This window comes from Geotrypetes seraphini, chromosome 11, assembly GCF_902459505.1.
Source record: "Geotrypetes seraphini chromosome 11, aGeoSer1.1, whole genome shotgun sequence".
Classification (NCBI taxonomy): Eukaryota; Metazoa; Chordata; class Amphibia; order Gymnophiona; family Dermophiidae; genus Geotrypetes; species Geotrypetes seraphini.
Window position 1 is genome coordinate 54579985 of NC_047094.1, and position 244994 is coordinate 54824978.

Here is a 244994-nt window from a genome sequence, read left to right on the forward strand (position 1 = left end):
TGCCGCAGCTGACAAATATTGTCATTGTTAGTGAAAGCACTGCCGCATATTAAAATAGAGGAAAATCAGTTGTTGAATTCTTGTAAAACATTTCTCCTTCACACTCCTTGGTATATTTGACTTTTCTGTATTACCTTTCAAATTTAGTAGAGAAGGAATAATCGAAGGCAGGAATCATGAATCTCTTTGTAATGTCTGTTCAGCAAATGGTTGCAACAAACTGCAAAGTTTCTCCAGCTTTGTCCATTCAGACTAGCATGGACTCAATATTCAATCCAGAAAGCACCTCAAATCTCTCTCCAGCTCAAGACATCTTGACATGTTATAGGTGCTGTTCTACCATTTAGGAGAGTCATTTACAATTCCTTTACCACACTTATGGCGTCTCAGGAAGCCACTGCTTCCCCTGGCATCGGTAGAATGGAATGAAACATAGAAAATGATGGCAGAAAAGGGCCACGGCCCATCTAGTCTGCCCACACTAATGACCCACCCCCTAACTTCCTTTAAGAAGAGATCTCACATGCCAATCCCATCTTTTCTTAAAATCTGGCACACTGCTGGCCTCAATTACCTGCAGTGGAAGATTATTCCAGCGATCAACCACCCTTTCGGTGAAGAAATATTTTCTGGTGTCACCATGAAATTTTCCACCCCTGATTTTCAACGGATGCCCTCTTGTTGCTGTTGGTCCTTTAAGAAAAAAGAGAGAATGTTGCCACTGTTTGGGTTTCTGACAGCTGGGCAGCCCTCTGGTCAAAGACCAGCACCCTAACCAGTGGCGTACCAAGGTGGGCGAGGGCCGTCCGCCCCAGGTGCAAGGCCCGAGGGGGTGTTCAGCTGGCCGGGGAATAGGCTGCCGAAGGGGAAAGAAAGAAGCCGGCGCCGAATTCTCCCTCCCTGCTGCTTCTCTTCCCCGAGCCAAGCAACTCTAGCCATCCGACGTCAATTCTGACGTCGGAGAGGACGTTCTGGGCCAGCCAATCGCTGCCTGGCTGGCCCGGAACATCCTCTCCGACGTTAGAATTGACGTTGGGCAGCCAGAGTTGGTCGGCCCACGGGAAAAGGAGGGCGAATTCGGCACCGGCCTGTTTCCGATGGCCAGTGGCAGCCTTTCCCCGGCGGTGGTGGCAGCATGGTGGTGGTAGCGGCGGTGGCATGGGGGAGGGAAGGGAGAAAAAAAGAAAGGGGGTGGAGCCAGAAAGAAAGCAAGGGGCGAACAGGGATCTAGAAAGAAAGAAAGAAAGGGGGCAGGGTGAAAGAAAGAAAAAAATGGGGCATGGGGAAAGAAAGAGAAAGACAGACATAGAGAAAGGGGGCAGGGTGAAAGAAAGAAATGGGGCACGGAGAGAGAGAGAAAGACAGACATACAGAAAGAAAGGGGGCATGGAGAGAGAAAGAAAGAAGGGGACAGGATGAAACAAAGAAAAAGTTGGGGGAGGGAATGAAGTCTGGAGGAGAGGAAGCATACAGGAGGCTGAAAGAAGGGAACAAATATTGGATGCACAGTCAGAAGAATAAAGTGCAACCAAAGATTGATGAAATTACCAAACAAAGGTAGGAAAAATGATTTTATTTTCAATTTAGTGATCAAAATGTGTCCGTTTTGAGAATTTATATATGCTGTCTATATTTTGAACTATGGGCCCCTTTTACTAAACTGAAATAGCAGTTTTTAGCGCAGGGAGCGTCGAGAGCAGCGTGGGACATTCAGCGCAGCTTCCTGGTGCTAAAAAACGCTATCCGGTTTAATAAAAAGGGAGGGGGTATATTTGTCTATTTTTGTATAGTTGTTACTGAGGTGACATTGCATAAAGTCATCTGCCTTGACCTCTGAAAACCCGCGGAATATAAATGATAATTAACATTTTCTCTGCGTACAATGTGCTTTGTGTTTTTAAAATTTTATTGTTGGTAGATCATTTTGACTTGGCCACGAAGGTAACGGGGAGGGAGGTAGGGGAGCTGCTGAAAGGCTTGACTACAGGGAATTATTTTTGTAAAATCATGTTTTGTTATGTGACTGGCGTTATTTAGACTTTAATTTCTATGAATGAATATAATGAAAATGATATAAAATTACTTGCTTGTTTTTATGTGCTTACGCTGAAGGAAAGTGGAGAGAGAGTGGGATGAGGACACTGAAGGGAAATGGGGACGAGAGTGGGGAGAAGACGCTGATTTATAAATTGACAATTGTACAGAATATTGTTTCTTTTTATACTTTAATATAATAAGTTCAATATAAAACAATTCAAGGCTTGTGTGGATGGAATCAGGTGGTTTGTGGGGATGAGGACCGAGCTTACTGGGATTAGTCCAATAAAATGGTATTTTCATATTTCTCATTATTTTATTTTTATTTGTTAATTTGTAAAGTGGTGATTGTTTTGTATCAGTTTTTCAAATTTACATCTACTGTCTTTATATTTTGCACAGTATTAGAGGACATGTATTACTGTTTTTGTGGTGTTGCATTGTATGCAGAGTCTGGTTTCTTGGCAGTTCAGTTTAACTTTTGTCTACATATTTCTATTTTTAGTTTGTGATTATTCCATATTGGGCAAAGGTGTATCTGTATGTATGAAAGGGATATGGCTTTCTGATAGCATCGACTGTACTGGATCAATTGACTGTACAGGATCTGGTTTGTTTAGTTTTACAATGTATGTGTTGGTGTTCTAGTGCTCACTGCAGTGTTTAAGATGCTGCCTTTTTCTAGGTACACTCTAGTTGTGCGATATGTAGATTGTTACTAAAAATCATATTTTTCATATAGATGGGGGGGGGTGTCAAAAAATGATGTGCCCCGGGTGTCACATATGCTAGGTACGCCACTGACCCTAACCGAGACTAGCCCTACCAGCGCCTGTTCTTGTTCAGCACAAACTTGTCTAACTTTGTCTTGAATCCCTGGAGGGTGTTTTCCCCTATAACAGCCTCCGGAAGAGCATTCCAGCTTTCTACCACACTCTGGGTGAAGAAGAACTTCCTTACGTTTGTACAGAATCTATCCCCTTTCAACTTTAGAGAGTGCCCTTTCCTCCCTACCTTGGAGAGGGCGAACAACCTGTCCTTATCTACTAAGTCTATCCCCTTCAGCACATTGAATGTTTCGATCATGTCCCCTCTCAATCTCCTCTGTTCGAGGGAGAAGAGGCCCAGTTTCTCTAATCTTTCGCTGTACGGCAGCTCCTCCAACCCCTTAACCATCTTAGTCGCTCTTCTCTGAACCCTTTCGAGTAGTACTGTGTTCTTCTTCATGTACGGCAACCAGTGCTGGATGCAGTACTTCAAGTGAGGGTTCACCATGGCCCAGTTCAGCGGCATGATAACCTTCTCTGATCTGTTCATGATCCCCTTCTTTATCATTCCTAGCATTCTTTTTGCTGCAAAATAAAAAAAAAAGGACTGCAGAGATGATGTACAAGATTCAGGAACTTTATTGAAGACAATAAACTGGTAAAAAAGTTTTAATATATAGTTTGTTTGTCACAATAAAATTTGCCTACATCGTTGTACATATCTGCAGTTTTGGTTTGTTAATTTTAAATTGGGAAACAAGCAATAAAACAACTTTATACAAATCAACATACAGTGTATACGTACAAATAATTACCAGTACAAAAGGAAAGGAGGGTGAACTACAATCTTTAAAGAAAATAGAGATACATTTAGGGGAAAAACAACTGGAGGGTAATAGAAATTAATCTTGAAAGCATAGCTAAACATGGAAAATGTGGAAAAGAGGTAAAGGAGATTATTAGCATAATTCTTCTATCATTAAAGCATATGCTCTATCTATGTCTCCCTGTTGGGGCTGGAATGCATAATCTTTCAGGGTGTGTCAACCCAGATAAGCCATGAAAAGTATCAATTTGTACAGATGAAAACCGCCAATGTGCGACACCAATACAAAAGACTATATTAGATCATATGGCCTGTGGAAATTGCATAAATAAGAGCACGGCACGCGGAGCTCGATCTACAAGTGGCCATCTTGTTTGATGACATCACCATGCCCCGCTGGTGATTTTATTTTTCTACTCATCTTTTCCCAATGTTTGGTTGAACTTCCTTCTGTCTGTGCTAACTCTGTTTCCAGGGCATTCTTATCCATTTGCTGTTTTCTGTCTTTCACTTTCTGCCCTGCATCAATCCTTAACTGTTTTTAAGGTTTTGGGTTTGAAGAATAGGAGAAACGTTGCATATTTTATGAATATTGGTATACTTAGTATACTGTTTCCTATCTCCAGTGGTTTAAATATAATACCCTGAGTAATTTATTGTTGATATCAGTCTACATCCATCTTTGGCATTAACTTTTAATATTCAACTTTCTTCCATTTTTCTGCTTCCTGCTCAGATCTAGCTACTTTACCATGTACTATATTCCCTTCCCATCTAAACATGCACACTGTCTCATCCCTTCTCCACCATCCATTTGTGCCATCTCCCTCTTTCTTCTCCCCTATTCCCATCTATCCATGAACAACATTTCTCTTCCCTCCCATCCCTGTGCACTATGTTTTTTCCCTCTTTTTCCCCTTTCCCCGTGTACCATCTCTTCCCTCTTTGACTTGCTTTCATATAAGGTCTCCTACTGCATAAAACATAGGATAGGAATAAGGTATTCCTACTGTCCCATGGTGTGGGCTATACGATTTTAAAAAAATGTTATTTTGGAAATATCCAACCTCATGGGACTGGCGATAGGAAAAGGTCAAAGCCATAGGGCATAGAAAGGTCTTACATTTACAGATTCAAAGACAGCAAGTGTAGGAACTGCACTGCACGTGCCGACGTATCCAACCTCTCCGTGAGCGGCGCAGAGAGGCTAAGCAGAGGAAGGAGACGCTCAACGATAGTCCCCGCCTAGAACCCGCTATATAAGCGGCTTGCGACTAGCCTCTTCTGACGCAACTTCTTTCTCTTTGTCGTGGCCCAACCGTGATGTCACTTCCTGTTTTTGGTGGGGCGCGACGAGACAGCGGGAAAGCGCCGTGCCGGTCATAGTGGCCTGTATGAATTGCTGCAGCTGCCGGCGCCCCTCGCAAGCAAGTTTGGAGGTAGGACGGTAATTGGAGAATGAGGCAGAGAAGCCGTATCGCAGCTTGGGGAGGGAGAGATGCACTGCACTGGGCATGGTGGAAGAGAGAAGGAGCGAGGGGGCTCCCCCGGGCTTTGAACGTGTGCGCTGCAGTGGTTAGAGCTACAGCCTCAGCAGCCTGAGGTTGTGGGTTCAAATCCCACACTGCTCCTTGTGAGCCTGGGCAAGTTACCTAACCCCCCCCCCCCCCCCCCCATTGCCCAGGCACATTAGGTAGAGTGTGAGCCCACCGGGACAGAGACGGAAAAATGTTTTGGGTACGTGCATGTAAATCACTTAGGCTATAAGTGGTATATAAATTTTAAAGAGGGGTGTTGGGGGTGTGACGGCAGTGAAATTCCAGTGGCTCGGTACCTTTGGGGATGAGAGAAAGTATTGGCGTAGTCTAATGAGACGTAGTCGTCTTTGTTATCCGCAACCGGGCACTTTAATGTAGAAAGCTTCTGAGATCTCTCTGTTGACCTGGTGTTACCTTTAGTACCTAAGCTGTAATTGGATGTGGGAAGAGCCAACTCTTGATCTACTTCTGTAGTCGCAACTAAAAAATGCATCTTGACCAAAGTCTGCTTTTTGAGATCATTTTGCAAAGTAGTTGTGATTGCAGTGGAATTTACTAGCCTAACCCAACAAAGAGATTAGAGATCCTTTTACGCTGCAGATATAGAATATATATATACTGAAAATTGTCCTAGCATGATTAAGGGAAAACTCTGTCAGTTTCTTAGATTGTGAGCCCACTAGGGACAGAAAAGTACACTTGTATATAATGTGTACGCACTATGTACATCTAGTAGCACTATAAAAATGATAAGTTGAGGTAGTAAAGAATGGAATAGGGTCAAATATTCAACAGTAGTAGATGTGATTCAATTATTGCTCATATTCTCTTTGAAGTGCTTTGGAGACTGACAGTTTGTAGACTGTTTCTCCCAATAATATTTAAATGGTGGACAATTTGAATATCTAAAGACAAGGTAAAAAAAAAAATAATATAAGTGCAGCAGACAGAATATGAAACAAATACTTTAACTCTGAGGGCCACAGAAAAAAAATAGGGTATTTGGAGGGTCACAGAAAAAATAATTAATGTCTTATTAAAGAAATGACAATTTTGCATGAGGTAAAACTCTTTGGGCTCCTTTTACGAAGCCGCGTTAGCGGTTTAATATGCGTAATAGCGCGTGCTAAACTTCCGGCCGCACTAGCCGCTACCACCTCATCTTGAGCAGGCGGTAGTTTTTCGGCTAGCGCAGGGGTTAGCATGTGATAAAGTTGTGTGCGATAAAGCCACTAACGCTTTGTAAAAGGAGCCCTTTATAGTTTATAAATCTTTCCTTTAACAGTTAAAGGAAAGATTTATAAACTATAAAGAGTTTTACCTCATGGAAGATTGTCATTTCTTTAATAAGACATTAACTATTTTTTCTGCGGCCCTCCAAGTACCTACAAATCCAAAATGTGGCCCTGCAACTGGTTTGAGTTTGAGACCTCTGGGATAGGATAAAGGGAGTCTTTAATGTTAGGCCTATTGTCTCAGTCTTATGAATAGAGAGACCTAGGAATAGATCTCATAAGCATCTTAGAAAAGAAATGTTTTACGACTAGATTTAAAGTTGTTGCGGTTATTTTCTTGTCTCAGGGTCAGGGGTAGGGCGTTTCACAATTGGGAGCGGCTACTGAAAAAATTGTTTAAGTGTTGTTTTAACACCTGTGGTTCAACACTACTGGCACCTCCAGATCTGTTGGTAATCTTGGAGCGTTAATGGTCAGTGCTTCATTTTGTGCATTATTGGGCAATGTCTGGACATCGCCCAGAGTGCTCATTTTAATATTAATGACCTCATTGTACTACATTTACATAGTATTATCAGAGAATGCTACAAAGCACGGAAAAGACTGTGCAAAGCCATTATGTGCATCAGAAGTTAAAATACAGTGGTACCTTGGTTTACAAGCATAATTCGTTCCAGAAGCATGCTCGTAAACCAAAATACTCGTATATCAAAGCGAGTTTCCCCATAGGAAATAATGGAAACTCGCTTTAATACGTTCCTACCCCCCCCCCCCCCCCCCCCCCGAGGCCAGCGGTGCTGCTCTATTCCCCCCTCCCCCCGAGAACCGGCTTTGCTCCCCCCAAAGGCCCCCCCCGCGATTAGGCACCCTCCCCCCCCTGCAATCAGGCACCCTCCCGTGACCCAATACCCCCTGCCGCGACCTGAAGTCCCCCAGACCCACCTGAACCCGCTTCTTACTTTCAGCTCGTCTTCGGCACCGGCATGTCCTGTGTGTTGGTGCCAGTGCCCGAAGATCAGCCTCCTCTTCTGTGCTGGGCCTTGAGCATCTTCATGTTCACGTTCTCTCTGAGATGTTGCCTCATAGATGCTGACATTGTACATCTCATTCTCCAAGGCCAAATTGTGGCCATTGAGATGCAGAAATTTGCTGCCTTATCTCAATACTCCAAATGTCTCTAAGACCATTTTTTGGTGTTTTATTCACATATCCAGATAATAATTTATACCACAAAGCGGCTTGATGTCCTAGGAAATCCGCTTGAAAACAAAGGAACTCCAGACTATATTGATTGTTAAAGGCACAATACGTTTAGAATATCGGGGCCAGAGTTCTAAGCAAGGAAAATCCAGAGCTTGAAACTAATGTGATATGAAGAATAAAAAGACCAGGCAACAAAAAGTAGAAAAAGTAATTTTATTTTCTATTTTGTGATTAGAATATATCAAATTTGAAATGTGTATCCTGCCAAAGCTGGTGTTAGACATAACTGGGGTCCACAAAGCCCACTATTAGGCTGTGCTTCTTTAGCTTCCAGCTGGCTTAGTCCTTTTTCTGGCTAGGAGGCAGTTTCCCTAACACTATTCCTGCCATGTGTGACTGAGGTATTCTATTAGCATGATTTATCTATGTAGCATTTTTTAGTAATTTTGCTGCTTCAGTTTTCTTGATAGTGAAGGGGATATTTGTGAGGGGGAGGGGAGACAGGGCTTTTGTTGATCCTTGTTCTGTATTTGTGATTTTATAAAATGACAATTGTACTGAATATTGTTTTTTATATTTTAATAAAATGATTTCAATATAAAATCATAACTATTTGAAGCTCGTATGGATGGGATCAGACTGAGCTCACGGGGACGGGGTGGGGATGGGGACTATGCTCTTGGGGAAGGGATGGGGATAAGGACTAAGCTTGTGGGGACGGAAACAGGGCAGTCCAAAGAAATTGATGGAGAAATGACGGATGAGATTAAACGCAACTGCAAGGGAGGCAATGCAGTTGTCATGGGTGACTTCAACTATCCGGTGGATAGACTAAAACCTAGGCACATCTGGCTGTGCTAGAGAGACCAAGTTCCTGAAAACTGTAGACTATTGCATCCTGGAACAACTTGTCAAGGAAAATACAAGAGGAAATGCAATTTTGGACCTAATTCTAAATGGACTGCGAGGACAGGCACAAGGTATAGAAGTAGAAGGGATGCTGGGAAACGGCGATCACAATATGATCCGCTTCGACCTGGATGTAGGGGCGAAACATCGGTCCAGAACAACGGCCATGGCACTGAACTTCCGAAAAGGGAATTATGAAGGGATGAGACACATGGTGGGGAAGAAGATTAAGAAGAGGATAAGCACTGTAAAAACGCTAGAGCAAGCTTAGTCCCTTTTTAAGGACACAGTCACCGAGGCGCAAAATCTATATATACCATGTATCAACAAGAGATCCAAGAGGAAAAAGAACAAAGAACCATCTTGGCTTACTGTAGAGGTGAAGGAAGCGATCAGAGCAAGAACTTCGTTTAAGGAATGGAAAAGGTCAAAAACGGACGAAAACTGGAATAAGCACAAACAACATCAACGCAGGTGCCATAAGGCGGTAAAGGGGCCAAAAGAGAATATGAGGAAAAAATAGCCAAGGAGGTGAAAAACTTCAAGCCGTTCTTTCGATATATTAAGAGGAAACAACCCGCGAAGGAATCGGTGGGACCATTGGGATGACCATGGAATAAAGGGAGTACTAAAGGAGGACAAAGCAATCACCAACAAACTGAACACATTTTTTTGCGTCTGTATTTACCGAAGAGGATATACACAGCATACCGGAACCCATCAGGCTATATGCTGGAAATGAAGACAGGCAACTGACAGGGTTGACGGTCAGTCTAGAAGAGGTATGCAGGCAGATTGATAGTCTTAAGAGCGATAAATCCCTGGGACCGGATGGCATCCATCCGAGGGTCATCAAGGAACTATAGCTGAACTGCTTCAACTAATAGTCAATGTGTTAATCAAATCAGGAAAGATTCCGGATTACTGGAAGGTGGTGAATGTTAACACCGATCTTCAAAAAAGGTTTTGAGGGGAGATCCGGGAAACTACAGACCGGCGAGTCTGACCTTGGTACCGGGAAATATGGTAGAGGCGCTGATAAAGGACCGCATCATTGATCACCTTGATGGACATGGTCTGAGGACCAGCCAGCACGGTTTCAGCAAAGGCAGATCTTGATGACTTGCTGTACTTCTTCGAGGGAGTAAACAAGCAGATAGACAAGGGAGACCCGGTTGACATTGTATATCTGGATTTTCAGAAGGCATTCGACAAGGTTCCACATGAACCACTACTTCGGAAAATTGCAAGCCATGGAATTGAGGGTGAAATACTCACATGGATTAAAAACTGGTTGGAGCATAGGAAACAGAGTGGGGGTAAATGGACAATACTCGGTCTGGAAGAGCGTCACCAGTGGGGTGCCGCAGGGCTCGGTGCTTGGACCTGTGCTCTTCAAAATCTTTAAAAACGATCTGGACATTCTTACGAGTGAGGTGATTAAATTTGCGGACGTTATGAAGTTATTCAGAGTGAAGACACAGGAGGGATTGCAAAGATCTGCAATGTGACATAATCAAGCTCGAGAAATGGCAAATGAGATTCAACGTGGATAAGTGTAAAGTGATATATCAAAATAAAGTGAATATAATTATAAATTATTCATCAAAAAATAGAAAATATATATAATAAAATATGTATTAGAGTGCTCAGTGTGAAATCTTATTCAAAACCAACAGGTTTAAGGAATAAAGATGTATTGTAACTACATCATTGCACTCACCTGCCTACCTACCCTTCAATACTGGTTAAATCAAATCTGACTCAAAAGATATCAAGCAGTGTAAAAAGTACTTAGCTGGATCCTGAAGAAGATGAGATCAGATGATAATTTATTCTTGGAAAACAGTAACACCTAATGGTCTTAACAAAGAAATAGAATGGACCATTAGATAATTATCCAGTTTTTGTTCTCTTTTACATATATTGATTTACCAATTTCACGTCGTTCATCACGTGATCATTTGACGTTCCTATAAATGTCTTTACGTTTTACGTTGTTTCAGTCATCTCTGCTGAGATTCTCTGGCGGCGTGCTTCCTCCATTAGGAGGTCTGAGGGTAATTTTTATTTTTGAGTTTATACGTTCTTTTTGATATGTTATTTGTTTGTTAACTGCATTTTTTCATATGTTTTGTTTAGTTTACATTGTTTCTTCCTGATGAAGCAATTCATAGTGAAACACGATCGGTGTTGAGGAGATTTTGGATATTTCAATTTTTTGAGGAGATTTTGGATATTTCAATTTTTCACGTAGTGGAGTTTTGGAGTTTTTGGATACATGGTGATCTTTGTAGAAGCAGTTAAAACAACTTTTTTGTTTTGGGGACTCACTTTTATAATACTTTTTTCAAAGCCAGCGTTACCAATATGGATTAGTTCGTTGCATGATTGTTAGCACCTGCAACAACTTACAAGTACTCAATCTTATATTTCCATCTTGTGAAGATGAGTGTAACAACATTGGACTTTGTAATTATCATCTGATCTCATCTTCTTCAGGATCCAGCTAAGTACTTTTTACACTGCTTGATATCTTTTGAGTCAGATTTGATTTAACCAGTATTGAAGGGTAGGTAGGCAGGTGAGTGCAATGATGTAGTTACAATACATCTTTATTCCTTAAACCTGTTGGTTTTGAATAAGATTTCACACTGAGCACTCTAATACATATTTTATTATATATATTTTCTATTTTTTGATGAATAATTTATAATTATATTCACTTTATTTTGATATATTATAAGTTAGGTGAATTTATGAATATAATTTTTCTCCAATTTATTTATTGTTTTAAGTGTAAAGTGATGCATGTTGGTAATAAAAATCTGATGCATGAATACAGGATGTCCGGGGTGGTACTTGGAGAGACCTCCCAGGAAAGAGACTTGGGAGTTCTGATCGACAATTCGATGAAACCGTCCACGCAATGTGCAGCAGCGGTGAAAAGGGCGAACAGAATGCTAGGAATGATAAAGAAGGGGATCACGAACAGATTGTAGAAGGTTATCATGCCGCTGTACCAAGCCATGGTGCGCCCTCACCCTAGAGTACTGCATCCAGCACTGGTCGCTGTACATGAAGAAGGACATGGTACTATTCGAAAAGGTCCAGAGAAGAGCGACTAAAATGGTTAAAGTGCTGGAGGAGTTGCCGTATAGCGAGAGATTAGAGAAACTGGGCCTCTTCTCCCTTGAAAAGAGGAGACTGAGAGGGGACATGATCGAAACATTCAAGATACTGAAGGGAATAGACTTAGTAGATAAAGACAGGTTGTTCACCCTCTCCAAGGTAAGGAGAACGAGAGGGCACTCTCTAAAGTTAAAAGGGGATAGATTCCATACAAAAACAAGGAAATTCTTCTTCACCGAAAGAGTGGTAGAAAACTGGAACGCTCTTCTAGAGTCTGTTATAGGGAAAAACACCCTCCAGGGATTCAAGACAAAGTTGGACAAGTTCCTGCTAAACTGGAACGTGCACAGGTGAGGCTGGACTCATTTAGAGCACTGGTCTTTGACCTAAGGGCCTCACATGAGCGGACTGCTGGGCATGATGGACCACTGGTCTGACCCAGCAGCGGCAATTCTTATGTTCTTATGATTAGATTAACTTGTCTCTTTGATATTTCTGGGCTGTAGGCTGTAAAGTCTGGTATTGTCCTAGGTTCCAAATGCTGAAGTTGCTGTCCAAGCTCACTCCAACCTATCCAACCATCCTGTTGTTTGCAGGATATCTACCTTATAGTCTGGCCAGTAACAACCTCATGTTCATATTAGTGGAGTTCCCATTGATGCCCACCCCAGTCCATCCTACAATGAAACATCATATATGGAACACAGACCGTGCAGGTCTGTCCAATTCCAGCCTTAGTTCTTTAATTTACATCCTTCATTTTCTAATTAGAGATCCTCTATTTTTATCCCACGCTTTTTTTTAATTCCATCACCGTTTTTCCTCTCCACCACTTCCCTCAGAAGGGCATTCCAGGCATTTACCACTCTCTCTAAAAATAATTTCCTAACATTGCTCCTAAGTCTTCCTCCTCATAACCTCAAATTATGCCCTCTAGTTTTACCTTTTTTTTTTTTCTTCTCTGGAAAAGATTTGGTTCTATATAAATACCTTTCAAGTATTTAAACGTCTATCATATCTCCCCTGTCCCTCCTCTCCTCCAGAGTATGCATATTTAGGTCTTCCAATATCTTCTCATACTACTTTTGGTTCAAACCCTTTACCCTTTTCATCGCCTTCCTTTGGACTATTAGTGAGATATATTTTAGTTTTTCTATGTTTTCCTGTAAATATACCTATTTTGTTAAATAAAGCATTATGTATTGGTTAGTGAATAAATGGTTGGCTCATCTGTTCTTTATTCCTTAAATTTTAATTTTAAAAGTACTGTCTGAGGATCTTGAAAATCCAGAATGACCCAATCCCCGAGCAGTCTGGACTTTTGGATTTGTACTATACATGGTACAGTGTTCTTTTATGCTGCATGGTAGTAGTATCTGTGGACACTGTATAGTGGCAACATCATTATAATATAGATTAATAGTAGTGTCTTGATATGCTGCAGGATAACAGCCTCTTTATATATAGCATAGTAGAGGTCTCCTTATGGGCTACACAGTGCCAGTTTCTTTATTCTACATTACCTCACCATTGCATGTGAGGTCCCCATGTATGGTGTCATTATTGCTGTCCACAGATGTGGCTTCAAACACAGCAGCTGCAGATGCCTTCATATATGAGGACCATAAGATAACTTTATATACATTGTGTACAGGCGAATGTGAGCAGTTGAGGTTACAGGAGTGACCTTGGCTGCAGAATACATGGTTCAACATCAGATGCAGTAACAAGGGTCAGTTGCCACAACTTATTCTTTTAATGACGGTGTTCTGTCTGTTCAGCTGCAGCAATACCAAGTGCAGTTTGGACTTTGACACTTTATTGTACACCACCACACTTGCTTCTCTGGAACACAGGTTGCCTGCATGTGCATTTCCATGAGCCACATTTGCTGCCTTAACCTCTCCCCGGTTGAAGCACGGGTTAAATTTTAAGTTCGGCTGTATTTGTTTTAAGACATTAACTGGTCTAATCCCAGATTATCTAATGGAATCTTTCATCATTACAAATTCTAAATATTCTAGAAAATCTCATTCACTATTCTCGTTTCCTTCTGCAAAGGGATGCAAATATAAGAAATTCCAGGAACGATTGCTGTCTTTCCAGGCAGCTCATGGATTAGGGATCTGACTCGCATATTTACACTTTCAAATTCATATCAACAATTTTTACGTGCTTTAACGATGCATCTTTTTATAGAGTCTTTTGGAAGTTAGACAATGGATGTTTGTTCATTTGTATTGCTAATCTCTGTGAACCGCATAGAACTTAATGGTATTTGCGGTATATAAGTGAGTTTTTGTTATGTTTATGTATTTATTGATTAAAGAACACAAATTTATTTTTAATTGACAAAATTTATCTCCATCTGGTCTCAACTTGGAGATAATTGGTTTCAATTATAAGTTAGGATCAGTATTCCCTTGGGCAGTTCTCCTTCTCTCCTCCCCCTTGACGTCATGTGCGATGGGTGGATCCTCTATGGTACTATAAATAAAGAGTTGTAACCAGTGCTTCTGTTTCAGTCTTGATCTTTTTGCAGTCCGAGATGACTGTAGCCATTACAGGAGAATTGGTATTGAAATGTAGCAGGAAAGGTGTATATATATAGAAAAATTAAGAGCCTGAAGTAGTTAAATGTGATAACTAAGTAGTATTTTATTAGTGATTTAGATATATGTATGTGTTGTTTTAATTCAGTGTCCCCTCCTGAGAAAGAGTTACCGAAACTCGAGTCGGGGGTCAAAGGTTTGGATATGGCTAAAGGTTTTTATTAGCACTGAGCACTGGCACTTTATTGAATCTAAGGTTGTGTGTTAGAACTTCTATCAACCGCTCGATATACCAGATAAGTGACTATAACATCTTTTATTCTATAACACCTTTTTAAAAAAATGGCGAGTGGTTTGGAACAGTAAAAAGCAGTGATGGTACCACAACAACCATAGTCTGTAGTTATCATAGATGTATTTGGTTATGGGTCTGAGCACTTTACAATCATAATTTGATATATTTATGAAATTTATTAGAGCTGTGAGCATTGAAGTTTATTATGTATTTTTTGGGCCAGCTTTGACGGTTGTATGCATAGTCTCACCTATTGTAACTGCTTCTAATGTGCTAGCTCAGCAACTTTCTTTAGAACTCGGGTGATAGATATTAGTTGCATGGCTTTGACAACTTCGCCTCAAGGTTTTCTTTCAGCTTCATTCTGGCTCTCAGTGGTATCTCCTTCAGTGGCACCTTATATTTATTCTGTTGTGGCTTGCAAGTCTATTGCTCTAGCTACCACTTTCATCACAGCCTCTATTCCCTTTTCCTGATGGCTAGAATTCTCTGCTTCATTTTGTATTTCCTCTGGTTCCCTTATAGATTAATTTAGGGTGTCCTTCCTCTTGGCCCCTTGTTTACTGTCTTTCTAATCTTCTATTTTATGCAGACCTCCTCTGTCAGATGTAACTTAAGTTTAGTATATCTCCTCATTTGAGAGTCATGAACCTTCACCATTTCATGTCTATGGTGTCCTTGAGCTAAAACATTGCTAGTTATTCTGGGCCTATTTTCCTGTTTGTTCTTTCCCTTGTATCTCATTGTGTTTTGGTTCATACCTTTTGGCTTCATAATACATTTGATGACAAGAATTCTTGCTGTAGTCATTAAACATCTTAACTGTCCTAGATGATGGCTTTGTCAATACCTTGGCACTTCAATGAGTAGGCTTGCTCATAGATGGTTGCCTTCAGAACTCCCTTTCACCAATGCAGTTTGATCCTTCTCTGTCCTAATTGGAACACTGCTGTACTAAATCCCATTCATTCTGGGCTGGTTTGGTAAAGACAAAAAGGTAGGAAAAGTTATCTTACCTGATATTTTCTTGCTTTAATCATACCAAATTAGTCTAGAAACCCACCCTGTCTGGTTTTCCTTGTGTTTTTTCTTCTTACAGGTGATAGCTTCTGCTTTTCATTTCCTTCGCATCTCCTGACTCAGTGAAATACCTAGATGTCAGTTGAGTATGAGCCTCATTCTATACTGTTAAAACTATAGTCTTTTACAACTGTCAACTATACATCTTATGAGCACCATTGATTGATTATTCAAAATACTGAACATTCCAAGCAAACTATTATGTTATCAATTTATCTTGTTGGGCAGACTAGATTGGCCATACAGGTCTTTTATCTGCTGTCATCTACTGTGTTACTATGAAAGCTGCCAACTTTCTTCCCATGCAGGACCACAACAGTGTTGACCAGTGTGTTTTGATGAGAACCATTCCAGCAAGCCCACCTTCAAACTTCATTGGGGTATATTCTCAAGGTTTTGAGCAGTTCCAAATGCATTCTCTTTTGTCTATTGAGAAAAGCATTATCCTTCAAGCACACAACTCTTTCCCCTTATCCAGTTTCCCCTTTCTGGCCTGAGTAGTGAGGCAGCAAAAAAGAAAAGAAAAATCCAGAAAGACAATGGAGCAGCTAGAGGGCTCTGGGACTGCACATTGAAGAACCTTGGCCTGTGGCAATACTTTGCTGGAAGGGGTCTTTCAAGTTTCAAGTTTATTAAAAAGTTTGTTATACCGCTTATACAAATTTCTAGGCGGTGTACAGCAATAATAAAAAGGGGAAATCATTAAAAATTGCCTCAACCTGGCAGCTAGGCTTCAATGCTAAGAAATGTAAGGTCATACACCTCAAAAGCGGAAATCCATGCAGGACGTACTTCTTGAACGGAGAAACTTTAACTAGGTCTTCAGCAGAACGAGATTTAGGAGTAATCATCAGTGCAGACATGAAAACTGCCAATCAAGTGGAGAAGGCTTCATCTAAGGCAAGGCAGATATTGGGTTGTATCAATAGAAGTTTCGTCAGCCGAAAGCCTGAAGTCATAATGCCGTTGTACAGGGCCATGGTGAGACCTCATCTGGAGTACTGTGTGCAATTCTGGAGGCCACATTACAGTAAAGATGTGGGCAGAATTGAATCGGTTCAGCGGATGGCCACCAGGATGATCTCGGGGCTCAAGGGTCTCTCGTACGAAGAGAGACTGAACAAATTGCAGCTCTACACTCTTGAGGAACGTAGGGAGAGGGGAGACATGATCGAAACATTTAAGTACCTCACGGGATGTGTCGAAGTGGAAGATGATATTTTCTTTCTCAAGGGACCCTCGGCCACAAGAGGGCACCTGCTCAAACTCAGGGGCGGAAAATGTCATGGCGACACCAGAAAGTATTTCTTCACAGAGAGAGTGGTTGATCATTGGAACAAGCTTCCAGTGCAGGTGATTGAGGCAGACAGCGTGCCAGACTTTAAGAATAAATGGGATACCCATGTGGGATCCCTACGAGGGTCAAGATAAGGAAATTGGGTCATTAGGGCATAGACAGGGGGTGAGTAAGCAGAGTGGGCAGACTTGATGGGCTGTAGCCCTTTTCTGCCGTCATCTTCTATGTTTCTATGTTTAAACGAAAAACCACTGAAGACCGAAAAGTAAACTCCATACAAATAGGGAAAAGGGAAGAACTACAATATTTAAAATAAAGCACATTTAAAGGGAAAAAACAGTAGGAAGGGAAAGACTGACAATTGTTTAGTCCTAAAAAGGACAGTTTTATCCGAAAGCATCCTCAAATAAGAAAGTTTAAGAAATGGTTACAAAATGCTGCGCACGTCTATTGGATGGGTTGCAGATGAATGGTCGTGTTACCGCGATATAAGATCTGCATTGGTTACCAGTCATGTATGAAGAGCTTTTTAAACTTTTTTAGTTTTTATTATTTTATGCTTTCGGTTTTCCCTGTATCTATAAGATTGACAGTCTTATCACCAGGTCTTGATCTTAGTTTTATTAAAGAAATTAACAAATTTCTACCATCCAAACAATCTGGCTACAGTGGACCAGGAAAGATAGTGTTTGGGGAACATTTAAATGAGAAAGATATAGTTTTAGATGAGCAGATCAGTTGTTGGGAGATATATCTGTTGATGGAATACATTTGTGTTAGGGGGTTGGAGCATGATTGATATACAGTAATATAATTGATTCTGGAAATCACTGAAATATGTTATTGTTTAGTGGTGCTTAAACTGATGTAAATAGATACCATCATATGAACAGTCCAGGGCTCTCAGGCAGTATGTGATGGTGAGTAAATGCCTTCTTCTAACAGTATTTCTAGGGTATCTGTGACTATCCTATTTGTATGTATAGATAGAATTGCCCATTTTTTTTGTCCCTAGGTCTGGGGCCGCAGCAATTGCAGGAAACATAATTCTTAAAAGTTCCTCAATTGGATGAGAGCTATCTCAAAGTGACCTATTTATTGCTAGCCACATTTAATGACGGGCATGGCTGCATAAGAACATAAGAATTGCCGCTGCTGGGTCAGACCATCGTCAGACTGTACTCTCCTATCGCGCCCTCTGAGTACGGTATTAGGGTTCAAGAAGGAATTGGACAATTTTCTGAAGGAGAAGGGGATAGAGGGGTACAGATAGAGGACTACTACACAGGTCCTGGACCTGTTGGGCCGCCGCACGAGCGGACCTCTAGTCTGACCCAGCAGAGGCACTTCTTATGTTCTTATGTTGGGAGTTCTGATCGACAAGTCGATGAAGCTATCCGCGCAATGTGCGGCAGTGGCGAAAAGGGCGAACAGAATGCTAGGAATGATAAAGAAGGGAATCGTGAACAGATCGGAGAAGGTTATTATGCCGCTGTACCGGGCCATGGTGCGCCCAAGTCCCTTTCCTGGGAGGTCTCCAAGTACCGCCCCGGACATCCTGTATTCGTGCATGAGATTTTTGCTACCGACATACATCGCTTTACACTTATCCACATTGAACCACATCTGCCATGTCAATGCCCTGAAGTCTTTTTGAAGCTCATTTGGGTTTTTTATTTTTATTGGAATAGGTGAATGGTGGTAGAGCACCAGATGTCTGTACTTTAGCCCTAAGGTCAGCTAATGACACACAAAAATGTGCTTGTTTTTATTACTATTTTTCATATGTTCTGCTGATAGCGTTCTCATACCTATGTATAACTAGCATTGATTGTGCAACCATTGTTTCAGTTCTGCAAAACATATATTTTAGAAGTCAGCAATGCTGTCTCCAGTGTTGGATTAAGGCGTAGGGAAACTAGGCATGTGCCTCTGGCCCAAAGGTTTAGGGCAGTGTGTCTCAAACTTTCTTGAGCCAGAGCACACTAAAGGTAGTGGCCACAGCTTGAGGCACCCAGAAGAGCGTGGATGTTGCAGTGATGACATCACACATATGTATGGCATCATGTTGACGTCTGCACATGTGCAGAGGCCCTCCAGATGGGCCCTGAGACACCAGTAGGGGGTGCCAGCAGGGAAGAGGGCCAAATGGAAGGAAGAGGCACTGGCGCCAGCTGATTGCCTACAGCAGTGTTTCTCAACTACTTCAAGATAAGTACCCCCTGAGTCTAACAAATATCAACTGAGTACCCCAACCACAGACTTCCCTAGGCCCACCCAAGCTCTGCCCCAGATTCTAGCCCCTTTACTAATTGTAATGCAATTTTTTCCATTCATTTTTCATATACACACAATATACAAAGCAAATATAAATTCTCAAAAATGACACCTTTCAATCACTACATTGAAAATCATTTTACTTACAGGCGATCCTCTGCAGGCTGCTGTAATTAGCTTTAAAGGTAAGACCGGGAGGCCAGGGGGGAAGCCGGAGGACGCTAGAGAAAAGGGGGTAAACATGCAGGCCTTCGGCGAATTGGGCAGTACTGGTGCTGTACCGCATAGGGAAGTCAGCTGGCAGGTGCCTCTCTTCCTCTTCAGTGTGCCGCGGCACACTTGGAATTAGAGAATGACATGGGGGAAAAATCTGTCCCCATCACTGCCCTGTCCCCGGCCCACCGGCCCCTTCACCGCCCTGTCACTGCCATTCCCTTCACCGCCCCGTCACTGTCCCATCAGCATCTATATAAGCCTCAGTACTGCAATATTTAGCTTATTCCTTCCTTATAAATCAAAGTTCTGGCTGCTGAACTAGAGAAAGATGTTCAGCTGGCAGGGCTTTGTTTATAAATTTTTATCAACACAACTAATGTACTACTTTATCCTAAAGCAAAAAAGAAAATGAAATAGAAATGAAATAGAAATGAAATAGAAATGAAATAGAATTTTTTTTCTATCTTTGTCTGGTTTCTGCTTTCCTCATCTTCTCATTCAATTCCTTCCATCCACTATGTGTCTTCTCTCTGCGTCTTTCATTTGCTCTGTTACTGTGCATCTCCCTTCACACCCCCCCCCCCCAATTGGTTTGGCACCCATCTTCTTCCCTCCACTCCCCCATAGTCTGGCATGTCTTCTTCCCTTCCAGCGTCTTCTCCCCACTCTGTCTTCCACATTTCCCTTCAGAGTCTGTTCCTCTCCACCCTCCTTCAATGTCTGTTCTATTCCTTTCCGCCACCACCCTTCCCTCCCTCCTTCACCATCTGTTCCTTTCTACCATCCTTCAGCTCCTCTCACGCGGCCTATCTATCTATCTCCCTCCCTCTTACTTTCGTGGCATGTTACAATGTAATTTGCTGGAGCCTGCGAGCTTGGTCCCCAAATAATCTTGCTTCTATGTTCCTATTTTCTCCATTTCTAATATCTCCCCTATGTATCTGGCATTGCCTCCCCCCTGTGTCCATATACCATCCCCATGGCATGTATGTCCCCTTTATGTCTCTGTCCCTATGCCCCCATGCACATAATTTCCCCTCTGTTTCTGTTACCTTCCTGTGTCCAGATTTCCCCTCTCTTTCTTTTCCACACCAATGTGTCTCTTCTCTTCAACCCTATCTAGCTTCTTTCCCTCTTTCTTCTCCTCCCCCCCCCTGCTTCCAGCATCTGGCTCACCTGCCTGTCCTCCCCTTTCTTAACTGCTTTGGGTTTCTTTCTCTCCCTCTTCATCCCCTTGGCCCAGAATCTTTCCCCTTCACTCCCTCCTTCCTAGTGTGAGCCGGGAACACGCGCAATCGCACGGTACATCAGCCCCCTCCCGCCCGATTGCAGAGTTCCGTCAGCTCTCTCCCTCCATCTCACCTTAGATGCCGAGTTTGCTGGCTTTCTTTTTCGCCCAGCCGCACACTTTCAAAAAGCCGCGCACGCGCGGCTGCTTAGTTGTTCAATCTTCTCCTCTGACGCAACCGGAAACACATAGTTGCAGCAGTGAAGATTGAACAACTCGAGCAGCCGCGCATGCGGCTGGGCGAAAAAGAAAGCTATCAAACTTTGCATATAAGGTGAGGTGGAGGGAGGGAGATGGCGGAATGCTGCGATCGGGCGGGTGGGAGGCTCTGGACCATGCGATCCTTGATTACCTCACTGCGGAGACAAGACCATTCACCGCTCCACGGGGCAGTGAATGGCCTTGGCCCGTCCCTGCAGCGACCACAAATTATTTTTTTTTTTTTCTTTCCCCGTTCGGCGGGTTACCCGCGGCTACTCGCGGCTAGCAGCGGGTAACAACCACCGTGTCATTCTCTACCTGGAATCTCAGGAGGCACACAGTTTGAGATACACTGGTTTAGGGGGACCCCCGTCAGATGTTCTTGGGAATCAGGATAGGATTGCCAACTGTCTGGATTTTTTCACAATTCTAAAAAGGTGTAAATTATCTGTGTCCGAGCTAGAAGGATGGCTTAAGTGTGTGGATACTTTTCAAAAGTTTAGCCCATTACAGTTCTCTAATGCTCCCCACTTCCTCTGCAGAGACTGTGGTAGGCTCCAGCCAATGGGAAGGCTGCTGTTGTCATAGGCAGGGAAGGCTGCTGTTATTATAGGCAGGAAAGGCTGCTGCAAGGGCTGTGGGGGAAGATGATGAGCTCTGCACTGGGGGCCAGATGCACAAAGTTCCAGACACATGGTAAAAAAAACCATGATGGAAGTGATTTTTATTTTTTCTTTACTAGTGATACTCTGCACACTAGCATGCAAATTTGTATGTAGGCTAATTGTGCAGAGAATAGCCAGTTAAGGGGAGAGGAACTGTACCTGGCGCTTGCTCAGAAGAGTAACCGCTCCTTCCTCCTGTCGGACTAGCTGCTCTCCTTGCCCCACTGAGCTGCAGGGCTCTCTGAAGTGGCTTTGGGGTTTCCCCTGCTGGCTCAGCCGCTATAGGCTAAGCCAACAGGAGAAGCCCTGAAGCCACCAGAGGTTTTGGGAAGATCAGCTTAGCAGGGCAGGGAGAGCAGTTGGGTTTGTTTGGGTTTTTTTTAAGGGGTGCAACTATTGTGCATTCACATCTGTGCCTATCAAAAAAAAAAAAAATGACCCCCATGCTGCACCCCCTGTACTTTAAATTGGCAGAAGGGATGCCCACTCACTCCTGTCACCAGAACTCCCTCCCCCCCCAAAGACCCTGGATCTTTTAAATTGAAGGTCAGCAGGAGGGATGCCCATTCTCTCCTGCTGCTGCCACCACCCCCGCCGGGGTCCCCCCAACCTCAACCCTCTTCATACCTTGTATTGAAGACTGGCAGAAGGGATGCCCATTGCCTTCTGCTGGTAGGCTTGCCTCTTCAAAATGGTGAGCCTTCCCCTTCCCAGTATAGCTCAGGTGCCTATTAAAAAACAAAACAAAAACAATTTTCCCAGCTGATTTGGGATTCCTTTGCCGGCTCCAAAGCAGGAGCTAGCAGAAGAAACCCCAATTCAAGCCTGCAGCCGGGTCTGAGCTGTCACTTTCCTTGTAATGCATTTGAATAGGATTCTTAGTGGCTGCTACCGACGCGATAAAAAAAGCCTAATGGCGGCTTCATAAAAGGGGGCCTAAATCTACAAACTAATGTTGATGAAAAAATATGGAAATACTTTTGGAATAGTCGTATAAAGATATGCAGGGCTGCCTCTTTTAGGCAATCTTTTTATTTTTTCTTGCACATAGAAGTGTTTGGACTCTTGTCAAGATCAACAAAATCTTTAAGAACTTGAAACACATGCCGGTCTTGTTCTGTTGATATAGGAACCCTGGATAACATATTCTTTTGCCTTACGGTAGATTTTTTTGGACGTAAGTTTGGAGTCGTATACAAATTCTACTGAAAACTACTGAACTGTTCCATTACTCAGGAGTGATTTTCAATATATTTTATCCGAAAAATACCTTTACAGAGGCTAATAAACATTTTAATTTTTTTTTTTTTTTTTTTTGCCATAGCTATCCAGGATGTTCTGAAATCAGAAGAGCAATTGCTAAGCACAGCTCCTCCCTCCTGTCAAAGCTGCTCTCCCTGCCCTGATCAACTGATCCACAGCACTTCCCAAGACCTGCCGGCTCAGCTGATTAACGGGCAGAGAGAGCAGCAGAAAGAAGAGTCTCCCCCTCCCACCGCTGCCCTTCTAACATATTGAACAAGATCAGCAGAGGGATACCCACTGCTGAGTTGGGGGACATGTGTGCTCAGTCATATTAGAGAGGAAAAATGAAAATTTCAGGAAAGAGGAAGTGATGAAACTATTCTTAGTTCAAAGAAAGGGAACAGATATTCTTTTAGAAGCATGGAGGGATTTTTGTAGTGAGTGCTGAAGGTAGAAATAATCTTTGGAAAGATCTTCAGCTTGATTATAAGTGATTTTGAAAGCCCAAAGTGTTTATCCAAGATGGGATCAGGATGAGAGCACACATAACTATGAAGGGTGCAGCACACTTGAAGGGTTCTCTGGCTTGGTCCTTGCTGAAACAAATTTTTTGAAAGGGTATCCACATTTCACTCCTTGTGAAGGATTCATTGTTTAATGTCAAGCCTTTGTTATGAAATAAATTACTTAAAGTGTGAAATGTCAGTATTAAAAGGAGACCATATATACTCTGTACATGTATGTGGGTGTTAAGTTTCAAAGATAATGGGGTGGTTCATGGAGAAAGAATTCTGAGACTCTAAAAGTCAAAGTGGTAGAAACATGTGAAACATACCAGTAAAAGTAATATAATAAATATCCCCAAATCAATATTTTGCTTTCTTAAATGGATCTCTGATGAAACAGAACATAGATGAGGAGGTACCACCTAAGTCCTAAGAGACTGAAACGCTGGAGGTTTGGGTTTCATTTTCTCCAGTGAGGTGTCTGGATGTTTCAAATGTAGCCTAAAATGAACAAGTTTTAGAATTCATAGATCATTTTTAAAAATTTGTGTTTTTTCCTCAATGGGGCTGCCATGAAGACGAGACTCGGGTGTTTGTTTTAAAGATTATATGCATTATTTCTTGAGTCAAGAGTATGCTATAAACTTGCTGTTTTCCTCTACGGATCGCTCCCCCAGGCTGTTGTTTCTTCTAAGAGCAGGTGATATGCTTGGAGCATAGATATGTTTATCCCAGGACAAGCAGGCAGGTATTCTCACTAGTCGGTGATGTCATCCAACGGAGCCCCGAAGTGGACATCTCACAAGCATACTTGCTTGTAGAAACTTTTTTAGAAGTTTTGAGTTGCCCACACCGCGCATGCGTGAGTGCCTTCCCGCCCGATGCACCGGGCGTGTCTCCTCAGTTCTTTCTCTTCCGCGGAGCTGAGAAGTTTGCCTTCGAAACTCTCTGCGCGAAGTTCCTTTACTTGTGCCTTCTGTGCCCGCGGTTTTGACTTTTTTTGGGAGCTCATTATCGTTGGCTCACGTTGCATTTTCTTGTTTTTTTAAAAAAAATTTATTTCGATCGTTCAACCGGGCAGGCCACGTGGCTGCGGCTCTGCGGCTTCGATCTTGCGGCGGAGCTTTTTCGGCCTATGTCCCGGCCTATTACCGGGTTTTAGAAAGTGTGTCAAGTGCCAGCGCTGTCTTCAGTGTCTGGGGCCTCAATATCTTCCGAAATCGTGCCGGCCTTGCTCCACACTTACAGCACGTGCGTTTAAGGGTCGCGTATTTTGTGGGAGAGCGCTGTTTAGCATGGAGGCGTCCCTGTGCTGCCCTCTGTCGTAGAGCGCCAGCCCTTTGACTTCCGATTCAACATCTTCGGCCACGAGTCTGCTCAAGCCTGCCTCGTTCGTGCCGGCTTCGACTCCGAAGCATGCTGCGGTGCCCACTGTCTCCTCAGGTCAGGTAGCGCAGCCTCCCATTCCTCCAGGTGTGCTCAAGGTGCCCAAGGCCTCTAAGTCCAAGCCCCCTGGCGGCCAGAGGTTAGCGTGTCTGGGCGGGATGGTCCCATTGCTGATGCGGATCCCCTTTGCCGGCTTCGTTCCATGCCATGATGAGAGTAAGCGATTGTCGAGCTCTTAGCCAAGATTGGACCGACGCTTCTCTCCCAGATCGCAGCCTGGGCACGGCGGAAGCCTTCCTGCGAGGTCGAGCCGCCTCCGGTGCTCCTCAGTGCACACTCTCGCTGCTGGGAGCAGAGTCTCGGCGAATTGTCATGTCTGGCTTCGGGGCATGCCTCGCAAGGGAGCAGAGTCCTTTGCCCATGCCACCTTTTTGGAACCGATAACCCTCGATGCATGGCTTGCCTGGACCGGAGACTTCCTCCGCGATGCCGAGGCTCGAGCCTTGGGGAGCGCCTCGGGGGGCCTCGTCTCAGCCTCTGCTTCTTCGATCCACAGCCTCCAGTCCCATCTACTCGGTGGCTGCCTCGTCTGGTTCGCTCGCCTCGACGCTCGAGGCCTGCTTCTCGACACAGCTCCGGCCATTCATCGAGACACGCCTCGCCTCGTCGAAAGCAACCTTTTCGGGAGTTTTCCCCGGAGTACTCGCCTCCTCCTCCTATGCCAGAACTCGAGGACTGCGGGGGTTCGTTCTCCCATTGCCGGGCCTCGGCGGAGCAGGCCAGCCTCATCTTCTTCGAGCCCGTCTCGAGGCTCGGCCCTGGCGGACCAGTTGTCATTCTTGTCCTTCCTGAGGCAGATGGCGGTGGATCTGGACATCACCCTAGATTCGGGTTCCAAGTTTTCTAAGGAATATCTGGAGACGATGCATCTTCCTCAATCTCCTGCTGAGTCTCTCCGTCTGCCTCTACATAAGCTGCTGAACCAGATTTTCATGAGATGCTTCGAGACCCCATACTCCATCCCTGCGGTCCCAGGGAAGTTGGATGCTAGGTACCGCACGGTGCACCATAAGGGCTTCGACGGGGCACAGCTCTCTCACCAGTCCCTATTGGTTGAATCCTCCCTGAAGCTGTCTCATCCCTCCCAGGTCTATGCCTCCACTCCTCCTGGCCGGGAGGTCAAAACCATGGACAGATTTGGCAGGCGCATCTACCAGAACTTGATGATGGCTTCTCGAGTCCTGAATTACAGCTTTCATTTTGCGACCTACTTTGAGTTTTTTCTATCCATTCTTCAAAAGTTTTTGCCCTATTTGGACTCTCAGGCTCGCTTCGAGTACTCTGAGGTGCTGGCGTCGTTGTCCCAACTCCGCTTGCAGATGATGCAATCGTCTTACTACGCTTTTGAGCTCTCGGCCAGAGCTGCTGCTTGTTCGGTGGCCATGAGACGCTTGGCGTGGCTTCGGACCATTGATATGGACCCGAATCTCCAGGATAGGCTAGCGAACGGTCCCTGTGCGGGAGCGGACCTTTTCGACGAGTCCATCGAGGCGGCGACGGAGAAGCTATCCAAACATGAAAAATCTTTTTAATCTATTCTCCGCCAGAAACCCAAACCTGCTATCTCTTGTCCGTCTCGTCTGCCTATGATTTATCAGAGGCGCTACCCGCTGAAGCAGGCCCCCACCATCTGCCCGCCTGTGAAGAGGCAGCACCAGCAGAAGCCCCAACAAAAACCTCAGCCTTCAGCTGTTCCCAAGGTTCCCCAGCCTTTTTGTCTCGTAGGGAGCATAACTTCCATCGTTCTGCCCTCCCCGCTTTTTCCCATCGGAGGTCGTCTCCATCATTTTTACCATCGATGGACGACTTATTACCACCGACCTTTGGGTCCTTTCCATTGTAAGAGAGGGATACTCTTCTTCAGTTCCATCATGTTCCTCCGGAACATCCTCCAAGAGAGTATCCTTCCAACTTAACCCAGACCGCCCTTCTTCTTCAGGAAGCTCAGGCTTTGCTCTGGCTTTGTGCCGTCGAGCCGGTCCCTGTGGACCAACAGAACAGGGGTTTTTACTCCCGGTACTTCCTTGTTCTAAAGAAGACGGGCGACCTGCGTCCTATTTTGGACCTCAGGGTGCTCAACAAGTTCCTGGTCAGGGAGAAGTTTCGCATGTTGACCCTGGCTTCCCTCTATCCCCTCCTCGAGCAGAACGAATGGTTATGCTCCCTGGATCTCAAGGAGGCCTACACTCATATTCAAATCCATCCGGCCTCCCGTCAATACCTCAGATTTCGGGTGGGACACCTTCATCTTCAGTACAGAGTGCTCCCTTTCGGCCTAGCTTTGTCTCCCAGAGTCTTCAACAAATGCCTGGTCGTGGTGGCCGCAGCACTCAGGAACCATGGTCTGCAGGTGTTTCCCTACCTCGACGACTGGCTCATCAAGGATTCCAATCTGGTTTCTACAGAGTCTGGGATTCGAGATCAACTTTCCCAAATCCCATCTTCAACCTTCACAGTCTCTCCCCTTCATCGGAGCTGTTCTGGATACTATTCAACTCAGAGCATTCCTTCCTCCTCAGCACCTGGTGGCTCTTCTTCATCTTTGTCACTCGGTCTCTTCTCGTCCGTCCATCTCGGCGAGACACATGATGGTGCTCCTGGGCCACATGGCCTCTACAGTTCACGTGACTCCTTTTGCCAGACTTCACCTGCGGATTCCTCAGTGGATCCTGGCTTCTCAATGGTCGCAGATCTCCGACCCTCTGACTCGTCACATTCAGGTCACTCCTGCTCTGCTGCAGTCGCTTCGCTGGTGGATGTTTTCTTCCAATCTTTCTAGAGGTTTGCTGTTTCACATGCCTACCCATCAGAAGGTCCTCACGACCGACTCCTCGACCTATGCTTGGGGGGCTCATCTGGACCATCTCTGCACCCAGGGCTATTGGACGAGTGCGGATCGTCTGTGCCATATCAATCTCCTGGAACTCAGGGCGATTTTCAATGCTCTCACTGCTTTTCAGCATCTACTTCATGACATGGTGGTCCTCATTCGTACGGACAATCAAGTCGCCATGTATTATGTCAACAAGCAGGGAGGCACGGGATCGGCCTCCCTCTGTCAGGAAGCTCTGAAAGTTTGGGATTGGGCGATTCGCCACAAAGCCTTCCTCAAAGCTGTCTACATTCAGGGGCAGACAATGCCTTGGCGGACAACTTGAGTCGTCTTCTACAGCCTCATGAGTGGACTCTCCCATTCCACGCCCCTTCATCAAATCTTCTCCCTGTGGGGAACGCCTCAGATAGACCTCTTTGCAGCTCCCCACAACTTCAAACTGCCTCAGTTCTGCTCCAGGATCTACACTCCTCTTCATCTCGAGGCAGATGCTTTTCTTCTGGACTGGGGGAATCTCTTTCTGTATGCGTTTCCTCCGTTTCCTCTCATTCAAAAGACTCTGGTCAAGCTCAAGTCCGACCGGGCCACCATGATTCTGATTGCTCCTCGATGGCCCAGACAACCTTGGTACTCCCTCCTTCTGCAACTCAGCAGCAGGGAGCCCTTCCTTCTGCCAGTGTTTCCATCTCTGCTTACGCAGCATCAGGGATCTCGGCTTCATCCCAACCTGCAGTCACCACACCTGACAGCTTGGTTCCTCTCAGTGTAACTCCCCTTCAGTTTTCACCAGCTGTGCGGGATGTTTTGGAAGCTTCAAGGAAGCCTGCTACTCAAATGTGCTATTCGCAGAAATGGACTAGATTCTTTACTTGGTGTTTTTCTCAGCACAAGGAGCCTCAACATGCCCCCTTGTCCTCTGTTTTGGACTTTCTCTTGCACCTGTCTTAATCTGGCCTCAAGTCTACATCGATCAGAGTCCACCTGAGTGCAATTGCTGCTTTCCACCAGCCTCTTCAGGGGAAACCTCTTTCTGCACATCCTGTGGTTTCCAGATTCATGAAAGGACTTTTCCATGTCAATCCTCCCCTCAAACTGCCTCCTGTGGTTTGGGACATCAATGTCGTTCTTTCTCAGCTTATGAAGCCTCCATTTGAACCTCTTAACAAGGCTCCTCTGAAATTTCTCACTTGGAAAGTGGTGTTTCTCATCGGCCTCACTTCTGCCCGTCGAGTAAGTGAACTTCAAGCATTGGTTGCGGATCCGCCCTTTACAGTGTTTCATCATGACAAGGTGGTCCTTTGCACTCATCCCAAATTCCTCCCCAAGGTGGTCTCGGAATTTCATCTGAATCAATCCATTGTTCTTCCAGTGTTTTTTCCGAAGCCGCATTCTCATCCTGGAGAATCAGCTCTTCATACTCTGGACTGTAAGCGTGCTTTGGCTTTCTACTTGGAACGCACCAAGCCTCGCAGAACTGCTCCTCAACTTTTCATCTCCTTTGATCCGAACAAGTTGGGACGCCCTATCTCTAAGCGCACCATCTCCAACTGGATGGCGGCTTGTATCTCTTTCTGCTATGCCCAGGCTGGATTACCCCTTCACAGTAAAGTCACAGCCCATAAGGTCAGAGCAATGGCAGCCTCTGTAGCTTTCCTCAGATCGACACTGATTGAGAAGATTTGTAGAGCTGCCACTTGGTCCTTGGTTCATACCTTCACCTCAAACTATTGTCTGGATACCTTCTCCAGACGGGATGGACAGTTTGGCCAAACAGTGTTACAAAATTTGTTCTCCTAAGTTGCCAACTATCCCACCATCCCATTGTGGTAAGCTTGGAGGTCACCCACTAGTGAGAATACCTGCCTGCTTGTCCTGGGATAAAGCAATGTTACTTACCATAATAGTTGTTATCCAGGGACAGCAGGCAGCTATTCTCACGTCCCACCCACCTCCCCTGGGTTGGCTTCTCTGCTAGCTATCTGAACTGAGGAGACACGCCCAGTGCATCGGGCGGGAAGGCACTCGCGCATGCGCGGTGTGGGCAACTCGAAACTTCTAAAAGTTTCTACAAGCAAGTATGCTTGTGAGATGTCCGCATCGGGGCTCCGTTGGATGACGTCACCCACTAGTGAGAATAGCTGCCTGCTGTCCCTGGATAACAACTGTTACGGTAAGTAACATTGCTTTATGGTTATAGCAGTAATATTTTTGTAACTTTTGCAAAATGATTAGCACCACTACCATAACCCCCCTCCAGTAAGAAAGTGATGTAGCTCCCTCATAGCCATATAATGGGTTATGTAGATTTCGTGTTTCCTATATTGGTTAATATGAAGATATTAAGCTAAACTAAAGTTTAGCAATCAGGCCCTAGTTTTTCACACAGTTTTCCTATCTCTCATTTTTTGTTCTTTATCCTTTTGTTCTCACTTCATCCTTTTCTTGGGTTCTTTTGTACCCAAAAGAGAGACCTAGTGCTTATAGTTGTGGACTGAGTACAGGGGATCTAGGATTCAAGTTTTGTTGGTACTTGTGACCTGGAACAAGTCACTTTACTCTACATTTACTTATAATGGCTGTAGACTGGTACATTAGATTGTGAACCCGCTGGGACAGATAGGGAAAAATGTTTGAGTACCTGTGAATGTAAAAACCACTTAGACAACCTCCATTGATAATTAGTTATCGTTATTACAATACCAGTTATTTATATACTACCTATCAGTGGTGAATAGCCTCCTCATGAAAACTTAGCCTCTTGATGGCCAAAATCTGAAGACAGAATGGAGAGGGGTCTTCCAAGAAAGAAGTTTCTTAATGAGGGAAAAATTAGATTCCTTTCTTCCCTCAGTGGTATTGTACAGATTAACTTGAGGAGAATACCTGTCTGACTTTGTAGTAGTATAAAGGATGCTTCTGTCAATGCTCCATTTTCAAGGTGCTACAGCTAAGCAGCCTTACCGTGCCAGCTATGTGAACTGTAGCTAGATTCTACAGGAGTAACTCCATCCTGGCCCAAAGCTATCTTACCACCCTCATTAGCTGAGGAGTTTCTAGCATTTCCCATCAGCTATGGTGTAGCACAGACCAATGTCTTCTGGATTGTCTTGCTTCAAGCTACTGTTCAGGACTGCCAGACCATAAAGAACTGATTTTGCCCCTGGCCTAGCTAAGGCCATGTTGCAATTCCACTAAGTCCTGCTCTATTAAGGTCACTACTACCTCATCAATTGTATTGGACAGCGATGACTCCTGGCATTGTCCTGAGAGATGCCCATAAGGATGGAACTGACCCAGGGCAACCAAATCTCATAGGTAACTTTCCTGATAAAAAGGAGAGAAGGTTCTTGTAAAAATGTTCAGTCTGTTGAAATGTTTTAGGATTTTCCCAGAAGGCAATTAGTCTTAAACAAGAAGGAAACTGATCAAAAAGTCAGAGATTACAGCAACCAACAGAGCAATCAATGAGTCAGTTGGCCATGGGTCAAGTGGGACAGATGAATCTGTATAGTCAAAATACAACCCATCCTTTTTTTTTTTTTTTTTTTTTTTAACTTTAATGGAGCAGATCTATTCACACTCAATTTCATATATTACTTCACAGTTATATTACATTGGAAAGTAAGTAAACTAACTAATAAAAGTAAGAGGAAAAGAAGGCCGCTTTGGTTCTCAAAAGTAGTAGTTGAGAAAGCAAAGGAAAAGAGGTTAGCTTTCATAACTACAAAAGATTGCAGAAAGAGGATGACTTGACAAAAATATCTGGAAAAGTTAAGAGAGGCTGGTCGAGTAGTCAGGAAGCAAAGATGCAAATGGAAAAAAAAAAAGTAACCGACAGTAAAACAGGTGGACAAGACATTTTAGAAAGAAGTGCAAGCAAAAGTGGCATTTTGAGACTCGAAGATGATGGGGAGAAATATGTAGAAGCTAATAAAGATAAGACTGACTTGCTTAACAAATCTTTCTGTTCTTTATTCATAGCTGAAGTGCTGGGAGCAGGATCACAAAAGACAAATGCAAATAGAGAAGGAGGTGTGGTAGACCCTGATTGATTTTCAGAGGATTGTGTTCGTAAGGAGCTAGCTAAACTAAAGGTGGACAAAGCGATGGGGCTGGATGGTATACATCTGAGAGTACTGAAGAAACTTAGGGAAGTTCTGGCATCTCCGCTGGCTGACCTTTTCAGTGCTTCTCTAGAGTCGGGAGGTACTGGAGAAAGGTTGATGTGATCTCTTTCCACAAAAGTGGAAGGAAGAAATAGGGAACTACATGCTGGTAATAAGGAAGAAGTAAGGAACTACAGGCCAGTAAGTCTGAATTCTGTGGAGAGTGTGGCGTAGTGGTTAGAGTTAGACTCGGCACCCTGCAGTTGTGGGTTCAAACCCTGTGCTGCTCCCTGTGACCCTGGGCAAATCATTTAAACCTCCACTGCCACAGATACATTAGATAGATTGTGAGCCCACTGAGATAGGCAAAATGCTTGAAGTACCTGTATGTAAATCACTTTGAGTGTGGTTGTATAACTACAAAAACAATGTGGCATATGAGTATCAATCCCTTTCCCCTAAATTAATGAAAACAATTATAAAACAGAGAATAGTGACGTTTCTGGAATCCAGTGGATTACAGGACCTGAGACAGCATGGATTCACTAGAGGCAGGTCTTGTCAGACAAATCTGATCAAGTTCTTTGGGTAACCAGAGAATTGGATAGAGGGTGTGCACCAGATAAGGTGTATTTAGATTTAGCTAAGTCTTTGACAGTGTTCTGTACAGGCATCTATTAAATAAACTGTATGGAACCCAAAGTGATGGAGTGGGTCAGGACCTGGTTGAGTAGAAGATGACAAAGGGTAGTGTTCAATGGAGATCGCTCTGAGGAAAGGGATGTTACCAGTGGTGTGCCTCAAGGTTCGGTTCTTGGGCCTGTTCTTTTTAACATTTTTGTAAGCAATATTGCTAAAGGGTTATCGACCTCTTTGCATAAGATTTCAAAATCTGCAATAGAGTAGACATCCCTGATGGTGTGAATAAAATGAAGAAAGACCTAAAATTTAATGCTAAAAAATACAAGGTCATGAATTTGTGCTGCAAAAACCCAAGGGAGCAGTACAGTTAGGAGGTAAAGACCTTTTTGTGCATGAAAGAGAAGTGGGACTTGGGTGTGATAGTATGTGATGATCTTAAGGTGTCCAAACAGGTTAAAGCTTTTAGGCAACAGCGAAATCTAGAAGGATGCGTAGGGTTGGGTATGGCCAGTAGGAAAAATAAGGTTTTGATACCAGGCTGTATAAAACTCTGAGACCTCATTTAGAATATTATGTACAAATCTGGAAACACCTTCAAAAAGGTATAAACAGGATGGAGTTGGTCCAGAGGAAGGCTACTAAAATGATCAGTTGTCTTTGTCATAAGGCGTATGGGGACAGACTTAAAGATCTCAATATGTTATACTTTGGAGGAAAGGCAGGAGGGGGGGAGATATGATAGACATTTAAATACCTACATGACAAATGAGGCGAGTCTTTCATTTGAATGAAAGCTCCGGAATGAGAGAGCTTAGGATATAGTTAAGAGGTGATAGGAGTAATCTAAGAAAATACTTTTTTACAGAAAGGGTGGTAGATGCATGGAATAATGTACCAGTAGCGGTGGTGGAGATACTGCCTGAATTCAAGAAACTGCAGGACAGGCTCATGGAATCTCTTTGGGAGAGGAAGAGATAGTAGATGCTGTGGATAGGCCATTTGGCTTTATCTGCCATCATGTTTCTACGTTTCTATTTCAGTCCAACTTGGAGTTTGGAAAGGCAAACAATTTAAATCAAAAATCCAAACTATGCTCATTTACATAGATCTGCATGCCATTTTCATTGCTCATTCCGCAAAAAAGGAAAGAACAGTACCGAGATGCTTTGGCATGACACCCAATAACGAGCGTATCAGACTGCCCAAAACTGGACTTTCTGGGATGTTACAAGTTTGATTTCCTCTGAACATCTGCCTTTGAAAATCCAAATCCTTACTGTTGTTTTTTTAAACTTTTGTTGCTACTTGCTTTTATCTTATTTTCCCTGAGCCCTAGTCTTTCAGGAGGAAAAAAGAAACCCATCTGAATGGACAACCACCTTTTATGAAATACAAAAATGGTAATATCTTAATATGTCTTGTTGACATGGTATGTTTTGTTATATTGCAAATAAATTTTTTTTAAAAAAAGAAATGCAAAAATGGCTTCTGGCCTGGAATTCCAAAATCCTCTTGGCTGTTGGAAATGTACTTTCAATATAAAATAATTAAGCGACGCCCTCAGTGTTTGAATGCTGCTGTGAATCTGCTTTCCACTCCTTACATTCTTACAGTTCTGGTTGCAGTAAGATGTGAAAACTTTTTTTTTTTTTTTTTTTTGTAAACACCTTGTGATGAATACTCGCACAAAAACCAGTGAAATAAGAGAGGAGTTTGAGAAATAAGAGATAACTATAGTCTTTGGTTTTCTCAAGAATCTCTTAGTAGAAGTGTAATACCGTATATACTCAAATATCAGCCGACCCGAATATAAACTGAGGTAACCTTTTTCCCCCAGAAAGGAGGAAAAAAGGTTGACTTTAATATAAACCGGGGGGGGGGGGGGTGTTAATATTCAAGTGCCCTGCCAGGCTCTGCACCCAGCCTGCCTCCCTCCTTGCCAGGCTCTGCACCCTGTGCCCCTTCCTTTCCTACCCTGCCAGGCTCTGCACCTTGTCCATTCTCCCTCCCTCCCCTGTCCCCTGTCCCCTCTCCCTCCCGCTGCCTTGCAGGGTGCCTGCCCTAAGACGTGGTGGCCCAGCGGTGGGCCAGGACAGGAGGGATTCCTCCTGCTTCCTGCCTCGGCCAATTGCAACATCTTTTATTTCCATTCACCTCCCCTGTGTACCTTTCAATTCCCTGGTGGTTCAGAGGTGAACCAGGATAGGAGCGATCTTCCTTTACTCCTGCCCCCTGCAGAGCCACTAGCTGAATGTCTGCCATGTGACTCGTGAAAACTCCTGGCAGCCATTCAGCTAGAGGCTCTGCACAGGGCAGGAGTGCAGGAAGATCATTCCTGCCCTGGTTCACCACTGGACCATCAGGGAATTGAAAAGAATGCAGGGGAGGCGGGAGGGAGGCAAAAGTTGTCACAGTCAGCCAGACAGGAGGTATTGCTCCTGTCCCCCCAGTCCACCGCTGGACCACCAGGTCTTACAGCAGGCATGGCAGAGGCCTGCAACAGGTCCAGGAGGGGAGGCAGGGGTGCTAACCTGACTATAAGCAAGAGACCCATTTTTGGGCCATTTTTTGGCCCAAAAATCTCAGTTTATATTAGAGTATATATTGCGTTTAAGAGCATATTGGGAGTTCAGGATTCCTGGCCTCAAAAGCACATGTATAATATCTTCAGTTAATTCTTTTGTTACTTGTTAAATAGAATCACATATCACATTCTCGACAGAAGCCAGTTAGGCAATTATACTTTAAAGTTATGTTTCTTGTAAATTAAAGGAATAGGAAATTTGGCATTTATTCAAAACTGCAGGTTTGGGCTGAGCTCTAGAGGAGGGTTTAGAGGAGGGTTTATTCAGTTTCACAGCACAGAAGGAGCTCTAGAGCTTAGTATTTGTTTTACAGGACATTAAGAAGCAGACTGTTCTCAGAAGGCAAGTGAGCACAAAGAAAAGGAATTCAAAAGTGATGGAGGCTGAATTTAGAGAGGCTGACTTTCTTGAATTCTTGGAGTTGGCATTGTCTCGACTTAGTCTTTCTTCACAGCTCCATGTTCTAACCACTGGACTGTATGCATACATAGGTGGAGGGGCGTGTGAGCTCCACTGTGAGAGCTTGCTAAGTTAAGGAAAACAATCATGTATTAGCTTTGTATCCATGTTCTCTGCTTTTTCCTTGCAGTGCTTGGAGATGCGGAGGTGTAGAGTCTCAGCAGTGTGAGCGTGTGCTTTGGCCCGTGGAAGGATGGCAGTCTTCAGGCAGTTTGGGCTCCTGCTTTGGAAGAACTACATTTTGCAGGTATGTGGGTGGCGGAAGAAGATGGAACAGGGGAGAGAGAGAGCATGGTTGGGGGTAACCTTCTCCAGTCCTTGAATCATTAGCAAGCCTTATTTTAAAGGCATACTGATATATGCAAATTAGTTATTTAATTATTATGAGGATACATTTCAAAGCCATTTATATGAATAAGTCATAGTTCTATGCACAAAAATGGTCTGTTTAAAAAATTGCAACGTAAAAATAAATACTCTGCTTAATAATCAAAAGAAATATGAAAGAATTCAGTTGATCTTAAAGGAAGGAAAAAGCCTCAGAGAACCTCGGTTCATATTTGTTTATTAGTTACATAAATTTGTTATTGACTGTGTAAGTTAAGTTTTTGTTTATTGAGAGTGTTAACTATTTTTTTTTTTTTTTAAACACTGAATCCATGTACATAAGGAAGGGTCTCTTTTTAGCTGATTGTAAAGAGACAGTTGTGATTTCTTTAAAATCTTTTCAAAGTGAGAATCTTTGAAATCTTTTCTATTTCTTTCAATTAATTATTTCTTTTTTATATTGTGAGTTGAAACTTTACTAGCCTCCTCTTGTTTAGTGACTTCTAGTGGGTAATTTTTTATAATTAATTTGAGAGTATAGAACATCTTTTATGCAAAAGTAATTGCCTTTAAAATTACTCTAGTGTATTTAATTATGGAATAGGCAACCATGTTCCTCAAGGGCCACAACCCAGTCACATTTAAGAGAAAAAGTTCATAATATAAAATGTAATAATTGGCCAGTGCAGATTTGGAGGGTCCAGTCTACTTCATAATATAAATAATAATAATTATTTATTTATATCCTGCAATACCTTACAGTTCAGAGTGGTTTACATCAAGAGAAACTGCACAACACAGCGAAAATACATAAGCATGTTCACAAAATAAATAATTGAAAAATCTTAAAACAAATTTATCGTATAAGTAAATCTCTTCAAAGATTTTCTAAACGTTTGGTATGAAAAAGCATTCAAGAGTAAATCACTTATAGTGTTACTCCAGACACCTGCCTGATAGGATAAAGTTTTATCCAAAAATCTTTTATAAGTGTATCCTTTCAACGTTGGAAATGAAAATAGGGAAGATCCACATGTATGTTGAAAACTTACTTGGACAGGCAAAATTATTTAAGACAGTGTTTTTCAACCTTTTTACACCTATGGACTGGCAGAAATAAAATAGTTATTCTGTGGACCGGCATTGGTCCGTGGACCGGCGGTTGAAGAACACTGGGCTAAATCGTGGGCCAGACCCCGCCCATCTCTACCCAATCCCCACCCCAGACCCCGCCCCCATAATAGTACTAATTGCACCTTGCACGTCCCGTGCCTCATCTGAAAGCCTTCCCTCTGACGTTGCAATGTCAGAGAGAAGGCTTCCGGTTCAGGCGCAGGATGCCCATAGGAGCCACTGCCCGTGGCTTTGTGCACTGAATCAGTGAGGAAGAGGGAGCTGGCTCGAAGATAACACCCCATTGATCGCACCGTGGACCGGCGGTTGAAGAAAACTGTTTTGGGCCTGATGCACGTGCTGGCCCTGTGGACCGGCAGGAAATTTCTGTGAACCGGCACTGGCATGGACCGGTGGTTGAAGAACACTGATTTAAGAGATAAATAGGAGCAAAGCCTAGCAACATCTTATAGCATAAACATGCAAAATTGAATACAATCCTAGCCTCAACTGACAACCAGTGTAATTTTTTGTAGTACAGAGTAATATATTCAGATTTTTATCAAACCAAAAATCAAACGTATGGCTCTATTTTAGATAATTCTTAATTTCTTGATAGTTTTTTTTTTTTTTTTTTTTTTTTGTAGGATCCCTTAATTTTCACATAAGAACATAAGCAATGCCTCTGCTGGGTCAGACCTGAGGTCCATCGTGCCTAGCAGTCCGCTCACGCAGTGGCCCAACAGGTCCAGGACCTGTGCAGTAATCCTCTATCTATACCCCTCTATCCTCTTTTCCAGCAGGAAATTGTCCAATCCTTTCTTGAACCCCAGTACTGTACTCTGCCCTATTACGCTCTCTGGAAGCGCATTCCAGGTGTCCACCACACGTTGGGTAAAGAACTTCATAGCATTCGTTTTGAATCTGTCCCCTTTCAACTTTTCTGAATGCACTCTTGTTCTTTTATTATTCGAAAGTTTGAAGAATCTGTCCCTCTCTACTCTCTCTCTATGCCCTTCATGATCTTATAAGTCTCTATCATATCCCCTCTAAGTCTCCTCTTCTCCAGGGAAGAGACCCAGTTTCTCCAATCTCTCAGCGTATGAAAGGTTTTCCATCCCCTTTATCAGACGCGTCGCTCTCCTCTGAACCCTCTCGAGTAACGCTATGTCCTTCTTAAGGTACGGGGACCAATATTGGACGCAGTACTCCAGATGCGGATGCACCATCGCCTGATACAATGCCAGGATAACTTCTTTCGTTCTGGTTGTAATACCCTTCTTGATTATGCCTAGCATTCTGTTTGCCTTCTTAGCGGCCGCTGCGCACTGTGCCATCGGCTTCATTGTCATGTCCACCATTACCCCCAAGTCCCTTTCTTGGGTACTCATTTAATAACATCCCTCCCATCGTATAGTTGTACCTTGGGTTTCTGTTTCCCACATGTAATACTTTACATTTTTCAACATTGAATTTCCCAAATAGATATTACAATAATCCAAAGTGTTCAATATAAGAGACTGAACCAGTAACCTGAAAGACAAAAAATCAAAATATGACTTTAAAGAGCGCAGCTTCCAAAGGGTGTAATAACAACATTTCTTAACCAGAATGTCTTTATGGGCTTCAAAAGTTAAATGTTACATTTTATATTTTGCACTATATTTCTATTATTATTACACTGTAATATATAAAATATAATACAACTCACCATAATGTAGAATCGGTAGGAGCACTGAGTTTGTTTCCCTGCAATTAGACGGTCCCATTTGGGAGTGATGGTAGACACTGACACCCGAAATGTGTTTCTTATGTCCAGTCTACTCTGTAATTTTTTTGTTGCTAGGGTTAGCATGTAGTCTTACCAAAAAAAACTGTGACTGAGACAAGTATGGGAAAGAGGCGCGGGCGGAAGTGGTTACCTTGCAAACTAATGTACAGGCAGTCTCCAGGTTCCATTTTTTAAAACTATTCTTAAGTTGAATTTGTGGACCATGTGACCAGGCCTTTCTTCTTCTTCACTCTACCCCTGTACCTCCATACCAGCACCAGGCCTTTCTTCTTCTCCACTACACTTTCACACCAGCAACAGACTTTTGCTCTCCTCCTCCACTGCTCTTCTGTGCCTGCATGGCTCCAGATTCTGCCCCAGCATTCACTGGTCCCTTGTGCCTTCACACGTGGCTCCAGACCTGGCCCCAGCATACACTTTTCTTTCATTTCCAGAGTTCAGTGATTGGGCTGCAGGGGAAAACTATTTTTTGTCACGATGAATCAGCTGTTTTTTGTCCTGTGCTGGAAAAGCCAACATCAGCTGCACGGCCCGATTTGATACCAGCCACAATCTGCTACCGGTCCATGACTCGATGGTTAGGGACCACTGCTCTATTGTATCGCTAACCAGTATAACTCACGCAGTGTGGGGGTTATTCTGTCAAATCTTTTTAGCTTTCTAATCATTCTGAAATTTTTGTGATTATTGTTAATGTATGTGCCATGTTGTCATCTGCCTTGGGAAAGGCGGGATATAAATAAAAATAAGATTTAAAAAAAAATAAAAAATTCTGGCTGCTGTATTATCCCAGGACAAGCAGGCAGCATATTCTCTACATGTGGGTGACGTCATCCATGGAGTCCCGTCGTGGACAGCCTTTCAAGCAAACTTGATTGAAGATCTTGAAGTTTGCTAGTGCTGCACTGCGCATGCGTGTGCCTTCCCGCCCCACTAGAGGGCGCGTCTCCTCAACGTGGTCCTGTCTATCTTCTCTGCGAATCTAAGTGTCTTTCTTGCACCGCAGCTTCTTTTATTATTTTCCCCAAGTCCCAGTTGTGCCCCTCTGTCTCTGCTATTCATTGGGCTGATTTTGGACACGGTTCGCCTCCGCTCGTTTCTGCCTCAACCTCGGCAGGCCGCCCTCATCCACCTGTGCCGGCAGGTCTCCCTTCAGTCTACGGCCTCGGCCAAGCAGATGATGATCATGTTGGGACACATGGCCTCCACCGTTCATGTGACTCCTTTTGCCAGACTTCACCTCCAGGTACCTCAGTGGACCCTGGCATCCCAGTGGAGACAGGGCCGGGATCCGCGACTCCTCTGCATATGCCTGGGGGGCTCACCTCGACATCCTCCGGACTCAGGGTCTTTGGTTGAGCGCCGACCATCGCTGTCACATCAACTTGCTGGCGCTTCGGGCCATTTTCAATGCGCTGGTCGCCTTTAGGCATTTGTTTCAGGATTGCGTGGTCCTGATGCGCACGGACAATCAGGTGGCGATGTATTATTTGAACAAGCAGGGGGGTACAGGTTCCCCGTCTCTCTCTCTGCCGTTTGGCTCTTTGGCTCTCGGAGTGGGCGATACGCCACAACATCTTCCTTCGAGCGGTCTACATCCAGGGCGAGCAAAACTGCTTGGCGGACAGATTGAGTCGCCTTCTCCAGCCTCAAGAATGGTCGCTCCATTCCTCGACTCTGCGTCAGGTGTTTGCTCGATAGGGGATGCCGCAGATAGATCTGTTCGCCTCACCCCTCAACCACAAGTTGCCTTCCTTCTGGATTGGTCGAGCAGGTTCCTCTACACGTCCTCCTTTTCCTCTGATTCTGCGGACGCTAGTCCATCTCAAGTCAGCTCACGCTGCCATGATTTTGATAGCTCCTCTGTGGCCAAGGCAGCCATGGTTCTCCTTCTCCTCCAACTCAGTGTACAGGAGCCTCTACTTCTGCCTGTGTTTCCTTCTCTGCTTTCTCAGAGTCAGGGTTCGCTGCTGCATCCCAATCTGCAGTCTCTACACTTAACAGCTTGGCTCCTCTCCACGTGATTCCCTCCTTTGATTTCTCTCTGTCGGTGAGGGATGTTCTCGAGGCCTCTCGGAAGAGTTCCACTCGACAGTGCTACTCCCAGAAATGGACTAGATTTGCTGCATGGTGTACCGGGTATTGCTTGGAGCCATTTTCTGCTTCCTTGTCTTCAGTGCCTGATTATCTGTTGCACTTGTCTCGGTCTGGTCTCAAATCGACATCCATTTGAGTCCACCTCAGTGCGATTGCTGCTTTTCATCAGCCGCTTGATGGGAAGCCGCTCTCTGTCCATCTGGTGGTTTCCCCATTTATGAAGGGCCTGTTCAGTATTCATCCTCCACTCAAGCCTCCCCCGGTGATTTGGGATCTTAATGTGGTTCTGGCTCAATTGATGAAACCTTCATTTGAACCCATTGACAAAGCTCATCTGAAGTTTCTCACTTGGAAGGTCTTGTTCCTGATTGCCCTCACGTCTGCTCACAGTCAGTGAGCTGCAAGCTCTTGTTGCGGACCCACCTTTTACTGTTTTTCATCATGACAAGGTGGTCCTTCGAACTCATCCTAAGTTCTTGTCTAAGGTGGTTTCGGATTTCCACCTCAAGTCCATTGTTCTTCCGGTGTTTTTTCCTAAGCCCAACTCTCATCCTGGAGAGGTGGTGCTTCACACTCTTGACTGTAAGAGGGCGTTGGCTTTTTACCTCCAATGCACCCAATCTCATCGGAAGGCTCCTCAACTCTTCATATCTTTCGATCCCAATCGTTTGGTGTCCTGTTTCCAAGCGCACCTTGTCCAACTGGTTGGCTGCTTGTATTTCCTTCTATTACGCTCAGGCTGGTCTCCCGCTGCAGGGTCGGGTCATAAAGTCAGAGCGATGGCGGCATCTGTCGCTGCAAGGCTGCCACTTGGTCCTCAGTTCATACCTTCACCTCTCACTATTGTCTGGATACTTTTTCCAGACGCGACGGCCTGTTCTGCCAGTCGGTTTTGTGTAGTCTGTTCTCTTAAATTGCCAACTCTCCCACCGTCCCATCCTGGTTAGCTTGGAGGTCACCCACATGTAGAGAATATGCTGCCTGCTTGTCTGGGATAAAGCACAGTTACTTACCATAACAGGTGTTATCCAGGGACAGCAGGCAGATATTTTCGCAACCCACCCACCTCCCAGGGTTGGCTTCTTTGCTAGCTATCTGAACTGAGGACCACGTTGAGTGGACGCGCCCTCTAGTGGGGCGGGAAGGCACACGTTTGAGCTATGATGTGAAAACTAGTGTGGTCTGATGATTTAATACTTCAAAACTGGTGTAACCTGTGGAATACCTTCCTAACAAGGACATTTATCTGATCCTTCATAGTTAAAACTGAATCAAATATTATACGTAATACTTTGGATTTATTTTCAGTTTGGAGTGTTTCACCAGTAGAAAGTTTGAAACAATTGCAAGGCATGGCTTTGTAATTGCTGGATCAGATGATTTTAGTTTTTTGCTTATTTAATTTGAAGAAATTATCTGTAGCCCAGGTGTCAACCACATCAATGGCCATTGATAAAGATTCAAGCATTTGGGAGTATGTGTCAAGTGCTGGACATAGTAGAAAGATGTCATCAGCACACGACAATACATATAGACCTAAAGAAGTGAGGTACTCTTGTAATGATCTTGGGTGTATGTTGGTGTCTCTCAAACATTTTCAAGCCCTGGCACACTAAACTTGGGGCCAAGTCTGCAAAGCATCTGGACATGCACAGATGTCGATGCAATGATGTCTCGCACATGTGTAACATTGTCATGACGTGTGTGCATGTGCGGAGGCCCTCCAGACGGGGCCCCTTAGCTTGCTAACCCTGAAATTACTATGCTGGTGGTGTTGGGGGATTAGGTTGGCAGGAGGAGAGATGCTGGCTGAGTACCTACAGGGCTGCCTCTCACAGCACACCTGGAATCTCACTACACCACACTGTTTGCAATACACTGGTATCTATTGAATAATAAAGGAGCGGAGCGAGGCGAGCCTTGAGGAACTCTGCACGCTGGTTGCCAGATCAGAGAGTTTAAACCCTTTTGCACCCTGTATGATCTTTCACATAAAAATTCAATCGACCATGCTAGGACAGTTCTAGCAATGCCTAACTCATTTAACCTAAAAACTGTGTGTCGGTGATCTATTGAATCAAAAGCAGCAGAAATGTCAAATTGCAAAAGAATCATATCTTTTTCTTTTACTGCGGGAGGTTCTAATCTCAGCTGCCAAAGATAAGTGTTTATCCCAGGACAAGCAGGCAGCTATTCTCACATATGGGTGACGTCATCAGCGGAGCCCGGATGCGGAAGCTCGCAAGCAGACTTGCTTGAAGAAACTCGAAGTTTCGAGTCGACTGCATCGCGCATGCGCGAGTGCCTTCCCGCCCAGCGTAGGGCACATCTCCTCAGTTCTCAGTTTTCCGCGGAGCCGAGAAGTCCTTCTTTGACTCTGTGTTTAACTTTGTTTCTCCGTGCCTTCTCTGAACCGCAGTCTGTATTTTTTTCCTCATGAATCGCTGTTCTTATTTTATTTCTTTCATTTCTAGTTAAAAAAAAAAAAAAAAATGTCATCTTCCATCTGTTTGCCAGGACAGGCTGCTCGGCCGCAGCCCGAGGGCTTCGTTCTTGCGGCGGCTATTTTTCCCTTCTATGTCCGGCCTGTCACAGGCTTCAAGAAGTGTAGCAAGTGCCTGCGTGTGATTTCTCTTACGGACCCACACCTTCGCTGCCTCAAGTGCCTTGGGCCGAAACATCAACCGAAGTCATGTCTGCGCTGTGCTATGCTTCAACCTCGAGCCTTCAACTGTCGTCGTATTTTGGTGGATAAGCTCTTCGGGATGGATTCTTCCTCTGATCCCTCGACTTTAGAGGCGACCGAGGCCTCGACTTCGATCGAGGCCCCTCCTGCTACTACTGTTTCCACCTCGAGCCTCATCAGACCTTCGTCGTTTGCAGCAGCTCTCTCTTAGACGACATCTGCTGTATCTTCCCCTGTTTCCTTAGGTCAGAAGCTCAGCAGACAGTTCCAGCGGTAGTGATTAAAGTGCCTAAGACTTCCAAATCAAAGCACATTCACACTGCCTCAATGGAACCTCCAGCCAGAGCAGGTGGTCTGGTTTCAGACACGGATCCATCCTTGCCGGCTTCTTTCCAGACCATGTTGGAGAAGCAATTCATTCAGTTCCTTACTAATATGGGACCGAAGCTTCTTCCTCTCATCCTTCCTGGGCATTCAGCAGACTCCCGCAAGGTCGAGCCGTTTCCTTTGCCTCAGTCTGAGCTTACACACTCTTTGCAAGGAGCAGAGTCTCTGCGAGTGTCTGGTCTGGCATCCAAGCACGTAAAGCAAGGAGCAGAATCTTTGCAAGTGCTTTGGCAGGAATCCTCACACTCTATCCAAGGAGCAGAGTCTTTGGGATTGCATCGAGGTTCCTCCACCAAGCCTCTGGAGCTTCGATCTACAGCCTCCAGTCCTATCCATTCTTTGATAGCATTGGCTGCTTCTGTCTCCGAGGCAAAGTCTCCTCGATCTTCGAGATCTGCTTCCAAGCACAGTTCTCACCAATGATCAAGGCCTTCATCGAGGCATTCTTCCAGGCATGGTTCTTCTGCTAAAGAACAACCTTCTTCAACTAAGCCTCGATCTACCCCTACTTCGTCTAGACCACCGACTCCTCGTTCAAGGTCTCCAATGCTGAACCTCGAAGATGCAGCGGTTTCGATTGCCTCGTCCAAGTCTCCATATTCTTTTGATGCCTTTTTTCCTGCCGAAGCTTCATCTTCGACCCAGGCTGCCTCGAGTCCTTCTCTAGGAAAAGCATTGGCGGATCAGCTAGCTTTCTCATCTTTTCTTCGTCAGATGGCTGTGGACCTGGATCTTCAATTAGATACTGGCTCCAAATACTCTAAGGAGTACCTCGAAGTCATGCATCTTCCTCAACCTCCGGCAGAGTCACTTAAGCTTCCTCTTCATAAGCTTTTGAATCAGACTTTTGGTCAATGCCTGGAGACACCTTATACTATATCAGCTGTTCCAGGAAAATTGGACTCTAGGTATAAAACTGTGCATCGCAAAGGGTTTGACAACTCAGTTATCTCATCAATCCCTGCTTGTCGAGTCCTCCTTGAAGAGGTCCCATTCTTCCAAGGTTTATGCCACCGTTCCCCCTGGAAGGGAAGGGAAAACTATGGATAGATTCGGACGTCGCATCTATCAAAATGCCATGATGTCCTCTAAAGTTCTCAATTATAATTTTCATTTTATTACTTATTTTGAGTTCATTTCTCTATTACCAAAGTTCTTGACTTATTTGGATACTCAAAAGCACTTTGAATTTCAAGAAGTCCTTGCTTTTTTATCTCAACTCCGATTGCATCTCCTCCAGTCATCTTATGATGCCTTAGAGTTGTCTTCCCAAGCAGCTGCTTGCTCTGTAGCTATGCGTCACCTTGCCTGGCTTCGTACCATTGACATGGACCCTAATCTTCAAGACCGCTTAGCTAATGTTCCTAGTGAAAGCAATGACTTCTTCGATGAATCTATCGAGGCAGCCACCAAGAAATTATCTGACAATGAAATTTCTATTGTCAGACCTAAGCCAAAGCCAGCTCCTGCCAAACCTACACGCCCTGCTCCTATCTATCAGTGACGTTTTGCTCCGAGGACAGCTCCTTATAATCACCCTCCTCTTAAGAAACAGCAGCCTCAGAAGCAACAAAAACCTCAACCTTCTGCTGCACCTAAGGCTACTAAGCCTTTTTGACTGTTTAAAACAGAGCATAACCTCCACCATTCTGACTCTGCCTTCTTTTCCCCCTATAGGAGGTCGTCTCCATCTTTTTTTTACCATTGATGGACGACAATTACATCCGACCTCTGGGTACTTACCATCATCAGGGAAGGATACTCTCTTCATTTCACTCGGGTTCCTCCAGACCTTCCTCCAAGAGAGTATCCTTCCAGTCCATCCCAGACCGCCCTTCTTCAGGAAGCTCAAGCTCTGCTTCGTCTCCATGCTATCAAGCCAATTCCTTTGGAACAGAAGGGGTTTTACTCCCATTACTTCCTTGTCCCAAAGAAGACGGATAATCTGCGACCCATTCTGGATCTCAGGGCCCTCAACCAATTTTTGGTCAAAGAAAAATTTTGCATGTTGTCCCTGGCATCCCTTTATCCCCTTCTTGAGCAGAACGACTGGTTCTCTGGATCTCAAAGAGGCCTACACTCATATTCGCATTCATCCGGCCTCCCGTCAATACCTCAGATTTCGGGTGGGGAATCTGCATTTCCAATACAGAGTGCTACCCTTCGGCCTGGCTTCATTTCCCAGGGTGTTCACCAAATGCCTTGTAGTGATAGCAGCAGCTCTGAGGAACCATGGTCTTCAGGTGTTTCCCTACCTTGACGACTGGCTCATCAAAGATTCAACATCTCAGGGGGTTATTGTAGCGACCCAACGGACTACCTGGTTCCTACAAGTTTGAGATTTGAAATCAACTTTCTCAAATCCCAACTTCAGCCCTCTCAGAATCTACAATTCATCGGAGCTGTTCTGGATACTGTTCAACTCGGAGCATTCCTTCCACAACAACATCTGGAAGCTCTACTTCAACTCTGTCATACAGTGTCTTCCCGATCTTCCATCTCAGCGAGACACATGATGGTACTCCTAGGTCACATGGCCTCCATAGTACACGTGACTCCTTTTGCCAGACTTCACCTTAGAATTCCTCATCTCAATGGCCGCAGGTTTGCGACTCACTTTCTAGACACATAAGTCACTCCTTCATTGAAGCAATCTCTCCGTTGGTGGATGCTCTCATCCAATCTCTCCAGAGGCTTACTTTTTCAAACGCCCCACCATCAGAAGGTCCTCATGATATTCTTCGACCTACACTTAGGGAGCTCATCTCTATGGTCTCCGTACTCAAGGCCTTTGGACCAGTACGGATCGTCGGTGTCATATTAATCTGTTGAAACTCAGAGCAATCCTCAAGGCTCTCCATGCTTTTCAATATCTTCTTCACGACCAGGTAGTCCTCATTTGGACGGACAACCAAGTCACCATGTATTATGTCAACAAACAGGGAGGGACTGGATCTGCCTCCCTTTGTCAAGAAGCTCTGAAGGTTTGGTTCTGGGCAATCCGCCACAACACCTTCCTCAAAGCTGTCTACATCTAAGGGGTGAAAAATTGCTTAGCGGACAACTTGAGTCGTCTTCTGCAACCTCACAAATGGACACTCCAATCCTCGACTCTTCATCACATTTTTTCACAGTGGGAAACGCCTCAGATAGACCTCTTTGCAGCTCCCCACAACTACAAACTGCCTAAGTTCTGCTCCAGGATTTACTCTCCTCATCGCCTCGAGGCAGATGCTTTTCTTCTGGAATGGACAAATGCATTCCCTCCATTCCCTCTCATTCTCAAGACTCTGGTCAAATTGAAGAACGATCATGCCACCATGATTCTGATTGCTCCTCTTTGGCAGAGACAATCTGGTACTCCCTTCTACTTCAACTCAGCAGTAGGGAGCCATACCTTCTACCAGTTTTTCCTTCTCTGCTTACACAGAGTCAAGGATCTCTGCTTCATCCCAACCTGCAGTCTCTACACCTGACAGCTTGGTACCTATCAACATGACCCCTCTTCTGTTTTCTCAACCTGTCAGATGTTTTAGAGGCTTCCAGGAAACCTACCACTAGGCAATGCTATCGCCAAAAATGGACTAGATTTTCTACCTGGTGTTTTTCTCATGATAAGGAGCCTCAGCATTCCTCCTTATCTTCTGTTTTGGATTACCTTTTGCACTTATCCAATTCTGGCCTCAAGTCTACATCGATCCGAGTCCATCTCAGTGCTATTGCGGCTTTCCATCAACCTATTGAAGGGAAACCCCTCTCTGCTCATCCAGTGGTTTGCAGATTCATGAAAGGTCTTTTCAATGTCAAACCTCCTCTCAAACCGCCTCCTGTGGTTTGGGACCTCAATGTTGTTCTTGCTCAACTGATGAAGCCTCCATTTGAACCAATTGACCAGGCTCATTTGAAGTATCTCACTTGGAAAGTGGTGTTTCTCATTGCCCTCACTTCTGCTCGAAGAGTCGGTGAGCTACAAGCTTTAGTTGCTGATCCACCTTTCACTGTCTTCCATCATGACAAGGTGGTCTTCCGTATTCATCCTAAATTCCTTCCTAAAGTAGTATCAGAATTTCATCTCAACCAATCCATTGTTCTTCCAGTATTTTTTCCAAAGCCTCATTCTCATCCTGGAGAAGTAGCTCTTCATACTCTGGACTGTAAACGTGCTTTGGCCTTCTATTTGGAATGCACCAAACCACACAGAACTGCTCCTCAACTTTTTGTCTCCGATCCAAACAAGTTGGGACATCCTATTTCTAAGCGTACTGAAGTAAAGGCTGCTTTGTTTACCTCATTGGAATGACTACGAGACGGCATTGTATGTTCCAAAACCAGACAATATTTGTTTATTATTAGTATAAAAACTTACAAAATTACAGCAGCAAAGGCATAGCAGAAAAATATATTGTCAGTTCAGAATATGCAATGGAGAGAAGAACTTACATCCATATGCCTAGCAGGGGGCTAGCATGTCCCTGCTGGCATACCCAAGTGAATTTCTCTCTGGCTCTACCTGTGATGCACGTGTCTTTTATACAGAGAAATTCTTTCTTTGTTCCAAAAAGTACATCCCCGAATTTTGGTCATGTAATTCCCTATTGGTACAAAAATGTATACCTAACTATTCCTCCTCCCAGTCCACGCCTCTCTCACTCCCCCCCCCAGTAGGGGGGCCCTTGCAGAAACAGAGAATTCTTGGTGAACTTTCTTCCTCCAGCTCTGAAATCCTTATCACCTTGCTGAGGCTGATTTGTGGTTTTACAACACTGTATATCTTCAGGATGGTGTCATTGTAGACAGTCTTATGCAGAAAGTTGAAACAAAGATGCAAGGGTGACCTTCCAGTAGCCCAGCTGCACCTGGTTCCCATAGGCAAATGTCCAGCATGTTTTTTTAAAAGTTCTGTCTTGGTATCAGTTGCCTACGTCTTCTGCAGAGGATGTTGCTCATTATAAATGGTTTATGGCTTTCCAGGTGTAAAGTCAAACAGCACTGATAACATCTCAGCAGAGCCTTAGAGAAGTATCCTCCCAGCAGGGAATGGAGACAAAAACTTTGTAGCAGAGATCAGCTAGGTTAGCATTTCAAAGGATGCATATGTTCACAGATAGCAAAGTCCAGGCTGTTCCATCTGGTTAGCTTGTAAAGGAAGGCTGTTTTAGGCTGTGGGAAAATTTGTGTTAAAATGTCTGTAGTGTCCAGCATACACAAGTGAGGCCTGTATGTCCAGGTTATCCATCTCAGTACCATCTCCAACTGAATGGCTGCTTGTATCTCATTCTGCTATGCCCAGGCTGGATTACCCCTACACAGAGTCACAGCCCATAAAATCGGAGCAATGGCAGCTTCAGTAGCGTTCCTCAGATCTACACCTATTTAGGAAATTTGCAAGGCTGCTACTTGGTCCTCGGTTCACACTTTCACTTCTCACTATTGTCTGGATGTTTTCTCCAAACCGGATGGACAGTTTAGCCAAACTGTATTGCAAAATTCATTCTCCTAAATTGCCAGCACTCCCACCATCCCATTCTGGTTAGCTTGGAGGTCACCCATATGTGAGAATAGGCTGCCTGCTTGTCCTGGGATAAAGCACAGTTACTTACCGTAACAGGTGTTATCCAGGGACAGCAGGCAGCTATTCTCACAACCCACCCACTTCCCCTGGTTGGCTTCTCTGCTAGCTATCTGAACTGAGGAGAAATGCCCTATGCTGGGTGGGAAGGCACTCATGCATGTGCGATGCGGTCGACTCGAAACTTTGAGTTTCTTCAAGCAAGTCTGCTTGCAAGATTCTGCATCCGGCCTCCACTGATGATGTCACCCGTATGTGAGAATAGCTGCCTGCTGTCCCTGGATAACACCTGTTACGGTAAGTAACTCTGCTTTCTGTACTATGGGGAGGGCACGAAAGCTGTGCTGACTAGGATGCAGAATATTGAAATTCCTTACATATTTTGAATGCTGTTCATATACTTCAAACTCAATAGTTTTGCAAACCATAGAATACCAGCTATGGGCCGATTAATTATTAGCAATCTAGAACTGCTGATTTGGGAATTGGAGTAAGAGCAATCTCTGAGAGATCTGCAGGGTAATGCCCTGCTTCTAAAGCTGAATTTATGAAGGTAGCTAACCAAGAGATGCCTTTGACTAAATAGTTTTTAGCAGATATGTAGGACATACATCCAGGATGTATGATTTTTAGATAGTTTTTTGTTTTTTAAAGAGTTTCTTACAGAAGTAAGTGAAGTCTGCTTAAATTTGTCTCAAAGTCTGTCACAAGGCAAATTATTTGTAGTCATCTCCAGAAAAGGGCTGTATTTAAAGAATCCATTAGATATCAAAAGTTTCTCTTATTTTACTGACTTTGGATTGAAAAAAATCAGCTAACACCATAGATGTTGGTTGGGATCAGCCTCCTCTAAGTCCTCCAGGGCTGAGGATCCCCAGTAGACACATCCCCAGAGAAAGAGACCCCCTCCTTTGACCCTCCAAATCTGTATTGGCCAAGTGTAGTTGTGTGGGGGCCATAGAGCCCAGGAGGACCAGCAGGGGGCCCCCCAATATCAGGCTTAACACTGGATTTTGTGAGCCTGATATGGAATGCTTATTTGAGCTGCTGGAGGTCCTCAGTTTCTGTTGGCACCAGTGACAGGCACAGGGGTTTTCCCCTCAATGGGCACCCCAACCAGACGAGGACACAAACTTGGACCAGGAGTTAGTCTGTCATGGACTAGGAGGATAGCAAGTCTGATTCCATGCCATTTTTATCCCAGGATGAAGTCTCCCTGGCAGTCTGCTTCCGTGCAGGAGGACAGCAGTTAAGAGGTGATGGTGACATTGAATCAGGGGGAAGACACCCACAATATACTGATTAATCAGGGCCTCTGCGCTTTTGCGTTATTTCCACCTCATTGCAAGAGTTAAAGCTGTAAGTCCCACCAACTTCTTCTCAGTGCTCAGTTATGAGCAGTTCTGTGGCTCCAACTGCATTTTTTTCTCTCGCATCCGGTCATCACTAATCTGGTCACTGACCACTGGGAATCTCAATTATTTGCGGTAGTATGGTTCCTGAAAATGTTTGCAAACTGCAAAATTGTGAGGAACTGCTGCTCCCTACTATGTTAATGTTAGCTTACACCCAAAATGTGTAAACTTGAATACTGCACTAGACTTTATCCAAATAATATATAAAGTTTCTGTACCATAGGCTTCCATTTCAGCAGCACAATTAGCCTTCACATAAATTATACTGAAAAATGTAATGGGTCCTTCCATAACGTTCAGATATTCCTTTTCTCTCCTATAGAAACGACAGATCCTAGTCACCATCATTGAGGTATCCCTGCCTATGCTGTTTGCGGCCATTCTGATTGCATTACGTCAGAAAGTACAAGCTGTCAGCCATCCCAATACCACGGAGTACTACAAACTGTCTGTCAAGGAGCTGCCTTGGTTTTTCCATTCCTCTCAGTGGGAGCTAGCATATGTACCCTCCAACAGCACAGTAGTCAAGGACATTGCAGAAACAGTGGAGAAATCTCTAAATGTCAACATAAAAGGTCAGTGTTGGGATTTTAACTGGCTCTCGGGGGTGCACAGGGAAAAGTAAGTTCCAATGTGCGGAAATTGGGAGCTTAAGGGATCACAAAGCACATCTTGAGGCACAGGAGTGCCTAGAATTTGGTTTGTATGACCCAAGAAAATCACTTCACTGCTATGTTTGTCTCCTCAACTGTAACTTGTAGATAACACTGGTATTCCTTTTACTGTCACTGCCTTCAACTGGAATTAATGTGTTAATTTCTTGTTGTACTCTTCCTGTATCTAAGACTCCAGCTAGAAGGAAGGAGCTTGATATTTGGCTCGTTTCCAAACATTCCCTAGGAAACTAAACTAAACTAAACTAAACTAAATCTTGGGTTTATATACCGCATCATCTCCACAGGTGGAGCTCGACACGGTTTACATAGATAGGAAGTAGCGGAACTCCAGTGGGATTGTAGAAGTAAGTAAGAGAGAGGTTAGGTGTGATAATAATAGGGAGGGGACGGGTTACGTTTTGGAGAGGAGCCAAGTCTTCAGAAGCTTACGGAATGGTAGAAGGGGGCTCAGGTTGCGGAGAGGGGAGGGGAGACTATTCCAGAGCTGAGCGATTCTGAAGTGGAGGGAGGACCCGAGTTTACCGACGAGAGAGATACCCTTTGAGGAGGGGAAGGATAGTTTTAATTTTTGCGTGGATCTGGTGGTGAATGGATTTGAGGAGTTCCAGGATAGAGGAATAAGAGGTGGAAGGATGCCGTGGAGCATCTTGAAGGTTAAGCAGGCACATTTAAAATGGACCCTGGAGATGACAGGAAGCCAGTGCAGCTTGGACAGGAGTGGAGAGGCATGGTCAAATTTGCTTTTTGAGAAGATGAGTTTGGCCGCGGTGTTCTGGATTAGTTGGAGTCTGTGGAGGCTTTTCTTTGTTAAGCTAAGATAGATGGAATTGCAATAGTCCAATCTGGAGAGGATGATGGACTGTACGAGTACGGCAAAGTGTTTTTGGTGGAAGCAGGACCTCACTTTCCTCAGCATGTGAAGGCTGTGAAAGCATGTTTTTATCAGGGAGTTGAGGTGGTCATTGAAGGATAGCGAGGAATCTATGGTGATGCCCAGAACTTTGCTAGAGAACTCTAGTTGTAGAGAGGAGCCTGTGGGCAATGGGATGGAGGTGGGTAAATGATCAAATTTGGGGCCAAGCCAAAGTAATTTGGTTTTGGATTCATTTAGTTTCATTTGTACAGCAAGAGCCCAGGATTGAAGTTTGGTTATGCATGAAGAGATGTTTGCTGCGAGATTGGAGAGGTTTGCGTCGGTCTCGAGGAGGATCAGGATATCGTCGGCGTAAGTGTAGAGTGTTTCTAGGGGGGAAAGGTGGAGGAGGTTCAGGGAGGACATATAAATGTTGAAGAGGATAGGGGATAGGGGGGAGCCTTGTGGAACTCCACATGTCGGTTTCCACGGGGAGGATGAGGTACCATTCTTGGTGACGGTGTAAGAGCGAGAACGTAAGAAATTCGAGAACCAGTCAAGGACCGTGGAGCTGATGCCTATCTCAGAGAGTAGGAGGATTAGGATGTCATGATGGACGACATCGAAGGCTGCAGAGAGGTCGAATTGGAGTAGAACGGCAAATTTTTTGTGAGAGTGGAGTTGTTGGATCTTCGAGGTTAGGGAGGCCAGGAGGGTTTCAGTACTGAAGTTGGGTCTGAAGCCGTATTGATACGGTAGGAGGATAGGAAGGGAAACTCATGCCCCAAAGATCTCTACATTACTTATTTCAAATGTTCAAATCAGCAAGTACTGAGATTTCAGCCTATCACAGATGTCCACACAGTGTATGTGTGTAACATGGGGAAAGGATCATCCTGCCCTTCTGTTATGTCCCTGGTCACTTTTACAGTGTTCTCCCCAGAAATTTTTTCCAGCCGGGTGGCATGAAAAAGTAGCCGGGTGGGGTGGGGCGGGGAAATTTGGTAGTGGGGAAAATTAAATGTATACTATTTTTATTAGTTAATTATTATTATTTTCCAATGCTCAATATGACTTCCTTTTTTAAGGTTTGACACTTGTGCCAGAATATTTTTACTAAATTTAAGAAGTATCCAATTCTAGAAGTGAGTAATTAGATATTCACCCTCTTTCAAATGGTATAGAGGTTTAAAAAAAGGAAATGCATTAATGAAGTCATTAGATTCAATCTAACCATTTATTTCTGCATGAATTTAAAAACTAAAAAAAAGAGATAAATATAGCTCATCCAGTCATACAAGAAATGGCTGTACAACACCTCTAATAATGTTTTGATCACTAGGTTCCTTCCTGAGGTCTCACTGAGGATATGAAATAGATGCTATCCCCACTTCCAGACCTCTTCCACATAATTTATAGAGAGGTGTTACTGAGCCTTGAAGGACACCTGTGTGATTGATCTTTATCTGCTTCTTTTTTATTTTGCTATAGTGCAAAGTAAGAGCTAGGACAAAACAGTATAGGTAAAGATGCAGGTAATAATTAGCAATGTATTAAAAATATTGTATTTTTATTAGCTTATAATGTCATTTGAAAGCTGCTTGATGATAATACAACTTTAATTTAATTCTTTATAATGTGTGTGTCTGTGTGTTGGGGGGACAACACCTATGTCAACAGTAAAGTTGGAATAGGGTCATTAAATCCAGTGGTGTACCTAGTATATATGACAGCCAGTGCTAATCATTTTTTAACAACCCCCTCCTCTATATAAAAAAAGATATTTTTAGTAATAATCCATGAGTCACACAATAAGGGTGCATCTAGGAAAAGGCAGCATCTTAAACACTGCAGTGAGCACTAGAACACCAACACACGCATTGTAAAACTAAACAAACCAGATCCTACACAGTCAATTGATCCAGTAGTCGATGCTAACAGAAAGCCATGTCCTTTTCATACACACAGAACACAGATACACCCTCGCCCAATATGGAATAATCACAAACTAAAAATAGAAATATGTAGACAAAAGTTAAACTGAACCAAGAAACCAGACTCTGCATACAATGCAACACCACAGAAACAGTGACACATGTCCCCTAATACTGTGCAAAATATAAAGACAGTAGATGTAAATTTGAAAAAAACTTCTACATACGTCACCACTTTACAAATTAACAAATACAAATAAAATAATGAGAAATATGAAAATACCATTTTATTGGACTAATCCATTTTTCAATTAGCTTTCAAAGGCTAAATTTTTCTTCAAGACAGTACAGTATACAGCTGTTATGGTATCCTGTCCTGACCTGAGGAAAGGGGTTTAGTCCCCCCCAAAATTGCCTTATTTCCATTTCCTATTGATAAATTTTAATCAATACAGTTACAATACTACTTGATTCTACGTAAAGAAACAAAAAAATTTTTTCTACCTTTTGTAGTTTCTGCTTTAGTCATCTTCTCTTCTTTCTATTCAGCATTTGTCCTCGCTCCCTTCCATGCAACATCTGTCCTCTCTCTTTGTCCCTTCCACTCAGCCTCTGCCCTCTCTCTATCCCTTCCATATACTGTCCACCCTCTCTCTGCCCCTTGCATCCACTGTCCACCCTTTCTGCCTTTTCCATCCAGTGTCTGCCCTCTCTCTGTTCCATATGGTATCTTCCCTCTTTCTATATCCCTTCAATAAACTCTATATCCTGTGCCCTTTCTCTCCTTTGTGCATGATTTATTTCAGCTTCACCCCCTCTCCATTTTTTGTCTCCACCCCTCCTCTATGCTCTGGCATCTCTCTTCTCCTTTCCTTCCTTCCCACTCCACCCCATGGTCTGACATTTCTATCTCCTTCCCTTCTCTCCCCCCTCTCCAGTATCTGCCTCTTGTCTTTCCCCTTTGGTCCAGGCCTCTCTCTTTCTCTCCGTCTTTCTTCTGTGAGGAGATCATGTTGATCTTGAACACTGAATAATTCTTCCACATTCTCCATATCACTGTATTGTAGTCTGGTCCAGCAGACTGCTTTGGCATTATTACATGGGTAATAATAAATTCATTATGCATCAGCTTTCCACACAGAATGCCACAAGTCTCTATTTCTTGTGTTTACATCTGCCAACAGCAGAAACTTGTGAGACAGATCCCTTGGCAATACTACTCTTCGGAGCCCTTTGACCATCTGGTTCTGTATGGCTGCAGGCTTTAAAGCTCTGTTTACTGGAGGAGACTGTCCATCATACATAGTTGCATCACTCTTAAGGATCTGATCAGAGATACATTAGACAAGGTGATATTTTTAGGCATGGAAAAACAGGACATGTTCTTTTCAATCTGCTCAGATGCCCTTTAATGTTCATCTGATCTCAGGCTAAATCTTGCCTCCTGAGCTGATCTTCAAAGGAGAGCGGAGTGAGAGCCATATCGGGCGCGGGCCGCAGTGAGATCCGTTTTGGGCCGCATGTTGTGCAGGGCTGGACTAAGGCAAGTTGTAAGCTTCCTTCCATCGCTGACCTATCTTCCATCGCTGACCTATCTTCCATAAGTCAGCAACGGAGGGAAGCTTACAACTCGCTGCTCTTACTTGCTTCGGGCCTTCCTCGTTGCTGGGTCCTGCCTTCACGGAAACAGAAAGTAGGCAGGACCCGGCAGCGAGGAAAGCCCAAAGCAAGCAAGAGCAAGTTGTAAGCTGACCTGTCTCCTATAGTGAACCCATGCTCCGGGGCGTGTGCATGCCGACTTCCCTTCTCTTCCCCCCCCCCCTCCCGGGACGTGACTTCCAGTTTCGGAGGGAAGAGAAGGGAAGCGGCATGCACATGTTAGAGCCTCGGAGCATGGGTTCAAGTTGCTTGCTGGCATTAAAAACAACAACAAAAAAAAGTCAGGCTCCTGCGATTCAGGCTGTGCCGAGTCAGCTCGGTAAATCTCCAAGCCTCTCCAAGCCGGTGAGAAGGTTTTTTTTTTGTTTAATGTTAAGCTGAAGGCGGCAGCAGCAGCAGGATTGCATTGAGATTACAGCCGGGCGGTCATCTAAATTAGCTGGGCGGAGCGCCCGGCTGAAAGGCCCTAGGGAGAACACTGCTTTTATGAAGTGTCTTATTATTATACAGAACTGATGATCAGGCATGGTGGTATAGTAATTTGGGAGTCTCTGGCCTAGATTCTCAAAAAGTCGTGTTAAAAACAGATGGGCCGCTGTTGCAGCCGTCATAGTAGCGATTTAAAAAAGCGAGCCAAATGAGGTTCACGGAGAGCAGTGAAGATTTGCTAAATTTGCATGTGGCCATCGCTTGTAATAGCGATAAGCACATGCGCAGAATAAATGCAAAAAAATCCCAAATCCAAAAAACAACAAATCGAGCTGCCGAAGTCAAGAAACCCTTCAACTGAAGCGGGAGAGATGCCCACTACCTCCCGCCGCAAAGCAACTGCACCCCCCCACCCCTTGGCAGCAGGAAAGATGCCCACTCTCCCCCACCGCCACACAACCCCCCCCCCCCCCCAGACGACTCCCACCTTCTCCTCCTTACCTTACGTAAATGGCTGGCCGGAGGGATGTCTACTCCGTCCAGCCAGCAGGCCTGCCTCTTCAAAATGGCAGGCCTTCCCCTCCCTGGTGCTTCCTGGGATGCACAGGGGAGTGACCTAAGGCTCTGATTGGTCCAGGTTGTTTAAGGCCCCTCCTATGGGAGGGGCCTTATACATCTGGGCCAGTCAGAGCCTTAGGCTCAGGGAGAGAAAGGCCCACCATTTTGAAGAGGCAAGCTTGCTGGCTGGAGGAAGTAGGCATCCCTCCAGCCAGCCATCTAAGTAAGGTAAGGGGGAGAGGGTGGGGATCATTGGAGGCATGGTCGTGGTTGCATGGCGGTAGGAGAGAGTGCGTATCTCTCCCAATGCCAAGGGGGGGAGTGGAATTGATGGGGTGTCTGTTGCTTGGCGGTGGGAAAGAGTGGGCATCTCTTCTGCTGAATTTACTTAATTTACTTGTTTTACTTAATTTACTTGTGCTGTGAACAAGTCTGCCCTGTAAACTTCTAAAAGCTAAGTTACTCAGCATTTCATATTCTGCTCTTTTCACTGTTTTCCAGCATTATATCTGCTTAATTTATCTTCTCCTCCTCCCTGTTTCATAATTAAAAAAACACAAAAAATAAACCCTTCTCTTTCCTTTGTTAAATCTTATTTCCTCTTTCCCTTCATAGGAATAAGGGTAAGACTTATAGTCCCATCAACCCCAGGGACCACTTTTCATATATAGAGACCCAAATAATCAGGACTACTCAAATCAAGTCACTTCACAATCAATCAAGATGACCTTTATTCTATGCAATCACTGTGGTGCTTTAATTCCAAGACACACTATTTGGAGGCTTAAGGCTTGCCCCATCTGTCTTCAACTTGCTAGTATTAAGGAGGAGCTCTGCAAACTTAAACAGGAATTGAATACAATTAAAGCAGCTTCCATCACTCCACAAAATCATACCAACTTACCACCTCTATCTCAAAGAATAAAACAGCCCAGGAATAAATGGGTCACAGTAGGCTCAGGAAGACTGCGACATGTAATACAGAAACATCCACCTTCACTAATATTACCTCTACAGAATTTCTTCGCTCCACTAGTGCACTGCGATACTCAAGAAAACAGAAGGGAGGTGGGACTGGAACCAATGAAGATAACTCAAAGAGAAAAAGCGCACCCTAAGCACAAATAAAAAAAGCCAAAAACAGAAAACTATTACTGTTGGGGGATTCCATCATCAGAGGCATTAACCTTGAAACACAAGGCGAGGAGACCAAAATAGTGAACTATCTTCCAGGATCCTCAGCTACCAGGAGTTCCAGGCAAATACAGACCTATAATTAAGGAAGAAACTAAGGATTTTAACACTGATGTTGTTATCCATCTGAGAACAAATAACCTGGCCAATAACTCCACACTTGCAGCACAGAAAGTTTTTTGAGAGCTTGGTGAGGGCTTGAAACCTTTTGTAAAGACTTTAGCTTTTTCTGAAATACTGCCTGCATATGGAAAGGGAGAGCAAAGAGTGAAAAACACAGAGGACTTTAATAGGTGGCTCAAAGCCTGGTGTCATCAAGAAGGCTTCAGGTACATAGGAGGATGGGGAAATACATGGAACGACAAGAAGCTATATTGCACTAATGGGCTACATATTACTACAGCAGGAAAAAGAAAACCTTGCAGAGAAATTTAGACAATATGTTTCTAGGCATTTAAACTAGAAGGTGGGGGTGATGTATAGGACAATTATAGAGACCACCCCTGGCAAAAGAAAAGATTGCAACATAAAAACAATATCAGCAACTCATTTCTTAGTATTGCAACGGAAAGTGAAATGAAACAAAAATCCATATGAAAAATGAGATTATCACTGAAAAATAGCTGGAAAGCGATGACCATAAATGCTCGCAGTCTAAGAATCAAAGTTCATGATCTGCAAGCCCTGATGTTAGAGGCAGACCTAGATATTGTCGCTATCACAGACATGGTTCAGTGAATCACATGGATGGGATGCGAACATACTGGGATATAATCTTTTTAGGAAGGACAAAGATGGTCAAAAAGCTCTTTATGTAAAGATCAATATCCAAGTGACCGAAATGCAAGGGACCTGGGGAGAGGAAGAAGCAATATGGATCGCTCTGAAAAGAGAAGATGGAACTTCTATCTACATGGGTGTAGTCTACAGACCTCCGACTCAATCGCAGCAAATTGATAAGGATCTGATTGTGGATATCCAAAAGTTCTGGCGAGTCCTATTAAAGACTTGTTCAACAAATCTCTGGAGACGAGAGTGATTCCTGGGGATTGGAGGAGAGCTGATGTGATCCCTATTCATAAAAGTGGTCACAGGGATGGAGCAGGAAACTACAGGCCGGTGAGCCTCACTTCAGTTGTTGGAAAAATAATTGAAGTGTTGCTGAAAGAAAGGATAGTGTACTTCCTAGGGGTCCAGAGAAGAGCGACTAAACTAATAAAAGGTATGGAAAACTTTTCATACGTTGACAGGTTGAAAATGCTGGGGCTGTTCTCCCTAGAGAAGAGGAGACTTAGAAGAGACATGATAGAAACCTTCAAAATTCTGAAGGGCATAGAGAAGGTAGACAGGGACAGATTCTTCAGACTGTGGGGAACCACAAGTACTAGGGGTCACTCGGAGAAATTGAAAGGGGACAGGTTTAGAACAAACGCTAGGAAGTTCTTTTTTACCCAGAGGGTGGTGGACACATGGAACACGCTTCCAGAGGTTGTGATAGGCCAGAGCACAGTACAGGGGTTCAAGGAAGGTTTAGATAGGTTCCTAAAGGATAAGGGGATTGAGGGGTACAGATAGAAGCAGAGGTAGGTTATAGAAATGGTCAGGAACCACTTCACAGGTCATAGACTTGATGGGCCGCCGCGGGAGCGGACCGCTGGGCGCGATGGACCTCTAGTCTGACCCAATGGAGGCAACTTCTTATGTTCTTATGTAATGGGTTACAGGGTCCGAGGCAACATGGCTTTACAAAAGGTAAATCGTGCCAAACGAAACTGATTGAATTTTTTGATTGGGTGACCAGAGAGCTGGATTGAGGACATATGCTAGATGTAATTTACTTAGATTTCAGCAAAGCCTTTGATACAGTTCTTCATAGGAGGCTGTTGAACAAACTTGAAGGGCTGAAGTTAGGACTCAAAAGTGGTGAACTGGGTTAGAAACTGGCAGTTGGACAGACGCCAGAGGGTAGTGGTTAATGGAAGTCGCTCGAAGGAAGGAAAGGTGAGTAGTGGAGTTCCTCAGGGTTCGGTGCTGGGGCCAATCCTGTTCAATATGTTTGTGAGTGACACTGCTGAAGGGTTAGAAGGAAAAGTGTGCCTTTTTGCAGATGATACCAAGATTTGTAACAGAGTAGACACCGAAGAGGGAGTGGAAAATATGAAAAAGGATCTGCAAAAGTTAGAGGAATGGTCTAATGCCTGGCAACTAAAAATTTTAATGCAAAGAAATCAAGAATAATCCATTTGGGGATTAATAATCGGAAGGAGCCGTATATGCTGGGAGGAGAGAAGCTGATATGCACGGACAGGAAGAGGGACCTTGGGGTGATAGTGTCAGAAGATCTAAAAGCGAAAAAACAGTGTGACAAGGTAGTGGCTGCTGCCAGAAGGATGCTGGGCTGTATAAAGAGAGGCGTAGCCAGTAGAAGGAAGGTGTTGATGCCCCTGTACAGGTCATTGGTAAGGCCCCACTTGGAGTATTGTGTACAATTTTGGAGACCTTATCTAGCGAAGGATGTAAGAAGACTTGAGGTGGTCCAGCGGAGGGCGACGAAAATGATAGGAGGCTTGCGCCAGAAGACGTATGAGGAGAGACTGGAAGCCCTGAATATGTATACCCTAGAGCAGTGGTTCCCAAACCCTGTCCTGAGGGACCCCCCCAGCCAGTTGGGTTTTCAAGATATCCCTAATGCATATGCATGAGAGAGATTTGCATACCTGTCACTTCCATTATATGCAAATCTCTCTCATGCATATGCATTAGGGATATCTTGAAAACCCAACTGGCTGGGGGTCCCCCAGGACAGGGTTTGGGAACCACTGCCCTAGAGGAAAGGAGAGACAGGGGAGATATGATTCAGATGTTCAAATACTTGAAAGGTATTAATGTAGAACAAAATCTTTTCCAGAGAAAGGAAAATGGTAAAACCAGAGGACATAATTTGAGGTTGAGGGGTGGTTAGATTCAGGGGCAATGTTAGGAAATTATACTTTACGGAGAGGGTGGTGGATGCCTGGAATGCGCTCCCGAGAGAGATGGTGGAGAGTAAAACTTACTGAGTTCAAAGAAGCGTGGGATGAACACAGAGGATCTAGAATCAGAAAATAATATTAAATATTGAACTAAGGCCAGTACTGGGCAGACTTGCACGGTCTGTGTCTGTATATGGCCATTTGGTGGAGGATGGGCTGGGGAGGGCTTCAATGGCTGGGAGGGTGTAGATGGGCTGGAGTAAGTTTTTTAACAGAGATTTTGGCAGTTGGAATCCAAGCACAGTACCGGGTAAAGCTTTGGATTCTTGCCCAGAAATAGCTAAGAAGAAAAAATTTTAAAAAATTTTAAAATTGAATCAGGTTAGGCAGACTGGATGGACTATTCGGGTCTTTATCTGCCGTCATCTACTATGTTACTTGGAGTGGGGAGGTCTGAGCTGTCAAACCTTACTTTCCTGTTAATGTCTGATCCAATCAGCACTCAGGCACTGATCAGACCTGTCGGTAAATTTTGGCTGCAAATGTGGCACAGTGAGTTTAGAGAATCACTCGGCAACTATAGAGAATCGCTCAGAGTGATCATTTTAATATTAATGACCTTGTTGTACTATATTTGCATGGCAGTATCGGAGACTGCTAGAAAACTCGGAAAAAACCTTGCTAAGCTGTATTGATAATCTGCTGCTAAAATACATGCATGCTAAATCGGCTGGAACCAGTTCTCGAACATGTTAAACACAGATTTTAGTTTTGAGAAACTGACCCTCAGTTCACAGATGATCTTTACAAGGATTAATGACTTAAATAATTTATTTGCTGATGCATTTGGACAAAAGTATTCTTTTGGGTAAAGGTGGATAATTGTGGCAACTAGGCTCAAGACTGGAGAGGAAAATTCTGTTCTTATTTTGTCCTGTACTCCTCGCTATAGCTGACGTGTAACTTTTTGCTTTTCCTTTCACCACTGTAAATTTTATTATTGCAAACACCATGAAGGCACAGCCATTGGTGATAAATCAAATGTAAATAAACTTGGATTAATAAGTACATAAGTACATAAGTAGTCGCCTCCGCCGGGGCAGACCAGAGGTCCATCCAGCCCAGCGGTCCGCTCACGCGGCGGCCCATCAGGCATATTGCCTGGTCAGCGGTCCCTGACTAATTTTATTGCCTACCTCTACAGTTATCTCTAAACCTTCCACTGCTCTTATCTGTACCCCTCAATCCCTTTGTCTTCCAGGAACCTATCCAGGTCATCCTTGAAACCCTGTACTGTGCTATTTCTTATCACGGCCTCCGGAAGGGTGTTCCATGTGTCCACCACCCTCTGTGTGAAAAAGTACTTCCTTGCGTTTGTTTTAAACCTGTCCCCCTTCAATTTCATCGAGTGACCCCTTGTTCTTGTGGTTTCTTTCAAATTGAAAAATCTGTCTTTGTCAACCTTTTCGATGCCCCTCAGGATCTTGAAGGTCTCTATCATATCTCCTCTGAGTCTCCGCTTTTCCAGGGAGAACAGCCCCAGCTTCTTCAGTCTGTCAGTGTATGTAAGGTTTTCCATACCCTTAATCAGTTTAGTTGCTCTTCTCTGGACTCCCTCAAGCATTGCCATGTCCTTTTTGAGGTACGGTGACCAGTACTGTACACAGTATTCCAGATGCGGGCGCACCATAGCCCGGTACAGTGGCAGGATGACTTCCTTCGTTCTGGTCGAGATACCCTTCTTAATGATACCTAACATTTGGTTTGCTTTCCTCGAGGCTGTGGCGCATTGTGCCGACGCCTTCAATGTCGTGTCTACCATCACTCCCAAGTCTCTTTCCAGATTACTGACCCCTAGCATTGATCCCCCCATTTTGTAAGTGAACATCGGGTTCCTTCTCCCTATATGCATGACCTTGCATTTCCCTACATTGAAGCTCATTTGCCACTTTTTCGCCCATTCTTCCAATGTCGTAAGATCCCTTTGGAGATTCTCGCAGTCAACCGTGGTTTCAACCTTGCTGAATAGTTTGGTGTCATCTGCAAATTTGATGACCTCGCATTTTGTTCCCGCCTCCAGGTCGTCAATGAATATGTTAAACAGGAGCGGTCCCAGCACCGATCCTTGAGGAACCCCGCTCGTGACCCCTTGCCAGTCCGAGTAATGGCCCTTTACACCAACCCTCTGCTTCCTGTCTGCCAGCCAGTTTTTGATCCATCGGTGGACCTCCCCGTGCACCCCATGGTTCCATAGCTTCCTGAGCAACCGCTCATGTGGTACCTTATCGAAGGCTTTCTGGAAGTCTAGGTAAATTATGTCTATGGGTTCTCCTTTGTCCACCTGGTTGTTTACCCCCTCAAAGAAGTACAACAAGTTTGTGAGGCACGACCTACCCTTGCAGAACCCATGCTGGCTCGACCTTAGCTGTCCATTTTTTTCGATATGGTCACAGATGCTGTCCTTAATCAGTGCCTCCATCATCTTTCCCGGGACCGATGTGAGGCTTACCGGCCTATAGTTTCCCGGGTCGCCCCTCGAACCCTTCTTGAAGATGGGCGTGACATTAGCTATTTTCCAGTCCTCCGGGATCTCTCCAGTTTTTAGGGATAGGTTGCATATTTGCTGAAGTGTCTCTGCTATTTCATTCCTTAATTCCTTGAGCACCCTTGGGTGAATGCTATCCGGACCTGGCGACTTGTCGCTCTTTAGCTTGTCTATCTGCCTGAGGACATCCTCCTGGCTCACCTCTAATTTGACCAGCTTGTTATCTTGATCTCCATTTTCTATTTCCTCTGGTTCCGGAATGCTGGATGTGTCCTCCCTCGTGAAGACCGACGTAAAGAAGTCATTTAACTTGTCAGCTATTTCTTTTTCCTCCCTCACTACTCCCTTTCTATCCCCATCATCCAAGGGCCCCACTTCCTCCCTCGCTGGTTGCTTCCCCTTTACGTACCTGAAGAATGATTTGAAATTTTTTGCCTCTCCCGCTAGTCTCTCTTCATATTCCCTCTTTGCTCTCCTAACCACTCGGTGGCACTCCTTCTGGCTTTCCTTGTGTTCCTTTTGGTTGGCCTGCGTTTGATCCTGTTTCCATTTTTTGAACGATGCTTTCTTGTTACTGATCGCCTTTTTTACAACTGCCGTTATCCATGCTGGGTTCTTTATTCGATTTTTCTTGCACTCTTTTCTGAACCTGGGGACGTACAGGTTCTGTGATTCGTGCACCGTACGCTTGAGCAGGGTCCAGGCGCTTTCTACGGACTCTACCTTCCTTGTGCTGCCGTTGAGTTTCTTCCCCACCATTTTCCTCATTGCATCATAATTCCCTTTTCTGAAGTTGAGCGCTGTTGTTGTGGTTCTTTTCACCCTGGATGATCCCAGTTCTAGTCTGCACTGGATCATGTTGTGATCGCTGTTTCCCAGTGGGTCTAATACCGCTACTTCCTTTGCAGGTCCCCCCAGTCCACTGAAGATTAGATCAAGAGTAGCTTCTCCTCGTGTAGGTTCCATGACCAGCTGTTCCAGGAAGCAGTCCCTCGTGGCTTCCAGGAATTTGGTCTCTCTCTCGCAACTTGAGTGCCCGATACTCCAGTCTATCCCAGGGTAGTTGAAGTCTCCCATCACCACCACACTTCCATTCTTGCATACCTGCCGCAGTTCCGTCTCCAGGTCCCGGTCGATTTCTTCCGATTGGCCAGGCGGACGATAGTATAGACCCAATTTGATGTCTGCTCCAGATCTTCCTGGTAGCTTAACCCATATTGATTCCAAGCCTTCCGACCTTACTGCTGTTTCCATTTTGGTTGAGGGTATGGAGTCTTTTATGTATAGCGCTATTCCTCCACCCTTCTTGTGTGTCCTGTCTCTCCTGTAAAGTTTGTACCCTGGTATGACCACATCCCATTTATTATCATCAGCCCACCACGTTTCTGTGATTCCAATTATGTCCAGGGCTTTTTGACTGGCTATAATTTCCAGCTCTCCCATTTTGGCCCTGAGGCTCCTCGCATTTGTGTAGAGGCAATATAGGTCCTGATTTGTCGCCCGCCCTGCTGTTTTCTTTCCATGGCTCGGCGCTCCCACCTGGCTTGCCTTTACTCGGTCATCCACCTCCCGTGGCGTGTCCGTTTTGGCTCTCATACTTTTAGTAGCCTGTGCTGATAGCTTACATGCTTCAAAGTTTTGGTGTGAAAAATCACCAGACCAATCTGGCTGAATAGACTTCTTTTGTGAGATATCTAGTTGTACAGTTTAAGTTTAAGTTTTAAGTTTAAGTTTTAAGTTTTAAGTTTAAGTTTAAGTTTTAAGTTTATTAGGATTTTATATACCACCTATCAAGGCTTTCTAAGCAGTTTTACAATCAGGTACTTAAGCATTTTCCCTATCTGTCCCGGTGGGCTCACAATCTATCTAACGTACCTGGGGCTATGGAGGATTAAGTGACTTGCCCAGGGTCACAAGGAGCAGCGCGGGGTTTGAACCCACAACCCCGGTGTGCTGAGGCTGTAGCTTCAACCACTGCGCCACACACTCCTGAGAATCTGGTTGGCAGTGTTTTATCTTATTCTAATTCTCATCATGTTTTGATCTGAATGCTGTGAAACACCTGGGCAGCCTGTCCCATGACAGGATCTTGTTAATGAGAAGCTTTGTTATTAAGTTTGCTAAACTCGTGCCTGTATAGTAAAGAGGTGTGCTTTTTTTTTTTTTTTTTTTTTCTACAGCACGAGGCTTTGCCACTGAAAAGGATTTTGACAATTACATAAAATTCAATAATAATTCAGGCAATGTACTTGCTGCCCTGATTTTCGATCACCAGTTTGGCCACAGCAAGGAGCCCTTGCCACTGCAGGTAAAGCAGTATAATCTCAGACAGACTTATTCATGGCTTTTGGTCGAGTGTAAACCTCTCGCTTGAATGTTCCATTCCACTTCCACAGACATAAAATTACCCTTGTCTTATAGCTCTCCTCTTCAGGTTATATTTGGGTCACAACTTTATTTCTCCCACTACCTCCCGCATTTATTTCTTCTTCCACCTTCATGCCCAGATTGTATTTTGTTGCGATTGCTTTTTAACTTTTCTTTCCTTAGGTTAAGTACCATCTGCGGTTTAAGTATAGTCCTCGAAATGCTCCACGAAGTGAGCAGACAGGACTGAATCCAAACCGGGATCGAGACTGGTGCACACAATTCCTCTTTCCACTTTTCCAGATACCAGGTCCCCGTGAGGCTATATTCCAAGATGGCGGAACCCCAGGTGAGTAATACTTGCATAATTACATAGATGTGTGATGACTTTCTACATATTGATAACAGGATCAAATGTAGCAACAAAAAGATTTGTGTAAATTTTTAAAAATTGTTATAACGTCATCTGTTTTGCAAGGTGAAGTATGATTGTTGATGTCTTTTACTATGATCTGGCAATTTTGATGTTTTTGACATAACAGTAAAACCTTGGTTTGTGAGCATAATTTGTTCCAGAAGCATGCTTGTAATCCAAAGCACTTTTATATCAAAGCGAATTTCCCCATAGGAAATAATGGAAACTCAGACAATTCATTCCACAACCCAAAAACTTTAATACAAAATGTTATACGTACTTGTATTGCAAGACTTCGCTCATTTAGAACAGTCACTACACTCCTGCAGCGTCGGAGAAAGAAGAACCATCGACTCAGTTGTGATGTGTGTATACTGTATGTGCTTGAATTGCAAGACACTGCTTGTGTATCAAGTTAAAATTTAATAAAATGTTGGAGGGAAGTGACGTCATCGTGGCTGATGGCAGCCTAGAGAGATAGCTCCGCGGACCCCCGTGCTGATTTTGGCTATCTTCGCGCGATTTCGCGTGCCTGCACTGCATATTAACTATAATTCGATTGTGTAGCTGCTTTGCTGTGTTTCGATGACGACGCGAAAAAAACAAACCGACATAAAAGCATTTTCTTCACCGATCCCGAATGGGCCTCCTAAGCCTAGCTCAAAAATGGCGCCCGATCCGACCGCGGCTGCGGAGGGCTCCCATGTCGATGCAACATTGCCAACTTTACAACTGGAGATGCGTGGCTGGTTTCAGGAATTAAAATCTGAAATCTCTGCAGTTCGAGCTGATATCCACGCTGTTGTTGCTGAGCTAAAACGTGAGGTGGGTGAAATCGGGAATCGAGTGGGAGAGACAGAGACTGCAGTGGAGGCACATGGCTCTGAATTAACACACTTGAGAGGCAGGATTGCAGCGCTAGAGGAAAAGGCTGATGCAAGCACCCTAAAGATGGAAGATCTGGAGAATCGCTCCAGACGGTGCAACCTTCGCTTTCGGGGTGTGCCTGACACTGTTTCTGACTCTCGCTGCATGGAGGTGATTGATCATATATGCATTCAGGCACTGGAGTCCGCTGGTTTACCTGTGGAGGTGGGGAAACCATTGCTGGATAGGGCTCACCGCATCCCTAGCCCTCGTGATGTGAACCGTCCTCGTGATGTTGTGGCCTGTTTCCATCGCTATATGGATAAAGAACATGTGCTTAGGGCGGTGCGGCGCTCTGGGGGAACTGTTAAATGGGAAGAAGCGGACATTGATGTCTATCCTGATATAGCTCCAGCAACCCTGGCCCGCCGTCGCACATATAGAGACTGTACCCGTATACTGCAGGAGCACAGTGTTCGATATAGATGGATTTATCCTATCGGATTGGCTTTTACACATGCAAGCAAGACTTACACTGCAATAACTGTGGCGGATGTTCAGGCTCGAATGGTGGAAGCAGGTTTGATGGCAGCTTCAGAAATGGCTCCACTTCCTCAGAGGTCACCTGTGCCCAAATCAGGAAGAGGGCTGGGATGGCAGAGAGTGGCTAGATCGGCTGCAGCTCGTCGCCCTTTGGAGGCGGCCACACCCTCACCCACTTGAACATTTGTATTTGTGCAATGTGCTTTAGAAATTTTGTGCTGTGTCTGTTTTTTCTTCTCTTTGCTGAGCGGCTTCTGTCGCGAAGATTGTTTATAGGGCTTGTTCTGGGGGTCCCTTTGTGAACTGTTTCTCTACACTTCCTGTACCGTGGTTACCAGGTGCTTTGGTGGCTGGACCATGTGGGGTATTGTTGGGGGGTTGGGGGGGGGGGGGGGGTGTTGGTGCTGGGAAAAGTAGTGACCGAGTGCTTTCTTGTATGATTGTATGGAAGTGTGTTTGTATAATGTTTCTCTTAAGGTTACGATTGCAGGGGTTGGTTGATTTGGCTGCTTTGGAACTAATGGTTGATTTGGAAATGAAGTGCTTTTTCTTTTCTGGTACAAATGGATAAACTCACTTTGCTATCTTATAATGTACATGGTCTGAATTCTCCACAAAAACGACGCTTGTTATTTAAAGAAATGAGCCGCCTGAATAGTGCGGTTGGATTTATTCAGGAGACCCATTTTCAATCTCATTATGAGAAATTGCTTACACACCATAGCTACCCACACGTTTTCCTTTCTTCTAATAAGGTCCGGAAAAAGACCCAGGGGGTGGGCATCTTAATTCATAAACGTGTCCAGGTGGTATTGAGAGAGGTGGTGCGGGATGTTGAGGGCCGCTACATATTGGTCAAGGCTGAGCTGGATGGCACCTTGTATAGTTTGCTGAATGTCTATGCCCCAAACGCTGGTCAGGGGGCCTTCTTTACATTGCTAGAACGTGTGCTGTTAGATCATGTAGAAGGTACTCTCCTTGTGGGTGGAGATTTTAACCTTACTTGCTATCCTCAGGAGGATAATTCAAATTCTTCCATCCGCTACGCTAGAAGCGACAGAAGAGCTTTGCTGCGCTTCCTGCGTAGGCAAGATCTGATAGATGTGTGGCGTTATTTACATCCAGGCACGCGAGATTACACATTTTATTCATCGAAACATAATTCATATACTAGAATTGATATGTGGATGCTGCCTCGTATTGCTCTGCCTCGAGCCCTGGCCTCCAGTATTGAGCCCCGGGTGTGGTCAGATCATGCTCCTTTGACTCTGGAGTTACAGGTTGGACAGGTTAGAGGCGGCCGTCGCTTGTGGCGTATGAATGACTCTTTGTTGAAAGATCCCAATACCTTGACTCTTTTAGAGACGGATGTCAAGGAATTTTTTGTATTCAACGACATAGCTGGCATTAATGTTGCAATTCTATGGGAAAGTTTTAAAGCTACCCTTCGGGGTTGTTGTATCTCGAGGGGGTCGTACAGAAATCAATGTCGAGTGGCTCGCAGATTAGAACTAGTGTCCCGCCTTCGACGCCTAGAGAATGCTCACAAGAGAGCCCCGTCGGTGGCTGGGGGGGTAGCGCTGACGGAGTGCCGGAGAGATTTACAAGAACTTGATTTAGAGGGCATGGCTTGGGCCCTGCAGAGGCGGAAACAACGGTTTTTTGAATGGGGTGGTAGGGCAGGTCGCTTGTTAGCTGCACAGATCAAGCAAACTCAAGCACAACATTCCATAACTCGGATTCGTAATGGTTCGGGTCAGCTTTGTGTAGATGATGGGGACATCCATCAGGCTTTTTTATCCTTCTATCAGACTCTGTACACTCCGGAAATTGAAGCCACGGAGGGGGAGATAGATGCTTTTCTATCTAACGTCACCTTGCCTTGTTTGGCGGAAGTTGATGCGGAGTGGCTCTCTTCCCCTATTCAACCCGCTGAGGTGGTAGCGGCTATACGTCATCTGGCTGCTTCCAAGGCACCGGGTGTTGATGGCTTTTCCCCCCTGTTTTATAAGAAAATGGAGGCCCATATAGTCAATCCTCTGACTAGATTGTTTAATTCCTTTTTGGAGGGGGATTGTCTGCCGTATTCGTTTCGTCAGGCAGCGGTCTCCCTCCTTCTTAAACCTGGGAAAGATCCCCTCCTTTGTGGGTCATACCGCCCCATTTCGTTATTAGGAGTTGATTATAAGCTGTTTACCCGTATTCTGGCAGTCCGGTTGCAACGTTTTCTGCCTAACCTAGTTCATGGAGATCAATGTGGCTTTATTTCAGGGAGGCAACCTGGTGATAATATCCGAAGAGTGTTAGATCTTATTGGAGTGGCCCATCAAGATTCTGTTCCGGCAGTCCTGTTATCAGTTGACGCTGAAAAAGCCTTTGATAGGGTTTATTGGCCGTTTATGTTAGCGGCCTTGAAGAAGATGGGCATTTCGGGTGCTTTTCTACACTGGGTGACTTTATTATATGCTGCCCCGGAGGCTTGTTTAAGAGTTAATGGAAGATATACTGCTAATTTTATGATTCGTAGAGGAACTAGGCAAGGGTGCCCTTTGTCACCACTGATTTTCGCGCTGGTCATGGAACCTTTAGCAGCCTCTATACGTGCGAATGCTGATATTCAGGGAATTGTGGTGGGTGGTGAAGAGCATAAGATTTTATTGTATGCTGATGATATTTTGTTTACCTTGACCCACCCACATCGTTCTTTGACGGAGGCGCTTCGTGTTTTGACTACGTTTGGTGTGGTGGCTGGCTTTAAAATTAACATCGAAAAATCTGAATTGCTTAACGTTTCCCTTCCGGACTTGTTGGTAACGGACTTACGTGCTATGTTCTCGTTTCGATGGGCGGCTAAATCCATTAAATACCTTGGTGTGCGTATATCTCGAAGACTTACTGACCTTTTTGAATTGAATTACCCTCCGTTGCTAAGAACTGTATTTGCTGATCTGGATCGATGGGAGGGATTGAGATTGTCTTGGATGGGTAGGATTAGTGCCTTGCGTATGAATGTGCTGCCTCGTTTTTTGTATCTGTTCTCCTGCCTACCTCTCTCAATTCCTAAACGGTTCTTGCTTAGGCTACAAAGGCGGGCCTTTGCTTATATCTGGACACGTAAACCCCCTAGGGTGCGGAGGGAACGTATGTACTGGGACAGGTTACATGGGGGAATGGGTGTCCCTGATTTTTCTACATATTACTATGCATCCCAACTACAAGGACTGTTTCATTGGGCATATCCCTCCCAGCGCTGGGTCTCACTAGAACAGGCCTTACCCTTTGGCAGCAGTGCCCTGGCTGTCTTTTGATATCCTTCGGGATCTGCAGACTGGGACATCTTATGGGATGGAATGTACTTTGCATGCGTGGAGCCGGGTTCGACGAGCTTGGTTCCCACGTCAGCGCTATTTTTATGCTACTCCCATTAGATTTGCCCCTGATTTTCTGCCTGCTAAAGATACGGGGATTTTTCGGCGTTGGGAAATGGAGGGTCTTAGGGTCCTAGGTCAGCTGGTAGTGGGTGGACAACTGGTACCCTTTGCTGCCTTGCAATCTATATATGACCTCCCCTCGACTGATTTTTTCGCCTATGTCCAACTTCGAGATTTTATGGTGAAGAGGGTGATCCCGGAGTGGGAAGGGGCAGACTCTGCTTTTTTACAAGTTTTTAGGATGGGATCTGGGGTGGGCCTTATTTCACGTCTCTATAGGGCTCTTTTATACACTAGACCACAGGCCCACACATATGAACATCGTTGGGAACTCTTGCTGGGGAGGGCCTTGGATTATCGACAATGGGACTGTCTTTATGGTACACTGCTGAGAGTCTCCTTGGCATCTCCCTTAGTGGAGCAGGGATATAAGATGCTATTTCAGTGGTACCTCACGCCAGAAAAGGTGCACCGTTTCTATCACTGTGGGAACGGGCACTGTTGGCGTAACTGTGGGTGTCTGGGCTCCTTTGGGCATGTGTGGTGGGATTGTATTAAGATTGTACCTTTTTGGAAGATGGTTCAACGACTGCTGACTGATGTGTTACGCTTACCCATCCTATTGCGTATGGAAACATTTTTACTTAACTATCCTTTGGGGAGTTTGGATGTGGATCAGAATCATTTTGTGGCCCTGGTTGCTACGGCAGCCAGACTTTTAGTGGCTACATATTGGAAGCGTGACTCTTTGCCTTCTCGTACTGACCTGTTACATAAGATTGACCAAATTTACTTGATGTCCAAATTGACTGCTTTAAATAATGATTCCTGTGGAGCGTTTCATAGACAGTGGTCTCGTTATAGCTCCTGGCGAGGTTTACTTTGAAACTTTTCTTATTTTTCTTTTTCATCTTCCTTTGTCTTAGGTTTATATTGTATCACTCGGTGGGGGGGGTGGGGGGGTTCTGTTGATTCATATGGGCGATGTACTTTTGCTGTTGGCATGCTGCCTGTGTACTGTTTTCATTTTGTTTAATAAAATCTTAAACTTCAAAAAAAAAAAAAAAAAAAAAAAAAAATTTAATAAAATGTTTTGCTTGTCTTGCAAAACACTTGCAAACCAAGTTACTTACAATCCAAGGTTTTACCGTTTGTTTTGTTATTTTAATTGTGTATGTTTGATTGTAATCCGCCTTGTTTAAAGGCAGAATCTCTTATAATAAAACGCTAAGCGCGCATGTGTACTCTCACCGCTGTATTGCCTGATCGGTAGTTCCGTGGCCGGCATCTGGGGTCTGCAATACGATGGTGCGGACGCACGGAAGGCAGACATTGTGTGAGCAGGGCAGGATGACCAACTCCCGAAATAGGCAGCTGCACAATGGCCACTTCAACGCTTCCTCCTTGGTTGCTCAACGAAATGCGACAAGATAATGAACAAGCAAACGGACCCAAGCGGAGGGAGATAGACCTGTGAGGATGGTGGACCAGGTGTGAGTGTGTGGAGGGTCCATCAGGGTAAAGGGCTGGGGATGGGCAGCCTGCCCAAAGATTCAGTGCAGTGGCCAGGAAGGGGGTTGGGTTTGAATTGGTGCAGGCTCTGATGTTGAGGTGTGTTTGGCAGAGTAGGGAAGAGGGACAGGGGGAACAGGAAGAGGTGCTGCTGGACAGGAAAGTGGAGTGGGGAGGGAAATGCTGCTGGTGAGGAAAGGGGGCTCGGGCTGAAAGGGAACAGATGGGAGAAGGGGGCTGGGGGGGGTGTAAAAATGGGTTTGGAGCTGGGGCTGAAAATAGGGGACATGTGAGGGAAGGAGGCTTTACTAGCACCCGTTAATGTAACGGGCTAAAACACTAGTATAAATAATAAACTATAAACTATCAGTGATCAGGAATGGACTTATGTTTAATAAGAATAGAATAAAATGAGGGGCTAGAAGTAAGGAAGGAATATACCATTCTTTTATCATCCAAGGTGTTTATCAGACCATGTGTTGGATGGGGTCTAGTTTTTATTCCTTCACTACATAAGATGATATGCAAATGTTAGAAAAGATACAAAGAGGGGACATCAAACTAAAATGAAAAGGGTAGGGGCACATGAGCTTTTATATGCTAAAAAAAAAACCTTCTAAAACTTTCCCTACTCATGTAAGGGGAAAAATAAATAAAGATATTTGTGTGGCGATTCGGTGTCACTGTAAAAAAAAAAAAAAGAAAGAAAAAAAAATCATTTAACTCTATAGAGGTCTCACAGATAATCTTTTTATTGAGGAAGTATTAAACAAAATATGGGGGGGATGAGAAGAATAAGGGAAATTACATATTACCACTTTCAAAGGAAGGAATTTCTTTATTTTAAAAATGAGGGGACTGTGGGAAGTTTTGCCAGCACAAGTACTTGCTGCTTCAGCACTAAACTGCCTAAAGATCTAATCTAAGTTATTGTGTCATATTTAGCTATTGGTACTTATTCTTAGAACGTAGCTTCACAGAGGTCCGGTAATTGACATGTGTACCGGTTTTTGTCCAGTCCTGTTTCCCTGCTTTGTGGGACATTTTGAGCGCTTTACTTAAATAGCAGCTGGTGCTGTTTGCATTCATTCTTTGTTTATCAGCTAATATTCTCGGGTCTTTTTTTCATAAGTACATAAGCGTTGCTGTACTGGGACAGATCAAAGGTTTATCAAAGCCAGTGTACTGTTTCCAATACTGGCTAATCCAGATCACAAGTACCTGACAGAATCCCAAAGAGCAGATAAACAATCCTCTTGGGGGGGGGGGGGGTGACATTCCCCTACTTTACCTGATTAATGGACTTTTTCCTCCAGAACTTAACATAAATGTCACCATACTGAGACAGGCTGAAGGTCCATCAAGTCCAGTATCCTGTTTCTAACAATGGCCAATCCAGGTCACAAGTATCTGGGCAAGATCCTAAAAAGGCAGAATAGATTTCATGCTGCTTATCACAAATAAGCAGTGAATTATCCCCCAAGCCATCTTAAAATAGTTTATGGGCTTTTATTCCTCTTTTACCACATTCTCTGGCAATGAATCCTAGAACTTAATTATATGCTGAGTGAAAAAATATTTTCTCCTCGTTGTTTTACAAGGACTGATTAATGAGACTGCCTCTGTTTTTCTTTCCAAGAAGTAGACATGGAAATGCTGTGCTGGTTCTTGCAAAGCTCATACATCGACGTTTGTGAATTTGCAGTTGGACTGCCATAGTCTTCATTGTTGGGTCACAGCAAGAGAAAGAATTTTGTACGTTTTGTAATGGCAGATGAGGAAGATGCGTCTGAGAGTACACTAGAGGTGTAGGATTTGAATTTTGTGTTAAACTTGGAAAGAATGGTAACGAAACTCTTGAAATGTTATGGCAAGCATAACAACTAGCCATGCTGCATACTCTCACAGACACATCTTCCTCATCTACCATGATGAAATTTACGAAGTTCTTCTCGCTGTAACCCAACATGAAGACTACGGAAATCCAACTAAGAACCAGTACAGCGTTGCCATGTATGTCTCTGTTTTACTTTCCAAGAAGTAGTCTCATTACTTTTCAATCAGCTCTCGTAGATATACAGTTTTAGTAACTTAGTTACTGTTAGAAAGTATTGCCTCAAAGTTTATGACACTGATCTGTTCTTGTGCCCCTAGTGTATTGCCCTATTCTTGTCCTCATTAGATCTCATCTCTCATGTCTTCTTGTAAAAGAATGTGGTACTATAGGCAAACTGAGTGCATCCCATTTATATACAGTTTGACCTCCTCTACCAATATGTCAATATTGTATCCTTTTCCTTCCTCTAGATAATTTGTTCCCAAATATATTGGCAGTCAGGATTTTGGGATATCCACAATTCATGAAAAATATTTGTAGACAGTGTGTGCAAACTTCTCTTCCTTATGTCAGCAGCAGAAAAATCCAGAGACTAGTGAATTGTGCCCATCTACCAGCAGGTGAAAATAGAGTTCAAACTTTGCACTCTGGCTTATTGGATGTCAAGCCTCCTGGTCAATTAGTATACTCTATCTCTAGCAGGTGGATGGATATGCTGATATGAGCTTCTGGGCTGGACTAGTTCAGTTGAGCTGAGTGGCGCCATCTTTAGGAAGCCATTCAATTTATCTATACTAACATTCCCAGGGTCTGATTTGTTTAATATAATATCCCATAGTCCAACACAAATACTGATAGCCTGCATACAGTAATCAAGTTTCAAGTTTAATATTTTTTTGATTTAATCGCTTAATCGTATTTCTAAGCGATGAACATGTTAAAATTACAATATTTGGGAGACAATACAATACATAACTATATATAACGTCCTAGGGGACTAATGGACTAACTTAACAAACTCAAACACAAGGAAAGAAGGGAGGTGAAATACAAAATCATTAAGAAAAGCAGGACAATCACAGAAAAATACAAAAAGGAAGCAAATAAAAGCCATAGTATAAAACAATAAAAAATATAATTCAACCTGCGAACTGCTTAGTTAATTATCAAAGGCATCTCTAAAGAGAAAAGTTTTTTTAAATTACTTTTGAATTTCTCCAGATTGCACTCTTCCCTTAAGTAAATGGGAAGGAATTCCAAGTTTGAGGTGCGGTAACAGAAAAGATAAATTGTCGTCTCAGCATTACAAGGGATAGATGCTCTGCTGCAGCCATGGCACACTGTCCCATTGCTATATGCTTTTCCTCCATGGCCTATGATCGGCAGGGTGTTGCATCAAGCGAACATTCACCCGGAGCTAGCAATTCTAGAGGCTCCAGATTGGCCTTATCAGCCATGGTATGCAGACCTCGTCCAGATTGCTTGTGATACAAGACCTTCTCTCGCAGGGTCCAGGACAGATAGAGGATCCTTCCTGCTTTGGTTTTAGGGCCTGGCCATTGAGAGGTCAAAGCTCAGATGGAAGAGCTACTCAGATGAGATGATAACCATAATAATAATAATTTTATTCTTATATACCGCCAAAGCCATAGTAGTTCGAGGCGGTTTACAATAAGAGGAGCTGGACAATCAGCGAAAATAGGTACAAAGTAAGGTTTTAAAGTACATGAAGCAGATACAGGGATAAGAGGGCTGGAACAGGCTGCAAACAATCAGCAAGAATATGAGCACTGGACAGTCAATACATGTAAGCAGAGAACAGAGCGGGAAAGAGATCGTGGTAAAAATCAGATGGAGTAAAGCGATAGGGCAATGGGAGCATTTAGGTTACAAATCGGTTGAACAAGTTTGTTTTTACTAGTTTTTTAATCCTTAGATAGGATGAAGAGTGCATTAAGTTGCTCAGCCAGTTGTTCATTTGGCCTGCTTGGAAAGCAAGTCGGCAGGCCTTTATTGATGGATGGGTGAACATGTGGACTCTGCGTGTAGGCCTGCTGGGACAGTCCAAGTTGAAATGTGTGACCAGGTATGTGGGGGCCAAGCCAAGTATAGATTTGCAACAAAGACGGGCAAATTTGAACACAACTCTTGCCTCCAGGGGCAGCCAATTAAGTTTTTGGTAATAGGGGGTTATGTGGTCCCATTTTTTTATGCCAAAAATCAGTCAGACGGCTGAGTTTTGGATAATCTAATCTAATCCTTAGGTTTGTATACCGCATCATCTCCACTTTCGTAGAGCTCGGCACGGTTTACAGTAGATGAAATAGGAAGGAACTACAACAAAGGGTTAGAGGTCAAAGTATGAATTAGATATGATCCTGAACGAGGGAAATCTCCGGGATCCCAGCCAACATGGATTCACCAAGGGTAGGTCATGCCAGTCCAATCTAATCAGCCTCTTTGACTGGGTAACAAGAAGACTGGACTCAGGAGAGTCCTTGGACGTCGTGTACCTGGACCTCAGCAAAGCGTTTGACAGCGTCCCACACCGCAGGCTGCTGAACAAGATGAAATCGATGGGATTAGGAGAGACTCTAACCGCATGGGTTAAAGATTGGCTTAGTGGCAGACTTCAGAGGGTGGTGGTTAACGGTACCCTCTCTAAAATGTCGGAGGTGACTAGCGGAGTGCCACAGGGTTCAGTCCTGGGCCCACTCCTCTTCAACATATTCATTGGGGATCTGACTCAAGGGCTTCAAGGCAAGGTAACCTTATTCGCTGATGACGCCAAACTATGCAATATAGTAAACGGCTATAATCTACAGGATGCTATGGAGCAAGACCTGCGTACTTTAGAAAGTTGGTCCTTGATCTGGCAGCTGGGCTTCAACGCCAAGAAATGTAAGGTCATGCATCTTGGTAACGGAAATCCTTGCAGAACCTACACCCTGAATGGAGAAACTTTAACCAGGACTACGGCAGAATGAGACTTAGGAGTAATCATCAGTGCTGACATGAAAGCAGCCACTCAAGTGGAGAAGGCTTCATCTAAAGCACGGCAGATGATAGGTTGTATCAAGAGAAGCTTCGTCAACAGGAAACCTGAAGTCATGATGCCATTGTACAGAGCCATGGTGAGACCTCATCTGGAATACTGTGTGCAATTTTGGAGGCCACATTACCGTAAGGATGTGCTCAGAATTGAATCGGTTCAGCGGATGGCCACCAGGATGGTCTCGGGGCTAAAGGGTCTCCCGTACGAAGAAAGACTGAGCAAATTGCAGCTCTACACTCTCGAAGAGCGTAGGGAGAGGGGAGACATGATTGAGACATTTAAGTACATCACGGGACGGGTCGAGGTGGAAGATGATATCTTTCTTCTCAAGGGACCCTTGACCACAAGAGGACATCCGCTCAAACTCAAGGGAGGGAAGTTTCGTGGAGACGCCAGGAAGTACTTCTTCATGGAGAGAGTGATTGAGCATTGGAACAAGCTTCCAGTGCAGGTGGTCGAGGCACGCAGCATCCCAGACTTCAAGAACAAATGGAATACCTATGTGGGATCCCTACGAGGTCATGCCAAGGGATAGGGTCACTAGGACTTGAATGAGTAGAGTGACAGTATAATTACAATTATACTTTAGGGGGTCAGTAGACTTAAGAGGGTGGGTAAGTAGTGTGGGCAGACTTGATGGGCTATAGCCCTTATCTGCCGTCATCTTTCTATGTTTCTAATATTTAGATGACTTGGGATGCCAGATGAGTTTTTTGAGGACTTGGGAGGCTTACATTTTTGAGAAAAGCCAGGTTTTCAGATGTTTGCGGAAAACTTGGAGAGAGCTCAAGTTCCGAAGAGGGGAGATAAGGTTGTTCCAGAGCTCAGTGATTTTGAAGGGGAGGGAGGTCCCTAGCTTTCCTGTATGGGAAATGCCTTTTAACGAGGGGAAGGATAGTTTTAATTTGTGGGAGGGTCTGGTGGTATTAGGGTTTGAAGAATTCCAAGAAAGAGGGATAAAGGGAGGAAGGATACCGTGTAGGATTTTGAATTTTTATGTGAAGAAAACAGTCTACATCCACAGCTTATGCTAGAGTGTGGCGAGTGTTCCAGTCATCTTGTGATCAATGGGATGTTTCACCATTTTTATTCTTTGCTTCCACAAATTTTAGACTTCCTACAAAAAAGGCTGTCTCAAGGTCTGGCATACAATTCACTGAGGGTGCAAGTAGCAGCACTAGCTTCTTATAGGGGTCAAATATCTAATTCTTCCTTGGCTTTTCAGTTGGATGTGGTTCTTTTTTTGAGAGGGATTAATTAGCTTAAGTCCTCTCTAAGAAATCTTTGTCCAGATTGGAATCTTAATCTAGTTTTGCAGACGTTGCAGCGGACTCTATTTGAGCCACTGAAAAGGACGACACTCAAAGATTTTACAATCAATACAGTGTTTCTCGTAGCAATTTTCTCAGCCTGAAGGGTTTCTGAGTTTCAAGCATCGTCTTGCAGAGAGCCGTTTTAACATTTTTCAGATATGGGAGTTACAGTATATACAGTTCCTTCTTTCCTTCTGAAGGTCATGTCAGATTTTCACATCAATCCTTGTTTTTGCCCTCCTTCAAGGAGGGGGTTCATGGACAGCATTTCCAGGATTTGAGACTCCTGGATGTTCACTGGGTGTTTATTTTGTACTTGCTGCTGATTTCTGGAAGTCTGAACACCTTTCTGTTCTCTTCTCCAACTCTAAGAAAGGGGCTTTGGCCTCTAAGGTGACAGTCGCAAGATGGTTTAGAAGGGTGATTTGTTTTAGCATATAATACATTTTGACACATCAGGCACATTCTACGAGATCAGTGGTAACCTCTTGGGCAGAGTCGTGGTGTTTTTCTTTGGAGGAGATTTGTCGGGCAACAAATTGGTCTTCTCTACACGCATTATTTAAACATCCGTTGGACATGGCAGCATGAGCAGATGCTATTTTCAGAGAGTCAGTCCTGTCGGGGTGCTTTCTGGGTCCCTCCCAACATAAGGAATGCTTTACTACATCCCACTAGTCTCTGGATTCATCTGCTGATGCTGATGCTAAGGAAGGAAAAATTATGTCTTATCCGATCATTTTCTTTCCTTTACACACAGCAGATGAATCCAGGATCCTACTCTACTATTTCGAGTATGAGTTTGGTTTTAAGGGATTTGTATGTTGCGTTTTAATTGGATTTTGTATCTTTTTTTTCAGTGTGGGAAAGGAGTTATAGCAGCATCAATTTCACATTCTTTGTTATGAGTAATATTAATTGACCAGGAGGCTTGACATCCAATAAGCCAGAGTGCAAAGTCTGAACTCTCTTTCCACCTACTGGTAGATAGGCACAACCCACTAGTCTCTGGATTCTTCTGCTGTGCCTAAAGGAAAGATTATCAGGTAAGATGTAATTTTTCCCTAGGCTTTATCTTGAAAACATGATTGGTTTGGCCAAAATTAGAGGCCTGGAAACAACTACTGTAGGTCAGAAGTTTTCAACCCCTGTCCTTGGGACACTAAAGCCAGTTAGTTTTTCAAGCTATCCACAATGAATATCCATGAAATAAATATGCATGCATGGCCTCCATTGTATACAGATCTACAGTATCTCATGCATATTCATTGTAGCTATCTTGAAAATCTGACTGATGGGTGTTTTCATAAGACTGGGTTGAGAACCACTTCTCTAGGTCATTACTTAGTATATTAGATCACAACAGCCTCGGCACATGAACCTGTCATTTTTTTTCTTCATGTTTGCTTGAGATACATATAGAATCTTGGTGTAGATCAGCAACTCCCTTTCCTCTTTCTACTTCCGACGGGCCTTAGGAATTTTCTTTGCTAGTTGGGAGCATCCAGTCTGCTGTATATTTTAGTACTCTAAATATTCTGAGGCAACCTAGTTTCTGAATTTGTTTCTTCAAGCTATGAGTCTTGCTGATAGCTGCCCAGCCTGAGGATGGTGCAGCCTGTACTATTTTCATGCTATTCATGTTATCGAATTCAGAGTGGTCTTACCTCTATAGTGGATCCTTCCAGGGCTCTGAGTACTGCAAGGAAAAGAGAGGATTATGTTGGAGAAAAATTCTAGGGAATCTCATGCACTGTAGACTCCATAAAACCATAGATCTCTTTGAAACACACATGCTGAAGCAAGCTTCAGATGTTTTATGAAACATAACTAATCTGATTTGTGCCAATTTCCTAGACAACTCTTGATCTATCATGTGCTGGCTATTATTAACTGGCTGCATGCCTATATTTTTGTCCCCCTGCAGGTTATTTCCGAGAAGGTTTCCTAGCAGTGCAACATGCAGTAGATAGAGCCATAATGGAATACCATGCCAACTCCTCCACATCTGTATTACTTTCCCAGGTTTCTGTGGTCATTCAACGCTTCTCTTACCCAGCATATGTCAGTGATCTCTTCCTGATCGCCATCCAGACCCAACTTCCCCTGCTCTTAATGCTCAGCTTCACCTATACCTCCCTCAATATTGTGCGGGCCGTGGTGCACGAGAAGGAGAAGAAGCTGAAGGTACCAAGGCAGAAATGCAACAGTGTGCATAACTTGGATTCTGATTGGCATACGTGTTTTTGAATGTCTTAGCTCGGACATATAGAGGACAATTCTGTAATGGTTCTATAAAGGAACATAGGTGCCTTCTTTACTTTATAGGATCCTAACCTAACTGGGAATATATTTGCTTAATATATTTAGGTATGATGATTTTTTGTCAGTTGCAAAACTGTTAAATATGTTAGTGCCTAATTATTGAACTGAAAACAAAATGTGGAACCAAGTCCTGGACTTCTAAGAGTATAAAATGTGAAGTTTATTGGTATAAGCAGCAATTCAAAAATATCACAAGGTGCTAAAAAATCAATCTCGTACAACGCAAGTACACTGCATGGAAATAAGACCCTACATGGGCTGTGTTTAGGCTTTTTCAAGCCTTCCTCAAGGGTTCTGAAAGCATAATCATATTTTAAACGGACAACATATTTACAAATAAAAAAAGGAGAGTGGGGAAAAAACCAGAAAGTTAGAAAATGGTCAAACCAATCAATATACAGTCAAAATGCACATTGATATATCATATGTATAGAAAAATGAACTACAAATATAGTGACGGGCATGGGAAATAATAAATCATACAACCATGGACATGGATTTAACTTAAAGTATGACCTTGACCAATCAACATACATATTAACCTACACAATGATATCCAAGTATATAAAAAATGTATACATACATGCTCTAAACTTTAAAATACAGTGACTGGCATACAGTAAGAAAATAAATATGTACATTTACTAACCTTAAATTGCAGATGCAAGCATTTTAAAAACTATAAGTCATACAGGTGTAAACATAAGTCCTTTAAAAATGCAATAAAAAATAAATATAATACATTGTGATCCAAATTCTCAGCACAACCCGTCAAGCATAAATTATCTATCTGGCGTGATATGCAAGGCCTCCATGGTGCGATATAGAACAAAATAACCAGACAACCACCTGTTTGGGCTAAGTAGAAGCAACCAAACAGGTGTTTTACAGAAAACTTGGTAAATCACCCGCAGAAAAACTAGTGAGAGAATATGGGCTGAAAGCCCATAAGTGACCCAGTTATGCCGCTAACTGCTGGGGACAGAGCGGTCCTGACGCTGATAACCTGTAGATATAAATCAATCAATCAAATAAATAAAGGAGCTCCGGCATAAAATTCAAAACAATACTGAAGGTAAAAACATGGTTTGCGTGCCCGATTCTAAAATCATTAAACTTGACTTCATTTATGACGTGTGCATAAAAAATTTAGACCCTAGACGAAATGTACTAAAAAGTTTGGGAAACCGCAAAGCTGTTCAGTACCAAAAGAAAAAATCGGAGCTAAACGTCATTGAAAGTACAAACATTTAAACCCTAAAAATATAATGTAAAAGCAATATAAAAGCGATGTTAAAATTTAACTTACTTTGAGATGAGTGCTTGTGTGGAACGATGATTGCCGCATTAGTTGAAAAATGAATCTGAAAGTTTAAATATGTGCGAGGATGTAAGCTGTTAACGTCGAATTAGAGAGCGCCATGGGGCAAACAAAAAAGGCTCAATTATATGACATCATAACATAAACAAACCAGGGGTAAAAATACAGTATTTGCATCATCAAGCTAATGGACATAGAAAGATCTACATCCATAAAATAAAAATGCCGTCAATCTTAAAGTGATAACAAAATATATGTATGTATGCTGTTTATGCTAATGGAAACCTAGCATGTATTAAAACATCCAGAGCTTGAAAACGGTATGAGTAAAGTAGGTATTTATCTGTGCTGTAGTCAAAAGGATCTAACTAACAGCTTTACAGATAACAAACACTCAAATGTGTAAAACTGTGAAAGCCAAAAAATATATGTAGGACATATGAAATGATAAAATCATTTGTATACCGATTTAAGACTTATAAAAACTGTATATGACACAGACGAACATTCCAACATACAATGATATGTGTAACAAATATATTGAAACTCAACATAACATAAGCTTTGTAGGTTGTCCTCGCATACCATTATCTATGTGGTTAGAGCATTGAAATCCATCTTGACATAGGCCATGTGGGTTATTTGGCATACCGTAACCTATTGTGATTTACATTATATTACATTAGAGATTTCTATTCCACCGTTGCCTTGCTGTTAAAGGCGGATTACAAAAGAATTTTTAAAAAAAACGTGTTACAAGAAGAAGATATCTGGTAATTTCTAGAGGAGATAAAGAGTAGATGAGGTTGCTTTGGGGAATCGGGAAGGTATTGGGAAGAGGGAAGGAGCTAGCGGTATTAACTCATTGGTATAAATGGTATATCACTTTGTTGATGTGATAAATGAAAACAGTGACCTGTTGAGCATCAAAAAGTAGAAATGAAGAAATGGAAAAATCATAGGAAGGATGCTAATTTTCTGAATTGAGGCCATGTGGGTGTATAGTATTTAACTCAAAGATCATTTTCTGTTCCATCTTAATGAGTGTCTGATTGCAATTTCCGCCTCTCCATCTTGGTTGTAAAACCTTGAGAATGAAATATTTGAGATCCTGAATTTGATGTTGGAAAGAGATCAGATGACTGACCATGGATGCTGTTGTAACTTGTCGAAGAATGCAGCTTCTGTGCACTATGATTCTTGTCTTAACTTTCCTTTTGGTTTTACCTACATAGAGCTTATTGCATGGACAGATTATGACATATACCACGTGGTCAGTATTGCAATTACAGTCTAACCGCGGTTTACGAGTGTTTTGCAAGACGACGAGCAAAACATTTGTAAAATCTGTGACTCGTAAACCGAGCTTGACTCGCTATACGAGCGTGTCCCAAAGTAAAACATCACGCATCCCCCCTCTCCATACCTTGCAATGCACGCATACCGACTGCAGATTTTCTTTCTAATTCTCTTCCACTTCAGTTTTGCCTTTTAGGGTATCCAACCTGCTGCGCCGGGCAGCCTGCTCGAGGGCAATGCTTTTGTTCCCTCTGCCGCCCCTGGAGGATTGCCTTCTTGCCGGCTCCCTCCTCCTTGCTGTGTTCGCTTGGGGCCGCGGGCGGCAGCTCCTGCATGCCTCCTGCAGCTGGCCCGGAGACGTTCCTTCTGATGTTGCGATGTCAGAGAGAGAGCTTCCGGGTCAGCCGTGGGGGGCACGTGGGAACCGCTGTCCGTGGCTTTGAACGAGCACTGCGGCAAGAAGGAGGAGAAAGTTTCAAGTTTTAATAGAGATTTGATTAATCACTTAATCACAATTCTAAGCGATGTACATAATAATAAAATCACAAAGTATGGGGAACAATACAACGGATAATAAAAACAAGGTCCAACAGGACTATTGACAAACTTAACAGAACTAAGAACATAAGGGAGGGAAGGGATAAGAACTACAAATTATTTAAAAGTTAAAGGGACATACAAGGGAGATACATAAGGAAAGGGAAGTTAAAAAATTACTTCAATAAAATTAGGCAGAAAAAGTAAAATTAGTTGGAAGACTAAATGGCTAATTTTCAAAGGCATCTTTTAAAAGAAAACTGTTTAGTTTACTTTTGAATTTTTCCAAGTTGTTTTCTTCCCTCAAGTGAATAAGAAGTGAGTTCCAAGTTTGGGGGGCTGTAACAGAAAAAATCAATTGCCGTCTAGTATTAATAATTCTAAGAGAGGGAATCGTCAGCAAATGCTGTTCAATAGATCTCAACGTTCTATTGGAAGTATATGGAATTAATAACTTATAAATGAAAGCTGGAGTTTTGTAAAGAAGGGATTTGAATGTGAGCAAACATAGTTTATATGTTATCCGGTGAGCAACCGGAAGAGTGCGCTTTTTGAGAAGGGGTGTTACGTGATCAAACTTCTTGGCTTTGGATATGAGCTTGATAGAAGCATTCTGAATAATTTGTAGGTGCTTGATTTCATTTTGAGCTATTCCCTTAAATAGGGCATTGCAGTAGTTGATTTTAGAAATCACAAGAGAGTGGATAAGGATGTTGAGAGATTTAGTGCAGAGAAATTGTGAAACTGAGCGAATTTGACGAAGTCTGAAAAAAGTTGATAATGCTACTAATGTGATCATGAAAGGATAGTTTGTAATCAAAAAATAATCCCTAGAATCTTAATATTACTTACTGGTTGCAAGGGAGAGCCCTTAATAGAGATTGGAAAATTCAATTTTAAATTATCTTTCCACGGAAAGAGCATCACATTTGATTTATTGACATTGAGCGCTAGTCTATTAGTATTCAGCCATTGGTGTATTTTTTTCAAGTTTCATATTAATTGTTATTGTATCCAGAGGATTATTGGTATCTAGCGGATGTGGGAGCTGAATGTCATCAGCATAGGCAAATACATTAAAACCAATGGATTGGCACAGTGTCATCAATGGGGCAAGAAAAATGTTAAATAAAAGTGGGGAAAAAATAGACCCTTGGGGAACACCATATGTAGTGGAAAAACTGTCAGAAGTTGCGTTATTGAAAAATACAGATGAGGTACGATTAGTAAAATATGATACAAACCAAGAAAAAACCTGGTCTGTAATGCCAATAGATTGGAGTCTGTTTAACAAAAGCTCATGGTCGATCGTATCGAAAGCGGCTGAAAGATCAATCGAAATTAGAAGAACCGATTGGTGATCCAAGAAATATTGGATGGAGGTGGTCATGTTCTGTAGAATGATGCTGTCTAAAACCTGTCTGGTTTTGGGTGCAAGATGTTAGTTTTTTCAATAAATTCTGATATTTGATTAAATACCACCTTCTCGGTTAGTTTTGCTAAAAACGGAATGTTAGCTATTGGTCTGTAATTTGATTTGTCCTCAACAGTAATTTTATGATCTTTAATAATTGGACGGATAATTGATTCCTTCCAGATTTTTGGCATGATACTTTGTTGAAGACTCTCACTAACTAGGGTGAGGATAAATGTACCTAAAATCTTAAAATAACGCTTAAGGAAAAAAGGCGGTATTGAATCTACTTGAGAACCCTTAATATTAATAGATTTCATAAGAGCTTCAATCTCTAAGGTTTGGTATGTTAAATTGAGAACATTTTGAAGATAGTGTCCCAGGCTCGATTTTGTTCTTGATCTAGAATTGTGTATTGATTTGTGGTGAAAGTTGTCCTAATCCTATTAACTTTATCGATGAAGTAGGTTGCAAGTTCCTGAGCAGTGGGAAAGATGTCCGCTGCTTGATTTTTGTCGTTTACTAGAAGATGTAACTGATTTTAATATAGCATAAAAAGAGCTGAGGAATTTTTAGCCTTCAGAATTTGACCTGAATAAAAATTCAATTTTGCCTGATTTATTTTTGATTTATATAGTTTTGAGTGCTCTTTGAATAACTTGGCGTTGACTAGCGATTTGTTTTTTCTCCACTTACGTTCCAAGGATCTAAGTTGCTTTTTTTGATGAGAGTAAGTTCAGCTGTAAACCAAGGGTTCATAAGTTTCCATGCAGAGATAGATTTAGATTGCAAAGGTGCTACTGTATCTAATAATAGATGTGTGGCTATAGTCCATTGAGTTAGAGAATCATCCAGTGAAACAGTCTTTGAATCAGAAAAATCTAACACAAAAGCTGAAGAAATTGATTCAAAAGAAAGGTTATTAAAATCTCTGAACTTGATCGTCTGATGAGATATTTGAGTTTTAATGTGAGAAGTTATATGCGTTATTGAGATCAAATAGTGGTCTGACCAAGGGACAGGCGAACAATAATTTACAGAATAATTGGCGAGTGTCGAAGTAGGGATTAGGGCCATGTCTATTGTATGCCCTACTTGATGTGTTGGCTCTGAGATCAAGAGACATAAATCTAGTTGGTTGATGTGAGATAAAATTGCTTTGGTGTAGGTATTATTGGAATCATCAAAATGAATGTTAGTCTCCCAAAATCAATGGGTTCAAAGTGGAGGAGCTGAAATCAAAGAGAAGTGATTGCAGTTGGGTTAAGTTCTCACAGTTAATAGGAGTAACTGAAGTAGTAGGTAAAGAAGGAGAGCATCTAGTTTAGGTCTGGTTTGGAAGGAAAATTGTAAAAATTCAATGGAAGAATTTTGCTGGTGAATAGTCAATACCTGTAATAAGGAATCGCGAAAAATAATAGCTAATCCTCCTCCATGTTTTTGACGACGAATGATTAAAGAAAAATGAAAATCCAGGAGTACAAGTGTAAAAGATAGGCTTCATCGCCTTCAGTAAGCCAGGTTTCAGTTAAGCAAAGCACATCAAAAGAGCGCTGAATAATAAGATCTTTGAGCAAGTGATATTTAGTTTTGATGGAGCGAGCATTAATTAAACCTATGTTAAATTGAGTATTTTTGAAATCTGAGGAAGGCGAGATTAGATTAGTGAGGGCTGTCTGGTAAGATAATAATAGAACATCTATATGTACTGAGGAGCGTGAGAAAACAGAGTTGTTAATTAACTTATAAGGCCGGTGTCCCAAAATAACTGGAATGGGAGTAGCGAAATTATCCATATTGGGAAATGCAAAGATTGCGACGGGTCTCTGAAGAGATTGATTAAACCAATGGTTTTTTATGAGGAAGAAAAAGAAGTAAGAGAGATATCTTGAGTAAATAGGAACCTTTAAACGACTTACATGTTATGGTCGCTAGATTTTTCAAGGCGCACAGCAATAGCGCACAAAGGAGCGCATTAAGGAGCATGAATTGCTCCTTAAGCGCGCTCCTTTGGTGCGTGCCAAAGGCATGTGCCGCAAAGAGCCTGGTTTTAAACGGCATGTACCGGTGTTAAGGGGCGGAGTCCACAATGAGCTGCCACTGTGCGGCGGCAGAGAAGCCTTGAGGGAAGCTGTTGGGAAAAAATAGCAAGAGCAAGTGAAGCAATTAAACTTAAAACCAACAGTAAAAACAATAAAATGACAACAGATAATAACAAAGCCAGCATGAAGGTAGGCCACCGCGGCACAGGGAGGGTGTCCAGGTTGGCCTCGAGGGGGGGGGGGGGGCACGTGGGAACTGCTGCCTGCGGCTTTGAACGAGCACCGCTGCAATAAGGAGGAGAAAGCCGACATGAATGTAGGCACCCACGGCACAAAACGAACGAAAAAGAAGTTATAAGCTGCAAAGGCCCCAGGCGAGGTTGGTTTGGCTGCGGAAAGAGCCCCAGTTCTGTTATGTTTATGTTGGCCGCCGGCAGCAACAGCAACGAATTGCCCGAGCCTCCATTATATCCTATGGGGAACTTTGCTTTGATATACGAGCGTTTTGGATTACGAGCATGCTCCTGGGTTGTCAGTATCACCTCTATGCTGACGACTCCAGACCCAAGTCTCAACCTGCCTATCTGACATTGCTGCCTGCATGTTTCACTGCCATTTAAAACTGAACACAGACAAGACTGAACTTCTTATCTTTCCACCTAAACCCACCTCTCCTCTTCCCTATTCTCTATTTCTGTGGATAACACTATCATTCTCTCTGTCTCATCAGCTTCCAACCTCAGAGTCATCTTTGACTCCTCTCTCTCTTTTTTCTCTGCACAAATCAGACCGTTAAAGCAAGTTCTCGGTAAACCAATTACTGATTAGATCAAGTTTTTGGTTAATTTCCTGAATATCGTTCATATTTTGCATTTGAATTGGTGAAGTAATTGAATATCATTTGCATAAGTGAAAATGGTAAAGCCGATGGATTGCACAATAGTCAGAAGTGGGGCCAGGAAAAGGTTGAACAGCATAGGTGACAAAATGGAACCTTGGGGGACACCAAAATTCTGCAAGTATGGCTCTGAAGAGGATCTGAAAAATACAATTTGAACCATTCTAGAGCTGCTTGGAGATGCCCAAAGATTGAAGCCTGTGCAGGAGTATCGAATGCTGCAGTTAAGTCCAATGACACTAGAAGGACGGATTTCCTAAGAAATACCTAATGGAAGTTACAAGACCTAAAAGTGAAAGCTCTGTTGAATGATGTGGTCTAAAGCCAGTTTGGTTAGAGTGTAAGGCGTTTGTTCGAAGAAAGGAGTCAGTTGATCAAACATAATTTTTTCTGTTAACTGAGCCAGGAATTGAATATTGGCTAAGTCTGTGGTGAAGTTTTAGATGGAGTTGTAATTTACATGTGTACCTTTTATGTGCTTAATTTTATACTCACGAACAGATGCCAGCAAGTTCAGTTTAAGTGCAATTTCAGTCTGTTTGTGTTCTTATGTGCTTTGTGAAATAAGCTAAAAATAGATTCCTATGAGGGCCATTTTCGAAAAGGACGTTTCACACGGAGGCACAGAAATATCCATTTTCAAAAGGCAAACCACTAGACATCCAAAATAGGTGTGTTTGTTTGTTTGTTTTTTTTGTTTTGTTTTTTAAATCGCCTACTTGGACATCTTGGCCAACAAGACATCCAACCTTAGGACACCTAACTTTATACCCCATTTTCGACCACAGAAACATCCAAGTCCAAAATGTTCAAACCCAAATCATTTGGATGTGGGAGGGGTCAGCATTGTAATGGACTGGCCACATAGACATGCCAACAGAGCAGTAGGGTACCTTAGAGGACACATAGTATAAAGGGTGCCAGGTGTACATCTCACCATAGTTGTCTTAAAATTTGATTAGCCCCCCCCCCCCCCCCGAACTTACTATACCCACCTGTCTACTACCCCAATAGCCCTTAAGGCTACAGGTGATTAGAGTGGCTTATGGGCCTGGGTTCTCCTCTCTCTATGGTTCACCAGCTCATCCATCAGGCTAATTAAGAGGCCTATGTGGTGATGCTCTACTAGGCTTTCCTATACCATGTGCTGCTGTTCTAGAGACAGGTATATACTGTTTCATTGAGATTTTATGGGGTGGGAAGAGGTGAGTAATCACTTGGGGGAGTTTGGGGAGGTCATTACTTAATCCCTCCAATGGCCATCTGATCAGTTTGGGTACCTTTGTGGCAGTTAGACACTTTTAAAAACAGGTCTAGCCCAAAACGTCTTAAGTTCCATCTAGAACATCCTGAGAAAGGTTCTATTACCACCACAAGACATCCAAGTCTAGCCTGCCCATAACACACCTTGGACGTCTTTAATTTTTTGATTGAGCCTCTGTGTCCTTCATACATAGGCCCCTGTTATGAAATTACTTCAGGACAATTTTTTTTCTCTTTATGCAAATTTACATTATAATACAAGACAAAACATCTTGAGCAGAACTTTTCCAAAACATGGGTACAAATTCAGGAAATCACAACTTACAAAAAGGAAAACTTAGACTCATAAGAAGAGAGAATCCAAGAAATCCAGGTCCCAGAGAGACAAATTAAGTGAATACAAAGAAAAGAAACTGCATTTACCACACAATGATTCAATCACCCAAATGCAATACAGCTACTCCTCACTTAATGACCTAGTTCTATTCATATGACTTGGTTGATAAGTGAGAAGTGTCTGAAGATCACTCCTATTCCCCCCCAACCTTAAGTTCTGCACCCTTCCATAGCTTACCGTAAAACCCTAGTGTCCCAGCGGTGAAGCAGGGCAGGGGTGATATTATACGCTCCTGCCCAATGAAAGCCGTGATTTAAAAATGGCTGCCACAAGTTCCCATGGCAGTCTTGTGAGACCGCAGGAACTTGCGGCAGCCATTTTTAATCATGACTTTCACGGGACAGTAGCTTAGGAAGATTGCTCCTGCCTCGCTTGACAATGGTTGGAGAGCTGGTCATAAGTTTTGGGTGGCCATTAAGCAGATAGGTCGTTAAGTGAGGAGTAGTTGTATTCATATAAAGCTTACTATTTGTAACTTAAGTAGCATCTAAAAATCATGTACCAGTGTCCTAAACAGAATCATGTCTGCCCTAATAGATAGACGCTTAGCTCCCTGATTCTCTAACTGGCTCTAGTTAGAGAATCATACCTTAGCCTGATCACAAAATTAGGTGGCTCAGCTGCCTATCTTTGCCGAGGGATCCCTTGCCATCAGCTGATCATGGCAAGGGTATCCCTGATCAGCTGAACTGGCAGGACTCTCCAAAAACTGCAGCTTCAGAGAGTCCTACCGGCTCAGCTGATCGAGGGAAAATACCCCTGCTTCGATCAGCTACCCCTGCTTCGATCAGCTGAGTCGGTTGCGGCAGAGGTTCCCCTGACACCCACCCCTGAAACCTTTCAGGAGGGATGACCACTCCCTCCTGCTGCTGGCCCCCCAGAAGCACTGACACCCCCTCAAGCAAAAAGTGGCAGAGGGATGCCCACTTCTTAATGCTGTTGACACCCCCAAATGGCAGACACCCCCAGAACACCCCCAACACTCCCCACTCCCATACCCTTTTGAAGTATGCTGGCAGAAGGAATACCTACTCCTTCTAGCTGGCAGGCCCGCTTCATCCAAAATGGTGGCCTTCTCCTTCTCGGTGCATCCTGGAATGCACCGGGGAGGGGCTTAAAGCCCTGATTGGCCCAGATGTCTAAGGCCCCTCCCATGGGGATGGGTGTCAGTGGGATCTCTGCCACAGCACGCTCAGCTGATTGTGGCATGGGTATTTTCCTCCTGATCAGCTGAGCCAGCAGGACTCTCCAAAGCTGCGGTTTCAGGGAGTCCTGCTAGCTCAGTTGATCGGAGATTTCCAACTGTGTCTACTTTTTAATTTTTTGAAATGTAGACCAGCATTTTGCTGGCCTACATTTCAGGTGTTTGTCACAGCTCTAGGGAGATGCCTAAGGCCACTTCTGGGTGAAACCACACTTACACCCAGCCTTGGGCGAGTTTAGGTGTCCCTACCCATCTCCCCAGACCTGCGACAAATGCCTACAGTGTAGGCGTCCTGCCTTGGGGAGGTTTGGTGTGTGTTTTTTTCTTTTTTCTAAAAACGTGTGTCCCGATTGGCTGGCAGATAGTGGGAGGATGCCTACTGCCACCTACAATTGGGATGCCTGTTTATAGAACCAGTCCCTATATCCTTTTGATAAAATAGGCATACAGAACCAGCCCCACTGGTGTTCAAAAATGAAGTACACATTTACACCTAATCCAAAACTGATGTACATTTGTGCCAGTATATAAAATAAAATACCTTGTGCATACAAATTAAAGTGCACATGTACATCACAAATTACAACTCTGCTACATGGACTATACGTAGGTGTTTCCAAACTTTCAACAAGTGTACCTTTTTTCTGCATGTAAAACAGGCTTTATACACAAAGTGCTATATAGGATCATGGATATGATAGTGAAGGAGCCTAATGGTTATCATAGTGGGTTGAGAACCTGGGGAACTAGATTCAATTCAGAAACAAAAAATACTTACTGCACACAAAATATTTATGTAATTATACCATGTTGTTGCTTAAACATAGATATAACTGTGCAATTAGTGTATTGGAAGGAAAACCTCGGGTCCCTGTTTGCCGCTTGCTATTACAACTTAGCTTGCAAACCAAAATGGGACCAACATCATTGGTTATAGCCTCCCCCTATCATTTAATTTAAACCTTTAATTTCTAAGCTCATCAAAATGATTAATACTTAGCTTTAGCTTTCATGCCGGACTTTTGCCCTTATTGTAACAGTAGTGCTTTTTTTTAGTCAGCTGTCCGTTCCAGGAACCCGTTTTTTGCCTTACAAAAGGCAGGGGAGGTAGGATTGGGCAGCTGGAGCGCCGGTGGGTGAAAAAAAATCACTCGCTGTCTGCTCCGACTGCCTCTTCCTGTAGTAAAGTTGGGCTACTTTGACACGCAGCTCCTGATTGGTGTAGCCTGACTTTTCTACAGGTCGGAGCAGACAGCGAATGAGCGAGTCCACAAATTCGTGGGGGAACTCAAACTTTCCTGGAGCTGAGATGGATGCTAGTGGCAAAAGCCTCACAATCATAATTTGTTCAAACTTTTATCTTTCATTTTGAAAGCAGTTGAAAAACTTGTTTCGGTTAGATTTTTGTTGTTAGGTGCCAAGCCGAAAGTCATAACATGGGATTAGAACTGAACATAAGCAAGATGAAGATCAGTTAGATTACGCTTGACTAAATGATGGCTCAGACTCTTATTTTAGTTGAAGGATCCTGCTTTCCTGTTTGAGGTGTTAAACTTTTTGGGAATACTTGTACTTAATTTTTTTTTTTTTTAAATCTTTATTGGTTTTCAAACTTCGACAGTGCAATACAATTAATTGCACATAAAATACTGCATAAAATGCACTATTAACTACACAAGTAATACATAAAACAATCTTTCTCCCATACTCCCAATTATTAATACAATAAGACATATGATGTGATTACAATATTATAATTAAGTAATTTAAATCCTCAAAATACATTTACCCACCCTGGATGTGTAAGGAAATCTAAGAAAAGGAAAGATACATGACCCTTATTGCAAGGTAACAAATGTATTCAATGGGCTCCACACTTTATTAAATGAACTACTAAATCCCATACATTCCACATTTATTCTCATATTTATATGTACTTAATTTTTTAAGTCTATAGACATGTTCATTCCAAGATTTTTAATCGTTTTGTGAGGTTATTATTTACTAAGAGGCCCTTTTGCTAAAGCTTAGCACATATTGACATTCACTAAGTGCCACATGGCCCATAGCTGTAAAATAAGACATGTGGCATTTAGTGCGCACTAATATCCGTTAATGTTTGCTAAGCTTTAGTAAAAGGGTCCCTGAGTGTGATATTGAGAGCTAGGTTTAGATATTTGGTAAATAAGGGTAGGGTTAGGATGGATATTCAAGTCATTATGGTACCTAATAGTAAAGTGATAATATAAGAACAGATTTTAAATTAAATTATTAGTTATGAATGTTTCCAGTTTAATGATTTCTCTGGGACTTTTCCAGGAGTATATGCGCATGATGGGACTCAGCAACTGGTTGCACTGGAGTGCATGGTTCCTAATGTTCTTCCTTTTCCTGCTTGTGTCCGTCTTCTTCGTTACTGTGCTTTTCACTGTTCAGGTTAGTACCAGCAGGGTTCCCTTTTACATTAAAACAGTTTGAGCCTTGACAGTAAGAATCTAGAAATATATGTTAACAGAGAGAGATAATAAACTTGAGACCCACTGAATGCATGTGAAGAGCCCTAACAAACCTGTCTTTGTTTTAAAGGTGAGTAAGCAGGGGGCAGTCCTCACCAACAGTGACCCCTCCCTGATCTTCGTGTTTCTTGCGGTCTTCTCCATCTCCACTATCTCTTTCAGCTTCATGATCAGCACATTCTTTTCCAGAGGTAAGACAGTACATCTCGGTCTTCTGTCATGAGCTCTCCTGCACTTGCTCCCCCCCACACCATTACCTGTTTTCAGAATTTGGAGGTGAGTGGATTGTTTCAATTTGTGTCCTATCTGTCTTGAGCTGTGCAATGGGTGTGGCATTCTAGACAAGTGGGTAGTGAGTCCAAACTCGCATTCTTTGCAGAAGGCATCAGTCAGTTTTAAACTCCTCCTTCCTCATTGGAGTGTGCTTCTCCCCCCCCCCTTCAGTTTTTCTTTCTGAACACTTGCAGTAAAGTGTGTGTCTGATCTCCTGTTTAAAACTTTTTTCAGGAGGGTTTTTCTTCAATTTTTAGAGGCTTTCGGTGCTCCCAGTATTTCTGGAGTAATTCTGCCTGGGAGAAGAAGCCGACTTGGGTTCTACAGCTGGCAGGCCAATCCCTCTCTGGTACCTGTTAGCCAGCCTGCTTAATATTTTAGGAGCTTGGAAACTGTTCCCTTCTAAGCTAGTTTGCCCCCTGATTTTTTTCAGAAGCTTGAGCACAGACTGATTTGGCACCTGAAGTGGTCCTTGTCGGGAACTCTTAGGGTGCCGGCTGCTTGTCGCCTCCCATCTTCAAGTGCGCATTTCGGTGGGGGTAGAGGTCTAGCCTGGTCTTTCTCCAGCTGTCAGCCCGAAGATTGTGGTATTTGGGAGCTGAGCAATATCCATCTCCAAAGTCTAGCTAAACACATGAGCTGAAGCAGCTTTACAGCACAGCAAGACACAGCGAGTATAGACTGTTAGTCTATGGGAAAATCAGGGGAGCCATTCAGAAAGCTGCTCAGTGCCGAGCATCAGTGCCAAAGTGCACTCCTACTCGGTACTGCTCAGCGGCAGAAGACAGAACTTGTGGCAGCAAGTGAATGACCTGGTTAGCAGTGGAGCAGGAGCGTGGAAAGCTCGCTCCTGCCCGCTACACCTCTGAAACACCAGGGATTCCAGCGGCAGAGGAGGTACAATGGGCAGGGAGGGGAGACAGGGTGGTGAGCCTTGGAGGGAGGGAAGGGGGTGTGTGCAGTGCCTGGCAGGGTGGGGGCTGGGTGCAGAGCCTGACGGAGGAGGAAGGGAAGGGGGCTGGGTGCAGTGCCTGGCAGGAAGGGGACTAGGTGCAGAGCCTGACAGGGGAGGGATGGGGTGCTAGGTTCAAATCCTGGCAGGGCACTTGGATATTAAGCCACCCGACTTATATGCAAGTCAACCATTTTTCCTCCTTTTTTTGGGTAAAAATGGGGGTCTCAACTTATATTCGGATCGACTCATATTCAAGTATATATGGTAATTTATTTTGTTTTTTAAAGAGAGAAATAAACATATTACACGTTGGGGAATGTATGAGCTCCATAAATGTTAAACTTGAAGTTGTTTTACACTGCTGTTTTTATTGGTTCACACTGTTCATAAATTGTGTTTAGTATACTTCTTGCAGAACAGACCTGTGTTATTGGGGAGGGCCCCTGTACCCCTCCTTATATTTTGTTATGAGGGCTATCACCTGCTTTGATACAAACTGAAAGGGGTAGCACACTCCACTGAGGAAGGAGGATGTGTGTGGGTTTGAATTTATTGCCCACTTATCCAGAATGATACACCTATTTACAAGAAAGAAGATTATGGAGGTAAGAACCTAGGGCTAGATTCACTAAGCCCACCGATCATGTTTGCGATCGTGTACCGACCCAATTTCCTCCGACCCAATTCACTAACCTCTGTGCCGATTATTCTCCGATCCACGCATGCAAATGAGGGGAAATGGCATGCACTGACCAAAATCAGGAACACCGACTGGGCTGGGGCTGGACGATCAGCAAAGAAGCGACTGCTGGGGACTAGTCGCTCACGTCCTTTCTGACTGCCCTGCTCTCTGCCCCGACTCTCCTGCTCTCTGCCAACTTCAGTAAACTACATCTCCTGCTCTCTGCCCCGACTCTCCTGCTCTCTGCTGACTTCAGTAAACTACATTTCCTGCTCTTGCCGCACCGCTCTCTGCCCTGACTCTCCTGCTTGCCCTTCCCCGCAGTGTGAGCCTGTGGTTTTACCCCACGGGTTTAAAGTGGGTTAAAACCACGGGCTCGCAAAGTAAAAATAAAAAAGTTTCTGTAAGCATGCGCAGACCATCTGCAGGCAAAGAAGATGGTCTGCACATGTGTCGGGATCACTCTGTAGCGATACGTGCGGTCAATGGGGAGCGTGCCTCTGATCACCCCCATTTGCATGAAGACGCGTTGAGAATCAATTGGCCTGCCACGGATCACCCTCAGATCGGGTAGAATCGGTGGGCTTAGTGAATCTAGGCCAAAATCTTTCTTTTTAAATAATTCTCACGTATTAAACTAATATCCTGAAATTCATACTACCCCACCAGTGCCAAGTAGGATTGAAGCATTGTGTTGGACTTAAGCTGCCTCAGTTTGCACTATGCCTGATACTAAAAGGCCCAGATGTAGGTATAAGTTGCAGCATCTGGTACCAAATTATGATAGGTTTTAAAGTGCCACTGCTGTTATTGCCATACCACTATCCAGGCCTGCCACTGCTAACATCTTTGCAAACCAGTTGAGCAGTAGTACCGTGTTTCCCTGAAAATAAGACAGTGTCTTATATTAATTTTGGGTCCAAAAAACACACTAGAGCTTATTTTCGGGAGATGTCTTATTTTTTTTTTTCATGTACAATGATCAACTTTCCCTTCCTCTCCTCCGCTCCAATTCTTCCTCTTTCCTTTCTCTCCCCCACATGTGCAGCATTTTTCCCCCTCCCATGAAGCAGAATCCTTGAGCAGCATCTTTCTATCCTTCCCTCTCTCCCTCCCTCCCAACCCCCCCCCCCCCATGGAACAGCATCTTTCTATCCTTCCCTTTCTCTCTCCCTCCCTCCCATCCCCCCCCATAAAGCAGAACCCTTGAGCAGCATCTTTCAATCCCTCCCATTCCCCCTGTGCAGCAGAACCACACCAACCCACTACAAGACAGACATATCTCCCTCCAAACAGCAGTGTCGGCAGCACTTTAAACAGGCTGCTTCGTGGCCTTCTCCCGCAGGGGCATTCCCAGTGCTGTTTTGCTTATGACATCATCAGTGATGTGGCAGAGGGAAGGACCTGGCAAGAGAAGACCGTGAAGCAGTCTGTTTAAAGTGCTGCTGTTTGGAGGGAGGTATGTCGGTCAAGCGGTGGGGAGGGTCAGTGGTGTTCAGCTGCATGGCAGGGGGGGGAGCGCTGCTGCTGGTGAATCTAGGGATGCAGTCGGGGAGTGTTGGGGACATTAGGGAGGGGCTTCGGGGGCGATCTAACTAGGGCTTATTTTTGGAGTAGGGTTTATATTAAGACCTACCCTGAAAATCATGCTTATTTTCGGGGTAGGTCTTATTTTTGGGGAAACATGGTAGCAACAGAAGCTTGCACAAAGCTGAGATCAGAGCTGGTGAGCCAGTGTGCAGTCGCTGGTCCTACAATACTCCATTCCTCTCTCCACAGTGGTTTCCTATTACCACAGAAACCTGTGGAAGAGGCAGGATTTCCAGAGCCTCTGACCCTGCAGTGGCTTAGCTCCTGTGCAGATTACTTCTTGGGGAGACAGGTGATTTTGTTTCTATACCTCCCTTTCCGTCTTCTCCCCCTCAAAAAAAAAATCCTCAGCGATTTCTGGGACCAGAATCTTACCCCTTCCTACTGCACACACTGATTGTGTATGTTGAAGTACCTCTTCCTTCACAGTAAATCTGGTCCTAGGCACCGAGTACAGTGCAGTCATCATTTTCATAGGATGTGCACATTTTCAGGAGGGATGGAGTGCTTCCAAGCCAGGGAATGAAGTCCAACAGTGGACTTTTTTTGTGTTTGAATTATTATTATAACAACCATGTAATCACACTTGTACAGACCGATCATTGACATTAATCACAAGTATCCCATGTATTAGCTCACCTTGTGATCCGCCTAGAACTTTTTCGGTATGGCGGTATATAAGAATAAAATTATTATTATTATTATTATTAAATAAAGAAATACCCAAATATAAGAAGAAAACTCATTCTAGTTCACACATGTGAGGAATTGAGCAATGAAAATTAAAGGAAAAGAAGGGGGAGAAAACACAAAATCCCTTCAAAAAAGAGAGCATGCTTCTTTACACTAACATAATTGAACTTTATGTCGGAGATTTGGACCAGAGCTGCATGGGAGTTACTGAATTAAAGACTAGAACACTGAAAGGGTAATAGATGGTCTGTATTGCTTATTCTTACTTCTTCTCTTCTATCTTTCTGAGAATTTTATGTCAGGAGGGGAGAGACAAGTAGGGTGGAAAGGTTGTGTGAATTGTAGGAGACTACAGTGAGCCTACTTCTTTGGGAAAGGCTTACAGGGGTGAAGGATGGCAGGTACCATTTTGTAATGAAAGTAAGAGGAAAAGAAGACTGCTTTGGTTCTCAAAAGTAGTAGCTGAGAAGTTAAGGAAAAAGAGGTTAGCTTTCATGAAGTACAAAAGATCACAGAACGAGGAAGATAGGCAAAAATATCTGGAAAAGTTAAAATCTGATCAATTTCTTTGACTAGGTGACCAGAGAATTGGATAGAGGGACTGCGCTAGATTTGGTGTATTTAGATTTTAGCAAAGCCTTTGATAGTGTTCCACACAGGCACTAATAATCAACTGAGTGCTCTTGGGGTGGACCCCACAGTGATGGACTAGGACAAGAACTGGTTGAGTGGAAGGCGACACAGGGTAGTGGTCAGTGGAGATTGCTCTGAGGAAAGGGATGTGCCTCAAGGTTCAGTTGTAACATTTTTGTAAGTGATATTGCTGAAGGGCTGTCAGATAAGATTTGCCTCTTTGCAGATGATACCAAAATTTACAATAGAGTAGACATCTGATGGTGTGGATAACATGAGGACAGACCTAGTAAAGCTTGAGGAAAGTTCTAAAATTTGGCAGCTAAGATTTAATGCTAAGAAATACAGCTTAGTGGGTGAAGAACATTTGTGTATGAAAGAAGAGCGGAACAGATTGAAAAGGCAGCGGTGAAAGCTAGAAGGATATTTGGATGCATAGGGAGAGGAATGGCCTTAGGAAAAAAGAGGTATTGTTACTCCTGTATAAGACTCTAGTGAGACCTCATTTAGAATATTGTGTACAATTCTGGAGACTGCACCTTAAAGATATAAACCGGATGGAGTTAGTCCAGAGGAAGGCTTCAAAAATGGTTGGTGGTCTACGTCATAAGGCGCACACAGGGGGACAAACTCAAAGATCTCAATATGTATACTTTGGAGAAAAGGTGGGAGAGGGTAGATATGATAGACGTTTAAATACCTACATGGCATAAATATGCACAAGGCCAGTCCCTTTCAATTGTAAGGAGACTCCATAGTGAGGGCATGGAATGAAGTTAAGAGGTTAAAGTCTCGGGAGTAATTTAAGAAAATACATTTTTACAGAAAGGGTGGTAGATGCGTGGAATGGTCTCCTGGTAGAAGTAGCGGAGACAAAAACTGTGTCTGAATTCAAGAAAGCATGGGACATGCACATGGGAATTCTTAGGGAGAGGAGGAGATAGCAGATGCTGCAGATGGGCAGACTGGATAGGCCATTTGGCCTTTATCTACCCTCATTTTCTATGTTTCTATGATTGGGGTGGGGGTCAGTGGGGTTGGAGGCTTGAAGAAAAGGGACTTGGGAAGAGGGAAGCCTAGGTATGTGAGATTTTGTCTGTATTTTTCAGGATAATAGCTAGTATGACTAATGGGGGTTAAGGGTGCTTTCCATTAATGCAAAATGTCTTACGTCACCTTTTAAGAGGCAATCCTTAGGAAAAGAGGCACAACAGGTGCACACCTGTTTTGCAAAATAAGCATCTACTTTGCTCACATGAATATTCATTATGACATTGTTCTTCAAATCAAGGCATTGGAGCCAGTGACAACCTTCAGAGGTCTCTAGGGTGGCTCCCATTGTCTGCTACTTTGCCTCTTTATCCATGGTCTGGACAGAATGGTGAAAGTGGATGAGGTGGAGGGATGATCCGCATGCTTGAAGGAAAAGGCATTTCTCAATAGACAAAAGAGAATGCAAATGAACATGCTCTCACAACCTGAAGATACCCCCCAATGAAGTATGAAGGTGGGCTTTTTAAAGATAGGTGTTGACACACATAAGAACATAAGCAGTGCTTCTGCTGGGTCAGACCAGAGGTCTATCACGCCCAGCAGTCTGCTCACGCAGTGGCCCATCAGTTCCAGGACCTGCATAGTAATCCTCTATCTATACCCTTCAGTCCCCTTTTCCTTCAGGAAATCATCCAATCCTCTATACCCTTCAATCCCCTTTTCCTTCAGGAAATCATCCAGTCCCTTCTTGAAACCCAGTAGCGTACTCTGTCGTATCACACTCTCTGGAAGCGCATTCCAGGTGTCCAACACTCTTTAGGTGAAGAAGAACTTCCTAGCATTGGTTCTGAATCTCTCCCCTCTCAATTTTTCCAAATGCCCTCTCATTCTTGTAGTTTTCAAAAGTTTGAAAAATCTGTCCCTCTCCACTTTCTCTGTGCCCTTCATGATCTTGTAAGTCTCTATCATGTCCCCTCTAAGCCTCTGCTTCTCCAGAGAAAAGAACCCCAGTTTCTCTAATCTTTCAGCATATGAAAGGTTTTCCATACCCTTTATCAGTCGCGTTGCTCTCCTCAGAACCCTCTCGAGTATCAGCAGTGTTATGGCCCTGTATGAGAAGATATTTGGCAACTCTCCTTCACTCATTAGATTCAAAGTGGCACCAGCTTAAAAATTAACAAAAGCTACTGCATTTTGACCATTGTATTGTTATTTTGTCTCTGTTTGAATTGGAAAAGGGCTAGGTAGAAATTTTATTTTTATCTCAAACCATGCAAGTGAGGGGAGGGGAAGGGAGAAAGTTATCTTTAGCTTAGAGATGCTCAGTATAGTCGCAGTGTATGCCCCTAAAGTTAATCTGCCATCATGTTTCTATATTTCTAAGAGGTTGGGGGTGGGTTTTATTTTTTTTTGGGGGGGGGGTTTAAATCTGGAGGAAAAACCTCTTCTCTTGGAGAGAGAGAGTAAGGGAAGGGGGAAAGGGATTGGGACTTGTATACAGTACTGCCTTTTCATAGTTATACAAAAACACTCAAAGCGGTTTACATACAGGTACTTCAAGCATTTTCCCTATCTATCCCGGTGGGCTCACAATCTATCTAATGTACTTGGGGCAGTGGAGGGGATTAAATGACTTACCCAGAGTCACAGGGAACAGTGCAGGTTTGCTGAGGATGTAGCTCTAACCACTATGTCTAGGTGGATTATTGTTGTTGATTTTACAATTATGCTGGTGCTGAATATTGAGAACTCAGGACAGGGGTGTGTTACAGGGCAAATTGGCTTCATTTTAAGCATTTTCTGTTATACCTGGGTGTGGTGAATTTATGGAGATTATGAATCCATTTTTCTACTCCCATATGCATACTTCTTTCTCCCATTTGATTACAGAGGCAAGTATAGGGGGTTGGGTATGGTTTAATCACAACCAAATTTTGGGTAGTTTGGAATTGGGAGCACATTAAAGAAGGGCTACATCTTCTGGGAGTTGAATGAAACATTGTTAAATAAGGAGATTCTAAAGAAGATGGGGCTTATTGTTAGAGAATACTTTGAGCTCAGTTCGAATCAGAGGGAAACTCTTCCTGGGATTGTATGGGATGGCTTTAAGGCTGTCATCCATGGTCACCTGACCAACTTGCTAGCCAAAAAGAAGACTGAGGAGTTATAATGTAATCAGTTTACACAGGCACTATTGGATCTAGAAAGGCAAATAAGGGACTGTAAATAGCAAGAGTTGGTAACTTAGCAAGGGAAGTTGTGGGCTTTATGGGTGGAAAATATTCATTTGGATCTGAATTTGGCATTGGTTTATTTCAAAAAGGCTAATCGGGCAAGTAGGTTATTGCCTTATCTTAAAAATCGGCAAATCTAAATATAATCATACAGATTAGGAATACCAGTGAACAAATAACTGCAGATCCACACGAGTTCAGGGAATATGGATTTAGGAGTACACTTGCTGTGTTATTTGTGTTTGTATTTGTTAACATTTATTTATTTTTTTACTACAAAATTTTAAGTTAAAAATAGGAGCATCAGACCTGAAAATCTTAGTTGCTTTACCATGCATGAACTGATTTCTTGGTACGTGTATTTGTGTGCATGCCGTTCATTAGTGCACTGTTTCTCAACTCGGTCATGTAGTACTCCCTTGCCAGTCAGGTTTTCAGGATATCCACAATGAATATGCATAAACTTGATTTGCATACACTGCCTTCATTGTATGCAAATTTCTTTCATGCATATTCATTGTGGTTATCTTGAAAACCTGACTGGCAAGGGGGTACTGTATGATCGAGATGAGAAACCCTGCATTAGTGCACTGCACATTAAAAGTTTTAGTGTGTGCTACATTGATTTGAAGCACACCAGTCATCTTAGTGCTTTTTAACTCATCAGTTAGATTATGTTAAATCAATTTAATGCCCACTAAAAATTCTGTATTAAAATAAATGTGTGGAACTAACTCAAAAATATAAATTGATGGACTATATCTGTGAGTAAACCTTCTTCTAAAAATAATGAAAAACACTCTGGTAAATCATTTGTTGATGGAGAAGGGATACCTCTAGTGCTTGCAAACTAACTCAAAACCACCCAAAAATCAGAAAAAAATTAAATTTTACCTGTTTTCTTGTTTATGCATATCCCTACTGACTTCTGTTTCAGAAGCTTCTCATGGTCAAATGTCAAGTGAGTCTTTCTCTTTTTTTTTAATTCCAATTCATGCTTTAAATTTTTTTGGAGGCTGAGGACAAAATGTTGAATATTTGTAAAAGTAAATTTATAAATGCTGTGGATATGGCTATTGAGAACAGTGGCACTTTCAGTAAGCATCGGAAAGTAATTTATCTGTGTATGTTCAGCATATATACAGCAGCTAGTGCTGTAAGAGTTTGGAGAATTAGTACAAAGTTGTTTTCACACACAGTAAATTGCTCTCTCTCATTCTTTCTCTCGCTCTCTCTCCCCCAATCAGCGAATGTGGCAGCTGCAGCTGGTGGCTTCCTCTACTTTTTGTCCTACATCCCATACTTTTTCATCTGTCCACGCTACGACCTGATGTCACACAGCCAGAAGCTGGCATCCTGCTTGATCTCAAACGTTGCCATGGCAATGGGGGCACAGTTGATAGGCATGTTTGAGGGCAAAGGTGAGAAAATAGGATTTTGCCATGCAGTGATGCATTCATTATCTGTGAAACACTGGTCTAAAGTGCTTTGTTTTGGGTGATCATGTTATTTGGTAAGATTAGAAGTAGTTTAGAGGTAGGTTAGTAAAATGCCACCAGCTCAGCCACACACACACCCTCTAATAAGCTTCAGTAAAGATAAAGTTTCTCGAGGACAAAGAGATATAATATGAACTTGAAAAGAGAGAGGGTGAAGTGATGTAACGGGGAGAATGTCTGTCTTTTATAGAGATGTCTAATAGCTTTTAGTGGCTATGTAACAATGTCACGAACCCTCTTATTTTATAATTAACTGCTTTGATACATTTGATTAAACAGCATGGGGGCTCATCATCAAAACTTAAACACGTCTAAAACCCTGCCCAAATTGGCACTTGGACGACCTAAAAGACCGATAAAACCGACTTTCTGGATATGTCGCTGGACTTTTTATGCCTCTGAATGCTGCTGTGCGCCCAGAGCTGAAAAGGGCATACGTGGAAGAGTGGTTAGGGCAGTATGTGGGTGGGATGGGAGCCAACCTAGACTTAGATCATCCTGCAAGGATAATCGAACATTTTACTAAACATCCTGGATGAAACTTAAACTGCCAAAATCGGAGCTCCTCCAGGCTCTAGTGTCTGGAAAGCTTGGGACTCCTGATGCTGAGGCCAAAGAACAGACTGACACGAAAAGGGAATCCCCATCTGAACTGGCAGTAAGAGAATCCTGTGCTCCCTCACCGTTGGCGGCTGGGGAATCCCCCACATGGACGTCTGGGGAAGCCCGAGCTTCCCCACGATCCGAAGCCAAACCACAAGGCACATGTGGCGAGGTGCCCTGGCCGCAGGCATCCGCTGCCGACGAGGCTTCCCCACCACTCCAGCCTGCACAACACTTGCACAGGCCGGCCACGAGTACCTCCGTGCCTGGAGCACAAGGAACATTTTTTCCCTTTAACAGAGCTCATTGTGCTGAATACCGCCCTAGCTGTAAAGAAAGTGCCGGTTAGTTGAGAAAAACCACAGGAAAAAAAGGAAGTTATAAAGGGAAATGAGCCCTTCAGACCGGTACACCTCAGGATTTTTTTTGTTATTTCTTTTTACTTAGTCAGAACAGACTGCTTGGCTCTCAAAGCTGGAGGGCCGACCAACCAGGGGGCCAAGCTGCCTGCTGAGGCCCACTACAAAAATATGGGGAGGTAGGGGGGAGGGACCCAGCATGAGACCAGCCGAGTTTAACACCCCTGAGGTCAGACGGATCCCCAAACAGAACCCGCCCAAGCTCTATCTGGCACAAAAAGGGGAACCAGGAGTCCACAAAGTTTCAATAGTGCTAAGAGGGGAGCTGAAAAGCCTTAACACCTGCTACCGGAGACTGAGGAAAAAACTGGAGTAGCAAGAGGGGCATGCTATACTGATACACAAGTTTGATCTCGGTCTTCACCTGCTGCTAGTAGTGAGGCATATTACCCATTCGTAAAGACTATACTAGTCTACAAGCTAACGGAAAGAAAATTAGCAGGTAAGAACCTAATTTCTCCATAAGTGCCAAAAAGCTATCCAAAGTAATTAGATAACCACTGCAGAGACAAAGTAAATACCCCCACACGCTCCCCCAGTGTTCACTGACCTCATCACACTTCCACAAAGATCAGAATAAAAAAGTGCATACCTGTCTCCAGAACATCAGCACCTGATATAGGAAAGCCTAGTAGAGCTGTATACAGATGTCTTAAATAGCCTGGGGGGGTGGGCTAGTGAACCATAGAGGGGAGGACCCAGGCCCATAAGCCACTCTAACCACTTCATTTATGGTGGAACATGTGTACCTACCAAAACCCCTCCAAATCCTACTCTGCTGCCATATAGGTGCCACTTGCAGCCATAAGGGCTTTTGGGGTTGTAGACAGATGGGTATAGTGGGTTTTGGAGGGCTTACCATAACCTATAAAGGAGTTATGGTAAGATGTTTATCTGGCACCCTTTTGGTGTAGTTTACCGCAGTGCCTTCTAAGGTGCCCCACTGCTCTGTTGCCATGTCTGGGTGGCCAATCCCTTACAAGATTGGCCCCTCCCACTTTCAAATGGTCTTGTTCTTGGTGTTTGGAACTTGGATGAAATTTTGGTTGAAAATGTGGCATAAACATAGATGTCTTGGGCGGTCTGGACGAACAGTAGCCTGGACGTCCGGATAGCCGATTAAAAAATTAAAAAAAATAAATAAATTTCTAGACATATTTTTCAAAAATGGACATTTTCCCACTGCCGACTTTGGGCGCCTAGCACCATACACCCAAATCAGACTTAGATGTATGTCATGATTGTGCCCCTCCACGTCAAATAAAATCTGAATGCAGATGTTTGCATGTTTGTTGGCAAAGGAATGGAAGGGAAGGGAGGACATTTCTCTGGAGAAATACAGACAAAGGAAAAGCAGTGGGGATGATCAAGGGGAGAAATGACAAAAAAACTCAAGTACTCACCAGAATTCAAAGATTTATTCTATTGTCTGAAAATACCAATGAAGAATTCAGTCACTCGCAATGAACCTACATGATCATATTTTGGTGAACGTGCCTGAATATGGGGTTGGATATCTTTAAGAGATCATCATGAATTTTAGAAAGAATATCCAACCCGGAATATGGATGTCTGTGTGTCTGTATGTTAGGTATAGATGTCCATTTCTCATGTATTTTAAAACAAGGACTACCCACCTTATTCTAAAATACACAAGTGCTTGCTGTGTCCAGCATAAATATCTATTTTATAAACCAAAATGCCCAAACTATGTATGTTTCACACAATATAAACCTTTTAAGGGAATCGCCAACTATATCAAAATGTAATAATCCCATGTGAGTTAATTGAGTTATGAAGGCAAGTTATAATAAATTAACCTAATTCAATGTAATAAAGTGTACCTTCAGTGTGATTTAACAAGCTGGCGTCACTGCTCTCTGTTTGAATGCTCCAACGATAGTTCTAAGACAGTGGCGATTCTATACTCATATGGGCTCCTGAAACTGAGCTCGGTAGAGCCTGCAACTCTTATTGAAATCAGGAGTTGATATTTCAATTTCAGCTAAAAGAAAACGCCTGACCAGACAAATCATGAAATGGTGGTTGATGAGAAAACCGAGATAAGTACCGCAAACTGCACCAGTTGACAACACTTAATTTTGTTAAGTTGGCTATACTATATATCATTCTAGATAATTATAAGCATAGTCACTGTTTCTTGTGTTCACTTTATTTTGAAGCACACTGTGTACGCCTATGATGGTGTGTAGCACAGCAAAAAGAGTGCCAGCTTGAATTATAAGCTTGGAACACCGGTTGAGTCCGGCGTACCATTAGCTTGTTAAATCACACTGAGGGTACACTATATTACATTGAATTAGGTTAATTTATTATAATTTACCTCCTTAACTCGATTAACTCACACAGGATTATTACATTTTGACAAACTATGTATGAGGCAAAACAAAGGGCATGGACATCTATTATAAAATGGCCACACAGTCATCCATACGGAAAAAACAAAATTTTTCTTTGCATCACCAAATTTAAATGAACATGTTACTAGAGAATGACACGGGGGAAAAATCTGTCCCCGTCACTGCCCCGTCACCGCCATTCCCTTCACCGCCCTGTCACCGTCACTGCCATCCCATTCACCGCCCCGTCACCGTCCCCGCAGCATCCATATAAGCCTTAGTACTGCAATATTTAGCGTATTCCTTCCTTATAAATCAAAGTTTGGGCTTTGTTTATAAATTTTTATCAACACAACTAATATACTACTTTATCCTAAAGAAAAAATAAATAAATAGAATTTTTTTTTCTACCTTTGTTGTCTGGTTTCTGCTTTCCACATCTCATTCAATTCCTTCCATCCACTGGGTGTCTTCACTCTGCGCCTCTCCCTTCACCCCCCCAATTGGTCTAGCACCCATCTTCTTCCCTCCGCTCCCCCATAGTCTGGCATCTGTCTTCTTCCCTTCCAGCGTCTTCTCCCCACTCTGTCTTCCACATTTCCCTTCAGGGTCTGTTCCTCTCTACCCTCTTTCAATGTCTGTTCTATTCCTTTCCACCACCACCCTTCCCTCCCTCCTTTACCATCTGTTCCTTTCTACCACCCTTCAGCTCCTCTCGCGTGGCCTATCTACCTCCCTCCCTCTTATTTTCGTGGCACGTTACAATGTAATTTGTGCAAGCCGCTGGAGCCTGCCAGCTCGGTCCCTGTCCCATCCCCACAAACCATCTCGCTTCTGTGTTCCTATTTTCCCCATTTCTAATATCTCTCCTATGTATCTGGCATTGCCCCCCCCTCCCCCGTATTCATATACCATCCCCATGGCATGTCCCCTTTATGTCTCTGTCCCTATGCCTCCTTGCACATAATTTCCCCTCTTTCTGTTACCTTCACACCAGTGTGTGTCTTCTTTTCAACCCCATCTAGCTTCTTTCCCTCTTTTTCCCCGCCCCCCTGCTTCCAGCATCTGGCTCACCTGCCTGTCCTCCCCTTTCTTTCCTGCTGTGGGTTTCTTTCTTTCCCTCTTCATCCCCTTGGCCCAGAATCTTTTTCCCTTTCACTCCCTCCTTCCTAATGTGAGCCGGGAGGACCAGCAGCCCCCACCCGCCTGATAGCAGCATTCAGCCAGCTCCCTCCCTCCACCTCACCTTATATTCCGAGTTTGCCGGCTTTCTTTTTCGCCGAACCGCACACTTTCAAAAAGCCGCCCACGCGAGGCTGCTCAGTTGTTCAATCTTCTGCTCTGACGCAACCGGAAACAGGAAGTTGCAGCAGAGAAGATTGAACAACTCCAGCAGCCGCGTGTGTGTGGCTTTTTGAAAGTGTGCGGCTCGGCGAAAAAGAAAGCCGGCAAACTCGGAATATAAGGTGAGGTGGAGGGAGGGAGCTGGCTAAACGCTGCGATTGGGCAGGGTGGGGGCTGCTGGACCGCGCGATTTTTGATTGCCTCACTGCGGAGAAAAGACCATTCACCGCTCCACGAGGCGGTGAATTGCCTTGTCCCCGTCCCCACAGCGACTACTATTTTTCTTTCCCCTTTTTGGTGGGTTACCCGCGGCTAGCCACGGGTAACAACCACCGTGTCATTCTCTAGATGTTACCTCTGTTGTCAAATGATACGATCTGTAGCATCCAGTCAACCATAAAGATACTTGGTGTAATTCTAGATCAGGGATCTCAAAGTCCCTCCTTGAGGGCCGCAATCCAGTCGGGTTTTCAGGATTTCCCCAATGAATATGCATTGAAAGCAGTGCATGCACATAGATATCGTGCATATTAATTGGGGAAATCCTGAAAACACGACTGGATTGCAGCCCTCAAGGAGGGACTTTGAGACCCCTGTTCTAGATCGTACCCTTACAATGAAAACTCAGGTCGACTCGTTGGTTCGAAGGGGTTTCTATATTTTATGGAAACTAAGAACTATTAGAGCATATTTTGATATTAACTCCTTTCGATTGCTGGTTCAATCACTTGTCCTTAGCCAGTTGGACTACTGTAACATTGTTTATCTTGCTGGTACTCAGAAAACCTTCATAGACTACGCATAATTCAGAATGCAGCAGGCAGATTAATTTTCAATTTAAGGAAGTATGATCATATCACTGATTTTTATTGTTGACTGCACAGGCTTCCAGTTGAGTCACGGGTTAAATTTAAGCTCAGCTGTATTTGTTTTAATGCACTATCAGGCTCAATTCCTGAGTATCTTATGGAATTTTTTATTATTACAAAGTTTTAAGTTCATTTAAAATATTTGATATAATCGCAGTATCCAAATCCAATGCGATTTACAAAATTAAAAATAGAAAAAATAAAAAATTTCCAACAAACAGGACATTAAAGACAATTATGACGTAAAAACACTGATGAAGAGGAGGGGGGAAAAATGGATTAAATGCAATTTGAAAATAAATAAAAAGGAAGGGTAAGGAAACAAAAGGTTGGGGAACGGTACCCACTTAATTTCTACTTAACAGTGTTCCTTGTCCAGATAAATTCCAGGGAATGAGATAATGTGATTATGAAAAGAGTCAGTTAAAGGCGTCCTTAAATAGCCAGCTTTTTAGTAGGCCTCTAAACATTCTAGAAAATCTCATTCATTGTTTTCATTCCCCTCTGTATAGGGATGTAAATACAAGAAATTTCAGGAACGATTACTATGTTTTCAGGCAGCCTCATGGACTAGGGATTTAACTCATATATTCACATTCCCAATTTCGTATCAATTTCGATGTGCCTTAAAAAAATATCTTTTCAGGGAATCCTTCAGAAGTTAGAAATTAGATGTTTATTCATTTGTATTACTAATCTTTGTGAACCGCATAAAACTTAATGGTATTTGCAGTATACAAGTGAGTTTTATGTTATGTTATGGTTTGAGCAGCCATCTGAGAACAGAAGACACCAGTTCAGATCCCACTGTAGCACTTTCCTTTTTGATTTTTTTTTAATTGTGAACACTCCAGGGACAGACGAATACCGCTTTCCTTACTCCCTCCATTGGAGAGTTGCTCAATCAGGGCATGATAAAGAAAGGAATCTCAAGTAGATCGGAGAAAGTTATAATGCCGCTTTATAGGGCAATGGTCAGACCCCACTTGGAATACTGTGTCCAACATTGGTCTCCCTACCTAAAGAAAGATATAAAACTGCTGGAGAGGGTGCAGAGACGAGCGACTAAACTGGTGAAGGGTATGGAGAAACTGGAATATGAGGATCGACTTAAAACACTGGGATTGTTCTCCCTTGAGAAGAGGAGACTGCGTGGGGATATGATCGAGACCTTCAAAATACTGAAAGGAATCGACAAAATAGAGCAGAGATTATTTACATTGTCCAATTTGACACGGACAAGAGGACATGAAATGAAGCTAAGGGGGGACAAGTTCAGGACTAATATCAGGAAGTTCTGCTTCACACAGAGAGTGGTTGACATCTGGAATACTCTCCCAGGAGAGATTATTGCAGAATCGACAGTCCTAGGCTTCAAAAGCAAACTAGATGCATATCTCCTTGAGAGAGGCATATAAAGATATGGTTGGCTATAAAATAAGCCAGGTGTATACCTGGCAGGGCCTCCGCGTGTGCGGATCGCCGGACTTGATGGACCGAAGGTCTGATCCGGAGATGGCGCTTCTTATGTTCTTATGTTCTTATGTTCTTATGTTCTGTAACCTGGACATGCCAAATACCAGGTCTAAAGATGGACGTCCATCTTTTTGGACACCGACATCCCTTCCCCTTTGGCAGCCAGAGTTGAATGTCTCTATTTTGGTCTCTCCCTAGTCCCACTCAGAATATGCCCCAACTATGCCCCTTTGCCATATGGAGATAACTGCAGTTTTAGATGTCCATGTCCTAGATTTATATACTTGGGATTTGGATGTACATGCACTGTAGACATCTAAATACTGGTTTTCAGATATCCAAAAACAGGGATAGAGCTTCTAAAATAACCATCTATATGTTCAATGCCACTCTGTGGATTCACAGTTCATTCAATGTCAATGAAGAGCACTGAAGCTGTTAATACCTCTTATGGATGTGTCAGAGCCTGAATTCTTTATTGGTATTTTTGGATAATCCAATAAATCTTTGAACCATTGTGGACTCCTGAATTGTTATTCTTCCCCTTGGTTATAATTACTGCTTTTTCTTCATATGTTGGCAATATTGGACAAAGTGAATCACAGTAGACATATAACAAAGTTTTTAAATTATAACTTTTATTTAAGAAAGAAAGTTATCCAATACCAATATCACCCATATATCAGGCTAGCCCAGGGGTAGGCAATTCCAGTCCTCAAGAGCCGGAGCCAGGTCAGGTTTTCAGGATATCCACAATGAATATATATGAGATGGATTTGCATGCTCTGCCTCCTTGAGATGCAACTCTATCTCATGCATATTTATTAAGGATATCTTGAAAACCTGACCTGGCTCCGGCTCTCGAGGACTGGAATTGTCTACCACTGGGCTAGCCACACATACCCTACCTAAGTTTATTACTCGATCAACCAATTGACCAAATGTAATGGATAATCAAATTCAGCTGTTTGATTGCAGCCAAGTTTGTACTGAATCTTACTGTGAGTTAAATAGTCACCACAAGAATGTTTCTATAATTTATTAAATTTATTTATTCAATTTTGTTTACTGTTCTCCCAGGGGAGCTCGGAACAGTTTACATGAATTTATTCAGGTACTTGAGAATTTTCCCTGTCTGTCCTGGCAGGCTCACAATCTATCTAATGTACCTGGGGCAAAGGCGGGATTAAGTGGACTTGCCCAGGGTCACAGGGAGCAGTGTGTGTTAGAACCCACAACCTCATTGTGCTGAGGCTGTAGCTTTTAACTACTGTGCCACAATCAAAGGATTTTCCATATTAAATTAGAAAAAAAGTTGTTGAAATATCAGTTTGGAAAGGGTTACAAAGCTATTTCTAAAAGCTCTAGGATTCTACTAAACCTCAGTGAGAGTCATTATCTCCAAATGGAGGAGACTTTGGAACAGTGGGAAAACTTCCCTTGTGTGGCTGGCTTGCCAAAATTGTTTCAAGGCACAGCAAGAACTCATTTGGGAAGTCGCAAAACATCCTAGAAGAACATCCAAAGAACTTCAGTTCTCTCTAGCTTCAGTTAAGGCCACTGTTCATGACTCTACAATAAAAGACTAGACAAAAATGGGATTCGTGATAGTTTAGCAAGGTAGAAGCCATTGTTATCCATGAGTAACATCAGTGCTTGTCTCACATTTTGCAAAAACACATCTAGATGATCCCCAAATCTTTTAGGGCAGGAGTAGGGAACTCCGGTCCTCGAGATCCGTATTCCAGTCAGGTTTTCAGGATTTCCCCAAAGAATATGCATTGAAAGCAGTGCATGCAAATAGATCTCATGCATATTCATTGGAGAAAACCTGACTGGAATACGGCTCTCGAGGACCGGAGTTCCCTACTCCTGTTTTAGGGCAATATTCTATGGACAATATAGTTCCCTTTGTCTGGTGCAAAGCAAATATAGCATTTCATAGTAAGAACATCATAACAGTCAAATGCGCTGGTGTGGGGGAACTTGCCATTAAGGAGCCATGAATTCTGCATTGTACCAGAAAATTCTTAAAGAGAATGTCTAGTCATCTGTCTGTAAACTGAAGCTTAATCTTATGCAACAGGACAACGATGAAAAACACAAAAGAAAGTCTACATCTGAATGGCTAAAAGAAACAAAATTACAAATTTTGTACTGGCCTAGTCAATGTCCTGACTTGAACCCAAAAGAGATGCTGTGACAGGTCCTGAAACAATTAGTTCATGCATGAAAACCTACAATTGCATCCTGAATTAAAGCAGTTCTGCAAAGCAGAGTGGGTTAAGATTCCTCAAGAGTGATGCGAGTCATATCAAATTATAGGACGTGTTTTGTTGCAATTATTGCTGCTAAAGATAGTGTAACCAGTTATTAAGCGTACGAGACAGTCAGTGGTGTACCTAGCATATGTGACACCCGGGGCCCATCATTTTTTGACCCCCCCCCCATACGAAAAACATGATTTTTAGTAACAAGCCACGTCACACATGAGTAACTAGGAAAAGGCAGCATCTTACATACTACAGTGAGCAGTACAACATCAATACACCCACTGTAAAACTAAACAAGCCAGACTAGTACAAATCAATCCTGCAGTCAATCCTAACAAAAAACCATGTCTTTCGAACACAGAAAACACCTTCACCTAGTATGGAATATGTCATCACAAACTAACCCCTCCCCCTTTTACAAAACTAGTGTGAATTTTACCCATGGTGGTAACAGCTCTGACACTCATAGAATTCTGAGCATTAGAGCTGCTACCACCACGGCTGGCGCTAAAAAACTCTCCACAGTTTTGTAAAAGGGGAGATAAAATAAAAATACATAGACAAAGGTTAAATTGAACCAGCAAGAAGCTGGATTCTGCATAAAATGCAACACCACAGAAACAGTGACACATGTCTCCTAAAGCAATAAGTAAATACAAATTTTTTTTTCTACCTTTCTCTTCTGTGGTTTCTGCTTTCCTCATCTTCTTGTAACTCTCTTCCTTCCATCCACTGTCTGCCGTCTCTCTTCCCCTATATGGCATCTTCTCTCCTTCTCTCCAGAAACTGTATGCCTCCCCCTTCCATCTCTCCTTTCACCCCCATTGGTCTGGCATCTCTCTCCTCTCCTTCCCTCTCCCACACCTCTCCTCTGCAATCCCTTTCCCTCATTTTCCTTTTCAATTTATTTTCTGCATCTGTCTAGATTACGTTCTTACTGCCCTCTCATCAATGTCCTTTTTTATTGTCTACCTAAAGCTTGCCACCTCTTTCCCTCACCCCTCCAGTGTTTCCCTAACAATCCTTTTCTCCCCATCATGTGCCCTTCTTTTATTTATCCCTTCCTTCCATCATGTACCCTCTTTCTCCAACCCTTCCATCTAGTACCTTCTCTCTCTGTCTACTTCCATCCAGCGTCTGCTCCCCTCTTTCTCTCCTCACATTTGCTCCCTTATCTCTCCCATCTGCACTTCCATCCAGCATAGGCTCCCCACTACCATCCAATGTCTGCCCTTTCTCTCGCCATCCACCCCTCTTCAATCAGCATCTGCCCCCTTTCTCTCCCTCCAATATCCTTCCCCCTTATGTCTCTCCCCTTTCTCTGTACATCAGTTCTATCAGCACCACCCTTCCATACCACCCTGCCCTCTTTCTTTCTCTCCACCACTCTTCCATTCCAGCAATCCTGCTCCTTTCTCTCCCTTCATGCAGCAAGGTCACATGATGATTGTAGCTGCCAACTGTCAGTCCACCCCACTCCAGACGTATTTGCTCTGGAGCGGACTCAGCAGCCGCATGCTGGAAGGTCCCGCAATGACTCGTCTGCCGACTCTGCTCCAGAAGAAGTAAGTTACATCAGAGGGGGTGGACCAGGCAGACGCAGGGAGTTGTGGCAAAGTCCTGCAATGACTGCGTCTGCCGGGTCCAACCCCTCATATGTAACTTACTTCTTCCGGAGCAGAGCTGGCAGACGAGTCAGCGCGGGACCTTCCTGCACCTCAGCACGGCTGCCGACTCTGCTGCAGCGAAAGGAAGTCAGAGGTAACGTGACCATTTATTTTTTTCATCAAAAGGGGACATCTATTAATTGACTGTGTATCCTTTCTTTTATTTCTTTCTTTCTGCACTCAAGCCCAACAATTGTCCCTTTCTATTCCCTCCCTCCTTCCTTTCTAGTGCCTCCATCCTGTGTCCATGGTGCCTCCGTCCTGTGTCCATGGTGCCCCTGTCCTGTGTCCTTAGTGCCCCCAGTGCCTCCTTATGTCCCCTCCAAAGCCAGCCCCCAGTGCCTCCTGCCTGTCTACCTATCTCCCTACCTCGCTAAAGCCAGCTTGCCTGCCTACATCCTGCCCTCCCTGCCGTGGAAAAAAAAGCGCCTCTCCCCTTCCTTTCCCCCGGCCCACGCCGCTACGATCCTACCTCCTGCCGCCGACAAGAAGTCTTTCCGACATCAATTCTGATGTCGGAGAGGACGTTCCGGGCCAGCCAATCACTGCCTGGCTGGCCTGGAACGTCCTCTCTGACGTCAGAATTGACGTCGGAAAGACTTCTTGTCGGCGGGGGGAGGTAGGATCGTAGTGGCGCGACCAGGGGAAAGGAAAGGCAGGAAGACCTGGCCGGCTGTGCACCCCCCCAAGCCGTGCACCCAGGGCAGACCCCCCTCCCGACCCCTCCTTGGTACGCCATTGGAGACAGTTACTTTTCACAAGGGTGATATGAGTGTTGGATAGCTTTCCTCCTTAAATAAATGAAATAATCATTTAAAAACTGTGGTATGTGTTTACTCAGGTTTACTTTGTCTATTACATTCTGTTTAAAGATCAGAAACCATTCAGTATGATATAATAGGAGACATCAGGTATATTATAAAGGGGTCTATAACAAATGGTAGGATGACAGTGGTAGGATTCGACAATTGGTAGGATCTTCTACCAATTGTATCCAATTGCCGTACCCAGTTGTCCTAAAGCTACCAATTTCGTAGGCCCCCTAAGTTCCCCAGCACCCCTCATGACACTCCCACACACTCCTCTTGACACCCCACCACCCTCTGGCATCCACATACACCCCTCTGACATCCCCACATCCCGTCCCAACACTCCACATACCCCTGATACCCTCTGACTTCTGCGTGCACACCCTGACACCTCTCTGACATGTGCATACACCCTGACACCCGTCTAATATCCCCACACCATCCCTTCTTTTCACTGAAAGATCAGCAGGGAGGGATGCATAATCCCTCTTACTGATAGGGCCGCCTCTAAGTGATGTCAGAAGGAAGGCTAAGTCAATGAGAGCCTTAGGAACCTCCCAGTGCATCCCAACATGCACTGGGAGGGGGAAGGGCTGCCATTGTGAAGGGGAAGCCCTATCGGTAGGAAGGAATGGCATCCTTCCTGCCGATGTGTCAGTGAAAGATACAGGGAGAGTGGGGATGTCAGAGGAGTGACTGGGGATATGTGAGGTGTTGGAATGGGGGTTCGGGTGGATATCAAAACCTACGCAATTGGTAAGGACAATTGGGTAAGGCAATTGGATACAACAATTCTTTGGTATACAACAATTCTTCTTTGGTGTAAGCGCAGTAACAGTTTGAAGACATGTAGTTCTTTATATATTTAAGAATGGGGGACAAAAGTGTGATTGTGCATTATTTTGGCACTAGTTATGTGACAGTTCGAGGATTTTGGCACAAGTTATGTGACAGTTCGAGGATGTGCTGTTTTTTTATTGTACTGTATTTGTTTGTATTTTTGTGTGATTTTGTATGTGATTATTGTTCCCCGCTTAGATTTGTGGATAGGCGGATTATAAATAATTTTAAATAAATAAATTAATAAACAATTGATAGGATGACATTTGGTAGGAAGAGTCTACCAACTGTCTTCCTATTAATTGTAGATTTTTATGAATGCTCTCTTGGGTGTTTGTTTCAGGGACTGGTGTACAATGGGCAGACCTGATGAAGCCCCTAAGTGTGGATGATAATGTCACCTTTGCTCACGTTCTTGGAATGCTGCTGCTAGACTCAGTCTTGTATGGCTTGGTGGCATGGTACGTGGAGGCAGTCTTCCCTGGAGAATATGGAGTGCCACAGCCCTGGTACTTCTTCCTGACGGTGAGTTCTGCTGTTAGACTGTTACCCTTTTCTAATTTTTCAGTATCCTGATTGCTTCCTCCTATTCTGTACTACTCGTTCATCAGTTCTGATACTGCTAAGAATTTAGGTGTTAACCTAGATTTTACACAGCTCTTGTGATCTAACTTCTCATACTTTCCTTGCTCCCAGCTATATACAGTCAAACCTCGGTTTGCGAGTAATCCGATTTGCGATTGTTTTGCAAGACGAGCAAAACATTCTCGCAAAACTTGTCTCGCAAACCGAGTGTTGATTCGATTTGCGAGCACCCTCCCTGCCCCCCCCCAATAACCGGCATCGCTTCCCCCCGCTTGCAAAGCCCCCCTCCCCCGTGAACCGGCCCTCCCCTCCCCCCCCCCCGCGTGAACAACTTGAACTTACCCCCCTATCTGGCACCGGCACGCAGCCCACAGGACGTGTTGGTGCCACTAGAAGATCTTCCTGCCTCTGCCGGCTTTTAGCATGCATCTGCACATGCTCAAGGCCTTCTAATTTTCCCTATCTCCGAGAATCTCGGCGAGAGGGAGAATTAGAAGGCCTTGAGCATGGTGCAGAATTTCTGTGGGTCAAAATTTACTGGTCCCTTCTAAGGAGGAAATGCCAGTGCAGCTATTGCTGTATAAAGAGCTGGATTATTGTAGAAGTGATAAAAGGAAAAGCCATCCAGGTTGGTGATGTTTGTCCACACAATGCGGCTCAAAGATGAACTTTCAAGGTACTCAAAATTCTGTGCTGTTCTCACAAGGGTTTGAGAATAGTGCAGGATCTCAGGACTTGTGCAGTTTTGTTTTGTTTTTTAAGCCATTTGTTGCAGGAAGAAGACAGAGTTCTGGAGTGATGAACAGAAAAAAAAGACAAAGGAACCAGTTGTTGTAGTCTAACAGAATGGAATACTGGATGGATGGGGTTGGACAAGAACAGACTGAATGTTTTTGTTTGAAGACAGGGTGCAGGAAGAGAAGATGAAACGCCTAAGGGGCACAGGGTGAGAGATATTCATGGGAGGGATGAATTGGAGAAGCAAGGGGAGAGAGTTTAGGTGCAGATAAACTGAAGGAGGAAAGAGGGTTGAGAGGAATGAGCTGGAGGAGGGAGAGTCCCTTCTGCCTTGTGGTTAGGGCTTCTAGATTGACGGAATCCAAGAGGTGCTACTGACATTTGTAGCAAAAACAGTAGACACAGTGGTATGCGGCACATATTTATTAACAGCAGCATTATCCCAGGACAAGCAGGCAGCTTATTCTTAACATGTGGGCGACGTCACCAACGGAACCCAGCAGCGGACAGCCTCGCAAACAGACTTGCTTGAAGATCTTTTAAGAGCTTACGAGTGCTGCACTGCGCATGCGCGAGTGCCCTCCTGCCCAAGTTAGGGCGCGCATTTCCTGTGAGGTACCCTAGTTCAACGTTTTCCGTGGAGCTGAGAAGTCCCGTTTGCTTCAGCTCTGCAGTTCTTCGTTGCCTTCTCACACCGCGGATTTGTTATTTTTCTGAAGTCGCTGTACCGGCGTGTCTTGTAAGTTTTACTAAAAAAACCAAAACTTTTTCCTTTGTCTTTTTTGGGATGGCGGCCTCTGGACTTAGGCCCTGCTGCTGAACCTCGTTCATTCGCCGGTTTCTATTTTTTCTATGACCCGGCCTCTTACCGGTTTTAAAAAGTGTAGCCAGTGCACCCTCATCGTTGGTGTATTGCCTGTCTGGGACCAGAACATTGTCCCGACACTTGTCCATGCTGTGCTACCCTTCAACCTCAAGCCCTTTCGCAGACGCCGTGCTAAAATTCTTCAACTGTTTGGCACTATGGAGCAGTCTGCGGATAAGGCCTTGTCCTCAGGGGCGGCCTCAACTTTCAAGACCTCGACTCCCATAGTGGCCTCGACAACCTCGTCCTCAAAGGCCTCGTCTGTGGTCCCTCTTAAGGTTTCGTCTATGGGTAAGTCTTCTGTTTCTCCTTCAGGTACCCTTCCTAAGAAGCCTCCAGAGTCTCAGGCATTCCAGGCAGTGAGTGGAGTCCTGCCAGCCTCTACAAGACCTCCAGCAAAGCGTGCCTCTAACCTTAGGGAATACTCATCCTCGAGGTCGTCCTCTTTGGAGCGCACTGCTGCACCTTCTAGACCTGATCCCTTGGTCTCAGTGCCTATGTTCAAAGCCATGCTAAAAGTCATTTTGACCACTCAGATTACCTTGGTCCTGTCTCAATTTGTCCCTGCCTCAACCCTGCTTCCTATGAGCCAGCCTAAGCCTCCTGTCGAAGCACCTCGAGGCAAGCCTCAAATCTAGTCACTTATCCTCCTTTGACTCTTCGCCTCATCCTTCAGATCAGAGTCGCCTGCACCTCGATCGAGGCACCACTCGAAGCATACCTCGACCTCGAGGCACCTTGCTTCCAAGCGGAGTCTGCAGTCTTCTCTCACACACAAGGACTCGCCTCCTCATAGTACAGAGTCTTCTATGCCTCATTTATCGAAGGCCATTGAGACTCCTTCGAGACCTAAGCACAAGTCTCGGTCTCGCAAGTCTTCTACACCTGCTGCTTCACCTCGGAGCTCGTCCAGACCTCCATCGAGACCATCTGCGATGGAGCCTTCTCCACCTGCCTCGAGCCAGTCTGTCCCTCGGACTCCGGGGACTTCTCCATCGAGGTTTCTGAAGCGCAAACACTCTCTGACTCCTCCTATGACAGGCAGTAGAGCTTCTTCAGTGACCATGGCGCTAGATTCTGAAATGCCTTATCAATATTCCAGAGAAGCTTCACCATCTTATTTGGCTGTTCCCAAGTCTCGGTCTCCTTCTCCGGAGGAACCCTCCATCTCAAAGTCCTCCTCGTTTGCGAGGTTTGTCTTTGATATGAGTCAGGCTCTTCTCCTGGATCTACACTCTGAATCTAAGTACACTCCTAAGTACCTGGCCGACATGGAGTTGCCTCATCAAACCAAGGAAACCTTGAGGCTTCCCATGACTCCTGTGTTAAAACAAACGTTTCTCAGGAATATGGAAACCCCTTACTCTATTCCGGCCATACCTTCTAAGATGGAATCTAGATATCGCACGGTTCCTTTCAAAGCAGTTATCTCACCAATCCTTAGTGGTGGAATCTTCATAAAAGAAAGCTCAACCCTCTAAGGTCTACGCTGCGGTGCCTCCAGGCAGGGAAGGCTGCACCATGGACAAGTTCGGCCGCAGGCTCTATCAGAATTCCATGAAGGTGAATCAAATTCTCATCTACAATTACATATTCACCTCTTATTTTAATCACTACCTTAAAATAATGCCTAAGGTTTTTTTTCCTGCTCTTGAGGAGCAATGTCTTCCAGAGTTCAAACAGATTCTTCACACTGTCACAAATTCGCCTCGTACGATGCCTTTTGAGTTATCATCCAGGGTTACCGCTTTTGCTGTGGCTATGCACGCCTTGCTTGGCCCCGCATTGTGGACATGGACTCCAATTTGCAAGACCGTCTAGCGAACTTGCCTTCCACAAACTTCCATCAAGGCTGCTACTAAGCGTCTCTCTGAACATGAGCGCTCCTTTGCCTCCTTGATCCGGCCAAAGACTAAGATTCCACCTGCTCGGCCTTACAAGCCTCCTCCGCATTGTTATCCTCAAAAAAACGACTCCAGCTTTCTCAAGGCCTCTGCCTAGACAGCCGCCACAGCAGCAGAGACAGCAAAAACCTCAGACACCTGCTGCAGCTAAACCGGCTCAGTCTTTTTGACATTCTTAGTCTGAGCATACCAACCTCCATCTATCAGACTTCTCTTCTGCCCATAGGAGTCCATGTTTAATCTTTCTGCTGCAAAACATCCAAGCTTCAACCAACTAAGCACTTTCATAACCCAAAATGTTTCTTTACATTCTCCAGGGCTCCTCCTCAAAGACGTACTGTGCAACAAAAGACTTAAACTCAATCGCAGACTCGGCAAAAAATCTTTGCAGTCTTTTTGACTTACTACTTGAGAGCTTAGCCAACATAATGCAGCCCATTCTTCAGTCTCTTCTTGTTGGAGGCCGTCTCTTACTGCCATCATCATAACAGACCAATGGGTCCTAAAAATAATGAGAAAAGGTTATGCACTTCAACTACAAAAAACACTTCCAAATCATCTTCCAAAAGAGTTTGTTTTCAATTCCAATTAGACCTCACTACTTCATCAAGAGCTCTTAGCCCTCTTCCAGCTCAATGGCATCAAGTAGGTTCCTCTAGAGGAGAGGGGCTGAGGATTCTACTTCAAGTATTTCCTCTTATCGAAAAAAACAGGCGGTCTTCATCTTATCTTGGTCCTCCATGCTCTCAACAAATATTTGGTGAAGGAAAAGTTTTGCATGGTCTCTCTGTGAACCCGGTTGCCTCTATTGGAGAAAAACAACTGGCTATGCTCTCTAGATCTCAAAGAAGCATACACACATTTCCATTCTCCCATTCCACAGGAAATATCTTTTGATTTTGAGTGGAAACTCGCCACTTCCAGTACAAAGTGCTACCGTTTGGTCTGGCTTATCCAGAGTACTCATGAAATGCTTAGTTGTAGTAGCTTCATCCTTCTGCTCCGGAGTAATCTAAGGTAATTATTTTTTTACAGAAAGGGTGGTAGGTGCATGGAACAGTCTCCCAGAAGAGATGGTGGAGACAGAGACTGTGCCTGAATTCAAAAGGGCATGTGGGATCTCTCAGAGAGAGAAAGAGATAATGGTTACTGCGGATGGGCAGACTTGATAGGCCATTTGGCCTTTATCTGCCATCATGTTTCTATGTTTCATGTGGCTTTCAGGTATTCCCTTACCTAGACTACTAGTTGGTCAAGGCCCCAGCGTCTCATCAAGCTCACCAGACCATGAACACAACTGTTCAATTGTTAGAACTTCCGGGATTTGCAGTCAGTTATGAGAAATCTCTTCTCTAACCCATTCAAATGCTAAAATTCAGTGAGGCACTTCTGGACACAACTCAAACTCAAGCCTTTCTACCATAACAGAGGCTCAACAATCTAAGTTATATCTGTCGGAAGGTCTCCATTCTTCAAAGCATCACCATATCAAATGATGTGTCTTGGCATCTACAGTTCATATAACTCCATTTGCAAATAACCTCAGTGCTTCATTCCTTTCAGTAGTGGCTATCACCACTCAATCTGCCCAGAGGCCCTCCTCTTCCATACCCTACCACATCAAAAGATATTAACAATGATGATTCCATTGGTGGCTAAACGGGGAGTGCTCCGGATGTAGATGGATGAGCTTAATATTTACCCATCCCATTACTGTCTGGAAAATCCATGTGGGACAGCTGGTTCAACCAAGCAGTTCTGCAAAATGTATTCTCTACATAAAGCCAACTTTCCTCTAACCCATTGGTAGGGAGTCCCACATGTGAGAATATGCTGTTTGCGTGTCCTGGGATAAAGCATAGTTACCTCTTAACATATGTTATCCAAGTACAGCAGGCAGATATTCTCACAACCCTCCTTCCTCCCCTAGTTGGATTCTTAGCTTTTTTATTTTTTTACTGAACTGATGGTCTACAAGCCGACCTCGAATGGGAAAGCACCAATATATGTGTGGTACCATCAGTCTTGAGACTTTGAAAAGTTAAAGTGGCAGTACACTTTCACACTGTCCATACTGGGCTCAATGGATTACATCACCCACATGCGAGAATATCTGCCTGCTGTCCTAGGATAACACCTGGTACAGGTAAGTAGCTGTGCTTTATACTGAACTGTTGCACAAGATGGTTTACTGAAGTAATGTTAGCATAAAATACTAAATAATTAAAATTGCCTAAATACATGTCAATAAATGTTTTGTAATAATAAAGGTATAGCCTGAGTGAGGCTATACCTTTATTACTGATCTGATTACCTCACAAAAACCTTTTGAAAAATTTTGCTAGTTCTGTATGTGATTTTCAATAAATGTTTTGTAAACATACGTAGTTAAATCTAAATAGAAAAGATGTGGATTCACACTCCCTCTTCTTAATATACATGCTATTGCTTCCTGCATGCAAACTAGAGTACTTTCCCAAAGCACATATACCACTATATGTATTGTGACTAATGATTTATTCTCTTCAGCCTTTGTACTGGTGTGGTACGCCAATAACTGTCTTAGGGAGAGAAAAAGAGGAGGAAGAGGATCCAGAGAAAGCTTTGAAGAGAGAGTTCATTGAAGAAGAGCCCACAGACCTCATATCTGGAATCAAAATCAAGCATTTATCCAAAGTAAGCATGGCATATGTACATTGCTGAAGGCCACCAACATATGAAGTTATTTATAGTTGGCTGCACTATTCTGGCCAGCATACAAATGGAAAATAATAGTGCACATCCCCCATTCCCAAATGAGGAAACTGTCAGAGATTGTACTTAAGGATTAAACATGCACACTTGTCAGAGTCTCCACTTTATGGCATACCTGCTGCATTTGCTTTCTCCCCACCCATTTTTTTTTTTTTTTGGTTAGTTTTAAATCTTCTCACTTGTTTTGTCATATCATGTCAATAATTGTACCCAAATAGAGTTGCCATATGGCTCCAGAAAAAGCAGGATAGTTTGTGACATCTGAGTTTTATTTCCACTGAAAGCAATAGAAGTAAAGACTGACAGAGACATCTGGATTTTAGTTCCATTGAAAGCAGTGGAAGTAAAACTCGGGTGTCTCAGTCCATCCTCCTTTTTCTGGAACCATATGGTAACCCTATACACAGATTTCCTCCACATGGGCCGACTAGATGAAAGTCCACATGAACAATGTAAACTGAGGGGAAGGATTGCTGCTAGCTTAGGACCATGAATCTGGGTATGATCAGAGCAGGGGAAAAGTTGTTCCATTTTTGATCAGGAGGATAAGTGACTGGGCAAAATAAGATAGTTTAAAAAAAAAAAGAACCCATGCACCTCTATGGTTTCTTTTGAAAGCATAGGGTGAAGTATGAGTGGGAGATATGCCAAGTGAAGGACATTATAATAGTTCTTGACAATGTCAGAATCAATAATTGTCTTTTAAAGCAAACAAACTGAAACAATTGCATTCAGTCCAAGTTAGTTAAATACTTGGTTAACATAAAACAAGGTAGTCTTAGAGCAGGCCAAGGTGAAACTAGTTTATCTGTAACCGTTACTATGGAGTTCCTTCTTACTAAGCTACTGTAAATCATGCCAAGCTCTACGATTGTGGAGATGATGCGGTATATAAACTTAAGGTTTAGTTTATCTGCAGATCTCCCTAAAACTATACATGTAGTACATAACAAAGATCTCTCTGTTGCTCATAGTTATTATATTCCTCGAAGTTCTCATGTGGAGAACCCTGTTGAAGATGTCCTAGATGCATTGGGAGGAGTAAGTCTTGATTTTAATTTCCTAGAGAGCTGTAATGATATTGTCAATACTATAGATAGATAGATAAATTTATTGCCTTTTAGAAGGAATTCACTCAAGGCAGTGTACAGTAAGAATAAGTCAAGCATAGGCAAACAATTATAGCAGTAACAATATTGAAATAACAATACAAAGTATGTTACATTACAATGACAACACAATATGCAAAGGCTCGCTTAAAAAATAAAGATGCTGCCTTTTGTGGTCAGAAGATTCAAATCTTCCCAGATGTGGCCGAGGCCACTCAATTACATAGAAAGCACTTTCTTGGTGTTAAATCACAAACAAGTTTATTAATTAACCCCAACTTATACAAAACTGCAAGAGCGATTTTTAGCATCAGCCACGGCGATATCAGCTTTGACTCTCATAGGAATTCTATAAGCATCTGAGCTGTTACCGCAGTGGCCGGCGCTAAAATTTGCACTACAGTTTTGTAAAAGTGGGGAAGGGGTAAGTTTCCAAGTTTATTAATTATTTATATACCACCTATCAATGGAAGTTGTCTAAGTGGTTTTACATTCAGGTACTCAAGCATTTTTCCCTATCTGTCCTGGCGGGCTCACAATCTACCTAGTTTACCTGGGGCATTGGAGGATTAAGTGACTTGCCCAGAGAGTCACAAGGAACAGCGCTGGGCTTGAACCCACAACCTCACGGTGCTGAGGCTGTAGCTTTGGGAACCACTTTTTTTTTTTTTTTTTTTTAGATTCCCATGTAAGTGTTTAATAGGTTGGAAGGGATGAGCTTCATCTTTTTAGACCCTACTCAGTTTGAGAATTTTCTGGAAGTCACAATATAGGTGATAGTGTAGGTATGAGTATATTTTGTTCTCAATAAACTGAATGTATTCCTAAGATAGGGTAGAGGTTTTTATAAGATAGAAACTCTTATTCTATTTTGATTGCTTATTTTTTTCTTGACTATATAATTACTATATAATTGTTGCTTTCATAATGTGGACTTAATTTTGGCACATGGTTTCTATTTCGATTATTTTCCCCTAGATTAGCCCTGCACAACATGCGGGCTGCATGCAGCCCAAAACGGCTCTCACTACGGCCCATGTGGGGAAGGGGTGTTGAGGGAAGGCGATCTGTGAAAATATGCATTTCCTTTTTTTCTGACCTGAAATGCTTCGCCGTTAGATCTCGCTGAGGTTCGTCCTCTTCTAATCGAGCAGAGGACCTTTGATTCAAGCCCCCTCAACCTGCATGGTTGGCGTTGGCGTCCATTTCCCCATTCGTCTCTGCTGGTACTGGCTGGCTGCCTTTCTTTTTTTATATGCGCAGCATGAGCTTGGCGTGTCGTGACGCAGGACATCTTTGCTCGGCTGGAAGGCTCGCGGTTGGGTTCTCGCATGTTTACCTGGGGATGCAGGAGATTCTGCTGCTTGAAAGCCATTTACCTTCCCTCATAGAACTGCTCAGTTCTCCGCAGGCTGCTACAGCTTTGCGTGGGATGCACATGTAAAATGGAGGGACATCGCGAAGAGTGCTTTCCTGTGGCTATATTTCGCTCCCTCTGCCTTCATGTTTCCGGCAGGGCGGGACGTAGCACATGTAAAGAAGTTGCGGCAGAGGGAGCAGGACGTTGGAGAAGCAAAATCAGAGACATAAGAACATAAGCAGTGCCTCCGCCGGGTCAGACCACAGGTCCATCCTGCCCAGCAGTCCGCTCCCGCGGCGGCCCAAACAGGTCATGACCTGTCTAAATCACCAGAAGGGGCCCCCATGCCACCTTGGTTTCCTATTGAGTCCTATCTTCCCATCAAAGTCCTAGCCTTCCGGTCTTGCACATGCACGACCTGGTTGGGATTCTATATTTATTTTCTGGTTAGCTTTCTCAGTATCCCACGATCCTTTTATCCTTCAGGAATCCGTCCAGTCTCTGTTTGAATCCCTGTACCGTACTCTGCCTAATCACTTCCTCCGGTAGCGCATTCCAAGTGTCCACGACCCTCTGGGTGAAAAAAAACTTTCTTGCATTCGTTTTGAACCTATCTCCCTTCAGTTTCTCCGAATGCCCCCTCGTACCTGTTGTCCCCTTCAGCCTGAAGAATCTGTCCCTATCCACCCTCTCTATGCCCCTCATGATCTTGAAGGTCTCTATCATATCACCCCTGAGCCTCCTTTTTTCCAGAGAGAAGAGCCCCAGCCTATCCAACCTCTCAGCATATCGGCAGTGTTCCAGCCCTCTTACCAGTTTCGTTGCTCTCCTTTGGACTCTCTCAAGTACCGCCATGTCTTTCTTGAGGTACGGCGACCAATATTGAACGCAGTATTCCAGATGCGGACGCACCATCGCTCGATACAGTGGCATGATGACTTCCCGCGTCCTAGTTGTTATGCCTCTCTTTATGATGCCCAGCATCCTGTTGGCTTTTTTTGAGGCCGCTGCGCACTGTGCAGATGGCTTCAGTGATGGATCCACCAGCACACCCAAGTCTCTCTCAAGATTGCTTTCTCCCAACAATGCCCCTCCCAATTTGTAGTTGAACAACGGGTTCTTTTTCCCTATATGCATGACCTTGCATTTTTCCACGTTAAAGCGCATTTGCCATTTGTTCGCCCAGTCTTCCAGCTTGTCTAGGTCCCTTTGCAGGTCCTCACACTCCTCCCTGGAGCTAACTCTGCCGCACAGTTTGGTATCGTCTGCAAATTTTATAACCTCGCACTTTGCTTCCTTTTCCAGGTCATTGATAAATATGTTGAAGAGTAACGGCCCCAGCACCGATCCCTGTGGCACACCGCTTGTGACTCCCCGCCAGTCAGAATATTGGCCCTTTACTCCGACCCTCTGCAGTCTACCCGACAACCAGTGCTCGATCCATCTGAGCACATCCCCTCCCACCCCGTGGTTCCACAGTTTCCTAAGCAGCCTTTCATGTGGCACCTTGTCGAAAGCCTTTTGAAAATCGAAGTAAATGATGTCTATGGGTTCCCCATTGTCCACCCGACTGCTTATTCCCTCAAAGAAGTACAGAAGGTTCGTTAAGCACGACTTTCCCTTACAGAATCCATGCTGGCTTGTTCTCAGTAGGCCATTTCTCTCAATGTGCTCGCAAATGCCGTCCTTTATCATAGCTTCTACCATCTTCCCTATAATTGAAGTCAGGCTCACCGGCCTGTAGTTCCCGGGGTCACCCCTCGATCCCTTCTTGAAGATAGGTGTGACATTCGCCAATTTCCAGTCCTCTGGTACCTCTCCAGTTTTCAAGGATAGGTTACAAACATGCTGGATTGTGCCCGCTATTTCTTGTCTTAGCTCCTTTAGAACCCTTGGGTGTATCCCGTCCGGACCTGGTGATTTGCCGCATTTTAACCTGTCTATCTGTTTGAGGACATCCTCCTTACTTACCTCTATGTGCTCCAATTTTTCAGCCTGTTCCCCACTCATGAGCTCCTCTGAGTCCGGTATATTAGATGTGTCTTCTCTCGTGAAAACCGATGAGAAGAATGTGTTCAACCTCTCAGCTACCTCTTTATCCTCCTTAATCACTCCCTTCCTATCCCCATCGTCCAACGGCCCCACCTCCTCTCTCGCTGGTCGTTTCCCCTTTACGTAACTGAAGAATGCCTTGAAGTTTTTCGCCTCCCTGGCCAGCCCCTCTTCGTATTTCCCTTTTGCTTTTCTAACCTCTCGGTGGCATTCTTTTTGGCATTTCCTGTGCGCCTGGTGATTTTCCTCCGTTGGGTCCTTTTTCCATCTCTGGAAGGATACTTTTTTATCATTTATTGCCCTCTTTACTTCTGTTGAGATCCAAACCGGGTCCTTTGACCGCTTATTCTTGCAGCCTTTCCTGAAACTGGGGACGTACATTCTTTGTGCTTCCTGCAGGGTGTCCCTGAATAGGGTCCAGGTGCTTTCCACAGTCTCCATCCTAAAGATGTTTCTGAGCTTCCTCCCCACCATTTCCCTCATAGCAACATAGTTCCCTTTCTTGAAGTTGAGCGCAGTTGTTGCGGTCCTCCTTACTATGGGTGTCCCCCTTTCTAATGTGAATCTGATCGTGTTGTGGTCACTGTTGCCTAGTGGTCCTCCCACTTCTACCCCTCTTGCAGGCCCCCCTAATCCGTTCAGGATGAGGTCAAGAGTAGCCCTCCCTCGCGTCGGTTCCCTGACCAGTTGCTCCATGAAGCAGTCCCTTACAGCTTCTACAAATCCTGTTTCCCTATTACAGTTGGAGTGACCCGTACTCCAGTCAATCCCTGGGTAGTTGAAGTCCCCCATCACTGTTACCCTTCCAGTCCTGCACTCCTGTCTCAGTTCAGCTTCCAAGTCATGTCCGACTCCTTCCGGCGTACCAGGTGGGCGATAGTACAGCCCCCAGTTTTATGCCTTGTTTCCCGGCAATTTGACCCATAGCGATTCCAGCCCCTCTGCCTTCGTTGCCATATCCGTCCCGACCGAGTAGATAGAGTCCTTTATATATAGTGCTATGCCTCCCCCCTTCTTGTGGGTCCTGTCTCTCCTGTAGAGCTTGTACCCCGGCAGCGCCACATCCCATTGATTCTCCTCTGTCCACCATGTTTCTGTAATTCCAATTATATCTAGGTCTTCCCCCTTGGCCACGACCTCTAGTTCACCCATCTTGGCCATGAGGCTTCTTGCATTTGCGTATAAGCACCGCAGGTCCCGTCGTTTTTCCTCCACCTCTGTATTCACCTCTGCATTCACCTGGGCCGCCTCTCCTGTTCCCTGTACTTCTGCTTTGCCCTCAGCCTTTACCCTCGTAGCTTTCAGCTTCCCCACATTTCCACCACCCCACTTCCCCGCTTTTCCTCTGAGGTTTCTTGCCCCCTCCTGGGCCCCGGCCTCTGTTCCATCCCCCTCGCCTTGTGTAGCCCCTATAATGCTCTCAGCTTTCGCCCTCGTGCCACCCAGTCCCCCTGTGTCTCCATGCCCCTTAGTCTCCTCCCAGCAAGCTCCCTTTACCTGTTGTTTCCCTCGCTGTCTGATCATACGATCCACTGGTCTCTCTACTTCCTCCATGCAGTTAGCCCGTTCAGCATCTGTTCTGGATACTGTTGTCCGAAGCGTCAACATCAGATCAGCTGTCGGCTTTCCCTCTGTGCTCAGGTGCAGGCCGTCCCGCCGGTAGAGCTTACTCTTCCCCCAGAAGGACGTCCAGTTCCTTACAAAGTGGAAGCCCTCCTCCTGGCACCATCTCCTCAACCATGCATTCACAGCCTGGAGGTCCGCCTGCCTCTTTGCATCTGCTCTCGGTACAGGCAGGATCTCTGAGAATGCTATCCTCCGGGTACTCTGCTTCAGTTTTCGTCCCAGGACCCTGAACTGGTCAGTCAGCGTGGCCTACGCGGGTAGGATGTGGAGATGGAGCGCTTTAGAATGAGGGAGAGAAGTCAGGCCGCGAACAGGGAGACTGGGGAGAATGGAAGAAAGATGAAGAGACGTCAGGCCCTGGGGAGGGGAAGACAGAGAGAGTGAGAAAGACAGATAGATCTGAAACAAAGGGAAGGCAGAAGAGAGGGGGCAGATGTTGGACTTGAAGGTGTCTAGAAGGAAGAGAGAGAAAGAGACTGTAGAGAGTTGGAAAGATTCTGGACCAAGGAGGGAGAGAGAAAGAGGCAAAGAGAACAAATGCTGGACATGGGAGGAGGGGCCTGGATCAAAAGGGATCAAATTTATCTAGTCAGGGCTCTCAAGGGACACACTCTGAATCATCTGAGTCCGATACACTAGGGGGAGGACCACGTGCCGTATGTATCATTAGGGTTTCTGTGGGAGAACATGAAACAATAGCCCTGCTTGATACAGGGGCCGATCAGTCCATAATGGCCATGCGGTTTTGGAGGAAGGTGTTCCCCGGGGAGAAGGAAGTTTCCCATACCAGGAGAGTGGTCATAAAGTGTATACACGGAGATGAAGTAAGGTATTCCCTTAGACCTACTACTTTGTTATATCAGGATAGGGTATATCCAATTTCTGTTGCCTTAGTTCCTGGGGCCCCATATGATCTCATTTTGGGACAGGACTGGTCAGGATTGGAGGAAGTCATAGGGGTTAAACAGGAGGCAGATGTTGGACTATGGAAGGTGCAGACAGAGGGGGAGAGACCTTGAGGAAGAACAGAGATATGCAAGATCATAACAGAGGAGGGAGACCTGGAACAAAGATGGTGGTAGGTACAAAGGAGAACTGACACTGGATCTGGGGAAGGTAAGCAGAGGGAAAAGAGATAGACCTGCACTCAAAAGGGGATGGTGCTGGATTGTGAAGAAATGTTGGATGCACACTCAGAAGGAAATCCAACCAGAAACTAATTAAATCACCAGACAACAAAGGTAGGAAAAAGTATTTTATTTTCAATTTAGTGATTGAAATGTGTCAGTTTTGAGAATTTATATCCATCTGTGTGTATTGTGTGTGTGTATATGAAAAATGAAAGGAAAAAATTTCATTATAATTAGTAAATGGGGCAGGATCTGGGGCAGAGCATGAGTGGGTTTAGGGCAGAGCTTGGGAGGTCTGTGGTTGTGGTATTTAGCTTGAAGTAGATGAGAAACACTGCTTTAGGCAATCAGCCACCACCAGTGCCTCTCCTTCTCTCCCGCCCTCTTCCTTACTGGCACCCCCTACTGGCATCTCGGGGCCCTTCTGGAAGGCCTCTGCACATGTGCGGATGCCAACATGATGATGTCACGCATGCATGTGATGTCATCATGGCAACGTCTGCAAACTTTTGGGTGCCTCGAGCTGTGGCCACTACCTGCGGCACCTCGCTACATTTTCTGACTTCATTTCGGTCCCGGATCATTTGAGTTGTGCAGGCCTGCCCTAGATTGTTTGTTTATATTATGTGTCATTGTTTCCTTTGCATATTATGAATATGTAAAATGTTTAAATTTCTAAAATTTGCAGAATGGCTTCTTAAACATTCCACAAAATACAGTCATGGATATTCAATAGGGAACTCGCAACTTAACCAGCTATGTAAAATTTTATTATGAGTGTTGTGCAAAAAGCCTTTAGAAATTTGAATGTTTTGATGTACTAAACGAAATTGACCCACAAGATCTGAAACAGCTATTTCTGTATTTGTACAGAGATTTTTAGGTTAAAGATAAACAGATAAATTGTTTTCCTGCCCCCCCCCCTCTACTTCACTGAATTGACACCTGAGGATAGAAAAGTGGAGTAATGAAAAAGGAGGGTTGAGGAAGGAGAAACTCTGGACATCAACTGTTTTCTTGACTTTGATTTTACGTTCAAACAATTTTATTAAGAAAAATAGATAATACAACCAAAAAAGAAAACAGCCATCATAGTAATCAGAATTTCCACATTACAGAATAATAAAGAGAAAATCCCCAATCACAAAATAGTTGAACAAAAATGAGACCAATTCCCCCCGCCCCCCTTTTCCAACCCAAAATCCCCAGATCTCCAGTACTGAGCACAGCCCTTTTTTTCTTCTATCTTTTGTGCACTTATGAACCTGCTATGAAATTGCCCATACATGAATAATATAGTCCACATGTTAAACTTTATAAACAGAAAGTTCTTGACTCTAATTTTAATGACTTTGGATGCAATTGTTTTGATGGGTCCGTGGTTTGGGTTATTAAATTCCTGCTGATAGCATGCCTATAACAAGCCAGAACTGCTATTACTTCAGTGTACAGAGGGTCAAGACAGACTTCTTTGTTCCTTAAATTTTTGTTTTATCTGCAGGTGTTCAAGATGGGAAAGAAAAGCAAGGAAGCAGTGAGGGACCTGACCCTGAACATGTATGAGGGGCAGATCACAGTACTTTTAGGGCACAATGGGGCAGGCAAGAGTACTACACTGTCTATGCTTACAGGTATGGGGCAAGTCTGACAACTATACTTTTCTATGATGTGTATGTGAGGATCCATTTACTGCAAGATAGGAAAAGATGAGAGGTTTGGGAAATATGTGCAAAAAATTAATCTTTTCTCTAGATTGTGGAAACAAGCTTCAAAATTCATTGCCTTGTAAAATCTAATGTGACACTCTTTGTAGGAGTCCATGGATTTATAGAATGATTGATTGTTTTTCCTGGTATGATTTTACCCTCAGGACTATACCCTCCCACAAGTGGGGAGGCATACATCAATGGATATGAGATCACACGGGAAATGGTGCTAATCCGAAAAAGCTTGGGTTTGTGTCCCCAGCATGATGTTCTTTTTGATAACATGACTGTCGAGGAGCATCTTTTCTTCTACTCTGATGTAAGATAAATACCATACATATATCCCATATTTGCACTTTATGGGGAGAAAAATATATGTATGCCCCTTTTCTTTTATTCTTTGGTGACAATGTATTATCTCTTTGACTCTGCCTCTGGTATGTATTTTAGGTAGAGTAGATTGACATCTCCTCTCTCAAAAAGACTTCATCTTTCAGCTGTTGCTGATGCCATAGGGCTCTGATCTTGCTTGCTACTTTACTTGGTTCAGCAGTAATCGAGCACCATACACTGTTCATTTCTTTTCAGTAACTCTGGTTTCAAAATTAACAGCAATTTGAAGAGACTGTTACTAGCTGTGTTCCAGTACAGAGTCTCTCTAGACTGTGGAACTGCCAGAAGTCATTGCTTTTGTGCACAATGCATGGGATACCACTGCCCTTCTTTATCACATGACAGCTTAAAATGTATGGAAAAGTCAAACTTCCACTTTGAGTATGCCAGTATTCTCACCTCATAGCTTAAACTTTTGAGCACATTTTTTTACTGTGTTTTCCGAAGAGGTTTTCAGGAAACATTCTCCTTGTGAAGGGGAGGCATCCAGTCAAAGAGGAAGTACTGTGTACACATTCTGACCTTCATAGTTCTCTACCTCTGCAAAGCTTTTGACACACTTCCTCATAGGAGGCTTGTAAACAATTTCAATGGGCTGAAGCAAGACTCAAAATGGTGAACTGGATTAGAAACTGGTTGACTGACAGACGTCAGAGGGTGGAAGTGAATGGAATTCACTTGGAGGAAAGAAGGGTGAGTAGGGAGTATCCCAAGGATTGGTATGAAGCCCAATTCTATTCACTGTATTTGTGAGTGACATTATTGAAGGGAAAGTTTAACTTTTTTTGTTTACAACTTTTTGTGACTACTACTGCTACTAATTATTTCTATAGTGCTACCAAACGCACGCAGCACTGCACAGAGTCGCAAAGAAGAAAACAGTCCCTGCTTGGAAGAGCTTACAATCTAAACAGCCAAGATAGACAAACAGGATGAGACAGATTTGCAAGAAAGATGACAAGATGAGAAGTGATTTAAAAATATTAAAAGAATGGTCTAATATTTGGCAGTTTAAAGTTTAATGCAAAGAAAAGTAGGGTGATTCACATAGGATGTAAAAACCCAAGAGAGATGTATTTACTAGGAGATGAGAGGGGGAGGGCCGCCCCGGGTGCAGCCTTAGGGGGGGTGCACAGCCGGCCAGTTCCGGAAAATTCAGCGGTAAATAGTGTTGAAACAGCTCCCTTTTTCCCTCCCTGCCCCTTACCTTCATGGCTCTTTCCCCCCTGCCCGCCCGCCCGACAACAGGCCCAGTCCGACAAACCTCCCTGCCCGGAAGTTGCATCAGAGATGACCTTTTCGGCAGCCACACACAGCTTCAATACTCCAGCTTCTGTAAGAAGGTAATTTAGACTCGTGGCCACAGGGCAGGAAGGTTTGTCGGACTGGGCCTGTTGTCGGTCGGACTGGGCCTGTTGTCGGGCGGGCGGGTGGGGGGGGAAGTGCCACGAAGGTAAGGGGCAGGGAGAGAGAAAGGTGGAGTGGAGAGGAAAAGACGCTTAAGGGGAAATGGGTAAAACAGAGGGGGGAGAAGGGATGCTGAAAGCACATGGGGAAGACGGGGGGGGGGAGAAGTACGCTGAAAGGACATGGGGAAGACGGGGGGAGAAGGACGCTGAAAGGACATGGGGAAGACGGGGGGGGAGAAGGACGCTGAAAGGACATGGGGAAGATGGGGGAGAAGAACGTAGAAAGGACATGGGGAAGACGGGGGTGGTGGAGAAGGTCGCAGAAAGGACATGGGGAAGACAGGAGGGGAGAAGGATGCTGAAAGGACATGGGGAAAACAGAAAGAGGAAAAGGACGCTGACAGGACATGGGGAAGATAGGGGGGGAGAAGGACGCTGAAAGCACATGGGGAAGACAGAGGGGGAGAAGGACGCTGACAGGACATGGGGAGGGGGGGAGAAGGACGCTGAAAGGAAATGGGGAAGAGAGTGGGGAGAAGACGCTGAAGGGAAATGGGGAAGAGAGAGTAGGGAGAATACACTGAAGGGAAATGGGGAAGAGAGAGTGGGGAGAAGACGCTGACAGGGAAGAAGACAGATGCCAGATTATTGGGGGAGCGGAGGGAAGAAGATGGGTGCCAGACCAATTTGGAATGGGGGGAGAAAGGGAGAGGCACACTAACGGAGCAAATGGAAGACTCAGAGAGAAGAGAGAAAGTGGATGGAAGGAATTGAATGAGAACATGAGGAAAGCAGAAACCATGCAAAAAAGGTAGAATTTTTTTTTTTTTTTTTTTTGCTTCAGGATAAAGTAGTATATTAGTTGTGTTGATAAAAATTTATAAACAAAGCCCTGCCAGCTGAACATCTCTTTCTCCAGTTCAGCAGCCAGAACTTTGATTTATAAGGAAGGAATAAGCTAAATATTGCAGTACTGAGGCTTGTATGGATGGTGCAGGGACGGTGACGGGGCGGTGAATGGGATGGCGGTGAATGGGACGGGGCAGTGATGGGGACAGATTTTTTCCCTGTGTCATTCTCTAGTGCTAATGTCAAAAGCTTCCCTCTGACTCAGCTTCCTGTTTCCACTTTTGACTGAGCACCGCGTTGCCGATCTGAAGTTCTGTTGATGCCAGGGGTAGAAGGAGGCCCTTTGCCAATCTTAAGTGTTATCGTGGGGGGGGGGGGGGTTGCAAATCTTGTTGCCAAAATCGGAAAGGTGAGGAAGGGAGAAAGATGGGCCTGTGGTGGATGGAGAGATTGAGAGAAGGGGGCAGATTGATGGAAGTGGGGAGAAAGGAGAGTGAGAAGAGGGCAGATGATGGAAGTAGGGAAAAGGAGCAGATGGGGGAAAAGGATTGAGTTAGGGAAATACTTGAGGGGGTGAGGGAAAGAGGTGGGGAGCTGTAGGTATACAGTAAAAAAGGAAATTGATGAGTGGGTAGTAAGAACATAATCTAGATCAGTGGTCTCAAACTTGCGGCCTGGGGGCCACATGCAGCCCGCCAGGTACAGTTTTGCGCCCCGCAGTCTGTACTAGTGCTGCCCGCTCGTTGCAGCATCCTCTGGCTTCCCCCCTGGCCTCCCGCTCTTACCCTCAGATAATAACCGCAACCTACTGATAGGATTGCCGGTACGGTAACGATCCTTGAAGGCTGCTGTCGTCCTCGGCATCATGTTCCCTCTGCTGCAATCCTGCCCCTGATGTCAGAGAAGGGGCGAGACTGCTGAGGAGGAAACATGCTGCGGAGGCCAATGGCAGCCTGCGAGGAACGCTACAGCACCAGCAATCCTCTCTGCAGGCTGCGGTAATTAGCTGAAATTACGACCGGGAGGCCGGGGAGGATGCTGCAAAGAAGGGGGAACTTGCAGGCCTTCGGGGGGGGGGAGTTAAATTTATAAACTATACCTTATGCAAAATTGTCATTTCTTTAATAAGATATTAACTATTTTTTCTGCGGCCCTCCAAGTACCTACAAATCCACAATGTGGCCCTGCAAAGGGCTTGAGTTTGAGACCATTGATCTAGATGGATGCAGAAAATAAATTGAAAAGGAAAATGAGGGAAGAAAGGGATTGCTGAAGAGAGGTGTGGGAAAGGGAAGGAGAGGAGAGATGCCAGACCAATGGGGGTGAAAGGAGAGATGGAAGGGGGAGGCATACAGTTTCTGGAAGGGGCATAGAAGGAGAGAAGATGCCATATAGAGAGGGGCAGAGAGATGGCAGAAAGTGGATGGAAGGAAGACAGTAACAAGAAGATGAGGAAAGCAGAAACCAGAGAAGACAAAGGTAGAACTAAAATTTTCTATTTATTTATTGCTTTAGGAGACATGTGTCACTGTTTCTGTGGTGTTGCATTTTATGCAGAGTCCATTTTCTTGCTGGTTCAATTTAACTTTTGACTATGTATTTCTATTTATATCCCCCCTTTACAAAACTGTGGAGCGTTTTTTCGCACCAGCCGTGGTGGTAGCAGCTCTAATGCTCAGAATTCTATGAGCATCAGAACTGTTACCACCGTGGCTAAAATCTACACTACAGTTTTGTAAAAGGGAGAGGGGAAAGTTTGATGACATATTCCATACTAGGCGAAGGTGTTTTCTGTGTGTTCGAAAGACATGGTTTTCTGTTAGGATTGACGGTGTAGGATTGATCTGTACTAGTCTGGCTTGTTTAGTTTTACAATGGGTGTATTGATGTTGTACCACTCACTGCAGTATGTAAGATGCTGCCTTTTCCTAGGTACTCATGTGTGACGTGGCTTGTTACTAAAAATCATGTTTTTCGTACAGATGGGGGGGGGGGTGCCAAAAAATGATGGGCCCGGGTGTCACATATGCTAGGTATGCCAGAGGATCTTAAGACAACAAAACAATGTGGCAAGGCAGAGGCCATATCCAGAAGGATGCTAGGCTGCCGAGAGAGGCATGTTTAGAGTTAGGGATGGCAGTGATTATTTAGAAGATCATCTTTAGAAAAGGTATGTCTTTGTGGTCTTTCGAAATATGGTGTGGGTTGATGAGGATGTAATTGCAACTGGCAGTTTGTTCCAAATTCTTGATCCTTGGTATTCAAAGGAAAGTTGATGATGGTCTTTGAATTTCACTTTTTTTCCATAGGAAATAAGATATGTTTCCTGCTTATTCTTACTTTATTCTGAGTTTGAAGAAGTAGGCATCTATTGCCAATTCTCTCTGGACTTTATCCTGTTAGTGATTTGTAGACAAAGCGGGCGATTTTGAATTTGATTCTGCTTTGCTCTGCCAGTGTAATTCCCTTAACAGTAAGTTTATCTTGTCGAATTTCCTTGCTTTATAGATCAGTCTTGCTGCAGTGTTTTGTAGTAGTTGCAATTTTTTCAAGAATTTTACAGGGATACCTCTATCTATAGGTATCCCTGTAAAACTCTTGAAAAAATTGCAACTACTAAATATATGTATGTATGTATGTATGTATGTATATAATCTTCTCTCTGTCTCTCTCTAGATGAAAGGTTTCTCACCGTGGAAATGCCCAGAGGAAATAGAACGAATCCTAAGGATCTTGGATTTGCAAGAAAAGCGCTGCTCACTTTCAAAAACATTGTCTGGAGGCATGAAACGCAAGCTCTCTATCGGCATCGCTCTCATTGGAAACTCCAAGGTAAGTTTTTCACAGAACATAACCTACACCTTTTCTGTATAAGAGAGGCAGTGGGCTGTGCAGTTTAAAATCCTCTCACCTTAAGTATTGACAAAGAACAAACTTAAGTATATGTGACCATCTCTGGAAAAGGTGACTAAAGTAGCCAGAAACAAAAATGAGGTTTTAATGAATTCTACAAGAGCAAATAATTTATAATACAGCACTTAGAGAAGTTGAAACATATAACTTTTGCAGAGTGCTATGGACCTATAACATGAAAAATCAGCCATTCTTAATATTTTGGATCTGCTACCTAAGTCAGTTTTTTTTTTTTCAAAGACTATCACACATTAGTGTCATGAAGCTTACATTATTGCAGTTTGAGATGCATTGCATTGTATTTGTATCTTCCACTGTTGTCACCTGCACTGTACCTGTTTGTGATGAGGCATAAAATGAATGAGATTTTCTATTACAACACCTCCCCCCCCCCCAATGATTCCTATATTATTCTGGAACAATATATGTAGGGGAAGTTTTCCCTGCCTCTTGTCTGTGCTGCGTCCATGTAGCCAGATCATCAATTTTAAGGGAGCTTAACCCTAAAGTATGTATGGGAGGTTGTTGTCACTCTGCTGTCTATGCTCCTCCTGCATCCCCAAATACTTGAGGCTGTTGGGGAGTCCCCAAATTCCGCCATCCAAAGAAGTCCTCCACCTGTGTTTTGGCAGTCAGCAGCCACATTGCCGCCGCCATATTGCCTCCCTCCCCACTTGCTCAGTTTTTGCAAAAAACAAACATGTATGAGGAGGGGCAGTGCTGCGGCCCATAGGAAGTGCACCAACTGCCAGGCCGTTGATGCTGCAATTTTAGGGGGCCTGAACCCAAAATGGTAGGGACACAACCCCCCCCTTCTCTGCATAACTACACCACTGCTGTGCTGTACACGTAGTGAAGGTGAGTGGAATCTTTGTAGGCTGGGATACTTGTTTTATTGCGCAATTAAAAATATTGTAACCAAAAGCTTTTAAGACATCTAAAGAAAAAATTTACATGGAATAGAAACTGCCTACTTTTTTGCCATGGCCAACATGGCTGCTAGAAGTCTACTCCTTAATGAACTGGCAAATTTCAGGGGGTTTTTTTAAGCCCTTTTTTGCCTTTCACAGTCCTAATTATCAGATTTTTGTTCAAGAGGTGTGAACAGTTATTTTTGTCTTCTAATTGTGCTATAAACACAAAGTATGTATGAGACAGAAATGTGTTCTCATGAACTTTGTATTGTAATCAAACTGGTGGTGGTGTTTTGTTAATAATCCTAATCCTCTTAATGGAATCGGTGATTTAGAAAGGCGATTGGATTACAGCAAATGCTTCTCGCAGACAATACAGAAGGGAGAATTCCATCTATAAAGGACCTATCTTATTTTAGGTAATTCATTACCAATATTTAGCACAATTTTGTTTTCAGTTTTCTCCTCTTATTTCCAGGATGATTTCCAAGCACTTGGTTGATCCTTTCAGGGGCATCTCTTTGCAAGCAGAGATGGGGCTCCAAAGCTCATAACAGACTGTTAATGCTCAGGGTACTAAAAGCTTTATGGTCTAAAACTGGCAAATAAACCTATGTTGGTTGTTTTTTTTTGTTTTTTGGGGTTTTTTTCAGGGTGTTTATACAATCACATGTAACAATTACAATGGTTTCATCTTGAACATACTGTTATTATAGACAAAAACAGAGCAAATTAGCTTTTTACAGTTTAACCATAACTAAATTTTTTTCAAATCAGTGGAAAATTTTAATGTAGATTAGCTCACAGGTCCAATAAATTTGAACACATAGAGAGAGGGTAATACCTACCTGTTCAGTAATGAGTTGAAATGTGGAGTTCAGGATTCACAACAGTTCTAAACATGAGCTTTGAAACCTCTGATGGATTCATGGTATCGGTGTACTGTAGGGTTGAGGGTGGGTAGGTGATGCTATTTTCTTTGCCCTCAGGTGGTGATGTTAGATGAGCCAACATCAGGAATGGACCCAGCATCTCGAAGAGCTACCTGGGATCTTCTTCAGCAGCAGAAGAGGGGTCGAACCATCCTGCTGACCACTCATTTTATGGATGAGGCTGACCTACTGGGGGATCGCATTGCCATTATGGCAAAGGGTGAACTACAGTGCTGTGGCTCCTCTCTCTTTCTGAAACACAAGTATGGTAAGGGTTCACTTTTTAAATTTAAGAAATAATTTGTTTCCTGGTAAATGTAGTGCCCAACAAATGTACGTGTATAGAACTATGTCTAGTGAAACTTGATCAATGTTATAACAAGGAGGAGGGTGGGGACCTCAAACACCCGAACATGGGAACACACCCTGCGTCTTGCTGGGGTCATGACTACTATCACCGTGGAAACACACCCCGCGTCTTGCTAGGGTCATGACTATCACCGTGGGAACACACCCTGCTTCTTGCTGGGGTCATGAATATTATCACTGGTCTCCCAACTACTCCATGCACTCAAAAGTGGATTTTTAGCAATAATATGTTTTATTATTTTTACAAAAGAAAAACAGATCACTCAAAAATACATGGTGTACAACAAAATACCTGAATACCAATATTCTCCCAAACTTCATCATATACATGAGCGCCCCGCCCTCCCCCCACCCCACTCCCAATACAACAAGAAACACAGAAAGCAAGAAACGTACTCCATTCCAATGCAAGCTACATAACGAAAAATCATACATTCAACAAATGACTACGAGCTCTGGGTGTTAAAGTGTGCCAAAAGGGTTCCCAACAAAGGCTAAAGGTTCGTCCCAAAACTGTGTCCAAAGAGGAAAATTGTAAACGTTCCATAGAGGCCTGTTGCAACATCAAAGTGCGCCAATGAGAGAGCATCGGAGAATCCAAGGAGATCCAACAGTGCAGAATCACTTTTTTCCCCCAACAGCACCGAGAGAGCCAAAAAACTCCGGAATCCCTTCAGAGCAATGAGCGGAAGATGATCCAAAGTGAACAACATTACCGGGCTGAAAACAAATTTATAATTCCACATATGCTGGATATGTCGACGGATCTGCTGCCAGAAGGTTTGTATCTGTACACAAGACCAAAACTGATGTCCAAGAATGGATGGAGAGTAGGAACATTTGAGGCATTGATCAGAAGCACACATCTTCACCCGGAATAAGTAAAAGGGATACCTATAAAGACGGAGCAAAAATTAATCTCTGTCTAAACAGCCTGCTCCAGCTCATCTGGAGGCTTCAACTTGCTCCTCTCTTCTAGTGTCCTCTGCACGCCCCTCCCATCTTGTTCTTGAGCTCTTCAATCTCAGCACTGCTCCAGTTTGTCAGGGCTTGGCTCTTCCTCCCGCTGCCGGTCTCCATGACTTCATAGCAAATGAGAAGACCATATAGCCAACCACTACTACTACTATTACTTATCACTTATATAGCACTAAAAGGTATACTCAGTGCTGTACATTTTGTACTCTCTTAAAGCATCACTGCACTAGGGAATCCCCACTCTACATAGCTCGCTATTCTGAAGACTCTACAGTCCCATGGCACCACAGACACTATCTTATTGAAGAAACTGCAGCATCCAGAAGCTCACAAAGACATTCCCACAGACACAAGCACTCCAGTAGTTCCTCTTTCCCAGACCAACCCAGGAAATGCAGATGTACATCTTCCAGGCTCCACTCAGTCATCACAGACCATCCCAAAGAGAGAGACACCTATGTCTGTTCCTCTCACAATGATCACTTCCACCACCACACTATCTCACTAGCACATTGGACCTCTGTATCAGGTTTCTGGAACAACATCTAGCTCAGGCAACCATGCCTAACCTTCAGCAGATGGAACTGGCAGTACCAGAACCTTGATCATCCACTATATAGGCTTCTTTGAAAGCAGTCCTCCCTTTCTATTACTCTAAAATTCCACCATGAGAGTGGCTTTCACCCCTAGATCTTCTAGCTCTTTAGGCATTCTGTCTGATTCCCTGCCTTAGACACCTCTGCCTGTCTTACTATCCAAGGAACTGACTTACCCCAGGTTCTTTCTGAAACTTGCCACCCAACAATTATCAGTATATCTGACCCATATAACAAGGTCTTCAGCATCTTCATCCCTGTCTGTGGTAGAAGTGCTCGTGCACAAAATACTCCTTGATTGTCATGACAAAATCTGACAGATACCTTTCTCAGGAATCTCCACCACAAAAACTGGAAGTAAAATACCAGGTCAATGCCATCTCCAGGTTGAATTTGTCTTGAAGTCTTAGAGCTCTCATTCCCATTCTAATGCTTCCCCCAAAATAAAAACATAAGAGTCATGGGGAAAAGTCTTCCAAGGGTCTATGCGAAATACCAGAATAGCTATTCATCAAGTTCAACTTGTACTTTACTATCACTTACTATTGCAGAAGGACAAAAGCTCTTTGGCATTCCTCCCTCTGGAAACAAAAACAATACTACTTCCATCTTCCATGATATGAAGGAATGCAGAAATCACCTTTATCCATTCCACATTCAATACCTTCAAGACCATCTCTCTCACTAGGGTGTCCATCATGAGATCTCTATATATGCTAATAGATCTCATGCATATTCATTGGGGAAATCCTAAAAACCCGACTGGATTGCAGCCCTCAAGGACCGACATTGGACAACCCTGGCTTAGATCAACATGAAGACAAACTTCTCAATATCACAACACTTGATTCACCACCAGAATTTGAATAGAACCAGACACAGAATGTGATGGAGATGAATTAGTGCTGATATGCTTCTGCACAGCTGAACCCCTTGTGCCCCATTCCTCTTCAACTTGTTAGACTTTGGCCATAAGATATCCTCTGAATTCATCTGAGCACCATGGCTGTCTACCATGACTGTCTTGAGAACAAATCCATATTTACCTTTCGCATTCATGAGAGAACTCATGAACCACCTGCTGCATCTGGTGCTGTCCCCCTGTATAGGACCTCAACACCATCCTTTGTTAGCTCATGCTACCCCATTTGAGCTGCTGGGAATTGCATACATCAAGTTTATTGCCTGGAAGATCCTTTTCCTTGACACAATAATTTCTGCCAATGCATTATCAAGTTGCAAGCTCAGCTATGATCACACCATCCTTAGGACCTACTCCAGACTTTTACTCCAGGTTATTTCTGCCTTCCACAGCAATTGAACCACATGCTACTCCAGAGTAACAGTACCTGAATATTTAGGACTGCACTTGATCCCTGAACACTTTCCATAGGACAAAGACTTTCCAGAATCCTCTCATTTGTTCATTTTATGCAAGCCAAACAGGCCTAGAGCCCTAGTTTCCAAATGCCTTCTCTCACTTTGGATTTTTGACTGCATACCCCTTCTGTTAAAAATGTAGGTGGATCTAGAATTGAGTGACAAGGTCTATGCACACCAGCTCAGAGCTAAGGTCACCACCTTGGCCAGCCTCCATTCTTCCCCTTTGAAAGACATCTGCAAGAAGGCCTCTTAGTCAGCACCCTTTGCAGATCACAGACCACTTTGGCCATTCAATCCTCTGGATGATTCTTACTGCTTTGGTGCCCAACCAGCCCTTGCCATAGTGCCTAAATCATCGAGACTACTGCTTACACCAGTGATTTGTCAATGGCTTTGCTGTTGTCCTGATATACTGTTCCATTCTCCAGTATGTGCTGTGACCCAGAGGTGCCTTACTACTAACTGCCATCTAATATTTGTGTCACTAATCTAAAATCAGACAGTGTTCTGTTTCTTTTATCACATTGAAGCATTATTGGGAAAGTTTGCTGTTATTCCTTGGATAACCTCAACTCTTTAGAGCTAAATAAAGCTCCCACAAAGTTCTTACAGTACAGCTGCCAATCTTCATTCCTTCTCATGTTCTCCATTCAATACTACAGTAGCCTCATTTCTTCATACAAAACACTTTTAGGAAAGGCTGTATATTTAAACCTAAAAATAAATAAAATTCTTACAGCAGTATGAATCTCTTATGTAAAGTGGTGGTGCCTACATTTTGACTAAATTTGATCAGTGTCTCTGGTGAGACCTCAATTAGAATACTGTGCTTCCTTACTCCACTCAATTAGAATACCAGTGCTTTCTTACTCCACTCCTTTTCTCCATTCAATACTACAGTAACCTCATTTGCACCAGTGTTTCCTTACTCCACTCCTTTCCACCCCTTAGTTGGAGAGTCATCACTATGTTGCTGACTCATCCTCATTATTCATGGAGAGCAGGATAACTCAGCCATACAAAACCACCTACCATCCTCTCTGGAATGAACTAAGCAAGGCTGGGAACTCACTAGTGGTGGGGTTGCTAAGCACATGCACAGAAGGAACCTGTTAAAAGTAGTGAGAGCAAATCCTTTCCTAGCTGCATCCGATGACGTTTCCATTGTGTGACTAACTTACCCTGCAGTCCATGGAGAACCTCCATGCAGGAAGGTAACCTTGTTTTATAGTCCTCAAGAATTGACTAGGCTTTCTTCTGTTCACTAACCACACCTTGTAAATATGCTACTGGCCTACATTCAGTGTTACTTAAATAATGTATGAGTTCTCCTGTGCAGTTAAGATAAGACCTGAAAGAGAAGCCAAGCATAACTGAGTGTTCTTTGCAGAGCTGTCTGAAGTCAATCTTTTATTTCATTCCATTTATGTAAAAGCAATCTCTGTGTTGCTCAGGGGCTGGCTATCACATGATAATGGTTAAGAAGCCGCACTGCAATGTGGGGGAGATCTCCCAGCTGATTTGCCGCTATGTTCCAAATTCTACTCTGGAGAGCAATGCAGGGGCAGAGCTGTCATTCATACTTCCAAAGGAGAGCACACACAGGTAAATTCTGGAGGCTGTAACTTAAACACATGAATATCTTTTCACAGGCTTTAGAATATAACTCTTTCCTTTTAGAGTTGCTTCTAGAGCTGCTCTTTGGCCATCCACTAGGTGTGCCTACCAGCTCTGTATTTTGTTGGGCCTCACCCTACATCAGAGGCAGTCCCACTCATGGCTACACTAAGGTGTTGGAGCTTATAAGGAATTGCAGGATTCTCATCAGGTAATAAGGAGCAGTGATCATTCGCTGTGAAATACCCGCTGAGTGGCTATTTTGGTGGTCTGTGACTCCAGCAGAGCAGTGACACCATGCGGTAAGATAGCATAATACCTGCAGTCAGTTTGTTCTCCAGCAGAGCAGTCCTATTCAGCTATGTGTAATAAGGATAAACATTTGGGTCAGTAGCAAAGGAGAGAGGTTAGTCATTAGCATATTTCTTTCTGCCCCATACCTTACAGGTTTGAAGCTCTATTCACAGAACTGGAACAGAGACAAGAGGAACTGGGCATCTCTAGCTATGGAGCTTCTATAACCACCATGGAGGAGGTCTTCCTCAGGTCAGTGCTTCCAAATATTTCTCCCCTAAACAGCCTATGCAACAATCTTGTAATCACCATTTTTTTAAATCTTACACTATAATGTAATTTCTTCATACAAAACACTTTTAGGAAAGGCTGTATATTTAAGCCTAAAAATAAATAAAATTCTTACAGCAGTATGAATCTCTTGTGTAAAGTGGTGGTGCCTACATTTTGACTAAATTTGATCAGTGTCTCTGGTGAGACCTCAATTAGAATACTGTGTACAATTCTGGAGACTGCACCTTCAAAAAGATATAAACAGGATGCAATCTGTCCAGAGGATGACTGCTAAAATGGTCATGGTCTTCGTCATAAAGCGTATGGGGACAGACTTAAAGATCTCAATATGTATACTTTGGAGGAAAGGCGGGAGAGGAGAAATATGATAGAATTGTTCAAATGCCTACATGGCATAAATGCACATGAGGCAAGTCTCTTTCAATTGAAAGGAAACTCTGGAGTGAGGGAGCATAGAATGAGGTTGAAAAGGGATAGACTCAGAATAACCTCAGAAAATATTTTTTCATGGAAAGGGTGATGAATAAATGGAATGGCCTCACAGTGGAGATAGTAGAGACTAATAATGTATCTGAATTCAATAAACTTGGGACAAGTACATTGGATCTCTAAGGGAGAGGAAGAGATAGTAGATGTCATGGATAAGTTCCGGGTAGTTCACAACAAGAGAACTGAGGCATATCAGTGAAGATGCAGGATGCAGTAGAATTCAATGCTATACAATACAACACTTATAATGCACAATTATTATGTGATTTTTTTTAGGTGGTTTTTTCAATGAATATACTGTTTAAACTCGACAGTGATCTTAACCATCTGAGATAGTAAACACCTATTATCATACAGTTTTTTTGGAACCTCAGGCCACCACTCAGAGCTCAAACTCATTCATTGCTCTAAGCTTTATGTGGAAGCTCCTCATTGGATCCTTTTATATTTTCTAACCTCTTTTTGCTTTTGTAATAAATTTTTTTTTTTTTTTTTAAATCACTCTAGCTTCAAAAGGGAGCCAATGGAGTTGCATGTAAAAAGGGCTTATATGGTCAAACTTTCAGTCCAAAGATCAAACATACAGCAGCATTTTGAGCCAAGGTGAAGTCTTTGCAGTGTTTTCTTGGTTGACCCTAGATATGTGATGTTACAATAATCTAAGGTAGATAGGATGGTGGATTGAACTAGTATTCTATAGGACACCATGTCAAAATATTTTTTTATATAGTTCTTAGTTTCCATAAAATAGTCAGTTGATCTGTGTGATTCTCGAATGTTAGGTGTCATTCTATAGTAACTAAAAAAGGGGGGAAGAAAAATCCAACGTGGTCTGCAGTGAACAACAGCAAGCAGAAAACAACAAAAAAAACTGCAGATAATGTACAAGATGCAGGCGTTGTTTATTAAAATTGCAGTAACATATACAACCTTATAGTAACTCCCAGGATTTTGATATAACTTGCTATTTCAAATTTTTGGCCATTAAGTTAAATGGAAGCTTCTCTGAGTTTATCATTAGGACTAGCTAGGAAGATCTTAGTTTTCTCAGGGTTGAGTTTCAGTTTTGACGGCAACATCCATTGTTCTATTTTCCCAGGATATTTGAGAATAAGTTATGTAGTTCTATTGAGAATGATTGGAGTGGTATTAGTACCAATACGGATTTAGGCCCAATTTCAGCACCGAGTCCCTCCTAGTTTCCCTAATCTCAAAGGTGCAACAACTACACGCCCGAAACAAATTTGCTGTTCTCCTACAGTTTGATCTCTCCGCGGCTTTCAACGTCGCGCATCACGACATACTAATCTACCAACTTTCCGAGATTGGGATAGACTCTTCTGTCCTAAAGTGGTTCTCAAACTTCCTTTGCGATCGTTCCTACATTGTCAACACAAACGGCTCCAAATCCGCTTCATGGACACCATCCTGTGGTGTTCCACAGGGCTCTCCCCTATCCCCTATTCTCTTCAACATATATATGACCTCCCTGAAGCTCCTTAAACTATCCCCCCTTGAAACAATTTACATATATGCAGACGATATCCTCATCCTCCTCGAAACAGATCCAAACCTTACAAACCTCCAAGAGAACATCACATCATGCATAATGAGACTTCACGCCTGGTCCCTCAGTACAGATGAAATTAAATGAATCAAAAACAAAATTACTCTGGCTCAGCCCAAAATTAGCACACCTGCCCGCCCTCTTCACCCTACCCACAGGCCCTGCTCTACACCTTGAGTTCTCAAGCAAGGTCCTTGGCATCACTATCGACTCCTCCCTTTCCCTCAACGATCACCTGAATTCCCTGGCAAAATCTTGTTTTTTCAGCCTCCACATGCTAAGGAAAGTTAGATCCTATTTTCACCAAAAGCATTTCACCGTTCTTGTGCAATCCATCATCCTATCCAAACTCGATTATTGTAACGCCATCTACTTAGGCCTAACGAAAAAAAGTCTTCGCAGACTCCAGCTTATCCAGAACACTGCGGCTAAGCTGATTTTTGCTAAACGCAAATATGACCACGTCTCCCCTCTACTTACCAATCTTCACTGGCTCCCAGTACTTTCCAGAATTCATTTCAAATGCTCCTGCCTGGCTTTCAAGATCATTCACGGCATCCTTCCGCCCCTTATCCCTCTATCCTTCCTCGCCCCGACACCAACTACCACCAGATCTGCCCACAGACATAAACTATCCTTCCCCTCTCTACACGGCATCCTCCACGCAGGTAAACAGGGTAGATCCCTCCTCTCCAAAATCACCGGCCTCTGGAACGACCTCACTGTCCCGCTGCGGAATCTGGACTCCCTCCAACTATTCCGAAAACAACTGAAAACCTGGCTTTTCTCTAGCATATAATAATCTCTTCTCCTGATTACATCCCCTCTTTTTATGCTTTGTAAACTCTTTCTCTTCTCTCTTCCCATATTTTTTAAACTCTGTAAACCGTGTCGAGCTCCACTTCAGTGGAGAAGATGCGGTATATAAACCTAAGGCTTAGTTTAGTTTAGTTTAGATATCATCAGCGTATATGTAGAATGTCACATTTAGACTTTGTAGTAAATTAGGCAAAGGGACTAAGTATATATTGAACAGTGTTGGCAAAAGTGGAGAGCCTTGCGGGACTCCGCAGGAGTTTGTCCATAGAGAAGAGTATTTACCTGCACTGTATGTTTAATAAGATCTGTTTTTCAGGAAACCCTGGAACCATTTATATACATTACCCATGATCATGATCTACCAGATCGAAGGCACAGCTCTGATCCAGTTGGAGGATCAGGGCACTGGTACCTAAGCTAAATAGGTTGTTAAGTTGATTAATTAGTGAAGCTAGTACTGTTTCTGTACTGTAACCTGAACGGAATCCAGATTGGGAATTGTGCAGGATATTAAATTTTTCTAAGTATTTGACCTGTTCATCATTTACTAATCCTTCTAATATTTTAGTAAATAACGGAATACTGGCTACTGGTCAGTAATTATTAGCACATGTAATGGAGTCCTTTGGGTTTTTTATGATAGGTGTGACTACGATTTGTCCTAGTTCCTACCCAAATTGTCCTCCTTGCAATTGGAAGATGACCTATATTGTCTTTATGTGCTTCCATTTTTCTGCATTTCTATATTTGCTTGTGTATTGTAGGCAGCAGAGGGATTAGGCATTTCATCTTTCCTGACATTGCATTACACATACAGTAGAAAGCGATCTACAACTGAAGTTAATGATCTGTTGTTACAGATTGCTTTATTGATGCATATTATTTCAGCTAAAATGATCTACAGGGGTAGTTTTCAAAGGCATTTACCTGAGAATTGCTCTTATACCTAGCTAAACCTATACTATAAGGTTGTATATGTATATTGTAAACCTACAGGCAATTTTGACCATATTTCTTTAAGTGTTTTTAAGTTGAAGGAGGAAAACAACATGAGTAACTTAGAATAGCAGGCTGAGAACCAAGGAAGCCAGAGTTCAAGTCTCATTGAAGTTTCTTACGATCTTGCTGTTTATATGGAAGCTAATGTAAAATAGCATAAAATATACCTAATAACCTTAAAGAACTTTATATTAATTATTCATAGTCCCTTAATAACTTTAAATAACTAAACAACTTATTAATGGGTCTATCATAGAGATGGAGACTGTCAAGTCTTTTGTACAGAGTTCCACATGTATCTACTAGTTAGTGATGGATTGTATTTATACGTCATACGTGTGCACTCAGTGCAAAGAGCTCTTGGCAATCAAGGTACTAGTCTGATCTCTAGAGGCAATGTTTGTAGACTTGGAAGAGCTGAGAAAAGAGGAAAAGACTGTCAGAGATACAATAGAGAAGCCCTGCTCCAGTATGGCCAGTATGCTGCTGTGGAGAAAGAAGGTCATCTGAAAGGAGAGCATCAACTTGGTGTGGCAAGAAGTGATCCTGTAGCCAGGACCTGCTCTCTGGATGATGCAGAATCCTCTTGCTTTCAGGATGTATTTCTGGGGGCATGTGCCCAGAAGGATAGTGTTAGGATGACTGTTGTAGTTGGCAATGGATTATATTTATATGTCATATTTGTGCACTCATTGCAAAGAGCTCTTGGCTATCGGGGCACGAGTCTGATTTCTAGAGGCAATGGTTGTAGACTTGGAAGAGCTGAAAAAAAAAGGATAAGACTTTCAGAGATACAATAGAGAAGCCCTGCTCCAGGCTGGCTGGGACATTGATCCACCAGAGCTATAAGGACAGATATAACTGGCTGCTTAGAGAATTCCTCTGCCAGCTGCATACAACAAAAATAACCAGAAAAGCAGGTTGGTAATTCACTCCAATAACTTTAGGTTTAAATGTGCTTTTTTTGTCTCTCTCTCTCTCAGGTCCTGTATGGCTCTTGATACTGAATCTCCCAACTCCAAAACTGCTCACCTCTCTCCAGTACACTCTTCTCTCTTTCTTCCTGAAACTTCTGACCAATTCTCTGAAAACTCTGAGGGCCAGATCCTCTAAGACTCCAATACACAGTAAAAAAAAATATGCCGTAGTGGAAGTGATTTTTCTTTTATTGGCGATTCTCATCACAATAGCATGCAAATTTATATGCACACTATTTGTGTGGAGAATCATCAGTAAAGGGGGGGGGGGGGGAGGAGCTGTGCCAGGCACTTGCTCAGAAGAGTAATCGCTAGGTACAGCTCCTGTCAAAGCTGCTCTCCTTGCCCTGATCAACTGGTTGTGCCTCTTTGTTGTTACTGATCAACTGAGCAGCAGGCCTCCTCGAGTCCTGCTGGTTCAGCTGATTAACCGGCAGGGAGAACAGCAGAAGGAACAGTCCCTCCTCCTGCAGACACCCCCCACCCCCTGACACCCTGTACAGAATCAATGGGAAGGATGCCCACTCCCTCCTGCCTCGGTTGCCGCTCCCCAGACACCCCCCCCCCCCACACACACACACACACCCCTGTGCCTTGGGAGGAGAAATGCCCACTCCCTCATGCCACTGGGGTCCCCTGACCCCCCCTCAACAACCCTCAGGCCCTGTACGTTTAAGTTGAAGGATGTGTTTTACCTAAAGGACACAAATTAGAGCCAAAGTAATACATTAGCCCGCTGATTCTCAGGGTAAGACAAAATTGTCCACACTAGCTATTTCTTACAACTGAATATAGCATTTATTAGTAAAAGATTGGTAAAAGAAAGAAATGGCAGATTATTTGCAAAGAAAAGAAACAATATATCACCATGCAAAGTTGGCTGCATCTTCTAGCCTCTCAAACAAAGACCGAGAAGCCCCAAAGCACGGTCTGGCTGGAAGAGCTCATGGGAGGGCCCTGCAGCTGTAAGTGCACTTACGCTGCAGGCAAACTTCAAACATAACTGTGCTAAGGGGCTTTTCTTATAGTAACATTCTCACTTGCTGTTTACCTCCTAAACAAACTTTGGATGGTACATGTTTCCAAAATATGAAACTAAAATATGTTTCTAAAATGAGGTTATATCTAAGTTATCCAAAATGGATTAAAACAAAGATATTTCTCATAGAGAGAAAATCAGGTAATGAGAGTTCGGCCCCAAAACTCTGCTTAGTCTAAACAGATGTGCTAGCTTCACTGATAAGAGTTTATATTCCAGCAGTGGTTTCAGTTCTCATCAGGCTCTAACAGGCACTGAAAAGCTTCTGCTGATAAACAGCTAACCATAGTGTGGTCTGAGCTGTCAAGCCTTATTTTTTTGTCAGTGCCTGAGCCAGTCAGTGCTCAGGCACTGACAGGAAAGTAAAATTTAAATTTTATTATTTTACAGTGGACTAGGAGTACTGCTAAGTGAAAATTAAGTGGGTAACCTTCCCCAACCTCTTGTTTCATTACCTATCCCTTTTTATTTGTTTATGAATTGTATTTAATCCTTTTTTTTTTTTTCCTCCTCCCTTTTTCAAATGTATTATTTTATTAAAATAGGACTAATTGTCTTGTTTTTATTTTAACCCAATTTTTTAACTAAATGTAAATCGCATTGGATTTGGATTTTGCAATCAAATATTTTAAATAAACTTGAAACTTGACTATGACAGCTAAGACCCTTCCGGAAACTTTTGCCTGTAAAAAGTTTAGAGAATTGCCTGGAGTGCTTGTTTTAATATTAATGACCTCGCTGTACTACATTTGCTTAGTACAATCGAAGGCTACTAGGGGGTACATAAAAGACCACAGTGAGCCTTTTTGAGAATTGGCAGGTAAAATACTTGGATGCTAAACCAGCTAGGACTGGTTTAGCATCCATCATTAAATGCACGGTGAGTTTGAGAATCTGGCCATTGGTCAATACAAGAATCCTCCTCCTCATAAGAAAAGTAATTTTAGTTTGTTTTGTTTTTTTAAATCCTGCTAAACTCATCTCTGCTAGAAGAGTAACAACGGATGAGCATAAGCTTGAACAAGAGGTGTCTGAAGTGACCTATTGTAGCTGTTTTCTCTTTATGTACAGAGTTGGAAAGCTAGTGGACACCAGCATGGACCTGCAGGCCATCCAGCTACCTGCACTGCAATACCAACATGAGCGCAGATCCAATGACTGGGCAGCCGATGACTCCAGTAGTATGAGTAGTATGACTGACATAAATGACAGTGGAGCACTTATCACAGAGGGCTGTTCTAAATTCAAGCTGAACATGGGGGTAAGTTTGATCCTGATCTGCTGAGCCACCTAGAATAAGGATACATGCTCCCACAGCCAAGTTGTGACCAGTCATCTTGCCACATTGTCTGTGGGACATTTACTTTGGAATTCTAGAGACCAAGTTGAGTTCTTGGTCTCTACTAGTGCTGCCCGATTTCCGATTCGAATCAATTCACCGATTTGAATCGGGTGAATTAATTAAAAAAAAAAAAAAATCAGCCTCACTGATTGTTACCAACCCTCTCCCCTCGCCCCCTAAAGCAGGAGCGGCAGTGCTGAATCTTGCTGGCTTGCCGCTGCTGCTGCTGTTTAATGGGGGAGGGTCAGTTGGGAAGTGTTGCCTTGGCCCTTTGAAGCATCCTCCAGCTTCCCCCTGGCCTCCCCGCTCTTACCTAAGGATAATCTGCAGCTTGCAGAGAGGATCGTGGAGCTGTAGCGATATTTGCAGGCTGCCATCGTCCTCAGAACCATGTTGGCTCTGCCGCTATCCTGCCCCTGATGTCAGAGGAATGGGCGGGACCGCAATACCACCTTTTATTATGCTCGGGCTGGGCTGCAACTGCGGAATAGTGTCACAGCCCATAAAGTCCACGCTACGGCAGCTTCAGTTGGTTTTTTGTTTTTTTTTACATTCCACTCCTGTTGTTGAAATCTGTAAAGCTGCTACTTGGTCCTCAGTTCATACATTCACATCTCACTACTGTTATTCCTGAATCTGCTGCAGGAGAAGTGTAGGAATCTATGCCACTGGAAGTACTGCTCAGTGAAATCAAATGAAGTCGCAACTGCATTCTTATGTATGTCATACTTAAGTCGGGCATCTAACTCGGGGACTGCCTGTATTCTGTAAAGAAAAGTAGGTGCCTAATTTTCTTTATAGAATTTCTTTATTTCTTATGAAGAGATTTACCCAAGATAGTGTACAGCAGGTATAATTCTGTTAATTGAAGACTTCAATTCAGTGTTCAAAACCAAAACCACAAGGTATTACTAGTGATATGAACACTCTATATCAAATTTGTTGATCCAGTCATTCAAACAGCAGTATGTTTTCAACTGACAACAGAGCATTTTCCCTGAAGAAGCCAGAAAAGAGTGAAACGGGTTTGACCTCCGTTATGAGAAAAGATAAGTGCCTGGTTACTATATCTTTCTTTTCAAGTTTGCTGCCTGTTTAAGAAGAAAAATGTTGCACACTGAACTATAAATGTTGCTTCTTTAGCACTCTCCAGACCAGTAGAGGTTAACTTTACGATTGGGTATATATCTAATCATGACCAGCAGGTGGAGACTGAAAACAAAACTTTGGGACAGTATATCCTAGCCCCTCCTCTCTATTTCCCTCAGTCTTCTTTCAGTCTCCAGCAGGTGTTGAGTGATCTGTACCCATCTCCCTTGGTAGGGCTGTTGGAATTTGTTTAGGGGTTTATTGTCCCTGTTTTTAGCCGGACGGAGCTTGGACGGACTCTGTTTGGGGGTTCGTCCGACCTCGGGGGTGTCAAACCCGGCGGGTCACGAGCGGGGTCCCTCCCCCCACTTCCTCCACCTCCCCATATTTTTTTTAGAGGAGCCTCAGCAGTAAGCCTTGCCCCCTAAATCAAGCAAGGCATATTGCTTCGAGAGCCTGTGGAGTCTGTTCTGTAAAAAAAAAAAAAAAAAAAAAAAAAAATCCTGAGGTAGTGCTGGTCTGGAGGGTTGTATCCCTTTAAGAAAACTGTATTTTACTGTATTTTTTCAACTAACCGGCACTTTTTTACAGCTAGGTCGCGTATGGAGCAATGAGCACTTCTAAAGGGAAAAAGTGCTCATTGTGCTCCAGACGCGAGGCACTCGCGGCCGGCCTGTGCAAGCGGTGTTCAGGCCGGTGCGGTGGAGGAGCTCCGTCGGCAGCGGCTGCAGGCGCCCAGAGCTCCCCGCCGATGGTGCCTCGCGAGTCGGCAGGGAACGGTGGAGAAGCCCGGTCTTCTCCGTCCGCCCACGGAGGGATTCCCCGAGCCGCCGACGGTCGGGTTTTAGAGGATTCCCTCTCAGCTGATATTTTGACAGCTGATGCCGGCTTGCCTGTTTTAGCGGCTGAGACTATTCAGGTCTCTCAGCCGCTGCAGGCTATGGAGGGAGCTGTTTTGGCGGGAAAGACGCCATCTTCTCTGTCTGGCCCCTCCATTTTGTCTTCCACCTCAGGTGACCTTCCCCCTGTTTTGGCTAAGCAGGGGCAGGTTTCTGCTGGGTCCCCTGCTGTGGCAGGGAGTCCCTTGGGACCCTCGGGGGGTTTTTCCCCTGATTTTTTCTTTTCATTATGCAAAGCCTATTTTCAGGCGGCTGGGGGTCCCGGTTGCGCCCAGGGGGTCTCGGGGGGTGGGGTTTCCTCCGCGCTCCCTGCGGCTTTGCCTCTCTCGTCTGACGTGACGTCCCCTCCGCCGCCTCTCTTGTCCAAGCGTCCGCGGGTGTCGTGGGACGAGGATTTGTGGTCGGAGGAACGTGTCGGTCTGGACGAGGACCTGGACCCTTCTGAGGAATTCCAGGACCCTCTGGAGGGGACGGAGGCTGGCGGCGGGTTGTCGGGTTTCCCGTTCTCCAGTGACGAGGCGTCCGTGGTGCGCCTTTTTCAGAGAGATGAGCTGCCTGACCTTATTCAACAGGTTTCTTCGGCTTTGCGTTTTGAGGACGCGCCGCCGGAGACTCCGCGTGTGGGGGACCCTCTGTTACGAGGGATCCGCTCCGTTTCCCGCTCTTTTCCTATGCATCAGGATATTCGGGATATTATTCTTGAGCAGTGGAAAACGCCGGAGACGCCGTTTCGGCTGGCGCGCAGCATGGCTCGCCTGTATCCCATTCCTGAAGGGGATCGGGCTACGTTAGCTTCGCCAGTCGTGGATGCGGTGGTCTCGGCTATTTCCAAGCGGCATACCGTGCCTGTTGAGGGCGGTTCTGCCTTGCGGGACTCTGAGGAGCGCAAATTGGAGACCATCCTTAAGCAAAATTTTCAAGTCTCTGCCTTTGGGGTCCAGGCGGCTATTTGTGGGGGACTGGTCGCTCGCGCCGTGTTTCGGTGGGCGGAGCGGGTCTTGGATCGAGAGTCTGACGACTGGTCTCTGGTGGATCAGGAGGTAGCGAAGATTGAGATGGCTGCCTCATTCCTCTCGGATGCTCTGTATGACTTGGTGCGGATCTCGGCTAAGTCCATGGCTTTTGGCGTGGCCGCAAGGCGTGTGTTGTGGCTGCGCGCTTGGGCGGCGGATGCTGCGTCCAAAGCTAAGCTTACTAAATTTCCCTTTCGGGGGTCGTTTTTATTTGGAGAGGACTTGGATAAGTTGATTCAGACTCTGTCGGACTCGAAAGTTCCCCGTTTGCCGGAGGACCGTGCCCGCCCGGCGTCTCGGGGTGGTGCGGCCCGGGGGCGGTTGCGGGAATTTCGCAAGTATCGCCCTGGGCGTGGGGCTGCTTCTTTCCAGTCTCCGGGGTTTTCCCGGGGTCGGTTCTTCCAGCGCATGCAGCCCTTTCGGGGGGCCCGTCGGGGGGCAGGGAATCCCTCCGCCGGTTCCCCCGCTTCCCGTCCTGCACAATGACGCCTTGCCGGCGCCCCCCTTGGTTCCGGTGGGGGCCCGGCTGCGCGACTTTTTTCCCAAATGGGCCGAGATCACGTCCGATCAGTGGGTCCTGGAGGTGGTGCGGGACGGTTATGCCCTGGAGTTCGCCCGCTCTCTGCCGGATTTTTTCCTCGCTTCTCCATGTCAGACTCCTGGGAAGACGCTGGCGTTTCGCCAGACCCTTCAGCGCTTGCTAGATCTCAGGGCAGTAGTTCCAGTGCCCCCCCCGGAGTGGGGCACGGGCAGGTACTCCATTTACTTTGTGGTGCCCAAGAAGGAGGGGACTTTTCGGCCCATCCTCGATTTGAAAGGGGTCAACAGGGCTCTCAAGATTCCCTCTTTCCGTATGGAAACTCTGCGGTCGGTCATTCTGGCGGTTCAGCCGGGGGAGTTTCTCACTTCTCTCGATCTGACGGAGGCCTACTTGCATGTTCCCATTCGGGCCTCTCATCAGCGTTTCCTGCGCTTTGCGATCTTGGGTCGGCACTATCAGTTCTGTGCGCTTCCCTTTGGGCTGGCCACGGCTCCCCGGACGTTCACCAAGGTGCTGGTGGTCGTCGCGGCAGCCTTGCGGTCGGAGGGCATCCTGGTACACCCCTACCTGGACGACTGGTTAATTCGGGCCAAGTCGTTGCAGGAAAGCTCCCGGGTTACGGCTCGGGTGGTGGAGTTTCTCCGGTCGCTGGGCTGGGTGGTCAACCTTTCCAAGAGTCGGTTGGTTCCGGCTCAGCGTCTGGAGTACCTCGGGGTGCTGTTCGACACCTCCTTGGGGAAGGTCTTCCTCCCAGAGGCCCGGGTGAGCAAATTGCAGTCTCAGATTCGCCTGCTTTTGGCGTCCCGGTGTCCTCGGGCGCGAGATTTCCTCCAGGTCCTGGGGTCGATGGCGGCGTCCCTGGACGTGGTGAGGTGGGCGCGGGCCCACATGCGTCCTCTCCAGTATGCTCTGCTCCGGAGGTGGTCTCCCCAGAGGCACGGGATGGATGTTCCGGTTCCCCTGCGAGGCTTGGCGCGCTGCAGTCTGCGTTGGTGGCTCCGGACCCCTCACCTAGTTCAGGGGGTGGGTCTGGATCTTCCGCAGTGGACGGTGCTCCTTACGGATGCGAGTCTCCTGGGTTGGGGGGCCCAGTGCCTGGGTCACTCAGCTCAGGGAACCTGGTCCACGGAGGAGGCCTCCTGGTCGATCAACGTGTTGGAGACCAGGGCGGTCCGGCTGGCGCTGTTGGCTTTCCACTCCCTTTTGTTGGGCAAGTCGGTCAGAGTCCTGTCGGACAATGCCACGGCGGTGGCTTATGTCAATCGTCAGGGGGGCACCAAGAGCACTCTGGTGGCGCAGGAGGCGGCTCGGCTCATGGTTTGGGCGGAGTCGCATCTTCTGGACCTCTCGGCCTCTCACATTGCCGGGGTAGAAAACGTTCAGGCGGACTTCCTCAGTCGTCACTTCTTGGATCCGGGAGAGTGGTGTCTCGGCGCCGAGGCGTTTCAGTTGCTAGTGCGTGCTTGGGGGCAGCCCCTGATGGATCTGATGGCTACAAGTGGCAACGCCAAAGTACCCCGCTTCTTCAGTCGTCGCAGGGACGGTCTGGCCGAGGGTCTGGATGCTCTGGTCCAACCGTGGCCAACGGAGGGGCTGTTGTATGTGTTCCCTCCTTGGCCATTAGTGGGCAGAGTACTGCTTCGCATTGTTCGCCATCCGGGGCTGGTGGTCTTGGTGGCTCCGGATTGGCCTCGTCGTCCGTGGTATGCGGATCTGGTGAGGCATCTGGTGGCGGATCCTCTTCCTCTGCCTCTCGGGTGCGATCTTCTGACGCAGGGTCCCATTCCCATGTTCGACCCGTCTCCCTTTTGTCTTACGGCTTGGCTCTTGAAAGGGGCTGCCTGAGTAAGAAGGGATATTCCGACAAGGTGATCTCTACACTTTTGGGGTCCCGGAGGCTTTCTACCTCTCGGGCTTATGTACGGGTTTGGCGTCTTTTTGAGGAATGGTGCCGAGCGCGGGGAGTGGTCTCCTTTCGCGCTTCTCTGCCTAACATTCTAGAGTTTTTGCAGGATGGCCTGGATAGGGGCCTGGCCTGGTCTTCTCTTCGGGTTCATCTGGCGGCCCTGTCGGCTTTTCGGGGGCTGGTGACAGGTCAGCGTTTGTCAGCCATTCCTGATGTGATTCGCTTTCTTAGGGCGGCCAAGTTGATCAGGCCTCCCATAAGGCCCTCGATTCCCTCTTGGGATCTCAATCTGGTTCTCTCTGTTCTAGTGCGCCCTCCTTTCGAGCCGTTGGATGGCTGTTCGTTGAAGGACCTTACGCTGAAGTCGGTCTTTTTGGTGGCCATTACTTCCGCTAGACGGGTGTCTGAGCTACAGGCTTTCTCTTGTAGGGCTCCCTTCCTGGAGTTTTCGAAGGAGCGGGTTGTTTTGCGGCCTGTTCCTTCCTTTCTGCCGAAGGTAGTTTCTCCTTTTCATGTCAATCAATCGGTGGCCCTCCCGGTCTTGGGTAGTCGGGAGGGTTCTTCTGAGCAACGACAGCTGCGCAAGTTGGATGTCGGTCGGGTCCTCCATGCTTATGTGCAGCGGACCCGGGATTTTCGGAGCTCCGATCATCTCTTTGTGCTTCTGGCGGGTCCTCGTCGGGGGGCTGGCGCTTCTAAGGCTACTATTGCGCGCTGGATCAAGGAGATGATTGCTTCCGCTTATCTTCTGAGTCAGAAGCCGGTTCCGGAGTTTCTCAAGGCTCATTCCACTAGGGGTCAGGCGGCTTCTTGGGCTGAGTCGTCGCTCGTGCCTCCGGTGGATATTTGTAAGGCTGCGGTTTGGTCCTCCTTGCATTCATTTGTTCGGCATTATCGGGTAGATGTTCAGGCGCGTCGGGACGCGGTGTTCGGTGAGCGTGTTCTGGTATCGGCCCTTCGGGGGTCCCGCCCGTGAGAGGGACTGCTTTGGTACGTCCCAATCGTAAAGTTAACCTCTACTGGTCTGGAGAGTGCTAAAGAAGGAGAAATTAGGTTCTTACCTGCTAATTTACTTTCTTTTAGCTTCTCCAGACCAGTAGAGGTCCCCACCCTGTCTGTTGTTGTTGTTGTTGGGGCTGTTGCGCGGGCAGTTTTTGTTTTTTGCTGCGGGTTCTAGTATTTTTCTAGGGCCGGGGAGAATTGAAGAACAGCGGCTGTGGCTCGGCTGGCTTAGCTGGCGAGCTGTGGGGACCTTCTTCCTTCGGGAATTTCTCCTCTGCATTTTCCAACAGCATTTTTGGGTATGTTATTTGTTACTCCTTTCGGAGTATTGTTTTTTCTCTCTGTTGTTTTCCAGTTCTTGGTTCTGCTTGGCTATTCGGCAGACTGAGGGAAATAGAGAGGAGGGGCTAGGATATACTGTCCCAAAGTTTTGTTTTCAGTCTCCACCTGCTGGTCATGATTAGATATATACCCAATCGTAAAGTTAACCTCTACTGGTCTGGAGAAGCTAAAAGAAAGTAAATTAGCAGGTAAGAACCTAATTTCTCCTTTTCCACCTGCTGCTTAGCTTGGAACCCTATGGCCGCACTGTGGTACCCTATTCTCTCATGCCCAACTCATCTTTACTGACACAGAGGATGGCCCAATACTATGAATGTAAACAAACATTTAAAAAATCACAAAGAATATTAAGAAAAATAGATAAAGATGATTTTTTAAAATATATTTATTTAAAATACTTAAATATACAGAGGTTTTTGACCAGTGATAATACCCTTGACCCACAATACAGGTGTCTTTCAATTGATTCAGACATCTTGGTTTTTTTGAGGTCTTTTTCCTCTGCTACATAAATTGTCCATCATTTGATATTTAGAGTGTTCATATCACTAGTGATACCCAGCAGGTATAATTCAACATAAAACGTACAATTTTATTAACAGCATTACAGTAATAAAAAGACCAAATATAAATTAGTTTAAAATAGGTGCCATAAATCATACCTTCAGTTCGCACCTTGTTAATAACCCTCATTATTCTTTTGCCTCAGAAAGGCCCCATTATGGTTGAGTTGGAAGCAAAAGGGATTAGGAGGAAGTTATGCAGACAAAAGTAGCCAAGGTCCAGTTACTCCCTTTTTTTAATGTGGTGTTTTTGCTGATACTCCCTCTTCTCTCTTCACAGCTCACCCTTTTCTGCCAGCAATTCTATGCCATGTTTATGAAGCGAGCTATGTACAGTTGGCGTAACTGGAAGATGGTGGTTGCACAGTTCTTGGTACCACTTATCTTCACAGCCTTTGCACTGATTGTAGTCAAGACATTCCCTGGGCCACAGGATTCTCCACCACTGCTGCTTAGTTTGGAACCCTATGGCCGCACTGTTGTACCCTATTCTGTCATGCCCAACTCATCTTTACTGACACAGAGGATGGCCCAATACTATGTGGAATCCCTTGTGTCGCAGAAAGGCACTGCACAGGAAGTGCTGGGTAAGTAGAAAGGTAATGGAGAGTGGCATTTTTAATGTCTATATAAAATGTGTATGATGTTTTCTGTGTAAAGTCTGTTAATAATAGAAAAGATATTCTAGTGCAGCGTTAGGCAATTTCGGTCCTCGAGAGCCCCAGGCAGGTCGGGTTTTTTAGGATATCCACAATAGATATGCATGAGATAGATTTGCATCCCAAGGAGGCAATGCATGCAAATCCATCTCGTATATATTCATTGTGGAAATCCTGAAAACCTGACCTGCCTGTGACTCTCAAGGACCAGAATTGCCTACCCCTGTTCTAATGCAATAGGTGTGTCATTCTGGATGGTACGGTATTCTTCCCTTGCTCGTGAACCATGCAAAAGGAATTCATTCCAGCTTTTCAACTCCTCCTACTTCACCAGAGGGCTCTGCTGCCTTCTTCAGTTATTCCCTCTGCACATGAGCCAGAAGGAGTTTTTCTGATCTGCTCTGTAGATTTCTTTTTTGTGTGTGTGTTTGTGTTTTTTGATGGCTTTTAATGTTCAGAGCTCCCCAGATCAGGGATTAAACTCTGCCTGTGTGGAGGAGAAGCAAACTGAGGTCTGCAGCTGATGGCCCAATCTCTCTGTGGTACATGTTAGCTAGCCTTCAGAAACCTTTGTTTAGCTCAGGGTTTGTCTGCTAGAGGTTTTGCACACCCACTGGGTCGGAGGGGCTTGAGCGTAGGCTGTTAGACATCGCAGGGGGCTCAGCAGGACTCTTCAGGAAGCTGGCTGCATTTCACCTCCCCCTTTTTGCATCCACAGGTCCATGGGGGTTAAAGATCAGTCATTTTGGATTGACTGGCAGCCCGAAGGTTTCGGCGTTAAAGAACAGTTTTTTTAAGGCAGTGATTTCTTCTCCCAGATCCAGCTACTTTTAGAGCTGAGGCAGGCTACAGCACATCCACAGCACAGGTCACAGTGAATAAGGCTGTTACAGTCTATGAGAAAAAAAATTGGGAATGAGGGGTTCTGAAAAAATGAGTTTTCAAGGTTTCTAAGAACATAAGAATTGCGCTGCTGGGTCAGAGCAGTGGTCCATCGTACCCAGCAGTCCACTCACGCGGTAGCCGTCTGATCAAAGACCAGCGCCCTAACTGAGACTAGCCATTCCTTTAAGGTTCCCTACTTCTAAAATCCCATTTTCTGAGTTTTTTTTTTGTTTAGTTAAACTGTTTTAGAGTCTTTTGGCACCAAAATGCTGCCGTGGCAACCTTCTTGGATGTACTGATTTTTTCCAGAGTCCTCCGGAACCTTCAAAATTCCTTGTTTTGCCTCAAATCTTTCAGGGAAAGAGTCCTCAGGCTCTTTTTTCCATAATTCATGTCAAATTTGTGCTGGATGGGTGATGGAAGAGCGCTCTTGTGCCATGTTCCATGTAATGTGTGATGGGGTAGGAGCTTTGGGCTTAACCGCTCCTTGGGTCTCTAGGGCTGAGGAGACCAATGGAGGGCCTGACCGCTGAGAGAAAATCTCAAGAGCCTCAGAGTAGCAGTTTACCTAAGCATAGGAGCATAGAAGCTGCAGAGCCCAAGAGACATAAAAAGTGGAGTCATCTAAAGGGGACTCTGCACTGCCTAATACAGCATTTTCTCCTGAATTTGTTAATCTGAGGTGGAGAGTTGGATGGACCGGATCCTCAGGGGAGGTCTGGCAGCGCACTAGGATACACGTGAGGGGGCTTGGGCTTCCAGGGCACGTCTGGCTCAGTATCAGAGGCTGGCCAGGATCCAATGGACCTTTTGGACAGAGACTCTGAGGACAAGGGGTCTATTTGTATGCCTTTGCTGTCACAGAATGAGCCTTCCCTGCTGGGAGATACAGGGCTACAGGCAGGAGCAAGTACACAAGATACAGTGGTGGCCCTTGACCAGGGGGGTGACCCCATGGTTTGACAGCTGTTCAAACTCTCACCTCTCTTAGAGCTTATTGCTGATTCCCTGCGGGAGTTACAGTTGGACTCCCAGCAGGCTCCGTCGGCTCTGTGCAGCGTGAAAGCCCAGTTGTCATCTTTTTCCTGGCATCCTGATATGAGTGTTTTAGTCACGGAGCATTGAGATGCTCCTGAAGGATCATTAAAGATAGCCAGGACAATGGCTCCGCTGTATCCGATTGCACAGGAGTTTCAGCAGATGTTCACCCAGCCTAAGTTAGATTCCTTTATAGCACAAGTAACCAAACTCGCATCCCTGCCAAGTAAGGGAGGCATGGTATTAAAGGATGTGATCCTTAAAAGACAGTTTGAAGCAATGGCCTTGAGACTCAAAGTAGCTGCAGCAGCCTCGTTTGTAACATGTGCTTGCCATACCATGTTGTATGACATTCTCTAGATGGTTTGCAATTCTGTGGAGTATCCGCCCTATCGTGGGCTAAAAAGGAAACATTTACAAGAGCTCGTTCTTCGGCCACAGCTGAACCATAGTGTCCAGACTTGTGCTTCCAGGCTTGGATCTTTGATTGTGTCAGGAGCAGCGCAGAACACTCGGTTTGCTGAGAATTTGCGGGAGCCATTCAGGAAGCTTACCAGTAGCAGCAAAGTATGCTCCTGCTCGGTACCACTCATCAGCTTAAGCCGGAACTTGCAGCAGCGACCGACCGGGTTAGCAGTGGGGCAGGAGCGTGGAAAGCTCACTCCTGCCCTTTACATCTCTGGACCACCAGGGATTCCAGCGGTAGAGGAGGTATGATGGGCAGGGAGGGGGGGGACAGTGCGCAGAGCCTGGTGGCCCAGCGGAGGCCTGCAATAAGTCTGGGAGAGGATTGGGTGTGCGCTGGCCCGAATATAAACTGGGACCCCCATTTTTGGGCCAATTTTTTAACTGAAAAATCCCAGTTTATGTTCGAGTATATACGGTACTTTTCAATGGCAAAACCAGTGCTCAAGTCACGCACGACAATGGTGCTGTCCTTCATCTGACATTTACAATTTAAACCGTTCCTGCTAGTGACATCGTATCCTTTTTGACCAATTAAAGCAGAGAGTTACCGATGACCTGCTGAGTCAGCATAGACCTAACCAGTAAACCACTCTAAACCGTCATAAAAAGACAGCCAAAAGTAGCACTGTGATAAACATATCCAGTGGTGTACTTGCACTTGTTCAGCGTGCCTGGGTTCATTCGTTAAACAGTTGCTGTAAAATCTGCGTGTGCCCAAAACAGTATCAGCACATCACAAAACTGTCAGCGTACGTCATTCAGGCATATATCAAAAAACTCTTTTGGGCATGTCGCAAAATCTTTTCAAGCATATCTCAAAAAAATACCCAGACATATCTTTAAAAAAAGTGGCATCGTTCAATTTTATAATTTAGTCCAGCTGGTTCCTCACATCCTGAGTTGTAAATCCATTCTTCTCTTTATAAAAGAAAAAGCCTTTTAGCTCCACCTCTTGGGGATTTATGTATATATGGTCAATGGCTGCACATTTCAGCTGTTCTAGCGTGTGATTATATTTCATCCAGTGATCCACTAAGGGCTCTTCGGTTTTGTGGTGGGTGATGCTACTTCGATGCTCACCTATTCGTGTTCTCAGGCGACAGGAAGTCTGTCTTGCATATATCTTCGGACAGGGGTCAATTGTCACATAAACTGCGTAGCCTGTGCCACAGTCTGTGATATGATGTAATCTAAACCTCTTATGCGTTTGTGGGTGAACAAAAACACCATCTAACTCCAGAGTGAAATCACAAGTTTTACATTGTGCACAAATACTATGATGCCCCTCTATCACGGTTGTCCTAGTCAAGGAATTAAAATCTGAAGGGCACAAGAACTCTTTCAAATTCTGCAAGCAGCTAGCTGTATGCTATTCTCAAAGATTTAGAAGTGAAACATTGCTGTAATTGAGCTACATGACAATGTTTTTTAAAAATAGCAACAATCTTATTTGTCCCACCGCTGTATCTCAGAACACAAGTACAAACCCTCTCTGTATGTTCAAACATGAGGTTTCTGTTCACATATTGTGCCCGTTTCCTTGCCGTATGTGCAATAGCATCTGGATATCCATGTTTCAGCAGCCTAGTCTTCAAAAAATGAGCCTGTTTTTTTGTAATCATTTACATCTGAACATACCTTCCTGTACCTTAAACACTGAGAAAAAGATACTCTTTTTTTTAAGGCGTAAGGATGGCAGCTTTTGAAATCCAAAAATGTATTCCTATCAGTACTTTTACGAAAAACCTTTGAAAAGAATGAACAGTGCAAACGGACAACTTCCTCCTAGTTCCCCTTCCTTATCTCCTTCTCTCCTCCCACTCTCCAGTTCCCTGCACCCCTTCCTTTAACTCCTTGCTCCCCTCCCGCTCCCCCTTCCCTTCTCTCTCTGTCTTCTTACCTGTCTCTTCTTCAAATGCCTATAACTTTTATTGTCCTGTAACTTTATTGTAAATGTCAATTGTAACCTGTTCTGAGCTCCCGGGAGAACGGGATAGAAATCTGAACAAATAAATAAATAAATCACATCCAAAAGGGAATCCAAGGATGGTCTACAGTCATTGTGAATTGTATTCTTGGATGATGGGCATTCAGCCATCTGTAGAAATCCTGAAGCAACTCATCAAAACCGGACCATAGACAAAACACATTGTCAATATACATGACCCATAATTTAATATATGGGGGAAAAGGGAGATGTTTTTTTATCCATTTCACTTCAAAAGCCAACATAAATACATTGGTGACTGAGGGTGCTATCATAGCCCCCATCGCGTCTCCTGAAATATTTTTCTCCAAACTTAAAGTTGTTCTTCATAACAAGAACTGCTAAATCTATAATGAAGGCTGTTGGCATTTTCCTTCCAGACACATCCTCGTCTAAGAATGAATGCAGGACCTGTTAAGCTTCATCTTAGGTATCACAGTATACAGGGATTTCACGTCTAGGGTTACAAGGTAGGTAACATCCTCTATTTGGTCCATCGAGGTCAACTTCTGTAAAAGTGTGAAGAATCTCTAATGTAGGTGAAACCTTTATCTAGTTTTGGTCTCAAAAATAAATCCACAAAAACTGACAATGGCTCCAGTAAGGATCTTCTGCTAGACACAATAGGTCTCCCGGGGAGGGGGGGGGGGTATCCAGTGTTTTGTGGACTTTCAGTAACAGGTAAATAACCGGTGTCTTAGGAAACTTCACATTCAAAAAGGAATGCTCCTGGACAGTGATAAACCCCCTTATCATACCACTTTGTGTAAGCAACATTATTTGTGATCTTAATTCTTCTGTGAGGTCCACATCAAGTAACTAGTAATCAGTGGATACATTAAGTTGTCTCATCATCTCTCTCTCTCATAGTCTGATGCGTTAAGGAGGACTATTGCCCTACCCTTGTCTGCCCGAAGTATTATAATATCTCTGTTAAATCTTAATTTACCCAGAGCTTGATATTCATCTTTGGTACAATTGAACTGACAAAAACGTTTCTTTTGTTGAAGTGCTTGAAGATCTTTTAAAACTAACTCTTTATAAGTCTCTAAGGCATAATTTAACTGTGGGAGGTACCCACTTAAATTTTTTCTTAACAATCGAAGAGTCTAATGAAGCCGCTCCTACCTCAGCATTATTTGTAGCTTATCTTGTATTTTCCCTTTTATTTCTTCGCCTATGTGTAATCTTGGAATCATAGGTTGAGGACTTGAGTGAGTTAGTAAATGTTTTTTTTTCATTTCTTTTTGCAATTGTACTAAGGTGTAATGTCTTTTACACTATATGAACTTGTATTCTTACTATCTCACTTTCTGTACAAGTGTATTACTTGGTATGTAATAATGAAAAGTTATAAATAAATAAATAAAAAAAAACACAAAAAAAACAATCGAAGAGTCTGTACTTCGTTGAATATTGGTATTGTAAGAAAAATATTCTTTAATGTGTAGTAACCTCATAAATCGCTCAATGTCCACTCTTGCTTGAAATGATTGTGAACATTTAGTAGGCAGAAAGGAAAGTCCCCTCTACAGGACTCGAATCTCCCATCCAGTAGGTGTGTGGGAAGACTGGTTGGGGCAGGGACTTAGCCTAAAAACACCTGCAGATAAGTCATCTCTGGGGACTGTTTAATACAAATAATTACTTAAAACTAATGGTGGTTCCTGAATGTATATTGTTAACAACAGTAACTCTGCTATTTAGAAAGTTACAATTGCAGTTAAGATATCGGCTTCAACACCAGCAAAGGAGGTTTTTTTACTGATGATATTTGCCCTCTCTAGTTAGAGGAGAGTTATTCCCTAACAGGGTTCTGAGGCTTTTCCTCCTTTGACGCAATATAAAGTGCTTTTTGCTGTTATCTTCATTTTACTGATTGTTCACAGCTTTTTTGGGAGATATTTGAACCCCACTATTTACGCTTATCCATTGAGAATATTGACCATTTAAACCTGCTCTCTGTTTTGTTTTTCAACCAGTTCTTAATCCATATTAGGACATTACCCCGCTATCCCATGAATCCGATTTCCTCAGAAGTCTTTCATGAAGTACTTTGTCAAATGCCTTTTGAAAATCCATATATACAATATCAGCCGGTTCACTTTTATTCACATGTTCATTCACCCCTTCAAAGAAATGCAGTAGATTGGTGAGGCAAGATTCCCTCAACTAAATCCATGTTGACTTTCTTTCATTAATCCATGCTTATGTAAATATTCTTTCATTTTGTTCATTATAATTTGTTATATTTGCGGAGCAGAACAGATTTGTAGTTTGGGGAGTTTCCCTGTACCCCTCCTTCACATGTGTTTCTTTATAGGGTTATTGCCTGCTTTGGTACAAACCGAAGGGGGCAGCAGAGCCCTCTGGTGAGGGAGGAGAAGCTGAAAAACTGGAGTGGATTTCTTCTGTACGGTTTGCAAACATGGGGAGAATACCCTACCATCTAGAATGACACATACTATAAAAGATTAGCAAGGTAAGAACCTAATCTAGTTTACATTAATGCAAAAATCAAACCATGGATAGTTTGGATTTTATCCTGTAGTTTGTTATATGACTTGAGCCACAGCAGGAGGCCAGCTTTGTTAGTACAACAAACTACCAAAAAAATGGGATTTTAAATAATTTAACACTTAAAAACTAAGAGATTGTCTTGTTGTTTTGGGGTTTTTTTTATAGGTGATCTGGAGAAGTATCTGATCATGCAGATTTCTGAGGAGGGAGGAGCCTTTAACGAACACTGTGTTGTTGCCGCATCCTTTGAAGAAATGTGGAACAAAGCTACAATCACTGCCCTGTTCAACAATCAGGCATTTCATTCCTCTGCCACTGCACTCATGCTGGCTGATAATGCCCTCTTCAAACTTGTGGCTGGGCCTAATGCCTCCATCACTGCCACTAACTACCCTCAGCCACGCAACATGAAAGAGACTGCCAGGGATCAGCTTATGGAGTAGGTAGCTTCTCCATCTCTCTCACCATGTCTACTTTTTATATTTTTCAAAACCCAGAAGGGTATAAGAGCTCCTATAAACTTTCTGCTGCCTACAGTGCTACTCCAGAGCAGAAAATTGACGCCTGCCATAGGTAGAGCTATACAAATTTTTATACAGTTGTGAGGCGGTCATTTGATTGTTCATGGACTCTCAGGAGATTGTGTGGTAAGGTTACATTGCATATAGGTACCAGATCCAGAAAGTAAAACAGAAAATGCTAGAAAGTCTGTGGCCAGTCAGATCTCTGATTGATCCTATATTGCTGCCTCTCATAGTATTTACATGTGCTGGTACAATCATTTGACCCTCCTAATTTCTCTAAAAGGGTCTATCGATGATATTCCAAGAAGAAGGTGTTGATGCCCCTGTACAGGTCATTGGTGAGGCCCCACTTGGAGTATTGTGTTCAGTTTTGGAGACCGTATCTGGCGAAAGACGTAAGAAGACTTGAGGCGGTCCAGAGGAGGGCGACGAAAATGATAGGAGGCTTGCGCCAGAAGACGTATGAGGAGAGACTGGAAGCCCTGAATATGTATACCCTAGAGGAAAGGAGAGACAGGGGAGATATGATTCAGATGTTCAAATACTTAAAGGGTATTAACGTAGAACAAAATCTTTTCCAGAGAAAGGAAAATGGTAAAACCAGAGGACATAATTTGAGGTTGAGGGGTGGTAGATTCAGGGGCAATGTTAGGAAATTCTACTTTACGGAGAGGGTGGTGGATGCCTGGAATGCGCTCCCGAGAGAGGTGGTGGAGAGTAAAACTGTGACTGAGTTCAAAGAAGCGTGGGATGAACACAGAAGATTTAGAATCAGAAAATAATATTAAATATTGAACTAGGCCAGTTACTGGGCAGACTTGTACGGTCTGTGTCTGTGTATGGCCGTTTGGTGGAGGATGGGCAGGGGAGGGCTTCAATGGCTGGGAGGGTGTAGATGGGCTGGAGTAAGTCTTAACAGAGATTTCGGCAGTTGGAACCCAAGCATAGTACCGGGTAAAGCTTTGGATTCTCGCCCAGAAATAGCTAAGAAGGAAAAAAAAAAAAAAAAATTTAAATTGAATCAGGTTGGGCAGACTGGATGGACCATTCGGGTCTTTATCTGCCGTCATCTACTATGTTAATTAATCAAAGGCTCAAAAGGGCTATCATGGCCCTCACTCGACTGTGTCAACATATTTGGAAGCAAAAAACATGACCAATCGAATGGAGAAGATCACTGTTCATACCTATATCGAAGAAAGGTGATGCCAGATTTCAGAGATTATGAGAGAGGGTTTTTGTGTCCTCCAATACCTCCGTTTTATTAGGCATTATTTTGATAACAAGAACTTTCATACATTGATTCATGCATTTCTGATTTCTAAAATTGATTATTCAAAATAGCTTATGCGAGTATAAAACCTTTGGATGATAAAAGCAAATTTAATCATGTAACACCATTATATCTTTCTAATACCATACAGAATTCAATTTAAAACTTTGATGCTTGCACACAAGTCACTGCATTTGCAACAACCAATTACAATTCTGTATTCTCCATTAAGAACATTACAGGATAATAGGCTGGTTTTATACCATCAGTTAGAACAGGGGTAGAGAACTCCGGTCCTCGAGAGCCATATTCCAGTCGGGTTTTCAGGATTTCCCCAATGAATATGCATGAAATCTATTTGCATGCATTGCTTTCAATGCATATTCATTGGGGAAATCCTGAAAACCCGACGAATATGGCTCTCGAGGACCGGAGTTCCCTATCCCTGAGTTAGAAGGACAAAGTGGGAATTCACCTGATCAAAAGCTTTTTTTTTTTTATTTAGCACCAATTTTATGGCATCAGCTGCCAAGTCAGTTTCATTTGGAATTGAATTTACACATCCCCCTCCATATTCACGGGTTCGGATTCGGAACGCTCAACTTCAGTTATTTGTGGTTTTCGTCTGGGTGAACCCACCCTTACCTCCTGGACCTCTTAACTTACTTACTTTTTAAAACCTGGTGGTTTAACAGTGAAGCAGGGCAGAAGCGATCTTCTATGCTCCTGGGAACTGGGAACAGAAAATGGCTGCTGTGAGTTACCGTGGTCTCACGGGAACTCAAGGCAGCCATTTTTGTTCCCGGCTTTGCACAGGGCAGGAGCATAGGAAGATCGCTCCTGCCCCACTTCACTGCTAGACCACCAGGCTTTAAAAAAAATAAGTACAGTTGAGAGGTGGGGTTTGGTCAGTCATCCCTAAAGTTATTTGCAATTTTTGGGTATTTGAAGGCCTGCTTTGCCCCTAACTCCCGCGAATATGGAGGGGGATGTATAAAGGCTTTTAAAAAAAACTTTTGAAAATGTATTTGTTTAATTTAGCATTTGGGCAAGATATGCCTCAGAATGATCATATTTACTGATCGTTTCCGGATGATATTCAAGGATTGTGCTAAAATGTATTTCTAAATTTAGATAGGTCTATTCTTATATTAATGGAGTTCTTTTTTTATCTTTATGTATGTATTGTTCCCCATGTTCAGCATCTCCCTTCTCTGTCTCCTTTACATCCCTTTCTAGTATTTCCCCCGTGCCCATCTCCCTGCCTTCATCATCTCACCATTCTATGATTCCCTCCCCCTGTGTACAGGGAATGGGGAAAGAGATAGAGATCTAGGGTGCATTTCTCCCACTCCCTCTACTGCCACATCCAACATTTTTCCCTCTCTCATCCCTCAGATCATGTGCAGCATTTTTTTACCTTTGCCCACCAGCCCCATGCCCAACATTTCTCCTATCATCCCTCTCTAGCATCATGCCACACCTCTCTCTCCATCACTATGTCCAACATTTCTCCCCTTGCATCCCCTTCAATCTGTCCCTCTGTTCCCTTTCTACCACCATATCCAACATTTCTCCTTCTCTTCCCCATGTATTTCTACCTCATTCCTCTCTCTCTCTCTACCCACCCAACAATTTTTCTCTTTCTGCCTTTCCCCATATGAACCATCTCTTTCCCTCTTATTCACACACTCATGCCCAGCAATTCTCCCTTTCTATTCCCTCCCTCCCTTCTATGTCCCAAGTTATGCCTCCTTCCTCCTTCCCTTGTGTCCCAAATTCATTCCCCCCTCCCTTCCTTCTGTGTTCCGAGTTCATGCTGCTCTCCCTGCCTTCTAGCCTTTGTCCCAAATTTGTGCCTTTCCCATGTCCCAAAGTACTCTTTCCCCTCTCCTTTCTCCCTTTGTCCCATGTTGATATGTCCTATCTCCCTTACTTGCTTGCTCCAGGGCCACACTCGCTTCCTTCAAAGCCATCCAGCTAGGCTGCTCCTTCATGCCTTCAGCCACACTCGTTTGCAGGAACACGGGCAGCAGCTCTTGCACGCTGCATGTAGCTGACCTGAAAGTCTTCCCTCTGACATCAGCTGTGACGTTGGAGAGATAGCTTCTGGGTCAGCCACGTGCAGCATACAAGTGCCGCTGCCTATGTCCCTGCAAAGAACAAGTGTGGCTGAAGGCAGGAGAGAGCAGACCCACCTTGAAGGGAGGACTGGAGGTAACTGGGATCTCTGACTGACCCAGAAGGCTTCCCTTCAACGTCAGTTCTGACATCGGAGGGAAGCCTTCCGGTCGGCTTTGGCGGAGGGGGGGCTGTTTACAAATGGAATCCCTGGCGGTGGAAGTGAACAAGTGGCTCCACATTAGGGAGGAAAGGGGTGTGAGACCCACACAGTGCTGCGTTACCCCCCCCCCCCAAGCAGTTAATGGTTGTAAGGAAGGAGGGAGGGGTGCTTCCAACTGTGGGGGACAAAACTTTTCACTGCTCTCGCAGGCGATGAAAAGTTTTGTTCCTGTGTCTGTGGCAAGCCTGGCTTTGACATCTCCATAGCCACAGGCAAACCGCAACTCACCGTGGCTCACTGCAGTGTGTGTTCACCATGTCATTCTCTAGCTGACACCCAACATCAATTAGTACAGGCATCAACACCAGCATTAACAACTCATTCCACAACCTCTTCTTTGGTGCTACCATTGTCGGGGGAGCCTTGTAAAAATGCTAAGAAGCATAAATACGTTTCCCCCTCCAAGCATGCATTGGCATCGTCTCAAGCATTTTCACTATTGACGCATCCTAAACATCAGTGCACCGATGCCAGATCTCCATCTTTGCAGTTGGTGTCTCCCCTGAAGTGTGCCTCGACATTGAGGTCCCCAATTCCTTGACAGCCAACGCAGCACCGATGCCAGATCTCCATCTTTGCAGTTGGTGTCTCCCCTGAAGTGTATGTCTCGACATTGAGGTCCCCAATTCCTTGACAGCCAACGCAGCACCGATGCCAGATCTCCATCTTTGCAGTTGGTGTCTCCCCTGAAGTGTATGTCTCGACATTGAGGTCCCCAATTCCTTGATAGCCAACGCAGCACCGATGCCAGATCTCCATCTTTGCAGTTGGTGTCTCCCCTGAAGTGTGTGCCTCGACATTGAGGTCCCTAATTCCTCGACAGCCAACGCAACCAGAGTCTAATGTACTCTTGTCAATATTGGTATAGACGCCATCTTCAAGAACAGCTTTGAGTGCTGTTGTAGAAGGAGCTAGCTGGGATGCTGCCAACTCTGTGCCAACTCCTGCATTGATGCACACAGCCTCAGCCCAGTCCAAGCACCTCCCTAAGAAAGTAGAAGAAGGATCTGATTGAAAGTAATTTATAAACAGCACAAGGAATGGCAAGTCAAATGCAGGGCGCTAATAAGGAAGGCAAAAAGAGACCTTGAAAAATAGCAAAAACACACAGTAAAAACTCTTTAGGTATATTAAAAGCAAGAAGCTGGAAAGAGAATCAGTTGAACTGCTAGATGACTGAGGGGTAAAAGAGGTTCTCAGGGAAGACAAGGTCATAGCAGAGAGATTAAATGAATTCTTGCTTCAGTCTTCACTGAGGAAGATGTGGGGGGAGTTACCAGTTCCAGAAATGATATTCAGTTCTGATGAATCAGAGAAACTCATTCAAATATCTAACACTGGAAGATGTAATGGGTCAACTGGACAAACTGAACGGTAACAAATCACCTGGACTGGATGGTATACATCCCAGAGTGCTGATAGAATTGAAAAATGAACTTGCTGAGCTATTAGTAATTTGTAATTTTTCTTAAAATCCAGCATAGTACCGGAAGGCTGGAGGGTGACCAATGTGACGCTGATTTTTAAAAAAAAAGTGTTCCAGAAGTGGAATGAGTGCTTAAGTCTAACTGTCCATTGAGCATTCATGCTTTGTTGAAGTGGTATCAAATGTTACGTGAGTTGCGTTCCTCACATAAAATTTGTTTGGAAGTTCCTTCTTTGGCTGTGGTGCGCCTTCTGAGTAACCGGAAGTCAATGCTTTTGGTCCAGGGTCCAATGCTTTGGAATGCTCTTCCGTTATTTTTGCGCCAATCTAATGTGCTTTTACATTTTAGGAAAGGGGTGAAGACTTGCTGTATGAGTGCTTTTTGGAGGCAAAGTCTGATAATGTTTGAATTTTATTCTGCTGACTTGTGCTTGTTTTTATTGAATATGTTTTTTGCTGTAAGTTTTGGTAATGCTTGTTTTTGCTTTTTTATTCTGCTTGTAATGTTGTTTTGTGTTTGGTTTTATTATGTATGTATTTTTGTTCCTCGCCTAGATTTGTGGATAGGCGGGTTATAAATTATTTTAAATAAATAAAATGACAGAACAAATACATAAGCATGGTTTAATGAGAGAAAGCCGACCTGGATTTGGTCAAGGGAAATCTTGTCTCGCCAATCTACTGCATTTCTTTGAAGAGGTAAATGAAAATACGGATAAAGGTGAGCCCGGTTGATATTGTGTATTTGAATTTTCAAAAGGCATTTGACAAAGTACATCATGAAAGACTTTCTGAGAAAATTAGAAAGTCATGGGATAGGAGATAATGTCCTATTATGGATTAAGAACTGGTTGAAAGATAGAAAACAGAGTAGGTTTAAATGGTCAATATTCTCAATGGAGAAGGGTAAATAGTGGGGTTCCCCAAGTTATCAGTGATCTAGAGAGCATATAGAAAGAATCTGATGGGAACAAGCCAGCATGGTTTCTGTAAAGGAAGATCATGCCAAATGAACCTACTGCACTTCTTTGAGGGGATAAGTGAACAATTGGACAAAGGTGACCCTATAGGCATCGTATATCTGGACTTCCAAAAAACCTTCGACAAGGTGCCCCATGAGCACCTACTAAGGAAACTGTGGAACCACGGGGTGGAAGGGGAAGTGCACAGATGGATCAAAAATTGGCTGGCAGACAGGAAACAGAGGGTAGGAGTAAAGGGACACTACTCTGACTGGAAAGGGGTCACGAGTGGCGTCCCGCTTGGGTCAGTACTGAGACTGCTGCTGTTCAATATATTCATAAATGACCTGGAGTCAGGAACGAAGTGTGAAGTTATAAAATTCGCGGACGACACAAAACTCTCCAGTAGGGTTAAAACTGTGGAGGAATGCAAAGAACTACAAAGGGACCTGAACAAACTCAGTGAGTGGGCAGACAAGTGGCAGATGAGCTTCAATGTGGAGAAATGTAAAGTCTTGCACATAGGGAAAGGAAACCCGATGTATAACTACACGATGGGGGGAATGGTACTGGGAGAAGGCAAACTGGAAAAGGACTTGGGGGTTTTAGTGGATAGGACAATGAAGCCGGCGGCACAATGCGCAGTGGCCTCAAAGAGGGCGAATAGAATGTTGGGCATTATCAAAAAGGGTATCACTACCAGAACAAAGGAAGTTATCGTGCCACTGTATTGGTGATGGTGCGCCCGCATCTGGAGTACTGCGTTCAATATTGGTCGCAGTACCTTAAGAAGGATATGGCGATACTCGAGAGGGTTCAGAGAAGAGCAGCAAGGATGATAAAAGGCCTGGAAAACCTTTCATATGCTGAAAGGCTAGAGAAGCTGGGGCTCTTTTCCCTGGAAAAGCGGAGACTTAGAGAGGACATGATAGAAACTTATAAAATCATGAAGGGTATGGAGAAGGTAGAGAGGGACAGATTCTTCAGACTAGCGGGAGCAACAAAAACAAGAGGGCATTTGCAAAAATTGAAAGGAGACAGGTTCAAAACAAATGCTAGGAAGTTCTTCTTCACTCAGAGGGTGGTGGACACCTGGAATGCGCTACCAGAGGAGGTGGTAGGGCAGAGTACGATTTTGGGTTTCAAAATGGGATTAGATGATTTCTTGAAGGAAAAGGGGATTGAAGGGTATAGTTAGAGGGTTACCATACAGGATATTAAAGGATTAAGGAATAGAATGTTTTAGGTATAAGATCACTTACAGGTCATGGATCTGGGGGTGGGGGCCACCGCAGGAGCGGACTGCTTGGCATGATGGGCCCATGGTCTGACTCAGCAGAGGCCTTGCTTATGTTCTTATGATAATTGAATTTGCTGATGAGACAAAGTTGTTCACAGTTGTTAAATCGCAAGAGGATTGTGAAAAATTACAAGAGGACCTTATGAGTCTGGGCAGATGACATTTAATGTGAGCAAGTGCAAAGTGATGCATGTGGGAAAGAGGAATCCGAACTATAGATACGTGATGCAGGGTTTCATGTTAGGACGGAGTCACTTCCCAGGAAAACGATCCAGATGTCATTGTTGAGGATATGTTGAAACCCTCATCTCAATGTACGGTGGCTTCTAAGAAAGCAAATAGAATATTAGGAATTACCAGGAAAGGAATGGAAAACAAAGATGAAAATGTTATGCCCTTTTATTGCTCTATGGTATGGCCGCACCTCAAATACTGTGTGCAGTTCTGGTCACTGTATCTCAAAAAAGATATAGCGGAATTAGAAAAGCTACAGAGAAAGGGTAACGAAAATGATAAAAGAGATGTGACAACTTCTCTATGAGGAAAGGCTAAAGCGGTTAGGGCTCTTCAGCTTGGAGAAGACGGCTCAGGGGTGATATGATAGAGGTCTATAAAATACCGAGTGGAGTGGAAAGGGTAAATCACTTGTTTACTCTTTCAAAAAATACTAGGACTAGAGGGCATGCGATGAAGCTACTAGGTAGTAGATTTAAAATAAACCGGAGAAAATATTTCTTCACACAATGTGTAATTAAATTATAGAGAATGACACAGGGACAGAATTTGTTCCCATCACTGTGGATAACCACAGAAAACTATCATATGTCTCTTTAGTGTCTGTCCATCCTCAGTCCTTCTACACCAGAATTCTTCAATGCAAGGCTTAAGGGTCAGTGGCTGTGCCCATTCATACTCTGATTTCTTCACTCTCTATTTAAAGAATGACACGGGGATGGTTTCTCACGGTTAACATTGCCAGAGAATGTGGTGAAATCAGTTAGCTTAGCAGGGTTTAAAAGAAGGTTTGGATCATTTCCTAAGAGTTCTTCATAGGCATTATTGACATGGCTTGAGGAAATCCACTGCCTATTTCTAGGAGAAGCAGCATAAAATCTGTTTTACTATTTGGGATCTAGCTAGGTACTTGGGACCTGGGTTGGCCTAGCCACTGTTGGAAACAGGTTGCTGGGCTTGATGGACCCTCGGTCTATCCCAGAATGGCAATTCTTATATAAATGGGAGGTTTCTTTTCAGTCTTTTTTTTTTTTTTTCCCCCCAAAATTTGTAACTTTAAAAAAAATGTTTAGACAATAGATTAAGCAAAAGGGAAAAGGACACGTGGTCCATCGCTTTTGTCATTCAGAATACTGAGGTATTAAGGATGCACAGGGCACCGTTAGGGCAGAGCTCACAGCACTTTTTTTCTGTTTTCATCTGCTGTTTGATGTGCATAACCCACAGGTTCTGTCCTGGTTTTGTGGGACTAAAAGGAAAAAGATAAGACAATTTCGCTAATGGTGCTAGAATGTCTAGTTCCATAGAGTCAGTGAATAATTAGATTTCTAAATTAGCATTTTATGTTCTCATTAAGGACTATCCTCACTATTGCTCTTCTGTTCTTTTCCATTCTTCTCATGCCCTCTGTCCCTTCCACCCCTTCCACATTCCTTTGCAGGGGCCAGACTGGCTTTGCAATTGCCATTAACCTGCTCTATGGAATGGCATCTTTGGCCAGCACTTTTGCCCTCCTGTTGGTCAGTGAGAGAGCCATCAAGTCCAAGCATGTGCAGTTCGTCAGTGGTGTCTATATCGTCAACTTCTGGTTCTCTGCTCTGCTGTGGGATTTCATCAACTTTCTCATCCCCTGTTTACTGATGCTGGTGAGATGTGAGGGAAGCAAGGGGAGGGGCATTTTGACAGTCCCAGATTAGAAAGTGGAGGATGTGCTAAGCACAGAACGGTGCGCCGCTCCAAGGCTTCATGTCAGCATGCAGTATAACCATCGCTAAGCATTACTAACATCTGCCAAGTGAAAATAAGTAGAGGAAATCAGAGGTGCTGAATGCCACGCTGTCTGTGGTACAGGGGAACTGTGGGAAAACTTTCATTAGTAAGTAAGCTTTAAAATTTGGTTGCTTTTGATAATTACTCACTAATCCCCCCCCCCTTTTTTACAAAACCACGATAGCTGTTCTTAGTACAGGCTGGCGCGCTGAATGCTCTGCACTACTCCCAACGCTCATAGGAACTCTAAGCATCGGGAGCAGCACGGAGCATTCAGCGCTCCGACCAGCACTAAAAAAACGCTATCGCGGTTTTATTAAAAAAAAAGGGAGGGGGTAAATGGGATATTCATTTCTGTAGATCTCATCAAAACAACACCATCCAGTATATATTTAGACACCACTGAGGGAAATGAAGCAGATTATTTCCTACCTTATCTGTATGCTTTTCTCTCTCTCTTTCTCTCGGTCTTTCTCCTTTCCAGGCAGTATTCCAAGCCTTTGATGTGAAAGCCTTCACCCAGGACAACCACCTCGTAGATGTGATTCTGATTTTCCTGTTATACGGCTGGGCTGTTATCCCCCTTATGTACCTGCTCAGCTACTTCTTTTCTGTGGCAGCCACAGCGTACACAAGACTCACTATTTTCAACATCCTCTCGGGCACTGCCACCTTCCTGGCTGTCACAATCATGAGTATTCCAGGTGAGGATGTATCTTGCTTCTTTTTCTAACACTGTAAATTCTGTTGTATTTCATGAGGCTTTTGATGCCAAAATTTCAACATAGGCTAGATGGAAGAGAGTGAAAAATGGAAGAATCCAAAAAACCCCTTCCCCAAAGTGGATATTGTGATTGAAAGCTCTTGTGCTGCTGTGGGATGGGTATCGATTTAATTGGAAATTCAAAAGAGGTAGAAGAAAACTAGACACCTAATAGTGTGCGTGAAACCATCATTTATAATACACAAACTGAGAAGAATTATATAACACTTGTGGTAATACATTTGCAGCAAATTGATTTGTGTTCTGAGCAACATTCCCTCTAAGAATCGAGCTTAATGTGAGCAACTGCAAAGTGATGCATATGAGAAAGAAGAACCCAAACTATAGTTATGTGATGTGAGGTTCTTTGCAGGGTTCTATGCCCAGGAAAAGGATCTAGATGTCATTGTTGAGGATGCGTTGAAACCCTCAGCTCATTGTGCGGCGGTAGCTAAGAAAGCAAATAGAATGTTAGGAATTATCAGGAAAGGAATGGAAAACAAAGATGAAAATATTATAATGCCCTTGTATCACTCTATGGTATGGCTGCACCTCAAATACTGTGTGTAAATCTGGTTGCCCTGTCTCAAAAAAGATATAGTAGAATTAGAAATGATACAGAGAAGGGCAACAAAAATTATAAAAGGGATGGGACAATTTCCCTATGAGGAAAGACCAAAGCACCTAGGGCTCTTCAGCTTGTAGAAGAGATAGCTCGGGAGTGATATGATAGAGGTCTATAAAATACTGAGAGGAGTGGAAAGGGTAGATGTAAATCGCTTGTTCTTTCCAAAAATACTAGGACTAGGGGACATGTGATGAAGCTACTAAGTAGTAGATTTAAAATAAACCATGAAACATATTTCTTCACACAACATGTAATTAAACTCTGGAATTCGTGGCCAGAGAATATGGTGAAATCAGTTTAGCGGGGTTTAAGAAAGGTGTGGATAATTTCCTATAAGAGAAGTCCGTAGGCCATTCTTGAGATGGCTTGGGAAAATCCACTACTCATTCCTAGGATAAGCAACATAAAATCTGTTTCATGTAACTTTTTGAAAATTCAATAAAAGTTAATGGAAAAAAATCTGTTTTACTACTTGGGATCTAGCTAGGTGCTCAGGACCTGGGTTGGCCACTGTTGGAAACAAGATACTGGGCTTGATGGACCTTTGATCTGTCACAGTCTAGCAATTATGAGTGAGCAAAAAAAAAATTTTCATGAGGAAAGAACTGAGTTGATGTGAGTAAAAAGTTTTGTTACATTACCCTAATGATATTATACACACTGCACATTATAAATTGGAAAATAAGATGATTTTTATTGAAAGGTCTTGAAACATTTTTCAGTTAGCTCTGAGGCCAACATCTCCTTCCCCAGATCAAGACAGTAAGCTTCCCTGACCTAAGAGAGGAGGTTTTGGTCTCTGACAGTTGGTCAAAAATGTATTAAAATTAGTTCAATGAAAAGATACCATCTTAATTCTATTTTATATATCCACTTTTATATAACCTTTATAAACACAGGTACCACACTACTTTATCCTGAATTAAAAATAAAATTCTTTTTTCTACCTTTATTTTCTGGCCATTCATTTTTCTGGTTTCTGCTCTCCTCTGTCTTAAGTCTCTTTCTATGATTTTTTTCTCCTTTTCCTTTCAGCTTTTCTTAAATTTATTTTCCTACCTGTGTCCAGATTTAACTCATTCTTACTATCTAGTCTTCAAGTTCCCTCTTTTGTTTACGGTCTACCAGCAGCTTTCCATCTCTTTCCCTCACCTTGCCTCTCTTATTTTACTTCCCCTTATTCCCAGTCTTTCACTAACCCTGCCCTCTTTTCCTCCCCCTTCTATACGGTGTTTTTCCTCTATATCTGCACTTTCTTTTTCCTTCCATCATTATCTCTCTCCTTTCTGTCTCTCCCCCTCCCCCAAATTTCTCTCCCCTCTTCCATCCAGCATCTACCCCTTCTTATACAGTGCCTCCTCTCCCCCTTTCAATCCAGTATCTCCACACTCTGCTCCCCCCTCCATCAGTATCCACATCCTCTGTCTCTTCCTCCTTCCATACAGTCTGCCCCCTCTCTCCCCTTTCACTTCCCTTCCATCATCTCCCTCATGTCTCTCCCCTCTTCTAGCCACTTATATACAAAATCTACCCTCACTCTCCCCACCCCAAACAATTTCCACCACCTTCTACCCCCTCTCTTTCCTCTCACCCCACTTCCACCAGTGTCTACCCCCTCTCTCACACCCCTTTTCCCACCAGCATCTGCCCCTCCCCTCTCCACCCATCAGACATTGACTGCTCCCTCTCACTCCCCCACCCCACATCCACCAGCATTTGCCCTCTAGAGAACTGAAACAGATCAGCTGCTGACCTTTCCATACATATCCACAGCTGCCAGCTTTGCCCCGGAAGAAGAAATGACATCGGAGAGGGCAGGCTGGCTGCCACAGGTATATATGGGAAGGTCTCACTGCTGGTTTGTTTCAGTTTGCTGGCACAAGATGAAGAGTGATACCGGAGGAGTGCTAGTCCAGACTCCACTGGCTACATGGTGGGGCTGAATGGCTGTGCAACCTCCTGCTAAAAGGTACGCAGCTTAGAGGGAATATTGGTTGTGAGACTCCTTTTCATCAACCTATTTATTTTGTCCCTTCCCCACCTTGACCACTTGATTCTCCCCAGATTAACGCCAGCACTTGGAGTGGAAGCATAGTTTGTGTCCTTAAGTTTGAATGTTTGTCACAAGAGCAGCACATGTCTCATCAAATCTCTCTATTATAAATATCTTTATTTAATCAAATCTCTCTTTATTAAAGATGGAATGCTGGCACTGTTCATAGATAAAACTAGTGTATGCCTAACTGAAGGGCCAGACCACTTTGCAGTGGAATGTAGTTGTCATTCTGTGCAGTAGATTAATTCTGCTGTTTGTGGAGTGTGTTTTTCCCTTCTAGAAGCAAGAGAAATTTGTAGCCATCAGCAAATGCGTGTCTCATGTCTATTTCATAGAACTGGGTCTAGTGAAACTCGCCCAAACTCTGGATAAAGTCTTTATAATTCTTCCCAATTACTGCTTGGGCCGGTCTATCAGTGACTTCTACCAGAACTATGAGTTCATTCAGTTCTGCACCTCCTCGTTTGATGCAGCCTTCTTCTGCAAAGTATTCAGTGAGTGCACATGTGTCATCTTTGCTGCTTTCAAGGTCTTGTAATCAGTAGTGGTGTTGAGGTGGGACAATTTAGTAACTGGTGACTGTCTTAACAGACCACAGTAGGGACCTTTCAAATACAGTGCTTACCTGAACTGCTGAATGTTCTAGATCAGGGGTGTCCAATCTCGGCCCTTGCCAGATCATGTTTACAGGATTTCCACTATGAATACACATGATATCTATTTGCAGACAATAGAGGCAGTATATGCAAATAGATCTAATGCAGGTTTGAGGAAGTCATGAAAACCTGACTGGATTTTGATCCTCAAGGACTGAGTTTGGACAACCCTATTCTAGATTAAAACCTTGTTACTCTAGCTCAGGGATCTCAAAATCCCTCCTTGAGGGCCGCAATCCAGTCGGGTTTTCAAGATTTCCCCAAAGCAGTGCATGCACATAGATATCATGCATATTTATTGGGGAAATCCTGAAAACCCGACTGGATTGCAGCCCTCAAGGAGACCCCTGCTGTAGCTAAATATTTGCAGTACACCTTGACAGTCTGTCTCTGCATGTCAGATCTGTCACAGAACTACTTTTTTTCCCAAGCTTCATTGGTGCCCTACATACTGAGGAATGCATCTTTACCCCATAACACTGTTATCTGAAAGTTTTGTTGAAAAGCTATTTTCAGATCTTCAATTGAGTGTTTTATTTTTGGCATATAGTAATTTTTCTTTTATGTACAGACTTATTGGAATGTCTACTGCTATATTTTAGTGATAGAGAGAACCTGGAGTATGTTAACAAAACTGTCTATAATTAACTAGTTAGAAATTCCTCTTCAGAATCTTACCAAGAAGACTGTTGTAGATTCTTAAAGGATTTTCTGGGTAACAAAAACCATTTTTTACCATGCTAATCTAATTTACGAGTGTCTTTTGGACTCACACATTTACTAGTGGAAGGCATATCTATCAGGAAGGTTGCAGGGCCATGTTTTGTTGCTGGTTTTTTTTCTGCTGTTGTCTGTCCATATCTGCTTTTGTTTTCTTCAAAACTCTCAGCAAACTAAAAATGTCTGTGGTTCATTTTCTTCCCTTTGTCCTCAGATATTACTTACCAGCTGAATTACTTTTCCTGGGATTCTCCGGGGATCGGGCAGTACCTCACGTCCATGGCTGTTCAGGGCTTTTTCTTCCTTTTACTACTACTCTTCATCGAGACCAACATTCCTCACAGGCTTCGAAATCTGTGCAGTGGCTTCTGCTGGAGACAGAAACGGGTAAGCCAGTACCACCCTTCTCTAGAGAGAGTCAGAAGATGAATTTTTATGTTCAAATCTGTTTTATTATGAATACCGAACAACAAAGACAACAAAGTCAAAGGAATCAACTTCCAGCAATACAAAAGTTGTCGCGTTGTTTTGGTAGAACAAGAGTAGAAGATGAATTTTTAAGTTGGGGCTGTATAAATGAGAGAAGGTAGATCTGTTGCTCCCTTAGGGTCTTTCAAGATAGGGGTGATGATGATTTCACTGAGATCTTGTGGGAAAAGGCCTTCTGTGACCATAGACTATATCCATTGAGTGAGGTGGGTGTGGAATTTCAGGCTTGAGGTTCTTTGAGGTTTGAGGTTCTTAATGGGTGTGGGGGCAGTAATTGAGGTTGCATGCTGCATGACTGTATTTATTGTATAGTTTGTTGTATAGTTTATTGTATAGTATTGTATATGTTGGACCATCGAAGTTTTGGGAAGTCAGACCAGGTTCTATTTGTTGCACATGACTCTTTCTCTGTGAGGGGGAGAGTGATCGTGTCCAGTTGGATTGGGGTTCCAGTGAAGGTATCCTTAGCTATTGCAATTTTGTTTCTAAAGAACTCTGCTAGCTGGGAGGCAGATGGAGTGGGGACGTTGTTAGTGGCCAGATAGGGTTTGGTGTCTGTGAGTTCCTTTAGTAATTTGAATAATTTTTTGGTGTCTTGGATTTCTAAGCCTATTTGGTTTGTGTAGAATGTTTTCCTTTTAGTTTATTCTTGTATTTGTTTATTTTTCTCCAGGTTGTTCTTCTGTGTTCTTGGTGTCTTTTTTTTCTCCACTCTCTTTAGAGTCTTCTGCTTTGTCTTTTGAGTTGGAGTAGTTCATTGTCAAACCATTTATCTGAGCTCCTGCATGTTCTTTTTTTTTGTTTGTAGTTGCATCATATTGTCTAGGATGGTATTTCTTAGTGTTCTCTAGTGGGTTATGAACTCTTTAAGGTTCCCTTCAGGGATTAGGGTGTCTACTTTGTTCCAGAATTTGGTGGGGGTCTATCTTTTGACGTGTTTCATATTCTCACATGTGGGTGACATCCACGGAGCCCAGTATGGTCAGTTCAAAGTGTACTGTCACTTTAACTTCCTAGAAATCTCAAGACCATCTGTAATGTGCATGCGCAAACGAACTCCCACCAGCATCGGCTTGCGGGACCATCAGATCTTAGTTTTGTACGGAGCTAAGATATGTTTTTTTGGAGCTTATTCCAAAGCATTTTTTTCTTATATTTTGTGTCTTCCCATTTATATTCTTTCCTTTACTTTCTTTTATTTAGTGTTTCTTCAAAAAAGCTTCGACTTTTCAATTTTTCTTTCTTCCGGTGTTAGACTCCCCTATGGGGTGCCTCGATCCTTTTTCGGACTCATATTCCCATGACCCTTGGTAGAAATTGAGTCCTTTGATTTAGCTTTAGCAATGTTTCTGTCCATGTCAAAGCCTTCTACTGGCTTCAAGAGATGTACTCTGCAACAGGTCCATTTCAGTCACTGACCCACACAACTGGTGTCTCCAATGCCTTGGTCCCAAGCACCGAGTCAACTCTTGCTCTTGCTGTTCGAAGCTGCAGAAACACTCCTTGTAAGTTCGACTTTTACAGCAGGAGAAGTTATTCAGGTCTCGTCAGACTTCCGCAATGTCAACCACATCAGACATCGATAAAGCTGCATCGACATCAGCATCTGGTACTCTCTCAACGTCGGCCTCATCAGCACCAGCTCCATCTGGTAAATCAGCTAAGAAACACTCCCATCCTTCTCAACATTTGTCACCAGCATCTCCGTCATCAAGTAAGTCAATGCATGCCTAAAGGCATAAACAGTCTCTGTCACCATTCACACAGCGGTTGTTACCTTTGAGGCATGCCTCTACATCAAGGTCATCAATGCCTCAACACCCTGTTTAACCTGTGGTGCATTTGCAGTCCTTGGAACCACATTTGTCCATTCAAAATCAACTACGAGTACTGCTTAACAAAGAGTTGTTAGCTGTGCTTCAGAGCCAATCACTACCACCTGCTGCACCGACATCAGCGGTACCGACCCAATCCGAGCAAGGCTCGTCGAGACCCCATGGTGCATGCTTCATATTTCCTCCTCGGTGCAAGTCCAGATCCCGGCGCCACACTACCTCCTCATCGAAAGAGGCTATCAAAGGAGGCATTGAAGCCCTTCTCAATGCTCACATCAACACCGTAGCCATCAACCCTCTCAGGGTTGCACGTCTCCTAGGACAGCACATACTAAGTCTCCAGGTATAGATGACTTGGACTCTTATCTCCTTTTACATAATAACTCTGATCCAAAATATTCAGCACCAGAATCTTATGGTCTGGAGTCAGATCCTTCTCCTCCTCCATCGTGGCGCGATCATCTCCAGAGAGTCTTTCTTTTACTAAATATATACGACAATTGAGTCACTTTCTACCTGTGAAAGCAGAGGCTGAAACTGAACCACAGGCTGAGCTTTTTGATGCCCTGGATTCTGACCAAGTTCCTGGCGATCTTCTGAAACTCCCGTTTCATAATCTCATGAAAGATACCGTTTCCCTATCTTTCCCAGCAGGCTCACAATCTAACTGTGGTACCTGAGACATTGGATAAGTGACTTGCCCAGAGTTGCAAGAAGCAGGCTAGGATTGAACTCATAACCTCAAGGTGCATAGGCAGCAGCTCTAACTACTAGGCCACTCACTTCCACAGTAACTTTGTGAGACTGATGCAAGTTTGGTTTATGTTTGAGTCAACCTTTTTTTTTTTTTTTTTTTCACCTTTTCTGGGGGAAAAAGGTTACCTCGGTTTATATTCAGATGGGTATATATTCCAGTATATATGGTAATTCTCATTTCACCAGCACAGATGGTATCCCTTTGATTTCTTTTCCTGAGAGTGCTTCATGCACTAATTTAGCATTGTGTATCCACAAATAGCATTTGAATTAAGCCAATACTTTTAGTGCTGACATGTGGAAATACCTTTTTAATGTGAAATTGAATGTATGGTAGCCTTCTAGATTCTCTTTTTAATGACGTAATGGTTCTTCTCACAGATGCTTTTACAGAATAGGGCAGTAGTGTTACCAGAGGATCGGGATGTATCTGACGAGAGAAAGAAAGTTTTAGAATCTCCTCCAGAGCTGCTGACATCTTTGAATAGCCCACTTGTCATTAAAGAGCTCACTAAGGTAAGATTAAAATTATACACTTAAAAAAAAAATTCTGGGTCAAGCTCCAAGCATATTAGCTCCTTTATTTCAAAAGCTAGAGTTTGATCTCAAAACTCATTGTAAAAATGATATTCAGAGGCAGGATCGCTGTGAGCACATGGCATAACACTATTATGCAGGTAAAGAGCAATGTTAACGAGTACACTCAGGTAAAATCTGCTTTAAGTCTATTATGTAACTTTATGGGCGACGCTATTCATAAAAGCAAAAGGCTCACAGCATGTGCATCATTGAAAAGGAGTATTAGAGTTATTGTAGAGTAGGGGCCACAAATCAGAGTGGTTTTCAAGTTATTACTAATGAGTATGTGTGAGATTAATTTGCATACATTGGAGTCCATATGTGTAAATATATTTCATGCACATTTGACGGTCTCCTTAAAACCAGACAGATTGGTTTGCAGTCCACCAGGATTTCAGTTTAACATTCCTGATACAGAGTACTGTAATGAGATTATTTGGTAATTTTGTAGAAAATCTGTTGCCCTGGGCAAACAAGAGGGCCTTATGGTTTTTATCTGGTGTCATATTCTATGTGCTTAGTAAGAGAATTTGTTTGTCGTCTTCAGGTATACAGCAACCACGAGTCTCTGCTAGCCGTGGATAGGATCTCACTTGCTGTGAACAAAGGAGAGTGCTTTGGACTTCTTGGCTTCAATGGGGCTGGAAAGACCACCACATTTAAAATGCTGACAGGCGATGAGACTATCACTGCAGGAGATGCTTATGTGGAGGGTCATAGTATTCTCACCAATATCAAAAAGGTACCAAGTGGGCTGTGGCAGTCTTTGCAGGAGTTGACAGAAGGGACAGTAGTGAAGGTGGTGAATTGTGCAAACCTTCAGAGTTCATAATTGACCTTATAGCTGCTTTTTTTTTTTTCAATTTAGTAGGGTACTTAAACATATTAGAAGCAACTTCCTGGAGGTAAAAGGAGTATAGGCTGTACTGCTACGTGCACTTCTTTATCTATAAGTTCATATATATTGTTGGCTGTGCCTTTTATTATATGAAAGTATCACTGTGTGAAACAATTGTAATTCTACATCCTTAAACAACAAAAAACAACAAAACACTCATACTATAATTCAAAATCGCCTCAGCTGGATATATATTAAAAAAAAATCATAATTTTCCATTACATCCCCCCCCCCCCCCCCACTATTCCAAGACATCTGGAATAGCACAGAATTGAGCTGTGCTATATCCTTTCAGCTAGACAGCCCAGCTCTTCAGTATTTTCTGTCTCCAGCAGGCAGATGGACAGGCTATTCAGCCTCTAATTCTGAGGTGTTGGCTCCTGGTCCAGTTGGTCAGCAGAATGCTGAGCACAATTCTATAACGAATAGCTACACTATAGAGAATCGCACTCAGCAGCGCTGAGTGAATCTAAGCACGTCTATATTATTAGACGTCTTTTGCAGAATTGCCTTTTAGGCATTACATAGACATCCTACTAACATCTATAACATCATGTGTTAGTGTTATGATGTCATTAGAATGGCGATTTTATGCTTTTTTTTTTTTACATTAAAATTGTATGCGGTAAAAGGCTGGCACCACTATTTACATTTGGCTCCTTTATCATATTTCTCTTCTGTTTGGTTGCCCAGAGTCAGTGGGGGATTTGAATCAACAACGTCAGGGTGCTCATTGCACCACACTGCATGTCAATTCCAAATCCAAGCTTATATCCTCTTGATTTACAAGATCTCTAGAATAAATATCAAACATGTACCTTCAATTCCTCTTTTGGCCTCTATGTTCCTCAAACTACATGAAAAAAAAAAAATATATATATATATAGAAAAGATAGAGAGAGAGAGAGAGAGAGAAAAGATAGAGAGAGAGAGAGAAAAGATAGATAGAGAGAGAGAGAGAGAGAAAAGATAGAAAAAAATGTTTAATAATACATTACTCAAGCACAATCTGGACATCAATATGCACCTAGATGGCAGAATGCCACTAAAAAATAGGAATATGTGCTAGGGTATCTGACCATACTTGGGATTACAAACAAGCTCAAATTTCGTTATACAAAATCCCACACAACTCCCCCCCCCATCGCGTGACCACCCCTCTCCCCCAACAAATCCCCCCATACCTCCCCCCCCAGGTCCTCCTTCCAAATACAACACCAACATAGGCTAAAATAGAATGCAAAATGATACAGGCATACCAACTGTAACAAAGTGATACAGGAGACCAGGAAATTAACAGTTAAGCAAGCGACTGCGAGCCAAGGGAGTCATAGTAGTCCAAAAAGGTTCCCAGATGTGTTGAAAAACGCACCCCGGGAGAGAAGTGAAGTCTTGCACATCTCGGCGTTCCCACATCAGGACGGTAATCATCCGGCACCGCCAGAGAGAGTAATCCGGTGCCTCACCCTCAAGCCATTTCAGCAAGATACATTTCAAGGCAGCGAGGACAGTCCACTTAAGAAAAGCAGCAGCCCCCCTTGTACGAGGGTAATAATGGGGAACAGCTCCAAATAAGAACAAAGGTGATCGTTGAATTGTAATGTTCCAAATGCGCTCCACAAAACGAAAGATGACATTCCAAAAATATTGAATATTAGGACAAGTCCAGAGCATATGTCCCAAGCTCGCTTCAGGGGCCTGGCATCTAAGACAGGCTGCCGTCTCACGAAAGCCAGAGAGATAAGCCCTCCTAGGAGAAATGTACAAACGAAAGACCAATTTATAATGTTGCTCCCAAAAGGTTGTATATTTTCGAAAGGCAGCCTGCAAAAGTACATAATCAGGCAACACTACTGCAAGGTCACGGGCCCAAGCATCCCTCAATTTAGAAAGGTCAAACAAAGGGGACTCATCCTTCAAATGGCGATGATGGAATTTAAGGGGAACAGGAAGTTGGGAACCAATGGTAAAAGCCGTAGACAGTACCTCTTGACAAGAGGCCTGCAAAGAATTAGAGGGTAAAGAAGAAATATAATGGTGAATAAAGCAAAATAATCATTAGGTGGGAGATCAAATTTGTCCCTCAAAAGTGCAAAGAACATAATTTTGCCATCATCATCAACCAACTGAAACACATAATGAATACCCTTTGTTTCCCACCGAGCAAAACTCGGCCCATCTATCCCAGGTAGAAAGAAGCCATTAAAGCGGATAGGTAGAAAGGGAGTTAGAGAAGCAGATAAAGAGTGATAGTTACAGACCCAGTGCCAAACCTTACGCAAAGGACGGTGGAGCACTTTCGCAGGGAGAGGCTCAGGCAAAGAAGAAGGAATAGAATGAAGATATGCACTAAAATGAGTAGAATGAAAAAAGAAAGTTCCAAAGAGGTGTTAGTAAATACAGAAGTACCCCTGAAAAAATCATTGATATGGCGCATTCCACAGCCAATCTCGTATGAGACCTAAAAGAAGTTGTTATGGTACGGGGAGGATTTGAACCTATGACCTGTAGAAAATGGAAGAAATGCCTTTAACCACTGAGCCACTGGAGCTTTTGTTTAGTTAGGGGTTCCTATTATTTTTTAGTGGCATTCTGCCATCTAGGTGCAAATTGATGTCACAATGATGTCAAGATTGCGCATCAGACACATCCGCTTGCTCTGAACCACATCCATTGTGAGTAGTGTATCTTTCTTTTCTTAACCTTTTGGAAATGAAGTTTAGTATGCAATATTTTTTCATGTGCCTTGTGATTGTATTATTAAACATCTTTTGACCTTAATATCAACCTTGAATCCTCTATACCTCAAAAATAAAAGCCCCGTTCACCAATAAGTGGATAACTAAGGCATGCCTAAGTTGCGCCTACCTAGCACCCAGCTCACGCACAAAAGTAGACCTGATTTTGCAACGCCTGCATTTTAGGCGTTAGGTAGACGCGTTCGGAAGCTGATCGGCCTGCAATTCTCTAAATGGACGTCCTAATCGAAGCCACTCCCAAGCCTACACCACGCCCACACCTATTTTTTAGATGCACCTTTTCCCGATAGGTATCCATGAAATTGTGGACATCTATTTGTAGAATCGCATCCAGCTTTTGGATGTCTAACTTCTAATTATTGCTTGTTAAAACCATTAATTGGACTTATTATCCACTTTATTTGGATGCCTAAAGTTAAGACGTCCTTTACAGAATCTAGCCCTTCATGTCCAGCTGCATTAGTACAATGGAGCATCTATAATAAATTATGCGTTGTATCTTGTCTTTTCTCACTTTCTTTGTATGTATGCTTGTGTGTTGTATCCTCTTTTCCTATCTCTCTGTGTGTGTCTGTTTGCCCCCTCCTTTTCCCCCTTTCCTTTGCAAGTTTATTTCCCCAAACCCTCCTTTGTTTTGGCTGGGTGTGATATTCTTTCTTACCTTCCTGGTATATACATGGGTGTATCATTCCTTTCCTCACATTGTGTCTTTATGAAAATGTCAGGTTCAGCAGCGGATCGGGTACTGTCCTCAGTTTGATGCTTTGCTGGATCACATGACCGGCCGCGAGACCCTGAACATGTATGCACGACTGCGAGGTATTCCTGAGAAGTACATGGGAAGCTGTGTGGAGTACATGTTACGGGGTTTGCTTCTGGAACCCTATGCTGACAAGTTAATCAGGACCTACAGGTGAGACCATGGGGAAACTGCCTATCTGTCAAGCACCTCCCCCAACCAACCTTCCTGTGCACAGTTTCTACTTCCCATTTTAAAGAGTAATAGAAAAAGAAAAGTTCATCTTTATTTGATATACCACCCACAGAATTGATTTATCCAGGAAGTTTACAGTAAAACTAAATGAAAGGAGAACAGAGTGAGAGACAAGGAGGCTACATAAGGAGGCCAAAGTTGCAAAGTTAAATTAATCAATAATGTGTAAGAATTAAAATTATGGTTAAAAGACACAATAAGGTGGGAACAGGAAGCCATAAATAAACACAACACATGCCGTGGCCTACAGCGAAAGCATAGACTAAAGCAGTGTTTTTCAACCGCTGTTCCGCGGCACACTAGTGTGCCGCGAGATGTTGCCTGGTGTGCCGTACGGTCAGGGCCGCCATCAGGGCAGTACCACCAGTCTAGGGAGAGGGGCGGTCCGCCCCACGTGGACAGGAGAGAGCTGGACGAGGGACCCGCGGAGTTCCAATACATCTCGAGCCGCGAGGCTCGTCTTCTGTTCCTGCCTGCCCTGCAGCTAACATATAGCCGATCGCAAGCGTTCCCCGATGTCAGCGCTGACGTCGGAGGGCGGGCTTAAGCAAAGCCTGCCCTCCGACGTCAGCGCTGACGTCGGAGAATACTTCCGTTCGGCTATTTGTGCGTGGCAGGGCAGGCAGGAAGCAGAAGACAAGCCTCGCGGCTTGAGCTTCGTTTTGCTGAGAAAGTTGCAAAGATGGGCTGGGAGGCAAACACGGAACACAAAAGGGGGGAGGGAGTGCGTTTTGGACACAAGGCATGAACTTGGGAGAGAGGAAGGGAGGGAAAGAGATGCTGAGGTGGGGGAGGGAATGGGTTTTTGGACACAGAAGGCATGGACTTGGGAGAGAGGAAGGGAGGGAAAGAGATGCTGAGGTGGGGGAGGGAATGGGTTTTTGGACACAGAAGGCATGGACTTGGGAGAGAGGAAGGGAGGGAAAGAGATGCTGAGGTGGGGAGGGAATGGGTTTTTGGACACAGAAGGCATGGACTTGGGAGAGAGGAAGAGAGGGAAAGAGATGCTGAGGTGGGGGAGGGAATGCGTTTTTGGACACAGAAGAAATGGACTTGGGAGAGAGGAAGGGAGGGAAAGAGATGCTGAGGTGGGGGAGGGAATGAGTGTTTGGACACAGAAGGCATGGACTTTGGAGAGAGGAAGGGAGGGAAAGAGATGGTTGTGTACACAGGGAATAGAAGAAAGGAGAATTTTTGGTCATAGGGAGGGAGTGAGGTACAGATAGTGGCATACCAGGGTGGGGAGGGGGCGGTCTGCCCCACCCCGGGTTTACGTCCCAAGGGGGTGCACAGCTGGCCACCCTCCAGTGTTGTCCCTAGGCCGGCAAACTGCAGCTCTTTAGCCACTTGAGTGCCACCGCCGCCATCGGGAACAGGCCGGCGCCAAGTTCTCCCTGCTTTTCCCTGTGGGGCCGGCCAACTCTCGCCACTCGCGTCAATTCTGACGTCGGAGAGGACGTTCTGGGCCAGCCAATCGCTGCCTGGCTGGCCTAGAACGTCCTCTCCGACGTTAGAATTGACGACGGGTGGCGAGAGTTGGTCGGCCCCGCGGGAAGAGAAGCAGGGAGAACTCGGTGCCGGCCTGTTCCCGATGGCGGCAGTGGCAGCCTATTCCCCAGTGGCAGTGGCAGCATTATAAAATACTTTCTTTGTGTTTATTTGATTCCTATTCAAGAGAATTACTTTATATATAGTCAATATAGGCATAGAGTTAAATTTTTTAACATTTTCTAATGGTGGTGTGCCTCGTGATTTTTTTCATGAAACAAGTGTGCCTTTGCCCAAAAAAGGTTGAAAAACACTGGACTAAAGCATATTATTAGAGGAAAATGCTGAGATATAATAGGTTTTTTAAACTTTCTTAAATGCCTTTAAGGACTTTTCATTACGAATGTCAGTATGTAATTGATTTAACAAAGTGGGAACCCAAACACTAAAACGGCACCTACCAATTTCTGCCTCACTACAACCTCCAGTGTTGGTAGGTTCTTCCTAGAGGGGATAATGACATACAGGGATTGGAAAGTTTCTTGCAGAGAGATTGATAGGATGAACACAGGTAATTTAATATGGTGAGCGGGAGCTAGGAGTTGAAAGCAACCTCGAAAAAGTGGGCTTTTAGCTTGGAGTTGAATATTGCTAATACTGCTAGAGACAGAGCCTGACAATAATGGCTCAGGCAGTGTGTTCCATGCATATGGCACAGTAAGATAGAGGGACAGAGTCTGGATTTGGCAATGGAGGATAAGGGTATGGATAGGAGGGATTTATCAAGAAAAGTATTACAACCAGAACGAAAGAAGTTATCCTGCCGTTGTATCGGGCGATGGTGTGCCCACATCTGGAGTACTGCGTCCAATATTGGTCACCGTACCTTAAGAAGGATATGATGATACTCGAGAGGGTTCACAAAAGAGTGACACAATTGATAAAAGGTATGGGAAAACCTTTCATATGCTGAAAGATTAGAGATACTGGGGCTCTTATCCCTAGAGGAGCGGAAACTTACAAGATCATGAAGGGCATGGAGAAAGTGGAGAGGGACAGATTCTTCAAACGTTCAAAAACTACATAAACGAGAGAGCATTCGGAAAAATTAAGAGGGGACAGATTCAGAACCAATGCTAGGAAGTTCTTCTTCACCCAAAGGGTGGTGGACACCTGGAATGCGCTTCCAGAGGGTGTGATAGGACAGAGTATGGTTTTGGGGTACAAGAAGGGATTAGATAATTTCCTGAAGGAAAAGGGGATAGTAGGGTATAGATAGAAGATTGCAATACAGGACCTGGACCTGATGGGCTGCCACATGAGCGGACTGCTGAGCATGATGGACCTCTAGCACTGCTTATGTTCTTATGGAGAGATAAGTGAGGAGAGATATTGAGGAGCTGCAGAGTGAATGCACTTGTAGGTCAGTAAGAGGAGTTTGAATTGTATTTGAAAATGAATGGGGAGCCAATGAAGTGACCTGAGGAGAGTTAGTATGTGGAAAACAAAAAACCAACAAAAAAGAAATTTAAAAGAAAAATCAACAAAGGCAAAATAAAAAAAAAAACAAAAGCAGGATAAGGGAGACAGCACAGAAGATGACCTAACTGGCTGCTATCTTGTTGGAAAATTCATTTCTATCTCTATATCTACCTCTGTCTTTATATTTTTATCTTTACTTTTCTTAAATTGTTTCTTCAGGTACTTTAGTTAGATTGTGAGCCTTTGGGACAGTTAGGGAATTTCCAAGTACCTATCTTATTTAATTTTATTTATTGTATCTTTTAATGCATCATTTTTGTAAACCGCTTAGAAACCTCACGGTTATTAGCGGTATATAAGAATTAAATTAAATTAAAAACACACAAATGGGATTGACAGCCATATATTGTATAGTGGTTAGAGTGCTGGTTAGGGATGGGCCTGAGAGAATGTAACTTTACACATTGCCTTGTTCCTTCTACAGTGGTGGCAATAAAAGGAAACTGAGTGCTGGCATTGCTCTGATTGGAGGCCCTCCAGTGATCTTTCTAGATGAGCCTTCTACTGGCATGGACCCAGTGGCGAGACGTCTGCTCTGGGATGCAGTGTCGCGGACACGAGAGTGTGGGAAAGCCATTATCATCACCTCCCACAGGTAAAAGAGCATTGCCACTATTTGCAGTTTAGCATGTGTTCTATTTCTTGCTCCTATATAATAGTTTGCTTGTTGTATGTTTTGTTGCATCCATTTGTAAAAAGTATTATTTACGGGTAATTTAAAAAGATAATTTTAACAGCTGTCCAAATGTATAACTCTGTGTTGGAATTTAGCAAGAATACCAGTCTATTTCCCTACTCTTGTGAACCACATCAGTGGAATCGAATTGTGAACTAGAGAATGACACGGTAACTGTTACCCACAGGTAGCCGCGGGAAAGCCACAGGAATGGGACAAAAAAAGACTGGTAGCCGTGAGTACAGGGACAAGGCCATTCACCGTCCCTTAGAGCACTGAATGATCTTGTCCCCGCAGTAAAGTATCTGCTGCACGTTGCTTCCTTTCCCATCCCTCCCAGTCAGCAGCCTTCCTCGCGATCACAGTCTAGCAGCCCCTTCCCTCCCAATCGCCATGGTCTTGGCATCTCTTCCCCCCCCCCATTCCCCTCACCTTCGCTTGCGTTTTTCTGAGTTTTCTCTCTCTGAGCAGCCCAGACGCCACAGCCTTCTCACAAGTCGTGCGCGACTGCCCCAAAACATTTCCTCTGATGCAAGCCACCCAGGCAGGAACAGGAAGTTGTGCCAGAGAAGTTTTGGGGTAGCTGCACAAGACTTGTGAGAAGTCTTTGGCATCTGAGCCGCTCGGAGAGAGAAAACTTTGATTCTGAAAAGCGCCTGTGAAGATGACAGTAAGGGAGGAGATGGCCTGATGAGGGGAAGAGGTTGAGTGGCGCTGAACGGAAGTGGGGAGAGAGGGGGGAAGAGAGAAAGGAACAGATTCTAAAGAGAAATGGGGAGGAAGAGGGGGGAACAGACGCTGCATGGAAGTGGGGAGGAAGAGGGGAGCAAACACTGAAGGGTAGTGGAGAGGAAAGACAGAGGGGAGCAGATGCTGGATAGAAGGGGGGAGTGAGAGGGGAACAGATGTTGAAGGGAAGTGGAGAGAGAGAGGGGAGCACATACTGGATGGAAGGAGGGGATAAAGAAAAAGGCACATGCTGGATTGGGGGAAGAGAATAGAGTTAGTGAGATACTAGAAGGGGTTAGGGAAAGAGGTGGCAATCTGTAGGTAGACAAAGTGAAAGGGAAATTGAGGAGTGGAAAGTAAGAAAGTAGACAAGCAGTAGAAGACAAATTGAGAAGGAAGAGCAGAAAAGAAAAAGAAGGGAAAGAGAGAGGAGAGAGAGATACCAGAGCATTTGGGGAGGGGGAGGAGACAGATACCAGATCTGAAGGGAGGAAAGGAGATGCTAAAAACCACCTTGGGGAGGGAGGGAGTGATCGAAGGGAAGAAGACAGAGATGCCAGACCATGGGGGGAGTGGAGAGAAGAAGATGGGTGCCAGACTAATGGGGGGAGGGAGAGATGGAAAGGGGAGAGGCAGACAGTTTCTGGTAGAGGCATATAAACAGAGCAGATGCCATATGGAAGAGGTAGAGAGAAAGCAGACAGTGGATGGAAGGAAGAAAATGACGAGAAGATGAGGAAAGCAGAAACCAGACAAAGGTAGAAAAAAAATTATTTCTTTTCTTTTGCTTTAGGATAAAGTAGTATTGTAGCTGAAGATATATTTCTCTAGTTCAGCAGCCAGAACTCTGATGCATAAAATGACAAATGTACAGAATATTGTTTCTTTTTATACTTTATTAAAATAAGTTCAGAATAAAACTATTCAAGTCTTGTACAGATTGGATCAGATGGTTTGCGGGGATGGGGACTGAGCTTGTAGGGACGGGGACTGAGCTTATGGGGACGGGGCGGGGACAGGGACTGAGTTCAGGGGATGAAGGCAAATTTTTTCCCCGTGCCATTCTCTATTGTGAACAAGATATTAAGTGACCTCCATTTAATAGCCTTGTAAAAGATGGCACCTTCAGCAGCACAGGATTCCTTAACATAATACTGAGAGATGGTTTATTGCAAACTCAGGTTGAAGTGTCCTTAACATTATGTAGAGATATTGGTCAATACTGACAAGGGAGGCGTAACCCCTAACACTGTGCCAGAATATTGGGTTTGTGCTGGATTGTGGAATAGTGTACACCAATAAATCACCAATAGAGCTTGGAGGTCTTTCTTGGATATAATAAGGCCTGATGTTTATTATGTTGGTTTGGGGTAAACTGGTTTCAAGCAACAAGTGAAAATCAAACTCTTGATGCTGCCAATTCATCTTAGGACTCCCTAGGCCTGTACAGGGAAGTTTGGCTTGCTCTGTAATGTAAGACTGAGTGACATCAGTTAGCAATCTGTCTTTTACATGCATGTTCTCCTTTTATTTTAAAACTATCCCTTTCACCTTTTCAGCATGGAAGAGTGTGAGGCCTTGTGTACTCGGCTTGCCATCATGGTGAATGGGCAGTTTAAATGCCTGGGCAGCACACAGCACCTCAAGAGCAAGTTTGGAAGTGGTTACACCCTGTTAGTGAAAATCAGTAGTGGTGAGACAGAGGGTGAGTTGCAGGCCTTCAAAGAGTTTGTGGAAAGGACCTTTCCAGGTGAGTAGTCTGTCTCATTTACTTTGTTTTCTGCTAATCTGAATACAGCCTTTCCATGTTTTTTTGAAAGCTGCTCTTTCTTCTATATAAAATCACAGAGCTAGTGAGACTGAAGACAGTTTTCTCAGTGGAAGAAAATGAATAGTGGTAGGATCAAATTTGCAGGGGACATATGAGGGTTGATGCATAAGTCATGGCAACTTTTTTTTTCTCTCTCTCTCAAAAATGCGCCGACACTGGGAATCTAATATATACTATGTGGCTCATAACCAAAAAAGAAAAACGTCCAAAAACCGGCCTAAGTCGGCACTTGGACGAACATTGTCCAAATACATCCAAGTGCCGATAATAAAAACGGGTTTTGGACATATTTCTAAATGACCTAGGCTTTCATAGTTCCGCTGAACGACCAAAGCTAAACGGGGCATTTCAGGAGGAGTGTCGAGGGTGGGAGTTGGGCGGGATGTAGGCCAGCTTAGACTTAGTTGTACAGCATGTATAACTGAAAGTTATACAGCCCAGGATCGACGAAACTTGAACGTTGTGACTTAGACCATGTAAAACATGGTCTAAGTCACAAAAACCCACCTAAAGTCACCAGATAAGCACTGCAAACACATAATACAGAACCCAACACATTACCCCAGTGATCACCGACCCCCCCCCCCCCACCCCCATAAAAATATTAATTACACCTTTAAAATTCAGCCTCCAGACCATCATTACCTGGCAGCCTGGCATAGGAAAGCCTAGTCGTCCAGCACAGAGGCGGCTTAAGCTGTCTTGAGGGTGGGTTAGGGACTCATGGAGAGGGGGACTCATGCCCATAAGCCCCTGTAATCACTGCATTGATACTTAAAAATGTGCACTCTCCTATACACTCCCAAAACCCTTTTTTACTGGCATATAAGTGGCTCATGCAGCCATAAGGGCTATTAGAATGGTAGATAAGTGGATCTAGGGGATTCTGGAGGTGGTTTGGGGGCTCAGCATGACCTATAAGGGAGCTGTAGTGAGATGAAGACATGGCACCCTTTTTGTGAAGTTCACAGCAGTGCCCTGTAAGGTACCCCACTATTTAGGTGCCATGTCTGGGTATTCAGTCCATCATTTTGCAGACCCCTCCCACGTCCAACAGGGCTTGTTCTAGGCATTTTTGACTTGGACGAAAAGTTGGACGAAAATGTGGTATAAAGATAGAAGATTAGCGGCTTGGACTATCAAATCGGCAGGACGTATAATTAGACAATTTTTGAAACAAAAAAATTTTGGATCTAATTTTCGAAAATGTCTCCTATGCAGTTTTTTACTTTGGACAGCTTGCGACTTAGACGTCCCTTTCGATTATGCCCCTCCACATGTTTGAAAATGTGTAATGCACTCCTTAATGTTGCCACCAGATGAAAGATGAGTGCAGCAGTCTCTGGTAGGGCAGAAGCAAAAAAATAACATTTGAAATCATCATTTTATTAAAGCGTGCAGTGCACAACATGAACAACAAATTACAAATGCAAACTGTTTAACTGTTAACATCAAAGTAAACTCCTAGGTTGTGTGTCATCCAGTTCATGAGGGACACACTGTGAATGCACAGTATTAAGTCATTTCTGCAGTACCACTGTAGTGCAGTTTGGGAGGAATGTCCAGAACTGTTGCACAATGCCATAATCCTACATGACAACGCTTTGAAGGATGTTAACATTTAAGCATACTCACTCTCAAGTTGATTGTGTGTTTGGTTTAATGAAACAGCTAACATTTATTACTTGTTTGTTAATAAAATGATTTAAAATGTCATGTTTTTTTTGCTTCTCCCCTACCAGAGATAGCTACACTCATCTCTCATCTGGTGGCAACATTTAAGAAGTACATGTCACACACTTTAAAATGTATATATTAGATTTTCCATGTTGGTGCATTTTCAAGAGAGAAAAAAAATAGTTGCCATGACATGAATCAACCCTCATATAATTAGTCAGTTATTAAATCACATGCAGACTGTAAGGAATTTTTAGGAGGACCTTGGCAAATTAGAAGACTGGGCAACCAGATGGCAGATGAAATTTCATGTGGACAAATGCAAAGTGATACACATTAGGAAGAATAACACAATGTTGGGCTCTACATTAGAGAATAACACAGGGACAATTTGACCCCACCCCATCCCTGCAAGCTCTGTACCCATCCCTGCCCCGTCCCCACGGGCTCTGTCCCCATCCCTGCTCCATCCCCACAGGCTCTGCCCTCATTTGCACAAACTTCGAACACTTATCTACTATAATAAAACCCTAAGCGCGCATGTGCACTCCTACCTGCATGATCTGTGATCTGTATGTCCGTAGCAGGCAGGAGTGCGCATGCGCGAGGCAGTTGGTGATACAGGTAGGGAATGTGTTTTGTTTTGTGTTTTGGCTTGGTTTTTTTTCATGTGCCGGCCCTGATCCCTTTATCGTCTCTAAGTTGAAGTCCAAGGGGGCAATGAAGAAGGCGGGGGAAAAAAGCAGGAGGAGGGCAAGGCCGAAGCCACCACTCCAGAGTTTTCCGTCGGCTCCCTTCCCCCGTGACAGCGAGATCCCGGAAAAGAGCCTCCCCTCCAAACAGGCACAGGAAAAGGGGGGTGAGAAGGGGGGAAGCGAGGAAAGGCTGCCCGATCTCCTTGAATAGCGCGAAGGGGGAGGGAAGCAGGGAAGGAAGGGAGAAGTTAACTCAGCGCCGCCACAGAGTGAGGCTAGGAGAAGGAGCGAATGATCACAGCATGAGGGAGACCGTGCAAAGGGAAATGCAAGGGGGTTGAAAAAGCGAAAGGTAGGACGAGAAGGGGAAAGGGAGGGAGAGGAAGCCTACAATGAAAATTAAAAAAAAAATTTAAACAAAGGCGAACGGAGGCTCTTCTGTAGCTTTGACGGTGATCTCGGTGACGGCTTCAAATTGAGTGGGGGAAAAAAACACACCACCTAACAGAGGGAACAAGGGCAGGCGGAAGAGGAGTCTCTAGCACCGTTAATGTAATGGGCTAAAACACTAGTGATTTTATATTTAAATATTTTTATTAAAGTATAAAAAGGCACAATATTCTATATAGCTGTTTATAAATCCCAAATAGATCCTTCCATTTTGATCTGGTTATGGTACAACCTTCTCAAAGAGTCAGTTACTTATGTTTTTCAACCATCTGGGAAGACAATTGGATTGTCTTTCAGACATGGGTGTAGAAGAGAACCTAAACTGTGTAGTGAATGAACAGGAAAATAAGTGTCTATTAAATATTAGAAATGCTCCTTGATGCCAACAGCGATGGATGAATCTGTTGTAGTAACAGTAAGATGCTTGAGCAGCTGGGCACATGATGGAAGGATGTTGCAAGTGGTAGGAGTCTGATTAGCAGACAAGACTCTTGTTGCCGCATCAAAGGCAAACAAGGCACAAGTGATGTCATTTTACACTAGTTCATTTAAATCCAAAAGTAGCTTCTGCAGTTTTTTTAATCATTGAATTCGGTTGTCTAAAATGTGTTAAGGTTTTATGTATTGATACTTGTCTCAAGTTTTTAGAGAATAACATGGGGACAAAGTTTGTCTCCATTCCATCCCATTCTCATGGATTCTGGCCCCATCCCCGCCCCGTGAGCTCTGTCCCCACTCCATCCCCGCAGGCTCTATCCCAGCCCCATCCCCACAGGTACTGTCACTATCCCAGTCTCCGCCCTGCGGTTAACTGTGGGTACCTGTCCCCGTGCCATTCTCTACTCCACATTAGAAGTTACTACCTAAGAAAAAGATCCATGTGCCATTGTGGACATTACATTGAAATCTGCTCAGAGTAAAGTGGTGGCCAATAGAGCAACTAGAATATTAGGAACTGAATAAATGGTAAAGAATGTCATAATGCCTTTATATTGCTCCATCTTGAGTATTGTGTGCAGTTCTTGCTGCATCTCAAAAAAAGATATACGGAATTATAAAAGCTACAGAAGAAGACAACCAATATTATTAAGAGGCAGGAACTCCTCTCATACAAGGTAAAATCAGTTATCCCAGGACAAGCAGGCAGCATATTCTTGACTGATGGGTGACGGCACCGACGGAGCCCCGGTACGGACAATTTTAGAGTGATTGCACTCTAAGAACTTTTAGAAAGTTCTAGCTAGGCCGCACCGCGCGTGCGCGAGTGCCTTCCCGCCCGACAGAGGCGCGCGGTCCCCAGTTTTCTTAATTCCGCGGAGCTAAGAAGACGCGTGTTTCCAACGGCTGTTGGAAGTTTTTTTCTATTTCACTTGCCTTCCCGCTCGCGCGTATTTTTCTCTTCATATTTTATTTCTTTCCTTCTTTTTTACCTTTTGTGTAAAAAATAAAAAAATAAAAAAATTCTTATTTTTCATATTTTTTATCGAATCTGACCCGGCGGGGCCTGTTGGCACCATCGAAGCCTCGGGCTTCGATTTTGCTACAGCAGTATTTCCCTTCATGCCCCCGTCACCGGGTTTCAAAAAGTGTCAACGGTGTGCACGCCCTATCTCCCTTTCCGACCCACACAAGTGGTGCCTCCAGTGTCTGGGTCCGGACCATAGGGCTGAAACCTGCACCCGCTGTAGTTCTTTACAAAAAAGAACTTTAAAAAATCGACAAATTCAGCAGCGGATCCTTTTCGGTACCGCTATGGAAGTTGCACCGGTATCGACGTCGACGACTTCCTCCAAATCGACTCCGACTACCTCGGCACCGCCAGATCCATCGGCGGTGTCGACTCCTGTAGGTAAGCCGGCTAAGAAGCCTTCCCCTACTGTTCTAGGCCAGCCAGTCGAGCATGCAGTGAGCCAAGTCCTGCAGACTGAGCGCCGGCCCCGTAAACGCTCCGCTCCCATTGAAGTCTCGGCCTCTTCATCGGCATCGACTTCACCCGAGCGTCGAGCGGCACCGAAGGTACCGAGCAAGAAAAAACCGGTACCGGTGCCATCGGGACCAACGTTGGATGAGCGCATTGCCTCTATCCTCCAGGTCCAGCTTCAGCAGCAACTTCAACAGTTGCTCCCGACTCTATTGTCTCCGAACCTTCCAGTGTCGGTACCGACTGAGCCTTCGGTGCCGTCTGTCGAACAGCCTCTGTTATTGGCATCGACTGTTTCGGCACCGCATAAATCTTTGTCCATGCCTGTTCTGTCAGCAGAACCAAAACAGCGTGCTATTCCTACGGGATCGGAACCGGTACCGTTCTCTGAACCCCGTACCGTACTACATTCCCCTGGTACCGTCTCCACTCGGTCTGGTAAATCGGTACGCAAGACTAAACATGCTGATACATCGACTCCACTTTCCCAGGGCCGTTTACAATCGGTACGGGACCCTGATTTGTGGGACGATTCGGATGATCCCCTCGGTACCGAGGAGGATTACACATCTGATGAGGAGGATCCATCGGTGCCGGATACTACTGCTAAGCCAGAGCACTCCTCCTTCACAAAATTTTTAAAGGAGATGTCAGACACCCTGTCTATTCCTTTAGAGTCTGACTCTAAAAAATCCAAGGCATTTTTGGATGCCTTGGATTTTGACCAACCGCCTAAAGAGTTTTTAAAGTTACCCCTCCATGACATCTTGAGGGAAACTTTTTATAAGAATCTTGAAACTCCTTTGACAATCCCAGGAGCCCCAAGAAAACTAGAATCTCTATATAAAGTGATTCCAATCCCTGGATTTGACAAACCCCAACTTCCCCATGAATCCCTGTTGGTAGAGTCAACCCTAAAGAAGACTGCAGGAGCCAGTATGTATGCCTCTGTCCCTCCTGGTAGGGAAGGAAAGGCCATGGACAAATTTGGAAAGCGTCTTTACCAAAATGCCATGCTGGCCAACCGTTCAAGTAATTACGCTTTCCACTTCTCGTTTTACCTGAAGCACCTCATTCAACAGGTGACCTCTTTTCAAAAGTATATTCCGGACCGTAAACTTCCTGCTTTTCAGCAATGTACCTCTAGTCTTCTGCAACTCAGGAAGTTTATGGTCCGTTCTATTTATGATACTTTTGAACTGACATCTCGTGCTACTGCTATCTCTGTAGCAATGAGAAGGTTGGCATGGCTGCGGGCCTCAGAATTGGACGTAAACCATCAGGACCGGCTGGCCAATGCGCCTTGCCTAGGGGATGAGCTGTTTGGGGAGTCCATGGATACCACCACACAAAAGCTCTCCGCCCATGAAACTAGGTGGGACACCTTGTTGAAAAACAAGAAGAAACCTCCTCCTCCTCGTTCATTCAGGCAACAATCTTCATATCAAAGGAGGTTTTCTGCTCGGCCGGCCCAGCCTCATCCTCCTCAACCTCGCAGACAGCGTCAGCAGCAGCAACAGGCTCGTCAACAACAGCAGCCTACTGTCAAACCGGCTACTCAACATAAGTCGACACAGCCCTTTTGACTCCTTTCTCCAGAACATTGCCAGTCTTCCTCCCTCATGTCCTCTGCCTCAGCCCATAGGAGGTCGACTACAAGTTTTTCTATCTCGCTGGGAAGCAATCACCTCCGACCAGTGGGTACTTGCTATAATCGCCCACGGCTACTCTCTAAACTTTCAGACTCCTCCACCATTAAGTCTGCCAAAAGAGTCTGCTTCCAACAAGGCTCAGTCCCTCCTCCTCGCTCAGGAGGTTCAATCCCTCCTTCTTCTCAATGCCATCGAACCAGTTCCTCTGGACCAGCAAGGCCTAGGATTTTACTCCCGGTACTTTCTTGTACCCAAAAAGACCGGAGATCTCAGACCAATATTAGATCTCAGGGAGCTCAACAAATGTCTGGTCAAGGAGAAGTTCAAGATGTTATCTCTTGCCACCCTATATCCTCTTCTCTCTCAGGAAGACTGGCTATGTTCCCTCGATCTCAAGGAGGCGTATACTCACGTTCCAATTCATCTGATGTCTAGACAATATCTTCGCTTTCTTGTCAACCAACATCATTACCAATACAAGGTGCTACCCTTCGGCCTAGCCTCCTCACCCAGGGTATTCACCAAATGTCTGATTGTGGTCGCAGCTTATCTCCGCTCCCACAACTTTCAAGTCTTCCCTTACCTGGACGACTGGCTCATCAAGGCTCCTTCTCCTCAGTCCGTTCACAAAGCCACGGATCAGACCATTTACTTCCTTCGACTGTTGGGGTTCGAAATCAATCTACCCAAGTCGCACCTCATTCCAACTCAGCGACTTCAATTCATTGGAGCCATTCTGGATACTGTTCAGATGAGGGCTTTTCTTCCTCCAAACCGCCTTCACACCATCCTTCATCTCTGTCAGCAGGTGTTCCAACAACCTTCCATCTCTGCGAATCACATGATGGTGCTCTTGGGACACATGGCCTCCACAGTACATGTCACTCCCTTCGCACGTCTCCACCTGCGTACTCCTCAATGGACCCTAGCGACTCAGTGGTCACAAGCGACGGATCCTTGTTCACAACACATATCTGTGACCTCGTCTCTTCGACAGTCGCTTCTTTGGTGGTTGAAATCATCAAATCTATCCAGAGGTCTACTGTTCCATCTACCTCCTCATCAACTGGTCATTACCACGGATTCCTCCCCCTATGCATGGGGAGCTCACTTGAACGAGTTCCAAACTCAGGAATTTTGGACCACACAGGAAAAGAAACACCACATCAATTTCCTGGAACTCAGGGCGATGTTTTACGCCCTCAAAGCTTTCCAACATCTCCTGTTTCCTCAGGTTCTTCTCATTTGCACAGACAACCAAGTTGCAATGTACTATATCAACAAACAGGGAGGGACGGGATCCCATCCCTTATGTCAGGAAGCTCTAAGGATTTGGACCTGGGCGACTGCTCGTCACTTATTCCTGAAGGCAGTCTACATCCAAGGGGAACAGAATTGCTTAGCAGACAATCTCAGCAGAATTCTTCAACCTCACGAATGGACTCTCGACTCCTCGACTCTCCAGTCCATTTTCTCCCAATGGGGCACACCTCAAGTGGATCTTTTTGCAGCTCCCCACAACCATCAACTGCCCCTGTTTTGCTCCAGACTTTACTCTCCTCACCGTCTGGAACCCGATGCATTTCTCCTGGATTGGACCAATCTCTTCCTTTATGCATTCCCTCCTCTTCCGCTCATGCTGCGCACCTTATTCAAGCTCAAGAGGGAACAAGCCACCATGATTCTCATAGCTCCACGGTGGCCCAGACAGCATTGGTTTTCCCTTCTACTTCAACTCAATTCCAGGAAACCCATACCTCTTCCTCTGTTTCCTTCACTGCTTACACAGAATCAGCAAACACTACTTCATCCCAACTTACAGTCTCTGCACCTGACAGCTTGGTATCTCTCGGGCTGACTCCAGCTCATGCTCTCCTGTCTCAGCCTGTCCGTTCTATTATTGATGCCTCCAGGAAGCCGTCTACTCTTCAATGTTACCAACAAAAGTGGTCTCGCTTTTCTTCCTGGTGCCTGTTACATCACCATAATCCCATATCTACAGCAGTGGGACTGGTGTTGGACTATTTATTGTCCTTATCTGACTCTGGTCTTAAATCCTCTTCGATAAGGGTCCACCTTAGTGCTATTGCAGCTTTTCATGAGCCGATTCATGGAAAACCCCTCTCAGCTCATCCCTTAGTTTCAAGGTTCATGAAGGGCCTTTTCAATGTGAAGCCACCTCTTAAGGCTCCTCCTGTTGTATGGGATCTTAATGTGGTTCTTTCTGCGTTAATGAAGCCTCCTTTCGAGCCTTTGGCCACAACGCATTTTAAATTTCTAACTTGGAAAGTGGTTTTTCTTATAGCTCTCACTTCTGCCAGGAGGGTCAGTGAGCTCCATGCACTAGTGGCTGATCCACCTTTCACTGTTTTTCACCATGATAAGGTCGTTCTCCGTACACATCCAAAATTCCTTCCTAAGGTTGTGTCTGAGTTTCATCTTAACCAATCCATCGTTCTACCTGTTTTTTTCCCAAAGCCTCATTCTAATCCAGGTGAACAGGCTTTGCATACCTTGGATTGTAAACGTGCTCTGGCTTACTATCTTGATCGCACCAAACCTCACAGATCATCTCCTCAACTGTTTTTGTCCTTTGATCCTAACAAGTTGAGTCATCCTGTATCTAAACGCACCCTGTCTAATTGGCTTGCCGCTTGCGTTTCCTTCTGTTATGCTCAGTCGGGCCTGACACTGGAAGGTTCTGTCACAGGCCACAAGATTAGAGCTATGGCAGCATCTGTAGCTTTCCTCCGTTCCACTCCTATTGAGGAAATCTGCAAGGCTGCTACTTGGTCCTCAGTTCATACTTTTACATCTCACTATTGTCTGGATGCATTCTCCAGACGGGATGGACACTTCGGCCAATCTGTTTTACAAAATTTGTTTTCCTAATGGCCAACCTTCCCTCCATCCCTCTTTTTGTTAGCTTGGAGGTCACCCATCAGTCAAGAATATGCTGCCTGCTTGTCCTGGGATAAAGCACAGTTACTTACCGTAACAGGTGTTATCCAGGGACAGCAGGCAGATATTCTTGCGTCCCACCCACCTCCCCGGGTTGGCTTCTTAGCTGGCTTATCCTAACTGGGGACCGCGCGCCTCTGTCGGGCGGGAAGGCACTCGCGCACGCGCGGTGCGGCCTAGCTAGAACTTTCTAAAAGTTCTTAGAGTGCAATCACTCTAAAATTGTCCGTACCGGGGCTCCGTCGGTGCCGTCACCCATCAGTCAAGAATATCTGCCTGCTGTCCCTGGATAACACCTGTTACGGTAAGTAACTGTGCTTTCTGGTTCTTCAGCTTGAGATGTGGAATACGTAAATACATATAGTTTGTTTACCCTTTCAAACAGGATTTAGTTTGCAGACAAAATGGAAGTGGAACTGTCAAGCTAGAGGAAGCGGTAGGCCAGGGGGCAAGTACAGCAGGAGAAGAGGAGCTGGAGTAAGGAGTAGAGCAGTTCTCTGCTATGCCTCAGGCTCCTATCCTATATTTCTCCTTCCTTGAAAACTGCCAGCAACACGACACCTTTGCTGCTATGGCTGTTTCAAAATGTACAAAGATTAGGTGGACACTCCATGGAGTGTTATAGCTCTACTTTTAAAGTCAGCATTGGAAATGGCATCAAAGTCTGATCCTGCATCAACATCGAAGTCTGCGCCAGGACTGTCGACCCTTATGGTACAAAGACTTGAATCTTTCACTGGGCGGCGCCATGCATCAAGGGGATTTTCACCCTCTCCATGGAAAATAATTTCCTGACAGTTTTTCCTAAGTCTACCACCCTGTAACTTTAATTCTTATTCTCTAGTTTTACCTAGAAACATAGAAAGATGACGGCAGAAAAGGGCCAAGGCCCATCAAGTCTGCCCACTCTATAGACCCTCCCCTTGAGATTAGCCAATGTTTTGCCCTGACCCACGTAGTGATCCCACATGGGCGTCCCATTTATTCTTAAAATCTGGCACGCTGCTATTTTTGCTTCCCCTGAAAAGATTTATTTCTATATTAATACCCTTCAAGTATTTAAATGTCTATATCAAGTTTCAAGTTTATTAAAATTTGTTAACCCGCTTATATTTCTAAGAAGCATACATAGGTAAATAATATAAAATACATCATCTCTCCCCTGTCTCTCTTTTCTACGTGGAGGGGCATAATCAAAAGAAACGTCTAAGTCCGTTTTGGCCTAAGTCGCAAGTCGCCCAAAGTCAGATACAGAAAAAGGTCCATTTTTGAAAAATGCGTCCAGCCGTCTGATCGCCCAGACCGCTAAGTCATCCATCTTTATACCCTATTTTCGACCAAAAATTCATCCAACTCAACGCCTAGAAAAAGATCTTTTGGGCATGGGAAGGGCCAGAAAAGTGATGGACTGGACACCCAGACATGGCACCATAGTAGTAGGGTTTCTTACAGGGCACTGCTGTGAACTTCACAGAAAGGGTCCCACATACACATCTCACTACAGCTCCCTTATAGGTCATGGTGAGCCCCCCAAAATACCCCCAGAATCTACTAGACCATCTATCTACCAACCCAATAGCCCATATAGCTGCAGGAGCCACTTATATGGCAGTACAAAAAGGTTTTGTGGGGTGGACATTTTTCACCATGAATGCAGTGATTAGAGTGGCTTATGGGCCTGGATCTTCCTCTCCATGGTTCACTAACCCACCCCCAAGACCAACTCTGTGCAGCTCTACTAGGCTTTCCTATGCCAGGCTGCCATGTGCTGATGTTCTGGAGGCAGATATGTAAAGTTGTTGTTATGATTTTTATGGGGGAGGGGGAGCAGTAATAACTGGGGCAGTGTGTAGGGGTCTGTACTTTGTGTCTGCAGTGCTTATCTGGTCACTTTGGATACCTTTAGTGGACTTAGACCTGGTTTTAAATGGCCTAAGTCGCAATGTCAAGTTCCATCTTGGCAGTGCTGTAAAACTTTTGGTTATACATGCAGTACGACTAAGTCTAGGACTGCCCACATCAAGCCCTAATTCCCGCCCTCGACACTCCTGCTGACACGCCCCTTTTAGCTCTGGTCGTTCAGCAGCACTGTGAAGGCCTAGGTTGTTTTTAAATACGTCTAAAACCTGGTTCAATTATCGGCACTTGGACAACTTGTCTTTTAGATCGTCCAAGTGCCGATTTAGGCTAGTTTTTAGATGTTTTTCTGTTTCGATTATGAGCCCCATACTGTTTTAAAAATGGGCAAAATTGGACCAGGAATTCCAGAGAAATAAGCCCTCCCCCACCCCCTTGTCAAAAAAATGGCACAAATATACAAAATAGGTATATCCACACATGTACGCACATACAGAGGAGTTGGAAAAAATTCCATGAGTCATGCTTTCCTCACTGGCATATAATTCTTTAAATTTCCATTGAGTTGGAAAGAATAATAAAAATGAAGATAGAATTGTTCTCTGGTAAATGGGTGTTGCTTTGAAAATGTCTCAACTTCAGAATATTTTTTTAATAAGTTCCTTATTTACTCTTTTGTTGGAGGCACTTAATGTACTGAAAAGAAATACTAAATTATTTTAATTTTTCATGTTTACTTTTATTGAATGGGGGATTTTCCTATCTTTTATTTGTCACAATCTCTCTTGTCATTTTGCATGCAGATCACTCTCACTGTCTCCTGCAGTTTGCTTTCATATCTTAGCTCTATTTTGTCAACTGTGCTGGGATTGCCTGAGAATTCCTTTGTTTTATTTTTAAGTTTTGTTTTTTTTTAATTGACATTATCCAATAGCAATGTCCAATACAAAAAGAAAACCAAACAGTATATATCATCATCATGGGACATGACCTTGAACAAATTACAAACAGCTTGACGAACCTCCCCTTCTCTGTGTGCCCAACCACCACCACCACCATGTAATTCTGACATCAATATCAATATCATATTGTGCAAGGGTGCTCTCGGTCTTTGTGGTTCTTTTTTACTTACATCAGCAGTTCCCAAACCTGACTTAGGAGAACCCAAGCCAGTTAGGTTTTGAGGATATCCACAATGAATATTTCTCGTGCAACAGGACTGGCCGTCTTGACCAGCGGGTTTTAACCCCTACTAGTCGTGAGGATTGTAGAGAGCCCACAGTTTGTTTTCATGCTCCACCTCCCATCACTCTGGGATGAGCTCCTCCCCCTCAGTCTTACTCTGTACAAGCGAGGAGTAGGGAGCGTGTCTGTGCTCCTCGAGTTGAATCTTCATTTTTTGGAGGGGGGTTTATTATCTGATCAGAGGCTTTCAGTGTGGCAGAGGATCCCGGTCACCCCGGGGCATCTCTGGCTGTAAGAGGATAACGGACTCTCAGGGTTGAGATCTGTAACCCTCAGGCACATTCCTTACTTTGATTCCTGTGTAGCCAGTCTGCATCAGTACTCCTCAGAGCTCAGGGTCCATAATCTTGGGAACAATCTCAGGTTGTCTACAGTGGACTTGAGTGGCTCATCCCAGGTTCTGTCTGCAGTGGGCTTGAGCGCAGACTGAGTGGATCTCATGGCAGTTTATCCAGGATTGGAGCCGACTACGTTCCTCCCTACATGACATCATGTGGCTCCGGTGGGGGTCTGAAGGTTCAGTCCCACTCGGGGACTGGATGACAGTCTGAAGAAACATTCCTGTTTGTGATTTCTTCTGTAGTCCTGTTCCCGGCCTTTCATCTATGAACACAGTACAGAAGTGTTTACTAAACTCTCCCACTTTTTTCTTATCAGCTACAACATATTAACTTCTCTTTGGCCTTGAGCCTCACAACACTGCTTTTGCATTTTCTCCTGTCACTAACATACCTAAAATATATATCTTGCCCACCATTTTACTATATTGACTATTTTTCCTTCCATCTGCATCTTTGGTTTCCTGTTTACTTTACCAGCTTCTCTAAATATTGCCACCTGTCTTCCTCCTTCTTTGATCTTTTGATGTGTATGAAGGCTAACATCTTTTTCTGTACCTGCTACTGCTTTTGAACACCAAACAGCCTTCTTTTCCTCTTATTTTAAGGTTTGACCTTAAAATAGTTGCTTTTTAGCCTGCCTCAAAAGTTCCCATACAGCTTACAACTTCTTGAGATATCCTCCATCTTGGCAAAGTTAGTTCTCTTTGAAGTCTAGAACATTTGCTTTTGAATAAACTTAATACTGAACCACAGCATCTAGTGATCACTAGATGCCAGATGATCACCCACTATAGCAGCAAAAATACTCTTCCCATTCGTAAACACTAAGTCCAATATGGCCTTATCCCACCTGGATTCCATTACCAACTGCTGGAATAGTTCTTCCTGTAGAAAATTCAGGATCTCCTTACTTCTAGGTGACCAACAACGAGGATACCCCAATCAGCTGTATTGTGAATATCTTCAATCAAATGTCGCTCCATTTCTTCCATTCCCTCTTTCCAGATTGACCCACAGTGCCTCTTCTTACTCTGTAAAACCTGCAGTTCTGTTGCTTTAATGTTGAATGTTAAAGATAATGTACTCTACCTATCTTTCTTTCTATTCTGTCCTTCCTGACCAGTCCAAATCAATAAATAGTATAATTACTCAAAAACCCTAAAAAAAGGCCAACAGTAGAACAAAAGGAAACTCATCTTGCTCACCCTTAGAGACGAAGACTTTATATCTCAAGTGTCCAAAGCCAGTAACCAGAGCATGTCATAGTTGCTGAGCTTATAACTAGGCTATCATTGATAATTGTCTTATTTTCTCTGTGAGCTATTATTTAGATTGCAAAATCATTCAAACATTGACTAATGCTGTTTGCTGTATAATAGTTAGCTCGGGTTAAATATTGTGCCCGGCTTTCATCCCGACGGAAGATCTCCGTTTCGCTCTAATCCAAATGCCAAGAGCTTCTTCAGGACAGCATTAAGTATTTATACCACGGATCTTATCCTCGTGTTTTTGTATTTTGAGAATCGCTATATCCCAGTCATGGTTGTCTGTGAAGCATGTCTCCATGACCACCACTAAATCCAGGTCAGCCTGTTTAACACAGCCTCTAGATCCAGAACCTTATTTCCTGTACAATAGGCATCGGTATATACAGCTTTCCAGAGGTTGCCCTTTGAGGGCTTTTACATAGTAACATAGTAAATGACAGCAGATAAAGACCTGAACAGTCCATCCAGTATACCCAATAGTCGTAAACCCCTTATAAATTCATGATTAAAGTATCTTTTTTTTTTTTATATATCTGGGACATAGTCCGTAGAAGTCCACCTGGTCCTGTCCTTAGTTTCCAACTACAAGAGTTGCCGTCAAAGTTCACTCCAGCCAATCCAAACCATCTTGTCATTTGTGGGATACAGACTGTATAAAAGTCTACTTTGCACTGTCCTAATTTTCCAAATTGCCAGTTTGCCATCAAAGCCCCCCCCCCAAGCCCATCCTAAACCAAATTGCCATATACAGTACAGGACACAGACCGTGCAAGTCTGCCCAGTACCAGCCTTAGTCCTTCATGTTAAACCATTCAATTTTAATTCATGCATTAAGTTCTTCTTTTGCTTCTTATTTATTTTTTGATTCTCTCCAAGTGATTGACTTTGCATCTCCACCATTGTTTCTCTGATGTGGCCACTATGAATGTAAGAGTGAGCTAAAATTAGCTGAGAGATTCAGGTGGAATTGTCCTTGTATTCACTAGCAAGAGTTGGAGGTCATGCTCCGAGTTTGCAAAAGAATTTGCTGTGAGAACCCTGGATCTATGCACTGAGCTTGGAATGTTCTCGGCCCTTTTCTGATTATATTTAAGGGCTGTATGAGCTCCACACTCCACACTCGGAGATGACTAAAACTTGCTTACTTTACGGTCCTCTGACAGTGTGCAGAAAAGAAGCACTTGACAAACCCTGTTAATTATATAAAATTAGCTGTCAAAGCCAACCTGAAATGGAGGGTTAGACTCGGCATTTCCCCATGTTCTTCTTCTCTTTCCAAGCTGCTATCTACCACACAATCCAGGCCCACTAATTTTGACATACAGGATAAAAGGAAGTTATGTCCTCGAGTGATGAATTTCTATTTATAGTAGCCAGCAGAATGCTCTTAACATGCCACCCTCCTACACATGTACACAGGGTGACAAATGGAGAAACCTCAACCATAACAAATGAATTGCCTTTTGAATATAAAGGGATATCCTAGGCTTTTTGTATTCTGATAAATGAAGAATTCTTTCCAGGCTTCTGCACTGTGCAGAAGTTCTAGCTATTGGCTGTCACCAGGCTCCCATTATTCAATCATTAAACCTTTGCTTTCTCTTTCAGGCAGCATACTGAAACACGAACACCAGGGAATGGTCCATTATCACTTGACCAACAAGTACCTCAGCTGGGCACAGGTAAATCTAGAATATTTGCACAGGTTATCATGGGTAAGCACAAGTAATTAAAGCTATGATTACTAGGCAAGAAAGTCAGTGATATGCTTGACAGCCATTGGTGTTCTCCTCCAGTTATAGATAATAGGCATGTTGGACATATACTATATGAGGAATAGAAAAGGCAGCTTGGTGTAAATATGATGAGGTGCCTCTAACAGGCAGGATAGTTGGATTTTCTATTACCAAATAGTTCTTGAATAAAATATCACCTGGGTTTGGCAAAATAATCTTGGCCATAGGAAAATGTAGTTGACTATAGAATATGCTGCAATAAATAGTGCACAGGGACAGGGAGAAATACTTGATTACCTGAATGTAAACCACTTAACACAAGAATAGCCATACTGAGACAGACCAATGGACCATCTAGCCCAGTATCCTGTTACCACAGTGGCCAATCTAGGTCACAAGTACCTGTCAAAAATCCAAATAGTCAAGCAGTGGCTTCCCCCATGTCTCTCTCAATAGCAGATTATGGACTTTTCCTCCAGGAATTTTGCCAAACCTTTTTTAAACCCATCTATATTAACTGTTGTTACCACATCTTTCAAGTCCATCCTATGCCCCCCTCATTCCAGAACTTTCTAATGAATGAGGCCCACCTCCTGTACATTTATACCCTGGAGGTATGTAAATATCAATCATATTTCTAGTGCAATGTATCTAGTAGTTCTGAATTGTAGGGTTATGCATCTGAACCCACAACTTCTCCTCCTTCCAAGGGAGCTGCTCTTGCCTCCTCAGTTTCTTTCTGCAAGCAAGTTGCTCAGAAGTGGTTCTGCTCTGCAGTCCTAATTTATTTTTTCAGTTAGAATACACGTTTATGTGGATATCTTTTGTTTCATGAGTAAATCAAGGAAAATTTTTGTTGTTTACCTGCAATTACATCACTTTCTTTTCCAGAAATTAAAAAAAAAAGATTTGACATCAATATGTGAACATTTCTTAAGAAAGAACTGAATATTTCATGGGGTATCCTAATTTTTTCACATGACTGTATTTTTTAAAGTCTCTGCAGTCATTCCGATGTTGACAAAATCAGCTTCAGTATCTACTGATTAGGAACTAAGAATGTAGCTAATTTATTTTAAAGATAGCTTGATTATATCCAAGTTTTTCTAGAGACTGGACAAAAGACAAATGTGATTTTATCCTTAGCATTTTAAGGGCCCGATTCACAACGCTCCAACACTATAGTAAAAATTACTGTGGTGGAAGCGAGTTTTCTCCAACAAATGACGCTCAGCATGAATAAAATGCAAATGACGTGCATGCTATTCATGCAAAACAGCAATAGTAAAAGGAGGAGAAACTGCCTGACACTTGATCAGAAGAGCAATCGCTAGCATAGCTCCTCCTCCTTAAAAAAAAAAGCCACCATTCTCATTTCCTCTCATCTGATTCGCGGCTTCCCCTGCCTGCTCCAGAGCCATGATCAGCTGATTGGGCTCTGCTGGCAGGGGAAGCTGCAAATCAGCTGATGGGAAAACACACACACACCCCTACACCTCTCCAAAAATCATCCTGGCTGGTCTGGGCCAAGCCCCCCTCCAAGAGCCCCGCCCCCCCCCTCCAGCTCAAGGAGCTGACCCTCCCACCTGGCTGGTTGTACTGCCCCTGACACTCCAGCCCCCCTCTATCTCCACCCACGTACCTTATTTGGAAGACCAGCAGGAGGGATGCCTTAGGCCTCTCCCAGTGTATCCCAGGATACTCTGGGAAGGGGAACCTGCTATTTTGAAGAGGCGGACTTGCCGGCAAAAGAGAGTAGGCATACCTCCTGCTTGTCTTCCAAATAAAGTATTGGAGCTGGGGTTAGAGAGGGATTAGGATATCGGGGGCCATATAGCCAGCCAGGTGGGAGGGAGGAGGAGGAATGAACTGGGGGGAGTAGTTCTTTGAAGGGGGCCAGGTGGTACTAGGGATTTCTTTTTGGAGTGCTGGTGGGAAGCGGCGGGGGCACCCCATCAGCTGACTTGTGATTTCCTCTGCTAGCGGGAGTCATGATTAGCTGATTGGAGCTTCCCCTGCTGGCTGCTGCTTTGGAGTTGGCAGGGGAAGCTGCGAATCAGCTGGGAGGGAAGGAGAATGGCAGCGGGTGTGTTTTGTGAGGAATTTTTTTTTTTTAAGGGGCGCAGCTGTTGTGCATGTGATGTAAGCATACACAATACCAGCAGCTCTAGAGCTGCTAGAAATTAGCAACCCTAAAAGGGAGCAGGGGGGCATTCCCTTTTGAGCTAATTTAAATATTAATGAGCTCCTAGTAGTGCATTTGTATAGGGTTCTAGGTGCCTGCTACTATAGTTGGTAGCAGCGACGGAGAACCCTTTTCAGCATCGGCAGGAGAGTTTCCTTGCAAGTAAAACTGGTTAAAACCAATCTTACTTGCAAGGAAACCTTTTGTGGTTCAGGACATAGTAACATAGTAGATGACGGCAGATAAAGACCCGAATGGTCCGAGGACCTAAGTCTAAGTTTTGTTGCATCCTTTCATCTTAGCAGAATTATACATAGCTATGTGCTATGGGTTTGTGACTTGTTTTATTTGTCTAACTGAAGGTGTTCGGGACACTGGAGAAAGCCAAAGACAAATTCCAAATAGAGGATTACTCCATCAGCCAGATCTCACTGGAACAAGTCTTCATGAGTTTTGCACATTTACAGCATTACACTGAGGAGAAAAGGAAATGAACACCTCGCCCAAAACAACCCATAGACAGAGAAAAAGAAACAGAGACAGTAATTTATATATCAATATACGAACATGTGTCTTAATGTAGAAATGTAGGGAATAATTCTTTGACAAAGAAGGAAAATAAACCTTCTAGCCACTGGGATAGTGGTGTGGGGAGGGTAGAAGAGAGCATGCATTTATAAGCATGCAACTGTCTGTCCATTCAACAAAGAGAAGAACAACTTAAGTGCTCCAACCCTGATGCCTTTATGTGGAATCTCTGTTTTCTGTCTCACTAAGGAAGAGGACATGAATGCAACAGATAATGCAGGCGGCTCAAACATCTGCAAGATCTTCTAGGGCCAGTTCTTACACTGCCAGGAAATCTATGGATCCAGGCATGCTGTAAGTTTGGAAGAACTGTGGGGACCAGAGATCCGGTGGCTGCATATACCAAGTGTAATATCAGTTTTAGGCCTCTCACAAAAATATGATGATTCGTCAAGTCAAGCAGCTTTGTGTGTATAGAGGAGGGGAGGGAAGCCTATTAGATAGATTTGATCTGTGAAAATTACCATTCACTTTTTGATAATGTGCCCTCACTCCTTCCCTATGATTTTGTCATCTTCTATATTCAAGTGTGGGGGAGCCTTGGGGTCCTAATGAGAAGTTGCAATTCAGTTTTATTAGGAGGTAAAGAGCTGGTAAAGCTGTACATTATAGGGTAGTCAAATATTTTTGTTTTTAGCTAGGGAACATTTCTGCTGCATTGTGTGTGTGGTTTTCCCCTGCCATATCGGACATGGTAGATTCTGGAGACTTGAATACAACCAAGCTTTTAAAAGCTCTTTTGCCTTTTCTAGGATTAGATAGAGGATACTAAGAAGATTGACCGTGGCATAGGAGCACATGCAGTGGTCTCATTTAATGCACAATATGTCCTTTAGCTATGAAGTATAAGTAGAGATGGAAAAAAAATGTTATTTTAGCTGTAAGAGTATTTTACAAACGTTTAAGGGATAAAATTCAAGAATTACAAATTCTTGTCTATCGTTAATTTATCTGATAATAAGCAATCTGAATTAATTGACGCAGATGGGACACATGAGTCTTCTGCTGAGTGAAAGCAGCTTCCTAAGCTGGCATTTGGGATCTTTGATGTTTTTGAATTGATTGCTCAGTAATCTGAGGCTACACTTCAGCAGCGTGCTCATACACCCAGTTTTATCTTTCTTCCGTTTGCTGTAAGGAACTTCTTTCTTCTATTCGTTAGTCATCAGTTTTAAACATATCTTAACATTTTCCTTTCAGATTATATTTTTCAAATATTATGTAGAGAATGATAACTCCTTTCTTGGTGCTGTTCTTTTCCTCAGACTTGCCCTAGCTACTGCAACTGGTTTTTCCCCGCAGAGTCTGTTTCATCATATCAGACCACTTTTTCATGACAAGAGATCAGCAAAAGGAACTAATATATGTCTATACCAAAGATGTCCTTTTGCTGCATGCTCTTCCTTTGGTTCACTTCTGAGATGTGTTCTTAAACCCTTCAGGGGTTTCAGCGCCTGTATCTTGTTGCCTCGCCCTCTGTTCCCACACTGCCCTAGAGGCAAGCTGTCATTTCTTATCAAGCTCTTTGCAAAGATGCCCTGAGGAATTCCATTTCAAATCTTCAGATCTCAGGTCACCTCTAGTTCTAAAGATCTTCACAAAAATTTGTGCATAGAACTTTGATATTCACTTAAGCAGATGTTAGGATAAGGAATAGGCCTGTGAATGGAGAAAAAGACAAAGATGAACTGTAGTGCCATATCTGGAAACCTCTTCCATTCATCTTTCCTACTGATTTCTCCATAATACCATATTCATGGATTGGATTAGATTGGATTTATTACATTTGATATACTGCTTGAACATAGGTATTAAGTGGTTTACAATACTAAATATAGGCATTGAGCTACTTTCTCTGTCCCTAAAGGGCTCACAATCTAAGCATACAAGAGAACACATCACTAACATTACGGAGATATATAATAAGAGGGAGGAAAAGAAAGTAAAGAACATTTAAGGCAAAGAAAAGATCCAAGAAGATTAGTATTAGTTACATTATAAGGAAAGACAGAATAGTTAAACTAACAATCTAAATTTATAAATATCAATAACAGGAAAAAGAGAAATTAAAAATTAAACTAAAGTAAACTCTAGACAATTTATAGTTCTAAATTTCATTCCGGCCCAATAGACAGAACAAATGTTTCACTTTATCATCCAAGAAAGGCTAGCGCCAGATACAATATTTAGTTAACGGACTTTGGATGGATCCATAGTGAAGATGAAAGAGAATAGGTTTCGGTAGTTTCCGAAAGGAAGAGTAAACTATTCCCTTGAAGTCATGAAGAGTCCCTTGAGAGTAGATTGAACCACACCTGCAGTCTAGAATCCACTATCAGGTCCTCTACTGGTGGTCATATATGGAAATTCACTCTTATGCCAATAAGTAGCCCACCAGTTATTCAAAAAATTTAATGTGGACTCAAGGATAAAACATTTCTATTGGCCTCTGCTTTCATTTGTTTTTCAACTGTTGCTCTCTTATGATGATAGATATCCCATTGTAGCTAAAATGTCAAGAAGTACATCCATTAACTTTGATTTTGTTGATATTTACTCTTTCGTCTACCTCTGTCTCTATAGGTCAGGCATATTTGCCTTCAAATTCCCTTTCTTGCTTTTCTTTCTTTTAAATATTTCCAAAATCCATTGATTGTCTCTTTCATGAATCTTTAGTCCTAGCATGCACTTCATGTTCCAGAGCATGTGTTTTCCTTTGACTGAAATAAGGTCACGTTCTCTAACGCTTACTACTACTGCTATCCATTCAGTCGTATCTGACCCTTGGATACTTTGGAGGCGAGTCCTCACCATGTTTCCCTGTTTTCCACAGCTTCTTTCAGTTGCTTGATGTTCATTCCCTTGTCATTCTTGATGGTATCCAGCCAACGAGCCTTTGGTCTCCCCTGCTTCCATTTACTACTGACCATTCCGAGTAACACCTCCTTTTCTAGTGAATTCGCTCTTATCACATGTCCAAAATAGGTCAGTTTCTGTCTGGTAATCTTGCCTTCCAGGGACAACTAAAGCTTAGTTCAAAGAAAAAAAAAAAGATGCCAGCTATAATTTGAGCATTTCATATGTCCATCATGCTCAGCCCAATTGGTGCTTTTTGCTTTTAATTGTTTAGCTTGTTGTTTTCCTTTGTCAAGTTGCTTGTATTCCCTAGATACCTATCTCTGTTTCCATAGAGATATATGCATAACCTCCCTTTCCCTTTGTGCTCTGAATCTGGCTGTCCCAAATTTGCTTCAGTTCTGCCATAATTTTTGGTGTCACTACCTTTGGTAGTCTATTCCAGGAACTGTTTCTAATTTATTTATATGTAAATAAAATTAGAGCCCTCTTACTAGTTCAATATTGCTCTTTTGTTTGCAACTATATATTGTGCAGGAATATTTGCCTCTCTTGTTTTTTAGTCCATCCCAGTTATCCATCACCCTTTGTATCTTTTTCTCTGTAACTTTGATACATAAACCTTTATCCTCTCTCAAGGTGCAGGTAGCAAGCCTCTTGTGCTTTAGAGCTCGAGTGGAGAAAGGGTTCTTGGCTTCCCATCCTGACACATCCAGATTTCTGAAGGGAGTGTTGCAGCTGAATCCTTCCATGTGCCAACCATTTCCTACGTGGAATCTTAATATTGTTTTACAGACCCTCTTTAAGACCTCAGATGAACCCTTACAGAATGCGTCACTGATGTATCTTACAGTCAAGGCAGCTTTCCTAGTGGCTATCGTCTCGGCAAGAAGAGTTTTGGAGCTTCAGGCTCTATTATGCAGAGAACCTTTCCTACGTGCTGTGCCTTTCTTTCTACCAAAAGTGGTTTCATCCTTCCATGTAAGTCAAGAAGTCCAGTCTCTGGTGATCAATGCCACAGGCATAAAGAAAAAGGACAAAGTTTTAGCATTACTGGACGTTTGAAGAGTTCTCCATTATCTCAAGGTGACGAAGGAATTTAATCTTTCAGATCATCTTTTCATATTAACCAACTTTAGCAGATGGGGAAAACCTGCCTCCAAAGGCTTCCATTTCCAGATGGATTGAAATGGCTAATTTGTCTGTGTATATTAGCTGTGGTAGACAGCCGCCAATTTCTTTGAAAGTACATTCCACCAGAGGCGTAGCCTCATCATGGGCAGATTCCTGGGCAGTTCCGCCTAAGGAGATTTGTAGAGCAGCTACATGGTTCACCCTCCATGCTTTTACAAAGTTTTACAGAGTGGACGTGGTAGCACAACTGGACACCACTTTTGGGTCCTCGGTGCTCGCAGCAGGCTTGTCTGCCTCTCCCTAGACTTGAGGAACTGCTTGGTACATCCCACTTGCCAAGGCTCACATCTCTTTTGCTGGAAGGGAACATTATATTCTTACTTCAATAATCTTTTTTCCAGTATAAAGAGACATGAGTCTTGACGACCCCACCCTGTCTGATTGTTACTTAGCCTGCTTTCTATTTGTGTGTCTAGGTGCTTGTCTGGAGGTACCAAGAGTATATGAAGATGCTTAGGGTTCTTTGGTTCAATGGGTACGACGAAGTAGCAGTTACCTTTATTGACAAAATCTTGGGGAAGACTATAAGTTGCATAAATGTTAGTGCTGGTGGCACTCGGGTAGGTGGCTTGTCTAGTTTAACCTTGTTTATACTATATGTTTATTGAGGTTGATTAAAAGTTTTTGTTGCAGAGCAGAAAAGACTTGATTTGTCAGGGAGATCCCCATGCCCTCCTTGTTATTTCTTCTTAGAAGTTATCCGTTGCTTTGGTACTGCCGAGGCACTGTCCAGTGACACAAGGAGGTGAAGATGAAAAGTATAAATGATGCCTTTGAAATCCTCACAGGTGAAGGGTAGAAGCCTACTTATCAAGATTCATGTCTCTTTATACTGGAAGTCAAGCAAACCGAGGAAGAAAGAAGAGACTTGCCTCAATGTGTAGCAAACAAAAAAAAGAGGCAAGTGCGATGTCAAAATCAACCAAACAGTTATTTTATTATGGTAGAAAGTAACTACCATAATAAAATAACTGTTTGGTTGATTTTGACATCTCACTTGCCTCCTTTTTTTTTGTTTTGTTTCTTTATACTGGAAAAGATGATTGAGGTAATAATCTATCTGTTCATTGTGTTTTGCAGTCTGGAGTGTAGGTCTAAACCTATAACATTTAGCAAAAGGTAAGTCTAGCACTGCTTTCATTTAAAATTATAGTGATGGATTAATTTGGCTTTTTGAGTAGTACTTCGTAAACAAACCAAAAAAAAATTGGGTAAAGTAAGGAGGCTCAAATGGTTTTAACAGCAGTTTGGATGTTGACTTAAACCTTCAGTTAATTGCATTTTTCCTGAGTTTCACACAAAAGTTCCATTTCAACTTCACTTCATCTCCAAAGGGTTAAGGAATTTGTTTAGTTTTTGTTCCGGATGTGGATACTGTCCCAGATTTATTAATTTGGCATGTAAAGTGCTACTGTTTAATTTCTGTATAGTTGTCATAAGTTCTTTAGTAACTTTTATTTACATATTTGCTGTGGTGCTGACTAACAGCAAAGTGTTTCTAATGTTGCTGAATGGTATGATGATACAAATGTGGAAAAATGGAAACAGCCAATCAGCAAGCGGTTCTGCACAGAGCAGGAGTGCAGGACGATCACCCCTGTCCTGGCCCACCGCTGGACCACTAGGGAATTGAAAGGTACGTGGGGGAGGTGGGGAGGGAGGTAAAGTTGCCACCGTTGGCCAGGACAGGAGGAGGGAGGAATTCCTCCTGTTCCAGCCCACCACTGGACCATCAGAGAGGCCTAGGCAGGGGGAGGGGGGAAGGCACTGACCCCTATTTTAAATCTCAGCTTATATTCAAGTTGCAGCATTTTTGTACAGTTTATAATTTGACTATCATTTTGCTTGGAAACTTGGGGCCAGATTCGGTAACTAGTGCCCAAAGTTAGTACAAATTTTAAGAGTGCTTAAGCGCCAATTATATAAAATAGTGCTTAGCATAGTTCTCATGTGCAACTTTGGGTGCGAGGACTTGCATCTGTCAAAAACTGGTGTAAATCCTCACACCCAACTGCCAAAAATTAGGCATGCAAGTTTGCTATTCTGTAACACAGTGCCTATAATTTTGGAATCCCCCCGACCTCTCCATGCCCCTTCCCTGGCCACATGTAATCCCAATTAGTGCTAATTAAGGTCTATAATGGATTGTTAATAGCTCATTGAGTATATTAGTTTGAATTGAATGCAGATCTAGGATCCACACCCAAATTTAGGCAACCTTTTTAGAATTCAGAGGTCAGTATAACGCATTTTAGTTGTCGATTGCTTTTAACACCAATGCATGAAAACTTGTTTTAGGGATGAAAATTCAGAGTCACAGTTGAAGCACGTTAAAAACCACTAAAGGAACTTGATGTCAAAGCATGCTTTTCATCCATTTGAACTCCTAGGTAGTCTAACTTCCTTAGATATTGCAATCAGTTGACCTTCCAATAAAGACCAAAAATTCAACATTCCCTAGTCCAGGGGAAGGCAATTCCAGTCCTCGAGAGCTGGAGCCAGGTCAGGTTTTCAGGATATCCACAATGAATATGTATGAGATGGATTTGCATGCACTGCCTCCATGAGATGCAAATCTATCTCATGCATATTTATTGTGGATATCCTGAAAACCTGACCTGGCTCTGGCTCTCGAGGACCGGAATTGCCTACCCCTGCTCTAGTCAAACCCTCCTAGACATAGGAGATCTCAATTTTTTTGATGAGTTGAGTTCCGAGTGGCTTCAACCTATAGATTATCAGTTTTTAGTCCATGTGAATGTCATTTGCATATATAATAAGCATGTTAGGAGACAAATATATGTAGATCAGTAATGAGGATAATGGAGAGACAAGTTTTAAGACTAAGCCCCTCTTTTATTAAGGTGCGCTAACAGATTAGCGCAAGCTAATGTGTGCATTTTAGTCTACGAATGCGTTAGTGTTAAGCACACGCTAATCGGTTAGCGCACCTTAGTAAACGAGGGGGTAAGTGTGGGATGTGAACTGACGAACCTTCTTCCTCCCTACCTGTTGAATGGATTTTATATCTGGTCGTCCCAGGGGAATTTTTTTTTTTTTGAATCCTGGTCTTGTGGCTGTTTGAGAGAGGCTTGCTACCTTTGGACCTTAGGCTTTACTTTATAGCTTAAGTTTTCCTGTTCCCCTTTCCATTGCAAATGCAAGCAGTATCTCATTTCCAGCTCACCACACAATTGTTTCCCACGCATTCACCTTTATAGGACCCCCCAGGGACCCTTGAAGAAGACTTTTTGTCGAAACGCGGACCGTGTTGGGTCCTGTATCCCTAGTGGACTAGGTCCTTTAAGGCTCTTATGTGGATGATTTATTTTTATGTAGATGATTTCAGTGTACCTTTGGAACTTTGACACTTTCAAATAAAGTCCATTTAGGAACATCGTCACTCCACAGAGTTAAGAACATAAGAAGTTGCCTCCGCTGGGTCAGACCAGAGGTCCATCATGCCCAGCGGTCCGCTCCCGCGGCGGCCCATCAGGTCCACGTCCTGTGAAGTGGTTTCTGACTACTCCTGTAACCTACCTCCTCTTCTATCTGTACCCCTCAATCCCCTTTTCTTTTAGGAACCTATCTAGACCCTCCTTGAACCCCTGTAGCGTGCTCTGGCCTATCACAGCCTCCGGGAGCGCGTTCCATGTGTCCACTACCCTCTGAGTGAAAAAGAACTTCCTAGCATTTGTTCTAAACCTGTCCTTTCTCAATTTCTCCGAGTGCCCCCTTGTACTTGTGGCTCCCCACAGCCTGAAGAATTTGTCCCTGTCTACCTTCTCTATGCCCTTCATGATTTTGAAGGTTTCTATCATGTCTCCTCTAAGTCTCCGCTTTTCCAGGGAGAACAGCCCCAGCATTTTTGTTTTTGTTTTTGTTTCGGTTTTCTCTGGATTTTTTTGTTGTTGTTGTTGTTTTTTTGGGGGGGTTCCTGTTTAACACCAGCATTTCTACTGTAGAAAAAGGTGGAGTAGCAAGTGATTGGTCTATCAGTTTCTTCAAAGTTTTTCATTCCTGTCTAGATCTGCATTAGACTGCAGAAACATATTTGTGAAATCCACACAAATGGATATTCTTTTTCTTAAGAAATGAAATAGAAACTAAATTCCTTGAAAGTGGGACCTGTATTACACGGGGTTATGTGTCTCTCCTCTGCTATTTCATTTCCGTGTATATGCTTTTACAATTATGGTACCTCTTTATAGTTCTTTCTTGTGTCCCGTTAAGTCGTTCTCCTGCCATTTTGTGTTGCAAAATTGTAGACCACGACCTTCCCTGTAAATTTGGTCAGCAAAAATTCCCCTTGCAGCATTCAAACAAGGCTTAACTAAAGAGTGTGTTCATCTGCCCCTAAGTACCTAGAAGCAGACTTTTGTTTGGTAAATCTAAATTGAAGCCATGATTGTCTGCATCAGCACCAGGGTTTGGGTGAGGAGAGCTTTTCTAGAGCCTCCAGCAACAGGGCATTCTCAAAAGTCATGGTTCATATCCTCCTTTACAGCAGCAATAGCACTGATTTTGTAGATGACAGGTAATGTCCACAATCGACCAGAATGGTGTAGGATCAAAGACCTTGAGTGTTTGTCTATACCCCTGCAATAGAAAATTTGTCATCTTTAATACTGCAATGAAATATGTGTCCCCATCTTTTGGTGCGAAAAAGTAAGCTGCTGTTAGAATGCCCATCCATGTGTCTGCATTTGTTTTGGGATGTAAGGTCAGTGGGCATTTCTTCCTCTGTGTTATCTATGCAGAGTGGCAAGTAGCCCAAAGTTTGGTGCTCTTGGAGTGTTTCAAGTAATTATTCTGTACAGCTGGCTCTTTTCTTCCCACACTATGCTATGTATATAGGTTGAATAAAGCCACCTATCCATTTGCTATTAACTCCTTCAAGGCTGGTTGTGGGGGGGACAGAGAAATCATTGTTTGTAATGTATATATACTATATAAAATTATGCAATTATGCATTACAAACAGGATTTTCAACTTGATATGACAGATAAGTCTCTGCCTACTCGGTCTACTTGTAGTGTTCGCTTTAGTTTTCCTAGGTGGTGATGTAGTCTCCCATTCATATACTGTATTTCCAAAGCAAGAAAAATCAGTTGGTGTGCTAAAGGATGGAAAATTAGGCCGGAACATAAAAATAATACAGTTGTATTTCTGTCTTGTGGATACAAGTTTCTCTTGACAATAAAGAATAGTTATTATATTGCAAGCTGTATCCGAGGTCACGTGAGTGTGGTAGGGATGTATTCAATCCTTTTCCTGAAGTTTGCTCAGGACTTGGGAATCGCTACATCCTGCTACTTCACAACTGGTAATTGTAATCTGCCCCATAATGAGGGTTCTGTAAATTTTGCACAACTACCAAAGACAGAATAGTATAGGGGAGAAAAATCGAGCACACAATTGCAGCATTGCTTTATTTACCTTTTTTAGGCTTAGCCGTTTTCTTCTGCTCCTTTGAATTTCTGGCTTAGTTGGAACCAAGGCTGAGATCAAGTGCCATGAATTTCCACAGCTATGTGGTGTTTTACCCCTCATTTTCTCTTCCAACTCACCCAATTCAGTCATTCCAGCATGGTCCTTGATTTGGGCGACAAGGGCTTCTGGAATCCTGTAATCATGGGCCCTAATTCCATCCAGTAGGTGCTCCTGTTAAGTGTTGACTGAGAGTCTCTCATGTCAGGTGCTGTGAATGCTGTCTCTGTACTATTCCCCTGCCCAGCCCAGCCCCTGACCCACAAATTGAGCCCAGGTCCTCTGTATAGCAATTGAAAGTTGCACAGCACTGAGCCCTGAGGACCTACCAGGCACAGGGGTCTTAATGTCAGGATTTCAATAGGGGAATGAGTAGGGGAGGTTTACAAGTTTCTGGACCAATAAAGCAGGAAATAGATGCAAGCTTATAAAGTCCTTGCCCCACCCCCTTTTGTTTTTCCCTCTTACTGGTCTTTCCTTTTCAAGATTGTAGTTCTTCCTCTTTTTCCAGTTTGTCTGTCTGCCAAACTAACTACCCCATTAAAGTCTGTTTTTATTAATTTAGTCATACTTTATGTAACACTCTTTTATTAATGCACACCGCCTAGAAGCCTGATTAGGTGGTATATCACATTTTTAATAAACTTGGAATCCTTCAGGGTATGTCTTCCCCTTAGCCTTGATCTCAATGCTGTATTGTTGCCTAGCGCAATATTCTTATAGCATTTGGGACCAGTCCTGGTTCATACCAAAAGCCCATCCCAAAGCACTTCAGGTCTAACGCAAAACAATTTAGGATGGGTTCAAAGGGCTAGGGCAAGAAGTTGTGGACCAGAGTGTAGCAGAAATGGAATTTTTAAATTTGCTTTTAATATATGACCAGCCTATCTCCTAGTGTCCTGTTCTAGTGTGTGTGTTTACTATAAGCTGAGGAGCTATCCCACCTATTGCCTGCCTCCAGAATATCTTGTCAGCTATTGACCAGGTATATTCCTACTGACCTTACATACTGCACATAGCATATATGATAACCATGTAGTATTATCATGGGCACTATCTATGGTCTTGGATGCCTAGAGGAAAGTGAAGTGAGATTTCCAGGTACTGCTAATAACCTTCCAACCATTGTATTTGTTTATAATATATTTTCTTTAATTTTATGTTTTAGGATGGAATATGTTACCTTCTGACTTATCAATGATCAATGCAGATTTTTCAACATTGCACTAAACCACTGATTGTATATATTAAATTAATATTTATGCTCTATTTCTGAGATTACATATCAGACCTCTTGTGGTATGTGTGCTTTTTTTGGTGAGGGGTTAAAAACTTTTCACTTGTGAACTATTACTGCCTAGAGCAGACATGGGCAATTCCAGTCCTCGAGGGCCAGAATCCAATCAGGTTTTCAGGATTTCCCCAATGAATATGCATTGAAAGCAGTGCATGCAAATAGATCCCATGCATATTCATTGGGGAAATCCTGAAAACCCCGATTGGATTCCGGCCCTCGAGGACTGGAGTTGCCCATGTCTGGCAGAAAGCATGGGACTGCTCAGTAATAACAGAAAATGTGGCAACAGCATTACCTATTTGAAAGGGCCAATTCAGAATAAAGGTGCCTTTTAACAGCCCAGTGAGAGTGCGAAGTCCTATTTGTTCAGTGTCCTATCCTGCACCATAAGCATCCTGCGCTGCAGTGAAGTTTCCAAGCGAGCGAAGGGGAGGCTTCCCTTGCGCCGTGACTTTTTTGCCTCATTAGGCATAGGTCAGCGACGGAGGGAAGCTTACAACTTGCTTCGGGCCTTCCTCGTTGCTGGGTCCTGCCTTCACGAAAACAGAAAGTAGGCAGGACTCGGCAGTGAGAAAGACCCGAAGCAAGTTGTAAGCTTCTATCTGTCATTGACCAGTCTCCTGCCTTAGCCCATGCTTCGGCGCTCTTAAGGTGTGCGTGCCGGCTTCCCTTCTCTTCCCCCCCCCCCCAGACGTAACTTCCGGTTTTGGAGGGAAGAGAAGGGAAGCCGGCACGCACACCTTAGAGCCCCGAAGCATGAGTTCGCATCTCCAAGCCGGTGAGAGATAGTTTGTGGGAGGGGGGGGTTATGTTGAGCGGTGGCAGCAGCAGGATTCCCGATAGATGACAGCTGGGCGGTCATCTAAATTTGCCAGGCGGACTGCCCGGCTAAAAAGCCCTAGGGAGAACACTGCAGCCTAATACTTCTCATCAGCTGAGAAATGACAAAACAAAGTTGCTTATCTACAACAGGTGTTCTCTATAGACAGCAGACTAAATCAGTCACACACATGTTTTTGTCATCCCTAATGATGCCTGATTGGATTTACCCTCCTAAAACCCAGTAGTGCTTAGGAAGCTCACTGGGTATGTGTCAGTGCTCCTTCCTGCTCTTCCCCCTCAGTTTATTCCACAGATTAAACCAGGGATCTCAAAGTCCCTCCTTGAGGGCCACAATCCAGTCGGGTTTTCAGGATTTCCTCAATGAATATGCATGATATCTATGTGCCTGCACTGCTTTCAATGCATATTCATTGGGGAAATCCTGAAAACCCGACTGGATTGCGGCCCTCAAGGAGGGACTTTGAGATCCCTGGATTAAACTGTTTGAACTTTAAGGAGAAGAGGGGAGGGATTATGTAGTAGATTTATCTTGCTGTCCATGGAGAACACCTGTTATAGCTAAACAACTTTGCTTTCCCTTTGGATAAGCAGGCTATAATTCAGACACATGTAGCTCCCAAGCTAAGCATCCATACATTGTGCAGTTTCATGACATAATACAGTGACAGCTACCGTGCCTTTTTGTTCCTCTTGGGGTCTCTTCGGTTCCCAGAAGGACCATGCAAAATGATGAGAATCAAGAAGATGACCTGTTTCATTAAGAACCCCTCTCAACTGCTATAGAAATGAAGTGTGAAGATTGATTCCTTTTCTGCCTTATGTGAATTGGTGCTGTTATAAATGACTTGTAGAAGGTTTATGCAAGGATTAGGTGGCAGACTACAGTTGGTGAAAGTAAAATAAGACTGAGTGAAAAAATAAATAAATAAATAAAACTTACCAAAATAATACTGTTTAAAGCTTAAAATTATGGTGGCTTTTAGAATTTCCTCTTATGTAAAAAAACTTAAATTTCTCTAACTTTCCCACCATAGTCTTATTGGATGTATATCTTTGTTTAACCGTAGTGCTTCTTATTCTATCTGGGAGCAATCTTCACTGAAAAACACTATAATGACCTAAAGTTCTGAACAGACCTAACTAGGTCCTTATGTAATTATTTGAGATACAGGATAAAACATGAATTAAAAAAAAAAAAAAGTTTTAATAACCCTTGTTACTGATATGAGTAGATGACATGTCTTTCAGGTGCTAATGCCTTCCTGGCCATTAATTAAAGTAGATTGGCTGCTTTGTTGTTTCCTTATCCCAGCTCCAGCCCCTTCAACAATTGAAGTGCATAAGAGCCCTGCTGGATACAGTGCAAGCTTGAGCCTTCCTCCCTCCAGATTGAGCGATAACTGTGATTCAAATCACTGACCAGGTTTGCAGCAGCCAGCAGGTATCAGCTCAGGAAATGCTAAGATTGCTAGGCCAAATGGCCTCAACAGTGCATGTCCATTTCAGGAGATCCCAATGGACCCTAGCTTCTCAGTGGTGTCAGGCAACTGGGAATCTAGTGGATGTCATCCAGATCATGTCACAGCTCAAGCAATCACTCCATTAGTGGCTGATTCAATTCCAATTTGACCAGGGACTACCACTCCAAACTCCACCACCCCAAAAGATCTTGACCATGGAGGGTTCATGTAAATGGGCCCCACATTCAGGAACTTCATTCTCTCAAGAGCAGTCTCTTTATATCAATCTTCTGGAACTGTGAGCAGTATGCCATGCTCTAAAGCAGGGGTGCCCAACGCGTCGATCGCGATCAACCAGTAGCTCAGGAAGGCAACGCGAGTCGATCGCGGAGCCCATCCCGGGCTCTGTGATAGACTCGTGTTGCCGTCCTGATCTACGGGCCAATCAGCCTTCCTCTCCAGTGTTCTCCCTAGGGCCTTTTAGCTGAACATTAACCCCCCCCTCCAAAAAAAAAAAACGGCTTGGAGATTTCAGCCCGTAGCGAACTTATGCTCCAGGCTCTAACGTGTGCGTGCCGGCTTCTCTTCTCTTCCCTCCGAAACCGGAAGTTATGTCCGGGGGGGGGGGGGGGAGAAGGGAAGCCAGCACGCACATGTTGAGAGCCCTGAAGCAAGCATTCGCTACGGGCTAATGCGGGAGACAGGTTAGTGAAGCATTTGTTCTTCCTGCCGGGTCCTGCCTACTTTCTGTTTCTGCGAAGGCAGGACCCGGCAGCATTTCCCCCAATAGGTTGATCACGATCTTGGGCTGATCAGCCTTCCTCTTCCCGACGGCAGAATTGACGTCGGGGAGAGGAATGCACGAAGCAGGGAGAGCTTGGGGCCTGTTATTGGTGGCGTTTGGGTCCTGGACCCGATGGTAATGGCAGTGGCTTGGGGGAGGGCAGGGAGAAAGAAAGAAAAAGGGCAGGCAGGGAGACAGAAGGAAAGAAGAGAAACATAAAAAAATGAAAGGGAGGCAGAGAGAAAGAAAGGGCAGGGAAGAGGAAGGAAAAGTTGGGGGAAGGAATGAGGTCTGGAGGAGAGGAAGCATACAGGCTAAAATAAGGGAAGAAAGATTGTATGCACAGTCAGAAGAAGAAAGTGCAACCAGAGACTCATGAAATCACCAGACAAGGTAGGGAAAATGATTTTATTTTAAATTTAGTGATCAAAATATGTCTGAATTTATATCTGCTGTCTACATTTTACACTAAGGTCCCCTAAACCGCAATAGAGGTTTTTAGCGCAGGGAGCCTATGAGTGTCGAGAGCAGCGCTGGGCATTCAGCGCAGCTCCCTGCGCTAAAAACTGCTATCGTGGTTTAGTAAAAAGGGAGGGGGGTATATTTGTCTATTTTTGTATGGTTGTTACTGAGGTTATAGTGCATAGAGTCATCTGCTTTGACCTCTTTGAAAAACCCTGGAATAGGAATAATGATTAACATTTTCTATGCGTACAGTGTGCTTTGTGGTTTTTTTTTTAATTTTATTGTTGGTAGATCATTTTGACTTGGTCATTTAAAAAGTAGCTTGCAAGCCCAAAAAGTGTGGGCACCCCTGCTCTAAAGGCTTTCAGAGATCAGCTTCTGAATCAAATTATTCTAATTCAAATGAACAATTGGGTTGTAGTGTACATATTACCTCTCATCTCAGCAACAAAGTTCCTCAGTATTGCTTCAGACTCAAGTCACTTGGCAGATTAGCATCAGATGCCCTTTTCTTGCATCAGGGGAAAATCTGCTATACATGTATCTTCCCATCCTTTAATAAGGAAGACTTTGTTGAAACTTAAGCAAGTTAATGGAACCATGATCTTAATCGCACATTACTGGCCAAGGCAAATCTGGTCCCCTCTACTTCTGGAGTTGTCCTCCAAAGTTCTGTGGGGATTGGAGTGTTTTCCAACCCTCATCACACACAATGGGGGGGGGGGTCTCTTCTGCATTCCAACCTCTAGACCCTGGTCCTCACAGTCTGGATGTTGAGAGCATAGAATTCACCTCCTTGAACTTACCCGAGGATATCTCCAGGATTTTAATGGCTTTCAGAAAAGATTCTACTAAGAGGTGTTATTCATTTAATTGGAAAATGTTTGCCATCTGGTATGAGGGCAGGGCCCTAGATCCCTTACATTTTCTACAAAAATCATTTTAGTACCTCATACACTTCTCTCTGAATCTGGTTTAAAAACCAACTCTGTTAAGTTCACCTCTTTGCAATTAGTGCTTATAATACTCATGCCCATCTTTGTGCAGCCTTTATTGGTTCACTTCATGTGAGATTTAATTGTCCTTATCCAGCTGCTGAAAGCTCCTTTTGAAGCACTAGATTCCTGTCAGCTGAAGTACTTGATCTTGGAAGGACCTGTTTTTGATGGTAGTCACTTCAACTCAAAGTTAGCACTGATCCATATTATACTAGATTTCATTAAACAGGGTAGTTCTCCACACACATCCTACGTTCGTTCAGCTTAATCAATCAATCATTCTACCAACATTCTTTCCCAAACCTCATGCCCATCCTGGCAAAAATGAACTGCATACTTATTGCACTTCTTCGAAGGAATTAACAAAACGGATGGACAAAGGGGACCCCATAGACATCATACTTAGATTTCCAAAAAGCCTTTGACAAGGTATCCCATAAATGCCTACTGCAGAAACTGAAGTACCATGGGGTGGAAGGAGACGTACCAGATGGATCAAAAATTGGTTGGCGGGTAGAAAGCAAAGGGTAGGAGTAAAAGGCCACTACTCAGACTGGAGGAGGGTCATGAGTGGTGTTCCACAGGGGTCGGTATTCGGACCGCTGCTGTTCAATGTATTCATAAATGATCTAGAAACAGGGATGAAGTGTGAAGTAATAAAATTCACAGACAACACCAAACTATTTAGTGGAGTTAGGACTAAAGAGGACGATGAAGACTTACAAAGGGACCTGAACAAACTAGGAGAGTGGACGACGAGATGGCAGATGAAGTTCAATGTAGAGAAATGCAAAGTCTTGCATGTAGGAAACAGAAACCCAATGGACAGCTATACAATGGGAGGGCTGGTAATGGGTGAAAATACCCAAGAAAAGGACTTGGGGGTAGTAGTGGACAAGACAATGAAGCCGTCGGCACAGTGCGCAGCGACTTCTAAGAAGGCAAACAGGATGCTAGGTATTATCAAGAAAGGTATTACAACCAGAACAAAAGAAATTATCCTGCTGTTGTATCGGGCGATGGTGCACCCACACCTGGAGTACTGCATCCAATATTGGTCGCTGTACCTTAAGAAGGATATGGCGATACTCGAGAGGGTTCAGAAAAGAGCAACACGATTGATAAAAGGTATGAATAACCTTTCATATGCTGAAAGATTAGAAAAACTGGGGCTCTTTTCCCTGGAAAAGCGGAGACTTAGAGGGGACATGATAAAGACTTATAAGATCATAAAGGGCATAGAGAAAGTGGAGAGGGACAGATTCTTCAAACTTTCGAAAACTACAAGAACGAGAGGGCATTCAGAAAAATTAAGAGGGGACAGATTCAGAACCAATGCTAGGAAGTTCTTCACCCAAAGGGTAGTGGATGCCTGGAATGTGCTTCCAGAGGGTGTGATAGGACCGAGTACGGTATTGGGGTTCAAGAAGGGATTAGATAATTTCCTGAAGGAAAAGGGGATAGAAGGGTATAGATAGAGGATTACTATACAGGTCCTGGACCTGATGGGCCGCTGTGTGAGCGTACTGCTGGTCATGTTGGACCTCTGGTCTCACCCAGCGGAGGCACTGCTTATGTTCTTACAAGTGAGCCTTGATCTTTTATCTGGAGCAAACTAAAGCCCATAGACAATCCACCCAACTTTTCATTTATTTTGATCCCAACAGGATGGGGACAGCCACCAGGGTGTACACCAGGGATCTCAAAGTCCCTCCTTTAGGGACGCAATCCAAGTTTCAAGTTTATTCAAATAATTTGATTAAACGCTTTTCAAATTACAAAGCGTTTTACAGAAATAAAATGAAATTTAAAAAAAAAAAAAAATCACTAATACATAATCTTTATAATTAGACCAACAGGGGTAAATTGAACAAGGGAAACATTAGGAAAGGGGGGAAGAAATACAATTTTTTTTTTAAAGAAAAGTACATAAAAGGGAAGTACATTAGGAGAGGGGGGAAAGAAAGATGGTAGTAGAGAGAGATCAAATGAGAGAAATACTGATGCTATAGTTTTATGAATGGGAAAGATCATAGGATGGTACCTCATAATGGATTTGGTGGATTCAGTTAAAGAGAAGACACTTTAAACTGCTCTTGAATTTCTGCAAATCTTGTTCGAGTCTTATGTATAAAGGGAGAGAATTCCAGATCGTTGGTGCTGTTACCGAAAAAATAGAGGCACGACGTGTTCCGATAATTTTCAAGGAAGGAACATTAAGGGTAGACTGAGAGGATGATCTAAGAACTCTCGATGAACTGTAAGGGATCAGGAGCCTATCTATAAAAGCCGGTGTATTGGTCTTAATTGTCTTAAAGACTAAAAGAGCTATTTTATAAGTTATCCTATGTATTATAGGCAACCAGTGAGCTTCTTGTAGCAAAGGTGTAACATGGTCGAATTTCTTTGAACCAGTAATTATCTTTATAGCTGTATTTTGAATCAATTGAAGTCGACGTATGTCTTTTAAAAAAGCCCCTTTTAATAAAGAATTACAATAGTCTAGCTTTGATATTACTAGAGAATGAACTAGTGTGTTAAGGGAAAATTTGTCAAGGAGGGGGGCGAGTGATTGAATCATCCTCAACCTGTAGAAACAATTTTTGACCAATATACTGATGTGTGCACGGAACGTGAGTTTGTTATCTATTAAAACTCCCAAAATTTTTGTGGTGTTGGTTTGAATAAGAGGCATATTGTCAATTAAAATTGGATTAATAAGTGGTGATCCTTCTTTCCCTGACAAGAGTACAGTAGTGGTCTTGTTAATGCTTAGGGATAATTGATTGGTATTTAGCCAGTCATGAATTTTGGCTAACTTTTGATTAATTTTATCTGAATTTGAGGCTTGCGGTGCTCAATAGGTCCCCAGTGGCCCTGGGGTAGCTCAGCCTGGGAGAGGACCAGTGGCGTACCTAGGGTATGTGGCACCCGGGGCCCATCATTTTTTGACACCCCCCCCCCATGTAAAAAAATATTTTTTGTAATGACCATGAAATGGAATAAATGGTCAGAATAGAAACAGGCAGTGAAAATTTTCTTATATTCCAAACATAACATAACATAAATTATGTCTGAATTGTCATGACATCAGAAGTACATATGGAGTAGTTGCAGGTGATGCTTGGGACAGTTCTGATTGTGTTAGTTCGGTTTTATGTGTTTTTTGAATAGAAAGGTTTTTATTTCTTTTTGAAGGTTTTGCAGTATGTGGTCGATGTCAATTGGTTGTAGGGTTGGGGGTCGAGTGTTGCAGCTCGAATGGCTAGGAGGTTGTCGAACAGTTTTTTTCTTTTGACTTTTTTGGTTGGAGTGTGTGTGAATGGTGCGTGAGTTCTCCTATGTCTGTTTGAAGTGGATTGAATTATTTAGCTGAAGAAATTAGTTACCCCCTCATCCCACATACATTAATTCTCTTCCATTTTTGTTCCCATTATAAAAAACACTGATAAGTTCCCAGAAAAAAAATACATTAAAATAAGAAGTGAAAACAAAGGCCCCTACAGATGAGAACATAACATAAGAATAGCCTAACTGGGTCAGACCAATGGTCCATCATGCCCAGTAGCCCATTCTCATGGTAGCCAATCCAGGACACTAATACCTGGTCAAAACCCAAAGAGTAGCAACATTCCATGCTACCGATCCAAGGCAAGCAGACACTTCCCCCATGTCTTAATAACAAATTATGGACTTTTCCTCCAGGAATTTGTCCAAATCTTTCTTAAAACCAGCTACACTATCTGCTTTTACCATAACTTCTGGCCACTTCATTTTTAAATTTAGATCTTTCCTTTCAAACAGAGACCTTGCTAGATGTCAAATACAGCACAAGGTAACTTCACATGGACTTAGCTGTGCAGGAAATGTGAATCTCCTCATACACCCACCATATAGTGCAAAAATGTGCAAAGGTCTGTTTTTTTCTTTCGATCACTACATAGCCTAATGCCACACAAGCAGCGCTGTTACAAACATATTCTGTAGGTCAATGCTAAGGATAACAAAGTTTCCTTCCTTGGACCAGAAGGAGATAAACCACTGGAAGAGATCCCAACACAACACCCAAAGACCCACTCAGTGTGTGAACCAGTTGAGTGGAGTGGACTAACTGGGGGGTGGAAATGGGCCCGGAGTTTGCTCAGCAGAATTTCCCAGACCACCTCTTCCTCTCAACACATTGACACACTGCCACCACCACCACTAGAAACACCACACTGGGTAGGCCAGCTATGCTATAAACTTTATAAAACACATTATTATATTTTCTTATAAAGCACATATTTTAACTGAACTCTCTGACATCCTCAGCCTTTCCATTCACAAAAATAGAAGGAAGAAAAGTTCCCATTTCCTGCTGTTTCATGTCCCCGGCCTATACAATATTTTTTTTCTGCAGACCCTTCAAAAGTCTGACCAAATCCTCGTTTCACTTGCATTATAAAGTACTGAGGATGCCATCTCTCCCCAATCCTAGGTCCTAAAGTCTAAGACAGTAGCGCAAACTAATGCTGCCAGATTCAGGAAAAAAAATTTCGATTCGATTCAGCCTATTGAATTGGTTTTTCAATTCGATTTTCCTGCCCAGTTGGGTGATTTTTTTTCAAAACTCCTGGTGGGTTTTATAGCTTTTTCACCCCCTTTGGCTTCTCCTAACCACACTGGCGCTGTGGTGTAAATAAAATAAAGAAACAAAAAGGACTTTTCCTCTCTCTGTTAAATCCTAGCTCACGTTTGCAGTCCAACACCAGCTCTGTCAGGATACACATTTCAAATCTGACATATTAAAATCACAAAACAGAAAATAAAATTAATTTTTCTACCTTTTGTTGTCTGGTTATATTTCAAATCTTGTTGGTCCAAGGCTCTGGTTTTCTTCTGATAACTTGCTTGCCAGGGTCTCCATCTTTCTTCTTTCTGCGTGCTAACCATCCATTTGCCAACTCTGTCCTCCCTTTCCATTTCCCTTCCCTCCCCAGGAAGTCTGGTATCTTTCCTTTTTTTCATCTCCCTCCACAGATCCACCTTTTCTTAACTACCCTTTCATCCGGCATCTCTCCCTCCTTCCCCACCACCCCAGAGTCCACCATCTCTTCCTTTCTTTTCCCAATTACCCTCCTATCCAGTATCTCTATCCCTCCTCCACACCATCCCTTGTGTCCAATTTCTCTCCCTTTCAGTTCCTTCCCTCCCTAAATCTCATGGTCCATCATTTCTCTCCCTCTCCTCTATTTTCAGACCCATTATTTCTTCATCCCCCCCCCCCAAAGTTTGGCATATGCACGTCTCTTTGAATACCCCTTCCCTCCGTGTACTTCTAAACCAGGGTCCCCCCCAAAGGCCTGTCCCCCCTTAAAGGTCTGCCTGTCCCCCCTTGAAGGCCTGCACCCCCCTTGAAGGCCTGCACCCCCCTTGAAGGCCTGTCCCACCCCCTTGTAGGCCTGTCCCCCCCTTGAAGGCCTGTCCCTCCCCCTTGTAGGCCTGTCCCCCCACCTTGAAGACCTGCCTGCCTGTCCCCCCCTTGAAGGCCTGTCCCCCCCTTGAAGGTCTGCACCCCCCAAAGGCCTGCACCCCCCTGAAGGCCTGTCCCCCCCTTGAAGGCCTGTCCCACCCCCTTGTAGGCCTGTCCCCCCCTTGAAGGCCTGCACCCCCCTGAAGTCCTGCACCCCCCCCTGAAGGCCTGTCCCACCCCCTTGTAGACCTGTCCCCCCCTTGAAGGCCTGTCCCCCCCTTGAAGGCCTGTCCCCCCCTTGAAGGCCTGTCCCACCCCCTTGTAGGCCTGTCCCCCCCCTTGTAGGCCTGCCTGCCTGTCCCCCCCCTTGTAGGCCTGCCTGCCTGTCCCCCCCCTTGTAGGCCTGCACCCCCCCCCTGAAGGCCTGCACCCCCCCTGAAGTCCTGCACCCCCCCTGAAGGCCTGCACCCCCCCTGAAGGCCTGTCCCACCCCCTTGTAGGCCTGCCCACCCCCTTGTAGACCTGTCCCCCCTTGTAGACCTGTCCCCCCTTGAAGGCCTGCCTGCCCCCCCCTTGAAGGTCTGCACCCCCCCCGAAGGCCTGTCCCCCCCCTTGAAGGCCTGCCTGCCTGTCACTCCCCCTCCCCCTTGAATGCCTGCCTGCCTGCCCACCCGCCCCACCCTGAAGGACCGCTCGCCCCCCTGGCCTCCCCGCACCACCTATGAAGCAGCACTACCTATGCTCCCGGCCTTGCCGTTCAGTCCCCACCACCCCCGAAGGACCGCTCGCCCCACTGACCTTCCTGCACCACCTATGAAGCAGCCGCAGCAGGATCGCGACGTCAGCTATCCCTGCGCTGCTTAGGCACTGCTTCCTGCGCCGCGTTCCCGCCCCTCCTCTGACGTCAGAGGAGGGGCGGGACCGCGGCGCAGGAAGCAGCGCCCAAGCAGCTCAGGGATAGCTGACCTCGCGATCCTGCTGCTTGCTGCTTCACAGGTGGTGCAGGAAGGTCAGTGGGGCGAGCGGTCCTTCGGGGGTGTGGGGGGACTGAACGGCAAGGCCGGGAGCACCCCTTCAGGGCTGGCACCCGGGGCGGACCGCCCCTCCCGCCCCCCCCCTTGGTACGCCACTGGAGAGGACACATGTTTTTTGGTGCAAAATGCTGCCGCAGTGGCCATCTTGAATTTCCTGATTTTAATTAAAAAGTCTCTGCCTCAAAATACTTCAATTTTGCTTAAACTCGATTATTATGGACTCCTCAGAACTTTCTACACAATATCATGCCAGGTTTGCACTGGGTGGTCAGCTGAGGCATGCCCATGTGCCCTGGCACACATGAGGAGGTGGGAGCCCTGGCCTTAGTCTCCTCTGGTACTTCTAGGGCAGGGGTGGGCAACTCCGGTCCTCGAGGGCCAGAATCCAGTTGGGTTTTCAGGATTTCCCCAATTAATATGTATGAGATCTATGTGCATGCACTGCTTTCAATGCATATTCATTGGGGAAATCCTGAAAATCCGACTGGATTGCGGCCCTCAAGTTGAGACTTTGAGATTCCTGGTGTAGACGGATCCCAACAATTTAAATAAGCTTGTCCACATAAGACTTACAAAATTAGGGTTAAAGCCCTGAGTAGGAAGCCCAGAGGCCCCTTTCAGGGATTCTTGTCTCTTGGGTTCTCCAGTATCCACACATTTGGTTTTCACTAAATTGCTCTCCAAGGGCTCCAAGAAGGATTTCTTCCCTGGTAACCAAGCTCTTTGCAACTCCACAGCTCTTGCCCTAGAGCAGGGGTGGGCCAACTCCAGTCCTCGAGGGCTGTAATCCAGTCATGTTTTCCCCAATGAATATGCATTGAAAGCAGTGCATGCAAATAGATCTCATGCATCTTCATTAGAGAAATCCTGAAAACACAACTGGATTCCGGCCCTCGAGGACCGGAGTTGCCCACCCCTGCCCCAGAAGTACCAGAGGAGACTAAGGCCAGGGCTCCCACCTCCTCATGTGTGCCAGAGCACATGGGCATGCCTCAGCTGACCACCCAGTGCAAACCTGGCATGATATTGTGTAGAAAGTTCTGAGGAGTCCATAATAATCGAGTTTAAGCAAAATTGAAGTATTTTGAGGCAGAGACTTTTTAATTAAAATCAGGAAATTCAAGATGGCCACTGCGGTAGCATTTTGCACCAAAAAACATGTGTCCTCTCCGAGGCTGAGCTACCCCAGGGCCACTGGGGACCTATTGAGCACCGCAAGCCTCAAATTCAGATAAAAACTCCCTAAACAATAAAATTGTCTCGGAGCAGATCAGAAAGACACTTTCCAGCAGGAAAAACTGAAGAGAGGCAGTACAGGCCACTGAGGAAAGGAGGCGGAGTCAAAGAAAAAGTATAGATTCCTTTTGCAACAGCTCACAATTTGGGGTATTCAAACCACTTATCAGGATTCCTATGCTTTTTGTGACAAAATCAACATCAGGAGGGGAGGGAGCTGGAGAAATAGAAGGAAGGGCTGGATAAGCATTATGGAAAGGAACAAGTGCTGGAGAAGAGAGCATGGATGGGAGGGGAAAGAAACAGCAGGCAAGGAGGTTAGAAGTAGAGGGGGAGGGGTTAGAGAGAAAAAAAAACACCCATGCGGGGGCATTGGAAGAAGAGATAAAGAAAGAAGCACCCACATGAGGGGGTTGGAAGGAAAAAGAAAAGCACCTACATGAGAGGGGGGGACTTAGAAGGAAAAAGAGAGATAGAAGCACTAAAAGGATGGGAAGGGGGACCAAGGAAACAGGTGAAAGTGGGAGAGGGCTGTGGGTGAAGTGTGAGTGGGTTCTCTTTTTTGTCTTCACTAATATGGTAACCCTAGTCCAGGGGTAGACAATTCCAATCCTTGAAAGCCAGAGCCAGGTCAGGTTGTCAGGATATCCACAATGAATATGTATGAGATGGATTTGCATGCAATGCCTCCTTGAGATGCAAATTTATCTCATGCATATTCATTGTGGATATCCTGAAACCCTGACCTGGCTCTACCACTGCAATAGACACAACCAGAACTGCTCTATGTGAACGAGGCAGATGGTCTTCTACAATGCAAGTTTATTACAGTGCTTGTGCACTTTTTGAAAGACACACTGACACCTGTGCAACTGCATTCAGATATTTTATTCCACCCTTTTGCAGGCAGAGCACAAAGTTTAAATTCAACATAGGACTGCTTTTTCTTAAAAAAATAGATTATCTTCTTGGCTTGCACTGATGTCTTATTTTATACACAATAGTTTCAATATAAAAATTTTGTTGCAATAGATCTTTAAAAATATTTATATAGCAGTAGCACCACCATCTCCCCCACCTTCATCACATGGGGTGCACACAAATTTTGTTTTAAGGGGAGTAGGCAAAAGGAAACCTTTTTATTTCTTTTGAGAACTGCACCAGCAGCAGGGATTATGAAGCAGCTCTGACCAATTTTCTTGTCAGAGCAAGTGCAAAGATTAAATGTTGGATACTTGAGGCAAGGACAGTGAAACAGTGAGAGACCTGATATTAATCGCTCCTTAGTCACAGCCCCAACAATCCAGGGTGAGAGACTGTTTTGACTACTACCAGTTTCCATACTGCTAGGTATTATGTCAGCATTGTCCAACCTTTTTCTAGCAAGGGCCACACTTTGTAACTCGCACTGGTGTATTTTTGCACATGTTTTGCCGAATAAAGGCTAAAGTGGATGATGGTGCATCATCTCCTCCCCAGCTTCCACTTCGGGCTCCTTTAACAAAGGTGCGTTAGGGCCTTAATGTGTGGAATAGCGTGCGCTATAATGCCCCGCGCACTAGCCGCTACTGCCTCCCCTTGAGCAGGCAGTAGTTTTTCAGCTAGCGCGCGCTAATCCAGTGCATGTGCTAAAACGCTAGCGCATCTTTGTAAAAAGAGCACTTAGTCTCTCTTGCTCATATAAATCCACCTCAGCATCTCTCACTCATTTAAACTCCCCCCTTCCCTTCACCCAGTCTCATACTCTAACGTAAACACCTTAGCTATCACCCAGGTTTTTTTTTCCCCCTTCACCTGGTTTCAGCTTCAGAAGAAATAGTGCCATTCCTGCTTTCCTATCATGACTTGGCTCTCTGCAAGCTTGAGCCACACAGTGCCAGAAGTTTGGGTATGTCTTGGGGATTCAAGTCTTACAGCTGAACTTCTGGCACTACGTGGCTCATGCTTACAGAGTGCTGAGTCATGATGAGGAAGTAGGAGCATTTGAGGGCCAGAAAAAAAAAAAAAAAAGCATTTGGTAAGGTAGGTTGGGCTGGGCTGGATCTGGCCTGCAGACCACAGATTAGACAAGCCTGTTCTTTACTTTAAGTCTAATGGCCAGTGGCCAATAGGCCTAGACTACGATTGGAAGATGGCCTGGCCTTAGAGACAGCACTACAGCCACAACTGATTTAAAGATGAAGTTAAGTACAAGTATCTTTCTAAGTAAAGAAAGCATTACCTATATAAATAGACTTTGGCTAGATGTGCCCTAAGGAATGGACTAAGAAGTAGCCTATCATATTTTTAGTATATTCATAAGCAAGCCAATCTCTCTCATGCATATCCTGAAAACCTGACTGGCTCAATGTATTAAATAGGGAGCTAGTCTTTTGCAGACATGGATCTTAGTGGTGGTATATACAGAAGTAGGGTGCCTTTTTGGGGGGAGGGTGGGGGGGCTTGTTACATTTGGTTGTGGGCTATAGTGTACACATTCCTATGGACCCTTTAAACTACCTGGTGGAGGGACTGACCCTGTCTACATATGGCAGTCTTTGTACCCTCAGTAGGCCAAAGGTAGCAGGAGGAGAGGGGTAGTCTAGGCTGTATTTTTGTTGAGGGGGGGAAGAGAAGCACAAAAAAAAATCATCATTTCCCTTCTTGATCTTTAACTTAGTTGAATGGTAAAACTATGTACTGCCGTATTAAATTATAACTAGCCAGCTCCTACCTCAACCTAATAGAAAAATATTAGTTTTAGCTCATTGCCTAATGTCAATTCAGCCCTGATTTTATAGAGAAATTAGGTCTAACCTGCTAATTTTCTATTAGTCCTTCATACTATTCCAGAACTTGTAGGATAGTCATGGCCAGCTGGCAGGTAGAGACGTGAGCTATATGATATAACCTATCAAGTTACACAGCCCTTCAGTATTTACATTACATTACATTACATTAGGGATTTCTATTCCGCCATTACCTTGCGGTTCAAGGCGGATTACAAAAGGTTAATTTAGAAATACAGAGTTACATTGATTGTAGATTTTATAAACATAAACGGGTTGTTGAGAGTGAGGTGGTTTGTAAGAGAATTAATATTTGGTCATAGTGGAGGTTCTTTTGTTGTTGTTAGTGCAGTAATGGGTAGATCAGATGTCGGTTTTAGAGTTACTAAGAGGTCGTGATGTTAATGCTGTTTCAGGAATTTCTTGAAAAGTGTGGTTTTTATTTCTTTTCTGAACGTCCTATAGTCTGGAGTGGTCATCAGAAGGTTGGAGATCTGGTTATCCAGCCTTGCGGCTTGGGTGGCTAGGAGGCCGTCGTGTAGTTTTTTTCTTTTTACTTCTTTGATTGGGGGGGGTATGAATGGGGAGTGTGTTTTTCTGTGTCTGGTAGTGGGTGCTTGGATGAGGCGATTATTCAAGTATGATGGGCTGTCTCCGTGTAGGGTTTTAAATAGTATGCAGTAGAATTTGAATTGGATTCTTTCTTGGATTGGAAGCCAATGTGAGTTGATGAAGGCTTCAGTGATGTGGTCGTGTTTTCTCAATGAGTAGATGAGTCTCAAAGCTGTATTTTGGATTGTTTGGAGTTGTTTAATCGTGGTTACAGGGCAAGGAAGGAAGAGGATGTTGCAGTAGTCCAATATACCTAGTATTAGTGATTGTACTATAAGTTGGAATTGTGTTCTTTCAAAGAATTTTCGGACTTGTCTCAGATTTCTCATGACAGCGAATGATTTCTGAATTGTCTTATTTATCTGCGGTTGCATAGTGCAGCATCTGTCTATGGTCATGCCAAGTAGTTTAATGGTGGTTTGGATTGGGTATTTGATTGCGTTTATTTCTAAGTTGGTTGTGGTTTGGACCTTGTCATTTTCGAGAAGGATGAATTTGGTTTTGTCTTGGTTGAGTTTAAGTTTGTGTTTTTTCATCCAGGTTGTGACTGTTTCAAGTGTTTGGTGAAGTTTGTCTGTCATGGTCGGTTTAGAGTGGTCAAATGGGATGAGGATGGTGATGTCATCAGCATAACTATAGGTGGTTATGCCCAGATTGTCCAGATGCGTTCCCAGAGAAGCGGTGTAGAGATTGAAGAGGGTAGGGGATAGTGGAGATCCTTGTGGTACGCCGCAGGGGTTTGACCAGGATTCTGACTTTTCTTTGTTTGATTTTACACTGTAAGTTCTGAGTTTTAGGAATCCTTCAAACCATGAGTATACTTTATCTGAGATGCCTATTGCGTCTAAGATCTGTAGAAGGATGTTGTGATCCACTAAGTCGAATGCTGCAGTTAGGTCCAGTTGTATGAGAAGCATTTTTTTCCCTGTACTAAGGTGTTGTCTGACGGTATCCATAAGAGAGCCTAGTAGTGTCTCTGTACTGAAGTTTGTTCTGAAGCCTGATTGCGTGGGGTGGAGTAGGTTGTGGTCATCTATGTAATTGGAGAGGAGTTTGGCTACTAGGCCTTCTATAATTTTGACATATAGCGGAATTGAGGCTATAGGTCTAAAGTTAGATGGGTGGTTTTGTGGTGCTTTTGGGTCTTTTTGGATTGGGGTGATGACGATTTCGCTGAGGTCAGCAGGGAATGTGCCTTCTGTGAGCGTGAATTGAATCCATTGTAGAATTATGGTGCGGAATTTTACACTAGAGGTGGTAAGGAGATATGAGGGGCAATGGTTGAGGTCACAGGAGGCATGGCTGTATTTTTTGTAGAATTTGTTGAATTCTGACCATTGTATGTTGGGGAATTGAGTCCAAATTCTGTCTGCTGCGGTTGCCTCTTTTCCTGTAGAGTGGATTGTGATTGAGTTTTGATGGGATGGGTTGAGGATGAGAGTGGCTCTGGTGTTGGTAATTTTGTTCTTGAAGTGTTCTGCTAAGAGGGTGGGTGATGGTGGAGGGGTGTTCGTGGTGGTAGTATATGGTTTGGTGTCAGTTAATTCTTTCAGGATTTGGAATATTTTTTTGGAATCTTGGGTTTCCGTGCCTATGAGATTAGTATAGTAGCTTTTCCTCTTATCCCTTAGTAGATTTTTGTATTGTTTGTTGATTTTTTTCCAGTCGGTTTTTGTTTGATCTTGGTTCTTTTTCCTCCATTTTCTTTCTAATCTTCTACATTGTCTTTTGAGTTGGAGTAGTTCATTATCGAACCATTGGTCTGATTTCCTGCTGGTTCTGGTTTTGGTTTGTAGGGGGGCCAGATCATCAAGGATGTTAGTGGATATCTTTTTCCAGTGGGAGATGAAGTTTTTTGGGTCGCAGTTTTGGATGGTTTCATCTACATTTGACCAAAAAATGGTTGGATCGATATGTTTGCGTGTGGTATATGTGGTTTTTTTTTGATTGAGGTGTGTGTTCGGTCTTAGTCCAACTGATGTTGAAGTTGTATGTGTAGTGGTCTGACCATAGGGATGGGGACCATGTTCCGTTAGTAGTTTGGATTGCTGGATTAGATGGTTGGAGAGACATGAATGCAGCAATGTCCAGTTGATGACCTTTTTCATGGGTGGTTTGTGGGTTTAGGATCTGGAAGGATAAGGCTTTGAGGAAGGATAGGCAGTTATTTGCTGGTGTGGAGGTTGTGTCTTCTAGGTGTAGGTTTAGGTCTCCTAGGATGAGGTTATATTCTGCTGTTAATGAGTTTTGGTAGATGAAGTTTTCAAATTCAGGTCTCACTGTGGTCCAGTTTCCTGGTGTTATGTAGCAGAGTAAGCAGTTTAGTGAGTTTTGTAGTGTTGGGTTTGTGAGTTGACACGCTAGGAAATCCATTTGCGGAGTGGATGTTTTTTCAAGTACGTTTAGAGTTAGGGAGTTCTTGATTATTATTGCTAGTCCTCCTCCCTCTTTTTTTTTCTCTGCAGGTTACTGTTATTTTGTATCCTGGCGGACATACTTCTTTTATTCTAGGGTCTGTGTCTGAGGTTAACCAGGTTTCAGTGAGGAATAGGCAGTCAAGATTTTCTGTTTTTATCCAATTTTTTATGTTTTCTGTTTTGGGTCCTAGTGCTCTGATGTTAACATAGGCACATGTAAGGGAGGTTGTGTCGGTCTGGGGAATGTAAGTTGTTTCCGGGTATATGAGTGTTGAGGGAGTTGGATGGGATTTTGTTTTCGGGAGTGTTGATCTTCTTCTCCAGGTAACAGTGATGGATTGTTGAGTGCTGGTGTGGTGGTTCGAGTTTCTTGATGTGATTATTCTTCTGTTGGGAAGTTGGAAGTTGGTTGTACTGGAGGATGTGGTTGTGGTGGGTAAGTTGTTTGCTGCTGCTTTCCAACTAGAAATGAGGAGGATTATCAAGAGGGTGGCTAGTGTGTGTGTATGCAAGGAGAGCTTCATTTTTGATGACTGGTTCGGAGTGTTTGGAGTGTTTGAATTAGTAGAGGTGTCGCTGTGGTTACGGGGGGCGGAGCAGGGCTCCCACGCGGCCCGAGGTCGCCTGTGTTGCTGAAGCAGCTCCCGGTGGCAGAGGAGCTGCTTTTGAATTAGAAGAGGTGTCGCTGTGGTTTCGGGGGGCGGAGCAGGGCTCCCACGCGGCCCGATGTCGCCTGTGTTGCTGAAGCAGCTCCCGGTGGCAGAGGAGCTGCTTTTGAATTAGTAGAGGTGTCGCTGTGGTTTCGGGGGGCGGAGCAGGGCTCCCACGCGGCCCGAGGTCGTCTGTGAACTGAAACTGAAACAAGCAAACCAAGACTCAAGACAACCACTCTAAACCAAAAACCACTTTAAGCTACAGAAAAAAAGAGACATAATACACTTGCTGAAGCTCCCAGACCATGCAAAGGAGGAGTGTAAGTAGCAGAGTACAAGCAACATCTCCAAATACCAGCTACACCCAGAACCAGTAGGAAGGCTTCTGGAATAGTGTG

At 43.9% G+C, this 244994-nt stretch overlaps 1 protein-coding gene across 3 annotated transcripts; it reads left to right on the top strand.

The window, feature by feature from the left end:
* Positions 1-4923: 4923 nt before the first annotated feature.
* On the top strand, positions 4924-215966 carry ABCA3 (ATP binding cassette subfamily A member 3). 3 transcript variants are annotated; one of them, XM_033914147.1, is made up of 31 exons: positions 4924-5069; positions 35471-35587; positions 51049-51301; positions 65728-65855; positions 66098-66263; positions 80815-81074; positions 93907-94023; positions 94174-94294; positions 103404-103577; positions 116659-116840; positions 122937-123083; positions 131940-132069; positions 132309-132463; positions 137472-137627; positions 139612-139822; positions 144335-144485; positions 144945-145043; positions 152047-152236; positions 159953-160259; positions 167395-167668; positions 176734-176938; positions 177547-177766; positions 180845-181003; positions 182100-182272; positions 185347-185481; positions 186092-186286; positions 189927-190114; positions 193650-193820; positions 196190-196380; positions 212137-212210; positions 214812-215966. In XM_033914147.1, the coding sequence occupies exons 2-31, from the start codon at positions 35534-35536 to the stop codon at positions 214941-214943; spliced, it is 5118 nt and encodes a 1705-aa protein (XP_033770038.1). In that variant the 5' UTR covers positions 4924-5069; positions 35471-35533; the 3' UTR covers positions 214944-215966. The 3 variants fall into 3 exon arrangements, with proteins under 3 accessions (XP_033770038.1, XP_033770036.1, XP_033770037.1); XM_033914145.1 differs by lacking the exon at positions 4924-5069 and adding an exon at positions 35189-35223 and having other exon boundaries at positions 214812-214943; XM_033914146.1 differs by lacking the exon at positions 4924-5069 and adding an exon at positions 35340-35358 and having other exon boundaries at positions 214812-214943.
* Positions 215967-244994: the final 29028 nt, after the last annotated feature.

Excerpts from the sequence above, each read along its gene's own strand:
- ABCA3 (XM_033914147.1), top strand. The coding sequence starts at position 35,534 with ATGGCAGTCTTCAGGCAGTTTGGGCTCCTGCTTTGGAAGAACTACATT. Across the intron at positions 94,024-94,173 it reads CTGTGCTTTTCACTGTTCAG|GTGAGTAAGCAGGGGGCAGT; the intron begins GTTAGTACCAGC and ends TTTGTTTTAAAG. Across the intron at positions 139,823-144,334 it reads CTTTCTGAAACACAAGTATG|GGGCTGGCTATCACATGATA; the intron begins GTAAGGGTTCAC and ends TGTGTTGCTCAG.